The 288,358-nt window shown below is 44.6% G+C and overlaps 1 protein-coding gene across 1 annotated transcript; it reads left to right on the top strand.

Moving 5' to 3' along the window:
- The first annotated feature begins 91,848 nt into the window (after positions 1–91,848).
- LOC122929472 (choline transporter-like protein 1) lies at positions 91,849–271,316 on the top strand. The gene is made up of 16 exons (XM_044283063.1): positions 91,849–92,256; positions 126,674–126,763; positions 176,816–176,958; positions 177,382–177,518; positions 183,100–183,193; positions 193,575–193,744; positions 209,811–209,900; positions 218,451–218,590; positions 222,212–222,398; positions 233,214–233,379; positions 233,483–233,639; positions 234,990–235,073; positions 237,664–237,801; positions 255,316–255,552; positions 260,978–261,052; positions 269,834–271,316. Exons 1-16 carry the CDS (start codon positions 92,233–92,235, stop codon positions 269,855–269,857), a joined length of 1,956 nt encoding a protein of 651 aa, XP_044138998.1. The 5' UTR covers positions 91,849–92,232; the 3' UTR covers positions 269,858–271,316.
- The last annotated feature ends 17,042 nt before the right edge of the window (positions 271,317–288,358 follow it).

The following is a 288,358-nucleotide window of genomic DNA, read 5'->3' as shown; positions in this document are numbered from 1 at the left end:
ACACCCCATATGTGGTCGTAAACTGCTGTACGGGCACACGGCAGTGCACAGAAGGAAAGGAATGCCATACGGTTTTTGGAGGGCAGATTTTGCTGGACTGGTTTTTTGACACCATGTCCCATTTGAAGACCCCCTGATGCACCCCTAGAGTAGATACTCCCAAAAAGTTACCCCATTTTCGAAACTACGGTATAGGGTGGCAGGTTTGTTGGTACTAGTTTAGGGTACATATGATTTTTGGTTGCTCTATATTACACTTTTTGTGAGGCAAGGTAACAAGAAATAGCTGTTTTGGCACAGCTGTTTTTTTTGTTATTTACAACATTCATCTGACAGGTTAGATCATGTGGTATTTTTATGGAGCAGGTTGTCACGGACGCGGCGATACCTAATATTTTTACACAATGATTTCATTTTTTAAACCAAAAAATCATGTTTTAGTTTTTCCATAGTCTGAGAGCCATAGTTTTTTCAGTTTTTGGGCGATTATATTGGGTAGGGTATGATCTTTGCGAGATGAGATGACTGATTGGCACTATTTTGTAGTGCATATGACTTTTTGATCGTTTGCTATTACACTTTTTGTGATGTAAGGTGACAAAAAATTGCAGACGTGGCAATACCTAATATGTATACTTTTTTTTTGTTTTACACAATAACAGCTTTAAAAAATAAAATAAAATTATGTTTTAGTGTCTCCACATTCTGAGTCATAGTTTTTATATTTTTTGGGCGATTGTCTTAGGTAGGGGCTCATTTTTTGTGGGATGAGGTGACTGTTAGATTGGTACTATTTTGGTGGGCATACGCCTTTTTGATCGCTTGCTGTTGTACTTTTTGTGATAGCACAGTTTTTATTTTTTGCGGTGTTCATCTGAGGGGTTAGGTCATGTGATATGTTTATAGAGCCGGTCGATACGGACGTGGCGATACCTAATGTTTTTTTTCAATTTTTTACCAATTTTTTTTACTTTATTTTGGGGAAATTACTTTTTTTTTTTTTTTTTTTTTTAATTGAAACTTTTGGGGGGGGGGGGAAACATTCTTTTTTCAACTTTATTTTCACTTCATTTTTGTCCCACTTTGGGACTTCAACTTTTGGGGGTCTTATCCCCTTTACAATGCATTCCAATACTTCTGTATTGGAATGCATTGGCTGTATGAGTAATACAGTGTGTATTACTCATACAGCTTCCTGCCTGTGAGATCCAGGGGGCTGGATCTCACAGGCTCGTCACCGGAAGGCAGCGCCGATGCCTAAGGAAGGCATCATGCTGCCTTCCATGCCATTGGGTCCCCATTACAGCCGCACGAGGACCCGATGGCACCTCCGACCGACCGCCGCAACTACCGTAAATGCCACAAACCGCAGGTCCGAAGTGGGACCCCCCCCCCGCGCATTGTCCCAGGGTGCCTGCTCAATGATTTGAGCAGGCACCGAGTTACGATCACCGCCCGGCGGTGATCGGAACTACACATGATGTACCGGTACGTCATGTGTCCTTAAGTACCAGGACATCATGCCGTACCGGTACGTCATATGTCCCCAACAGGTTAAAGCGCCATCTAGACCAACCATACAGAAGCATTCTCCTGACCCTTGATGACATCACATCAAGAAATAACCAAAAATCATTTCCTCGTCTGCTTTACATTTTATGTAAGGTAAAATCTATGACTGAGGTAAATTTGGACAGCAGAATCAATAGGATAATCTACAATCTCATTAAGAACTTTAACGGCATCATAGAGAAGCACCTTAACTACTGGGGAGATGGAAAAAGGGAGTGTGCTGCTTCTATCACAGTTGAATGTGAACATTTAGCCCATGACCTCTGTATGCAAATTGTAGAAGGATTGAGAAGGGCCACCAATTAGTCACCTATGAGCAAACATGACCTGGAGACCAAAAGCATTGAAGACCATTACGGTGCATCACCAGATCAGGTGTGGTCAGCGGTCAACTGAAGCTTGCAATAGCTTTGATTTTGATCCACCTACGTGCTCTCCGTCATCTGGATCTATTCAATGTGATACAGATAAAAAATTGTCATTTGACATCAAAGAACGATGAAAAGCGATGTCATTGTTCATTCAGAACATCTTCCTGGACAATGAAGGTAAAAACAATCTAATTTCTTGCCTGCTCCCAGTCTTAAGATCTCCTATTAGAGAGGCCAACATCACAAGCACCCTGTTCTTCTCTGAGCTCCTACGTCATCCTGGACTCATGGAGGGAAACGTGGTGGAAGAATAAATCAACACCATCATTGGCAAGACCAGAAACTTAGATTTGGTGGAATGCACTGTAGCAGTGGAGGCCATCAGGAGGTGCCCCAAAAGAAGTAACTGCTATCCAAAATAGCATCTGTAAAGCTCTACTAACAAAATTATCGGACCACCGGAAGTCAACAGTTATCATAGAAATCTTAAAGACACTGTGCAAAATTGTAAGACTTTTGAGGCAACACAAACTTGGTGAGAACTTTGACAGAATCAGAGAACTTTGTATATGTCTTCTCCACCACAACAAGCCCATGATACAGATGTACGCTGCTTCATTATTTGCCGATTTAGCACAAAGCTACGACACAAAGATATTCAGAAGTTTTGAAATTAGTTTCGAAAACAGCCTGTCCACATTATTTATTAAACTGCACTTCAAAATCACCTGTTGCAGCAGCTGGTGTGGTGGGCTTATTCCACTCTCTCCCATACATTGGTTGCACAGACATGAAAACTCTCTTGGGAGGCCATTGTACTGGAGAAGCCAAGGAAAAGCTGTTGAGTCTTTATGAAGCATTAGGACGGAAGCAAGCAAGACTTCTGAAAATGATGATGCTTGAGTCTACAAGGTTTTTAAGGACCAACAAAGGGAAGAATGCCGTGCTGAAACATCTGGAGATGCTGCGGGAAACAGTTCCTCATGAAAACATGTCTCCAGAGTACCTGAAAGTAATCTTTATGGACCTCTGCAAAATTCTTGGACACCAAAAACCCTTAATTGCAGAGGCAGCCAATTTCGCAGTGGAATTGCTAGAAGCCAAATGGAAATCTCTTGCAACAGTCAAGAGGCCCTCAGTTAAGAAAAATGCTCAGGGTAAGAAATACCTTGACGCTGATTAGGGCTCAAAGAGGAAGTACAGCAGACCAACCCTGGACCTTCAGGCCATACCACCTTGACCATGACAGAGAGCTCTGATCAATCCTATCTCCTTCATTTTGGTGAGTTAAAGCCTTAGTTTATTCAACTATAGATATGGTAAAAAACAGTAAATAATAATGAATTATTAAAGTCGTCTGTATTTATAAAAAAAACATGCCTTCGTTTTAAACACATTGTCACACCGGTCCTCAAGCTCTGAGTGATATCGCAACTCAGCCTCATTTGATTCAGTGGAGAAAATTGCAATACAATCCATTGACAGGTGTGCCACTATTTTTGGATGAATACAGTCATTTTTTTCTAAAACTGAACCACCCCTTTCTTAATTAATCATTTACTGGGACAATTTGGGGTTTTACAAGGTTGGTGATCACCAATCCAAGCCATGTGAGACACTTAAACATAGAAATTCATGATATTTATTGCTACCACATTACTTTTCTATGATAGATGCCTCTGAATAGAGTCCAACAAGTGGACACTCAAGATTTGTATTTTGGGCACTGAGTCATTAATGCAGCCCAGCTACCTTATAATCTAGATTGGATTACTGGAGGAGAACCTGCAACGCGTCCAGAAGACCCTTCGAATGATGCAAAAGAAGTAACATCAAAGCCAGAGAGGAAGTGAAGCAGACCACCTCCTGACCTCCAGACCACCTTCACACAGTAATAACAATGCCCCAGAGTGCCCCAGTAATGCCTCCTGTAGTTCCCACAGTATTAAAAATTTCCCCTACAGTGCTCTTAGTAGCATGCTACCCAAGGGCCAGGGAAAGTAAAAAAATAAAGTAAAAAAAATACCTGAGTGGATGATAGATAGATACTGTGGATGGATGGATAGATAGACAGATAGACAGACATAGATACTATAGATCAGGGGTGCACAACCTTTTCTGGTTGGGGGCCACATTGTCAACCTGAAACAATTCCAAGGGCCGAAAATAATCTTTAAAGGGGTATCACCAAGTGAAATACTATATTTATGGCATATTGAACATACAGTATATATTCTAAATGTCTAGTTACACTTCCAGTACTCCCATCTAATGGGACAATACATGAAAGATTCATGTGAGCAGCCACAAGATATAGACATACATGTCTGCTACCAGATGGCTGGGGGCCGCATAGAATGGTATTGAGGGCCGCATGTGGCCCCCGGGCCGCAGGTTGTGCACCCCTGCTATAGATGGATGGATAGACAGACATAGATATTGTGAATAGATAGATAAAACAAAATAAATTCCACGGCACTCCAAAAGAAGTAAATTAAAAAATAAGTAGTGTTCTTTAATCACCAGACAGCGATGTTTTAGTCTTCTTACTGGGACTTTTCTCAAGCAGTAAAATTTAGTAATATACTTCTTTGGGAGTGCCGTGGAATTTATTTATTTTTATCTTTTGGTTGGTGGATCACTTCTACAGTCGCTGGCACACCACAACTACTTGACCGCAGTGCTGTTCACATTTTCTTTATTTTTCTAGATAGATAGATACTGTGGATAGATAGATAGCTCGAACAAAAGAAATTCCACGGCACTGCCAAAGTAGTAAATTAAAAGTAGTGATCTTTAATCACCAGACAGTGACGTTTCAGTCCTCTTACTGGGACTTTTCTCAAGCAGTGAAAAGTCGAAAAGTCCCAGTAAGAGGACTGAAATGGCACTGTCTGGTGTATAAAAACCACTACTTTTAATTAACTTCTTTGGGAGTGCTGTGGAATTTCTTTTGTTTTATCTTTTGGTTGGTGGATCGCTTCTACAGCTGCTGGGATAGATAGATAGATGGACAGACAGATCAGTGATACTACAGAAGGCAGATAGTATCAGTCTAATCAGAAATTATATTTTAATTAGGAATGGAAATCATTGCATCATTTACATAATGTTGGAGACAAGGGTGCACTGGCCATAGACCCTACAGGGAAATTTCTCCCTGCACCACCCAAGCCTTCCTGAATGCTGATGGTCGGTCAGCATGATCTGATACTCTGAGTAGTAATTAATGCTATAGGAGCATGGTGTACTTAGACAGCTGGCCAATGGTCGCAGGTCCCTCCTGAACTCAACTGTATCACCGTCCTCAGGATGGCGATACAGTTGAATACTATGATGAAGGCAGCACTGTGCTTGTGCTAAGAATGTATATTGTGCTGCATTCTGCTAATTGGTTCTGCTGGGGCGGTATTGCTGCAGTATGGTGTTGCAGGCCCCACCTAGTTCTGTTGGCCCTGCCTACTTGTGTTGCCCCATCTTGTGAATTTGGACCCATCCCCACAACATGGGGCCACTTTTTTTTTTCAAGGGCCACTTTAAAGGGAACCTGTCACCAGTTTTATGGTGTCCTAACTAAGGGCAACATAAATAAGTGACTGATTATCTTAGCAAAATGCTGGGTCACTTTCTTTAATTGACCCAGTCAACCTGTATTGAAAAGCTCCAGCTGATAATGATGAGTCCTGAATATTCATGAGCTCCTGACTCTCCCCGCCTACCTGCTGCTGATTGACAGTTATTTTCCATAGGAATCAGCAGCAGGGTGGGCAGGGGAGTGGCTATAGCTGTTAATTAAATAAACGCTGGACTCACTGACATCACGCTGGACTCAAATCAGCTCATTAGCATGCGGCATGTGGCATCTTTGTGTGTATATTATGAGGTAACCATCTGTCACACCAGTAAGTGAATACATCTAAGGCACTTTTTAGTAGTTAATGATTGTATATAATTAGTTAGATTATAATCAAATATCCACATGACAGGTTCTCTTTAAATTCCTAGTCTGGTATCATTCGTGTGCAAGAGGCCTTAGGCCTCTTTCACACGGTCAGTATTTTGCATCATTATTTGCTCACTATTTGTAAGCTAAAACCAGGAGTGGAACCCAAAGAGAAAAGGTATCATATAAATATTTGTGCCACTTCTGTGTTTTGGACCCACTCCTGGTTCCGGCTTACAAATACTGATGCAAAAATACTGACCAAATATTGACCTTGTGAGCATACCTTTAGGCCGCTTTGACATGAACATATTGAAATCCGTCAGTATTCTAGCCCTGGAATATACACGGATCCCAGATACTATGCCATCAGTATTGCTTAAGGATTTAATCAGGATTTACATGCATATTCTTGATACACTCTCAGACAAATACGCACAAAACTTGGACATGTTGCGGATTTCAAATACTGATGGAAATTATGTGCTCATGTGAATAGCTCTATTCATTAACATTAGGCCTCATTCACACGGTCGTTGTAATTTGTGGTCCCCAATGCACGGGCAACGACCATGCGTCGGCCTGGACGGATCTTGAATGGGTCCGTGATCCGTCCGCACCGCAAACAAATAGAACATGTAAAATGCATGGACAGAAACACCAAGGAAGTACTCCGTAGTGCTTCAGTGGGGTTCCATGCCTCCGTTCCGCACCGCAGCTCCGGATTGCGAACCCATTCAAGTGAATGGGTCCATATCAGTGATGCAGGGAGCACACGGCCGGTGCCCACATATTGCGGACCCCCTGTTTGCAACGGCCGTGTGCATGAGGCCTTAGGAGCGGATTCCAGTACACAAAATGCAGGCCAAATGCACTCGTGTCAAAGCAATCTTACTAAGTTTTTCATGCAGAGTACAAAAAATTATATTTAACAAATTTGCAGTAAAATTAGCTAATTTTGTTGTCACCTGTCAAAAATGTAACTAAATAAAGTTACAAAGCAGCAAATTTCAGGCACAAAACTCATAGCAGACATAGATTTGATTTTCTGTCTGTCATACTGCACCTCATTAATCAGAAGGCGTGCAACTTTTACTGAATATTAACACAAATCACTCCCACTACCCCCTAATTATGGCCTTTCTGCTTGTATAGCGCAATTAGTTCTGGTATTGGTTCTGACTGTCACTATTAAGCCTCATGCACACGAATGTATTGTCTTTCCGTGTCCGTTCCATTTATTGGGGGCCGTATACGGAACCATTGATTTCCGATGGGTCCACAAAAAAACTGAATGCACTCCGTGTGCATTCCGTTTCCGTATGTCCGCATTTCTGTTCCGCAAAAAAATAGAACATGTCCTATTATTGTCCGCATTACGGACAAGGATAGGACTGTTCTATTAGGGGACAGCTGTTCCGTTCCGCAAAATACGGAATGCACACGGACAACATGCAGACCGCAAAATACATACTGTCGTGTGCATGAGGCATTAGACCCCTTGCAGACATTCACTTTTGTTTGCGATCGCGTTCAGTTTTTATCTCGTGGGTGCAATGCGATTGAATGCGTTTTGCATAAAAAACTGAATGTTTACAAAGAACATCTCTTAGCAACCAACCGTAAACCACTTACTTGCGGATGCGATGCGATTTTCACGCAGCCCCATTCACTTCTATGGGGCCAGCTTTGCGTGAAAATCGCAGAATATAGAACATGCTGCTATTTTCACGCAATTATTATTTATTATTATTAAAGCGCCATTCATTCCATAGCGCTGTACATATGATAAGGGGTGCACATACATAATACAGACAATTGCACTAATCATAAACAAGATGAGTTACAAACTGGTACAGAAGGAGAGAGGGCCCTGCCCGTGAGGGCTTACAATCTACATGGTATGGGAGAAGGACACAGTAGGTGCGGGTTAAGTTGGTCATGGCGGTATAGAGGCAGCAGGGTCACTGGTTGTAGGCTTGTCTGAAGAGGTGGGTTTTCAGGTTTCTTTTGAAGGATTCCACTGTAGGTGAGAGTCTGATATGTTGGGGTAGCGAGTTCCAGAGTATGGGGGATGCGTGGGAGAAATCTTGGAGTCGATTGTGGGAAGAGGCAATAAGAGGAGAGGAGAGGAGAGAAGGAGGTCTTGTGAGGATCGGAAAGTGCGTGTGGGGATGCATCGGGAAAGTAGCTCAGAGATGTAGGGAGGGGACAGGTTATGGACGGCCTTGTATGTATTTATTAGTACTTTGAAGTGTATTTGTTGGGCAATGGGGAGCCAGTAAAGGGATTTGCAGAGGAGTAATAGGGTGAGAGGTAAATTAGTCGGGCAGCAGAGTTGAGGATAGATTGGAGGGGTGCGAGAGTGCTAGATGGAAGGCCACAGAGGAGAATGTTGCAGTAGTCTAGGCGGGAGATAATGGAGGGCATGTACAAGCATTTTTGCAGATTCAAAGTTAAGGAAAGCACGGATGCGGGAGATGTTTTTGAGTTGGAGGCGGCAGGTGGTGGAAAGGGCTTGGATGTGCGGTCGGAAGGAAAGGGCAGAATCCAAGGGCTTTGTTGGCTGGGGAGAGTGTGCAGCCATTGATCATGATAGATAGATCTGTTGGGGGGGTTGAACAAGATGGGGGAAAGATTATGAATTCTGTCTTATCCATGTTAACTTTTAGAAAGCGAGAGGCGAAGAAGGATGATATAGAAGATAGACATTGTGGGATTCTTGATAGTAAGGTGGTGATGTCTGGACCAGAGAGGTAGATTTGTGTGTCATCAGCGTAGGAGTGATACTGAAAGCCATGGGACTCTATGAGCTGTCCCAGGCCAAAAGTGTAGATAGAGAAGAGCAGGGGTCCTAGGACAGAGCCTTGTGGGACACCAACAGAGAGGGAATGAGACGAGGGGGTGGTGCGGGAGTGGGAGACGCTAAACATCCGGTCTGTGAGGTATGATGTGATCCAGGAGATGGCCAGGTTAGTGATGCCAAGAGATGGGAGAGTTTGCAACAGAAGGGAGTGGTCAACAGTGTCAAAGGCAGAGGACAGGTCAAGGAGAAGGAGGACAGAGTATTTTTTTTCTTGGTTTTGGCTGTCAGTAGGTCATTGGTGACTTTGGTAAGGGCAGTCTCGGTCGAGTGGTGGGGTCGGAAGCCAGATTGTAGGCGGTCAAAGAGGGAACAGGAGGAGAGGTGGGAGGACAGTTCTTAATGGACATGTTGTTCAAGTAGCTTTGAGGCATACGGAAGAAGTGATATGGGGCGATAACTGGACAAGGAAGATGGGTCAAGTGAAGGCTTTTTAAAGGATGGGTGTAATGGTAGCATGTTTAAAAGCAGAGGGGAAGACACCAGAGTTTAGTGATAGGTTGAAGAGATGAGTTTAGGGCTGGGATAAACACTGGGGTAAATTGTATTATGTAGAGAGAATCTAAATCGCACATCCTCATTCCTATACTTCTGATGCGACAACTGTTTGCAATTTGCAGCATTTCTTTTGACGAAACATGGCTATTGTCACAACCAGACAGCTGAGAAGCTCTGACAGAGGCCTTTCAGAACCTCCTCCTTGACTTCTGTGTTGTGGTATTCAGCTCCTCCTCTCATTAGCGTCTCTCAGCTGTTATGTGTTGGACTAATTGTTTCCCTTTAAATTCTTCCCCAGAATGCTTTTCTGGGCGGCTTATATTTCTTCCTGGAGTATGTGTGCTTGCCCATCTGGTTCTCCTCTCCTCCACAAAGTTAAGTGTTACACTGTTATCTGTTATTTTCTGTTTGCTGGATCCCAGGTGACCCTGACTCCCTCCGTGTCTGGTGTAGGGAGCCGGTGGTCGTGTCCCCTCACTATTGTAGGGTGCTCAGGGCTTTATAGTCAAGGTTCGTGGATATGCATACCTCCACCATTCGGATCTATGCATAGGCTGAGCAGCCAGGGAAAGTGCCAGGTCTTCTACAGGGGTCTCCCTTTCGTTCCTTAGCTTTTGGATCCAGCGAGACATTTATGCATGTTGTTTTGCCTTGTTACCTGTACACATTCCGTGACATTATAAGCCGCCAAAACCGTCTTAAGCATGGATCCGGTTTCACTTTTGGCTGAACGCTTCCAGGGTCTTTCATTGGAGGTAGCTGACCTCCGTAAGACTTTTTCTCAGCTTCAAGTGACCGGTTCAGCTTGCGTTCATGGAGCTTGTTCTGAGCCTAAGATCTCGCTCCCGGATACGTTCTCCGGGGGTAGTGAGAATTTTGTGCGTTTTAGAGAGGCTTGCAAACTCCATTTTCGCCTTCTTCCCCATTCTTCTGGTGATGAGGAACGGAGGGTGGGGATCATTATATCGCTGCTCAGGGGTAACGCTCAGTCCTGGGCCTTTTCGCTGCCAGAGGGGGCACGGCCCCTCCGTTCAGTGGATGAATTCTTTTTAGCCCTGGGTCAGATATATGATGATCCGGATCGTATTGCTCTGGCGGAGTCTAGACTACGTCTCCTATGCCAGGGTAAACAATCCGCAGAAATATACTGCTCAGAATTTCGGAGTTGGGCAGCTGATACTGGTTGGAATGATGCTGCACTCCGAAGTCAATTTTGCCATGGTCTTTCAGAGGGATTGAAAGATGCATTTGCCTTTCATGAAAGGCCTATTTCTTTGGACTCTGCTATGTCTCAGGCCGTTCGTATTGACAGGCGTCTTAGAGAGAGAGGAGAGATCTCTCCTTCCTGTCATACTCGGTCCCAGGACTGTGCAGCGGTCCCATTCTCTGCGCAGGGGTCTCAGTCGCTGTCAGCCCCTTCTGAGCAGGAGCCCATGCAGCTGGGGTTGATTGCTTCTGACAATAGAAGATTCAGCCCGCATGGGAGGGTTTGTTTTTGTTGTGGAGGTATTAATCATTTGGCAAATATTTGTCCCTCTAGGAGATTCAGGCAGTTCTCTGGGTATAATAAAGAAACAAAGAGGAAAAAATCTTTGAAAAATGTTCCGTCTGTTACTATTGGCAGGATTGAGGCGGAGATTGAAGATTTTCCGTTTGCTTGTAGTTCCCGTTTTGTCCTGCCGGCTAGGGTGGCGCTAGAGAGCAAGAACATTTTTTGTGAGATTTTTGTGGATAGTGGAGCAGCGGTCAATCTCATTGATAATCACTTTGCGATAACTCATGGTTTCCAGGTGTGCGCTTTGAGAAAGGATATTCCTGTATTTGCTATCGATTCCGCTCCACTTTCTCAGAAATCATTAAAGGGCATAGTTCACAATATCCGTTTAATTGTGAGTGATGCTCATGTTGAGGATGTGTCATGTTTCGTCCTTAGCGGTTTGCCCACCCCTCTGGTGTTGGGGCTGCCCTGGCTCACTAAGCATAACCCCACCATTGATTGGCAAGCGAAGCAAATAAATGGTTGGAGTGACTTTTGCAGAGAGAATTGCCTCATGACATCTGTTTCTGAGGTTGCTACTAAGACTATACCATCTTTTCTCTCTGAATTTTCGGATGTCTTCTCTGAGAGTGGAGTTCAGGATTTGCCCCCGCACAGGGAGTACGATTGCCCTATTAATCTCATCCCAGACGCCAAGCTGCCTAAATCTCGTTTATACAATCTTTCCCAACCTGAGAGGATCGCTATGCGTGCTTATATCTCTGAGAGTCTGAGAAAGGGACACATACGACCCTCGAAGTCACCTGTTGCCGCTGGTTTTTTCTTTGTTAAGAAAAAAGATGGTTCTTTAAGACCTTGTCTGGATTTCAGGGAGCTGAACAATATCACAATTCGTGACCCTTATCCGCTTCCTCTGATCCCGGACCTATTTAACCAGGTTGTTGGGGCTAAAGTCTTTTCCAAATTAGATTTAAGAGGGGCATACAACCTGGTCAGGGTCAGAGAAGGGGACGAATGGAAGACGGCCTTCAATACCCCTGAGGGCCATTTTGAAAACTTGGTTATGCCTTTTGGTTTGATGAATGCCCCAGCCGTTTTCCAGCATTTCGTGAACAGCATTTTTTATCATTTGATGGGAAAATTTGTATTGGTGTATTTGGATGACATTTTGATTTTTTCTCCCGATTTCAAAACTCATAAGGAACATTTACGTCAGGTCTTGCTCATCCTGCGGGAGAATAAATTATATGCGAAACTGGAAAAATGTGTGTTTGCGGTTCCAGAAATTCAATTTCTGGGGTTTCTTCTCTCCGCTTCTGGTTTTCGCATGGACCCCGAGAAGGTCCGCGCTGTGCTTGAGTGGGAGCTTCCTGAGAATCAAAAGGCGCTGATGCGTTTTTTGGGCTTTGCCAATTATTACAGGAAGTTCATCTTGAATTATTCTTCTATTGTTAAACCACTCACTGATATGACCAGAAAGGGGGTAGATTTTTCTTCTTGGTCAGTAGAGGCGCGTAAGGCTTTTTCTGATATCAAGGAGAGTTTTGCTTCCGCTCCCATCTTGGTGCAACCTGATGTTTCGTTACCCTTCATAGTTGAGGTTGATGCTTCTGAGGTGGGTGTGGGGGCGGTCTTGTCTCAGGGTTCCTCTCCTGCCAATTGGCGACCGTGTGCCTTTTTCTCAAGAAAACTCTCCTCCGCAGAGAGAAATTACGATGTGGGAGATAGGGAATTGTTGGCCATCAAGTTGGCTTTTGAGGAATGGCGCCATTGGCTAGAGGGAGCCAGACACCCTATTACCGTATTTACTGACCATAAAAATCTGGCCTACTTGGAGTCAGCCAAGCGTCTGAACCCGAGACAGGCCAGATGGTCGTTGTTCTTTTCTAGGTTTAATTTTGTTGTCACGTTCCGCCCTGGAGTTAAGAATGTGAAGGCAGATGCCCTGTCACGTTGTTTTCCGGGAGGCGGGAATTTTGAAGACCCGGGTCCCATTTTGGCTGAAGGTGTGGTGGTCTCTGCTCTTTTTCCTGAATTGGAGGCAGAGGTGCAGGCAGCCCAGTCAGAGGCTCCTGATCTTTGTCCTCCTGGGAGCTTGTTTGTGCCTCTCGCTTTAAGACACAAGATTTTTAAAGAACACCACGATACGGTCCTTGCTGGGCACCCGGGGGTAAGAGCCACACTGGATCTCATCGCTCGGAGATTCTGGTGGCCTGCGCTTCGTAAGTCGGTTGAGGGTTTTGTGGCAGCCTGCGAGACTTGCGCTCGTGCCAAAGTCCCTCATTCACGGCCATCAGGTCCTCTCCTTCCCTTACCCATTCCTTCCCGTCCTTGGACACATCTGTCCATGGACTTTATCACGGACCTGCCTCGTTCCTCGGGGAAGACTGTGATTCTGGTGGTGGTGGACCGTTTTAGCAAAATGGTGCATTTCATCCCTTTTCCTGGTTTGCCCAATGCTAAGACGCTGGCGCAGGCATTTGTTGATCACATTGTCAAATTGCACGGTATTCCTTCAGACATAGTCTCTGATAGGGGCACGCAGTTTGTTTCCAGATTCTGGAAGGCTTTCTGTTCTCGCTTGGGGGTTCGGTTGTCATTCTCTTCTGCTTTCCACCCGCAGTCGAATGGCCAGACAGAGCGCGTCAATCAGAATCTGGAGACATATCTGCGTTGTTTTGTGGCGGAGAATCAAGAGGATTGGTGTTCTTTTTTGTCCCTTGCTGAGTTTGCTTTAAATAACCGTCGTCAGGAGTCCTCTGATAAGTCACCATTTTTTGGTGCATATGGGTTTCATCCACAGTTTGGGACTTTCTCGGGAGAGGGGTCTTCTGGTTTACCTGATGAGGACAGATTCTCCTCGTCTTTGTCATCTATTTGGCAAAAGATTCAAGATAATCTAAAGAGCATGAGTGAGAGATATAAGCGTGTGGCTGATAAGAGACGTGTGCTTGGTCCGGACCTGAATGTTGGTGATCTGGTGTGGTTGTCTACCAAGAATATCAAATTGAAGGTTCCCTCCTGGAAGTTGGGTCCTAGGTTTATTGGGCCTTACAAAATCCTGTCTGTCATCAATCCTGTTGCATACCGTCTTGATCTTCCTCAGACTTGGAAGATCCATAATGTTTTTCATAAGTCCTTATTGAAACCTTATGTTCAACCCATTGTACCCTCGCCTTTGCCTCCTCCTCCGATTATGGTTGATGGGAATCTTGAATTTCAGGTCTCTAGGATTGTGGATTCTCGTCTTGTCCGCGGTTCTCTTCAGTACCTTGTTCACTGGGAGGGGTATGGTCCTGAGGAGAGGATGTGGGTCTCAGTGACGGACATTAAAGCCTCTCGTCTCATCAAGGCTTTCCATAGGTCCCATCCTGAGAAGGTGGGTTCTGAGTGTCCGGAGTCCACTCGTAGAGGGAGGGGTACTGTCACAACCAGACAGCTGAGAAGCTCTGACAGAGGCCTTTCAGAACCTCCTCCTTGACTTCTGTGTTGTGGTATTCAGCTCCTCCTCTCATTAGCGTCTCTCAGCTGTTATGTGTTGGACTAATTGTTTCCCTTTAAATTCTTCCCCAGAATGCTTTTCTGGGCGGCTTATATTTCTTCCTGGAGTATGTGTGCTTGCCCATCTGGTTCTCCTCTCCTCCACAAAGTTAAGTGTTACACTGTTATCTGTTATTTTCTGTTTGCTGGATCCCAGGTGACCCTGACTCCCTCCGTGTCTGGTGTAGGGAGCCGGTGGTCGTGTCCCCTCACTATTGTAGGGTGCTCAGGGCTTTATAGTCAAGGTTCGTGGATATGCATACCTCCGCCATTCGGATCTATGCATAGGCTTAGCAGCCAGGGAAAGTGCCAGGTCTTCTACAGGGGTCTCCCTTTCGTTCCTTAGCTTTTGGATCCAGCGAGACATTTATGCATGTTGTTTTGCCTTGTTACCTGTACACATTCCGTGACAGCTATACAGCACTAGTATCAATCATTTGCTGTGCACTATTAAGAGGCATTAGTATACAGTTTGATCAAAGAGCATAGGCCCACTTACCGCGACCTACTCTAACCATAGCGCAGTTTATATGCTTTAACTTCTTTTTCCCCCCTCTGAGTCAGCCCTCCTCCCCATGTGGCATAGGTGCTTTTAATTAGCAGAGAGAGAGCACCTCCTGGGAGAAACCTGCAGCCACCTTTCCACTCCAGCAGAGAAGCCAGCTAGGAAACAAAGGTATTGTAACCTAAAGCAAGTGCCAATACTGGAGGAAGGATTTTATATACCAAGGATTCAAGCCAGCAATTAGGCATCCGGGCCTTGGGATCCAGCCAGCTAGAATAGCTGTGGGGATAGAGCAGCATTGTACTGCAAAGCATTAACTGTATACCCTCCAAGTATCTTGCAAGATTGAAACCTGCTGTGAAGTAAACCTGCTGTGCATATGTACTGTAAAGGACTGCATTATACACCACTGCAATTGCTTGTATAAAGTTGGACTGTTTCCTGAAGTAAAGCAACGTTTGGTTTACCATCTGTGTACTCCATTAATCCTCCTGCAAAACGGTGTGCCACCGTTACAGGCACTGGCGTCATGATTCTTAAAGGGACCTTACCTAAGGCACTCAAAATACCTGCAACATCCAGGGCACCTCACATACCATCAGGCCTGGTCCCTATTTACCAAGTGTGCCCCAGAGGAACTAGTGTCTACCTCTCCTTCACTGTCGCATGCCTGCCAAGGGTTCTCCTCAGAAAAGTGAGTAACCCTCGATTGCCCATAACCGTGACCTCACTATCGCTATACCCTGCAGGTCTGGCGTGCTGCATATGTCTGTAGTTACCTGTGGTCCCCTTCTGGTCCATTCTGGTATAATTCAGTCTGTGCACTTAAGAGTTGCACTTGAAAGATGTTGCATTTGGAAAGACCAAGGTCTGAAAAGACCTAGGACCTTAGATTTATACCACTCAGTGTTCAAACAGGTGTGATCAAGAGGGGAGGGGGCTACATATGGCCTAATCAAGGAGGACCAGATACAGGGGTGAAATAGTCAATGTAAACAAATACTCAATAAATCCAGCAGGGAAAGAGACATTAATGCTTCAGAAAAGACATACCAGGATTTAGAAGGAGAGATGAGGGGGATGGACAATATCAGACTGTGGAAAAGCTGGGTGTAGCAGTAAGATTCAGACAAGACATACCAGAAGATGAGAGAATTGGGTGATGGTCAGTAGGCAGTGATGACAAAGTGGATTCAATATCCATAATATTACATTCTGGTATAATTCAGTCTGTGCACTTAAGAGTTGCACTTGAAAGATGTTGCATTTGGAAAGACCAACAAGTGATGCGTGAAAACCAATGCTCATGTCACAGACCCATGAGGGGCCGGATTTCGTGCGGGTGCAATGCGTTCGCATCATGCATTGCACCTGCGCGGAATAATCACTCATGTGAAAGAGGCTTTAGGCTGAGTTCACACTTAAGTTATTTGGTCAGTTATTTCCATCAGTTACTTCGAGCCAAAACCCAGATGCAGGTCAAAAACACAGAACAGAAGCAAATCGTTCCATTATACCTTATCTCTGAGTAGGTTTCACTAATAGTTTTGGCTCACAATAAGGCCTCATGCACATGACCGTAGACTGTTTTGCGGTCTGCGATTTGCGGATCCACAAAACACAGATACTGACATCCTTTTGTATTGTCAGAATATACGCACACGGCATGGGCGGCAAATGAGCCCTTAAAGGGCGGTCTAATATATAGTTGTTCTTGAACTGCTGCCACAAACCCCGTTAATCTGTTAGTTTATACATTGAATTACTGTGCCTTAGCATTATTGGGCAGTCTAATATATCACTGTTGAACTGCTGCCACAATCCCCTTTAATCTGTGGGTTTAAACATAGAATTAATGTGCTTAAGTATTACAGGGCGGTCTAATATATCACCATGTGCAACTGCTGCCACATTCTTAGTTAATCTGTTACAAACCGGATTCCCAAAAAGTTGGGACACTAAACAAATTGTGAATAAAAACTGAATGCAATGATGTGGAGATTGCAAATGTCAATATTTTATTTGTAATAGAACGTAGATGACAGATCAAACGTTTAATCCAAGTAAATGTATCATTTTAAAGGAAAAATACGTTGATTCAAATTTTCACGGTGTCAACAAATCCCAAAAAAGTTGGGACAAGTAGCAATAAGAGGCTGGAAAAAGTAAATTTGAGCATAACGAAGAGCTGGAAGACCAATTAACACTAATTAGGTCAATTGGCAACATGATTGGGTATAAAAAGAGCTTCTCAGAGTGGCAGTGTCTCTCAGAAGCCAAGATGGGTAGAGGATCACCAATTCCCACAATGTTGCGCAGAAAGATAGTGGAGCAATATCAGAAAGGTGTTACCCAGCGAAAAATTGCAAAGACTTTGCATCTATCATCATCAACTGTGCATAACATCATCCGAAGATTCAGAGAATCTGGAACAATCTCTGTGCGTAAGGGTCAAGGCCGTAAAACCATACTGGATGCCCGTGATCTCCGGGCCCTTAAACGACACTGCACCACAAACAGGAATGCTACTGTAAAGGAAATCACAGAATGGGCTCAGGAATACTTCCAGAAACCATTGTCAGTGAACACAATCCACCGTGCCATCCGTCCGTTGCCAGCTGAAACTCTACAGTGCAAAGAAGAAGCCATTTCTAAGCAAGATCCACAAGCTCAGGCGTTTTCACTGGGCCAGGGATCATTTAAAATGGAGTGTGGCAAAATGGAAGACTGTTCTGTGGTCAGACGAGTCACGATTCGAAGTTCTTTTTGGAAATCTGGGACGCCATGTCATCCGAACCAAAGAGGACAAGGACAACCCAAGTTGTTATCAACGCTCAGTTCAGAAGCCTGCATCTCTGATGGTATGGGGTTGCATGAGTGCGTGTGGCATGGGCAGCTTGCATGTCTGGAAAGGCACCATCAATGCAGAAAAATATATTCAGGTTCTAGAACAACATATGCTCCCATCCAGACGTCATCTCTTTCAGGGAAGACCCTGCATTTTTCAACAAGATAATGCCAGACCACATTCTGCATCAATCACAACATCATGGCTGCGTAGGAGAAGGATCCGGGTACTGAAATGGCCAGTCTGCAGTCCAGATCTTTCACCTATAGAGAACATTTGGCGCATCATAAAGAGGAAGGTGCAACAAAGAAGGCCCAAGACGATTGAACAGTTAGAGGCCTGTATTAGACAAGAATGGGAGAGCATTCCTATTTCTAAACTTGATAAACTGGTCTCCTCGGTCCCCAGACGTCTGTTGAGTGTTGTAAGAAGAAGGGGAGATGCCACACAGTGGTGAAAATGGCCTTGTCCCAACTTTTTGGGGATTTGTTGACACCATGAAATTCTGATTCAACATATTTTTCCCTTAAAATGGTACATTTTCTCAGTTTAAACTTTTGTTCCGTGATTTATGTTCTATTCTGAATAAAATATTAGAAGTTGGCACCTCCACATCATTGCATTCAGTTTTTATTCACGATTTGTATAGTGTCCCAACTTTTTTGGAATCCGGTTTGTACATTACTGATACAGTTACTGTACACTATGGCCAACAGACAGTTGCATGGGCACTCCAAAGGAACAGGCAGTGACAAAAATGTTGCTGTAGTCAGCACAAGTAGCAGCAGAAGAAGGGATGGTGGTAGCAGCTGCAGGCATATGCCAGAGCTGCCACTGTCATCCAGCGGTCGTGCTTTGACTAACAATCCAACAGTATTGGAATGGTTAACTCACTCTTCAACATCCTCTCAAGTGACAACAGATATATACAGCCAGGAATCGGTGGGTTCCACTGATACCACACTTAGTTGGCATAACCCAGAACTGCCTCTGTGCCCTCACCTGTCCTGAACCTGTCTCTTGCTTTTGCTGCTCCTTATGCTAGCCAAGTAATGTATGCTGCCAACACTGCTCCGCTTTTCAGCTAGCATGAGCTTTGAGAGGACAGTCAGCAGTTACAGGTCAGCATAGACTTGGAGGAGAGGTCTGCTGCGGATTCCTGTAGGCGTGCAACTACCGATGATGTCAGGTAGGAGCACATGTTGCGAAAGGTCGAGGACGTAAGCAAGAGACAGGTGAGGGTGACACAAGTGATGAACAAACATATGTAAATGATGATGTTGCCAATCGAAAATGGGAGCCACATGAAGAGGAGGCATCGTCATCATCAAGGGATGAGAATGGCAGCATGACAGTGAGACAGCAGGGTGTAAGCAGTAGAAGATCTGCAGCCAAACTCGGTACACCGTCTGCTACTCGGGAGACTACCTGTTAGGAACACACAGGTTCATAATAGCAGCAGAATGCAGGCATGACGCAATGGTAGAGGGAAAATGCCATACTCGCCAGTGTGGGAATTTTTACCAAGTCGCTGGGGAACGTTAGCATGGTAGTATGCAGGATATGTGGGCAGAGGGTGAGGTGCAGCCAGGGGGCTAATGTTGGCACAACGGCCCTGCATCAACGCATGGATTATCACCATAAAGGGGTATGGAAAATAAAAAACATGCCACTCATTTAGTGATACAGCCTGATGCAGCAACTACTGCATCTCCCGCACCCCTTGTCCAGCAGTCAGGGCTCAACAACGTCAGCAGAAGGAAGCTGTTGTTCCTTCCCATCGACTTCAATTTCATCTATTGCTCCTGATGCTTCTCCTCCTTCTCCTCATCACTTGTTTAGACAGCAACTGATCACCGAAAAGGCAACAGTATGCGTGCACTCATCAAACGGCCCAGAAGCTGAACTTGCACCTGGCCAAGTGACTGGTACTACAGTCCCTCCCTTTCTATGTAGTTGATTCTGCACATTTCAGAGAACTGATGGCTTGTGCCCACCCAAGGTGGAGAGTCCCATGTCCCAAAAAAGCTATACCAGCCCTGCACACATACATTGAGCAGAAGGTGGGCCAGTCCTTGGGCCTCTCAGTAGAGTTCACGCCAGTGCTGACATATGGAGTTGTATCTATGGTCAAGGACAATATATGTCGTTCACAGGCACACCAGCAACTTGGCCAGGTGATGGCAATGCCGCCTCAGCGTTGTAATGCTGGGATTTCTGCGCCCAATGTCCTTCTCTGCCATCTCATCCTCTACTTTGTCCTCACCTTCCCCTCTATGCACAGTTCACAATGGTCCTCCAGCATATCACCTATGCAAAGCTAGGCGTTGTCACATGGTTCTGCACCTGGTCAGGAACTGCTCCGCGTCTTCAATAAAGAAATTGAATACTGTCTGTCTCCTCGCCACCTGGATATATGAACCATAGTTACTAATAACAGAAAGAAGATTTTGTCTGCGCTGCATCAAAGAGTGCTGACCCATGCGCCCTGCATGGCACATGTCTTCAATGTTGTTGTCACAGGGTTCCTCAAGTCTTCCACTGAACTGCAAGAGCTGATAAAAATGGCCAGGAAACTGTGCATGCACTTCAGCCACTCTTACCATGCAACATATGCCCTCCTTGAGCTGCAAAGTTAAAATGCTCTTCCCCAACATTGCTTGATATGCAAGGTTTCCAACTGTTGGAACGCCATGCTCCATATGTTAGACCACCTGTAGGAGCAGAGGAAGGTGGTCAATGATTTCTTAATACTGCAGACGGACAGGTCTACTCCCGGTGAAACTTCCACGTTAGCCAGTGGCAGCGCATGCGAAACACGTGCCTTTTGCTCAGGCCCTTTGAGGAGGCCACTTTATTTATCAGTCAGCAGAACTACAGGATGAATTATGTCATTCCACTCCTTCACGTCCTTTTGGGGATGCTGACAAATCTGATTGGTGAGGGGACAGAAGACGTGGTGTCAGAATATTTATACTGCTTCTGATAAACAGTTTATATTCTTGATGTAAATAAATTAGAATCTGTGAGGGAGGAGATTCTAACTTATTATCATAAAGACCAAGCCAATAAGAGCTTGTGAGCTGCGCTAAGTTTGACGACAAAAAGAAGGCAGTGGTAAATCAAAATTTATTTTTATTAAAATGTCAATACCCTACTTTCATGTACTACCTGATTTTGTACTTGTAACCTATTCTATAATTGAATAAAAATCCTATTGTTCAAAAAAATATATATAATAATAATACAGTGCAAAGTAATCAAATATAAAATCGGTGACAATAAAATTATGAAAATTAATTAATGATATGCAACCTTTTAAGAAAGCCAAAATAATCTATAGGATATACATATATTCCTTACAATTTCTTTTTGTGATAATACCCTACAGTATATTTTAAATTATTTTGATACCTGATTTCTCTCAGCCGACAGATGTCTCAGATTAAACTCGTCAGATTTATATCATTTTTTATATATATATATACATATATATGTATATATATATATAAAATCAACCATACATGCATAGAACTGAACTCAGTTCCTTGGAGATGATACCGTGGAAAAAGTTAGAATGATACTGCAGTTACAAACCAGCTTTATTCCAAAACAGATTCTACACCCAAAATATGGTTAATTGAATATATATATATATATATATATATATATATATATATGTGCAAATGTATTATTTTTGTTCTACTATAAAATATAGGAAAGTTTATACTATACCAGTGCATCGGCTAGCAGAAATCAGTTTCAAGATTCAGGACTATAGACTGGTCTGGTCCTATTTGTTCTTGGACGGTTGTGTCCTCCTTGATTGAGGAATGGAATGATGTTTTCAAGGAATGGGTGGATCCCCCTGGATGACTGGATAGGTGGTCCTAGTTCATCGGCTGGGTCTGATGATTTCCTCAGGTAGGTGTATCAGATGGATCAGATGGGATCAGATGACCTCCTCTGTCAGCTCATGCCACCTTTTTATCCTATTCAAAAATGGGATTGGTCTGGTTTGATAATTTACTAGTGACATCACAAATGTTAATTCCCCCAACTATTTTGTAATACATTTCTTAATTTTTACTCTACCGCTAGATGGCACTAGGGCTCTATGTAAAAAGTTTTGACAATTATAGCTATTTCCTATATTTTCCCTTTCAATTTGAAGGGGTAATCTTTAACTGGGATTTTAGACAGAACTTATAGAACAATAGAATGTAAATACAGTGCCTTGCAAAAGTACTCACCCCCTTGACTTTTTTTTTTGTATTTTAGTACATTACAGCCTTAAGTTCAATGTTTTGTTAATCTGAATTTTATGTGATGGATTGGGTCAGAACACAATAGTCTAAGTTGGTGAAGTGAAGTGATAAAAATATATAAATAAAACTATTGTTTAGAAATAGAAAACAGAAAATTGGCATGTGCGTATGTATTCACCCCCTTTGTTAGGAAGCCCATAAAAAGCTCTGGTGCAACCAATTACCTTCAGAAGTCACATAATTCGTGAAATGATGTCCACCTGTGTGCAATCTAAGTGTCACATGATCTGTCATTACATATACACACCTTTTTTTAAATGCCCCAGAGGCTGCAACACCTTAGCAAGAGGCATCACTAACCAAACACTGCCATGAAGACCAATGAACTCTCCAAACAACTAAGGGACAATGTTATGCAGAAGTAGAAGTCAGGGTTAGGTTATAAAAAATATCCAAATCCTTGATGATCCCCAGAAGCACCATCAAATCTATCATAACCAAATGGAAAGAACATGGCACAACAGCAAACCTGCCAAGAGACGGCAGCCCACCAAAACTCATAGACCAGGCAAGGAGGGCATTAATCAGAGAGGCAGCACAGAGACCTAAGGTAACCCTGGAGGAGATGCAGAGCTCCACAGCAGAGACTGGAGTATCTGTACATAGGACAACAATAAGCTGTACGCTCCATAGAGTTGGACTTTATGGCAGAGTGGCCAGAATAAAGCCATTACTTTCAGCTAAAAACAAAAAGGCACATTGTGAGTTTGCAAAAAGGCATGTGGGAGACTCCCAAAATGTATGGAGGAAGGTGCTCTGGTCTGATGAGACTAAAATGTAACTTTTCGGCCATCAAAGAAAACGCTATGTCTGGCACAAACCCAACACATCACATCACCCAAAGAACACTATCCCTATAATGAAACATGGTGGTGGAAGCATCATGCTGTGGGGATGTTTTTCAGCAGCCGGGACTGGGAAACTGGTCAGAGTTGAGGGAAAGATGGATGGTGCTAAATACTGGAGATATTCTTGAGCAAAACCTGTACCACTCTGTGCGTGATTTGAGGCTAGGGCGGAGGTTCACCTTCCAGCAGGACAATGACCCCAAACACACTGCTAAAGCAACCTTAAGTGGTTTAAGGGAAAACATGTAAATGTGTTGGAATGGCCTAGTGAAAGCCCAGATCTCAATCTAACAGAAAATCTGTGGTCAGACTTAACCACCTCAGCTCCCCTAGCTTAAACCCCCTTAATGACCAGACCACTTTTTACAATTCTGCACTACACTACTTTCACGGTTTATTACTCGGTCATACAACTTACCACCCAAATGAATTTTACCTCCTTTTCTTCTCACTAATAGAGCTTTCATTTGGTGGTATTTCATTGCTGCTGACATTTTTACTTTTTTTGATATTAATCGAAATTGACCGAAATTTTTGCAAAAAAACTAAATTTTTCACTTTCGGTTGTTAAATTTTTCAATTAAAACTACATTTCTATATACATTTTTCTCTAAATTTATTGTTCTACATGTCTTTGATAAAAAAAAATCAATAATTGTATATATATTAGTTTGGGTAAAAGTTAAAGCGTTTACAAACTATGGTGCAAAAATGTGAATTTCTGCATTTTGAAGTAGCTCTGACTTTCTGAGCACCTGTCATGTTTCCTGAGGTTCTACAATGCCCAGACAGTAGAAACACCCCACAAATGACCCCATTTCGGAATGTAGACACCCTAAGGTATTCGCTGATGGGCATAGTGAGTTTATGGAAGTTTTTATTTTTTGTCACAAGTTAGCGGAAAATGACTATTTTTTTTTTTTTACAAAGTCTCATATTCCACTAACTTGTGACAAAAAATAACAATTTGCATGAACTAACCATAGCCCTCACGGAATACCTTGGGGTGTCTTCTTTCCAAAATGGGGTCACATGTGGGGTATTTATACTGCCCTGGCATTTTAGGGGCTCTAAAGCGTGAGAAGTAGTTTGGAATCCAAATTCGTAAAAAATGCCCTGTGAAATCCTGAAAGTACTCATTGGAATTTGGGCCCCTTTGCGCATCTTGGCTGCAAAAAAGTGTCACACATGTGGTATCATCCTACTCAGAAGAAGTAGGGAAATGTGTTTTGGGGTGTCTTTTTACATATACCCATGCTGGGTGAGAGAAATATCTCTCTAAAAGACAACTTTTCCCATTTTTTTTTTATACAAAGTTGGCATTTGACAGAGATATTTCTCACACAAAGTTTGGGTATATGTAAAAATACACCCCAAAACACATTGCCTTACTTCTCCTAAGTATGGCGATACCACATATGTGACACTTTTTTGCAGCCTAGGTGCGCAAAGGGGCCCAAATTCCAATGAGTATCTTTTAGAAGGGCATTTTTAGGCATTTGGATTCTCACGCTTTAGGGCCCCTAAAATGCCAGGGCAGTATAAATACCCCACAAGTGACCCCATTTTGGAAAGAAGACACCCCAAGGTATTCCGTGAGGGGCATGGCGAGTTCCTAGAATTTTTTTTTTTAGCACAAGTTAGCGGAAAATGATTACATTTTTTTTTGGCCCCTTTGCGCATCTTGGCTGCAAAAAAGTGTCACACATGTGGTATTGCCGTACATTTGTTTTGGGGTGTATTTTTACATATACCCATGCTGACATTAAAAAATAAATGTCTAAAAAATTTTACGCATTTGGATTTCGTGAGGGGTATGGTGAGTTCATGTGAGATTTTATTCTTTGTCACAAGTTAGTGGAATATAAGACTTTGTAAGAAAAAATAAAAAAATAAAAATCTATTTCTGCTAACTTGTGCCAAAAAAAAAAAAATCTTCTATGAACTCGCCATGCCCCTCAAAAGTGATCTTTATAGCGCCGCAGCAATTTTACGGTGTTTTTGCAGTGATCAGACAAAAAAAATTCTGTCACTGCGGTGGGGTGGACTGAACGCAAGTGTGCGCACAAGACCACGCCTGATCGGGCGAACACTGCATTTTTTGTAGAGCCTATAAAACATGTCCTATTCTTGTCCGCAATTGCGGACAAGAAAAGGCATTTTCTATATAGTTCTCGCAATGTGCAGATCCGCAAAATACGGAAAGCAAATTGCCGGTGTCCGTGTTTTGCGGATCCGCAGTGTCTGTGTTTTGCGGATCCGCGGATCCTTAGATCCGCAAAACACATACGGACGTCTGAATGGAGCCCTACAGGGGGGTGATCAATGACAGGGGGGTGATCAGGGAGTCTATATGGGGTGATCACCCCCCTGTAAGGCTCCATTCAGACGTCCGTATGTGTTTTGCGGATCCGTGGATCCGCGGATCCGTGGATCCGCAAACACATACGGATGTCTGAATGGAGCCTTACAGGGGGGTGATCAATGACAGGGGGGTGATCAGGGAGTCTATATGGGGTGATCACCCCCCTGTCATTGATCACCCCCCTGTAAGGCTCCATTCAGACGTCCGTATGTGTTTTGCGGATCCGCGGATCGGCAAAACACATACGGACATCTGAATGGAGCCTTACAGGGGGGTGATCAATGACAGGGGGGTGATCAGGGAGTCTATATAGGGTGATCAGAGGTTAATAAGTGACAGGGGGGGTGTAGTGTAGTGTGGTGATTGGTGCTACTTATTACAGAGCTGCCTGTGTCCTCTGGTGGTCGATCCAAGCAAAAGGGACCACCAGAGGACCAGGTAGCAGGTATATTAGACGCTGTTATCAAAACAGCATCTAATATACCTTTTTGGGGTTAAAAAAAAATCGCATCTACAGCCTGTAGCAAATGATCGCCGCTGGCAGGCTGTAGATGCACTCGTTTACCTCCGGTTCCTGTGAACGCGCGCTCCTGTGTGCGCACGTTTACAGGAAATCTCGCCTCTCGCGAGATGACGCGCCGGAGCGTCCAGGAGGAATAAAAGGGCCGCCGACAGGACGCAATCCTGCGTGCGGCGGTCCTGAGGCGGTTAAAGATTGCTGTTCACAAGTGCAAACCATCCAACTTGAAGGAGCTGGAGCAGTTTTGCAAGGAGGAATGGGCAAAAATCCCAGTGGTGAGATGTGGCAAGCTCATAGAGACTTATCCAAAGCGACTTGGAGCTGTGGTTGCCGCAAAAGGTGGCTCTACAAAGTATTGACTTTAGGGGTGTGAATAGTTATGCATATTGACTTTTTATGTTATTTTGTCCTATTTGTTGTTTGCTTCACAATAATAAAAAAAAAAAACATCTTCAATTTGTGGGCATGTTCGGTAAATAAAATTATGCAAATCCTCAAACAATCCATGTTAATTCCAGGTTGTGAGGCACCAAAATACGAAGAAAAAAAAAGGGGGGGGGTGAATACTTTTGCAAGGCACTGTATAAAGGTGTATCCAGGATTAAACCGCTATTCTCAAGGACTTGTAGGTACACAACTCCTAGACATGATTAAATAGTCATTGTGATAAAATAGGATTCAAGTGATACTTTGGCCTTTGTCTTGATAAAGACATTGTTTGCTTATGGACATCTGTATTTACAATCCCCCTTCCGAGATCTTCTGAGAAACAGATAATTAACTTCACACCAGTCTAACTATCTGAGATAGCACTCTGAAACTACATTGGAATTTCCACCTCAATTCTAACACTAAATGAATATCCCTTTATCAAACTTCTAGTTATATAAAACACCCAATTTTATAACATATCATATAAAAACCCGAAATCCATTCATGAGGATTAATATAAACATTACAATGAATACTAAATGATATTCTTCTGAGTAAATGCATTTTATTATACCTGTAAAACCTTCTTCTCAAAAAAACTGACTGTGTAAACACTTTTGCACAGATCACTAATCTCTCAGTTAGTCTTTGAGAGCTTCACCTCACCTTAACCTTTTAAAATCAGACAAGATGGCTCTCATACAGCACATATATCAGTCTATATTGTAATTTGTATAGACCTTCATAATATGAATTATTTTATGTTCCATAGTTCTGACAGTGGCACCTTCATTTCATGGCCAACTGAGCCCTGAGGAGGATTAACTGGCAGAAGAAGAGGAGGAGGACATAAACGTCCAGGAATTGTATACACAACCAGTGGGTCACCAGGGGAGGGCCAGAGGGGGCCACGGCCCCCCCTACATCAAGCTGTGCCCCCCCATGTGCCCCCCCAACTAAAATGTCCCCCATACATTTTGGTAATAGTTAGTCTATGCTGCGCTGCTGTGCACTGTGTAGGCACTAGGCAGCCCTACCGGACATCTTCTTCACATCTGATGATCTGAGTCTCGGTCGGTGCAGTTGCGGTCTCACTCTCTAGTCTCCACCCACCGCCGCCGCGTCCCCGCCCCTGGCCCCGCCCCCAGCTCCAGGACCTGACCAGTCGAGTCAGAATCAGTGGCAGTGAGACGAGCTGATTCTGATTCATTCATCTACTGGCAGCAGCTGCTTAAAGTCATATATATTTTTTTTCCAACTTAAATTCCTTATAATGCGATATATTAATATATAGTGCTCTTACTCATTTTGGTTGGGTTGTTTCTTCAAAAAACGGACTTTTATAATATGTAAATGAGCTCTCTACCAGCAAGTAGGGCAGCCGCATCCTCCTTTCATAAAGACGCCCCCTTCGCATGTTGGTTGACAGGGCCAGCGAACGTGCTCGTCTTCTGGCTGGCCCTGTCTGCGTTCAAAATATGGTGCCTGCGCCGTACCGGTCTTCAGTCGGCGCAGGCGCACTGAGAGGAGGACGCTCGCTCGGCCGCTCCATCCTCAATGCGCCTGCGCCGATGACATTACATCTACACCCTGCGCAGGCGCACTGAGGAAGGAGCGGCCGAGCGAGCGTCCTCCTCTCAGTGCGCCTGCGCCGACTGAAGACTGGTACAGCGCAGGCGCCAGATTTTGAACGCAGACAGGGCCAGCCAGAAGACGAGCGCGTTCGCTGGTCCTGTCAATCAACATGAGGAGGGGGCGTCTTTATGAAAGGAGGATGCGGCCGCCCTACCTGCTGGTAGAGAGCTCATTTACATATTATAAAAGTCAGTTTTTTGAAGAAACTACCCAACCAAAATGAGTAAAAGCACTATATATTAATATATCGCATTATAAGGAATTTAAGTTGGCAAAAAAAAATATATGACTTTAAGCAGCTGCTGCCAGTAGATGAATGAATCAGAATCAGCTCGTCTCACTGCCACTGATTCTGACTCGACTGGTCAGGTCCTGGAGCTGGGGGCGGGGCCAGGGGCGGGGACGCGGCGGCGGTGGGTGGAGACTAGAGAGTGAGACCGCAACTGCACCGACCGAGACTCAGATCATCAGATGTGAAGAAGATGTCCGGTAGGGCTGCCTAGTGCCTACACAGTGCACAGCGCAGTGCATTTATATAGTTCTCGCAATGTGCAGATCCGCAAAATACGGAAAGCAAATTGCCGGTGTCCGTGTTTTGCGGATCCGCAGTGTCTGTGTTTTGCGGATCCGCGGATCCTTAGATCCGCAAAACACATACGGACGTCTGAATGGAGCCCTACAGGGGGGTGATCAATGACAGGGGGGTGATCAGGGAGTCTATATGGGGTGATCACCCCCCTGTAAGGCTCCATTCAGACGTCCGTATGTGTTTTGCGGATCCGTGGATCCGCGGATCCGTGGATCCGCAAACACATACGGATGTCTGAATGGAGCCTTACAGGGGGGTGATCAATGACAGGGGGGTGATCAGGGAGTCTATATGGGGTGATCACCCCCCTGTCATTGATCACCCCCCTGTAAGGCTCCATTCAGACGTCCGTATGTGTTTTGCGGATCCGCGGATCGGCAAAACACATACGGACATCTGAATGGAGCCTTACAGGGGGGTGATCAATGACAGGGGGGTGATCAGGGAGTCTATATAGGGTGATCAGAGGTTAATAAGTGACAGGGGGGGTGTAGTGTAGTGTGGTGATTGGTGCTACTTATTACAGAGCTGCCTGTGTCCTCTGGTGGTCGATCCAAGCAAAAGGGACCACCAGAGGACCAGGTAGCAGGTATATTAGACGCTGTTATCAAAACAGCATCTAATATACCTTTTTGGGGTTAAAAAAAAATCGCATCTACAGCCTGTAGCAAATGATCGCCGCTGGCAGGCTGTAGATGCACTCGTTTACCTCCGGTTCCTGTGAACGCGCGCTCCTGTGTGCGCACGTTTACAGGAAATCTCGCCTCTCGCGAGATGACGCGCCGGAGCGTCCAGGAGGAATAAAAGGGCCGCCGACAGGACGCAATCCTGCGTGCGGCGGTCCTGAGGCGGTTAAAGATTGCTGTTCACAAGTGCAAACCATCCAACTTGAAGGAGCTGGAGCAGTTTTGCAAGGAGGAATGGGCAAAAATCCCAGTGGTGAGATGTGGCAAGCTCATAGAGACTTATCCAAAGCGACTTGGAGCTGTGGTTGCCGCAAAAGGTGGCTCTACAAAGTATTGACTTTAGGGGTGTGAATAGTTATGCATATTGACTTTTTATGTTATTTTGTCCTATTTGTTGTTTGCTTCACAATAATAAAAAAAAAAAACATCTTCAATTTGTGGGCATGTTCGGTAAATAAAATTATGCAAATCCTCAAACAATCCATGTTAATTCCAGGTTGTGAGGCACCAAAATACGAAGAAAAAAAAAGGGGGGGGGGGTGAATACTTTTGCAAGGCACTGTATAAAGGTGTATCCAGGATTAAACCGCTATTCTCAAGGACTTGTAGGTACACAACTCCTAGACATGATTAAATAGTCATTGTGATAAAATAGGATTCAAGTGATACTTTGGCCTTTGTCTTGATAAAGACATTGTTTGCTTATGGACATCTGTATTTACAATCCCCCTTCCGAGATCTTCTGAGAAACAGATAATTAACTTCACACCAGTCTAACTATCTGAGATAGCACTCTGAAACTACATTGGAATTTCCACCTCAATTCTAACACTAAATGAATATCCCTTTATCAAACTTCTAGTTATATAAAACACCCAATTTTATAACATATCATATAAAAACCCGAAATCCATTCATGAGGATTAATATAAACATTACAATGAATACTAAATGATATTCTTCTGAGTAAATGCATTTTATTATACCTGTAAAACCTTCTTCTCAAAAAAACTGACTGTGTAAACACTTTTGCACAGATCACTAATCTCTCAGTTAGTCTTTGAGAGCTTCACCTCACCTTAACCTTTTAAAATCAGACAAGATGGCTCTCATACAGCACATATATCAGTCTATATTGTAATTTGTATAGACCTTCATAATATGAATTATTTTATGTTCCATAGTTCTGACAGTGGCACCTTCATTTCATGGCCAACTGAGCCCTGAGGAGGATTAACTGGCAGAAGAAGAGGAGGAGGACATAAACGTCCAGGAATTGTATACACAACCAGTGGGTCACCAGGGGAGGGCCAGAGGGGGCCACGGCCCCCCCTACATCAAGCTGTGCCCCCCCATGTGCCCCCCCAACTAAAATGTCCCCCATACATTTTGGTAATAGTTAGTCTATGCTGCGCTGCTGTGCACTGTGTAGGCACTAGGCAGCCCTACCGGACATCTTCTTCACATCTGATGATCTGAGTCTCGGTCGGTGCAGTTGCGGTCTCACTCTCTAGTCTCCACCCACCGCCGCCGCGTCCCCGCCCCTGGCCCCGCCCCCAGCTCCAGGACCTGACCAGTCGAGTCAGAATCAGTGGCAGTGAGACGAGCTGATTCTGATTCATTCATCTACTGGCAGCAGCTGCTTAAAGTCATATATATTTTTTTTCCAACTTAAATTCCTTATAATGCGATATATTAATATATAGTGCTCTTACTCATTTTGGTTGGGTTGTTTCTTCAAAAAACGGACTTTTATAATATGTAAATGAGCTCTCTACCAGCAAGTAGGGCAGCCGCATCCTCCTTTCATAAAGACGCCCCCTTCGCATGTTGGTTGACAGGGCCAGCGAACGTGCTCGTCTTCTGGCTGGCCCTGTCTGCGTTCAAAATATGGTGCCTGCGCCGTACCGGTCTTCAGTCGGCGCAGGCGCACTGAGAGGAGGACGCTCGCTCGGCCGCTCCATCCTCAATGCGCCTGCGCCGATGACATTACATCTACACCCTGCGCAGGCGCACTGAGGAAGGAGCGGCCGAGCGAGCGTCCTCCTCTCAGTGCGCCTGCGCCGACTGAAGACTGGTACAGCGCAGGCGCCAGATTTTGAACGCAGACAGGGCCAGCCAGAAGACGAGCGCGTTCGCTGGTCCTGTCAATCAACATGAGGAGGGGGCGTCTTTATGAAAGGAGGATGCGGCCGCCCTACCTGCTGGTAGAGAGCTCATTTACATATTATAAAAGTCAGTTTTTTGAAGAAACTACCCAACCAAAATGAGTAAAAGCACTATATATTAATATATCGCATTATAAGGAATTTAAGTTGGCAAAAAAAAATATATGACTTTAGTGGGGTGACAGAAGCCCTTTAAGCCAGCCAGGCCCAGACTAGAGAACAGACAGTGTGTGGCGTGGCGTGGCCCTACCCTACCCTACCGATACCGAACAGACTGGACTGAGCCTGACCTAGTGGAGACGGTGTGTAGCAGGTTAACTTAATAATAATAAGGTACAACTTACAAGTAGTGACTGAGTGGACTGACCTAGGCCTCTTTCACACTTGCGTTGTCCGGATCCGGCGTGTACTCCACTTGCCGGAATTACACGCCGGATTCGGAAAAACGCAAGTGTACTGAAAGCATTTGAAGACGGATCCGTCTTCAAAATGCGTTCAATGTTACTATGGCAGCCAGGACGCTATTAAAGTCCTGGTTGCCATAGTAGGAGCGGGGGAGCGGTATACTTGCAGTCCGTGCGGCTCCCGGGGCGCTCCAGAGTAACGTCAGAGCGCCCCATGCGATCACGTCATCCATGCGCCTGGGACGCCCTGACGTCACTCTGAAGCGCCCCGGGAGCCGCACGGACGGTAAGTATACTGCTCCCCCGCTCCCCACTACACTTTACCATGGCTGCCAGGACTTTAGCGTCCCGGCAGCCATGGTAACCATTCAGAAAAAGCTAAACGTCAGATCCGGCAATTCGCCGAAACGACGTTTAGCTTAAGGCCGGATCCGGATCAATGCCTTTCAATGGGCATTAATTCCGGATCCGGACTTGCGGCAAGTCTTCAGGATTTTGGCCGGAGCAAAAAGTGCAGCATGCTGCGGTATTTTCTCCGGCCAAAAAACGTTCCGGTCCTGAACTGAAGACATCCTGAACGGATTTCTCTCCATTCAGAATGCATTAGGATAAAACTGATCAGGATTCTTAGCCCCGACGACGGAACTCTATGCCGGAAGAAAAGAACGCAAGTGTGAAAGAGCCCTAAGTCTCTTTCTATTCTAACTAGAGAGATTAGATCTGACTCTGACTGAGTCTGAGAGGAGAGCTGGCTGGCGGCTGCCCCAGAATCTTCCTGATTTAAAAGTTGAAGGGGTTCTGCACTTTAATTTAACTGATGATCTATACTCTGGATAGATCATCAGCTTCTGATCGGCGGGGGTCAGACACCCGGGACCCCCGCTGATCAGCTGCTTAAGAAGGCACAGGCGCTCCAGTAGCGCCGCGGCCTTCTCACTGTTTACCGCCAGCCCACTGACGTCACGACTAGTATCAACTAGCGTGGACGCAGCTAAGCTCCATTCAAGTGACAGAGCTTAGCCGCGCTCAGGCTAGTTGATACTAGTCGTGATGTCAGTCAGTGGGCCGGCGGTAAACAGTGAGAAGGCCGCGGTGCTGCTCGAGCGCCGGTGCCTTCTCAAACAGCTGATCGGCGGGGGTCCCGGGTGTCTGACCGCTGCCGATCAGAAGCTGAAGATCTATCCAGAGTATAGATCATCAGTTAAATGAAAGTGCAGAACCCCTTTAAAGTCACTGTCAGTGCAGCCTGGATGATTACAGTGTTTACTTTACCGTTTAGAGAAATCCTGTTCAAATGTGAGCGGTGGGAGGGTGATTTGTGGATGTCATGAGTCATTACACTGTTATAGGGGGGGGAGGGATCTGTGGATGATACTCTTATAGTGTTATAGGGAGGGGAATGGGGGGTCTTTGGATGTCATGACACTGTTACGGGGGGGAATCTGTAGATGACACTGTTATAGGGAGGGGGATCTGTAAATGACACAGTTATGGGGGGGGGAATCTGTGCCACTCTGTGGATGACACTGTTAGGCTCCCTTCAGACGTCCATAACAGCGGCAATGTGCGGGTCCGCATTTTTTTTCGGGAACGGAAGTGCGGACCCTGAAGTGCGGGACAGCCTTTCCGTATCTGGCAGCACGTCGTGCTGCCCTATAGAAATGAATGGGTCCGCAATTCCGTTACGCAAATTTCGGATGTGTGAATGGGGCCTTATAGGGAGAGGGATCCCGATATGACACTGATATGGGGTGGATCTGTGGATGACACATAGCATGAGATGCTATAAACGGTATGTGTCATCCACAGATCCCCCTCCATAAGTGTCATCCACAGATCCCCAGGCAGCTAGGACATGTTGAAATCTGAGTGATTGGGGTTTTTCTTCCCTATTGCGGTTTTAGGTATTGGGTAAAGTATCGCAGCATTTCTAAGCATACTTGTGTAAATGTATCGTTGTTATAGCTGCCCCCCTACTTTTGTCCTGGCCCCCAGTGTGCCCCCCCAAAATTTGAAAGCTAGAGACGCCACTGTACACAACTAGGTGGTTTATCTGTTCAAGCGACAGGAGAGGAGCAATAGGAGCCGAAGGGCGATGATTAAGATGACGCAGATAACCCCGACAGACCGTGGCAGTATGCAGTGGAGATGGAGGTAGGGAGGCCCTCCGAGTCCCTTGCGCAAGTGGCCAGATGCATGCAGTCATGTTTGTTTAGTCACAGCCGCACTGTCAGGATTTGGCAGAGGGATGACTACTTTCTATCCACATTGTTAGACCCTCGCTACCGCTCAAAAATGGTTAAATTTTTTAGACCTACTGAGAGGGATGCAAAAATTGATTACTATAGAGACATGCTATGTCAGCTGTTCGCTGTCTATGAGCGCCATCACCTGTCCTCAGGAAGGTCTGGCCCTTCTGGGCAGTTCTGGGGAGACCCTCCGTGCTCACACTCCACTGGGGGGAGGGGCAAGAGCAGCACCAGTGCCATATGCAGCAACTTCAGTCTGGATTCTATAATGAGCAATTTTCTTCAACCGCCTACTGAAGAAACCACCCAGCAGCAGCAGTACATGCAGCAGAACCTCAACCAGCAGGTGGTGGCATACTTGGACTGGACACTGTCACCAATGATCCAAGATCCTCTGGATTACTGGGCAGGCAAACCTGAAGTGTGGCCGCAACTGGCTGAGTTTGCCATGGGCATTCTTTCCTGCCCAGTCAGGAGTGTGGCATCAGAGCGGGTGTTCAGTGCAGCGTGGGGCATAGTTACCCCAAAGAGAACTTTCCTTTCCTCACAAAATGTTGAGAAACTAACCTTCATAAAGATGAATCAGGAGTAGATCAACCCGGACTTCCAGACGCTGGTGCCTGATGCAACAGAATACATCATTCTGCCACTAAAGATCATACTGTAGTGTGCTCCAACACCGACCACTCAGAAGAAAAATAAATGGTGATGTTAACAGAGCCTTTCTGCCACTGCTGCTGCCCCACCACTTCCTACACTGTCATGGGGCCTCGACTGCCACTAGTACTGCCACTGCTGCCACCCAACCCGCTCTGTCATGGGGCCACTATTGTCACTGGTACTGCCACTGCTGCTGCTACCTACCACACTGCTACTGCTACCACCCTCCCCACTCTGTCATAGGGCCACTGCTGTCACTGATACTGCCACTGCTGTCACCCTCCCCACTCTGTCATGTGGCCACTATTGTCATTGGTACTGTCACTGCTGCTGCTGCCACCCTCCCTCCATTCCCTAACATTCACACTGAGATTGTGAGTGGGACAAGTGGGATGAATATGATTAGGCAGAGTTGCCTGTTCCTACCCTTGTATTAACAGGTTAATTATCTTTATTGGTGATGCAGTGGCCACAGCCCCTCCCCTCTCTCTTCTCATCGGTGGCAGTGGCAGCAGCGGCACAGTGGGGAGGACTGTGCTGCTGAAGAGAACATGGCACGTGCTGGGAGCGGCGCGGCCTAGTATCTTTGAGTAGCAAATCCCGGTATTGAATCGATCCAGATCTAAAGGTATCGATTAGGTATTGATACTTCCATACCTGGTGCAACCCTAATCAATGGGTCATCTGTGTACTGATGGTATCATTCTGCGCAAGACCTGCTCTTTGGAAAAGATTTCTGTTCTCAGGCTATACCTCTTGAAAGGCATTGATATATTAGCAGAATCCACATTTAAAATTGCTGCATGGGTAAAGCAAAAATATGAACGTAGGGTAATAATATATCTGGGAACTTACACAATAGTGTGATATACTGTTATTTTTATTATATTACATTTCTTTTATTAAATCTTTACAACCAGTAGATATATACTTAGAATTAGTGTTTATTTGTGTATAGTAAGTCACAGTGTCACGTGTAAGTAATTTATTTGGTCCTAACAACTCAGTCATAGAAGACCAAAATTATTTAAAAACAGCTTGCTGCAAGAGGAGCAGACTGCTAATCATTTTACTTATTCTGAGTGGTTCCTAATTATACTATCCCAGCTGTGACTGCTATTCTTTCTAATGCTACAGAAAACATATTGGCATGTTTGCCCATCCCGCCTCCCAACAGACTTGTGTTTATTTTGAGGCTTAGTTCACACTTCAGTGTTTGGTCAGTGATTTCCATCAGTGATTGTGAAGCAAAACTAGGTGCAGGTCAAAAACACTGAACAGATGCAAATCTTTCCATTATACCTTATCTCTGTGTAGGCTCCACTTTTGGCTCACAATTTCTGAATCAAATCACTTACCCAACGATGAGCAAATCAGTGAAGTGTAAACTAGGCCTTACAGGATGTTTTCTCTGTTAAGGGCCCTTGCACACGACCGTACGTCCCTGAGACATACGATCAGTGAGCGGGCCATATGTCCTGGAGCGGCATTGATCGTGCGCACGGGAGCACACAGCATCATAGATTACGATGATGCTGTGCACGTCGGGCCCCCTTCGGGGCTATTGTCCTGCACTCATATGATCTTATGAGTGCAGGACAATAGTCCTGGGGCGGCCCGACGTGCACAGCATCATCGTAATCTATGATGCTGTGTGCTCCCGTGCGCACGATCAATGCCGCTCCAGGACATATGGCCCGCTCTCGGAGGGCATATGGTGGTGTGCAAGGGCCCTAACTCAATTCTTGGTTTTCTATGTTCAGGTTTATTCAAGCCAAAACCATGACCAGATTATAAATAGAGGACACATACAGTATATAGAAAAGACTGAGGCCTAGATTTACTGAAGTTTCTCAGATCAGACCCTGTCTAAAAAGAGGCACAAATTGGTGCAATTTGGTGCAACTATGTATCTGACAACTTTTCCTGACTCACTTGAAAAATGCGGCAGGACTTAGCACTTAGCAACTTGTGCCACAGTTTGGCATAGAATTCTAACTCAAAGCAGACAACCAATAGTTGGTGCAATGTTAGATAAGTGTCTATCCATGCACCATATTTATTATCCAACTGTCCCACCTACAGATTCTGAACTAGAATCCATTTAATTACATTATCTCTTCTGTTATATTAGAAAAATGAGTTTCTGTCTGTCTGTCTGTTCTTTATGCGCGACCAAACAACTGGAGCGATCTTCAGCAAATTTGGCACACAGGTACATCAGGTGTCCGGGAAAGTTTTAGACCAGGTCTCAGATCTCTAGGACGTACTGTTCCTGAGATATTCCCAAATAATGACCTGTATTAGACAATAGAAGCCTAGAAGTCTCTCTCTTCATATCCCAACTGCCGTACACACGATCACATCTCCCTTATCAGCCAATAGAAGCTCGCAGGCCCTTAGTCTCCACATACACACAGTTTTACTCCAGGCTTCCATAACAACCCAGCCATTTTTCTTCACTGCTGTAGGTCAGCTTTAGGCTAGGGCTACACAACGACATGTGTTGCGCGACAATAAGTCTCATGATACATAGGGCACAAGTATACTGTGACAATTTTTATAATAATAGTCTATGGTGTTGCACTGCGACATGCGACATGCTGCGACTGTGACGCGACAGTCACAGAAAAATCCATTGTGTAGCAGTCGCGGTATATCGCATGTTGCAGTGCGACACCATATCCTATCATTGTAAAAATTGTTGCAAGACATTGGTGCAACAAAATGTCGCATGACACATGTCGTCGTGTAGCCCTAGCCTTAAAAGAGCAGGGCGCTGTGAAGGTCACTGTTAAGGGGGCAGGGGCCACTATTAAACAGTGGAGGTCAAAGATAAGGGGACAGTCCCCTATGGAGGTTAGTGTTAAGTGGTGGGGTGCTGTGTTTCTAGGCCTGTGTGATGAATCGGAGTCTCACACAGGCCTAGCAACTAGGAAGGAGCAGACAGCAAGCAAAAACACATAGCAGCAGTTAAGAGCCCAGCGCAAAACGTCAAGCACCGGAACAACAGCACTTACCTGACTTGTGGTTCCCCCTCCGAGGAACACCTGGGACCCCCTCACCGGAGGTACAGACAAACAAGGGGATGTCTAGCAACCATGCCAGGCAATACACCAAACATACCAGACATGGAACACCAAACTAGACATAACAACAAATCCCCAAAACAAACCCACACCAAACATAACAACAGGTAAGGTAGGGAACAAGAAGGAGAACAAAGGGGGGACATCATGGTGACATCAATGTCCAACTAGGTGGCCCTCAAACTGGATCGATTACATATCCAGGACAGGAGCAACTCCAGCACACACCAGGGCTGGAGGACAACTGACTCCAGCCTGGAAGACACAGGCAATATGAACCCAGTGGCCACACCCAGCCAGATAGTTAACCCCAAAGACACCAAATAGGGGCGGAACAGAAGAAGAGGACTAAAGCACATACATGCTGTGACAACAACGCGTTGCCCCTGGCAACCAGCATGCACGGCTAAAGTGTCACGACGCACAACACCGAGGCCGTGACAGGTGGGCACTGTGGAGGTTACTGTTAAAAGGGCATGGGCCACTATTAAAGGGGCAGCTGCTGTTATGGGAGCGTTGTACTGTGGCAGTCACTATTAAAGGGACGGGTGCTGTGAAGTTCTCTGTTAAGGGGGCAGGGAACAGTGGAGGTCACAGATAAGGGAACGGACCCATATAGAGGTCAGTGTTAAGGGGTGGGGTGCTGTATAGGTCACCATTAAGGAGGCGGGCCCCTGAGGAGATCAATGTCAAGGAAGTGGAGTGCTGTAAAACTCGCTGTTAAAGGGGTGGGCTGCTGTGAAGGTCAAAGTTAAGGGGATGGGCTGCTGTGGAGGTCCCATTTTAAGGAGGTGGGGCACTGTGGGGGGGGGGTCAGTGTTAAGGAGTGAGGGGCTGTGGTGTTCACTGTTAAGGGGGCGTGGTACTGTAGAGGTCACTGTTATGGAGGATACTTTCGATATCTTTTAACGACACACAGAAACTATAAATAAAATAGATGAAATATACCGGTGCAAAGCCGGGTCCTTCTGCTAGTCTCATATATATAAAAATGAGTTTCTGTCTGTCTGTCCGACTGTCTGTTCTTTATGCATGATGTTCACCAAATTTGGCACACAGGTATATCAGGTGTCCAGGAAGGTTTTACACTGGGTCTCAGCTCTCTAGGACGTACAGTTCCTGGGATATTCCCAAAAAATTACTTGCATTAGCCAATACAAGTCTGCAAGTCTTTCACTCATATCCCAACTGCCATACACATAGTCATGTGTCCCTTATCAGCCAATAGATGCTCGCAGGCCCTTAGTCTCCACATACATACAGTTTTACTCCAGGTTTCCATAACAACCCAGCCATTTTTCTTCACTGCTGTAGGTCATCTTTAGGCTAGGGCTACACGACGACAATAAGTCGCACGACACATAGGGCGCAACTACACTGCTACATGTGTCGTGCGACACTGATATCGCACCAATGTCACGCACCAATTTTTATAATGATAGTCTATGGTGTTGCACTGCGACATGCAAGATGCTGCGACTTTGACGCGACAGTCGCAGAAAAATCCATCTTGGATCTATTTTTTGTGACTGTCGCAGTCGCAGCATTTTGCATGTTGCAGTGTGACACCATAGCCTATCATTATAAAAACTCTTGCGACAAAATGTTACGCGACACATGTCGTCATGTAGCCCGAGCATCAAAGAGGAAGGGAGCTGTGGAGGTCACTGTTAAGGGGGACAGGGGCCAATATTAAAGGGGTAGCTGCTGTGAAGGCTACTGTTAAAGGGGCGGGCACTGTGGAGGTCACTGTTAAAGGGGAGTTCACTTTGGATGTTACTGTTAAGGGGGAAGGCCGCTGTGGAGGTCACTGTTAAAGTATAACTGTCATATATTATATTTTTTTAGAGTATTCGATTGTGGTGATAAATATCTCCTTGGTGGCCCTATTTCAACTTTTCACTGTGTACTCAATTACCCCTTAATTCCACAGTTTTGTTCCCTGTACTGCCTACTTTTACCTGTGCTTAAAATCAGGTTGCTAGGCAGGTCCGTCTATGTGTTGAAGGACTGAGGACTCAGAAGCAGGCAGCGTGCAAGGTCAGATTACAGCCAGCCAGGGACTGTAAGCAGGGCCCAGGGACTGTAAGCAGGGCCGTCTTTAATATTGATTGGACCCTGGGCAAAAATTTACTTGGGCCCCCTGGATCCCGCCTTCCCACACCTTAGCATGCAATCACGCCCTCCACCACAACACACACACAAAAAATCCACACATCTGGTAGAGTCCAGTGAATGACTGTAAATCCTTCCAGTTCTGAAGACTCCAGCGGCTCAGGATCAGTGCTCTGGGCAACTGGGCTCAGGCTGGAAGTGGGCACCGCTCTGCAGGAAGGAGACCAGGGCTCGGCTCACCCTAGTGTTACAGTGCACCCCAGCACCCCACAGTATGCAGTATAGCACCCTATAGTATACAGCACCACACAGTATGAAGTTTAGCACCCCACACTATACAGTACCCCACAGTATATAGTAGAGCAGTATAGCAGCCCACAGTATACAGCACCTCACGGTATACAACACCTCACTGTATGCAGCACCCCAAACTATACACGATACAGCCCCCCACACTATACAGTACAGCAGTATAGCACTCCCCCCCACTATACAGGCCCCCCACAGTATACAGCCCACCACACAGTATACAGCCCACCACACAGTATACAGGCCCCCACACAGTATACAGTCCACCCCCCCCCCCACAGTATACAGCCCACCACACAATATACAGCCCATTACACAATATATAGCCCACCACACAATATACAGCCCACCACACAATATACAGCCCACCACACAGTATACAGCCCACCACACAGTATACAGCACCCCACTATACAGTAGTTTACAGTATATTAACATAACAGCCCCTGTCACCTTTTTCTGATGTAATCTTTACACAAAAAAGCTCCACAGTTAACTTCTGAAACACTCAGTAGGACCTGTGATGACCTCATAGCCATGTGACCAGTAATTGCTAGGTTACTGGTCACATGGTAATGATGTCATTAAGGTTCTAGAGCAAAACTCATTAATGTCCTAGAATTAAGATCATTAACACAGTACGATCATGATGCCTGTGTAGCCGACAGCCTGACACCCGGGGCAGTAGCTAGCAGGGCTCAAGAGGCAGCTGCCTTGGGCCCCCCAGGAGCAACTGGGCCCAGGGCAGCTGCCCCTTTTGCCCCTTGGTAAAGACGGCCCTGACTGTAAGTAAATGATTAAAGCCAGGTCCTCCCCAGCAGCTGATAACAGTGCTGGGGCTGTGTGCACTTCTCCCTGTCCCTGCACTTGGCAGACGCTCCCTCACTCAGCAGAGCTGGAGAATGCAGAGTCGAAGCAGCGCAGAGCAGGGAAGGGAGATCTGCCGTCTGCTCAGTGTATAAATGAAAGCAACATGTGGTAAGAGGACCCCTTTGTGCTGCAGGAGATTAACCCTTTAGGGGGGAGGGCTGACACTTTTGGGGGGGCTATTGTTACTGGCTAGTGAGGGCAGGCGGGATTAGCCTCAGGGTGAGGGCAGTGGCGGCCATCTTAACTAAATAGTGAGATTGCAGTTTTATGCAGACTGGCTGCTAAGGGCTGAATGTTATTAAATATGGGGTAAGTCAGTCTAATAGTAACTGATTCTGGAATACCATGTTATTAGTAACTACATATATGAAAATTGAAATTAGGGTCTAAGTGTGACAGTTATCCTTTAAAGGGGCAGACACTGTGAAGGTCACTGTTAAGGCAGCAGGGTACTGTGAGGTGACTGGTAAGTGGGCAGGGTACTGTGGTGGTCACTGTTAAGGGTCTGGGGTACTTTGGCGGTCACTGTTAAAGGGTCAGGTGCTGTGGAGGTCTCTGTTAAAGGGGCAGGGAACAGTGGAGGTCACAGATAAGGGGACGGTCCCCTATGGAGGTGTCATGGTCTTACCTTCTTACTGTTCTCCTTCGTTTGACATGTGCTGGCGGCCATCTTGGTTTCTGGGTTTCTTGTAGCCTCCCACCCTGCGGCTTCTCCTTCCCACTGGGAGGAGCTGGATGCCTAGCTCATATATATAGGAGGTCTGTGGCTTCAGTTCCTTGCTTGGTCCTCCTGTGTTCACATGCTTCTAAGACTGCTGCTGCTTCTGGTTCCCGATCCTGGCCTCGTCTGACTACCCCGTTGGTTCCTGATCCTGGCTTCGTCTGACTACCCTGCTGGTTCCTGATCCTGGCTTCGTCTGACTACCCCGTTGGTTCCTGATCCTGGCTTCGTCTGACTACCCTGCTGGTTCCTGATCCTGGCTTCGTCTGACTACCCTTCTGGTTCCTGACCTCTGTCTACGCAAGACCCTGCTTCGGTTTAGCCATCCGTTTGGACTTTTGCTTACGGCTTGTTTTTCAATAAAGCCTTCTTATTTCCACTTATCTCTTGTTGTACGTCTGGTTCATGGTTCCATGACATTAGGACCAAGCCATGAATTTTGACGGTACAGGGCCATCCTCGCTACCTACGCTGGTTGCCAGACTTGATCAGCAGGATCACCTGTTGGGTCGGTTCGCTGTGGCGTTGCAAACCCTGCTTGAACGCACGGCTCATTTCGCTTCCGTTGCCGATGGGTCGGTTGTCGCTCCTGGGCCCGCTCCTACTGCCGCTCCGGTTGTTGCGCCAGAGTCTACCCCGACACCTGTTGCTGCGCCTGCGGTGTCTCGGGGTATGACCGGTTCTGCCCCCCTTCCACAGCGCTTTGGGGGAGAGCCAACTCAGTGCCGAGGTTTCCTTAACCAGGTGGGCATTTATTTCGAGTTGCTGCCACATGCCTTTCCTACTGAGAGATCAAAGGTGGGCTTCTTGATCTCGCTGCTCTCGGACAAGGCCTTGGCCTGGGCCAGCCCTTTATGGGAGAACAACAATCCGGTGGTTGCCGAGTTTTCCGGTTTTGTTGCTTCTCTTCGGAAGGTATTCGATGTGCCGGCTCGTGCTGCCTCTGCTGCGAAGCTCCTTATGTCCATCAGACAGGGTTCACGATCCGTAGCTGAATACGCCATTGAGTTTCGTACCCTGGCAGCAGAGGTGGGCTGGAATAATGAGGCTCTGGTCGCTGCTTTCTCTCATGGTCTCTCGGATGCCTTGAAGGATGAGGTTGCAGCTAAGGACCTACCGGTGGAGCTCGAGTCTCTTATTTCTTTCCTGATTTTGATTGACACCAGACTCAGGGAGAGACCTTCCTTTAAGGAGAGCCTGCGGAGGCCTTCTAACAGATTGGCGCCTACGTTTGCTGTCCCACCCGTGCCTCCCTCTCCTCCCACGCCTCCTGGGGATGACTTGTCTGGGGGTGAACCCATGCAGCTGGGGTTTGCTCGCCTGTCCGAGGGGGAGAGGGTACTCCGGAGACGCGAGGGCCGATGCATGTACTGTGGTCTCGGTGGGCATTTTCGGTTGGCATGTCCAAACCGTCCGGGAAACGCTCGCACCTGAGATCCTGTCGGGGGCAGATCTTGGGTGGAGTCTCCTCGTCCCCGGTTTCCCGTGTTGACAAACCACTGATCACTGTTGTCCTCTCCTGGGTCGGGGGCTCGGTGACGACCCAGGCGTTGGTGGACTCTGGTGCTGGTGGTTTGTTCATTGATAGTGTGTTCGCTGCCGCCAATTCCATTCCTCTGCAGCCTCGAGGTTCCCCACTGGCTCTTGAGGCGATAGACGGCAGACCCCTTCTGCCGCCACACGTGACTCATGAGACCCTTCCAGTGGGGATAGCCATTGGTGCCGTTCACAGAGAGTCGGTCTGTTTCCAGGTGATTTCGTCTCCACACTACTCGGTGGTCTTGGGGTACCCCTGGCTCCAGAAGCATAATCCGACTTTTGATTGGAGATCGGCCGAGATCCTCTCGTGGTCACCGCAGTGTGGGGCTAGTTGCATCCATGGGCCTGTCAAGTTGCTGTGTACTTCCTCGGACTCTCTGTTGCCTCCTGAATACGAAGAGTACCGGGATGTATTCGATAAGGTGCGCGCGGTTGCCCTACCTCCGCACCGCCCATACGATTGTGCCATAGAGTTACAATCTGGTGCCGTTCCTCCTCGTGGCAAAGTCTATCCACTGTCGGTAGCGGAGAATGAGGCCATGGAGGAGTACGTGAGGGAGGCGCTTTCACGCGGACACATTCGCAAATCCTCGTCCCCGGCAGGGGCTGGATTTTTCTTTGTGAAAAAGAAGGGTGGTGAGTTGAGGCCTTGTATCGATTACAGGGGTCTCAATCGCATCACGATCAAGAACGCTTACCCGATACCCTTGATTTCCGAGCTGTTCGATCGCCTCAAAGGGGCCACGGTCTTTACCAAACTCGACCTGAGGGCGGCATATAACCTGGTAAGGATCAAGGCGGGCGATGAGTGGAAGACCGCGTTTAACACCAGGACCGGTCATTATGAATCCTTGGTTATGCCCTTTGGGTTGTGCAATGCGCCCGCAGTCTTCCAGGAATTCATCAACGATGTTTTCCGTGACCTGTTGCAGCAGTGTGTGGTGGTCTATTTGGATGACATCTTGGTATATTCTGAATCCATGGAGGCCCACATTATGGATGTCAGACGAGTGTTGCAACGGTTACGAGAGAACAGGCTGTTCGGTAAGCTTGAGAAATGCGAATTTCACCGATCCCAGGTAACCTTCTTAGGTTACATCATTTCCGCTGAGGGGTTCTCCATGGATCCTGAGAAGGTTTCGGCTGTCTTACAGTGGCCCCAGCCCAGTGGTCTCCGTGCCCTGCAGCGCTTTTTGGGCTTCGCCAATTATTATCGGAAGTTCATCAGGGACTTTTCTATGCTAGCCAAGCCTCTCACGGATCTGACCAGGAAGGGCAGTAATTTCCAGGTCTGGCCGCTCGAGGCCATCCGAGCTTTTGAGGCTCTAAAGTCCGCCTTTGTGTCGGCTCCGATTCTGTCGCATCCCAACCCTGGGTTGCCCTTTGTCCTCGAGGTGGACGCGTCTGAGACGGGAGTAGGCGCCCTTCTGTCTCAGCGTAGAACACCCGAGGGTCCTCTGCTTCCTTGTGGGTTTTACTCCCGGAAACTGTCTTCCGCGGAGTGCAACTATCAGATTGGTGACAGGGAGTTATTGGCCATCGTGCAGGCCCTTAAAGAATGGAGGCACTTGCTCGAGGGTTCGGTGGTTCCGGTTCTCATCCTGACGGACCACAAGAATCTGACCTACCTTTCTGAGGCCAAGAGATTGACACCACGTCAGGCCAGATGGGCTCTGTTCTTGTCACGTTTTAATTACGTGGTCTCCTACCTACCCGGTTCCAAGAACATCAGAGCGGATGCCTTATCACGGCAGTACTCCGAGCTGTCCGGGGAGGAGTCGATTCCGACTTCGGTCATACCTCCGAATCAGATCCTGGCCGCCATTCGCACCAGCCTGACCTCTCCCCTGGGTGAGCAGATTTTGGCGGCTCAATCTGGTGCTCCCTCTGGGAGACCCAACGGCAGGTGTTTTGTGCCTGAGGAGTTGCGCACTCGGTTGTTGCGAACCTACCATAACTCCAAGGCCGCGGGGCATCCTGGAAAGAATCAGCTGTCCTGGGCTGTTTCACGTCTGTTCTGGTGGCCTTCTCTACGTTCCGACATCGCCGCATATGTAGCGGCATGCTCCGTTTGTGCCCAGAGTAAGTCCCCTCGGCACCTTCCGTTGGGCCTTTTGCAACCCATAGCCACCGGGGAGCGCCCATGGTCATACCTGGGGATGGATTTCATTGTGGACCTCCCTGCATCCCGAGGCCATACGGTCATTCTCATGATTGTGGATCGGTTTTCCAAAATGTGCCACTGTGTTCCTCTCAAGAAGTTACCCTCTGCACAAGAGTTGGCCACGATTTTCGCCAGGGAGGTCTTCCGGTTGCACGGTTTGCCCAAGGAGATTGTGTCGGATCGGGGGAGTCAGTTTGTGTCCAGGTTCTGGCGCGCCTTTTGCTCCCAGTTGGGGATTCATCTCTCTTTCTCCTCGGCCTACCACCCTCAGTCCAATGGGGCCGCAGAACGATCCAATCAGGCCTTGGAGCAATTCCTTCGTTGCTATGTCTCCGATCACCAAGACAATAGGGTTGACCTCCTGCCTTGGGCTGAGTTTGCCAGGAACACGGCGGTGAACTCTTCCTCTGGGACGTCTCCCTTCATGGCCAATTATGGGTTCCAACCTGCTGTGTTACCGGAGGTATTCTCTCCCCAGGATATTCCGGCTGTGGAGGATCACCTTTCCGTCCTACGTGCTTCTTGGGTACAGATCCAGAGGTCCCTTGAGGTCTCTGCGCAGCGCCAGAGACTCCAGGCTGATCGCAGACGAGCGCCCGCTCCTTCCTACCAGGTCGGAGACCGTGTATGGTTGTCCACCCGCAACCTCAACCTTCGAGTGCCCACTCCCAAGCTGGCGCCTCGCTTTGTTGGTCCCTTCCGAGTGCTTCGCAGGGTAAACCCGGTAGCCTATGCCCTTGCGCTTCCTCCTGGCATGCGGATCTCCAACGTGTTTCATGTCTCCCTGTTGAAGCCATTGGTGTGTAATCGTTTCACTTCCTCGGTTCCTCGGCCCCGTCCGGTCCAAGTGGGCAATCGTGAGGAATATGAGGTGAGCAATATCCTGGACTCACGCCTGGTCCGCGGTCGGTTGCAGTTTTTGGTCCATTGGCGTGGTTATGGTCCAGAGGAGCGTTCCTGGGTTCCCTCCGCAGATGTCCATGCTCCTGCTTTGCTCCGAGCCTTCCACGCACGCTTCCCTCAGAAACCGTTCCTTACTCCGCGGAGGAGGGGCCCTTGAGGGTGTTAAAACCACCCTAAATTAGGGCATTTTAGATACACTCTGGTGTTCCAGATCAATGTACCCCCCCCAGGGGTTAATATCCACGCGTGGCTGAGAGACTGGACACTGACACAGAAGTTGGTCAAAGCAATCTCTAACTTTATTAAATGGGCTAAGCGTTTATGAATCTTCAGAAGAGGGCAGTCCTCACTGAGGCTAAAACATTGTTTCATTGGTCAAAAAGGAAAAAGTGATAAGAGAAACAGAGATAACACTTCAACATCTGCGCAGTGAGTACCACTTTGGAATGTGAACTAATGTAAACATCTGGTTACCATCGCCATTTTGTAATGGAGTTTATTCTAACAAGAATACTGCCTACGTCATATGTGACACTTCAAAGAGGTGCTTCTCTATAGGCAGTGAATAATATATACATATCATCAAGCCATATGATTGGCTTACGCATTCCACCTGTTCATGCATAAGGCAATGCCTGACACTCTATGGGAATCAGACACTTCCCACAGCACAGCTCTTTGCCCCCCTCTCTCTCCTCTCCAGTCTTGAAACAAAGAGGGGGGTGGGTGGGCCCTTGGAAGTAGAAAAAGTTAACTCATTACAATCCTAGATATACAAAATATAGAATAAAATTCACCCATCTTTAACAAGGGGGAGGTACTGTCATGGTCTTACCTTCTTACTGTTCTCCTTCGTTTGACATGTGCTGGCGGCCATCTTGGTTTCTGGGTTTCTTGTAGCCTCCCACCCTGCGGCTTCTCCTTCCCACTGGGAGGAGCTGGATGCCTAGCTCATATATATAGGAGGTCTGTGGCTTCAGTTCCTTGCTTGGTCCTCCTGTGTTCACATGCTTCTAAGACTGCTGCTGCTTCTGGTTCCCGATCCTGGCCTCGTCTGACTACCCCGTTGGTTCCTGATCCTGGCTTCGTCTGACTACCCTGCTGGTTCCTGATCCTGGCTTCGTCTGACTACTCCGTTGGTTCCTGATCCTGGCTTCGTCTGACTACCCTGCTGGTTCCTGATCCTGGCTTCGTCTGACTACCCTTCTGGTTCCTGACCTCTGTCTACGCAAGACCCTGCTTCGGTTTAGCCATCCGTTTGGACTTTTGCTTACGGCTTGTTTTTCAATAAAGCCTTCTTATTTCCACTCATCTCTTGTTGTACGTCTGGTTCATGGTTCCATGACAGGAGGTCAACGTTAAGGGGCGGGGTGCTGTAGAGTTCACCGTTAATGGGGCGGACACTGTGGAGGTCACTGTTAAGTGGGCAGGGGCCACTATTAAAGGGGCAACTGCTGTAGAGACAACTGTTAAGGCAGCAGGGTACTGTGAGTTCACTGTTAAGGGAGAGGAGTACTGTGTAGGTCACTGTTAAGGGAACGGGGTACTGTGGCGGTCAATGATAAAGCGACGGGTGCTGTGGAGGTCTCTGTTAAGGGGCAGGGAAGAGTGGAGGTCACAGATAAGGGGACGATCCCCTATGGAGGTAAGTGTTAAGGGTTGGGGTGCTGTAGAGGTCAATGTTAAGGGGCGGGCCATTTAGGAGGTCACTGTCAAGTGAGTGGGGTGCTGTGATACTGTGGAGGTCACTGTTAAGGGAATGGGGTACTGTGGCAGTCACTTTTAAAGGCAGGCTGCTGTGAAGGACAAAGTTAAGGGGATGGGCTGCTGTGGAGGTCCCATTTTAAGGAGGCGGGGCACTGTGGGGGGGGGGGTCAGAGTTAAGTGGTTGTGGACTGTGGAGTTCACTGTTACTTTCAAATACTGCCATTCTCACAGTTTTAAAGCCAGAGGCCAATCACATTTCAGCCATTCATTTTATATGGGAAGATTTTAATTGCCAGCATTCTTAGACTGTTAATGGCAGGGTCCTCAAATTTGGTACAGTCAGTCATTGGGTGACTTGGGTTAAAATTTTAATAAACCAGGTTAAACAGACTTTTCTTATATCTCTAGCACTTTCAAGCCAACATCCTGTGGTTTCTTCAGAAACGACACCATATAGTTAATGGTTGTGATTTATTATGTCATTAAGATTGTAACCAGGGCCACACCGACAATTAGGTGAGGTGATCGCATTAGGCGGCTCAATACTGGAGACAAGTGTGGGGTGACGGCAGGGCCCAGAGAGATTAGCGTTTCCATTGGTGAAGCAATCAGCTCTCTCTCTCTACTGAACTGTATCCGGAGGACCGTGATACAGTTGAATGTTGCGGCGGGGCACAGGAACGACATCTCCCTAGAACATTCGCACTAGGCCTGAAGCTTATCAGAGGCCGTAGCAGGCGGTGCAATGACGTCATTATCATCGTGCCTGCTTGAGCCGAGCAGCGTACATCGCGGGACACAAGCCGGCACCGCTTCGCTGACAGCCGCATGGTATTAGTGTTTATTTTTTTTTCTTTTGGCACCATGCTATTTGGCCACTATGGAGAAGGGGGAAAAGGAGCACTATGAGGCGTCTACTGGGAGCACAATATAGTGGTATTTTGGGGGAGAGGGAGAGAAGCACTATGGGGGCATCTACTGGGGGCACTATATAGGGGCATTTTATATTGGCACACATTATAGGGACACTGTGGGGCAGGGGGAGAGGAACACTATGAGGGCATTTCATTGGAGCATTTTATACTGGCACACATTATGGCGGGCACTACGGAGAAGGGGGGAGAGGAGCACTATGGGGAACGATATAGGGGTATTTTATACTGGTTCAAGGCAAGAAAATCCCTAGCACCTCACTCTGGGATTAATAAGCTTTCATTGTATTTTATACTGGCAAATATGATGTGGGCACAGTGGGGACATTAGCTCAACTGGGGGCACTAAGTTTTTTTTTGTACTTGGCACACACAAGGGGGCATTGGCACACATTATTGGCTCTACAAGGGGCACTAAGTGGATGTATTTGTTTGTACTGGCACACAGAAAGGGGACTTTTATTGTAGTGGCACATACAGGTCCTTCTCAAAAAATTAGCATATTGTGATAAAGTTCATTATTTTCTGTAATGTACTGATAAACATTAGACTTTCATATATTTTAGATTCATTACACACCAACTGAAGTAGTTCAAGCCTTTTATTGTTTTAATATTGATGATTTTGGCATACAGCTCATGAAAACCCAAATTTCCTATCTAAAAAAATTAGCATATTTCATCCGACCAATAAAAGAAAAGTGTTTTTAATACAAAAAAAGTCAACCTTCAAATAATTATGTTCAGTTATGCACTCAATACTTGGTCGGGAATCCTTTTGCAGAAATGACTGCTTCAATGCGGCGTGGCATGGAGGCAATCAGCCTGTGGCACTGCTGAGGTGTTACGGAGGCCCAGGATGCTTCGATAGAGCCCTTAAGCTCATCCAGAGTGTTGGGTCTTGCGTCTCTCAACTTTCTCTTCCCAATATCTCACAGATTCTCTATGGGGTTCAGGTCAGGAGAGTTGGCAGGCCAATTGAGCACAGTAATACCATGGTCAGTAAACCATTTACCAGTGGTTTTGGCACTGTGAGCCGGTGCCAGGTCGTGCTGAAAAATGAAATCTTCATCTCCATAAAGCTTTTCAGCAGATGGAAGCATGAAGTGCTCCAAAATCTCCTGATAGCTAGCTGCATTGACCCTGCCCTTGATAAAACACAGTGGACCAACACCAGCAGCTGACATGGCACCCCAGACCATCACTGACTGTGGGTACTTGACACTGGACTTCAGGCATTTTGGCATTTCCCTCTCCCCAGTCTTCCTCCAGACTCTGGCACCTTGATTTCCGAATGACATGCAAAATTTGCTTTCATCTGAAAAAAGTACTTTGGACCACTGAGTAACAGTCCAGTGCTGCTTCTCTGTAGCCCAGGTCAGGCGCTTCTGCCGCTGTTTCTGGTTCAAAAGTGGCTTGACCTGGGGAATGCGGCACCTGGTGGCTCTGGATGTTTCTACTCCAGACTCAGTCCACTGCTTCCGCAGGTCCCCCAAGGTCTGGAATCGGTCCTTCTCCACAATCTTCCTCAGGGTCCGGTCACCTCTTCTCGTTGTGCAGCGTTTTCTGCCACACTTTTTCCCCCCCACAGACTTCCCACTGAGGTGCCTTGATACAGCACTCTGGGAACAGCCTATTCGTTCAGAAATTTCTTTCTGTGTCTTACCCTCTTGCTTGAGGGTGTCAATGATGGCCTTCTGGACAGCAGTCAGGTCGGCAGTCTTACCCATGATTGCGGTTTTGAGTAATGAACCAGGCTGGGAGTTTTTAAAAGCCTCAGGAATCTTTTGCAGGTGTTTAGAGTTAATTAGTTGATTCAGATGATTAGGTTAAAAGCTCGTTTAGAGAACCTTTTCATGATATGCTAATTTTTTTAGATAGGAATTTTGGGTTTTCATGAGCTGTATGCCAAAATCATCAATATTAAAACAATAAAAGGCTTGAACTACTTCAGTTGGTGTGTAATGAATCTAAAATATATGAAAGTCTAATGTTTATCATTACATTACAGAAAATAATGAACTTTATCACAATATGCTAATTTTTTGAGAAGGACCTGTATTAAGGGGGCACAATGGGGGAACTGGCAGGGTATTTTTGTACTGACACACAGTAGGAGGCATTGGCACACATTATGGGGGCACTATAGGGACATTGGAACTACAGGGGGCACTAAGAGGAGGTATTTTTTGTACTGGCACACATCTGGCCTTTTTTAGTAACAGCACACATTATGGGGGCATTATTTGTAATGGCACACATTATAAGGGTAGCCTTTAATAAATCAAATATAAAATAACCCTACAAAAAAATATATAAATACACAAAAAGAAAAAAAGAGGAATGGCAATGCATATGAAGATAGGCATTAGATACACTGTGGACTGGGTAATCCTGAATGTCCCCAATATGCTGGAGGAGACCGTTTCTAGGGCAGGGTTGTAGCATAGGATTTGAGATCTATCCCTAATACCGACCCTTTTCTTGATAGTTCCTGCCTAAAAAATTGAATGGCCGCCCCGATAGGGGCGATCCCTGAGGACAGATGATGCAGGCAGAGCCATATAGGATGCCCAATATTGATGTATTGTGGCCTAATCTAGGTATACGAAAATAATAAATGCTCAGTACACATAGTTGTTATAGTAAAAAAATAAGTAAATGCTGAGTACACAGTAATAATGATAAATAAATGCTGAGTACACAATGTCGTTCTTCTAAGTACTACACACGGTTATCTTTATGGATGTCAAGTAACTGCTGAGTACACAATATCATTCGTGCAATAGAAGATGCAACTATCGACGGCTAGATGCCAAATACACTGTTCGCCAGTTGCAGTTGGCAACCCCACACTTTTAGGTCCCTAGATGTTTCGCCCATAATGATAGCCTGGGCTCATCAGGGGACACCTAATACAGTGTCCTAGTAGGCATCAAGTATAAGTAAAAGCCAATTATTCCACTGATGACACAGATAAAGTTGTCATTTACAGCAGACATTCATTAATGACAGTAAAAGATTTTCAACCTAAGTGAGGCACTGGCCCAGACTTTTGGCGATGCGGCCGGACCAGTGTGGTAACCATACACACTAGACACTCCATGTGATCACCCTGATTATCTATTCTGGGGCACGCAAGTACCATGAATATATCAATTTGGTGCAGTATCTATGCACCATATCTCCCTTAAACTTGTGGGATTCTTATTCACCAATATTGCTGTGGAGGGGTTTTGGTCTGGTGCAAAAGTTAGACCTGATAAAACTGCATAAGTATAAGCAAGATATTGCTGCATTTGTGGGAGGGGAGGCTGATTACAAGGCTATTCATGCGTACCTGTGGGCCCAGGCTGACGTTGATTCAGCTGATTTTACTACCTCTGGGTCAGCTCTAGGATACAGCAGCATGGTGTGGAGGCTCCTTCTGGCTGGGCGACGGCAGAATGTCTCAAGAGGGCGCTGGTATTCATGGTAGGATCGGAGTTGTTTGCACGGGACCTATGCTGCGGTCAGCGACATGTAGCGCTCTGGGATGAAGCAGAGTTTGAGATCCTGGGGTCGGCAATGGTAAGAAGCTGCTTCTCCGCAGCATGCAGTATTAGAGTCCGGCCGGCGGAGGGGCGGCCCCCTAGGTGAGGGGGGGCACCCCCGCACGGAGCACAATGCCAGGGAGCTGTGCGGCTCCCCACGCGGTATGGGTGCCCAGCCGGCGGGGGGTCGGCCCCCTTGGTGAGGGGGGCACCCCCGCACTGGTGCACTCTGCCAGGGAGCTGTGCAGTTCCCCACGCGGCACATGATTCAAACTGGTGGGGGGCGGGGCCCTTGGTAAAGGAAGGGCTCCCCCTGCCCCGGTGCACATTGCCAGGGAGCTGCGCTGCTCCCCACGCGGTACGAGTGTCCAGCGGGCGGTGGGTCGGCCCCTGGCTGAAGGGGGGCTCCCCCGCACTGGTGCACTCTGCCAGGGAGCTGTGCGGCTCCCCACGCGGCACACGATTCAAACCGGCGGGGGGTGGGGCCCATGGTGAAGGAAGGGCTTTCCCTGCCCTGGTGCACATTGCCAGGGAGTTGCGCTGCTCCCCACGCGGTACGAGTGTCCAGCCGGCGGTGGGTCGGCCCCTGGCTGAGGGGGCTCCCCCGCACTGGTGCACTCTGCCAGGGAGCAGCGTGAGCTCCCCACGCGGCTGTGTGTAAAGGTGCAGGGGACACCGTGTCCCCGCTCCTCATCTTCAATAAAGTCTGGCACGGGCCGCCGTGCCGTTAGTTAGGCAGGGATCAGGGGAAGGAGTACTAGGCTCGGTCAGGGGGAGCAGATCATAGGCGGTGGCTGGCTTCCTTCTGCCGGCCGTACATAAGGTTTCCAAGGGGGTTATTTAGGCACAGGGTGTTAGTTAGTCCATGCAGGTGATCTGCTTTATACCATACTCTTCATGCTCATACTCAGAGCTGTGCCCATACCATGTTTTAGGCACCACTCGCATCCAGAGCTGCATGCACCCACTTGTTCTTACATTATGTGTTATACTCTGCTTCCACTTAAAGCTGCATTTCTTTTCATTGCCACATTATGATTACTCAGTATTCTTACTAGGGCAACCAGCACACCGCTCTGATACTGCTCTTCCTATAAGCATAGCTGCTTTCTTTTCAGGCTTACGTTTCTTTCCTCGGTGGTTTGTTACATTCCATAGGTCTACCTTTTCTGTTCACTTCAAAAAGGAGAAGAAAAAATAATAATAATAATCTTTTTTTTTTTTTTTGGTGTTCTTTAGTCCTGCTATGCATTCACTTAGACTGGTCTCCTTTACTTCTGGTTCGCATTCACTCAGATTGGTCCCCTGCCCCAGTTAACCAAATGGCTCCCTAGCGGTCAGTGGGCCAATAAGGAGTAAGTTCCTACTATGTTTTCACAGTTGTTCATTCGTTTGTCACGACAAGGGTCTTCTCTTAGCGAACTGCAAAGCCTCTGGCTCTTGTTTTTCTCCCATCTGTTTCAATTTCGCGGTTGGTTTAATGTTTCGTTTATGCACGTGGTTCGGATCACTAATGTCTATGCATTTTCCTTTAGGTCTGGCTCACGTTGTAGTTACTTATCGTCACTGTAAGGTCATCCAGTTCAGTCGCTTGGCTTCGGGGGCCCGATGACCATTCTTCATGTTCGGTGGGCAATCCCGTCCTGCAGCGCGTGATCCCGCAAGACCTGCCGCCGTAGATCACGGGTCTCGCGGGATCACGCGCCACAGGATGGGATTGCGCACCGAAGTGACTGAACTCATGCCCATGTAGCCCGCAAGTAGCGGATTAGTGGAACAAGTACAAGGTGGGTGGGGGATGATCTGTGGGGTTGCCCAGACGGCTAGGCCCTTCACAGTAGTTATTAACCCCTTTCAGCAGTCCCCCATTCACTGAAGGGGAGACTGCTGAAAGGGATTAATAACTACTGTGAAGGGCCTCCCCCCCTTTCACAGTAGTTATGCCCAGATATGTGCCCCCTTCACAGTAGTTATGCCCAGATATGTGCCCCCTTCACAGTAGTTATGCCCACACTGCTTCTAACAGAGGCTCACTAATGGACGCTGAGATTAGATCACCCCATACGAGAGCATTGAATCAATGCTTTTCTATGGGGAAAAATTTGACCCTGGAGGTCATCATGCAGGGTGTGAGGACGCCCAGCGTCAGATACCAGACCAAAGGTCTGTTTTAATCCAGGAAGCCCTCAGATGGCTGCCGGCCACTAGAGGCTGACTTATTGCTGGAACGTAAACAATGCAGTTTCTCTAGAACATTGCAGCTCGATTTGCAAAAGGGACACTGTACCCAGACCACGTCAATGAGCTGAAGGGGTCTGGGTGCCTTTTGTGTCACTTTAACTTTGAAATCTTATTAAAGATTGTGTAGGGTGTGGCTGGAGGCGGGGCATGGAGGCGGGACAAGGGTGGGGCTTGCAGCAGAACATGGGTGGGGCCTGTAAGGGGGCCCTTGATTTATTTTGCCCGGGGGCCCTGAGGGTTCTCAGTCCGCCCCTGGTTGGAGTTCATTTAGGCCCTTCCAACAGATTCACCATTGTTTGTTTCAGTCTGCAGCTCTCAGGATTCAGACCTTCTCGTAATATGTTCATATGTTAGTCAACATAGGAGTAAATCGTTTCTGGTTACCAGCCACTATTTCAATCGCATCAGCATTAGCCACCTCCAAGAACGATGTGCCGGTGCACATGACAAAGAGGTAAGGTAGATGGAAGTTACTGTGATATATACGATATATTCCGCACCTTCATCGTGAAAAGTCAAAAGTGGGTGTCGTAACGGTATGTATATATTTTCTCTAAACTAAGGTCTGCTCTCTCTGGCCCCTTTAGGCTGTCCTACCACAGCAGTTATGGCATAACTCTACTGCTTGTTGTAGATGGGGTTAGATAGGTTAGGTTCACCTTTCTGATAGCCGATCCAACCACAAGTATAAGCAAGATATTCCTGCATTTGTGGGAGGGGAGGCTGATTACAAGGCTATTCATGCGTACCTGTGGGCCCAGGCTGGCTGATTACTAGGCTATTTATAGGCACCTGTGGGCCCAGGCTGACGCCGATTCAGCTGATTTCACCCACCCACCCACACCATCTTACAGTCACTTCACATTAGGGGGGCCCCCTTTAGGCTGCCATACCACAGCAGTTATGGCATAACTCTACTGCTTGTTGTAGATGGGGTTAGATAGGTTAGGTTCACCTTTCTGATAGCCGATCCAACCACAAATTGTCTGCTGTAAAGGACAAATCTATTACTGTCATTAATGAATGTCTGCTGTAAATGACAACCTTATCTGTGAGGAGAGGAGACATTCAGCATCCCAGTACTACCCGGTGGTAAGACCCTCAATCGGCAGTGTGTAAAGGGATTCTGTAACTGGCTTGTGATCCGGTAGCTAAGCAAATTGCTATCCCGCATACACATCTGACATATGAGATACGGACACACTCCTATATGTATCTACCCTACTAACCATTTACCAACCAAGAGATACACCCCCTAACAGCAGGTCTCGGTCTATGGTTGTCCACCTCTATATGGGACATTAGCTCATAGTGTCTGTCGATCAGACAATTACTTTTCAATCTAGGTCTCATACGGATACATACGGCGCTACTGACTTAATATACACTCACCTAAAGAATTATTAGGAACACCATACTAATACGGTGTTGGACCCCCTTTTGCCTTCAGAACTGCCTTTATTCTACGTGGCATTGATTCAACAAGGTGCTGATAGCATTTTTTAGAAATGTTGGCCCATATTGATAGGATAGCATCTTGCAGTTGATGGAGATTTGAGGGATGCACATCCAGGGCACGAAGCTCCCGTTCCACCACATCCCAAAGATGCTCTATTGGGTTGAGATCTGGTGACTGTGGGGGCCATTTTAGTACAGTGAACTCGTTGTCATGTTCAAGAAACCAATTTTAAATGATTCGAGCTTTGTGACATGGTGCATTATCCTGCTAAAAGTAGCCATCAGAGGATGGGTACATGGTGGTCATGAAGGGATGGACATGGTCAGAAACAATGCTCAGGTAGCCCGTGGCATTTAAACGATGGCCAATTGGCACTAAGGGGCCTAAAGTGTGCCCAGAAAACATCCCCCACACCATTACACCACCACCACCAGCCTGCACAGTGGTAACAAGGCATGATGGATACATGTTCTCATTCTGTTTACGCCAAATTCGGACTCTACCATTTGAATGTCTCAACAGAAATCAAGACTCATCAGACCAGGCAACATTTTTCCAGTCTTCAACAGTCCAATTTTGGTGAGCTTGTGCAAATTGTAGCCTCTTTTTCCTATTTGTAGTGGAGATGAGTGGTACCCGGTGGGGTCTTCTGCTGTTGTAGCCCACCTTTCTTTCCCATTCTGACATTCAGTTTGGAGTTCAGGAGATTGTCTTTTTTTTTTTTTTTTTTTTTTAATTTAAATTTTTTATTTTCAAAATCAGAAAATATACAATGTAGGCATGACATTGATTATGATGCATAAGTACATAAATAATAAACTGACCACAACAATAGTGGTATAACAGTCGGTATCAGACATATAGCCTCTGGAAAAAGCTTGGGTGTTGAAAGTAAATAAAGATGTTCCACTTAATACAAGTAAGCAACCACCAGGTATACCCGTTGAGATAGCATGAAGCAGCCGAGTCTCCAGCCCTCGTCATGTTAGTGGTTTCTCGTAAGGGGAGATAATAGCGGAGTCCAAGAGGGGGAGCTAACTCCAGTCAGGAATTTCCTAGAGTGAGTCCCTATTGCACCGTTTAAGGGGGATGATGGGTACAAAGTTATGGGATTAGATATTCTACACTTCTTAATCGTCTTGGTCACACCCAGTATATTCCCAGTTATGCATCCATAGTTGCACAAGGAAGACAGATAATGAGAAACTCAAACTATTTGGGCCTGCTGGGATTTAAGTTCTATTAAACCTATACTTCGACCAAGGGGCCCATCTTTTGACAAATGTCAGATGATTTCGAGCTTCCCATGATGCCATTTCTTCGAAACGATATATTTGGTCAACCTTCAGTCTCCACTGTTCCACCGTAGGTATGGTAGACTGTAACCAGTATTTAGGAATCAAGAGGCGGGCAGCTATTATTAGTTGTTTGAACAGAGGTGGGGGAGAGGAATTGACGTTCCCACTAAAATAGGATATCAGAGCACCATAAGGGGATGCAATCATCGCCGTGGAGCAAATACGGTTAGATATCTGGAAAATTTCGGACCACCATTTTTTTATTGGGGAGCACTGCCACCAGATGTGGAGGAACGAACCTTCTTCCTCTTGGCATCGCCAACATAATGTGGACGAAGATGTGGAGAAGCGTGAGGATTTGATCGGGGTGATGTACCACTGAGACAGGATTTTGTACCCATTCTCCTGAATTCGGGTGCATCTGGAGGATTTGTGGGGCGTCTCCAGAAGTGCAGGTAAGTGTGAGAACGGGATATCAATTCCTGTGTCTTTTTCCCACAACCTGATAAATGAGGGTTTGCTAATCAAGGGGGGAGTTTTGAGTTTGTTATATATTAATGATATAAGCTTCCTGGGGGGTTTAGGATCAGAGATTAAGGCCTCAAACCATGTTAACGGGCGTAAAAGTTCGCCATTCGTGTTGTGTTTTTGGATAAAGGTTTTTATGAGAGGTATAAGGGTGAAGTCACACGCTCTTGGGCATAGAGTGGTTTTCAAGGCTTCCGTCGTTGGGAGTGAACCTTGAGATCCAAGGAGACTTGAGATCAGTGTTGTGGACAATCTAGACAGAGTGGAGATATTGTGGCGTATACCAGTGGAGGTTGGGCCTAGTAAGTCGCTTACTGCAAGCAGGGGAGAAGGAAAAGGGACTGAGGAGTGAGAGTGGTTCAGCCAATTCCATGCTTCCAGTGTGGCTTTTATTACTGGGAAGTTATGAAGGTTGATGTTGGGCGGGGTACTGTAGCCCAAGCATAGTGCCCTAGCAGGCATACCTAAGATGTGTTGTTCTAGCGCCACCCATGATTTGCGATTTGAGTCCCTGAGCCAGTCCGTCACCCTAGAGAGCAAAACGGACTTACCATATAATTCTGGGTCTGGGAGACCTATGCCTCCTACAAAGCGAGATTTGGCCAAGAAGGAGTAAGAGAGTCTGGCTTTCTTCCCATTCCATAGGAATGTTCTGAACTTTTGTCTAAGAGACTCATAATAGGATTTAGCTACTGGGATGGGTAGGACCTGTTGGAGATATGTAAGGCGAGGGATAATGAGAGATGTAAGGAGATTTTTCCTACCGAACCATGACAGAGTCGGGACTGCTTTGTGGATTTTATCTATGGCGTTAAACATTGATGTCCTTAAGGGGATGTAATTCAATGTAAAGAGATCTGAGATGTTGGGGCTAAGTTTTACTCCAAGATACGTTATGGTAGGGGATGTCCAATTAAAAGGGGAGTTCACTTTTAGAGAGAGTTTAAGTTGGGGAGAGATACCTGAGCATAATATGATAGATTTATTCTCATTAATCTTAAAATTAGAGAGGGCACTATATGTCTTCAAGTGTTCCTGGATTTTAGGGAGGGAAATTCTGGGGTTGGTAGTCATTATCATGACATCATCAGCGAAAGCTGCGAGTTTATGAGTACGACCCCCGACGTCTACCCCTTTGATGCCAGCGTCAGAGCGAATTATGGAAAGAAGGGGTTCCAGGGCTAATATAAATAATAAGGGGGAAAGGGGACACCCCTGACGTGTTCCATTACGGATTTGGAAGGGGGAAGAGAGGTCCCCATTCACCATGACTCGAGCTGTGGCCTTTTTATACATAGCAAATACTGCCTCGATATACGGACCAGGTAGGCCAAAGACCTTCAGAGTAAGGCTCAGATAATTCCAATCTATGCGATCGAACGCTTTTTCAGCGTCGGTACTTAGAAGTAGCAGCGGCGAGGAGACGTGTCTGGCATAACAGAGAGCGTCTATAACTCTAACTGTGTTATCTCTACCTTCTCTATTGCGTACAAAGCCCACCTGATCCGTATGCACCAAAGTGGGGAGGAGATTTGCTAGGCGGTTTGCCAACAATTTTGCCAGAAGTTTGAGATCTAGATTTAGGAGGGATATGGGTCTGTAGTTTGCACAAGATTTTGAATCTTTTCCCTCCTTGGGAATCACTGCTATGTGGGCGATAGTCATGTCCCTAGATAGGGGGGAACCTAGGAGGGTTTGATTACAGACAGAAAGAAGATGAGGGAGTAGTTGATCTCTAAAGGTTTTGTAATAAGATGCGGGAAGGCCATCTGGGCCTGGGCTCTTCCCCAAGGGCATTTGGGAAAGGGCTAGGGAGAGTTCATCCATGGTGAATGGGGCCTCCAAGGACCGTTTCTGTTCCAGTGACAACGAAGGACAAGAAGCAGAGGCTAAAAACTCCATTACTAAAGGGGAGTGCAAATTTGGAGTTAGGGGAGTGGGGAGATTATATAAATTTTCGTAAAAATCCCTAAATTGCTTTGCAATTTTGCATGAGGCATAAATCGGCTCTCCTTTGGGGGAGGATAGTTGGTGAATAAAGTTATCCACTCTTCTATTTTTAATTCTGTTCATGACAAACTTTGTGGCCTTATCACCGTGGGCATAGTATTTAAATTGTGAATTAAGGTAATATTTGGCAGATTTGGCTTGCAGTAAGGCTTTTAGTTCCGCCCTAGTGTCGGAAAGGTCCTGTAAGCGGGATGCAGATTGGGAGCGTTTGTGGCCTGACTCTAGTTTATTTATTTTAAGTAGGAGCTCATTTATGTTTTTCTCCCTAAGTTTTTTCAAGTATGAACCAAGACTTATAAATTCACCCCTTATGAAGGGCTTATGGGCGTCCCATGTAGTCTGGGGCGAGAGATCAGGGAGTGTATTCGTTTTGAAGTATTCACTCAGTGAAAGAGCTATTTTCTTTACAGATTCCGCGTTTCCCAGGATAGATTCATTTAACCTCCAGTTAAAGCATTTAGGTTTCTGAGTAGGGGAAGATATCTTGAGATGTATTGGGGCATGATCAGATATGTGAATGGACCCTATTACTGGATCGGAGCATAACTGAAGGTGTTCCTTGGACACGAAAAGGTAATCTATTCGATGGTATGTATTGTGGACATGGGAATAAAAAGTGTAGTCCAAAGTATTAGGGAGAAGTGTTCGCCAGACATCTACTACGTGCAAGTCCCACAAAATGCTTCTGGCATGCTTTAGAGAACGGGCAGATTGAGAAGTTTTATGCGAGGATGAGTCTACTTGAGGGTTTAAGGCTAAGTTGAGGTCACCTCCCATGATAACTATACCCTCCTTAAAGGAGGAGATTATCTGTGCAATGGAAGATAACCAAGAGACCTGTTTAGAGTTGGGCGCGTATAAATTTATGATGGAGTATATTTGAGGGCCAATATGTCCCTTAACCATGATATATCTCCCATCTGGGTCTTGTAGGTGCGTAATATATTTGAAAGGGACCTTTCTTTTAAAACCTATGCTCACACCTCCAGACGATGCAGAGTTACCACCACAATGAAACCAGAGTGGGTAATGTGAGAATTCTAAATTAGGATAGTGGTTAAACCTAAAGTGAGTCTCCTGGAGGAGCAGCACGTCCGAGCCTTCTTTACGTAGTAAAGTAAATATTTGGCTTCTTTTGGATGGTGAGTTGAAGCCCTTTACATTATAGGACGTCACCTTGATATCTACCATGGCTAGAGGTTATGTGAAGCAGGAGGGTGTGGAGTGCTGGTCCCCCAGAAGAGAGCACTTACAGTTCTAGAAGAGTTAGACACGTCTGGGAGGAGATCAAGGGTCTCTAGGTCCTGGGAACCGGTGTCAGCTGGTGCGGGCATGCATGTCTGGTACCTAAACAAAAGCAAAGGGGTAAGGGAAGAACTGGGAATAGAACATATCAACATAAAAAAGTATTGTGAGAGTCTCGACACAATACCATCAAACATGGGGGAAATTTGGTCAGTAGACCGGAGAATAAGCCATTCAGCATTGTGGATAATTACCCATGAGGCGAGATAGGACATATCGGATAATTCTATCCATTTAGGCATGGAACCTTATTTGCAAGCTTAGTTGGGAGCCAGGGAGGACAGAATAGAATAGAGGGGAAGACCTCTAAAATCCAGAAGAGGGAGACAGACAGGTAGCAAAAAGCGAATCATGTTATTAGCGATATACACATGAGAGAAATGGGTGAGGTGGGAATGAAGGACAGAGGGGAACCGAGAGAAGGGAATACAAGAGAATCAATGTAGGCAGGAAATTAAGTTATTCCTAAACATCAACACCTTCTGGTTAACTATGCAATTATAGACTGCTGCAAATGGCAAGAAGGGACTGTGAGACAGTCAGTAACCCTGGGAAAAGAGCTAAGACATAAAAGACCTGATCTGTAGGTATCATCAGTCCTGAGAAAGTCTCTTGGGTGTCAGGTGCCTGCTCCTCTTCCCCACTTTCTGTGCTTTGGGAGTATGCGGCATGGTAAAGGCAGTAACAGTAGGTACTTCTGGCAGAGATGCAAGGTCCTGGAACAAGTCCCAATTGTCAATCTGCATAGGAGGAATCTGTAGGTGGTCGTAGACTGCCTCTAAATCCGCATGAGTGGTGATGTTGAAGCGGCGTCCTCCCTGAGAGAACGAGAGGCCAAAGGGAAAGTTCCATTTGTATAAGACTCTGTTAGAGCGCAGCCACTCCGTTAGGGGCTTAAGCGATTTACGCTTTCTCAAAGTGGAGGGGGCAAGGTCTTGGTAGACGGTCACTTGAGCCCCTTCAAAAATGATGTCAGCTTTGTTCCTTGCAGCTTCTTGAACAGCCAATTTAACTTGAAAGTTCAGGAACTTACAGATTATGTCCCTGGGGGGGTCCTCTGGCTTGGGCTTCGGGCGCAGGGCTCTATGGGCTCGTTCAATAATAATTTCCAGAGGGAACTCAGGGCCCAACAGCATAGAGCAGAGGGAGGTGACTGCAGCTGGAATGTCGCCTGGTGATACGGACTCTGGGATCCCTCTGAGGCGCAGATTGTTCCGGCGTCCCCTGTTCTCCTGGTCTTCAAAGGCTGTGTGTAGCTCGTTCAGGTAGGTACTGCATTTCTGGAGTGAGGAAGAGACGGCCCTCTGGTGATCAAGTATTTGCGTCTGATAAGTCTCCAGGGCTTCCACACGATCTCCCACCTGTCTCATATCCTGACGCATTGCAGCGAACTCACTTAACAGGGGTTCCAGGGCTTTGCTTAGAGTATTCTTCAGGTAATTCCTGGTAATCGGAAGCGCTCCCCTACCCTGTGTCTCTTCTGGTTCGCTGTCATCCTCCGATTTGTCTTGCAGCGCTGCCTTCTGTGAAGGGGCCGGCGCCATCTTGGCATCTCGTGCGGCAAACGAGGAGGCAGCTTTCTTTATGAACTTGTCCATTTCTCCTGCTGGAACAAGGTTTTTAGCGGTGCTCGAGTGTTCCCCAGCTCTAGGGTTTCCGATTTTGACCATTTTAGGGTCTGAAGCTTCTAATTGCTCGTGCTGAGATCAGGCTTTCTCACAGAGCTCAGAACAAAGCGGCCATCTCAGACCGGCGCTGGCTCCGCCCCCCCCCAGGAGATTGTCTTGACCAGGACCACAACCCTACATGCATTGAAGCAACTGCCATGTGATTGGTTGACTAGATAATCGCATTAATGAGAAATAGAACAGGTGTTCCTAATAATTCTTTAGGTGAGTGTATGTGCTAACATATTTTTGATTATATTTTGATTGTTTATATCAGCCATCTGCCAATATTTTAGTCAATTTATTTGTTTTTATATGTCATTTTAAGATACCCTGTTTTATTAGTGATTATTAAACAATTCACTACCTATGTATTTGCGGTCCGAGGCTCCTTGATATTTGAGTGCCCCTCTTATACATTATATATTGTATCTTCTGGTATTGCACCGTTTTGCTCGTCCTCTCTACCAGAGGAATGAGAGATGAGAAGTTCTTTTTGTACCAGGGGTCGAGAAGGGTGAACAACCAGTAATCTGTGTTGTCTAAAAGTCGTATAACGTGCGGGTTGTGGGAAAGGCAGCCTAACATGAAGTCAGCCATGTGTGCCAGAGTACCAACAGCAAGACTTCGCTGTCGTCATCAGGAGGATCACTCTCAATCTCCTCTTCCTCCTCTTCTGCCCACCAACGCTGAACAGATGGAATTAAACTTTCATAGGTATTACCCTCTGTAGTGGAGGCAACCGTCTCCTGCTCCTCCTCTTCATCGTTCAATTTGCCCTGAGAAGACGAACTGAGTGTGGTCTGGCTATCACCCTGTGTAATGTCTTCCCCCATTTCCACCTCTTCCTCAGCCGGCACCCAGGGTGGACTGCCCCCCCCCTCCCCCCCCCATCCTGGGCACACCACTGCCATCCCCATGTCAAATTCTCAATCTAACCTCTCCTAACATTACATACAGCACTACAAAGCATACAGGTTAATGCAGCACCAAATACCTTTTACATCCAGTGACATCTCCTCTCCTTTCTTTCAGCCACTTCTCATCTCTGCATAGTTTGACAAACGGGCATCTTAGTTTCCTACTTTTCCATCATCCTCCCATCTTCTGAACACCCTATCCTGTCACCCCCAATACTGTGCAGCTGTGCTTCCCAATACTATACTGCAGAAACATTCCACATGAAAATACTAGTACCACACAGATGCACGCAGTGCCATAAAAAATAACAGCACCTAGCAAATAGTGCTCCTGACCCTAATAGTTTAGCAAACATAATGTCCCACAAAAATAATTGTGCTAAGCTGATACTGTGCCAGGGTGCCCCCCCACATTAATAGTGCTCCGAAAAGTCCCACCAATAGTAATAATTCTTTGTCAGAGTCCACTTAGTAGTAGTAGTAGTGCCCCAACAGTAATAAAGGCACTTTAAATGTGTTGTTTATAGTGCCAGAACAGAAGCAATGAGCGCTTCCATCAAATACAGATGGAAGAGCTCATTGGTTTTCCCTTTATAAGATGCAGCGCTTACTAGTCTGCAGGAGGAGGGAGAGAGAAGCGCTGTGAGCGCTGTACAGTACTACCCCTCCTCCTGCTTGCTCTTCTCAGGGCCCGCGCTGCTGTGTCCTGGCTGCCTGCAGCATCAGGACGTACAGAGCGCACTCTGACCTGACGCTACAGGAGGTCAGGTGACTGCAGCGCGGGCCCTGAGAAGAGAAGACAGCCAGGACAAGTAGAGTGGCGACAGGACAGGTGAGTTACTTTATTATTTTACAGTCTGAACTGAGGTCTGATATGGAGGTCTAATGGGGTGTCTGGAGAGGTCTAATTGGATTGTTTCTGCAGGAAAGTATTGGGGAGCACAGTGGACACAGTATTGGGGGTGGCAGGATGGGGTGTTGAGCAGGTGGGAGGATGATGGAAAAGTTGGAAAGTAAGATGTCTGTTAAACTCGGCAGAGACGAGGCACAGCTGAAAGAAGTCACAATGGTGGTCTGGTCTAACAGGAGAAGAAGAGGAAAGAGAACATCTACATCAGAGAAGAGAAGTCACTGGATGTAAGAGGTATGTGGCGCTGTATTATCCTCTATGTTCTGTAGCGCTGTATGTAATGTTTTCCAAGTATGTCTTTAAAGGGGGTTATCCTTTTTTTTTGTATGAGAGCTGCATTCTCTGCTCTGTTTACCTGCTCATCACTGCAAATGCTACGGCGGGCAGATGAACAGAACAGGGAAAGCAGCTCTCATATGAGCACTGCCCTCTCTTCAAACAGCTGGGGGAACAAAGGGTATTTCTACTATGGAGGGGGCACAGAGCCAGAGGGCATTACTACAATGAAGGGGGCACAGTGGGCATTATTACTGTGAAGGGGCACAATGGGGATTTCTACTATGGAGGGGGCACAGATGGCATTACTAGCACAGTGGGCATTACTACTATTAAGGGGGCAAAATGGGCATTATTACCATGAAGGGGGCACAGTGGGAATTATTACTATAAAGGGAGCACAATGGGGATTATTACTATGAAGGGGACACAATGGGGATTATTACTGTGAAGGGGGCACAATGGGGATAATTACTGTGAGGGAGGCACATTGTGGGCATAACTACTGTGAGGGGGCACACATCTGTACAAAACTACTGTGAAGGTTGTACAATGAGGGCAATACTACTGTGAGGGGGTACAATTTTTCTAAAGTACTGTGGGGGGGGGGGGGGCAGAGACAAACATCCTAGGCACGCCACTGGGGAATGGGGGGGTGTCATTTCAATTTTCGCCTCAGGCAGCAAAAAGGCTAGGTGCACCCCTGCTTGTAACTCCTCCTCTTCTGTGAGCTCACATCCTGTGTCCTTCTGCATTTTACTGTTTGTCAGCTGTGTTTCACAGAGTTGGAGAGAGGATTTTCCTTTAACCACTATAATAATTTCTCAAGGTACATTCAAAAAATTACCCAAAGGCCGATCCACTGCATCTCTTTCACTGGAATTCTACATGCAAATGTCACTAGGAGAATTATTATAGTGCGTTCATGATCTTCCATTGGTTCCATCAGAGACTTCTCTACATGTATCGGTGGCCGAATACTGAGCCACTGTGATAAATCTTCCGCAGGTCTAGACAGCCTGTCCAAGGGTATCTGCACATGTAGCTGATTTTTTTCCAGGCATATTTTCGTGTTTTTTTCCCCAAAGATGTATCCAAAAACTCATGACTTGTGCAGCATATTTTTGCAGCCTTATAAGGCATTATTGTGGCATTTTGGTAAAAATACAGGTTTAAACACAGGTTTTTTGGCTAGCATTTTGTCACGGATGTAGTAGGGGAGAACACCAAAAGACAACAAGAAGGAAGGGGAAAGACACTAGGCCTCACTGCTAGGGAAGGAAAAGGGTCACCACCTATAAAACCCTGCTCCTGGCCCTAACTCCTATCCGTATGGGCACCTCTCGATGGTAGAGATACTCATACACAGGAACCTAGAAAACACTGGTGACCCTCAATTGCCCTAAAGATAATGACAGGGCAGAGACCACCCGTTCCTTCCCTGGTGAAGGAACTAGCGTCTCACTGAGGCCTAGTAAACAACCAGGGGGGGAATACAAAACAAACACTTAACTTCAGAGGATGATGGATAAACAGGACTTCAAGACGAACCACATGCCAGCTCTTCCAAGACCAAATGAAGCTATCCCAAGCAAGGAATGATGGGAAAAGTCAGACTAAATAGGGCAAGGTAAAGGTCACATGATCCACACCTGAACAGGAGGATATACCAGCAACACACAGACAAAGTGAAACCGAAAGAGGCTGTCAGATCACTAATGCGTAGATAATCTTTCAGACCTTCTGAGACCTGTTACAGATGTGACACATTTTTTCTGAGTTTTTAGTCGGAAGCCACTAGCACCAGATATTGCATGGGGTGTTTTAGGTGTTTTTAGACCCCCAAAAACTCATAACACAAAACTGTGTGGCAGAGCACCCTAAGGCCCCTTTCACACGGGCGAGTATTCCGCGCGGGTGCAATGCGTGAGTTGAACGCATTGCACCTGCACTGAATCCTGACCCATTCATTTCTATGGGGCTGTGCACATGAGCGGTGATTTTCACGCATCACTTGTAAGGGGTTAAACAACCCGGATGGGAGCTCCTGCTGATTTGGCCCATGCAGCACTTAGACTGGGCCATTGTGAAAAGGCAGCAGGCTTAAGGCCCTTTAGTAACCGTATTGGTGGTCAGTAAGGGGTTAAACATATTTTAACTAATTTGTTGGTGATGTTATTTTTTATTTTCCATTTTAATATATATATATATATATATACATTTTATTTTATTTTTTATATAGAATCCTGCAGTTTTCACAATGGCCACTAAGTCTAAAAAAAGGGTCTGCTTCTTGGTTTACCGTATTTATCGGCGTATAACACGCACAGGCGTATAACACGCACCTTCATTTTAAGAGGGAAATTTCAGGAAAAAAAGGGTAACTTTTTTTTATTAATATTAATACCACTTATAAGGTAAATAATGTAAAAGGATGACACTTATGGGGCTCTGTGGATGACACTTATGTCATCCACAGATCCCCATAAGTGTCATCTACAGATCCCCCATCAGATGGATAAGTGTGGAGAGAGGAGGCGGGAACACTCATGGCGGGGCCCGGTGCAGTGACTCTACTCTAATACACCGGGCCCCGCAACTGTTAAACATTCAATCTGACTCTATATCTAATTGTACGGTACTTACTGTAGTACCGGAGGTATAACATTAAGACGGCGCAGACCGGCATCTCCCTCGGTCATGCGCCGCCTGTCTCAGCTCCCTCCTGATGCGCTGCCTGCTCCAGCTCCCTCCTCATGCGCCGCCTGCCCCAGCTCCCTCCTCATGCGCCGCCTGCCCCAGCTCCCTCCTCATGCGCCGCCTGCCTGCTTATCTCACTTTATGAATGAACAGGCAAGCGGCGCATGACAGAGTGAGCTGGGGCATGCGCCGCATGACAGAGGGAGCTGGGACAGGCGGCGCATGAGGAGGGAGCTGCGGCAGGCGCTGCGCCGTCTTAATGTTATACATTCGGTATGTAAAAACATGGCTTCTTAACATTATATCGGCGTATAACACGCATACATCATTTGCCCCCTATTTTCAGGGGGAAAAAGTGCGTGTTATACGCCGATAAATACGGTAATTACTTTAATGCACTTATCTGCTTAACATCAGAGGCAGGATTACAATGACAGATAGCATATATACAGTATACATATCTTTAAATGCTGTTAAGAACAGCTCAGGCAAGATTACAGTCTCCATTATCATGTTCAGGAAATACAAAATCTGCCATTAGAAAATAAAAACAGATTAGAAAAAAGGAGATGTGTTGCTATCTGGTTTTTACTGACAGGAGAGATTATAGCTGACACATTCCCTTTAAGTGAGACTGTTCCTAGTATCTTTCACCACTCCCAATGTGATGGCAAGTCATTTACATTATAGGAATTAAAAGTCACTATAGGAATCTAAACCTATGTAAGTATGAAATGAATCAGTGAATAGCTGTAGGGGGGCAAATTCGGCCCCAACATCACGATTGCCAGTGCTGTTTGTTAATCCTACCTAGGGCTGTCTTGATTACTCAAATGACCCCATAGCTGCCAGTCAGAATGTCTGTTAGGGCCCATTCACATGACAGTATTTTTCTGTCCGCATCCGTTCCGCAATTTTGTGGATTGGATGCGGACACATTCATTTAACCGTTTGCTGTCTGCATCTGTATGTCTGTTCCGTGGTCCCGCAAAAAAATTGCCCGTATTTGCTGTCAAGAATAGGCATTTCTATCAGGCCTCTTTCACACGGGCGTCCGCAATACACGGGTGCCGTTCCGTGGGCATTCCGCATCACGGATGCGGACCCATTCACTTAAATGGGTGCGCAAATCCAGAGATGCAGAATGGTGCCAAACGGAAGCACGGAATGGAACCCTACGGAAGTGCTTCCGTGGGATTTCATCCCGTACTTTCGTTCAGCAAAAAGATCGAAAAAGGGTCCGCGATCCGCTGCGGCTGCCCCACGGACTGTGCTAGTGCATTGCGGCCCGCAGCATGACCACGGGGCACACACGCCATGTGAAAAAGGCCTAATGCTCTGTTCACAAAATGCCGAAGGCACAAGGCAATGTTTTTTAGTGCATGCAGGACTTTTTTCCCCGTAAAAAAAAAGTTAAAATCAGTTATTTTTAGTGCAAACTGACACTGGCTGAGCATGACTGAAGCTCAAAATAACAGATCAATTTTTTTATTTCATTTTTCTGTTCTTCTGACGGATCAGAAAAATGGAAAGCTAAACGGTAATGTGAAGGTGGCCTAAAGCCTGTTTCACACGTGCATTGTGGTGTTCCGGTTTTGAGATCCGACAGGAACGGTTTCCTTTTGTCCCCTCTCATTGTTAATGGGGACAAAACTGATCAGGAGGCATTCCGTTCTATTTGGTTTTTTGAAAACCGTTGCAAGGTTTTTGTGTCGAGTCTGCGAAATGGAACGAACCGGATGCGGCAGCAAAATCAATGTAAGTCAATTATGCCGGATCCGCCATCCATTGACTTACAATGATTTTACTGCCGGATGCTGTTTGTCCCATTTCGAAGTAACACAACCGCATCCTAACAGAACGGATGCATCTGGATGTGTTAACATCAAACTGTTTTGAGATCCTCTGCCCGATCTCAAAACCGGAAACCAAAATGCAAGTGTGCAAAAAATCAGGAAAGTTGTACATCTTTCCATAATAATTTCTCATATACTTAATTACAAATCCGCATGGCAGGTCAATTTCTGCACAGAAAAAATCTACAAAGTTTGTGTAATATCATACACTTTGCTGGTACTGCAATACACTGCATGAAAAACCGCACGTGTACCATAATCTCTACAAGATTTCCCGTGTGTGAAGATTCCCTTAGGCCTCATGCACACCACCGTGTCCGTATTGAGGACTGCAAACCACGGATCCACAAAATATGGACACCTTCCATATGCAGGTTACGAACAGTCTGGCGGCACTGCGTGAAGGTATGGGTGCGCGGTTAGCGGACGTCATTCCGGATGCTTGAATGAAGGAAGGAACCGGCACTCCTTTGTACTGCAATTATATCAGGTTTATTCGCCACTCATAGAAGAGGTGACACGCGTTTCGGCACATGAAAGTGCGTTTATCAAAACAATGTGAGCAGCAGGATAGATAGGTGAAGACATGATCATACATTTAAATGGTCCGCCCTTGGTCAGGTGACTAGGGCTGCTTGTGTCATGTGACTGTAATGTCACATTGGCACGGTAACCATAATAGATACAAACAAGGATTGATAGATGGAATATACACAGATGAAAAGGATAACAATTAGGAAAGCATGTCGATGGATCCAATAACATTAAGGTTCTTACAGGAACCATGGTAAGTGAATTCTCAATGGTAATGCAAAGATATAATGAAAAACCCGCCCTTGGTCATGTGACCGGAGCTGCTTGTGTCATGTGACTATGACATCACATTGGCATGGTTACTAAGGCAAATGCAAATGAGGATGGATCCATAGGATATACATGAGAGAGCAAACAATCTGCATTATTCTCACTCCCATTAATAGAAATGACTTTTCTTGTCCGCAAGGACTTTTCTTTCCACTATTTTTGACAACATCTGTGACGAAGGCCCCAAATGGAGTCTCCAACGTAGATGTGAACATGCTGTAAACTGTATAAAATAAGCAATGATAAAAAAAATCATGCCGCAATGCAAAAAAATACAAAAGCCAATATACTTCAAATAAATGAGTTTTATTTTAAGCAATCTTACAAAAACACATGAAACATATACATATCATAACCACTCTAATCCAGCCCCCTACAATAATTTGCCCTCTATTAATAAATGATGAATGCCATAAAACAATAAAACATTTTAGAATTGTGTTTATTACCCATTCCTCCATACTAACAAAGTCTTGTAAATGAAACTCAACCACCTGAAAATGTTCTCTAAAAAATATGACTTCCAGTAAAAAAACAAGACCTTAGGGAGCATTCACACTGCTGTAGCCGTATTTAGTGGATCTGCAAATACGGATGTGGTCCAAGTATAACCTGGCCCACAAAACGGACGAGAATAGGACATCTTTATCATCTGCAGCTTGGCCGCAAAGATGATGACATCTGTGTGCTGTAGGGCTGCAGTAAACCATTATTTTAGAAATCGAGTATTCTATCGATAATTTTTTAACATTAATCGAATAATCTAATAACAAAAAACAAATTAAAAGAACGTTTTTCTTTATAAAAACTCATCAGCCCACTCCCCCCCCCGTGCCATCAGCTGCCCCCCAGTGCCACCAGCTTGCCCACAGATTCCTAGTCACCAACATTATATTCGGTCAAAAAATAAATAAATACCATCTCTATATACATGTTACATCTGTCAGCGTTATCACATACGGCACATTATACTCTCAGTACTTTCCATAATGCAACAGTTCTCTCCGAGAGGTCACATTCCTGAAGAGACGCAGCGCAGCATTATGTATATTATATCTATGTGCAGGTATACAACATAAACATACACACGTGGATCCCCATCATATACAGGTCCTTCTCAAAAAATTAGCATATTGTGATAAAGTTCATTATTTTCTGTAATGTACTGATAAACATTAGACTATCATATATTTTAGATTCATTATACACCAACTGAAGTAGTTCAAGCCTTTTATTGTTTTAATATTGATGATTTTGGCATACAGCTCATGAAAACCCAAATTTCCTATCTAAAAAAATTAGCATATTTCATCCGACCAATAAAAGAAAAGTGTTTTTAATACAAAAAAAGTCAACCTTCAAATAATTATGTTCAGTTATGCACTCAATACTTGGTCGGGAATCCTTTTGCAGAAATGACTGCTTCAATGCGGCGTGGCATGGAGGCAATCAGCCTGTGGCACTGCTGAGGTGTTATGGAGGCCCAGGATGCTTCGATAGCGGCCTTAAGCTCATCCAGAGTGTTGGGTCTTGCGTCTCTCATCTTTCTCTTCCCAATATCCCACAGATTCTCTATGGGGTTCAGGTCAGGAGAGTTGGCAGGCCAATTGAGCACAGTAATGCCATGGTCAGTAAACCATTTACCAGTGGTTTTGGCACTGTGAGCAGGTGCCAGGTCATGCTGAAAAATGACATCTTCATCTCCATAAAGCTTTTCAGCAGATGGAAGCATGAAGTGCTCCAAAATCTCCTGATAGCTAGCTGCATTGACCCTGCCCTTGGTAAAACACAGTGGACCAACACCAGCAGCTGACATGGCACCCCAGACCATCACTGACTGTGGGTACTTGACACTGGACTTCAGGCATTTTGGTATTTCCCTCTCCCCAGTCTTCCTCCAGACTCTGGCACCTTGATTTCCGAATGACATGCAACAGTCCAGTGCTGCTTCTCTGTAGCCCAGGTCAGGCGCTTCTGCCGCTGTTTCTGGTTCAAAAGTGGCTTGACCTGGGGAATGCGGCACCTGCAGCCCATTTCCTGCACACGCCTGTACACGGTGGCTCTGGATGTTTCTACTCCAGACTCAGTCCACTGCTTCCGCAGGTCCCCCAAGGTCTGGAATCGGTCCTTCTCCACAATCTTCCTCAGGGTCCGGTCACCTCTTCTCGTTGTGCAGCGTTTTCTGCCACACTTTTTCCTTCCCACAGACTTCCCACTGAGGTGCCTTGATACAGCACTCTGGGAACAGCCTATTTGTTCAGAAATTTCTTTCTGTGTCTTACCCTCTTGCTTGAGGGTGTCAATGATGGCCTTCTGGACAGCAGTCAGGTCGGCAGTCTTACCCATGATTGCGGTTTTGAGTAATGAACCAGGCTGGGAGTTTTTAAAAGCCTCAGGAATCTTTTGCAGGTGTTTAGAGTTAATTAGTTGATTCAGATGATTAGGTTAATAGCTCGTTTAGAAAACCTTTTCATGATATGCTAATTTTTTTAGATAGGAATTTTGGGTTTTCATGAGCTGTATGCCAAAATCATCAATATTAAAACAATAAAAGGCTTGAACTACTTCAGTTGGTGTGTAATGAATCTAAAATATATGAAAGTCTAATGTTTATCAGTACATTACAGAAAATAATGAACTTTATCACAATATGCTAATTTTTTTAGAAGGACCTGTATATTACAGTACATACCGTACCAGCAGTGACTGGGAGACATTACAAGGACATGGTGTGGGAGGTTTTATTATAGGGGAACTCTCCAGTCAGTATGGGGGATCCTGGACAACGGGGGTGCCCCTGTCTACATGACATATAGAGCAATCATTTCCATAAATATTATTGGGGAGCGGGTTGGGGACCCTATGGCGATCATATACAGTCTATATGACATATAAAGCAATAATATATTTTCAATATAGTTTTTGGGGGACCCTATGGCAATCTAACACAGGGGCCCCTGGAATGCAGGATGTGGAATATAAAGAAATAATTTGCATACATTTGGGGACCCCTAAAATTAAACAGGAAGTCCCCCCAGTCCCTGTAGAATGTAAACCAGTTTGCACACCTGTACATTGGGGGGAGCTGGGGACCCCACAGCTGACATGATCCAGGGCCCCCCCCCCCCCAGTCTATGCGGAACCTAATGCACTGTCTCAGGGGAAACTTTGTGTACATCCGGGCCCCTGGTCCCCATGATCCAGTGCGCACATATAACGGCCAACGACTCACCAGTCGGTGTGGGGGTCATCTACCACCAGCAGGATACGGGACTTCCTCCCGGGGCCCCCTGCTCCCCCAGACCCACCAATGCCGCCGTCTGTTTGACCACATTGGTGATGGAAGAGAAGAAGCCCCCGCCACCTGCGCCCCACTCTGCCTGCTACTGTTCGGCCAGGTGGGTGGGGGCGGCTGGGTGGGCTCGGGGCGCTGCAAGTCGGTCATGTAGCCATTGGGGAGGTTGGCGATTGAAGCTGCTGTCTGACAGCCGGCAGGTGCAGTGCGGTACGGGCTGGCGGGTGACCACGGAGCGGTGAGTCATAGCAAGCACTTGACTCCCGCTCTGTGGTCACATGACACAAACGAATCCTCGATGCAAAAAATTTGCATCAAGGATTTTTTTTGTGTCGAATTACTCGATTCAATCGAGTAATCGCTTCAGCCCTATTGTGCTGTCCACATTTTTTGTGGCCCCCTAGAAATTAATTGGTCCATGATTGATCCGCTAAAAATACAGATCAGATGTAAAAATCTAATCAGATCTAAAATACGGTTGTGTGAATGCCCCCTTAAATAGCTATGCTCAAAGTTTGTCCAGTTTTGGGACATTCTTAACTCTTCTGCTCCCCATCCTGTAAACTTCCGGATGGGTGGGGTCATGGGGCTGCTGCAGCCTATGACTGGCTTCAATAGTGACATTCCCCCAAGTGGCACATGACCCAGCAGTACTTTATTCTCTGGATTAGTACAATTAAAGAGATACCAAATATGTATAATTTTTTCTATAATTGTTTTTTTACGTTTTACTACTTTTGCACAATAAAAACCATCTCTCTTAAAAAAAGAAAATGTTTTTGCATCGCTGCATCCAAAACCCATGTTATTTTTTATTCTACGAAGCTGTGTTAGGGCTTGATTTTTGTGGCACGACTTTGTGATAACTTTTTATGTCACTTTTTTTGGTGGTGATTATAAAAAAACAGCAACTCTGTCTTTTTTTTTTTTTTTTTTTTTACGGCGTTCACCGTACAGGATAAATATCATCATAATTGTGCAGTGTGGGTCATTACATTTTTTCCCCATTCAAAATGGTGTATTTCTTAACTTGAAATCTTTTTTATTTAATAAAACTTATTTTAACTGTTTATTAGCTTCTATAATACATTGCATAGCTTATTTTAAGACATTCAATAGGTTTCTGACCCCTGGCCAAACCGTAAATGACTATATATCTTGTGATCTCATTTCGATAAGGTTTCGTCCACTGAGCCATTGATGGGCAACTGGTTACTGGCAGTGGTGACATCTAGTCTGTGGTGACCACCTACAATGTGAAAAAAGATTAAGATTCCTAAGTGGTTGATACATTTTAATGGCTAACTGAAAAGATGATGACAAAATTGCAAGCTTTCGAGGCTACTTGGGCCTCTTCGTCAGGCGTCTCTTAAGACAGTGTCTGAAGATTCACAAATCTATACACCAAAGTACATAGAAGTAATGAAGTGGATAGGTGGAAGGTGTCCTTAAACCCCTGGTGAAAGATACAGTCAGCTACCTCCAGGACACAACCGACCTACTGAATAAACTATCTGCAATAGGTCCCGAACCAGAGGGGCTACAATGGATGTAGAATCTTTATATTCTAGCATCCCACTCCAGGATAGATTAAACGCCTGTGAGGTTTTTAGGAAAGATAAAGGAATTGGCACATAATATCTCTAGGGTTCAGAAAAGTAAGCCCACCTTAAATTCCCTGTTTAGGCCCTTTGGTTCCATGGTGTAAAGGTGTAGAACCCCAAGCAACCAGACAGAGGTTAAACAATAGTGGATTTTTTTGATAAAGGTCAGTACAGTCCAAACCAGTAAGCATATACAGGTAATCAACCCGAATAATAACGTGTGAAGGGAAACACCAAGGGGACAGCCAGTGACCAGGCCAAAGTTCTTGCGCATTATTAGTCCGTGTAAGGTGGTACCTATGGATGAGACGTCAGGATTTCCAGAGTCCAATCCAAGGTCATACACGAGACAAACTGTTCAGCAAAGATGAGGTATCCAGAGGCAGTCTCCAGAGATAAATCGAGGAAGGCAGAGGTCATGCACAGGTAAGTCTGGGAGAATATGAACTGCAACATACAACCAGGTTGTCAAAACAACAGTGGGCACTGACCAGCCAGGGAGATCACCTTTTAAGTACCTGCTAGCCAATCACAAAGTGCCATGTGTCTATTCCTCATAAGTCATATAATGATCCTAATCCCTGACCCTTGTGCGGCCTAGGCTGGTCAGTCACTTAACCCATGCCTGCCCTCTAATCTACTAGAATTTACGTACAGGTATTTTCCCCATCAGTGGCTGGCGTAGCGAATAAGATGCGCATACATTTGGCCGCGTATCCATTTGCGAACCTCCTCTCGAGCAAGCACGAGGACGCTCAAGCGGCCCAGCATGAATACACGATCGTGTCGGCACGGACGCTGAAACGGAACCCGCAGGTGATACCGGAGTCAGGACCGGCCGCTGCGTGCAGCCCCAGTCCGGTCAATCTGCCTCCGAGACCCCGGCGGTCTTCACCTCTGGCGACCATGCGGACGCACTACCGTGTCTGCCTGCAAAGTAGAAGACTCCCCAGGCACATGCGTGACCTGTCCCGCTACTCCAACGGGGTCTCCCGCAGGCCGAGCCCCACGAGCACCCCTGGGGGCCCCAGTGGATCGCGGAACAGGAGAGTGTCTTACACATGGTATCAAGTTCAAAAATCCATCTTAATTCTTTCCTTTTCAATAATTTCTCCCTAACCCCCCCCCCCCCAATGGGGAAATGCCATCTATAATCCTATATCTCAGTTATGAGATATTATGTCTATATCTCCAGAAATGATCTGGTACTGGTAATTCTACTTCATCCCTGTTCTCTTGATTCTGTTTCTTAGATAACAACCTACGGATCGTATATCTATGTTGGTTTATTCTGTTTTTGCAAGGCTGTGTGGTCTCTCCAACATACAGGAGGCAACATGGACATTGCAAGATATAAATCACATATTCCAAGCTATAGGTATAGAAATCCTTGATTTCATATCTCTTTCCTGTTCTAGGGTGACAGAAGGAGTTACCCTTGATCAGGCTGCCGCAATTGCAGCAGCCCAAGCAAGGGTTGCAACCCTTCCTCCCCTTCTGTTTGTCCATCAACATTATATCTGCACATGTCAGGCTATCACTCAAATTATTTGGTCTTTTATATGACATAAATGGATGAGATTGAAATTCCTCCACATCAGGGAAGGATTGAGACAAAATATGCCAGTTACGCCTCAATATTCCAATTTGTAGGATATTTCCTATCTCTGAACCTTTGACTCATCTTCTGCAATCTATCGTCTATCAGACTTTCCTCCGACACTATCCTTTTAGCTCGCAGAAACTGACTGTACGGTAAGGACTCCTTTGTCTTCCTAGGGTGCGCACTGTCAAAACGCAACATATTATTATGATCCGTAGATTTTATAAACAGATCAGTCTCCAATTTCCCAACTTTGACATAAACCAGTGTATCCAAGAACTGCAAGGACTCTGTAGAAAAGACCTTGGTAAATTTTAACTGACTATGCAACTGATTTATGTAGTCATGAAAAGCATGTAAATCCGTTATTGTACCCTTTCAAATAAAAATATGTCATCTATATACCTCACCCAACCTCTCACAAAAGTGTAGAGGGTGGATGAGTATATATACAACTCCTCCAAACAAGACATGTATATATTTGCATATGTCGGGGCCACGTTGGACCCCATCGCGGTACCCCCAAAACTGTTCATAAAACACGCTCTCAAACAGAAAATAATTACAATTAAGTAAAATTTCCAATAAGGACACGAGGAATAATCTGGATTCTTCCCCATAGTCGGATTTATCCAGGGCCCATTTGACCACCTCCAAACCCAATTTGTGATCTATGCTAGTGTACAAACTAATAACATCAAATGACACTATTCAAAACCGATGGTACTCATCCTAGATAGAAAGTCTGTAGTATCTCTCACATATGATGCAGCTCCCACTGCATATGGTCTTAACGCCCTATCCAGGAAAGTAGCTGCATTGGAGAAAACGGAACCTATGCCAGACACTATCGGGCGTCCAGGAGGATCTAATAAAACTGTTTTATTGTGATGTCCGTACCCTGTCCTTTCAAGACATCCGGTGTTTTTGTTGTCTTCTTCCCTTCTTACCTATTTATAAACAGTCTCCCCCCCTTATATATTTAAAAACTATAGGAGTAGTTGTACTCAGTATAGGATAGTAGTATCAACTATAAGGCGCCTTTGACTTGGTTGAGGAGCATAGTAGGTTTAGCTTGTGCGTCCTGTATCTAGGTAACCAGGAGGTCAGGTGACCGAGGGAGCACACGTGAGATGCGGCATCGGAGTAACGCGTGGTCAGATGACCGGTGAGGTGACCATAAGTGCGCCCATATGTGCATGCTATCGCGGGATAGCCAGGATTGAGAGCTGGTGAGAATGTATCCGCCTTAAGGCGGACATACGTAACTAAAACAGTAGTGACGTAAGGACACATGCGCAGTTGCAAATGAAGGACGCTCAGCGCTAAATGACCTATCTTGAGTAATATGATGGTGTGGATCGCTCTGGAGGTTCCTGCAGCATGTGACGTGGTATGAATTTTTTTTTAATAATCTTATTAATGTGTAAATATGCAATTTAGGAATAGATTTCAGGAAGAGGAGGGGTTAATTTAGGTAATTTCTGCACCCGATCAGATGTATTGTGTAAGTATATAAATGTTCACTTTGGTGTATTATTGTGTGAGCTGGATAAAGACCGGATAGGTCGAAACGTTGCTGTATTCGGTAATAATAAACTTGAGAAGATAATGAATCATTAGAGTGCTGCGGTTGAAATACTATAATTTGACAACAGCAAACCTGCCAAGAGACAGCGGCCCACCAAAACTCACGGACCGGGCAAGGAGGGCATTAATCAGAGAGGCAGCACAGAGACCTAAGGTAACCCTGGAGGAGATGCAGAGTTCCACAGCAGAGACTGGAGTATCTGTACATAGGACAACAATAAGCTGTACGCTCCATAGAGTTGGGTTTTATGGCAGAGTGGCCAGAAGAAAGACATTACTTTCAGCTAAACAAAAAGACACATTGTGAGTTTGTGAAAAAGCATGTGGAAGATTGCAAAAATGTATGGAGTAAGGTGCTCTTGTCTGATGAGACTAAAATTAAACTTTTCGGCCATCAAAGAAAATGCTATGTCTGGCGTAACCCCAACACATCACATCACATCACCCAAAGAACACCATCTCCATAGTGAAATATGGTGGTGGCAGCATCATGCTGTGGGAATGCTTTTCAGCAGCCGGGACTGGGAAACTGGTAAGAGTTGAGGGAAAGATGGATGGTGCTAAATGCAGGGATATTCTTGAGCAAAACCTGCACCACTCTGTGCGTGATTTGAGGCTAGGACGGAGGTTCACCTTCCAGCAGGACAATGACCCCAAACACACTGCTAAAGCAACACTTGAGTGGTTTAAGGGGAAGCATGTAAATGTGCTGGAATGGCCTAGTCAAAGCCCAGATCTCAATCCAATAGAAAATCTGTGGTCAGACTTAAAGATTGCTGTTCACAAGCACAAACCATTCAACTTGAAGGAGCTGGATCAGTTTTGCAAGGAGGAATGGACAAAAATCCCAGTGGTAAGATGTGGCAAGCTCATAGAGACTTATCCAAAGCGACTTGGAACTGTGATTGCCGCAAAAGGTGGCTCTACAAAGTATTGACTTGAGGGGGTAAATAATTATGCACATTGACTTTTTCTGTTATTTTGCCCTATTTGTTGTTTGCTTCACAATAAATAATCATAATAAAAAAAAATCTTGATCATCTTGAAAACCTCAAAAAGACATTTTTGAATCAGGGATACCTTCCAACTATAGTTGGAAATCAAATTGCCAGAGACACCAGATTACCAAGGATAGAATTTAGACTCCTGTACTCCACTTGGTTTTCAAGAATAATGCTTTTATTAGTGTGCGGTTCCAGTCAAAAAATGTTTTTCGGCTTATAGCCTTCTTCAGTACAACCGGATCGAGCCGCATAGGTGAGGGAAGAAAAAAAGCATGGAGGTAGTGTACCCACAGTGGGTGGCAGGAAGCTGCGTTGGTGGGGGGGCTCTGTGGCCCTGTGTGGCGAGCGTTGTCGTTAGGCAGTAGCCTGAATGCCATGGCGCCTTGGCATTCAGGCTACTGCCTAACCACAATGCTCGCCACACAGGGCCACAGAGCCCCTCACCTTTGCGGCTCGATCCGGTTGTACTGAAGAAGGCTATAAGCCGAAAAATGATTTTTGACTGGAACCGCACACTAATAAAAGCATTATTCTTGAAAACCAAGTGGAGTACAGGAGTCTAAATTCTATCATTATCTGGTTTGGGAACCATCTCCTAACACCCACGCAATCAAAGTGGAGTACCACCCAACCTTATACTACAGATTACCAAGGAGTGAGCTCCTAAAATACAAAACAAAACAAGAATATCATCGGGTACCTCTAGAAGAAAGGTTATGGCAGCATCTCCAGTGTATCCTTTATTGAAGCCATGAGTGTGTACAAAAAACAAGCAATTGCGACGTTTCGGCTACATAGTAGCCGTTATCAAAAGCTACTAAGTCAGAATCAGCTTTATTCGCCAAACACGACACAATCGATCGTTCCCGGAATTGGGTTATTGGACTACATCCAATACTACAAAAAGATGACCGTTTGAAATCTATATTTCAGGACCCCCCACTCCTGTGCTACAGACAGCCCCCTAATCTCAAAAACATCATTGTCAGAAGCTCATTGTCCTCTCCAACAACAGGAACATTTCCCTGCAAACAGACCGGATGTAAGACCTGTCTATATATAATGACCACTGACAAGATAAAGGTCCCCAATACAGATCAGGACTACAAAATCCCAGGTACGTTCACCTGCACCACGTCAGATGTGGCCTATCTTATTGTACAGTACAGACCAAAAGTTTGGACACACCTTCTCATTCAAAGAGTTTTCTTTATTTTCATGACTATGAAAATTGTAGATTCACACTGAAGGCATCAAAACTATGAATTAACACATGTGGAATTATATACATAACAAAAAAGTGTGAAACAACTGAAAATATGTCATATTTTAGGTTCTTCATAGTAGCCACCTTTTGCTTTGATTACTGCTTTGCACACTCTTGGCATTCTCTTGATGAGCTTCAAGAGGTAGTCACCAGAAATGGTCTTCCAACAGTCTTGAAGGAGTTCCCAGAGATGCTTAGCACTTGTTGGCCCTTTTGCCTTCACTCTGCGGTCCAGCTCACCCCAAACCATCTCGATTGGGTTCAGGTCACTCTCCTTTATGGTCAAATAGCCCTTACACAGCCTGGAGGTGTGTTTGGGGTCATTGTCCTGTTGAAAAATAAATGATGGTCCAACTAAACGCAAACCGGATGGAATAGCATGCCGCTGCAAGATGCTGTGGTAGCCATGCTGGTTCAGTATGCCTTCAATTTTGAATAAATCCCCAACAGTGTCACCAGCAAAGCACCCCCACACCATCACACCTCCTCCTCCATGCTTCACGGTGGGAACCAGGCATGTAGAGTCCATCTGTTCACCTTTTCTGCGTCGCACAAAGACACGGTGGTTGGAACCAAAGATCTCAAATTTGGACTCATCAGACCAAAGCACAGATTTCCACTGGTCTAATGTCCATTCCTTGTGTTCTTTAGCCCACACAAGTCTCTTCTGCTTGTTGCCTGTCCTTAGCAGTGGTTTCCTAGCAGATATTCTACCATGAATACCTGATTCACACAGTCTCCTCTTAACAGTTGTTCTAGAGATGTGTCTGCTGCTAGAACTCTGTGTGGCATTGACCTGGTCTCTAATCTGAGCTGCTGTTAACTGTCATGGAACCATGAACCAGACGTACAACAAGAGATAAGTGGAAATAAGAAGGCTTTATTGAAAATCAAGCTGTAAGCAAAAGTCCAAACGGATGGCTAAACCGAAGCAGGGTCTTGCGTAGACAGAGGTCAGGAACCAGGAGGGTAGTCAGACGAAGCCTGGATCAGGAACCAGCAGGGTAGTCAGACGAAGCCAGGATCAGGAACCAACGGGGTAGTCAGACGAGGCCAGGATCAGGAACCAGAAGCAGCAGCAGTCTTAGAAGCATGTGAACACAGGAGGACCAAGCAAGGAACTGAAGCCACAGACCTCCTATATATATGGGCTAGGCATCCAGCTCCTCCCAGTGGGAAGGAGAAGCCGCAGGGTGGGAGGCTACAAGAAACCCAGAAACCAAGATGGCCGCCAGCACATGTCAAACGAAGGAGAACAGTGAGAAGGTAAGACCATGACATTAACCTGCGATTTCTGAGGCTGGTGACTCGGATGAACTTATCCTCCGCAGCAGAGGTGACGCTTGGTCTTCCTTTCCTGGGGCGGTCCGCATGTGAGCCAGTTTCTTTGTAGCGCTTGATGGTTTTTGTGACTGCACTTGGTGACACTTTCAAAGTTTTCCCAATTTTTCGGACTGACTGACCTTCATTTCTTAAAGTAATGATGGCCACTAGTTTTTCTTTACTTAGCTGCTTTTTTCTTGCCATAATACAAATTCTAACAGTCTATTCAGTAGGACTATCAGCTGTGTATCCACCTGACTTCTCCACAACGCAACTGATGGTCCCAACCCCATTTATAAGGCAAGAAATCCCACTTATTAAATCTGACAGGGCACACCTGTGAAGTGAAAACCATTTCAGGTGACTACCTCTTGAAGCTCATCAAGAGAATGCCAAGAGTGTGCAAAGCAGTAATCAAAGCAAAAGGTGGCTACTTTGAAGAACCTAGAATATTACATATTTTCTGTTGTTTCACACTTTTTTGTTATGTATATAATTCCACAAGTGTTAATTCATAGTTTTGATGCCTTCAGTGTGAATCTACAATTTTCATAGTTATGAAAATAAAGAAAACTCTTTGAATGAGAAGGTGTGTCCAAACTTTTGGTCTGTACTGTATGTACCAATTGTCCTACTGGAGGTCTCTATGTCGGTGAAACTGGCCAAAAACTCAGAACAAGAAAGAACTCTCATCGCCACACAATACAAAAAGAAAGGAAAAATTTGCCTGTACCTAACACTTTTGCAGCTACGACCACAACATCCCAGACATGAAAGTATTGATATTAAAGGGGAATTTCAAATCACAGAGGGACAGGAGAATCTGGGAATACAACTTCATGATAACCTTTGACACACTCAGATCAGAAATGAATGTGTCTCATGGATTTATATCTGCTTACATCTCTTAAAGATTGTGGCCCTCAGACCTCTTTGGTTCATCGCATTCATGGACTGAGCATCAATTAGAGGACAATAAAACTTTCACACTTCTTATCTATAATCCTCCTACCATTTACTGTTACAACTGTTTCCTCCTCCACTCATACTGATCTGCTTTACGTCACCTGTCTCATCTACCTCATTACTTCTATGTACTTTGGTGTATAAATTTGTGAATCTTCAGACACTGTCTTAAGAGACGCCTGACGAAGAGGCCCAAGTAGCCTCGAAAGCTTGCAATTTTGTCATCATCTTTTCAGTTAGCCATTAAAATGTATCAACCACTGAGGATTCTTAGACTTTTTTCATATATTTACTGGCTAAGTCTACTTTCACACCAGCGGCACGGACCTCCGGCAGGCTGTTCCGTCGGGTGAACAGCCTGTTGGATCCGTCCTGCCGCTAGTGACCGTGTGCCCCTGGACTGCCGCTCCGTCCCCATTGACTATAATGGGGACAGGGTGGAGTTCCAGCGGAGGTACGGCGAGAGGCTGCCGGAATAAATATCGGACATGTCCTAGTTTTATTCCGGCAGCCTCTCGCTGTGCGCTGCCATGCCTCCAGCGGAATTCTGCCCCCGCTATAGTCAATGGGGACGGAGCGGCAGTCCGGGGGCACGCGTTCACTAGCGGCAGGACGGATCCAACAGGCTGTTCACCCGATGGAACACCCTGCCGGAGGTCCGTGCCGCTAGTGTTAGAGTCAGTACATTAATAACAAAGAGGGGGACATTATATTAGCAAAGAGGGTGCCAGTACATTAATAACAAAGAGGGGGACATTACATTAGCAAAGAGGGGGCCAGTACATTATTAATAAAAAGGGGGGCATTATATTAATAAAAAGGGGGGCATTATATTAATAATAAAGAGGGGGCCAGTACATTACTATTAATGTAATGACCCCCTCTTCATTATTAATGTAATGACCCCCTCTTTATTATTAATGTAATGACCCCCTCTTTGTTATTAATGTAATGACCCCCTCTTTGTTATTAATGTAATGACCCCCTCTTTGTTATTAATGTAATGGCCCCCTCTTTGTTATTAATGTAATGACCCCCTCTTTGTTATTAATATAATGGCCCCTCTTTATTATTAATGTAATGGCCCCCTCTTTATTATTCATGTAATGGCCCCTCTTTATTAATAATATAATGGCCCCCTCTTTATTATTAATATAATGACCCCCTCTTTGTTATTAATGTAATGACCCCCCTCTTTATTATTAATGTAATGGCCCCCCTCTTTGTTATTAATGTAATGACCCCCTCTTTATTATTAATATAATGACCCCCTCTTTGTTATTAATGTCATGACCCCCTCTTTATTATTAATATAATGACCCCCTCTTTATTATTAATATAATGACCCCCTCTTTGTTATTAATGTAATGACCCCCCTCTTTATTATTAATGTAATGGCCCCCCTCTTTGTTATTAATTTAATGACCCCCTCTTTATTATTAATATAATGACCCCCTCTTTGTTATTAATGTCATGACCCCCTCTTTATTATTAATATAATGACCCCCTCTTTATTATTAATATAATGACCCCCTCGTTGTTATTAATATAATGGCCCCCTCTTTATTATTAATATAATGACCCCCTCTTTATTATTAATATAATGACCCCCTCGTTATTAATATAATGGCCCCCTCTTTATTATTAATGTAATGGCCCCTCTTTATTATTAATGTACTGGCCCCCTCTTTGTTATTAAAGAGGGGGCCAGTACATTAATAATAAAGAGGGGGCCATTATAATATACAGGGGGAATAATATTATGGGGAATGGGGGACTATCTGTCTGGCTCTAGCTCAGTATTGGGGGGCAGCAGGATGACAGTGTTGAGACACCAGGAAGGAGAGCATGATAGTAAAGTGAGGAACCTAAATTTTTTTAGGTGAAACTCTGCAGAGACGAGAAGCGGCTGAAAGAAGTTATCATGGCGGTCTTATCTCTGAATGAAGACGTCGAGGAGAGTCTACATCACAGGAGACGTCACTGGATGTAACAGGTATGGTGCGGTATTCTACTGTAATAATAATGTCCATCCACATATCTGTTTCACGGTAGGGTTGAGGGAGAAGATTGAGAATTTGGCCCACCCTGCCGCATTCGGCCCCAGACTTCAGGTCACACTGTGTGTGTTCTGAATTCTGGGGCCTCACACCCATCTACTACATTATCTGTACTCAGAGAGTTATCTCTGTGTTATCTGAGGTGTTACATAGGACTGCTAGTGATCTACTATAGTATCTGTTAAAAGTGGCGTGCCTGGGGTAGGCGCGGGGGGGGCGCAATGTTTGGCTTGCCCCGGGTGCTGGCAACCCACGCTACGCCACTGGTTAGAGTAGCCTAACACCGTACAAATATATATATATATATATATATATATATATATATATATCCAGAAAAAGGACGGCACTCCAGCAGGATGAAAGTGAAAAACTTCTTTTAATCGACCATACGGTGCAACGTTTCGGCTCAACTGAGCCTTTCTCAAGCAAAGGTACAAATCAGGTGAAGGCAAATATAAAGACTGAATCAAATCATGTGATCTCACCACACCCTGTGGGCGTGTTACAAAAGTGACAATTGCACAAACATAATATAATACACAATACAGGTGTCAGATAAGGCAAATTAAAAAATTACATGCATCAGGTATTAGCACATCTGGCTATAAATACATCAATCCAACATACATGTATGACATTTGCATATGTGAACGGGCGGATCCACAGGACAGACACATAGGGAGTGTGAACAGTCTGTGGATGCGTCCAGTGAGTATAAAAAAACCAACCGAGGGAGGAGCGAAGGGATGAACCGGAAGATACATATTATCGGCGAGGGGTCCCAACTATGCGATCAATGAGCACTGTGCACATAACACTGGACAGGAGCGGCGTGACTTCAATCAGGGGGCGGTGGCAGCTGGAGGACGCCGAAGCATCATCAGGGACGGCCTCCGCTCTTGCGTCATTGCAGCGTCACACGAATCAGCCTTGGTGCGTTGCGGCGCATGCCCAGTATGTATCCAGTCTCGGGACGCCATCTTGGAGACTGGAATATTGCCATTCCCCTGAATTCCGACACCAGACCTGTTATATTCGGATATCGCGACTCAGACCAGTACAGACAGACCTGGGACCAGATCGTCTACATACTGTGTATTGACCACAGCCCACCAGCATCATAGAAACCACGATGTGGAGGACTGTGTTGATCAAAACTGTCTGGTTGCGCTCATATCCAAGAGGGCTCTCCTCCAGCAGGTCCCCAGGTGTCTCAGGGAGCAAATCTGTAATGGGGATAGAAAAAATAGCACCTGCACCATAATGGCCCAAAATAATCCCCCAACGCACACCGCGTCCAATGAAAAAATTATATATGTGAAACAACATAGTTTAAAAAAACCTTTCTCAAAAAGAACCGCATAGTTGTTGGCAGTATCACCCTCCCGTGTAGAACAATGCTTCCGCTTCATCCGTAAATTCCATCCCTCAGAATAATGGGTGCAAGTGAACTGTGAAGAGAAGAAAAAAAGGAGAAATTAAAATGAGTACATACTCTCAGTGTGTGCACAGAAGACATCGCAACACAACCTGCTAGACACTGGGGGCAAGCCAGCCCTCACACAACCTCCCCAAAGTTGAATTCTACGTTTAATCCATTTGGTCTGAGGCTATTGAGCCTATGGATCCAACCTAGTTCCCTACGCTTAAGTATCCTAGACCTATCCCCGCCACGTCTGGGCTGCGGCACATGGTCGATGATCCAAACTTTCAGATCACCTTCCCTGTGCCCAGCCTCAGAAGAATGCTTAGAGACCGGTAGATCAAGGCGTTTCTTCCGGATACTCAAGCGATGGTTGTTCAGGCGGGTCTTGAGATCTGTCGTCGTCTCACCCACATAGAGTAGATTGCACGGACAGGAAAGTACATAAATAACGTAGCTGGAGTTGCAAGTCAAATGAAACAGAATATTATGGGGTTCACCCGTGAGGGGATGAATGAATGTTTTTCCCTTCCGGATGTACCTGCAATTGACGCACCCCAGGCAGGGGAAACACCCCAAGCCTGGCTGCGTAAGTGCAGTCTGTCTGGATGGCCCCTTGGAGCCAATGTCGGCCTTGACCAACTGGTCACGGAGATTTCTTGAACGACGGTAAGAAAATAGCGGTGGACACTGAAACTCTGGTATCTCCTTGAAACAAGTCCCAAGGAGACCCCAGTGCTTCCTAATGACCTTATTGATAGATGAGCTAAGTTCATTATAGATAGATACAAAAGGAATCCTAGCTGTTTTCTGTACGGTCTTGCGCTGGGACAGCAGAGTATCTCTATCAAAACCACGTGCCCTGACCATGTGTTGTTCCAATAGTTGTTTCGGGTACCCCCTATCGCAAAACCTCTTTGCCATGGACTCCAGGGACACGTTGGACTCCTGTTCATCGGAGACGACACGTTTAACCCTCAAAAACTGTGAGAAAGGAAGTGACCGAACCATGCTCCTCGGGTGAGAGCTGTTGTAGCACAGGAAGGTATTGGTATCTGTGGGTTTAGTGTACAGTTGAGTATACAACACACCTTCATTGAACACAACCCTGGTATCCAAGAACTGAACATCCTTTTTGGAATAGACGAGGGTGAACTGTAAATTGGAGTCATGACTGTTCAAAAAAGCATGAAACTCAACCAGTTCCGCCTCGCTACCTGTCCATATGAGGAAGATGTCGTCGATGTATCTCCACCACCTCAGCACATGACTGAAGTGGTGGGACAAATAGACGACATCCTCCTCATAGCACCGCATGAAGATATTCGCATAAGTAGGGGCCACATGTGACCCCATGGCCACGCCCCGCTGTTGCAAATAATAGACATCCTTAAAAAGAAAATAATTGTGATAAAGGACAATGTTGAGCAAATCAATAATGAAATCAGAGGCATGGGAGGTATAGGATGACCTCGTGAGCATTCTCCTGACCGCCTGGACACCACTCTCATGTACTATAGACGTGTAGAGTGATGTGACATCGAATGATGCCAGTATCAATGTATCCACTTGAGATACATCAGTGTCCCGTAATTTCACCAGGAAATCTGATGTGTCCTGGATGTAGGAAGACCCACCCGTGGAGAAATCTCGCAGTACTTTGTCCAGAAAGATGGCTATGTTGCTGAAGATAGAATCTGACCCCGAGACGATAGGACGCCCCGGGGGATCAATGAGGGTCTTGTGAATCTTGGGTAGCACATAGATCACCGGAGTGACCGGATGTGCCACCTCAAGAAATTCACAAAGACCCCCATCAATAATACCAGCAGCCATAGCATCCTTCAGACAACTGCGTATCACCCCAGCAATCTTGAACCTGGGATCAGAGTCTAGGACTTTATACACATGTGGGTCACCAAGTTGTCGCATGACCTCCTGGACATATTTGTTCGTGTCCATAACTACAACAGCACCACCCTTGTCTGCAGGTTTCAGAACAAGGGTGGGGTCAGATCTCAGGGTATCAAGAGCCTCCACCTCAGTGCGAGTCAGATTGGGGTGTCTGAAGACAGGATCCCCCTGTACGGAAGACCTGAGTTCAGAAAGCCCCCGTCTGACTGCACTGATGTACGCCTCAACTGCAGGTTCATTAATGTTGGGAATAAAGTTGCTCTTCAGAAATAAATTGAGAGATCCCAGTGTGAATTCACTAGTCTGGGGTCTCTCAACACTAATCCTGTTATGATGCCATACTTTAAGTTTAATGCGGCGAAAAAAAGAAAACAGGTTGGATTCCAGTTCAAACCAGTTCACAGTGGAGCTGGGACAAAATGAAAATCCTTTCGATAAAACACTCACTTGTGTGGAAGTCAGTTCTTTAGAAGACAGATTGACCACCATCATTTTTTCTTCATCACGTTGCTCCTGGTTACCACAGGTCGATTCTTGTTGCTCCGTGATTTGCCTGAACCTCCTGTGTCCACGTCCACCCCTCCTGATGCGTCGTCCCGACTTTCTGGAATCAGTGGACCCTGGTCTAAAAAAGACTGCACGTTGTTTGAAGAGGTCTGTGCTGTCTTCCTTCTTTTTCTGCCATCCTTCTGTTGTATGTTAAACTGTCGTTCCGTCTACCAGTTGTAAATATTGCCCTTTTTGTAGTCTTCAGTGTCTCTACACCACTTGATCCGTTTGTTCTCCTCTGAGTCGGTCTGAAAAAGTTTCATCTGTGCAGACATGTCCTCCATATATTTAGTAAAGTCCTCATTAGACAAAAGTGCTTGCAGACTGGTCTCCAGCTCACGTATGTCACAAGTCAAAGTAGCCAATTCATGCTGTAGGAACTCAATGTTGAGCAATATGAAGTCAAGGGAGTAGCGGTTAGATAGCGCCTCAAACTTCTTACAAAAAGTAGAATTGTTGAAAAAAAGGTTAGGCCGTATATTCGACCGCATCCCTCTGGGAATTTTTTGCGTTTTATGATACTCCCCCAAAGTCATCATATGCAGACGAAGGGATACCATGCGCTTAGAAACATTCTCAAACTTACGTTTGAGCTCTCTGATGGAAGGAGTGTTGAGGAACGTGGCATCTCCTCCTATGTCACGCAATATGCGCTCGGTGTCTTCTGCTGTATACACACAACCGTAGGTCGATATAGAATCAGGATTAGACATGATGAAAAAAATGAAAAAATGAGTAAAAGTGGAAAAAAGTTATAGGCCGTGCTCAGCCAATAAGTCAGGAATATACAAAGGGAAAAATGGCGGCACTGGCTGCACTAGGAAAAAAACGGGTGCACGTTCCTGGGGAATCGACCTCTCACCCCAACCAATATATCCAGAAAAAGGACGGCACTCCAGCAGGATGAAAGTGAAAAACTTCTTTTAATCGACCATACGGTGCAACGTTTCGGCTCAACTGAGCCTTTCTCATGGATCATCGACCATGTGCCGCAGCCCAGACGTGGCGGGGATAGGTCTAGGATACTTAAGCGTAGGGAACTAGGTTGGATCCATAGGCTCAATAGCCTCAGACCAAATGGATTAAACGTAGAATTCAACTTTGGGGAGGTTGTGTGAGGGCTGGCTTGCCCCCAGTGTCTAGCAGGTTGTGTTGCGATGTCTTCTGTGCACACACTGAGAGTATGTACTCATTTTAATTTCTCCTTTTTTTCTTCTCTTCACAGTTCACTTGCACCCATTATTCTGAGGGATGGAATTTACGGATGAAGCGGAAGCTTTGTTCTACACGGGAGGGTGATACTGCCAACAACTATGCGGTTCTTTTTGAGAAAGGTTTTTTTAAACTATGTTGTTTCACATATATAATTTTTTCATTGGACGCGGTGTGCGTTGGGGGATTATTTTGGGCCATTATGGTGCAGGTGCTATTTTTTCTATCCCCATTACAGATTTGCTCCCTGAGACACCTGGGGACCTGCTGGAGGAGAGCCCTCTTGGATATGAGCGCAACCAGACAGTTTTGATCAATACAGTCCTCCACATCGTGGTTTCTATGATGCTGGTGGGCTGTGGTCAATACACAGTATGTAGACGATCTGGTCCCAGGTCTGTCTGTACTGGTCTGAGTCGCGATATCCGAATATAACAGGTCTGGTGTCGGAATTCAGGGGAATGGCAATATTCCAGTCTCCAAGATGGCGTCCCGAGACTGGATACATACTGGGCATGCGCCGCAACGCACCAAGGCTGATTCGTGTGACGCTGCAATGACGCAAGAGCGGAGGCCGTCCCTGATGATGCTTCGGCGTCCTCCAGCTGCCACCGCCCCCTGATTGAAGTCACGCCGCTCCTGTCCAGTGTTATGTGCACAGTGCTCATTGATCGCATAGTTGGGACCCCTCGCCGATAATATGTATCTTCCGGTTCATCCCTTCGCTCCTCCCTCGGTTGGTTTTTTTATACTCACTGGACGCATCCACAGACTGTTCACACTCCCTATGTGTCTGTCCTGTGGATCCGCCCGTTCACATATGCAAATGTCATACATGTATGTTGGATTGATGTATTTATAGCCAGATGTGCTAATACCTGATGCATGTAATTTTTTAATTTGCCTTATCTGACACCTGTATTGTGTATTATATTATGTTTGTGCAATTGTCACTTTTGTAACACGCCCACAGGGTGTGGTGAGATCACATGATTTGATTCAGTCTTTATATTTGCCTTCACCTGATTTGTACCTTTGCTTGAGAAAGGCTCAGTTGAGCCGAAACGTTGCACCGTATGGTCGATTAAAAGAAGTTTTTCACTTTCATCCTGCTGGAGTGCCGTCCTTTTTCTGGATATATTGGTTGGGGTGAGAGGTCGATTCCCCAGGAACGTGCACCCGTTTTTTTCCTAGTGCAGCCAGTGCCGCCATTTTTCCCTTTGTATATATATATATATATATATATATATATATATATATAAATGTGGTAATTTGGGAAACAGTAGGACAATTAGGCCCCGCCCCACTAACGCCCAAACTACATGGGACTGACCAGTTACAGATAGGGCTTACATAACCACGCCCATTGGTGTCTGAAAAAAGGGACAGCCCCTGCAAATTCAGGAGTTTATATATATATATATATATATATAATTAATATCATTTCTTTCCAGTCATTCAGCCGCACGTTAACCCCTTCAGAACCAGACACGGACCAAGCGCGCCAGTTCAGCACCCCAGCACAATCAAGGCTTCGCCGGTGTGAGAGCAGTCACATGACCGGCCTGCAGCACGTGACTCCTGCGTCATCATTCCAAGCAGGAGCAGTTCCATTCTAGACACAACCGTTCTAGACGCTCCCGTGCCGGGCAGAGGAGGGAAGCGCGCCCGTTCTGCCGTCGTCTTTTCCTCCCCCCCCAGCGCCATGGCAGCCTGTGACAGGCGCAGCAGATGGGACTCGTCCTCCCCCTAGAAGAAAGCCGCAGCTCTGAGAAAACGGCGCTCTTGTCAGACGGCGACTGCCCGTGTGCACTGCGGTCCTCGTTCCTTTCACTTTTATTGTTTCCTGTTTTTCCAGTGTGTGTTTCATTCTGCACCTTCCCCCCTTCCTTCACCCCACACCCTGCCCTATAGGAGTTGCCCATTTGACTGGCCAGCCCCTGGGAATACCCCACCGGAGACCAGAGCCGAAGAGAGGGAGCACCATGGGATGCTGTGGGAGCACGCAGGTGAGTGTCCTGTAGCCTCCTGTACTGGGACTTCTGGGGAGAAAAGTTACATACATGATGGAGAAGTCAGGATTTCACATTGTCACAGATAATTCCATTGGTCGCCACTGATCGTCCTGATCTAAGGCTACAGCCACAGGGTCAGGTTTCCTGATGTGGTTTGGGAAGCCAAAATCGGGAGTGGATCCTAAAAGCAGAGAAAGTACAAAGGACAGATATGACTTCTCCTCTTATTTAATTCACTCCTGGTTTTGGCTTCCAAAATTGCATGCAGAAACCTGACGGTGTGGTCGTACCCTAAGGCAGTGTTTCCCAACCAGTGTGCCTCCAGCTGTTGCAAAACTACAACTCCCAGCATGCCTGCACAGCCAAAGGCTGTCAAGGCATGCTGGGAGTTGTAGTTTTGCAACAGCTGGAGGCACACTGGTTGGGAAACACTGCCCTAAGGGTATGTGCATTCTTGGTTGCATGAAGTAAAACAGTAGGAGGCGGATTTGGCATGGTTTTCAGCACCAAATCCATGCTGGAACCAGTGCCGAGGGGTAAGCATACCCTAAATCTGACAGGTGGATGTTATGGTTTCTGTCCACTGTGGTCCTCAGATGTTCATGTGTGGGAGCCGCACAAGTAGCACCATGGACAGGGGACCCTTTCCCAAGAAAACCATGGTGCCATATGTTTATATGTATCTCATTTCTGGTGCCATATGTATCTCATTTCTGGTGCCATATGTATCTCATTTCTGGTGCCGTAGGTATATATGTATCTCATTTCTGGTGCCGTATGTACGTCTGAGGCATGTAGCTTTGGTATGGCTATCTCAGTGAAGAAAGAGGTCATTGTATGTGCCACAAAGACTTCTCCATCGCGTCCAGCTCCCTCACTGCGGGGCACCTAGGATTGGCGCATCTTGCAATTTTTATTAGGTTACAGGTTGTGGAGATTGCTTATTCTCTATTTCTTGTGTTTGTGCACTAGCTGATGCCAGTTTAGTACTAGAGCTATGTGATGCATTTTCAAGATTGGGCACCTGCACCCATTTAAGATGTGCATCATCTTAGGACAGTCATAACGTGCCCAATATCCAATGTGAAATGCACTGTTGGCACAGCCTGGCCAGTTTCCATTACGATTGGCACACTTTGTTTGGTTGTACATGTGTCTAGACGCCAACCTACCATGTATTGGAGCACAGAGCACACTTGATCTGTGCCAGTCACTGCTGTCCTCAAGTTTCATGATGTCCAGGATAGATAGAGGTCTTTGTGTATTTACATGCCAAGTCTTGCTGCCACTTAAAGGGGTTTTCCAGGTTCAAGGCCGATTCTTGGCTAAAAGTTGCTCTTTATTTATAGGCCACATATGCATAGGACCAGCCTCCGGCAGCGCTAGAGACCACCCATTTGTACCGGTGACGTCACCGGGCTCGCTGCTAGGTGGAAGCCTCCGCTTAGCATAGTGACAAGAAGCCCTGGATGTCACTGGCAGTAAACAAACAAATCTTGCATAACTGTACATCACTGGAATACCCCTTTAACCCTTGGCCTGCTGCATTTACTAAGCAGGAACTAATTGATGTTCTATGACATTAAGGTTAGTGCCCAAATACTATACCAGTGTGTAACCTTCACTTTTCAGGTGTTGATCTGAAGATCTGCATACACATTGTTGGCTGAAATACCAAGCTGCATGACGCCAGGCAGACATGTTACTTATGTAGTTTTATAGCTGGTTAAGGTCTTCCTCTTGTGTGTGAATAGGCGATTATACATGACAGGATCAACTGATGTGTTTCTAGTCCTGCCATTAAGGTCACCTTTCTGAAATCCAGGTCATGTAGGATTTATTGTAAGCCTGCTGAGCATTCCCATTCAGAACGGTCAGGCTGAATGCCACCACACATCTTCACACTTCTCCGGAGGAATTTGTCCTGCACATAGTGCTGCTCTAGATACGTGGAGCTCGCAGGTAGAGGATGTTATGAAGAGAAGTAGAGCATCCATCGGTGATACCTATGACCAGGAGTGATGTCACCATGGTGTCCTTCTCTGGGAGGCATCTGTCATATCTCTTGGTGCCTTCCATGTTTATGGACGTATGACTTGTACATGGAGGCAAATGGCACCTTTCTACATTGCTATAACTTATCGCTCAAAATAAACACACAGCAACTTCTTATTCGGAATTAAATGGCTACAATGCTTTAAAGGGGTTCTGCATCACAGAGAAAATGCACCAAACAGATATGCCACTGACTATACTAGCTAGCCATACAAGCAGGTATTAAAAGCTGAGACTTTTGCCAATATATTCCTGTCGGGAAGCTATTGGAGCCCCAAGCACCACGTCACGGTCACTCAGCATGGCAAGGGGTCCTACCACTACGCTAACTATGGTGTGAACACGGTCTGAAGGTGATGTAATCCAGCTCACAGCCAAGCTTCCACACAACCGCATAGCAGGACAACTAATGCAATGTGAATAAAGCCAGACTGTAAGCCACACCCATATCAGACCATGTAATGGAGGCTACCAGGTGCAAAAGAATGTTTAAATGCCAGGTGAAGGCACATTCAATACATATAAAACAAAATCACAAAAATATAGTGGCAAATATGGGGGAACGGCTCAAACCCCAAACACTATAGCGTGTTATTTATTGGGGGAGCAGTCCCACCGCATGTGGACCGCAGCAAACAACCATCCCCAGCAAAAAATGCGTACAATGGAGGATGCCGGCGCGATCCACATGCACCACAAAGGCATCCTACACAAAACGGAGCATTGTGCGGATGAAAATATAATATAAATCACAGAGAAAATGCACCAAACGGATATGCCACTGACTATACTAGCTAGTTATACAAGCAGATATTAAAAGCTGAAACTTTTGCCAATATAATCCTGTCAGTTCCTGTTGTTTTATATGTATTGAATGTGCCTTCACCTGGCATTTAAACATTCTTTTGCACCTGGTAACCTCCATCACACGGTCTGATATGGGTGTGGCTTACAGTCTTGCTTTGTTCACATTGCATTAGTTGTCCTGCTATGCGTTTGTGTGGAAGCTTGGCTGTGAGCTGGATTACATCACCTTCAGACCGTGTTCACACCATAGTTAACGCAGTGGTAGGACCCCTTGCCATGCTGAGTGACCGTGACGTGGTGCATGATGGGCTCCGATATCTTTCTGACAGGAATATATTGGCAAAAGTCTCAGCTTTTAATATCTGCTTGTATGACTAGCTAGTACAGGTCCTTCTAAAAAAATTAGCATATTGTGATAAAGTTCATTATTTTCTGTAATGTACTGATTAACATTAGACTTTCATATATTTTAGATTCATTAGACACCAACTGAAGTAGTTCAAGCCTTTTATTGTTTTAATATTGATGATTTTGGCATACAGCTCATGAAAACCCAAAATTCCTATCTAAAAAAATTAGCATATCATGAAAAGGTTCTCTAAACAAGCTATTAACCTAATCATCTGAATCAACTAATTAACTCTAAACACCTGCAAAAGATTCCTGAGGCTTTAAAAAGCTCCCAGCCTGGTTCATTACTCAAAACCGCAATCATGGGTAAGACTGCCGACCTGACTGCTGTCCAGAAGGCCATCATTGACACCCTCAAGCAAGAGGGTAAGACACAGAAAGAAATTTCTGAACGAATAGGCTGTTCCCAGAGTGCTGTATCAAGGCACCTCAGTGGGAAGTCTGTGGGAAGGAAAAAGTGTGGCAGAAAACGCTGCACAACGAGAAGAGGTGACCGGACCCTGAGGAAGATTGTGGAGAAGGACCGATTCCAGACCTTGGGGGACCTGCGGAAGCAGTGGACCGAGTCTGGAGTAGAAAGATCCAGAGCCACCGTGTACAGGCGTGTGCAGGAAATGGGCTACAGGTGCCGCATTCCCCAGGTCAAGCCACTTTTGAACCAGAAACAGCGGCAGAAGCGCCTGACCTGGGCTACAGAGAAGCAGCACTGGAGTGAAAGCAAATTTTGCATGTCATTCGGAAATCAAGGTGCCAGAGTCTGGAGGAAGACTGGGGAGAGGGAAATGCCAAAATGCCTGAAGTCCAGTGTCAAGTACCCACAGTCAGTGATGGTCTGGGGTGCCATGTCAGCTGCTGGTGTTGGTCCACTGTGTTTTATCAAGGGCAGGGTCAATGCAGCTAGCTATCAGGAGATTTTGGAGCACTTCATGCTTCCATCTGCTGGAAAAGCTTTATGGAGATGAAGATTTCATTTTTCAGCACGACCTGGCACCTGCTCACAGTGCCAAAACCACTGGTAAATGGTTTACTGACCATGGTATTACTGTGCTCAATTGGCCTGCCAACTCTCCTGACCTGAACCCCATAGAGAATCTGTGGGATATTGGGAAGAGAAAGTTGAGATGACGCAAGACCCAACACTCTGGATGAGCTTAAGGCCGCTATCGAAGCATCCTGGGCCTCCATAACACCTCAGCAGTGCCACAGGCTGATTGCCTCCATGCCACGCCGCATTGAAGCAGTCATTTCTGCAAAAGGATTCCCGACCAAGTATTGAGTGCAGAACTGAACATAATTATTTGAAGGTTGACTTTTTTGTATTAAAAACACTTTTCTTTTATTGGTTGGATGAAATATGCTAATTTTTTGAGATAGGAAATTTGGGTTTTCATGAGCTGTATGCCAAAATCATCAATATTAAAACAATAAAAGGCTTGAACTACTTCAGTTGGTGTCTAATGAATCTAAAATATATGAAAGTCTAATGTTTATCAGTACATTACAGAAAATAATGAACTTTATCACAATATGCTAATTTTTTGAGAAGGACCTGTATAGTCAGTGGCATATCCGTTTGGTGCATTTTCTCTGTGATTTATATTATATTTTCATCCGCACAATGCTCCGTTTTGTGTAGGATGCCTTTGTGGTGCATGTGGACCGCGCCGGCATCCTCCATTGTGCGCATTTTTTGCTGGGGATGGCCGTTTGCTGCGGTCCACATGCGGTGGGACTGCTCCCCCAATGAAAAACACGCTATAGTGTTTGGAGTTTGAGCAGTTCCGCCCTATTTGCCACAATATTTTTGTGATTTTGGGTTCTGCACTTTCATTTAACTGATGATCTATCTATGATCTAATGGCACCATTAATTTAGTTAGGTAGGGTCTGTAGGGGATTAGCTCTTTTCCAGGGGTTGCAAACACACGCTTCTTCACAGACACCAGGATTTAGGGGCCAAACTGTGCTTTATTGTGGCACACGGCATAAAGCAAAACACACAAAGCCAAAATAAAATACCTTGCCCGTCAGGGCCCTATCTAAACACACAGGTTTCCCTGACTCACCTAAAGCGTACCACAGTTCACACCCGTGATGAGATGCGGCTTTCCCAGCCCAACCTCCAGCAGCCTCCAGGCTGCTCTCACACCGGGGTCTCTTGGGGGATAGTGGTCTCTCAGCCCTCCTGGCTCAGACCACACAGAGCCACTCCAGCCTTCTGTGTGCAAGTCCCCACCCCCTCTCACTCTGAGGATTCCTTTATCCCCAGGTGATTACTGCACCTGGTCTTTCTTCAGACCTGGCGATTCTGGGGGAAGACACAGCAAATCCTGCCATATATCTCCCCTAACAACCATGAGGCATGTCACTGCCTCACATACCTCCCCCCTTTGTTCAAGCCCGTAGGGGTGAACACTAGCATCAAATCCAGATGCTCGTGAACGGGCATTAACCTGGCCTACAGTCTTCCCCTTATTCTGCCAGACCCAGGACAACAGCGCTTGGTTTGTCACCCTCATGAGTTTATTACAGAGCTGACAAGGCCTCTGGGTATTTCTTGTCCATCTCATGAGTAGGTACTGTCTTTTTATATTTCCTGGCTTCTGCACAGGCCCCTCACGTCCTTTCTTGGACTGCGGCAACTCTTGACTGAACTGGTCCCAGTCATGGTCGTGTCCCAACCCTTTCTCTTTTGCCTTGCGGGGCTCCTTCAGCAGAGCAGGTTTCTTATGTCTCGCTCCTTTTCCACGCATCTGGACCCCTTTACCATTATTCTCAGCAGGTGTTTCTTCGGGTTTGGAGCCAGCTTCAGAGTCTTCTGCGTCTTCAGTGGCTTTTCCCACTTCAGCAGTCGCTCTTTCCGCCCTAACCTTGGTCTCTGGGACATCCAAGGTTTTCTCCCATTTCAAGAGCTCGGCCTTAGCTTCCTTGGCCTCTGTCTCTTTGGCCTTTACTTTATTAGCCTTCCTCACCATTCAGGGACATGGCATCATATCCTTGCTTTCTTAATTCCTCCTTCCCTTTCGCATCAAGGTTGGAGGCACTCGGGGTCTTCAGCATACTTCTTGTCTTCTGGCGTTTTCTCCAGAGGCTCACCCAGGACACTGGTCTCCTTTTGGGGAGGAGTCAGGAGAGACAGCCCATCGCAATAGCCCAGATCTGCATACTGGCCGTCCAGTCTCCTCATATTTCTTCCCCAGCAGGCAGCTGGCTACTTGGAAGGCCTTGTAGGCGGAGGGGACGTCTTTTGCGACCTGGTCCTGGTTACACACTGTCATGAGACTCTTGGCCTCTGCATCGACATCAGCCCCATCAACTGGTTCAGCCGATACCTTTTCCACCTTCTCTGCCTTGGCCAGTACCCTGGCACCACCATCTCCAGACCCACTCTTACCAGGCTCTGACTTCTTGGCACCTTCCAGAGGATCTTCCTCTTCCGGTTTCTCACTTTCTTCCACCTGCTGTGCAGGAGCACGCTTAGGCTTCTCCACCTCATAGATGGCATCTTTTGAGCTCATGAGAGCTTCCATCTCTGCTCTGAGTTGCTTGTTCAGCCTCTCTAATTCATTTCGCTCCTCAAGCACTTCTTCAAGGGCTCTAGCCAAGGAGAGGGTCTTGGACTCTTTCTCCCAAGCATCAGCCTCCGCTCGGTCACGTTCTTCGGCATATCGAGCCGATATGTATTTCTCTTCAACCAAGAGCTGGTCAAACTTATTTTGTTTCTTCTCCAATCTAGATACAGTTTGTCTCTGGTGGTCCAGGTCCACCATGCGATCACATAACTCTTGATCAAGTTGAGCCATTCCTGGCTTCCAAATGTCTTTTCTCCTCCAAGAGAGCAGATTTTTCTGAGGCGCTGTTTAGAACCTCATCAGCCAGCTCATCTCTTTCCTGCTCTGCATGAAGTCTGGATCGCTCAGAAGCTGCAAGTTCCTCTTGAAGTTGGAGAATTTCCGCTTCTATTAGTGACTCTAGTTCTTTCAGTTCATTCATCTCTTTCTGTGACTCCTCTGGAGATTCCTGCAGTTGCTCTGCGAGAACCGCTAGCCCCATCTCTAGTGTATCTAGGGACTGTGCAGAGCGAGCAAAAACATCTCAAGTTTGTAGCTGTACTGTCCTGTCAGGTCATCTACAACTGTCAGGATGTGAGCTTCAGACACTAGGCAGTCACCCGACTGAACTCTCGTCTCGTCAGATATAACTGTCACCTGGTTGCTACTAGTAACGACTTCAGTTTTGCTGGGTCTTGACATGGTAGCCTCACTCTGAGTTTCTAACTGTCACGGCACATAGGCCACTTATACTGCTTGTGTCATTATTAACCCTGGCCTCTAGGGGCACCCCTGAGTCAATCCCCACCTGGGACATTTTATTAATCATAGAAACCTGTGGAGACTGCACATCCACCTCTGGTCCGTGTGGTACACCCTCTAGCCCCGCCACATTGTCTACAATGGGGTCTCCTAGCGGTGTTTCTTCAACATTTATCAACCCTTTTATATCAGACACATGTTTACCAACAGGGGGGGCTTTTTCCCCGATCACAGCCTGCAAAGGAAAAGGCATGTCATTATTATCACATATATCACATGACTTCACATTTCCATTATGCATTTCGGCAAACATGGTACCATCACTGTTTTCAATGGTCCTTTCCCTTACACGTTCACTTAAAGGTACAGGTACACGTTCTGCAGGAGTTTTTGCACTCTGCAGAAGTGTCTCCATTACTCCACAACTCCCAGCATAAGGGAACATTACACCCCAACACTCCCTCATGCATAAGCTTATCTGTAACATCGAGTTCATCAGTCTCTGTTCTCATTGGAGTCTCAAGCTCAGTGAAAATCAGTGGATAGTCCTTCTCCGCACGACTGTCCAGCACCTTTATTATTTTACCAGTCTCAGGTTTCAATATTGTGCTGCCTCTTACCCGGGCTAGCATGGGATCCCGGATCCTTGTCATCCCATGTCTAGCTTTGGTCATGGGCAACTGAGGTAACACAGAAACCTTCTCCCCTGCAGGTTTCTGCGAGGGAGCAATCACAGCAGGCTTATCCGCCTGTCCAGACAGTTTTTTTTTTCTCTGTGTGACTTATCACCTACCGGCCCAGCAGGTATCCCCTGCCGCCGGCTCACTGTCACTGGCTCTGCCACACAGTTAATAACAGGAACAGTCTTACCCTTTGTAATCAACCATTCTGGTAAAGCAGTGACATTCTCTCCCGCGGACTCATCAAGGTTGTGGTCGCTCCTAGCAACAGCTTTACTGCACCTCCGCACTTCCTCTCTAGGACTCCGGGCACAGTCGCAGGGAAGATATGCACTCCTGAGAACCGCACCGCTCTCCACCTCTTTGTCTTCCCGACGGTTGCCCTTGGCAACGGCACATCTTTGCTTTTTATCAGGAACTCCGCTCCACAACTGCCCAAACAATGGAAAGTCCTTGCCCAGTACAAATTCCACTTCAAGTGTTCTGGTCCTCTTCAGACTGACCCAGAAGCACCGCTAAACCCCACAATTTTTGAAGAAGAAATCCTTCCTGCCGAAAGCAGGGCAACAAATCAGGACTTGGTATTTTCCCACAGCAACAGCATCAGCCAATCAGCCGTGGAGCTACAGCTGCCTCAGAAGATCTACTCAAACCAGCTGGAACTGGTCCACATTTTAATCTTGAGGTAAAATCTGAAATAAGAGCGTGAAGGGGGGGGCAGAACTATATAGGACCCTACCTAACTAAATTAATGGTGCCATTGCCCACATGTGTCCCCCAAGCTAAACGCTCTGGGGGGCCCATAACATAGAGGCAAATGGCACCTTTCTACATTTCTATAACTTACTGCTAAAAATAAACGCACAACTTCCTCTTTACAATAAAATGACCACAATGCTTTATTAAAGGGGTATTCCCATCTTAGACAATGGGGGCACATCGCAAGGATATGCCCCCATTGTCTGATAGGTGCGGGTCCCACCGCTGGGACCCGCACCTATATTGAGAATGGAGCAGGGAGCGCTGTGGCTGGAGGACACCAGATTTCCCGGGGTCCGTCCACCACCAAGCGCTAATCCCCGCCTCTCCCATAGAAGTGAACGGGAGCGTGCCGCGCATGCGCGGCCCATGCTCCCATTCATTTTTATGGGGCAGACAACAATAGCCGAGCTCGGCTATTTTCAGTGGCCCCATAGAAATTAATGGAGGGCGGCTGCGCATGCGCAGTGCACTCTCTCCTTCACTTTCGGGGCTCCGTTCTCGATATAGGTGTGGGTCCCAGCGGTGGGACCAGCACCTATAAGACAATGGGGGCATATCCTAGCAATATGCCCCCATTGTCTGAGATGAAAAAAAAACCTTTAAAGGGATTCTGTCACCTCCCCTAACCCAAAATCGGATTTTAAAGCAGTCATGCAGCACAGCTTACCTTGAATAGGCTGTGCTCTTCTATCTTGTAATCCGTCCAGTAGTTTATGAGAAAATCGACTTTTATGGTTATGCAAATTAGCCCTGAAGGTGCCCAGAGGGGCGTTTTTGTTCCCCTTAGTGAGCCCAGTAACGCCCCTCTTACAGTGCCCAAAACGCCTCCTTCCGACTGCCTAACCTCCCACAGCCTCTCATCCCTCTCCTCCCCCTCCCTCACGGCCAAACGAACTCTCGCACAGGCGCAGTACCCACTGAGGGCTGCGCCAGTGCGATCTGCAGGAGACTGAGGGCAGGAGCTTCATCCTCGTCACTGGGCATGCGCCGAGCCCAGTGACGTCCGATGCTCGCTCTTCCCTCAGTCAGGGAAGAGCGAGCATCGGACGTCACTGGGCTCGGCGCATGCCCAGTGACGAGGATGAAGCTCCTGCCCTCAGTCTCCTGCAGATCGCACTGGCGCAGCCCTCAGTGGGTACTGCGCCTGTGCGAGAGTTCGTTCGGCCGTGAGGGAGGGGGAGGAGAGGGATGAGAGGCTGTGGGAGGTTAGGCAGTCGGAAGGAAGGCGGGCTGGGCACTGTAAGAGGGGAGTTACTGGGCTCACTAAGGGGAACAAAAACGCCCCTCTGGGCACCTTCAGGGCTAATTTGCATAACCATAAAAGTCGATTTTCTCATAAACTACTGGACGGATTACAAGATAGAAGAGCACAGCCGATTCAAGGTAAGCTGTGCTGCATGACTGCTTTAAAATCCGATTTTGGGTTAGGGGAGGTGACAGAATCCCTTTAAGGGTAAAACCATAACAATTAATTTATTAAAAACCACAATCGTCATAATTTAACGAACCATCAAACCATTAGATAAAAAGGCGAGGCCCCCCACAGGCATTGCAGCCATTTTTCAATCGCATTTTGCAGACCAATATTAAAGATATTAATACATATGTTGGACAGATGAACATCATCTGCTCTGTATAACCCCGGTACAACCATCGAGTAATGGATATTTTTTTTTTTTCCATAGCTTTATTTACCTGTTTTCTAATTTTCTCAAAAGGAATGCCTCCTCTCTAAACCAAACCAACCTTGGAACGATTTCTGAAAAAATGAACTTGCCATTTGGTAAAATGCATTGAATTAAAGCTAAATCTCTTCATTTCCCATAACAAATCACAAGGCTTCACCTTCACAATGTCGTTACCACCCACATCAATTAACATAAGATTAGGGGCAGGCCATTTTGCTATTGATTTACAGATTTCAACAATTAATCGTTTCCAAACTAGTACTCTAACATCCCACCAAAAGACCTGCAAAGACGAACTGTCGAATGATAAATTTGCTGAATAAGATCTTTGTTCAGCTCGCTTCTGAGCCCAAAATATAAATTAGTGGCCTACAATCCATGCCACCAAATGACTACCTGCAAAATAGAATTTATATTAGTCTGATAAAATTAAATCAGGTCTAACATAAAGCTTAACTCTATGAGAATCCCAACACCCAATTCTGCGAATCAATGACTCAATCAGGCCACATCTTTCTGCGTCAAGAGCAGCACCAATCCTAAAAGAATGTGACGATATTTTAACATCACTGAGGCCTAACAGGTTCAACATTTTTTGAGTACAGCGCAAAATTGAAATCTGGTTAAGGTAGAACAGTTACTATGCTACAGGAAAAGACCCGCTACTGCTGGAAGAACTGCTAACCAAGTCTTTGCAATGGCCACCGGACAAAGCACTGAACCAACCCATTCATTCAATTTTATAAACCTACCCCTCCCAAGCTGGTCAGTTTTTGACCGCCTCAGAAAAATGTATACAGAATTTACTTTAACTGACACGTCTGAGAACGATAAACCAGAACCGTCCGACCTGTTAACTGCTACTAGCTCAACGATCCTTAGCGCAGCAAAAAATGCAAAGATAAAAGCCGTACGAAATAACAACACTTCAGAAGAATCAACACAAACCTCCGGTAAAAAAATAAAACAAATCATGTAACAACTTGATGGAAATAGGCCTTCTGTTATCCATATTGCAAAAGTGCTTTTTATAACCTTTCAGCATCTGCTTAATTTGAAAACAGGCCGATAATGGTATCGTGCCATATAATTTCTGAAAAAAGGAAATACCATAAGCTGTCTTAGACACTGCAGAAAAAGGTAGATTTCTTTCACACAATTTAGCGACAAATAATAATCCTACAATCATCACCATTACAAATCACAGAGGGCGCATCTTTGAACAATAGCCAATCCCGCCATGCGGCTGCATATGCAGCTCATGTTCTGGGAGCCAGAGAACATTTGATATTTTCAGTAATTAATCCCAAATAAAATCCTAAAGATGATCGGGGCAAGGGATCCCTTCCAGCTCCGCCTCCGGAGCAAGTTCTCAGAATCTCGCAAGCTGCAAACGAGACAGAGAATCAGCTAAGCTATTGGAAGCACCTGTAACATAATTAGCTTTAATCCAAATGTTACATTGCATGCAAAAAAGGACTAAGGGCCTCAATAACTTAGCAACTAATTCAACTTTAGACGACAAAGTATTAATAGCAAATAGGACACCTTTTATTATCAGTATGCAATAAAATCCTTTTATTACTAAATTCAGAACCCCAAATTACTACTGCCACTACTAGAGGAAAAAGCTCTAACAGCACAATGTTACTAGTCACTCCAGCTTTCACCCATGAATTAGGCAATTGCTCAGCTGATCAATTGCCATTCCAAAATGCACCGTAGCCGATTCTACCAGCTGCATCCGTGAAAAAGCCCAGTGCAACAGAATCCACAAATTCTTCTTGCCAACAACTACCACCATTATAATTATTCAGAAAATCAAACCAAATAGATAAATCATCTTTTAGACATTTTGTAAGGCGAATATGTGAACTAGGTGATTTCAAACCCCCTGGTGGAAAAATATAGGCGCTTAGAAAAAACTCTACACATCGGTATTATTCTACTAGCAAAATTAAGTGAACATGGTACAATGCTGCGATCTGCTGCAATTAACCCCACAGGTGCCGCACCTGAGGGGTTAACTGCTGCTGATCGCAGCACCCGGTCAGAGGCAGGGTGCCGGCAATGTGTTTCTGCCGCCGGCTGTATTTGTATCTTAAAGGGAACCTGTCACCGGGATTTTGTGTATAGAGCTGAGGATATGGGTTGCTAGATCGCCACTAGCACATCCGCAATATCCAGTCCCCATAGCTCTGTGTGCTTTTATTGTGTAAAAAAAAACGATTTGATACATATGCAAATTAACCTGAGATGAGTCCTGTCCCTGACTCATCTCACATACAGGACTCATCTCAGGTTAATTTGCATATGTATCAAATCGATTTTTTTTTTACACAATAAAAGCACACAGAGCTATGGGGACTGGGTATTGCGGATGTGCTAGCGGCCATCTAGCAACCCATGTCCTCAGCTCTATTCCCAAAATCCCGGTGACAGGTTCCCTTTAAACATTTATTATCATTGGTGGTACCAGTGCTCCCCCCCCCCCCCCCTCCATCCCCAGTATTAAAAACATTGGTGGCAGTGGCCACAGAGTCCCCTCACCTCCTCTCATTGATGGCAGTGGCAGCTTCTGATCGGAGCCCCAGCAGTGTAATCCTGGGGCTCCATATCGGTTATCATGGCAGCCAGGACGCTACTGAAGCCCTGGCTGACATGGTAAGCTAAGCTCCCTGTTGCTGTATGTACTATGCACAGGGCAGCAGGGAGAGTGTAATATCCTATTCACCCTAATAGACCTCTATCAGGGTGAATAGACAAGGGATTTAAAGATCCCAGGTACTAGCCCCAAAGGGGGAAAATAGTTATTAAATAAACTGTAAAAAATATATTAAGTATAAATCACCCCCTTTCCCAATTTTACATATACAATAAATAAATAAAATATAGTCCAAACTATTAAAATATAAAAAAATATCTCCTATGCGGTGAATGCCGTAAAAGAAAAACTGCGCAATTAGTCTTTTTTTTTTTTTTTTTTTTTTCACCTTATCCCCAAAAATAATAGGATAGGACTGTTCGATTATGGACCAGACGTTCCAAAAAATGCGGAATGCATGCAGCTTTTTTTGGCATTTTATTTTTTTCGCATGGTATTGAGTACCGCAATACTTTTTTATGGTATCGAAACCGAAACAACCCTAGTTTTTAATGTTAATATTTGGAAAGTGGGAAAAGAGGGTTGATTTTAAATTTAATAATTTTATTTGGTTTTATATTTTAAAAACTTTTTTTTTTTTGCCCGTAGCGGACTTGAACATGCAATCATTAGATTGTTTATGCCACAGGCTGCAGTAGTTTATCATTGTAGTCTGTAGTAAACTGTACTGTATTGCTATTAAAGGTGTTTTACAGCTTTTGATTACTGATCATCTACCTATGCTGATGATCTATCTTTTGGATAGATCATCAGCATCTGATTGGCAGGGGTCCAACACCTGGCACCCCCATTTGCTACGGCAGCGACGCTCGCTGTAGTGCCGCGGCCTTCTCGCTGTTTCCCCGCAGTCCCGAGTGAACCGATTTGGTTTTAGTTTGTTTAGGGCCTGGAGCGGTGATTTCTCACATTTCCAAACTAATTTTCCTCTTTTGTACATATGTAAGCATAAAGTGTTCTTTGTTGCTCATTGCAAAAGGCATTTAAGCTGAAGGGAAGACCACAGGATGTGCTTGACCCCCAATTCTTAAATGGGTTGTCCGGGTTCAGAGCTGAACCCAGGCAGCCCCCCTGATGTTAGCATCAGAGCATCTCATGCTCTTTTGTTTACAGTAACACATTGCTGGGCGGAAGCTTCCGCCCGGCAGTGTGTTTGGCGACGTCACCGGCTCTGATGGGCGTGCTTTAGCGCTGCTCTAGCCGTTTTACTGGCTAGGGCAGCACTAGAGCCCGCCCATGGAGAGCCTGGTACATCACCGAATCTCCAGAAAATGCCTTTGCCCTGCGCAATTTAGCGCAGGGCTAAGGAGAGCATCGGAGCACGAACTGCTCCGATGCTCAAGTCAGGGGGGCTGCCGGGGTGAAAATGGAGGTATGTCTGGGTTCAGAGCCATGGAGGTATGTCCCTTTAAAGTAACAGTGCCATTCTTGACCACAGGCTTGTTGCTACAAATCCAGCTTTTGAAACATAGAACAAAGTGTTCAGATGTCATTACAAGATGAAACAACCACATTCAGCCATGCTGTTTGAAGCCTGTATTGTAGCTTCCTTGTTTGTCTGTCCTAATTCCCTTGGGTCACTGCATGCAATTCTTGCGGTGGCCACCAGGCCCAGTATTATGTTGAGACTTTCTGGTCTGTACAGATCACTTTTCAGCAGCTTTAGCATTATCATCACATGCAGAATTACAATGGTTCCACTGTTCATAATAAGTGATATAGCAGCTTATCTACTCCCTCCTGAATTCTGCACAGGTCACAAAGCAGAATAGTCTCCAATAGAAGTCAATGAAGTCCCCTCCTGTCTGTTATGTCGGTATCTCATCTGGGTGCTCTCAAAGAAAATGAAATCTTGACATTTTTGGCACAACCTTTAAAAGCAAGCCAAAGCCCCGACTCCGACTCCTCAATTTCCTCTAACTCTTACTCCGACTCCCACTCCCTCATACATGGCATAAGTTTAAGTGATAACTTAAAGGAAACCTGTCACCATGATTTTGCGCATAGAGCTGGGGACATGGGCTGCTAGATGGCCACCAGCACATCTGCAGTACCCAGGTCCCATAGCTCTCTGCGCTTTTATGGTGTTAAAAAAACGTTTTGATTGATATGCAAATGACCTGATATGAGTCCTGTAGCCAGAGATGAGTCAAGCGGAAAGGAGCCCAGCACCGCCCCGCGTCCTCCGAATCTCCTCCTTGCTGGCTGACGTCACAGAGCTGGAGCGCGGAAATTTCGTGATGAGCGAGCTAGCGCATGCGCAGTGTCGGCATCGTGTTCATTCCCTGCGCATGCGCTAGCTCGCTCATCGCGAGATTTCGGCGCTCCAGCTCTGTGACGTCAGCCAGCAAGGAGGAGATTCGGAGGACGCGGGGCGGTGCTGGGCTCCTTTCCGCTTGACTCATCTCTGGCTACAGGACTCATATCAGGTCATTTGCATATCAATCAAAAGTTTTTTTAACACAATAAAAGCGCAGAGAGCTATGGGACCAGGGTACTGCAGATGTGCTAGTGGCCATCTAGCAGCCCATGTCCCCAGCTCTATGCGCAAAATCCTGGTGACAGGTTTCCTTTAATTTCAGCTTTTTAAAAATCACTCATATTACTTTTTCTTTTTGAACACTTCCTACTGTGCTTTACAAACCACAGTCATGTGTATAATACTTGGAGAATATACTGTATATGCAGGCTGCTGTGAAGTTATTGACGTTTATGTTCCCCACTGGTTTCAGCTGTCTTAGGGTCCATTCACACGTCCGCAATTTCGTTCCGCATTTTGCGGAATGGAATTGCGGACCCATTTATTTCTATGCCCGAATCCGGAATTGCGGGTCCGCACTTCCAGGTCTGCAATTCCGATCCCGAAAAAAAATAGAACATGTCCTATTCTTGTCCGCAATAGATTACAAGAATAGGCATTAAGTGCCAGCGATGTGCGGTCCACAAAATGCGGAACGCACATCATCGATGTCCGTGTTTTGTGGATCTGCAAAACACACGGACGTGAATGGACCATTAAAGGGCCACCAAACCCTGAAAAACAAGAAAAATGAAGCATAATGCTCCATTCAAACGTCCGCAAAACACGTACAGCGGCAATGTGCGTTCCGTATTTTGCGGACCGCACATCGCCGGCATTAATAGAATATAATTAAGTAACTGTTATGAGACGCACAGGAGTGAGTGGGGCCACAGAAGGAGGTGCTCACAGTAAAAAAAGGATTCGCCCCTCCTTTACAAGAAAAACAATATAAAACAGTATACTGGGCACTCGCACTATAGGTAGAACCATAAAATAGAATAGAAACAATATTAATATTAAATTGATAGATTTATTAATATAGCTTGACGTTAATAATGATAAAATACAATAAACTGGGCTATCTAAAAGTCAATAGAATACATTGGTATAAAATAGACATTAAACTACAAGTACCTAAAGGTGAATAGAATATTGGTAAATAGACAATAATAAGGAATAAATAGACAATAATTAATACTAAGCGGCTATAATAACATCTAATGGTATATCCTAAAAAGCAGTCTGGTTCCAAACCAAGGAAATAATGAATGAAATGCTGGGGCAAAGTCTCCGAAAAGTCCAATAAAACAATAAAAGGCAATGTTATGTTGCAGTGAGTGTTTAATGCGGCGTCCCGCTTCTACTCACTGTTCGGTGATTGCTGGTGTAGATTTCACTGCTGTGGTTCCGGTTCTCTGTGTCACCAAATGCTCATTCCTAGGTTGTCTCCGTCACCGGTTTAAATGGCTCTGGGCATCGCTCCGTACGATTGAAGAGCCGATGTCCTCCAAGCCTATGTTTGCCTGCTTCCACGCTGGATTGAATTTGCGGTCACAAAATAAAGATGTGCTCGTTCTCTGGTTTTGAGAGGTTCAAGCTTCTGATGAGTCAGCGTGCCAGGTCCTCTTAGAAGATATTCCGTTTTTTTAGCGTCAGCCTGGAGAAATTTCAACACTAGGTGCAACAAGAGTTCGTATAGAAATGAACTGGGGGTCTTGGATCAAACGCGTTTCGGGGCTTCACGTTGCCCCTTCCTCAGTGATGAACAATCCCCCTTACAAAAGACCTTTTTTATGTGAAGTTATGCTGATTCCAATTATCCAATTTGATGTTACTCCTCCTATTTTTCACATTCTGATACCAATCAGTGTAATGCGGATTTGAAAGTCTTTGTGACTCTATCGAGATATACCTCTTTTTTCTTAGTCACATTTCTCATTTTACATTCCGATTCTATATACCGGTATATGCCGCTATTTTATTTGTACAGCAGAGTGTATTAGTATATAAACAAGGGACATATCTAGACATAAACATCCAGGAAATAATACTCACTATCTCTATAAATATATACGTATGGCATCCATATAAATAAATGAATCAATGCGTCCTCTGTTTCTATATAAACTAGGCAATTTTAGTATATCTATATTTCGCCCAGTATTGGATAAATATCTCTAGCTTGGGTTATTAACCATATGCCTAGTAACCCTTTTTTCCTAATGGTTTGTAAGGTATAAAACCATACTGAAAGATAGAAAAGTCACGAGAACAAACAGAAAAAATATATATTTTCCATTAATATCCTTATTATCCATATTATTGATTTCTATTATATTATGCTGAAATAAGAAAAATAGAAAAAATATAAATATAAATAACGAACATAAGTCTAAAAATCTTTTAATACTTTAGATAAAAATTACATAAAATTATTTTATAAAATTATTTAAGATCCTTCTTTCATCCTTTTAGCTATTTATAATTGATTATTTTTGACAATTTCAATAATTTTGATAATTTTTGATAATTCACTTATATTACTTCTTGCCAACAGTGGTGATGGGGGACTCTTTAATCTTTGGCTTTGACGGTGTGGTATGTAGGTGGATGTGCCTCGCGAAGGGCCGAACCCCCCCAGAATATATACACTGGGAAGGGTTTTGCCATCCGCGGGGGACATCCACCCCAATTTATAGAAACCCGAACAACTCGAATTCTGCGTTCAGTCCACCCGGCATTAATGTATTAAGTTCATAAATTCTTTGCGTTTCTAGCCTTGACATCTTACCTATATGGTCCCCTCCCCTCCATCCTTTCTCCACTTTATCTATAGCTGCGAATGTTAATCCTTTTGGGTTCTTATCATGTTTTAATTTAAAATGTTTAGACAGAGCATGCGTGTCCAAACCTTTCTTAATGTTCGCAACATGTTCAGAAATGCGTTTTTTTTAAAGTTCTTTTTGTTCTTCCCACATACTGACGACCGCATGGGCATTCAATAATATATATGACGTTTTCCGAGTTACAAGTGAGAAATTCTTTTATTACGTGTTTATGATTATTTGTCCTAGACGTGACTTCTTTAATTTTACGGGGAAATGTGGTTTCCTTACAGTTTCCACACTTACCACATCTATGGAAACCTTCCATATTTAGCCATTTTTGTATACTTTTATTATTTGTGTCCTTTCTTTTTATCGTTGGTGCTACCAAAGTACCTAAGCTAGGAGCTTTAGTGAAGGAGATTTGTGGTTTCTTTGGAATTAAGGAACCTATTACTTTATCCTTTTGGAGTAAATGCCAATATTTGCCTATTATTTTTTGTATCTTTCTATATTCCTCATTGAAGGGCAAAATAATCCTCAATTCTTCTTTTTCTCCTTCTTTATCCGTTCTACCTATAGTGCGAGTGCCCAGTATACTGTTTTATATTAATAGAATATACCTGTTCTTGTCTAGGACATGTTCTATTTTTTTTTGAGGACCCGGGATTCCGTGTCCAGGCAGCACATCGTGCTGCCCCATAGAAATGAATGGGTCCGCAATTCCGTTCCGCAAAATGCGGAACGTAATTGCGGACGTGTGAATGGAGCCTTACCTGTTCTACAACGTTGGTCTTTCTTCATGGACCTCTGCAAGCTGCTGCAGAAATCAGCAGTGCATGTTTTGCGCATCCGTGGTCCGCAAAATACATATGGTTGTGTGCATGAGGCCTAAGAGGGGGGAGAAGGAGGGGAAGAAGACATGGCACAGCACACTGCATTTCTAGTTTATTTTTCTTGGTCTGCAATTGTGATAGCTGATGAAACAAGAGCCAAGTTAAAAGGAAATTGTTAAATTTTGTTGGTTCTTTTTTATGTGTTTGTACTCTGGATTTAGTTCTCCTTTAAAGGGAACCTGTGACCGGTTTTTTGTATAGAGCTGAGGACATGGGCTGCTAGATGGCTGCTAGCACATCCACAATACCCAGTCCCCATAGCTCTGTGTGCTTTTATTGTGTAAAAAAAACGATTTGATACATATGCAAATTAACCTGAGATGAGTCCTGTCCAAGAGATGAGTCAGAGACCGGACTCGTCTCAGGTTAATTTGCATATGTATCAAATCTGTTTTTATATGCAATAAAAGCACACAGAGCTATGGGGACTGGGTATTGCGGATGTTCTAGCGGCCATCTAACAACCCATGTCCTCAGCTCTATACCCAAAATCCCGGTGACAGGTTCCCTTTAAGGCCTGGTTCACACCTGAGCGTTTTACAGCGCATTCCTACGCGCTGTAAAACGCTCAACAGGCAAAAACCCATGCTTCCCTATGGGCATGGTTCTCACCTGCACGTTTTACAGCGCGTACGAACGCGCTGTAAAACGCCCTACGCCCAAAGAAGTACAGGAGCTTCTTTGGGGCGTATTGTCGCGTGTTCGCGCCCATAGACTTTATTGGGCGCCTCTGTGGTCAATCGCAAGAACGTGCGTACGAAGCGCGTTTCCTGTTTCCAAAAACGCGCTGTAATATGCCCCAAAAATACGCGTATTAAATACGCTCAAGTGTGAACTAGGCCTAAGGGAATCTCTTACAGTGCTAAAGTGTTTCTTTCTTTCTCGTTATCACTCTGGCTGGTTTCCTGGCAAAGCCTTATATTTTTCCATGCTTTGAGAGGAGAGCTTGATCCATAGCTGACTCATGTAGGAGACTGCTGCACTGTAATATGTACAGTAATATATTTTCTGGTCGTGGTGTTGTGTTACTTAAAGATAAATGCAGTGTTTAAGGGTCTTTTCACACTGCATTTATACGATATATATATATATATATATATATATATATTTTATATTTACTGGGATTAGCTCCTGACCGATCTGTTAAACAGAGGCAGTGACATCCATTACAGATTTAGATGGGATGGCATAGGGTTGCACCATTGCATCCAGAAAGAAAACTGCAAGCCTGACGTGTACCGCCCAGAAGGGCCTCCATCAGATGAATGGGAGGCCTACAGGTCTATTTAGCATGTCTGGAGCTTTTCCATTTTTAGTAGACCCTTATGCCTTAAAGGAAATAAGAAAATAAAAAAATGTCACTTTATTATAAATATATATCCCCAAGTACCTTTCATTAGTCATAATGGCCCGTTGTCTGGGGAGCAATCATCAGGAGAAATAAAATGGCCGCTATCCTATTAGTGCACACAAAACCTGTCCTAATCACACAGGAGAACAAGTTACTTCAGTGCAATGAACCAAAGGGCTGCCTCATCCTCCTCTCTGCTCTACTTGTCAGGGATTATGATCCTGAAAACTGATAAGATCTTCAGCTGAATCTCTATAGGAATGGAGTTCATGAGGAGATGTGGCTAATGAGCAGCAGCACTTGTATGTAGTCTCCATTACCACAGTCTGTCCTGTCCCTCCTCTGGACTTCATGTCTCCTCGATCTTATCAACTGTATTCAGGATCATAATCCCTGGCAAGCAGAGCAGAGAGGAGGACGAGGCAGCTCTTTAGCTCAGTGTTGTGAGGTAACTTGTCCTCCTGTTTGATTAGGACAGGTTTTGTGTGCACTAATAGGACGGCGGCCATTTTATTTCTCCTATTAGACAAAACAAGTCATTATAACAAATGAAGGGTACATAGGACTATACTGTATTTATAATTAAGTAAAATCTAAGTATTTTCATTTTCTTAATTCCCAGAGAATGCCTTTAAGCAGTATTTGCTCAGAAAGCTCTTTAGCCAGCCAACAGATATGAAAATAGATTGGCAGTAATTATTTTTGTAGCTCCATAAACTTCTGCAGAGCTTTAGAGACATACACATGAATGACATTTACAGCGTTTCAAAATTACAGGCACGCATAAAATCATTCTCCTTGCTGTACATACAGATTTCTCCTGTAAGGGCTGTGGAAAAAAAAAATTGGTGGTAAATTGTACAGTTTGTCTCCCGCTGTATATCCAAATGTAGTATTGCTCAGCTTGCAAGGCATGTTACAGTGCTCAGGAGTCCTCACTGTAGCTGGTCATATACATTAAGTAGACAGTGGTCTATTCTAACTCTCTCCCAATTCCCACTTACCCATTCGGTTTTGGCCAAGCAAGTTAGCCGAGAGAGTGGACACTTTTGATGGCAACTTATCTCTGAAGAGAACAAATGGATCGGGTGCCAAAATTCAGTTTACCCAATCCTTCTCTCCCCGACATCATCATTTGTCTGGGTGATTCAGGAGCTCCCATTCACATTGAAGTCCAGTAGACGGTCCTATTAGTGACTGACAGCTACCTCTGTATACATAGTCATAGAGGGAAGGCTGTCAGTCACTGATAGGACCGTCTGCTTGTCTTCAGTCAGTGACTGACAGCTATCTCTGTATACACAGTCATAGAGGGCAGGCTGTCAGTCACTGATAGGACCGTCTCCTTGTCTTCAGTCAGTGACTGACAGCTATCTCTGTATACACAGCCATAGAGGGAAGGCTGTCAGTCACTGATAGGACCGTCTCCTTGTCTTCAGTCAGTGACTGACAGCTACCTCTGTATACACAGTCATAGAGGGAAGGCTGTCAGTCACTGATAGGACCAACTCCTGGACTTCAAAGTCCAGAATTAGCAAGAAATAAATGAGTAAATTACAAGTTTTACTGAACCTTTTCCTATAAAACTATAGATCAATCTCCCAGCTTATTCTGCTTTTATAACATGCGCCTGTAGCTTAACCTTTTCCTAACATGTGACATACCATAACATCACATGTTGGATCTTCAAAGATGGCGCCCGCTCCTCTTACAGCAGACACCTGTGGCTAATGTCTGCAACCGGTGGTAATGCTGATTGCGGACATTTAACCCCTCAGATGCCGTGGTCAAACCTTACCACTGCATCTGAGCGCGCAGAAAATCAAAAGCGCATGCTTCCAGTGATGCTCTGGCTCTCCGTGCAGCAATGGGATGTGCTGAAGCTTATGTGTGGCGGCCCCTGTCATAGTGAATGATAGGAGGCTGCTACACGGTCTTTCCTATGGAGCCCTTGTCTGTAGTAGGGCTCCACAGGAAAGTAGTAAAATCATCATAGACTCCAATGCTAGTGCATTGGAGTCTATGACAATAGCAATCTAATGATTGCTTGTTATAGTTCCCTATGGGAAATAAAATACCCGTATTTTTCGCCCTATAAGACGCACCAGCCCATAAGACGCACCAGCCCATAAGACGCACCTAGGTTTCTGGGGAGGAAAATAAGAAAAAAAATATTTTTCACCAAAAGGTGTGCTTTTGGTGGGTTTGGAACTAATGATGGTCTGTGGATGGCACTATTACTGGGGATCTGGGTAATGAATAAAAACAATACACATAATAGATATCGCCACGTGCGAAAACGCCTGTACTATCAAAATAAAGAAGTTTTAATCTCATACGGAAAACGTCAAAATGAAAAAAGGGTCAAAATGGCTGATTAGTCTTTTTTTTTTTTTTTTTTTTTTTTTTTTTTTTATTATTATTTTTTTATTTATTTTTTTGGTCCCATCTCTTTCCGCAACATTTTTTAATAAAAACTGATCAAAACGTTTTACACGTCCCAGAATGGTATCAATGAAAAGTACAGATTGCCCAGCAAAAAATTATCACTCATACAGCTCTGCACAAATGACTACAAAAAAGATATAGGGGGTCAGTAAATGAGAGCAAAAATCTTAAATTTATTTTTCCCCCAGTCTTTTTTTCAACACAAGGAAAAGTATACATATGTGGTATTGCCGAATTCTTACTGACCTGGAGAATGAAGATCATTTTACCGCATTGTAACGGTCAGCAGAGGAAGAGACCGTAGAGCAGGACTCAAGTACAGTGCAGCAGACAAGGAGGCTGAAGTAGAAACCGGCTTTATTAAAAGAGAACTCTAACTGCCGGAGAAGCAGATTTACAATATGAACAGCTTGAGAATTCACAATAAAGGTAATGGAAATTTGCATAAAGAACACAAATGAATCACAAACACGAGTACAGACAATAGCAGGCTACTCTCTTCTAGGTAGTCCTATCTGTCCCCGCTACCCGGGGTGCACCTCTACGGTGCACTAAACTAAATCCTATTCCCCTATGTCCTAGCTCAGGTTAGCATCAGTGCACTCACAGTTCGGTGTCCGGCACCTGCAGGCAGATACAGGTTGCTTGCTTGCTTGCTTGCTTGCTTGCTTCCGCGTGGCTCAGCTCTGGCCTCTCTTTGTAGTCTCTGTAACTCTGGTTAGAGATAATCAGCAGCTCTGGACGTGTAATCAGGCAGGGCCTGGAATTCACTCACAGTTCCTCTGGTAAGTGCCTCACACTACAGCAGTCTCTCTTCTACACCAGGACACATCAGCTCAGTCAGAGAGCAAACACACTCTAATCTTCCCTGTGGATCTCCCTCTCAGTGCACAGCGTCCTTCTTCCTGTGTACTCAGACACATTCAGCCCAGGCTCTCTGCTCTGCCCGGGAAAAACACTTAACTCCTTGTCCTCTGGAAACAACTCCTCTCACTGTCCTACTCAGCCACAGTGGCCTCTGGTGGCTGGAGGGAAACATGACAGTCTGCTATATATATATATATATGTGTTGGGAATGTTGCTGGATGATCAGGGTTGCCTCTTACATGCCTCCCCACTTAAAGGTGGCCGTCCTCGGCCTTGCTATATAGTCCATAGAAATAATGGTTAATGTAACTTTTTATACAGCAGTACAACATTGTCCACAATACATACAGGTGGACCAAATGAACTCATCAGCAGCGTACCTGTTTGGTGGAACCCCTGCAGTAAGCCTACTGGATCTCCGGAGGTCCTGGCTATCTGTTACGACCTGACTCTCTCCACTAGGAACTGCCAGTCTGGATTCATCCACCACAATAGGAGGTTCGGGTGTGGCCGAGGGCCCCTCTCCATTACGGGCTGGCAATTGTTCTGTGACAGTGCCTTCATCACCTGTAACCTGGGAGGCTTCTTCAGTGTTGGGAGCAGTCCACCAGTCTTCACCATAATCTCCATCAGAGATAACAAGTTCTGAGTATGGGGCAGGAGGAGGTGTCCTCTGAACAGGTGCGGGATCTTTGGACCGGCATGGCCGTAACATATTCCTATGTAGAGTCCGTGAAGCAAATTCCTCATTCTCAACCTGCACTTCGTAGACCGGACCATTAGGGTACACTCTCTTGATCACTTTATACGGCTGTACTTCCCAACGCTCACTCAACTTGCCTTTGGGACGTTTCTCTCGTACCAGTACCCGATCCCCAGGCTGCAATGGAACCTCCTGAACTGGAGGACGGTCTGTATGAGCTCTCTCCTGTAACCGCTGACCTGCCAACCGGCGAATGGTCTGGAGACGCCGACGGTGTTCTTTCACCCATGAGGTGGTTGATCGCTCTATTAGGTCTTCTGGCTGTTCTAGGTTTAATTCCACGATCTCTCGACCAGCCCTACCGAACAGTAACATGTATGGGGTGTAACCGGTGGTGGTGTGGACACGATTATTGTAAGCCCAGACTAATTCTGGCAGGTAGTCAGGCCAGTGTGCCCTCTTGTCTTCCTCTAGCGTCCTCAGCATTTGCAGCAATGTGCGGTTAAAGCGCTCACAGGCTCCGTTTCCTTGGGGATGATAAGGAGTTGTCCTGGATTTTTCAATGCCGTACAGTCGATGTAGCTCTTCCATCACTTTTCCTTGAAAGCACGCCCCTTGATCTGAATGGATCCGCTTTGGACACCCATAGACCCGAATGAAGTCTTGACAAATGGCTCGTGCAGCGGACTCGGCCGTCTGGTCCCGAGTTGGGGTGACTACTGCAAACTTGGAGAAGTGGTCGATCATGACCAGGCAATACTGTGGACCTCTTGACGATTGTCCCACAAGAAGATAGTCTATCATCAACACTTCGAGCGGTTCTGTGGTCTGGATGGACTGTAGGGGTGCTCTCTGTTCTGTACTCTTCGTGAGTTCACACACTCGACACTGTCGGCAAACTTCTTCAACTGTGGCCTCCAGTCGCGGACAATACACATAACGCTGCAGCCACTGGTATGTCTTGACTTGCCCGAAGTGAGCTCCAAACTCATGAGCCTCTTTGGCTATCTCCCGTGCCATTCTTCTGGGTATCACTACCTGCCACCTCGCCTCTAGGTCGGCAGGCTGTTGCCACTTGCGGAACAAAACAGCTCCATGCACTTCCAGTCTGTCCCATTGATGTAGAACGGACTTCATCTCGGCATCCAGTTCAGTCCTTTCTTCTTTGTTGGGTTTCCTGCACTGGGTTACCCAGCTTTTCATTTGCTGCAGTCCAATGTCTTCATCTTGCAATCTGCCCCATTCTTCATTAGTTCTCCCCAATGCTTTGGGTAGCTTACGGGCCTCCCCACTTGTCTGGGCCGCGACTGTTGGGGGAGCGAACTTGCGGAAGTCAGGAGTTTCATCTTCTTCCTTTTGTTCATCCATATCCCCTACTGGAGTTTCAAAAGTAACCCTCGAGAGACCATCAGCATTAGTGTTCTCTGTAGCGGAGCGGTAGCGAATTGAGAAGTCATACTTTGCGAGGCGAGCCGCCCAGCGTTGCTCCAGGGCTCCCAACTTGGCAGTACCCAGATGGGCCAGGGGATTGTTATCCGTCCGTACGAAGATCTTAGCTCCTGTCAGATATCCTGCAAATTTCTCCGTCATAGCCCACACCAGGGCAAGGAGTTCCAGCCGGAAGGAACTGTAGTTATGGGGGTTTCGCTCCGTATCTCGCAAGGATCTACTGGCATAAGCGATCACCCTCTCATGTCCATCTTGTACCTGCGACAGGACTGCCCCAAGTCCGTAGAGGCTGCCATCAGTAGCTAAGATGAATGGTTTATCAAAATCGGCATAAGCCAAGATGGGGGCCGATGTCAGGGCTTCTTTCAGGGCCTGGAAGGCCTCTTCCTGCTTCTGTCCCCAGGGGATACTTTGGCCCTTGGGTTGCCCAGCCGTTCCTCTCAACAACTCATTCAGAGGGCCCGCTATTTTTGCGTAGTCTTTGATGAACCGCCGGTAGTACCCAGTCAGTCCCAGGAAGGCCTTCAACTCACGCAGTGTTCTCGGCACTAGCCATTGTCGTATTGCAGCCACTTTGTCTTGGGACAGTAGCACTCCGTCTTGGGACACCCTATGGCCCAGGTACTCGATCTCCCTCTTGAAGAGATGACACTTCTTTGGCTTTACCTTCAGGCCATGGGATCGCAGTCGCTCGAGTACCTGTCCTAGCCGATTCAAGTGTTCTTGAAAAGTAGCAGAGTATACGATGATATCGTCTAGGTATATCAGAGTGGCTTCAAAATTCAGGTCTCCCAGGCATCTCTCCATCAGCCGCTGGAAGGTTCCAGGGGCATTAGTCAGTCCGAATGGCATCCTGTTGAATTCAAATAACCCCATGGGGAGTATGAATGCTGTCTTTGCCTTGTCCTGCTCAGCCACTGGTACTTGCCAGTACCCACTTGCTAGATCCAGGGTGGAGAAGTATTTGGCTCGTCCTAGAGCCGTCAGAGACTCCTCGATGCGTGGCAGAGGATATGAGTCTCGCGCAGTGCAAGCATTCAACCGCCGGTAATCCACACAAAATCGAATAGTGCCGTCCTTCTTCTTGACAAGCACCACTGGGGCTGCCCAAGGGCTCTGGCTTCCCCGCACCACTCCGGAATCTATCATCTGTTTCAATAGCGTCTTCACTTCCTGGTACAACTTGGGCGGAATCTGTCTATCTCTCCCGAATTGGTGGAGTGTCCCCCGTCGGTATATCATGTGTGATAGCATTCGTGCAGCCAAAGTCATCGGCGTGGCGGGCAAACGCAGCCTGATTCTCCCACAGCATGGTTTCAACTGCTCGCTGTTGGTCTAAACTGAGAGCCTTAACATCTATCTCCATTTGATCCAAGATGGTTCCCCCATTCCATTCTGGGGTCGGCGCCTCTTCTGCACTGGCAGTAACTGCCAGGGTCCAACCAGCATCCCCTACCGGAGCTAGAGTCACTTCTCTCTGACTCAGGATTTCTCCCTGATGTAGGTACACACGAGCCAGTTCCACCCCTGGCGTCAAGGGAACTTCTAGATATCCCACATTCACAGCTCTTATGGGTACTCGTCCATTCTGGACCACTCCTAGTGTCCGGGCCACCAGGACGTCCTGACCCAGCTCTCCTAGGCCTGTTGGTTCAACGAACACCTCCATGCCTTCAAGATTACGGAAAGTTCCCACGGGTAACGTCAGCACGGTCTCCCGACCAGGGGGAAGGGTGAAGGTAGCCTTTCCTGGCGCTCGGATCGTTCCCACCGCCTGGTGTGCTGATACACTTTTCTGTGTTCCACAAAAACGGATTAGCCGTTGAAATGCTTTCTGGGTAGGTTTGTGCGGGGTGGCTTGTTTCCAGTAACCCAGCCCCCGTTTGGTGAACATGATCTGATCCAATTCTCGCAGGATATTCATGCCCATTATCACCGGCACATCTTCTTTGAACGTTTCGGGGACCAACAAGATACCTTTCCGCCCCACTTCCTGTCCACATAGCCGTACGTTCATCCACACGACCCCTGTGACAGGAATCTGTTGTTGGTTAGCCGCTGTAACCCGGACCAGTGTCTCTCGTTCTGGCTTGGCCAGCGCTTGAAAGTAACGGTAGAAGAATGACTCGGGCATAGTTGTCACCTGAGACCCAGTATCCACTAAGCAGTCGACAGGAACACCTTCGAATTCAGCTCGTATAGTGGGGCACCCTGCGACCAGGTGTTCGGAGCTTTGCTGGGTAACTTGGCTCTCCACCTCCCCTGCAGTACGCCCCACTACTGCAGGGGTCGGTAGTTTAACGGCGGCTCTTGGCATCCAGCTGGATTATTCCGACACTCTCTGGCAAAATGTCCTAGATCTCCACACCGCCAACACTGTGCCCCTTGACGGCCCACTTTTTGCCTGCGAGTGGGAGGTGCCCTCAGAGCTTGGCTGGATGGCCCCACTGAAGGGTAATGAGGGGCTTGATGGTATGGTAAACTAGCATAAGGGCATTCGGGTGTAGGAACCCACGGAGTCGCCTGATAGGTTTGTTGTCGGGCTGGATAGGCAGCCTCAGTAGTATGGCGCGACTCTATCCGTTTCTCCAGGTGTGTCAACTTTTCGTGCATGGCACTCAGGGAGCTCTGCAAGTCTTGTACCACTCTGACCAGGGCTTCCTCATTTCTTGTAACCCCGGGGGGTGTAACGGTCTGGGTCCGTATTACTCCAGAAGCATAGCCGTCTTCTTTGTTTCGCGTCACGGCCTCTGCCAAAATTTGTCGAAAGGTTAGGGTAGGGTCTACTCTGACTCGTTCCCGCAGAGCCTGTTTCAGGGGATTGCTGTAGAGCCCCAGAATAAATTGTTCCCGCAGTATCCGGTCTATGGGTCCCATGCCAGTAACCCCATCTGCCTCTTTTTTTTGTACCTCGGCCAACACTTCCTGTAGGGCTGTTGCGTACTGAGAGACACCTTCGTCTTCCCGTTGAATCCGGTAAAAAAACTTCGCCCGGAGGTGCCCTGCACTGGCTGTTTCCCCATATATTTCTTCCAGGAATCTCACCATCTCTTGCAATGTATTGCGCGTGGCTTCTGGTTGTAGGAGAACATTTCTTCGGGCCTCACCCTCGAGAGCGGCCAAAGCAATTTCTACTTGTAGTTCTGGGCCGACATTGTAAATCCTAACAGCACTCTGTAACCTTGTCACCCAGTCTGACAGTGTCATGTTCTGGCCATCAAATTTGGGTAGCAAGTTGAACAACGTGCCAATAGGGAGGGCCCTTGCAAGGGTTCCACCATTGCCTGAGGTACTCACATTAACATCATGCACATTGCCTTCAGCCGCCTCCATCTCTGTGACTGTACCCTGCTCGCAGCGCCACTTGTAACGGTCAGCAGAGGAAGAGACCGTAGAGCAGGACTCAAGTACAGTGCAGCAGACAAGGAGGCTGAAGTAGAAACCGGCTTTATTAAAAGAGAACTCTAACTGCCGGAGAAGCAGATTTACAATATGAACAGCTTGAGAATTCACAATAAAGGTAATGGAAATTTGCATAAAGAACACAAATGAATCACAAACACGAGTACAGACAATAGCAGGCTACTCTCTTCTAGGTAGTCCTATCTGTCCCCGCTACCCGGGGTGCACCTCTACGGTGCACTAAACTAAATCCTATTCCCCTATGTCCTAGCTCAGGTTAGCATCAGTGCACTCACAGTTCGGTGTCCGGCACCTGCAGGCAGATACAGTCTGGGTCCCGATCTGGTTGCTTGCTTGCTTGCTTGCTTGCTTGCTTCCGCGTGGCTCAGCTCTGGCCTCTCTTTGTAGTCTCTGTAACTCTGGTTAGAGATAATCAGCAGCTCTGGACGTGTAATCAGGCAGGGCCTGGAATTCACTCACAGTTCCTCTGGTAAGTGCCTCACACTACAGCAGTCTCTCTTCTACACCAGGACACATCAGCTCAGTCAGAGAGCAAACACACTCTAATCTTCCCTGTGGATCTCCCTCTCAGTGCACAGGGTCCTTCTTCCTGTGTACTCAGACACCTTCAGCCCAGGCTCTCTGCTCTGCCCGGGAAAAACACTTAACTCCTTGTCCTCTGGAAACAACTCCTCTCACTGTCCTACTCAGCCACAGTGGCCTCTGGTGGCTGGAGGGAAACATGACAGTCTGCTATATATATATATATATATATATATATATATATATATATATATGTGTTGGGAATGTTGCTGGATGATCAGGGCTGCCTCTTACAGCATAATGAACGCTGTAAAAAGGAAACAAAAAACCCCATAAAACTGTCAGAATTGCATTTTTTTCCCTCCAATTCTACCACCTTTGGAAAAAAAATTCCAACTACATTCTATGCAATATTAAATGGTGGCCTTGGAAAAAAACAAGCCCTCATACGAGTTTGTGAATAGAAAAATAAAAACGTTATGGCTCTGGGAAGGCAGGGAAGGAAAACGCAACGTCCAAAAAACCTCAGAGGTAGAAGGGGTTAAACACCATGTTCATTGTGACAGGCACCCTTTAACCACCTCCGGACCGCCTAACGCACATGTGCGTTCCGGAGGTGGCAGGCTGGTGCACAGTCACGCATATATGCGTCATCTCGCGAGACGCGAGATTTCCTGTGAACGCGCGCACACAGGCGCGCGCGCTCACAGGAACGGAAGGTAAGCGAGTGGATCTCCAGCATGCCAGCGGCGATCGTTCGCTGGCAGGCTGGAGATCCGAATTTTTTAACCCCTAACAGGTATATTAGACGCTGTTTTCATAACAGCGTCTAATATACCTCCTACCTGGTCCACTGGTGGTCCCTTTTGTTAGGATCGACCACCAGAGGACTCAGGTAGGTCAGTACAGTCGCACCAAACACCAAACTACACTACACTACACTACACTACACCCCCCCCCGTCACTTATTAACCCCTTATAAACCCCTGATCACCCATGATCACCCCATATAAACTCCCTGATCACCCCCCTGTCATTGATCACCGCCCTGTCATTGATCACCCCCCTGTCAGGCTCCGTTCAGACGTCCGTATGATTTTTACGGATCCACGGATACATGGATCGGATCCGCAAAACGCATACGGACGTCTAAATGGAGCCTTACAGGGGGGTGATCAATGACAGGCGGGTGATCACCCATATACACTCCCTGATCACCCCCTGTCATTGATCACCCCCCTGTCATTGATCACCCCCCTGTAAGGCTCCATTCAGACGTCCGCATGATTTTTACGGATCCATGGATACATGGATCGGATCCGCAAAACACATGCGGACGTCTGAATGGAGCCTTACAGGGGGTGATCAATGACAGGCGGGTGATCACCCATATACACTCCCTGATCACCCCCCTGTAAGGCTCCATTCAGACGTCCGCATGTGTTTTGTGGATCCGATCCATGTATCCATGGATCCGTAAAAAATCATGCGGATGTCTGAATGGAGCCTTACAGGGGGGGTGATCAGTGACAGGGGGGTGATCACCCTGATCACCCCCTGTCATTGATAACCCCCCTGTAAGGCTCCATTCAGACGTCCGCATGTGTTTTGTGGATCCGATCCATGTATCCATGGATCCGTAAAAAATCATGCGGATGTCTGAATGGAGCCTTACAGGGGGGGTGATCAGTGACAGGGGGGTGATCACCCTGATCACCCCCTGTCATTGATAACCCCCCTGTAAGGCTCCATTCAGACGTCCGCATGTCTTTTGTGGATCCGATCCATGTATCCATGGATCCGTAAAAAATCATGCGGATGTCTGAAGGTATTCCGTGAGGGGCATGGCGAGTTCCTAGAATTTTTTATTTTTTGTCGCAAGTTAGTGGAATATGAGACTTTGTAAGGAAAAAAGAGAAAAAAAAAAAATCATAATTTTCCGCTAACTTGTGATAAAAAATTCTAGGAACTCGCCATGCCCCTCACAGAATACCTTGGGGTGTCTTCTTTCCAAAATGGGGTCACTTGTGGCGTAGTTATACTGCCCTGGCAATTTAGGGGCCCAAATGTGTGAGAAGTACCTTGCAATCAAAATGTGTAAAAAATGGCCTGCAAAATCTGAAAGGTGCACTTTGGAATATGTGCCCCTTTGCCCACCTTGGCAGCAAAAAAGTGTGACACATCTGGTATCGCCGTACTCAGGAGAAGTTGAGGAATGTGTTTTGGGGTGTCATTTTACATATACCCATGCTGGATGAGAGAAATATCTTGGCAAAAGACAACTTTTCCAATTTTTTTATACAAAGTTGGCATTTGACCAAGATATTTTTCTCACCCAGCATGGGTATATGTAAAATGACACCCCAAAACACATTCCCCAACTTCTCCTGAGTACGGCGATACCAGATGTGTGACACTTTTTTGCTGCCAAGGTGGGCAAAGGGGCACATATTCCAAAGTGCACCTTTTGGATTTCACCGGTCATTTTTTACACATTTTGATTGCAAAGTTCTTCTCACACATTTGGGCCCCTAAATTGCCAGGGCAGTATAACTACGCCACAAGTGACCCCATTTTGGAAAGAAGACACCCCAAGGTATTCCGTGAGGGGCATGGCGAGTTCCTAGAATTTTTTTTTTTTTGTCGCAAGTTAGTGGAATATGAGACTTTGTAAGAAAAAAATAAATAAATAAAATCATCATCATTTTCCGCTAACTTGTGACAAAAAATAAAAAGTTCTATGAACTCACTATGCCCATCAGCGAATACCTTAGGGTGTCTACTTTCCGAAATGGGGTCATTTGTGGGGGTTTTCTACTGTTTGGGCATTGTAGAACCTCAGGAATCATGACAGGTGCTCAGAAAGTCAGAGCTGTTTCAAAAAGCGGAAATTCACATTTTTGTACCATAGTTTGTAAATGCTATAACTTTTACCCAAACCATTTTTTTTTTGCCCAAACATTTTTTTTTTATCAAAGACATGTAGAACAATAAATTTGGCGAAAAATTTATATATGGATGTCGTTTTTTTTTGGAAAATTTTACAGCTGAAAGTGAAAAATGTCATTTTTTTGCAAAAAAATCGTTACATTTTGATTAATAACAAAAAAAGTAAAAATGTCAGCAGCAATAAAATACCACCAAATGAAAGCTCCATTAGTGAGAAGAAAAGGAGGTAAAATTCATTTGGGTGGTAAGTTGCATGACCGAGCGATAAACGGTGAAAGGAGTGTAGTGCCGAAGTGTAAAAAGTGCTCTGGTCATGAAGGGGGTTTCACCTAGCGGGGCTGAAGTGGTTAAAGTGTAACTGCCATTCTGTTTTTATTTGTGTAATGTATAGGGGTAGTGATGCTGACCATTTTTGTAACATACTTTAATTACTGAAATCGTACATTTCTATTAGAAAAATAGCTGTAAAGTGGACCATTTTGAGACTTAGGAATGCTCCTCTGTCTTCTGTTTACATAACCCAGTCCTTATCAAGTCTCCACAGTTATGTAAACAGAAGACAGAGGCGCCTTGCTAAGGCTCAAAATGGGCCACTTTACAGTTATTTTTCTAATAGAAATGTGTAATTTCAGTAATTAAAGTATGTTACAAAAATGGTCAGTATCACTGCCCCTATACAGTACACAAATAAAAACAGAATGGCAGTTACACTTTAAGAAAAGAAAATCTGATTGTGGACTGCTAGCCTCATAAAACCTGCTTTACCAAACTGCTCATGTCCTGGTTTTACGTAATGAAATCATGGCAGTGCACTCCAGCAATGCCTGTGCCTGCAGCCAAGGAGACACATCTCAGTGATACAAGGCCCTATAATTGTGGTACAGTGTAGCCTGTCAGATGTAGCTATTTGCTAATGTCAGCTGAGTGCAATCATACATGTCCTACCTTTTGTCTGTGGCTTATTTCTTGTAAAAACCATACTTTTATCAAATGCAAATTTCTTCACTACCAGCAAGTTGGGCGTGTACTTGCTGGTAGCCGCCTCATCTAGACACGCCCCATCTCCTCTTGATAGACAGGGCCAGCGAGCGCTCTCCTCCTCCCGCTGGCCCCGTCTGCTGCTGAATTCCCGCGCCTTCTAATATAAGCACCATACCAAATAAAACAACTGAAAATATTCAACGAAAAATGTGGAATCGGCTGCCCTTACAGTGCGGAGCCTGTAGTAAAATAGCACTTTTTATATGCTGACGATGGTTTTATGAAGAAGTTATGTAGCTTTTATGTCTTTGCTTTCAGAGCTCGAAGCGGGATTGGAGGCCGTTGGAGGAGCACAGTTGCACTGATATTCCGTGGCTCCTGCTGTTTACCCTTTTCTGTGTTGGGATGGTGAGTAGATAAATGCCTCTGTCTCCTGTCTGTATCTATTCTTTATCATTGTCATTTCAACTGTTAACACACTACTAATCTCAAGTAAATCATCCTAAAATCAAAATCTAATTTTTGGTCAGTTATTTCTGTCCCCAACTGTCCACTGCATATAGACTTGGGCATTTAAGATGGAACTTTCCTGGGAATTCTGAGAAACGTAGATGCTTCTACTTGATTGATATTGTGCCAGTGCCCTATGCAGGGGCTGCACGCTCAGTGGAAAACATGGTGTTTTGGGATTTCATGACATCTATAGTGGAGTGACCAACTTTTTTGCTCCAAAGCTGTTTTGGTATTTAGTCTGCAGCATGTGAGCTCTGTTTATTTTATTGTGAGTCTGTACTCAAATTCTGCATCCGTCCTACAGATCAATTTTTTCATTGTTGTCCAATATAGGCAGAAAAAAGTCAAGTGTTTAATGTGTGCTATATGGTACTCTGTGGTGTAGTAGAGGAAATGTGAACCATTAAAGGCGTTCTCCAGGATTTTTATATTCATGGATTTTTACTATAGTTAGACCGCCAATATCTGATCTGCGGAGGTCTGACACCCTGCACCTATGGCAAGTGAGTAGCTCTGGCACAAACTACACAGCCCTGTCCACTGTAGTTCTGCTCCCATTCACTTTACTGGGAGCAGCTCTGCAATGTCCAGCTGCTTCGCACATATCCTCCACAATCACTATTCGCTGTTCCAGGGAGAACACCATCTTTCTGACACAATAGGCCACTTTTATCAAACTGAATAATAAATCAGTCTTAGTTGCCCATAGCAACCAATCAGAGCTCAGCTTTCAGTTTCTACAGGGCAATGAAAAAATGAAAGCTGAGCTCTGATTGGCTGCTATGAACAACTAAGACAGAGTTACTATTAGGAAGGGGCCAGGAAAGGACCCCGAAACGCGTTTGGTTTCTGTACACCTCGAACATCAGCTGATGAACATTTATGAGACCCCAACATTCCGATAACCGGATTTTAACCTTGTCGGAACGATTACTTCTGTCCATCTGGAGGGAACACCTTGTTAACCACTAACCAGGTCAAGACTTGCAACATCGGTGAATATTGCCAGGAGTCCCTCTATGTCGGGAACCGCATGAACGTTTGAATCACCCCAAGCAAGCGTCTGGAACCAGGTACCGCCGGATCTGATATAGTGAGCCACGTGGGACGCCACGGTTATACTCACATCAGACGGCAAAACTAACAGGTGTAATACATTCATTGATCGTATGCTCATCTGGTCTTTCTGATTGAATCGAACTTGAACAAGTGAACCACATTTATTGACCGTATGACCGTATGCCTGTTTGGTCCCTCTGACTGAATCGTACTTGAACAAGTGAACTGATTTTTTTCGAATCCCGATATATCTATTTCTTTTTCGAATATTTCACCTGGCACATTTCTCATTGAACTTAATAGTGATCTATCGAACATTTATCGAATATCTATCGAATATATCAACTATATATTTCTATTTATTGATAATATTTGCCCTATTCATAACTTTTTTACTTATATATTATGATCTTTTCTGCTTATATATTGGGTACATTTTTATTGCTTATATACTAGGTGTATTTATAGACTTTGTCCTTCTACAATTGAATCCACAGCTCTGCTTTATTATTATTTTTTATTTTTTATTTAGGTGATATATTTATAATGTATTATAGATTTTATTGATTTAGATTTAATATCGGGCTATTAACCATTAAATATTATTGTTACTATTTGTTCTTAGTCTCTAATTGGTCCAGCTGGTGAGTGCTCAGTCTTTATATATTTTTGACATTTATTCCCATTTATGACTGGGTGAGTCATTTTAGACTTAGCAGCACCCATTCCACAACCATTTACAGAGTGAGCCACCATATATTTATCATATATAGGTACTTTTCTGTATTTTTATAAGGGCTGAAAACCCCTTTTTGTTTGGTATCCAGTGATGCTGAAAATTGGTGCTGCACTGAAAAAATTGGCTAATAGGCACTATAATTTTATTTTCTCCATTATTATTATTATTATTATTATTATTATTATTATTATTATTATTATTAGTGCTAGTTTTGTGATTTGTCTGATTCCTCAGGTACTTGATTATTTGGCTTTCTTTATTGTATTATTTCCTCACCCATCCAAATTGGACATGAAATGACCATATACCCCTTGTCTTCTAGTTCATTGCGTAGTTTTGTTTCTAGAAGGCCATGAAAGAACAATCAGCCCATGCTATATGTATTTATGTGGATTTTTGTAGTGATCATGAAGTTATAACTAGAATGCCAACTACGTACTGTAGGCCAGCATGCAGAGCTTTTATGTTCTGCTCAGAAGACAAATAAGTAGCTTTTTTTTCTGATATTTCTTTCATTTGGAAGTTGGCATGTTAACATGTTTTGACAGCCACAAAAAGCTAATCTTGAATGGCTGCAAACCAAATGTTGTACAAGCTGTAAAATAATCCTATGCCTGTTTCACAAGATGTTTTACACCTTTGACATTGTAAACTATGCTGAGAAAGTGACTGCAATTGTTTTGAGTTAGGGCTCATGCATACGCATACAGTGGGTCCGCAATACACGGGCATCGGTCGTGTGCATTTCTCTCCCTGGATCGCAAACCCATTCACTTGAATGGATCCTCAATTACGGAGATGCGGAACGGAGGCACGGATCAGAACCCCACGGAAGCACTACGGCGTGCTTCCGTGGTGTTTCTGGCTGTGCCTCTGCACCGCAAAAAAGTAGGGCATGCACTACTTTTTTGCGATGCAGATGGCGGCCCCCATTCAAGTCAATGGGTCAGCGATCCGCATGCGGCTTCCCTATAGTCTGTGCCCGTGCATCGCGGGCCACAGCACGGACATGTAGCCCTTACATTCGTGGGCATGAGCCATTAGTCAGTATAGAGTAGGTTGTCCTACAGAAATGTGACCAACTACCGGTACTTAATAAAATAAAAAATCTGTCCGGTTTCCTTTATTGCGTGGAGACCTAACAAAGTTAAATCCACATCACACATATTCATAATAGGTGATGGCAACCTCACAATCCAGAGTAGTATCTAATGCTTTCTTGCTCAGGTTCTTAAACCTTTGCCTACTAAAGATATGTATCATATGTCCTTGCAGTGTGACTAGGAATGTGGTGCTAGCTGCCATACTGCCGGACATACAGCCAGAACTAGAGAGACGAAGTGGGAGCTGCACAGAACTCCTGGTCTTGTTTTAAAGTTTAGATACTTAGCGTTAAAACAAACCTAGCTCATATAACTGGTTGCTATACAGCCTAAGATATAGTAAACTGAACCTTGCCTCTTTAGCCAGTTATGTTCTCAGGAAAAGTGGTGTGGGTAATGGCTTCCAATAGGGAACCGGATGACATGCAGAGAGAGGAGTAGAGGCCTAGATCCTGGGGAAGGAGTAACATGAACTTCTTTGCATGTTATGACATTCCCCACTATATCCGTCAGGGAGCATACATGTGGCAGTGGCAGTGGGCAGTTCTGTTTTCCAGAAAAGAAGTGAGAAGATGGGCACCTTCTCATCATCCCTCTGATCTATTTTTGACAGATAGAAGAGTATTTCATCAGACATTTTCATCCACTGACTGTCGCCATAAACACTTAGAATTTCTTTCTGTTAGTTTTAACCCCCCCCCTCCCCCCCACTGTGGCTGATTTTCACAGTGGTATAATACAGATGCTATTGGGGCTCTTATTACTGATGCAACCCCTGAAATTCTGACACTGTAACTCCAGTTTTGAAGGACCGCAGGCAATTAATGTATAGTATCCATCATAAAGCACCCGTATTACACCTGTCTGAGGGTGGTCTTATTAGGGTTGGGAATTTTTTATTAGAATTACAGTTTGTATAGAGAAGGCAAAGTTATCATATTTTTGGACTGTAAGATAAACCAAAAGATGCCTGCCAGGAAAGTAGAAAATATTTTCTACTAAAACTCTGTTGTTTAATGCAGTGGAGGGGCCAGTGTCACTAACTTTACCAGTCTAGGGCAGTCGTGGCGAACCTATGGCACGGGTGCCAAAGGCGGCACTCAGAGCCCTCTCTGTGGGCACCCTGGAAAAAGTCTATGGCGTACCAATATACCTTAAACTTTTCCTGCCATTCATCAGTGCAGAGCGCACTATGAACAGCACAAGCAGCACATTGAATGTAGGCAGAATATTATAGCTTAATGATAAAGTACATGGAAGATATACTATATTGGTATTCACTATTCAGGTTAAATTGCTGTGTTGGCATTTGCCACATTTATTGCATTTTCGTACCCAGTAGAACCTGCCAAACAATATAAGGGGTGTAGGGTATCAGATGGCACAAAATGGGCAAAGAGTACTGGGTACTGAAATGCCATATCGGCGGAAAACTTGCAATATACATTTTGCATGGTCCCCTGCTCATTCATTTCTACAAAATACCTGTTTTGTCCAAATGATCACTGCACCCTTTCTTAAATACTTTGAGTAACATAGTTTCCAAAATGGAGCGACATGCGCTGGAAACCATTCCATCCATCATCTGCTCGCCAAATGGAGCTCCTTCCTTTCTAAACCCTCCAGTGCGCCCACACAGCAGTTTATGACAACATATAGGGTGTTGCCGTACTTAGGAGCTTTTTCTTCTGTTACCCCTTGTGAAAAAAATAATTGGGGATAAACATTTTATTTGCACTAGGGATATACCAATACCAGTATCGGGACCGATATTGGACATTTGCAGAGTACTTGTACTCGTGCAAATGTCCCCGATACCACTGCCGATGCCTGCTGGCCGCTTTCGGCCGCGCTCTCAACAGTTCGGCGTGGGGGAAGGAATTCTGTGACTCGCATTACCGGCACCCGACCTCTGAGAGGTCGCTGTGATCCGCGCAATTAACCCGTCAGGTGTGGCGCCTAAGGGCTTAATTGCACGGATCACAGCGTCCTCTCAGAGGTCCGGTGCCGGTAATGTTCTTCAGTCTCTGCATTGGTGGCAGTGGGCAGTGCGCCCCCCTCCCCAGTATTAATCATTGTATGTTAGTGAGCAGCATTATATTGCTAATGCTATAAGCATTACCAATGCGCCGCACAGACAGAAGAAGGAGCGCCTGGCGGCCACGGCGCACGTGAGTATAATGCTGCTCACTAACATACAATGGCAGCCAGGACTTCTGTAGCGTCCTGGCTGCCATGGTAACCGATCAGAGCCCCAGCATTACACTGCTGGGAATCCGATCGGAACTGCCCACTGCAACCAATGATGGGGGGGGGGGAGGGGGACCCTGTGGCCACTGCCACCAATGATTAATACTAAGGGGGGGGGGGGGGGGAGTTACCAGAGGGGGCTGATAAGAGGGAGAGGCTGGGGTGCTGATGAGAGGCTGGGGGCTGTTTTTTGGACTTTTGGTTGGTCAGTGGTCACAAAATAAATGTGTTATTTATTTAATTGTTATAATTGGTATCCGTAATTGGTATCGGTGAGTACTTAAATAAAAGTATCGGTACTCGTACTCTGTCTAAAAAAAAATGGTATCGGGACATCCCTAATTTGCACAGTTAAGTGTTTCTAAATTCTGTGAAACATCTTTTTCAGTCAAAGCACTCGCTACACCCCTTAAAATTCCTTGAAGGTTTTAGTTTCAAAATGTGGTCACTTTTTGGGGATTTCTACTGTTGGGGTACCTCAGGGTCTCATCAAACTCTGTCTGCCCTCCAAAAGTTAAATTGTGCTACTTCTCTTCTGAGCTCTGCGATGTGCCCATACAGCAGTTTATGACCACAAGTGGAGTGTTTCTGTAAGCTGCAGAATCAGGGTAATAAATATTGAGGTTTGCTTCGCTGTTAAAACGGAAATTAAAATAGAAAATCTGCAAAAAAAGTGAAATATGCGTATGTCGAGGCTGATGCCCTTACTGTATAATGTGACGAACAGGCCAAGGCAGAGCACCAAGAGGCGACATCCCCAGCAGAGGGGGACAGGGTCGCAGGCAGTTAGAGCACACAGGGAAAGTACTGGGCTCTGTGAATGGGTGGGCTTGGGCTCACTGAATAGGCGGCTTGGGCTCTTAACCCCTTCACGCCTGATGACGTAGATGTACATCATCGGGCGTGTGTTTAAAGATGGTGCCCGCTCCTGCCCCCTGCGGGCGCCATAGCCGTGGGTGGCCGTCTGCTTCTTATAGCAGACACCTGTGGCTAATGTCCGCAACTGGCAGTAATGCTGATCGCGGACATTTATCCCCTCAGATGCTGTGGTCAATCCAAAGCTTTCGCTTTCGGTTGTGCTCCGGCTCCCCCGTGTGGCGATCGGAGGAGCCGTAGCGTGTATGCAGCAGCCCCTGTCTTTGTGAATGACAGTAGGCTGCTGCATAGTATTTCCTATGGAGCCCTTGCCTGTAATAGGGCTCCATAGGAAAATAGTGAAATCATCATAGATTCCAATGCAAGTGCATTGGAGTCTATGATAATAGGAATCAGATGAGTGATTGTTATAGTTCACTATTGGAACTATTAAAGTGCGTATAAAAATAAATAAAAAATTCTAATCTTCCCCCTTTTCCCAAAATAAAAGAGCTAAAAAAAATGCACATTATGGGTGTCGCAATGTGCGAAAACGCCCATAGTATAAAAATATATTCCCCATACGGCAAATGGCAAAATGGAAAAAGCATCCAAATGGCCGATTCACCATTTTTGGTCGCATCATTTTCTACAAAAAAAATAAATAAATAAAGTAATCAAAAAGAATGGTATCAATGAAAAGTTCAGATCGCCCGCAAAAAAATACACTTTAAATTTTTCACTAAATCAATCACTATCAAAACGCAAGAAAAACTGTACATATAAGGTATCGCAGGGTTCGTACTGACCTGTAGAATAAAAGAAACTGGTCAGTTTTATCGCACATCGAATGTCTTAAATAATTTTTTTTTTTTTTTAAACGTAAAACTGTGGTGGAATTGTTTATCATTTCCCCGCTTCCCACTACAACTTGTCCCGCAAAAAACAAGCCCTCATATGGCTATGTAAACAGACAAATAAAAAAGTTATGGCTCTCGGAAGGCAAAACGCAAAAAGAAACTCCGGGCCTGAAAGGGTTAAAAAGACTGTTGGGCACTTTGCAGCCTAATTTTAGAATAAACATTGTTTTCTGGACATAAAAAAGGAATACCAAAGATATGTTTTACACCAAGTCTGTCTGCACAACAGCATGGTAGCAGCAAATGTTGGTGACAGATTCCCTTTAACCCCTTCCCGACATATGATGTAATTGTACATCATGGCGGCAAGTGACTTGCCGCATTTTGACATACTATTACGTCATGGTGATCGGGCTGGCACCGTAGCAGTGCGCGCCCGATCACTGCAGGGGCCCGGTAATCCCTGATAGCCGGGCCCCTGCTGTATCCGCCAGCATCTCTGTAAAAACCGATGCCGGCGGATTAACCCCTTCTATGCCCTGGTCAGTGCTTACCGCAGCATAGAAGGCGCATGTAGCGGGTGAGGAAGCCCATCGGGTACCCGCGCTGCTGTGGCGTGGACCCGATGGGTGACAAGACAGCCTGATGCCATGCACAGGCTGCCTAATGCCTTGCACGGCATCGGGACCTGCCTTCTACGGGGGCTGAAGAGATCCATCCCCAGGCTGGGTCTCCTAGGCAACCTGTTAGTGTATTACTCAGTGTAATACTCTAACAGGCAATGCATTACAATACAGATGTATTGTAATGCATTGCAGAGAGGATCAGACCCTCAAAAGTGAAAGTCCCAGAGTGGGACAGAAATAAAGTTAAAAAAAAAATAAAAAATGCCCCTTTCTCCGGATTTTATAGTTAAAAAAAAAAAAAGGAAAAAACACACATTAGGTATCACCGCGTCTGTAACAGCCGGCTCTATAAAAATATCACATGACCTAACCCCTCAGCTGAACACCGTAAAAATAACAGTCGTCCAGTGTTGGTAAGGCTGGTTGTTCCTGATAAGTTTTCACCGCAGCTTTCCCCCTGCCGTTTTCATATATCCCTAAAGGTTAATGAGGGAAATCACAATATAAGGATTTCAGAATCCTCATTCACTTCACTGAAATGTTTGCCTGTGTATGACATAAAATGGCAGCACTGCATCCCTGAATCTCAGAAGAAGCATTAAATATCAGGCATAGTACTGTAAGATTTTTTATTTTTTTATTATTATTATTAAAAAGAACTCCAAGTATGTCCATGTTCACTGATTACATTTCTGAAACCCATAATTTAGCTGTTTGAATGCAGGCCAGCCAAATGCTGGAACTTGATAAGGTATAATCCAGTCAGCACTCGATCGATGGTCACGTTGCCGCGGGAAGGAGCGAGGTCCACATGAAATATACAAGGAAATCCCGCAAACCGTGTCTTGCTTAAAGGTATTTTGCTTTATTCTTTAGTCATCGGCATCAGATATCCAGCGCATATCAGGGCGCGTTTCGGCACAAAGCCTTTTTCGGCAAATACAAAGTCAGGTATACAAATCTCTATATATATATATATATATATATATATATTATATATATATATATATATATATAATCAACCAAATTTCAGGTATTGGAGAAAATAAAGACTAAGAAGGGGAGGCCTAATGTTTTCACATATTGGATACGATACATCCTAACGGTCTTAATAGAGACTATGAAATTGTACATTTATGAACTTTCTCTGATGTTAATGTCTCGAGGTGTGCATCGCCGGACGTGTGAATTAAGATGGCAGCCCAAACACTGCAAACTGGCCATCACGTGATTTGTATACCTGATTTTGTATCTGCTGAGAAAGACTTTATGCCGAAATGCATCCTGATATATGCTGGATATCTGTAATGCCCATGTCTAAAGTAAAATACCTTTAAGCAGGACACGATTGCCGGGATTTCCTTGTAAAATGCTGGAACTTGTCTGTGTTCTGACTGGTCAAAACTCCTCAGAAAAGAAATATACCTTAAAGGGGGTTGTCTGGGTTCAGACTGAGCTGAACTTGGACATATCCCCCTCTTTACACAGGCAGCCACTCTAAGGTCCCTTTCACACGGGCGAGTATTCCGCGCGGGTGCAATGCGTGAGGTGAATGCATTGCACCCGCACTGAATCCTGACCCATTCAGTTCTGTGGGGCTGTGCTCATGAGCTGTGATTTTCACGCATCACTTGTGCGTTGCGTGAAAATCGCAGCATGCTCCACTTTGTGCGTTTTTTACGTAATGCAGACCCCATAGAAATTAATGGGGTTGCGTGAAAATAGCAAGCATCCGCAAGCAAGTGCGGATGCGGTGAGGTTTTCACGCACGGTTGCTAGGAGACGATCGGGATGGAGACCCGATCATTATTATTTTCCCTTATAACATGGTTATAAGGGAAAATAATAGCATTCTTAATACAGAATGCATAGTACAATAGGGCTGGAGGGGTTAAAAAAAAAAAAAAATATATATATATATATATATTTATTTATTTATTTATTTATTTATATTTTGTGGGGATCCGCTCTGGTAGGCAGTGGTAGCGAGTGCAGTATAGAGGCAACACAGAATGGTCTTGGTGTAAAACACGATGCTTTGTTTATTCACACGGTGCATACAAGTGAAAGACGGTGCAGTTCATAGGGAGGGTGGTCACACACAACAGCAAAATAATAGTTCAAACACAGCAAGTCCCTGCTGCAGCTACTTGAGGCCTGTTTCAGTCACATAAAGCAAAGTCTATTTAAAGCCAGGAGTAATGTCACCTTTTTCTCCTTGGTGAAGTAAGTCCATGGGTCTTGCTTCTAGCCACAGGACACGGATCCCTCCTGGGTTCAGCTGCAGGATCCTGCACAGTCCTCCACAGGCCTCAGCACACAGCCCAGCTCACCTCCACTTCTCACTCTCACAGCCAGAGAACACAGAAGCTTCACATTGCACACCACACCCTTGTTGCTGGTCAGGTTTTTAACCCTTCCCTGCAAAACCTGGCCTGGACCGTGGGGAGACAGGCACCCGCCCGCATATCTGCCTGCTCCCAATAAGAGCCGGCCCGGATCCGCTGTGTTAACAGCATAACCGCTGCAATATGCACTTTTCTGGCTCTTACTCCACCGGTGCCAGGACCCCCGGTGGCACGTACCTGCGTCTATTACGACCCCAGGTACTCTCCTACAATATAAATATATATATATATATATATATATATATATATATATATATATATATATATATATATATATATATATATATATATATATATATATATATATATATATATATATATATAGAAGGAAAGTCCGCAGCACTCCTTTAAGTAAAAAAGTGAATTTTATTCACACGTCAGACAACGTTTCGGTCCTCTCACAGGGCCATTTTCAAGTCAAGTGAACAAAAAAGTGCATAGTGCAAAAATAAATACAACTCTACAGCATGACACAATCCATTATCAGCCAATAGAGTGCTAGTGCACTCCCATTCCTGGGTGGACTACAATTCATATAATTAACTTCATATATTGCCGTGCATATCAACTTCAATAGCAGTACATCAGTGTTACATTCAATAGTAATTCATCATAATATGTGTACATAAAGTGCATATAATAAAGTGAACCGTGCAGTTTTTTAAAAAAATTCTTGACTGTATTACCTTGCCTTAAGCCTGCTGGAGAACCGAGAAAGTTTGTAGAGAAGGTTTGTGGAGAAGGTTTATGGAGAAGGCGTCTCTACATGTACCTGAACACGCCACTCATCCGCGTCCTCTACTCCTTAGTGCGCATGTACTCAGCCCTGTTCCGTTCACGCAGCTTCTAATGCTCCTACGTCGCGTCACCTCTATGATGGAAACCAACGCGATGACGCACGGTCGATCACGTCCAGGCGCCGCACACAGACGAATCTGCGTCAGCGTATGGACCGATCGTTCACGCCCCATCACGAGTACCTATCCACCATCTTTTTTTAGGTAATATTTTCGGGCAAAAGTATCATGCCTCCATACCTCAAATATTTATCTCGTCTCCATCTATATACGGCCCGGCACTGGCAAAAAAAGTCAACATCCATCTATGTCATCAGGCAAATCATTGTAGTTTCCATTTAATTCACTGCATATAGAGAGCAGACAACATCAGGGTATAGGCTATGTAAGCTGGGTATCTAGCTAACCATTCCTCCTGTTACCCTAAATTCAACATTTAACCCTTTGGGTTTTAGGGTATCAAGCCGAAAAATCCACCTAAGTTCAGTTTTTTTTAATTTACTTAATCGATCACCTCCTCTTTCCAATGGTTTAACATGATCTATAATCATAAATTTCAAGTCACTTTCTTTATGATTTTTTTCGGCAAAATGCTTTGATACAGGCAAATCTCTTCTTTTATTCCTAATAGACTGCCTATGGTTATTTAACCTGGTCTTTAGATCGCAAGTGGTTTCACCAACATATAATTTTTTACAAGGGCACCATAGTACATATATCACCCATGACGAATCACAGGTGAGATAATGCACTATATCAAAGGTCTCGCCCGTGTCTGGATGTGCGAACGTCGATCCCTTGACCATCAATTTACAGTTCACACATCCCAGACACGGGAAAGAGCCCGTGCGCCTTGTTTTGAGGAATGTCTGTCTGGATTGTCCTTTATCTGGTACTTTGGAGTGTACTACCTTATCCCTGATGTTGCCTGCTCTTCTATATGCCATCATCGGCACACTTCCAAATGCAGCAACATTTGGGTGTCCACTACTCAGTAAACTCCAATGTCGCCTTATTATTTTTTCAATTTCAGGACTCAACTCGTTATATGATGATACAAACGGCATTCTGTCATTATTTCTCCTAGTTTTTGGGGTCAATAACTCATCTCTGGGGATTTTTTTAGCCCTTTCTGCATGTCTTTTCACTAACTTTCTAGGGTATCCCCTGTCTATAAAAGATTGTTCCATATTTTTCATTGCTGAGCACATATTCTCATCTTTATCGACAATTCTCCGCACCCGGAGCATTTGGCTAAACGGCAGAGAATCTACCATCCTTCTTGGGTGCCCACTGGTAAAATGCAACAATGTATTCTTATCTGTGGCCTTAATGTTTAAATCCATATGCACCTGTTCATCCTCAATGTATACTTGTGTGTCCAAGTATTGCACCCGGTCAGTCGATGCCGTTAACGTAAACTGGATCTCCCGATCAAGGGAGTTCAAGTATACGTGAAAATCCATCAACTGATCCATGGTGCCATCCCAAATGAGGAAAATGTCATCTATGTATCTCCACCACGACAACACTTGATTGAAGTGGGGAGATACATAGACGAGACGCTCCTCAAATGACCGCACAAAAATATTTGCATAAGTGGGCGCGGCATTAGAGCCCATCGCCGCGCCCATCTTCTGCAAGAAAAATTGTCCCTGGAACACGAAATAATTGTTCCTCAAGGACAATTCCAACAATGTCAATATAAATTGTTGAACTGGGGCGGGATGCTCCGAATGTGCCAACATCTCCGCCACAGCCGACAGGCCTTTGTTATGGTCAATCGAGGTGTACAATGACACTATGTCAAAGGAGGCTATGATGGCCCCCCTTGGTACCTGCATCCCTTTGATCTTGGTGATGAAGTCTCCGGTATCCCTAACATACGATCTAGCACCCATAGCATATTCTCTCAGTATCTTATCCAGAAATACATTAATATTGGATAGTATAGAGCCCCTACCCGAAATTATCGGCCGACCTGGAGGGTCAACCAACCTTTGTTAGGGATACCGGAGACTTCATCACCAAGATCAAAGGGATGCAGGTACCAAGGGGGGCCATCATAGCCTCCTTTGACATAGTGTCATTGTACACCTCGATTGACCATAACAAAGGCCTGTCGGCTGTGGCGGAGATGTTGGCACATTCGGAGCATCCCGCCCCAGTTCGACAATTTATATTGACATTGTTGGAATTGTCCTTGAGGAACAATTATTTCGTGTTCCAGGGACAATTTTTCTTGCAGAAGATGGGCGCGGCGATGGGCTCTAATGCCGCGCCCACTTATGCAAATATTTTTGTGCGGTCATTTGAGGAGCGTCTCGTCTATGTATCTCCCCACTTCAATCAAGTGTTGTCGTGGTGGAGATACATAGATGACATTTTCCTCATTTGGGATGGCACCATGGATCAGTTGATGGATTTTCACGTATACTTGAACTCCCTTGATCGGGAGATCCAGTTTACGTTAACGGCATCGACTGACCGGGTGCAATACTTGGACACACAAGTATACATTGAGGATGAACAGGTGCATATGGATTTAAACATTAAGGCCACAGATAAGAATACATTGTTGCATTTTACCAGTGGGCACCCAAGAAGGATGGTAGATTCTCTGCCGTTTAGCCAAATGCTCCGGGTGCGGAGAATTGTCGATAAAGATGAGAATATGTGCTCAGCAATGAAAAATATGGAACAATCTTTTATAGACAGGGGATACCCTAGAAAGTTAGTGAAAAGACATGCAGAAAGGGCTAAAAAAATCCCCAGAGATGAGTTATTGACCCCAAAAACTAGGAGAAATAATGACAGAATGCCGTTTGTATCATCATATAACGAGTTGAGTCCTGAAATTGAAAAAATAATAAGGCGACATTGGAGTTTACTGAGTAGTGGACACCCAAATGTTGCTGCATTTGGAAGTGTGCCGATGATGGCATATAGAAGAGCAGGCAACATCAGGGATAAGGTAGTACACTCCAAAGTACCAGATAAAGGACAATCCAGACAGACATTCCTCAAAACAAGGCGCACGGGCTCTTTCCCGTGTCTGGGATGTGTGAACTGTAAATTGATGGTCAAGGGATCGACGTTCGCACATCCAGACACGGGCGAGACCTTTGATATAGGGCATTATCTCACCTGTGATTCGTCATGGGTGATATATGTACTATGGTGCCCTTGTAAAAAATTATATGTTGGTGAAACCACTTGCGATCTAAAGACCAGGTTAAATAACCATAGGCAGTCTATTAGGAATAAAAGAAGAGATTTGCCTGTATCAAAGCATTTTGCCGAAAAAAATCATAAAGAAAGTGACTTGAAATTTATGATTATAGATCATGTTAAACCATTGGAAAGAGGAGGTGATCGATTAAGTAAATTAAAAAAAACTGAACTTAGGTGGATTTTTCGGCTTGATACCCTAAAACCCAAAGGGTTAAATGTTGAATTTAGGGTAACAGGAGGAATGGTTAGCTAGATACCCAGCTTACATAGCCTATACCCTGATGTTGTCTGCTCTCTATATGCAGTGAATTAAATGGAAACTACAATGATTTGCCTGATGACATAGATGGATGTTGACTTTTTTTGCCAGTGCCGGGCCGTATATAGATGGAGACGAGATAAATATTTGAGGTATGGAGGCATGATACTTTTGCCCGAAAATATTACCTAAAAAAAGATGGTGGATAGGTACTCGTGATGGGGCGTGAACGATCGGTCCATACGCTGACGCAGATTCGTCTGTGTGCGGCGCCTGGACGTGATCGACCGTGCGTCATCGCGTTGGTTTCCATCATAGAGGTGACGCGACGTAGGAGCATTAGAAGCTGCGTGAACGGAACAGGGCTGAGTACATGCGCACTAAGGAGTAGAGGACGCGGATGAGTGGCGTGTTCAGGTACATGTAGAGACGCCTTCTCCATAAACCTTCTCCACAAACCTTCTCTACAAACTTTCTCGGTTCTCCAGCAGGCTTAAGGCAAGGTAATACAGTCAAGAATTTTTTTAAAAAACTGCACGGTTCACTTTATTATATGCACTTTATGTACACATATTATGATGAATTACTATTGAATGTAACACTGATGTACTGCTATTGAAGTTGATATGCACGGCAATATATGAAGTTAATTATATGAATTGTAGTCCACCCAGGAATGGGAGTGCACTAGCACTCTATTGGCTGATAATGGATTGTGTCATGCTGTAGAGTTGTATTTATTTTTGCACTATGCACTTTTTTGTTCACTTGACTTGAAAATGGCCCTGTGAGAGGACCGAAACGTTGTCTGACATGTGTGAATAAAATTCACTTTTTTACTTAAAGGAGTGCTGCGGACTTTCCTTCTCTACTGAATTTGTCCCATATCGAGGGACCACTGCGGGCACCTGCATTTATTTCTGCACTAAAGGGAGTGCTGCCTGAATCTTTTTATGGATATAGATATATATATATATTTTTTTTTTCAACTCTCCATAATCCACTTGTTCGTGCAGCCGGCATCTCTTCTGTCTTCATCACATGGTCCATCACATGATCCTTTACCATGGCGATGGATCATGTGATGAGCGTAGTGACATCATCAAAGGTCCTATTCCTCACAGAACAAGACAGAAGAGATGCCGACTGCGCGAACAAGTGGATTAAGGTGAGTTGAATTATTTATTTATTTTAACCCCTCCAGCGCTATTTTACTATACATTCTGTATTCAGAATGCTATTATTTTCCCTTATAACCATATTATAAGGGAAAATAATACAATCTACACTACAACTAACCCAAACCTGAACTTCTGTGAAGAAGTTCGGGTCTGGGTACCACAGTCGGTTTTTTATCACGCTTGTGCAAAACACATTGCACCCACGCGATAAAAACTGAACATCGGAACGCAATCGCAGTCGCGCGGGTTTGCCGCAATGCACCGGGACGCATCCGGACCTAATCCGGACACGCTCGTCTGCATTTTATGCTCCAATGCTGTCCCTTCCTGTGTGCTGCATCTCGCAGGACAAGGGCTGTTCTGTTTACATTTTTACACTGCTAGGCCGAGGCTTCCGCCTAGCAGTGTTCCCAGTGACATCACTGGCACTAATAAGCGGCCTTTAGCGCTGTCCTAGGCTGTTTTACAGGCTAAGGCAGCGCTAAAGCCTTCCTATTAGTGCCAGTAACATCACTCGGCTCGCTGCTAAGCAAAAGCCTCCGCCTAGCATTCCCATACAGAAACCAGGTATGTCACCGGATTTGCTAAGAAAGAAAAAAAAAATCCAGTCAAAGGGGCTGCCTGGGTGAAGAAGAGTTTATGTCCAGGTACAGCTCTGAATCCGGACAACCCCTTTAAAGGGGTTTGCAGGACTGAAATAATATTGGTGGAGGTCTGACTCTTTGCATTCCCACCAAACAGCTGTTTGAAGAGGCTGATATTACTGGTCAGAGCAGCACCACCTCATTAATCTGAAATGGCTTGAGTTGTATTTGGCGAAGATGCTGAGAGTTTGATAGCCTATCCTAAGGTTAGGAAGTTCATGGGTAATCCCTTCAGTACATGTGTTTCAGTTTGAATCTGTCAATAATAGAGACCACTACATCTGTCTCTCAAAGAAGGGGGAGGAGGCTGTGAAGTTGCTCAATGCAGAAAGCACTTCACATTGAAGTCCTGCCCTGGGTACTTTTATAAAGCAGAATTAAACTACATAGTTACACTAATCCTGATAATAAAATCTCCCCAAAAGGCATGTTCTAATGCCGTCAGCAGATAGATATAGATATATATATATATAGATATATATATATAGATAGATATATATATATTTTTTTTTTTATTATTTTTTTTTTATTTATTTATATATACAGTGGATATAAAAAGTCTACACACCCCTGTTAAAATGTCAGGTTTCTGTGATGTAAAAGGAATGGCTTCACCAGAAGAAGATTAAAGTTTTGCAATGGCCCAGCCAGATCCCGGACCTGAATCCGACTAAAAATCTGAGAGGGCTGTGCACAGGAGATGTCCTCGCAATCTGACAGATTTGGAGTGTTTTTGCAAAGAAGAGTGGGCAAATCTTGCCAAGTCAAAACGTGCCATGCTGATAGACTCCTACCCAAAAAGACTGAGTGCTGTAATAAAATCAAAAGGTGCTTTAACAAAGTATTAGTTTAAGGGTGTGCACACTTATGCAACCATATTATTTTATTTTTATTTTTATTTTTTTTCTTCACGCCACCTAAAAGATTTCAGTTTGTTTTTCAATTGAGTTGTACAGTTTATAGGTCACATTAAAGGTGGAAAAAGTGATTTATCTTTACATCACAGAAACCTGACATTTTATCAGGGGTGTGTAGACTTTTTATATCCACTGTGTATATATAATATATATATATATATATTATCAATTTTTATAGCTTGAAAGAAGGAAGGGAAAGGTACAATATAAGCGAAACCTTTGCTTCCTTTGCTGGCTTGATTCATTTTTCCAAAATGTAATATTTCCATGGCACTTGTATGTTTTTTTTCATACTACTTTGTTGATGCATTACATCCAATAAAGGGATACATCAAGGAAAGACCCATATAATCTATAGTCTCTATACACTCTTTATAATCCATACTTGATGTCACTGATAAATTATCATATTCGTCTGCATGCAGAGCAGTGTGTTAGACTTTACGTTTCCTGCTGCCAAAGACAATGATAGACATTCAGACTGAAATAACACATTTCATAGATTTGAGATGGGCTGCAGATCAATAGCAAATTAACGTACTTACAAGCAGCATGGCTCTTCATTTTGCAGCAACGCAATCAGAATATTAAGTGTCATCAGAGGACGCTTCAGAGTGTTAAGATTGGGCTTAAAATTGCAGATTGTCTGGACCCCAGGCGCTGACAATGTGCAGGCTTGACAGCTTGGGGAAAACTTTTTTTGCTTTAGCTGCAAAGTTTTTCAAGGACTGCTTTATATCTATTCCTAAGAAGAATTGGAAATTCCTTGCCATTGTGACACATTTATAGGATTACTTGAAGGAGAGTGTGTAAGAAGTGATCTGTGGGAGATTATCATTTGCTCGCTACTACAAAGGAGTCTGTTTCCAGCATGCTGTGAAATGGCGGCAAGACAGAGACAACGTTGTTTTCCTCTCTGGACTCCAGCAATAAGCAGCAGCTTCTTGGCAAAGGGCTAGTGATTGAAAAATTTATAAAGCGATTGACAATGGACAAGTGGAAGCTTTCTGTAATTTCCGCAGCCTTATTGTGGGGGCAGAACGTTGAAATATGATCATAAATATCACTAAAGTGAAGGCTGCGTTCACATCTCCGTTTTGGACATCCGGCACAAATGGTGGCTGTTGGACGGGCAAAAATATCATTGCATGCAACAGCTTTTTGTCAGGCCAAAACCTGGCATTTACGACGGGAATCGGCTGGATTACATTGCAGTCAATGGGCATCCAGCAGTGAAGTAGAAGATCCAGCAGTGCTCAATCCTGTGAGATGCAGCAGGCTGCTCTGTGCCGGAACCTCTGAGAGGTGTACAAAGCCTTAAGGTCCATTCACACAACCGTAAGCCGTTTGTGCCCGTATTGCAGACCAACATTGACTTGAATGTGTCCGCAAGATGCCGAGCGGGAAACGTATTTCTCAAACGCTTCCGTGGGCTTATGGGTCTGTGCCTCCGCACTGCAAAAGATTGGACATGTTCTATCTTTTGTTCTATATTGTAGATCGCGGACCCATTCAATTCAATGGGTCCGTGCCGCAATATGGGATTCACACTGTGTCCCCATGCATTGTGCACTGCAATTTGAGGTCTGCAGCACGGGTGGTTTACGTTCGTGTGAATTAGGAGGTAGGCTGAGTTCACATCACCATTTGTCTTTCCACTCTTTTGACCCATCAAAAGAACAGAAACATATATATATTTTTTTTTTTATTGATCCCTTATTTTGAGTATCGGTTATGATCAGTTTGCGTAACTTCCATCAGAAATCCATTATTTTTATCGGGACAAAAGTGGACACAATCCGCATCTATTCACACCCTGATGGACATTAATTGCAAACTACAAAATTCATTCCGAAACAGCCAGCAGGAATAATGGATGAATGGTACAACATGGGTATATAAAATGGGTATTGCACAGGGAATGCAAGTAGTTATTAAACAGGCTTATCAGATGTGGTGACAAGTTTTCAGCAATTTTGCGTTTTATTTTTCAGTGGCATTTATGTTTTTTGCTCTAGGCCTTTTTTGTTAATTGGGTGCTGTTTTTATATCTTTCACTTTTTTTTTTTTTATGCAGCATGTTCTGCAGTTTTTTTCCCAGGCATTTTTACATCTTTTTCACTATAGGGTAAAAAAAAAAAAGCCAGAAGATAAACACAATTTTCAAAAAATAACCACTAAAAAAGCCACATCAAACAGCCCCCAAAACACATGCAATTTGTCTGATGTTATGTGAAAGGGGTTGTCCGGGTTCAGAGCTGAACCCGGACATACCTCCATTTTCACCCCTGCAGCTCCCCTGACTTGAGCATCGGAGCAGTTCATGCTCCGATGCTCTCCTTTGCAGAGCAAAGGCATTTTTTTGGAGCTCCGGTGACGTACCGGGCTCTCCATGTGGCTGCCAGTAACCCAGATGACGTCATCGGCAGTGTGTTTATTGAAAACAAAAGAGCCTGTGCCCTGCACAATCTAGCGCAGGGCAAGGGAGCGCATCAGAGCACCAGATGCTCCGATGCCAACATCAGGGGGGCTGCCGGGGTGAAAATAAGGGTATGTCCGGGTTCAGCTCTGAACCCGGACAACCCCTTTAACGGTGGAAGAACGCTAATGCTAAATTCATGTGAGTGAGGACTCCAAATTGAGCAGTCCAATGTGAGCCTATGAGGAGAACCGCTGTCAAGCAGTCACCTAATACCAAGCTGTGGAGCTGTTTTCTGAAGTTTTTTGCCACTCTTGGTCTTTAGAAGTCTTTTTTTATATATTGATCTTGGATATTTAAGTAGAACTAGTGCATGCTTTAGATTAAATGGCACCAATTTTGTATCTTACCTTTTAATAAAATATATGCTTGGCGCATATTGAGAAACACTAGTCTAGTGAATGTTAATGGGTACAAATCTTCAGCTTCCAACACTCAGCAGTGGCAGGGGAGTGATGCAGGGGGAGAGGTTTGTCCCTTCTCTGCTCTGATCATTTTGTCAGATGAAAGATAATCATGCATCGAGGAGACCAGGACTGCTATATTACAGGTAAGTACATCTGCCCTGCACATCGGCAAAAGTTGATCAATTACTTGTCAAGTGAAATTGAGCGACCAACCATTGTTTTAGCCGACCAAAGATATATATATACCATCATCCCCTGAAAAGGGGTCAACCATTTTTGAAATTGACACAAGATCCCTCATTCAAAGAAAGATCGTTTGTGGACAAAAGATCTTCTTTTTTTTTTTTTTTGTTGTTGTTACTAGTATTACTGTATTACTAGTTATACATAGGTTAGGGAGAGTTTTCACAGGTGGATAGCAGGGTGTGGGGAGGGCACTGGAAGGGCCTTGACACTTTCACATTGGACTATTATTGTTCGGAGGATTGGCGATATGAAAGTATGTTCTTGATTATTGTAAACATGCCTAATGATCAAATGATAAAAGGCTCTCTTGTTATTGATCAGGTCTTTAAATTCTCGTTTGTAGGCAGCACTTCTGTCAGTGTAACAGGGTTAATTGTATGAGAGGAGGGGAAACTAGTGATCACATGAATAACCATTTGTACATATGCCTCACGATAACTGAAACATGAAATGAAAGTAAACAAGCGCCAATTGACTTGCTGATCATCTGGCGCTGGTTGTGGGTAGTTTATCGGCCCATGTAAAAGGACACTAAGATGAGGTGTGGGCACCCCTTTAGGCCAACCCTGAGTAGAATGGCCTGCTTTCTATATTTTTTAAAGAGCAAGTATTTTTTAAAGAGCAAAATTATATTTATTGATTTTGGAGAGATTGCACGCTTTTTCTTGTTTGCTGTACCCGACTGGACAGACTCAGCACGAGTCTGTCCAGTCGGGTACAGCAAACAAGAAAAAGCGTGCAATCTCTCCAAAATCAATAAATATAATTTTTTCGCTTCAACAGGAAACCATATAGAGATCAACCAAGAACAGCCTTCACTTTCTGATCTGATCCAATCTCTAGATATTGATGACCTATTCTCAGATATTAGTGGGGGTCCGACAACCAGCGCCACCTCCAATCACCTGGTTTCTGCACCAAAACAGTGGCCGGAGCCTGAAGCAGAAAGCTCTGTCCACTATGTAGTGGCCGTGTCCTGAGGACAGATCATCAAGAGACTTGTCCTTTCTGAACTAAGCCTCCATCACCCAAAATTTCACCTGTAATTCTGCTTCTTCAGGGTCATAACCCTAATGCTGCAGGGGCCAATATAAAAGACTTATTTATAATCACTATTCAGACAGCAATGTTTCAGGATTCCTGGCCCTCCTCTGTAGAGAGCAGGATAGCTTTTTGCCAAGAGCACAATTTTGTTATTGGAACATGCACTACCTTCCACCATAGGCGGTTTTGTACAGGACATCATACCACAGAACTTGGTACGTGCTATAATGAACGTACTGTACACACCATATTAGAGGATGAAACGCAGCAGAAGACAGGCATGTATTTCCTCCTTATGACTGCACAGCCGGTGGACATAACCTTATTTCACACTTGCGCTTGATCGGATCCGTTCTGAACGGATCCGATCATATTAATGCAGACGGAGGCTCCGTTCAGTACGGATCCGTCTGCATTAATAACTTTAAAAAATTTCGCAAGTGCGCAAGTAGCCTGCGCGGATCCGTTCAGACTTTCAATGTAAAGTCAATGGGGGACGGATCCGCTTGAAGATTGAGCCATATGGTGACATCTTCAAGCGGATCCGTTCCCATTGACTTACATTGTAAGTCTGAACGGATCCGCACGGCCAGGCGGACACCCGAACGCTGCAAGCAGCGTTCAGCTGTCCGCCTGTCCGTGCGGAGGCTGAACGCCGCCAGACTGATGCAGTCTGAGCGGATCCGCATCCATTCAGACTGCATCAGGGCTGGACGGAGGCGTTCGGGTCCGCTCGTGAGCTCCTTCAAACGGAGCTCACGAGCGGACCGACGAACGCTAGTGTGAAAGTAGCCTTAGACTGCTAGCTCAAACAGTGAGTGCCGCGTTGACTGTGGATTGGTGGAAATCTAATATTGAGTGCGTTTTTAACTGTATGCAAGAAGATTAATTTCAGGCAAGGTGACAAATTATAGGGGGTTTCTGTAGTGAGACAACTCCTCTAAGTTATATTTTTTGTTAATAAATTGTGTTGCTTCCTAATTGGTCACTTTTTTTATTTTATTTTTATGGTGTATTCCAGTTATTTCAAGTTAATTACTAGACCCTACCCCCCCTTTCCAAAAAAATTAACAGAGCACCAGGTTGAGCATGCGCTATGTTGCCTCATTCATCTCTATTGAACTGCCAGAGGTAGTTGAGTATATATACCGGTAGGTAAATGGTTTTTCTGGATGTAATTATTTGAAGCCACTCCATGTTTTCAACTTCCTGTCCTGGGCTGTCAGACACTGAAAAAAAATTGAGGCCGGACAGAGATGGTGCATGATTTAAAAAAATAAATAAAATTGGTCTGGTCCCCACTGCTTCCTGTCCTAGCCTGGCTGGAAGTGTTACATGCCAACTCTCTGCACGTCACCGCTACTAGTTAATCAGTGGTCACGTGCCACGCCAGCACACCTCACCATAGAATTCTTGTTTTGAATGCTTATCCGGTTAGGTCAGCAGTTGCGGTCAGAAAGATACATTTTTAGAGCAAAATGGTTCCGTTTTCTTTTTCAGTTTAGCCATACCTTTTTCCTTCATCCACATTCTCTCCCATTCCATGGCTGAACTTGATGGATGTAACTATGTAAGAATAGATAGTGGATTCAGCTCACCTCCTACCCCTCCCTGCACAATGACCCCTGCATATCTCACAGAGCATGTCCAAGCCATCTACAATCCGAATAAAGATACAAATAAAAATAGGGAAAAATGTTTCATTATCTGGCTTTTACTAGTAAAGCGAAAATAGATGCTTTCTCTGTAAGACGCTGTACTGTAACATGTTACGTCAACCAGATTTGTGTAAAGCGTAGAGTTTGAGATAATTTACTTTAAAGATTAAAGGGAACCTGTCACCATGTTCTGACATATAAAACCAAATGTACCTTAATGCTTGTTTACCCTGATAGTTCCCAGCGATCGATCCATAATCTTCTCAGGACTAACCTGTCCTATTTTATCGCCCTATAAAGCTTTCCTGCCTTTTATGCTAATTAACAGAAAAGAGTTATATCTTACATGCTTGACCAGAGAAGAGTCATATTTTCTGAGTCAAGCTCCTCAGCTCTGCCTAAGAAACGCCCTTACAGATAAAATCTTGCGTGAGCTTCCTTGCTTTCAGTCAAGGTAAGTACCCCCCCCCCCACCGTACCGTCTCCACTTTTGTTAGATTGACAGCCTGCAGTGTGGCCGGGATCGCATAAGTCTCGCACATGCTCCTTGGTAAGGCACGATCTTGTCTCCGGCTGCTGCTGTTAGCCGGGTTTCAGCGGCGCACTGTGCATACGCGAGACTTGTGCCATCCCGGCCGCACTGCAGGCTGTTAATCTAACAAAAGATGGGACGTGCTTACATAGACTCGAAGCAAGGAAGCCTCATTTGCAGACGACCTGTGGAGGAATAAAAGTTGTTTTACAGCGATCATGCGCCTCAGACATCTTACACAAGAACATCATTAGAAGCCGGATGTTAACAGCTTTAAAGGGACACTGACAGGGCCAATAAGCATATTGAGGTATATATCTGGCAGTACAGGTCTTATAATGGGTATTACAATCATATAAGTATCCCCCCTGTCCACATTATACATACAGTAAACTTTAAGTTTTATAACCCGCTCCAACGGTCTTCAATCTGCCCAAGGGGCGGCGTTTCACCTCTCTTGCGCCCAGCCAGCCTCCCCAACTGCCGCTTTGAAGCGCCGCCCAGCTCATGAATATTCAGTTTGCTGGGCGGCTTCTGCGGTCCCCGCTCTGAAGCGCTTCGCTTAACAGTGCCCTGCGCATGCGCCGGATCTTGTGAAGTCGGGGACAGTAAGCGCCGCCCAGCGAAGTGAATATTGATGAGCTGGGCGGCGCTTACTGTACCGGACTTCACAAGATCCGGCGCATGCGCCGGGCACTGTTAAGCGAAGCGCTTCAGAGCGGGGACTGCAGAAGCCGCCCAGCAAACTGAATATTCATGAGCTGGGCGGCGCTTCAAAGCGGCAGTTGGGGAGGCTGGCTGGGCGCAAGAGAGGTGAAACGCCGCCCCTTGGGCAGATTGAAGACGGTTGGAGCAGGTTATAAAACTTAAAGTTTACTGTATGTATAATGTGGACAGGGGGGATACTTATATGATTGTAATACCCATTATAAGACCTGTACTGCCAGATATATACCTCAATATGCTTATTGGCCCTGTCAGTGTCCCTTTAAGGTACTGCTAGTGGTTTATGATCCATTTTGGTGCTGACAGGTTCCCTTTAATCAGTTGTCATTGACTCTGCATGTACATTTTTTAGTTCATTCTTTACTATACATTGTAGCATTGTTCCCAAAATCTGCCCATCTAAATGTGCTGTCGATAACCCGATGAACGAGCAAAATTCAGGCACATCGATCATCATTTCTGGACAGGTACAGGTACAAGGGATCACAATAGCGATCCCTTGGCCTCATACAGTGAAGGAGATTGCTGCATGTAAATGCAGCGGTGTACTACACTGAACGAGCAGCCGACTGTCGGGAAGGAAGCGGCTGTGACATTGTGCGGTATAAACCCGCCTTTCCACTGGAGCTGTTCAGCCAAGCATGCATGCATTGATTTTTCGATTTTATATTTACTTAGGTGAGAGGGTAGACATTTACGGCACTCTCTCTATCGCTAAGTCAAACAAACCATAGATAAGTAATACCACTATCAACTGCTATCAGTAGACTACTGGTTGTACAGTATCTAAATGCAATTCAAAAGTAAATGTACATTGACAAGTACAAGTTTTATGTTCAGTTGTTAAGGGTATGATGAGGCAGACTATTATCGAGAAGGAAGCGTTCCTTCCTTCGCCTGCCTGTCAGCAGAGGAGACTGCGGCTATTACATACAGCGATCTCCTCCTCAGTGTGATTGCAACATCTAATACAGTCTTTACCAGAGGAAGGGAAGGAAGAGGAGAAAGTTATATTATGTGCAGATTTTTCTGCGGCAAATCTACAGAGTAATACAGCACCAGCAAAGTTAATGAGATTATCAAAATCTCAACCACACAGCGCGAAAGTATTCCTTGCATAAATTGACCTGTGGTGTGAATTTTAAAATCCACAACATGTCAACTGTTGTGGACTTTCAGTGCAGATTTCATCCTTTGCCATGCAAAGTAAAATTTCCTACGAAGTCCTCATGTTAGGCTATTTTCACACTGGCGTTTTGGCTTTCCGTCTGAGATCTGTTCAGGGCTCTCACAAGCGGTCCAACACGGATCAGTTTTGCCGTAATGCATTCTGAGTGGAAAAGGATCGCCGTTCAGTCTCCGTTCCGCTTTGGAGGCGGACACAAAACGCTGCCTGCAGAGTTTGGCTGTCCGTCTGACGAAGCGGAGACAAACGGATCCATCCTGGCACACAATGTAAGTCAATGGGGACGGATCAGTTTTCTATGACACAATCTGGCACAATAGAAAACGGATCCGTCCCCTATTGACTTTCAGTGGAGTTCAAGACGGATCCGTCTTGGCTATGTTAAAGATAATACAAACGGATCCGTTCTGAACGGATGCAGACGTTTTTATTATCTGAATGGATCCGTTTGTGCAGATCCATGACTGATCCGCACCAAACGCGAGTGTTAAAGTAGCCTAAGAGAAGAGGATTTTGGTCTGGCTTAAATGTGGAAAAGCACTGAAATCGGCAAAAAAGGAAGTATGTTCACACATGGCAGATATATCACAGATTTGCCACCACAGATTTTCACTCAACTTTTAAGACATCTCATCCAAACGCTTCGTAAAAAAAAATTTGCAGTGTACATTGACCTGCAGTGCGGATTTGAAGTCTACAAGATGCCACTTAATCCTCTGGATCTCCACCAGGGTTTTCACTCTTTGCAGTGGAGAGGGTGAAATCCACAGCCATCCATATCAACATAAAGTGCATGTAATACGTTTTGGTTTTTGATGCAGATCCCATAGCAGCCAATCAGATTTCACCTTTCATTTTGGACAGCTCCTTTGGAAAATGAAAGGGGGAATTAGATTGGTTGCTATGGGAAACTAATCCAGTTGTACTTTACACCAGTTTGATAAATGACCCCCTATGTACTATAGCTTCACCACACTGGGATATGCTCAGAAAGCTAATCTACACATTTACTGCTTTATTCTCAGGCACAATGTATGATTAGAAAGATACCAGTAATATGTGTTAGCTTATAAGCATAGAAAAACCATGCATCTCTATGTAGTAATGCTATAGCTTGGTTTTGCATGTAGAAATACCAGGTTTAAAGACTTTATTTTTTTTTCTTCAGATATCCCCCCCCCCCCCCCCCCCCCCCACATTTAACCCATAATAAAAGTCTATTGGGGTCATTTATTAAGACCGGCATTTTAGATTCTGGTCTTAAAGGGGTTGTGTCATCATAGACAATGGGGGTATATCGCTAGGATATGCCCACATTATCTTATAGGTACGGGTCCCACTGCTGGGACCCACACCTATATCGAGAACTGAGCCCGGCAAGGTGGTGGTGGAGGACTCCGGTCCGGCCACCACCAAGCCGACTCCCCATAGAAGTGAATAGGAGTGTACCGCGCATGCACGGCCCCCGCTCCGATTTATTTCTATGGGGCAGACGGAAATAGCCGAGCCAGCACCTATAAGACATTGAGGGCATATCTGAGCGATATGCCCCCATTGTTCATGATGAGACAACCCCTTTAACCACCTCCGGACCGCCTAACGCACATGTGCGTTCCGGAGGTGGCAGGCTGGCGCACAGTCACGCATATATGCGTCATCTCGCGAGACGCGAGATTTCATGTGAACGCGCGCACACAGGCGCGCGCGCGCTCACAGGAACGGAAGGTAAGCGAGTGGATCTCCAGCATGCCAGCGGCGATCGTTCGCTGGCAGGCTGGAGATCCGAATTTTTTAACCCCTAACAGGTATATTAGACGCTGTTTTCATAACAGCGGCTAATATACCTCCTACCTGGTCCTCTGGTGGTCCCTTTTGTTAGGATCGACCACCAGAGGACTCAGGTAGGTCAGTACAGTCGCACCAAACACCACACTACACTACACTACACCCCCCCCCCCCCGTCACTTATTAACCCCTTATAAACCCCTGATCACCCATGATCACCCCATATAAACTCCCTGATCACCCCCTGTCATTGATCACCCCCTTGTCATTGATCACCCCCCTGTAAGGCTCCATTCAGACGTCCGCATGATTTTTACGGATCCATGGATACATGGATCGGATCCGCAAAACGCATACGGACGTCTAAATGGAGCCTTACAGGGGGGTGATCAATGACAGGCGGGTGATCACCCATATACACTCCCTGATCACCCCCTGTCATTGATCACCCCCCTGTAAGGCTCCATTCAGACGTCCGCATGATTTTTACGGATCCATGGATACATGGATCGGATCCGCAAAACACATGCGGACGTCTGAATGGAGCCTTACAGGGGGTGATCAATGACAGGCGGGTGATCACCCATATACACTCCCTGATCACCCCCCTGTAAGGCTCCATTCAGACGTCCGCATGTGTTTTGTGGATCCGATCCATGTATCCATGGATCCGTAAAAAAATCATGCGGATGTCTGAATGGAGCCTTACAGGGGGGTGATCAGTGACAGGGGGGTGATCACCCTGATCACCCCCTGTCATTGATAACCCCCCTGTAAGGCTCCATTCAGACGTCCGCATGTGTTTTGCGGATCCGATCCATGGATCCGTAAAAATTATACGGACGTCTGAATGGAGCCTTACCAGGGGCGTGATCAATGACAGGGGGGTGATCCGGGAGTCTATATGGGTGATTACCCCCCTGTCATTGATCACCCCCCTGTCATTGATCACCCCCCCCTGTAAGGCTCCATTCAGACATTATTTTTGGCACAAGTTAGCGAAAATTTTTTGTTTGTTTTTGTTTTTTCTTACTAAGTCTCATATTCTACTAACTTGTGTCAAAAAATAAAATCTCCCATGAACTCACCATACCCCTCACAGAATCCAAATGAGTAAACATTTTTAGACATTTATATTCCAGACTTCTTCTCATGCTTTAGGGCCCCTAAAAAGCCAGGGCAGTATTAATACCCCACATGTGACCCCATTTCGGAAAGAAGACACCCCAAGGTATTCCGTGAGGGGCATATTGAGTCCATGAAAGATTGAAATTTTTGTCCTAAGTTAGCGGAAAGTGAGACTTTGTGAGAAAAAAACAAAAAAAATCAATTTCCGCTAACTTATGCAAAAAAAAAAAATTTCTATGAACTCGCCAGGCCCCTCATTGAATACCTTGGGGTGTCTTCTTTCCAAAGTGGGGTCACATGTGGGGTATTTATACTGCCCTGGCTTTTTAGGGGCCCGAAAGTGTGAGAAGAAGTCTGGGATCCAAATGTCTAAAAATGCCCTCCTAAAAGGAATTTGGGCCCCTTTGCGCATCTAGGCTGCAAAAAAGTGTCACACATCTGGTATCGCCATACTCAGGAGAAGTTGGGCAATGTGTTTTGGGGTGTCATTTTACATATACCCATGCTGGGTGAGAAAAATATCTTGGTCAAATGCCAACTTTGTATAAAAAAAATGGGAAAAGTTGTCTTTTGCCAAGATATTTCTCTCATCCAGCATGGGTATATGTAAAATGACACCCCAAAACACATTCCCCAACTTCTTCTGAGTACGGCGATACCAGATGTGTTACACTTTTTTGCTGCCAAGGTGGGCAAAGGGGCACATATTCCAAAGTGCACCTTTCAGATTTTGCAGGCCATTTTTTACAGATTTTGATTGCAAAGTACTTCTCACACATTTGGGCCCCTAAATTGCCAGGGCAGTATAACTACGCCACAAGTGACCCCATTTTAGAATTTTTTATTTTTTGTCGCAAGTTAGTGGAATATGAGACTTTGTAAGGAAAAAAGAGAAAAAAAAATAAATCATCATTTTCCGCTAACTTGTGATAAAAAATTCTAGGAACTCGCCATGCCCCTCACGGAATACCTTGGGGTGTCTTCTTTCCAAAATGGGGTGCTCAAAGGGCTCAGCCCCGCTTCCTGGTGCTCCAATTGCTCGTTTTTATATGAATAAAAATGCAGATATCTCTGCCTCTGTTTAGCTTACAGACAAAAGAAAGGTATTGTTTTAAACAGCATGATGAGCCCTACCATCCAGTATGTCTGGTTTAATAGGGTTGATCCTGGTGACAGGGCTGCTTTAAGGGGCCATTTAGACAGGCCGAGAATTGAACAGTTTATCGCTAATGAGCGTTCATAGTAACTCGTGAGCGATGTTTGGGTGGTGTAAATGTACTGTTAATTAGCTGATGAATGAGTGAAACGCTCGTTCATTGGGCAAGTTTACAGGCAGCAGATCACGCTGTGTAAACACGATCTGCTGCTAGCAAGCAATGAGTCCTTAGGGGAAGAGTGATTGCATTAGCGATCATTCCACCCCATACTCTGGAGGAGATCGCTGCATGTAAATACACCGTTCTCCTCTGCTAGTGATCATTAGATTGTCTGGAAGGAACACTTACTTCCCGACAATCTGCTGTAATATTGTCCTGTGTAAATGGACCTTAACCACCTCAGCCCCCCTAGCTGAAACACCCTTAATGACCAGGCCACTTTTTACACTTCTGCACTACACTACTTTCACCGTTTATTGCTTGGTCATACAACTTACCACCCAAATAAATTTTTCCTCCTTTTCTTCTCACTAATAGAGCTTTCATTTGGTGGTATTTCATTGCTGCTGACATTTTTACTTTTTTTGTTATTAATTGAAATTTAACGATTTTTTGCAAAAAAAATGACATTTCACTTTCAGTTGTAAAATTTAGCAAAAAAAACGACATCCATATATAAATTTTAAGCTAAATTTATTGTTCTACATGTCTTTGATTAAAAAAAAAAATGTTTGGGTAAAAAGAAATGGTTTGGGTAAAAGTTATAGCGTTTACAAACTATGGTACAAAAATGTGAATTTCCACTTTTTGAAGCAGCTCTGACTTTCTGAGCACCTGTCATGTTTCCTGAGGTTCTACAATGCCCAGACAGTAGAAAACCCCCAGAAATGACCCCATTTCGGAAAGTAGACACCCTAAGGTATTCGCTGATGGGCATAGTGAGTTCATATAACTTTTTTTTTTTTTTTTTGTCACAAGTTAGCGGAAAATGATGATTTTTATTTTTTAATTTTATTTTATTCTTACAAACTCTCATATTCCACTAACTTGTGACAAAAAATAAACTTCCATGAACTCACTATGCCCATCATGAAATACCTTGGGGTGTCTTCTTTTCAAAATGGGGTCACTTGTGGGGTAGTTATACTGCCCTGGCATTTTAGGGGCCCAGATGCGTGAGAAGTAGTTTGAAATCAAAATCTGTATAAAATGCCCTGTGAAATCCGAAAGGTGCTCTTTGGAATGTGGGCCTATTTGCCCGCCTAGGCTGCAAAAAAGTGTCACACATGTGGTATCGCCGTACTCCGGAGAAGTTGGGGAATGTGTTTTGGGGTGTCATTTTACATATACCCTGGGTGAGATAAATATCTGGGTGAGATAAATATCTCAGCAAAAGTCAACTTTTCCCTTTTTTTTTTTTTATGCAAATTTGGCATTTGACCAAGATATTTCTCTCACCCAGCATGGGTATATGTAAAATGACACCCCAAAACACATTCCCCAACTTCTCCTGAGTACGGCGATACCACATGTGTGACACTTTTTTGCAGCCTAGGGGCCCAAATTCCTTTTAGGAGGGCATTTTTAGACATTTGGATCCCAGACTTCTTCTCACGCTTTAGGGCCCCCTAAAAGCCAGGGCAGTATAAATACCCCCCATTTTGGAAAGAAGACACCCCAAGGTATTCAATGAGGGGCATGCCTAGTTCATAGGAAAAAAAGAAATTTGGCACAAGTTAGCGGAAATTGATTATTTTTATTTTTTTTTTACAAAATCCCCCTTTCCGCTAACTTGAGACCAAAATTTCAATCTTTCATGGACTCAATATGCCCCACAGCGAATACCTTGGGGTGTCTTCTTTCCAAAATGGTGTTATTTGTGGGGTGTTTGTACTGCCCTGGCATTTAAGGGTCTCCGCAATCATTACATGTATGGCCAGCATTAGGAGTTTCTGCTATTCTCCTTATATTGAGCATACGGGTAATGAGATTTTTTTTTTTTTCCGTTCAGCCTCTGGGCTGAAAGAAAAAATGAACGGCACAGATTTCTTCATTCGCATCGATCAATGTGGATGAATAAATCATTGCCGGGATTATATATATATATATATATATACAGACGTGGACAAAATTGTTGGTACCCTTTGGTCAATGAAAGAAAAAGTCACAATGGTCACAGAAATAACTTTAATCTGACAAAAGTAATAATAAATTAAAATTCTATAAATGTTAACCAATGAAAGTCAGACATTGTTTTTCAACCATGCTTCAACAGAATTATGTAAAAAAATAAACTCATGAAACAGGCATGGACAAAAATGATGGTACCCCTAACTTAATATTTTGTTGCGCAACCTTTTGAGGCAATCACTGCAATCAAACGCTTCCTGTAACTGTCAATGAGACATCTGCACCTCTCAGCAGGTATTTTGGCCCACTCCTCATGAGCAAACTGCTCCAGTTGTGTCCGGTTTGAAGGGTGCCTTTTCCAGACTGCATGTTTCAGCTCCTTCCAAAGATGCTCAATAGGATTGAGGTCAGGGCTCATAGAAGGCCACTTTAGAATAGTCCAATTTTTTCCTCTTAGCCATTCTTGGGTGTTTTTAGCGGTGTGTTTTGGGTCATTGTCCTGTTGCAAGACCCATGACCTGCGACTGAGACCAAGCTTTCTGACACTGGCTAGTACATTTCTCTCTAGAATTCCTTGATAGTCTTGAGATTTCATTGTACCCTGCACAGATTCAAGACACCCTGTGCCAGACGCAGCAAAGCAGCCCCCAGAACATAACAGAGCCTCCTCCATGTTTCACAGTAGGGACAGTGTTCTTTTCTTGATATGCTTCATTTTTTCGTCTGTGAACATACAGCTGATGTGCCTTGGCAAAAACTTCGATTTTTGTCTCATCTGTCCACAGGACATTCTCCCAGAAGCTTTGTGGCTTGTCAACATGTAGTTTGGCATATTCCAGTCTTGCTTTTTTATGATTCGTTTTCAACAATGGTGTCCTCCTTGGTCGTCTCCCATGTAGTCCACTTTGGCTCAAACAACGACGGATGGTGCGATCTGACACTGATGTTCCTTGAGCATGAAGTTCACCTTGAATCTCTTTAGAAGTCTTTCTAGGCTCTTTTGTTACCATTCGGATTATCCGTCTCTTAGATTTGTCATCAATTTTCCTCCTGCGGCCACGTCCAGGGAGGTTGGCTACAGTCCCATGGATCTTAAACTTATGAATAATATGTGCAACTGTACTCACAGGAACATCTAGTTGCTTGGAGATGGTCTTATAGCCTTTACCTTTAACATGCTTGTCTATAATTTTCTTTCTGATCTCTTGAGACAGCTCTTTCCTTTGCTTCCTCTGGTCCATGTCGAGTGTGGTACACACCATATCACCAAACAACACAGTGATTACCTGGAGCCATATATATAGGCCCAATGGCTGATTACAAGGTTGTAGACACCTGTGATGCTAATTAGTGGACACACCTTGAATTAACATGTCCCTTTGGTCACATTATGTTCTGTGTTTTCTAGGGGTACCATCATTTTTGTCCATGCCTGTTTCATGAGTTTATTTTTTTACATAATTCTGTTGAAGCATGGTTGAAAAACAATGTCTGACTTTCATTGGTTAACATTTATAGAATTTTAATTTATTATTACTTTTGTCAGATTAAAGTTATTTCTGTGACCATTGTGACTTTTTCTTTCATTGACCAAAGGGTACCAACAATTTTGTCCACGTCTGTATATAAGTGTTTGCCAAAGCATATGAACACCGCCACCTCCTCAGCTCATATGCCTCGGCAAATGTATCTTTACTGCAGAGGAGAAATCTCGTCTTGCAGCGCTGCATACACCGACTTGTGTGTAATCTGACAGCAGCGCAATGCTTCTGTCAGAATGCACATCAGTGCTGCAGCTAGTCGATCGGTTGGTCCACCTGGAAGGTAGAAAAAACCAGGCCGCAACGCAATAAATTTTATTAACTTTATAATAACTTTAGAACAGAACATATAAACTTTATTTAACTTTTGAAACTGAATGTTAACTTTTTTTGCTTACTGGTGTTTTTTTTTTTTTTTTTTTTTTTACCTTTATAGGACAAACCTCTCCTTCCCCATGGGACAATGTTGTTCAAATACTTTTATTAGCAAGAGCCAAAATAATCGCTTCACATTAAGAATAGCCCGAACATAAAACGGGACCATATAAAATATCATCATACAGGTAGATGATCACAGCAAATATAAGCAGACATCATGTAAACATGAATATGAGCAAAGAAATAACATATGATCCCAACATCAGAATAAAAGCATCTCAAAGAACCAGTTGCGGGAAAGCAGTATCGAGAGCTCCTACATAGGACACACAACAAATTTAGACAAACGAGACAGGGCTACAGGAGGAACAAAGAGGGGGGGGGGGAGGGGAGGAAGGGAGAATCCCTGACCAAACAAGTCGAGGTAGAAAGGATTGTGTGAAATATAGCTTGATATGACGTGCCAAATACATGTGGGTTAAGATCCAATGGGGTGTGCAATCTCCCTAGGGACTGGCGAGATCCCTGGACCAAGAGCTATTGGGGCCCAGTGAAGATAGGAAATTTCTCAGACTAATGTATTTAAGCCAAGCTCCCCTATCCGCCCCGCCCGGGAAGGATGAAATTGGCTGAAGGGATCCCCCTGCCCAGACCACAGAAACCGTAGGATTGTCCGCGCGATCCAACCCCAAAAAGGACGTACAACCAAGGCCCAAAGGGAAGTCAGGATTATTAAAAAGGGGAGTCAGAGGGCTGGGGAACTGAGTAAGGCCCAAGGGGATTGCAATTCTGTCCCACACTTTCAATATACCCAAGGTCAGTAAGGGGAGTCGTGAGGGTCTCCTAGACTTAGAAATCCAAAGTAGATTTTGGGATGGGAATCCTATCACCTGTTTCTCGAATTGGACCCATCTTTTAGAGCGTCCATTATGGAACCAATCTAAAATGTAGGAAAGGATTGCTGCTTTATGATAATTTGGTAAATCCGGAACCCCCACTCCTCCCCTCACCCTACTGCGCGTCAAGAATCTCAACCCCAATCTAGGGGAAGACCCTGCCCAGATAAATTTAAGGATCACAGATCTTAGAGTCCTGAAAAAGGTGTTCGGAAGGGGTATTGGTATGGTGCGAAAAAGGTATAGTATGCGGGGGAGGATGTTCATTTTGAGTGTGTGAATCCTACCAAACCAGGATAAAGGCAACCCCTTCCAGTCTTTCAAGTCCCTACGAACCTCCTCAATAAGGGGAGCATAATTCAGAGAAAAGAGACTGGTCAAGTCGGAGGGAATGATCGTGCCTAAATAAGATATGTGTCTGCGGGCCCAACGAAAGGGGAAAGAGGACTGTAGGTTACCGACCAGTGTCTGGGGCAGGGAGATATTAAGGACCTCGGACTTATGAAGGTTAACTTTAAAATTACTGAGGTCGCCAAAGATCACGAATTCCTTTAGAATGTTAGGGAAGCCAACTAGCGGATCTGTGCAGAAAATCAAAAGGTCGCCCGCATAGATGGCGATCTTAGACTCCAGATCACCCGTATTTAGGCCCCTGATGGAGTCATTGGCCCGTAGAGCTCTAGCTAAAAATTCCATCACCATAATGTAAAGCAGAGGGGAAAGTGGACATCCCTGTCTGGTTCCATTATGGATACGGAAGGGAGTCGACAGCGATCCGTTAACTCGGACCTGGGCGCTAGGATCCTGGTACAAAGCTAAGATCCTATCCATCATGCTGGGGCCAAAACCGAACGCCTTTAGGGATTCAGACAAGAAGGACCAATCTACCCGGTCGAACGCCTTCTCTGCGTCGATCGACAAGAGACACAGAGGCAATCCCCCCTTGCTAGCATGATCGATAATGGCCATGGTACGGATGGTGTTATCTCGCGTTTCCCTCCCAGGAACAAAGCCCGCCTGGTCCACATGAATCAAAGATGGAATGAGGGGCTTCATTCGATCTGCTAATATTTTAGCGTAGATCTTTACATCCACGTTGATCAGAGAGATAGGGCGGTAATTGCCACAAACTAACGGGTCTTTCCCGGGTTTCGGAATAACACAAATGTGGGCCATTAAAGCCTGAGGAGGGAAAGACGAGCCCTCCGCCAAGGAGTTACACATTCTAGCAAAGGGGGATGAGATCTCGTTCAAAAAGTTCTTATAAAAGCGAGGCGTGAAGCTGTCTGGTCCTGGGCTTTTGCCAACCACCAATCCCTTAATAGATCTATGGATCTCCGTCTCCGTTATTTCGCCTTCTAATTCCTCTCTCTGTCCGGCGGTCAATGTTGGGCCAAGTGAATTGGACATACAGGTCCTTCTCAAAAAATTAGCATATTGTGATAAAGTTCATTATTTTCTGTAATGTACTGATAAACATTAGACTTTCATACAGTCATGTGAAAAAATTAGGACACCCTTTGAAAGCATGTGGTTTTTTGTAACATTTTTAATAAAAGGTTATTTCATCTCCGTTTCAACAATACAGAGAGATTAAAGTAATCCGACTAAACAAAGAAAACTGAAGAAAAGTCTTTTCAAGATCTTCTGTAAATGTCATTCTACAAAAATGCCTATTCTAACTGAGGAAAAAGATAGGACACCCTTGCCCCTAATAGCGAGTGTTACCTCCTTTGGCTGAAATAACTGCAGTGAGACGGTTCTTGTAGCCATCTACCAGTCTTCGACATCGGTCTGAGGACATTTTACCCCACTCCTCAATGCAGAACTTTTTCAGCTGTGAGATGTTTGAGGGGTTTCTTGCACGTACAGCCCTTTTCAAGTCACCCCACAGCATCTCAATGGGATTCAAATCTGGACTTTGACTTGGCCATTCCAGGACTCTCCATTTCTTCTTTTTCAGCCAATCTTTGGTTGATTTACTAGTATGTTTTGGGTCATTGTCATGTTGCATGGTCCAGTTCCGCTTCAGCTTTAATTTTCTAACTGATGGTCTCACATGTTCTTCAAGCACCTTCTGATACACAGTAGAATTCATCGTGGATTCTATGATGGTGAGCTGACCAGGTCCTGCTGCAGCAAAGCAGCCCCAAACCATGACACTTCCACCTCCATGCTTCACAGTTGGTATGAGGTTCTTTTCTTGGAATGCTGTGTTTGGTTTACGCCAAACATGTCCTCTGCTGTTGTGTCCAAATAATTCAATTTTGGACTCATCTGTCCAAAGAACATTATTCCAGAAGTCCTGGTCTTTGTCAACTTTATCTCTGGCAAATGTCAGTCTGGCCTCGATGTTTCTCAAGGAAAGCAAAGGTTTCCTCCTTGCACACCTCCCATGCAAGTTAAACTTGTACAGTCTCTTTCTGATTGTAGAGGCATGTACTTCTACATCAACAGTAGCCAGAGCCTGCTGTAGTTCTCGAGATGACACTTTAGGGTTTTTGGAGACCTCTTTTAGCATCTTGCGGTCTGCTCTTGGGGTGAACTTGCTGGGGCGACCAGTCCTGGGCATGTTGGCAGTTGTTTTGAAAGCCCTCCACTTGTAGACTATCTTCCGGACAGTGGAATGGCTGATTTCAAAATCTTTTGAGATCTTTTTAAATCCCTTCCCAGACTCATAGGCTGCTACAATCTTTTTTCTGAAGTCCTCTGACAGCTCTTTTGCTCTCACCATGGTGCTCACTCTCACTTCAACAGTCAGGAGCACACCAAACTAAATGTCTGAGGTTTAAATAGGGCAAGCCTCATTCAACATGCAGAGTAACGATCTACTAATTATGTGCACCTGGTGTGATATACCTGTGTGAGATCTGAGCCAATTTAAGAGGGAATACATGTGAGGGTGTCCTATCTTTTTCCTCAGTTAGAATAGGCATTTTTGTAGAATGACATTTACAGAAGATCTTGAAAAGACTTTTCTTCAGTTTTCTTTGTTTAGTTGGATTACTTTAATCTCTCTGTATTGTTGAAACGGAGATTAAATAACCTTTTATTAAAAATGTTACAAAAAACCACATGCTTTCAAAGGGTGTCCTAATTTTTTCACATGACTGTATATTTCAGATTCATTACACACAAACTGAAGTAGTTCAAGCCTTTTATTGTTTTAATATTGATGATTTTGGCATACAGCTCATGAAAACCCAAATTTCCTATCTCAAAAAATTAGCATATTTCATCCGACCAATAAAAGAAAAGTGTTTTTAATACAAAAAAAGTCAACCTTCAAATAATTATGTTCAGTTATGCACTCAATACTTGGTCGGGAATCCTTTTGCAGAAATGACTGTTTCAATGCGGCGTGGCATGGAGGCAATCAGCCTGTGGCACTGCTGAGGTGTTATGGAGGCCCAGGATGCTTCGATAGCGGCCTTAAGCTCATCCAGAGTGTTGGGTCTTGCGTCTCTCAACTTTCTCTTCCCAATATCCCACAGATTCTCTATGGGGTTCAGGTCAGGAGAGTTGGCAGGCCAATTGAGCACAATAATACCATGGTCAGTAAACCATTTACCAGTGGTTTTGGCACTGTGAGCAGGTGCCAGGTAGTGCTGAAAAATGAAATCTTCATCTCCATAAAGCTTTTCAGCAGATGGAAGCATGAAGTGCTCCAAAATCTCCTGATAGCTAGCTGCATTGACCCTGCCCTTGATAAAACACAGTGGACCAACACCAGCAGCTGACATGGCACCCCAGACCATCACTGACTGTGGGTACTTGACACTGGATTTCAGGCATTTTGGCATTTCCCTCTCCCCAGTCTTCCTCCAGACTCTGGCACCTTGATTTCCGAATGACATGCAAAATTTGCTTTCATCCGAAAAAAGTACTTTGGACCACTGAGCAACAGTCTGTAACTTCTCTGTAGCCCAGGTCAGGCGCTTCTGTCGCTGTTTCTGGTTCAAAAGTGGCTTGACCTGGGGAATGCGGCACCTGTAGCCCATTTCCTGCACACGCCTGTACACGGTGGCTCTGGATGTTTCTACTCCAGACTCAGTCCACTGCTTCCGCAGGTCCCCCAAGGTCTGGAATCGGTCCTTCTCCACAATCTTCCTCAGGGTCCGGTCACCTCTTCTCGTTGTGCAGCGTTTTCTGCCACACTTTTTCCTTCCCACAGACTTCCCACTGAGGTGCCTTGATACAGCACTCTGGGAACAGTCTATTCGTTCAGAAATTTCTTTCTGTGTCTTACCCTCTTGCTTGAGGGTGTCAATGATGGCCTTCTGGACAGCAGTCAGGTCGGCAGTCTTACCCATGATTGCGGTTTTGAGTAATGAACCAGGCTGGGAGTTTTTAAAAGCCTCAGGAATCTTTTGCAGGTGTTTAGAGTTAATTAGTTGATTCAGATGATTAGGTTAATAGCTCGTTTAGAGAACCTTTTCATGATATGCTAATTTTTTGAGATAGGAATTTTGGGTTTTCATGAGCTGTATGCCAAAATCATCAATATTAAAACAATAAAAGGCTTGAACTACTTCAGTTGGTGTGTAATGAATCTAAAATATATGAAAGTCTAATGTTTATCAGTACATTACAGAAAATAATGAACTTTATCACAATATGCTAATTTTTTGAGAAGGACCTGTATAGTCCCTAATCTTTTTAGATTTGGCTTCTATGGGTAAATCCGCGTACTTCCCTTTAATATTATACAATTCCTCATAGTAGGAGCGGAATTCTTGTAGCATATCTCTCGTAGCATGTATTTTCCCACCTGACCTACGATTCAGGGAGGAAATATAGGAGGCGTTCGATTTGGCCCGCAGCATCCTCGCCAGCAATTTGCCACTTTTATCACCATGACCATAGAAGAGCTTCTGCAATCTGTCCCTAGCGCCCAGGTACTTTTGATCTATTATTTTCTTCAAAGCTGTGCGAGTCTCACATAGCTCCTGGAAAGCCTCGCACGAGAGCGATCCCTTATGTTTCTGCTCCAGATCCTCCAGTTTTATCAATAGTGATTTAACTTCCCCAGCTCTAATTTTCTTGAGTCTAGAAGCGTGTGAGATAAACCTGCCTCTTATGACACATTTCAGGGCTTCCCACTGAATGGTCGGGGTAGAGGGGTCGGATTCGTGATTTAAGGCAAAGTCAGTGAGGGCGGACCTAATGTCCGCAGCACAAATAGGGTCCCTAAGTATATTGTCATTGAGCTTCCAGGAACCAAATGACCTGGAGGGGTCGCCAATGTCCAGAGACACCCATGTCATGGAATGATCTGAGAACAGAGCAGGTTCTATCCCCGCAATCGGGCGCAAGTCAAGTAGGGAGTGGGAAATGAATACATAGTCCAGGCGGTGGTATGTGTTGTGAGATGCGGAGAAGTATGTGTAGTCTTTCGTGGTAGGGAATAAAATTCGCCACACATCTCCCATGGGACAATGTGCAAATCGCCCAAAGATGTGGCGAAGTACATTATGCCCTTTGTCCCAGGTGAAAGGAGAGGTTTGCAGCAGCTCTGTGTGTGAATGGGCCCTAATAGCCCTGTGTGCCTGTCCTGGTGAGATGTGATCCCTATGCTAAGTGTACCTGTGTGTGGTACTTCCGGAAACACTCTCCAAAGCATAGGGCAGGGTGGTCAGGGCAGTCAGGACAGAAATAGCGGGTGTCACGCCTTATTCCACTCCTGCTACAGACATGACATCTTTTTCGGGGTGACGGTTGGGTTGAGGTACCAGGAACGACACTGGGGAAATGTCGCTCGTGTAGACGGCTAACTACACTGGTGGATGGGGCCACGGAACCTCCTGGGTACAGGAGGTTCTCGATGATCTCTTCCTAAAATTGGACGAAGGATCCTGTTCTCCCAGCCTTACTGTAGAGAACAAAACTATTATATGCAGCCAATTAAATCAAATCTACAGACACCTTCTTATACCAGCGTCTGGTGCGTCGGGAAACTAAATACGGAGACAACATCTGGTCATTGAAGTCCACCCCTCCCATGAGCAAATTATAGTCGTGGACTGAGAGGGGCTTTTCAATGACTCTGGTTGCTCGCTCAATTTGGATTGTTGTGTCTGCGTGAATAGAGGAGAGCATGTAAACGTTACGCTTGTCTCTCCATTTCACCGCGAGCAGTTCTTCGTTACACAAGGCAGCCCTCTCCCCCCTTGCAAGACGGGTGTTAACGAGCCGTTGGGGGAAGCCCGCGTGACTAGTTCGCGCGGTGCCACAGCAGCCAATCTGTTCTAGAAACAAATGCCTGAAGAGGGCCACACTTGTGTAGAAATTGTCCACATAAAGATGGTACCCCTTGCCAAATAAGGGTGACACCAAGTCCCAGACTGTCTTCCCACTGCTCCCCAGGTAGTCGGGGCAACCGACCGGCTCCAGGGTCTGATCTTTACCCTCATAGATCTGAAATTTGTGGGTATAGCCTGTAGCCCTTTCACAGAGCTTATACAATTTGACCCCATACCGGGCGCGCTTGCTTGGGATGTATTGTTTGAAGCCAAGGCGCCCGGTAAAATGTATTAGGGACTCGTCTGCGCAGATGTTTTGCTCAGGGGTATACAAATCTGCAAATTTCTGGTTGAAGTGGTCTATGAGGGGCCGAATTTTGTGGAGCCGGTCAAAAGCTGGGTGGCCTCTGGGACGGGAGGTGGTGTTATCACTAAAGTGCAGGAAACGCAGGATGGCCTCAAATCGTGCCCTGGACATGGCAGCAGAGAACATGGGCATGTGATGAATTGGGTTTGTGGACCAATATGACCGCAATTCATGCTTTTTGGTTAGACCCATGTTGAGGAGAAGGCCCAGAAAAATGTTTAATTCGGAAACTTGGACTGGTTTCCACCGGAAAGGCTGGGCATAAAAGCTTCCCGGGTTGGCGGATATAAATTGTGTGGCATACCGGTTTGTTTCTGCCACAAAAGTCCAAGAGCTCCGCAGTCAAGAACCGCTCAAAAAATCCCAGGGCTGAACCGATCTGAGCTGTCTCAACCCGAACTCCAGACTGGGCAGTGAAAGGGGGAACTACAGGTGCGGCTGAAGTTGGGGGCTGCCAATCAGGATTTGCCAGCACCTCAGGGATTCTAGGGGGTCTACGGGCCCGTCTTTGCGGTGGCTGCGACGGGGTAACTACACTACGTGCAGAATTATTAGGCAAATGAGTATTTTGACCACATCATCCTCTTTATGCATGTTGTCTTACTCCAAGCTGTATAGGCTCGAAAGCCTACTACCAATTAAGCATATTATTTGATGTGCATCTCTGTAATGAGAAGGGGTGTGGTCTAATGACATCAACACCCTATATCAGGTGTGCATAATTATTAGGCAACTTCCTTTTCCTTTGGCAAAATGGGTCAAAAGAAGGACTTGACAGGCTCAGAAAAGTCAAAAATAGTGAGATATCTTGCAGAGGGATGCAGCACTCTTAAAATTGCAAAGCTTCTGAAGCGTGATCATCGAACAATCAAGCGTTTCATTCAAAATAGTCAACAGGGTCGCAAGAAGCGTGTGGAAAAACCAAGGCGCAAAATAACTGCCCATGAACTGAGAAAAGTCAAGCGTGCAGCTGCCAAGATGCCACTTGCCACCAGTTTGGCCATATTTCAGAGCTGCAACATCACTGGAGTGCCCAAAAGCACAAGGTGTGCAATACTCAGAGACATGGCCATGGTAAGAAAGGCTGAAAGACGACCACCACTGAACAAGACACACAAGCTGAAACGTCAAGACTGGGCCAAGAAATATCTCAAGACTGATTTTTCTAAGGTTTTATGGACTGATGAAATGAGAGTGAGTCTTGATGGGCCAGATGGCTGGATTGGTAAAGGGCAGAGAGCTCCAGTCCGACTCAGACGCCAGCAAGGTGGAGGTGGAGTACTGGTTTGGGCTGGTATCATCAAAGATGAGCTTGTGGGGCCTTTTTGGGTTGAGGATGGAGTGAAGCTCAACTCCCAGTCCTACTGCCAGTTTCTGGAAGACACCTTCTTCAAGCAGTGGTACAGGAAGAAGTCTGCAAGGTAAGAAAAACATGAATTTCATGCAGGACAATGCTCCATCACACGCGTCCAAGTACTCCACAACGTGGCTGGCAAGAAAGTGTATAAAAGAAGAAAATCTAATGACATGGCCTCCTTGTTCACCTGATCTGAACCCCATTGAGAACCTGTGGTCCATCATCAAATGTGAGATTTACAAGGAGGGAAAACAGTACACCTCTCTGAAAGGTGTCTGGGAGGCTGTGGTTGCTGCTGCACGCAATGTTGATGGTGAACAGATCAAAACACTGACAGAATCCATGGATGGCAGGCTTTTGAGTGTCCTTGCAAAGAAAGGTGGCTATATTGGTCACTGATTTGTTTTTGTTTTGTTTTTGAATGTCAGAAATGTATATTTGTGAATGTTGAGATGTTATATTGGTTTCACTCGTAAAAATAAATAATTGAAATGGGTATATATTTGTTTTTTGTTAAGTTGCCTAATAATTATGTACAGTAATAGTCACCTGCACACACAGATATCCCCCTAAAATAGCTAAAACTAAAAACAAACTAAAAACTACTTCCAAAAATATTCAGCTTTGATATTAATGAGTTTTTTGGGTTCATTGAGAACATGGTTGTTGTTCAATAATAAAATTAATCCTCAAAAATACAACTTGCCTAATAATTCTGCACTCCCTGTAATGCACGTGCCACCGTACCAGCTTCAACTGCCCTTCTGGTGCTCGCCACTTCACCATGTTGTACGGCAGTGCTGGTACTAGGTCCAGGGAGGACTACGCTGCTGGTGTATGCCTCACCACGTAATCCGACAGCGCCAGCCCCACTCTGCTGCCCTTGAAGTGGATCCTGCGCAACCTGTGGTCTAGCAACACGGGGCCGGGTACGCCTGGTGGTATCAGGGACCTCAACCTCCTCGTCCGAACTTTGAGTCAGAGTGCCACTGCTTTCTACAGGTTCATATTCTGACCCGCTGGATTCGTCAGATGAGGGTTCCCATTCCTCATCCGACTGGGTCAGAAGCCTGTAGGCCTCTTCAGAAGAATACCTAAATTTAGGGGTATTCCCTGAGACTACCCAAGAAAAAAAAGCAAGCCTGTCTTACAAATGGGAGGCTAGCGAAGTACCGGAGGCCGCTGCGGTTGATAAAAAATATCAAAACTGATTTTTTTTATCGCCGCAGCGCTTGTAAAGTGAATGCGCAGTGATCAAAAAAAACATTTTTTGGGTCACTGCGACGGGGCGGGCATGGGCGAACGCACGTGTGGGCGACCGATTAGGCCTGATCGGGCAAACACTGCGTTTTGGGTGGAGGGCGAACTAAGGTGACACTAATACTATTATAGATCTGACTGTGATCAGTTTTGATCACTTACAGATACTATAAAAGTACAAATGCTGATTAGCGATACGCTAATCAGCGAATAAGTGACTGCGGTGGGCTGGGCGCTAAACTACCTAACCAAGGCCTAAACTATCCCTAAAACCTAACCGTCAATACCAGTGAAAAAAAAAAAGTGACAGTTTACACTGATCACTTTTTTTCACTTTCACTAGTGATTGACAGGGGCAAGAAGGGGTGATCAAGGGGTTAATTGGGGTGCAGGGGGGTGATCTGGGGCTAAGTGTGGTGTTTGGTGCTACTCACTGTGAAGCCTGCTCCTCTGCTGGAACCAAGACCAAAAGGACCAGCAGGGAACCAAGACCAGGAGCAGGGAAGCCATTTAACACATCATATTTACTAATATGATGTGTTAGATGGCTTGTGATTTGTCATTTTAAAAATCGCCAGCCTGCCAGCAACGATCATTGGCTGGCAGGCTGGTGACCCCCCTCTAACTTTTGCCGGCCCGCGATGTGCATGTGCGGGCCGGCTAAGCGCGTCATCTCGCGTCTCGCGAGATGACTCTTATATGCGTGACTGTGCGCAGCGCTGCCGCCTCCGGAACGCGATCCTGCGTTAGGCGGTCCGGAGGCGGTTAAAGGGAGTCTGTCACCTCCATATGGCCATATACAGTGCTTACATGGCTCTGTAGCACACCTATACAGGATTGTAACGGTGTCTTTGTCTTTGTCTTTAGACTTGCACCAGCAGGAAAAACTAAGTTTAATTCATATGCAAATGTGAGCACTCGCAAGTGCCCAGGGGCGGCGTTCTGTGTGTAGGTGCCCAGGCTGCTCTGCCTTCTTTTCACTTTACTCCTCCCCAGCCTCTGCCTTTGCCCGCCCTCCAAGTCTCTTGCCTCATCGATAGGTCCAGACTTGGAGGGCGGCAAAGGATGATTTTCATCTAAGCACGGTGATCTCCTACCTGTGTTTCTACCGCTGTTGCAAAACTATGATTCCCATCATGCACTGATAGCCACACACTATCAGGGCATGATAGGAATTATAGTCTTCCTCACAGGTTGGGGAACATTGGTCTAGTATATTGTCAGACTTTAATCACGGAGGACAGAATTGGGTTGGATTTTAATTCTACTGGCATCAAAGTGTATGGCGTCTAGAAGAGGAGGAAGGGGTTTGGCAAAATGTTCATCGATTGCAGTATCCAATCTGCAACCGTACGTGGCAAGGAGGCAACATTGTAGTCATGGATATGTTTTGGGTGGGCTTTGGTTGTGCGAGTATACACACAGCTACAGTGGGGGAAATAATTATTTGACCCCTCACTGATTTTGTAAGTTTGTCCAATGACAAAGAAATGAAAAGTCTCAGAACAGTATCATTTCAATGGTAGGTTTATTGTAACAGTGGCAGATAGCACATCAAAAGGAAAATCGAAAAAATAACTTTAAATAAAAGATAGCAACTGATTTGCATTTCATTGAGTGAAATAAGTATTTGAACCCCTACCAACCATTAAGAGTTCTGGCTCCCACAGAGTGGTTAGACACTTCTACTCAATTAGTCACCCTCATTAAGGACACCTGTCTTAACTAGTCACCTGTATAAAAGACACCTGTCCACAGAATCAATCAATCAAGCAGACTCCAAACTCTCCAACATGGGAAAGACCAAAGAGCTGTCCAAGGATGTCAGAGACAAAATTGTAGACCTGCACAAGGCTGGAATGGGCTACAAAACCATTAGCAAGAAGCTGGGAGAGAAGGTGACAACTGTTGGTGCGATTGTTCGAAAATGGAAGGAGCACAAAATGACCATCAATCGACCTCGCTCTGGGGCTCCACGCAAGATCTCACCTCGTGGGGTGTCAATGGTTCTGAGAAAGGTGAAAAAGCATCCTAGAACTACACGGGAGGAGTTAGTTAATGACCTCAAATTAGCAGGGACCACAGTCACCAAGAAAACCATTGGAAACACATTACACCGCAATGGATTAAAATCCTGCAGGGCTCGCAAGGTCCCCCTGCTCAGGAAGGCACATGTGCAGGCCCGTCTGAAGTTTGCCAATGAACACCTGAATGATTCAGAGAGTGACTGGGAGAAGGTGCTGTGGTCTGATGAGACCAAAATAGAGCTCTTTGGCATTAACTCAACTCGCTGTGTTTGGAGGAAGAAAAATGCTGCCTATGACCCCCAAAACACCGTCCCCACCGTCAAGCATGGGGGTGGAAACATTTTGCTTTGGGGGTGTTTTTCTGCTAAGGGCACAGGACAACTTATTCGCATAAACGGGAAAATGGACGGAGCCATGTATCGTGAAATCCTGAGCGACAACCTCCTTCCCTCTGCCAGGAAACTGAAAATGGGTCGTGGATGGGTGTTCCAGCACGACAATGACCCAAAACATACAGCAAAGGCAACAAAGGAGTGGCTCAAGAAGAAGCACATTAAGGTCATGGAGTGGCCTAGTCAGTCTCCGGACCTTAATCCAATCGAAAACCTATGGAGGGAGCTCAAGCTCAGAGTTGCACAGAGACAGCCTCGAAACCTTAGGGATTTAGAGATGATCTGCAAAGAGGAGTGGACCAACATTCCTCCTAAAATGTGCGCAAACTTGGTCATCAATTACAAGAAACGTTTGACCTCTGTGCTTGCAAACAAGGGTTTTTCCACCAAGTATTAAGTCTTTTTTTGTTAGAGGGTTCAAATACTTATTTCACTCAATGAAATGCAAATCAGTTGCTATCTTTTATTTAAAGTTATTTTTTCGATTTTCCTTTTGATGTGCTATCTGCCACTGTTACAATAAACCTACCATTGAAATGATACTGTTCTGAGACTTTTCATTTCTTTGTCATTGGACAAACTTACAAAATCAGTGAGGGGTCAAATAATTATTTCCCCCACTGTATCTTGAGTTATTCCTGTCGCAGATGAATTATCTATAGAGGGTAATAGTTTTAAGGCCATGAATAGTTATAATACCTTTGGACATTTGATTGGATGGTCTGAAGAAATTCCAAGAAAGCGGGGTCTCGAGGGAGAATTTATCATTGTAGGCATATTTGGTGTTGGTTTTTAGACCGCAGTTGATATAGGCACCTGCGCCAGATTATCTAATCACAAAAAGTGCAGTACACAATGTGTTTCTATGAGGAGCAAGTGAACGCCACCTATGTTTTAGGCCTAGTTCACACGAACGTGTGTGATCTGTGGCCGTATTGCGGCCCGCAAATCGCGGGTCGCAATACACGGCCACAGTTCCGTGTGCATTCCGATTCACGGATGCGGACCCATTCACTTCAATGGGTCCGCAAATCCGGAATAGCGGAACGGCCGCATGGGACGGGACCCCTCGGAAGCACTACGGAGTGCTTCCGTGGGGTTACGTCCCGTACCTCCGTTCCGCAAAAAGATAGAACATGTCCTATCTTTTAGCGGAACGGGCGGATCGCGGACCCATTAAAGTGAATGGGTCCGCGATCCGATGCGGCTGACCTACGGCCGGCGATCGTGCATTGCGGCCCGCTGTTTGCGGGCCGCAGCACGAGCACGGGTCACACACGTTCGTGTGAACTCGGCCTTATACTGAGGCCACACAGTTTATTAACCTAAAACATGTGCTTGTTCACACACCCTTTTTTCCATGAGCCTTTTTTTTCCTCTGTCAGTGGAAAACCCGCACCATGGTTTACACAACACAGTTTCTTCTGTGTGCGATTTCTAAAACCACATGGCATAAAAAACTGAAAGATCCAGCTTCTTGGTGCAGTTCATACACAGGAACCACGGCGCATGGCAGCACACAGATCTAGCTGCAGAACTGTGGTAAAAAACTGTGGTTAGTGATTTTTACTGTGTGAAGATACTCTAACACTCTAACCTGTCTATTCATATATATATATATATATATATATATATATATATATATATATATATATATATATAGATAGTTTAGCCTCCAGAGGCAAGGCTTTACCATAAGGCCTCATGCACACGGACGTTTTTTTTCACGGTCCGCAAAACGGGGTTCCGTTGGTCCGTGATCCGTGACCGTTTTTCCGTCCGTGGGTCTTCCTTGATTTTTGGAGGATCCACGGACATGAAAAAAAAGTCATTTTGGTGTCCGCCTGGCCGTGCGGAGCCAAACGGATCCGTCCTGAATTACAATGCAAGTCAATGGGGACGGATCCGTTTGATGTTGACACAATATGGTGCCATTTCAAACGGATCCGTCCCCATTGACTTTCAATGTAAAGTCTGGAGTTCTGTTATACCATCGGATTGGAGTTTTCTCCAATCCGATGGTATATTTTAACTTGTAGCGTCCCCATCACCATGGGAACGCCTCTATGTTAGAATATACTGTCGGATATGAGCTACATCGTGAAACTCATTTCCGACAGTATATTCTAACACAGAGGCGTTCCCATGGTGATGGAGACGCTTCAGGTTAGAATATACAAAAAAACTGTGTACATGACTGTCCCCTGCTGCCTGGCAGGTGCTGCCAGGCAGCAGGGGGCAGACCCCCCCCCCCCTGTTTTTAACTCATTGGTGGCCAGTGGGCCCCCCCTCCCCTGTTGTTAACTCGTTGGTGGCCAGTGTGCGCACCCCCCTCCCTCCCTCCCTCTATTGTAATAATAGCATTGGGGCCAGTGTGCGCGCCCCCCCAACCCCCCCCCTCCCTCCCTCTATTGTAATAATAGCATTGGGGCCAGTGTGCGCGCCCCCCCAACCCCCCCCCCCTCCCTCCCTCTATTGTAATAATAGCATTGGGGCCAGTGTGCCCCCCCCCCCCCCCCCCCCCCGATCATCGGTGGCAGCGGAGTAGAAGATTCATACTTACCTGGCTGCTGGCTGCTGCGATCTCTGTGTCCGGCCGGGAGCTCCTCCTACTGGTAAGTGACAGGTCTGTGCGGCGCATTGCTGTCACTTACCAGTAGGAGGAGCTCCCGGCCGGACGCAGACATCGCAGCAGCCAGCAGCCAGGTAAGTATGAAAATCTTCTACTCCGCTGCCACCGATGATCGGGGGGGGGGGGGGGGGTGTGCGCACACTGGCCCCAATGCTATTATTACAATAGAGGGAGGGAGGGGGGGGGGTTGGGGGGGTGCGCACACTGGCCCCAATGTATTAAAACAATAGAGGGAGGGAGGGGGGGGTTGGGGGGGCGCGCGCACACTGGCCCCAATGTATTAAAACAATAGAGGGAGGGAGGGAGGGGGGTGCGCACACTGGCCACCAACGAGTTAACAACAGGGGAGGGGGGGGGCCGCACAATGATATTCAAACTGGGGAGGGGGGGGGGTCTGCCCCCTGCTGCCTGGCAGCCCTGATCTCTTACAGGGGGATATGATAGTACAATTAACCCCTTCAGGTGCCGCACCTGATGGGGTTAATTGTACTATCATATCCCCCTGTAAGAGATCGGGTGCTGCCAGGCAGCAGGGGGCAGTCTTGTACACAGTTTGTAGTGTATTCTAACTAGAAGCGTCCCATCACCATGGGAACGCCTCTGTGTTAGAATATACTGTCGGATCTGAGTTTTCACGAAGTGAAAACTCAGCTCTGAAAAAGCTTTTATGCAGACGGATCTTCGGATCCGTCTGTATGAAACTAAAACCTACGGCCACGGATCACGGACACGGATGCCAATCTTGTGTGCATCCGTGTTCTTTCACGGACCCATTGACTTGAATGGGCCCGTGAACCGTTGGCCGTGAAAAAAATAGGACAGGTCATATTTTTTTCACGGCCAGGAAACACGGCTCACGGATGCGGCTGCCAAACGGTGCATTTTCCGATTTTTCCACGGACCCATTGAAAGTCAATGGGTCCGTGAAAAAAAACGGAAAACGGCACAACGGCCACGGGTGCACACAACGGTCGTGTGCAGGAGGCCTAAGGGACAAGTTCTGTGGAATAGTCACCTCCGTGGCCGGTCACAGCAGGAACAGCTTAGGTGATAACATCAAATGCCAATGAGTAGAATTCTTGTTTGAGGGAAGGGAAGTTTCTCTCCTTTAGGGCAGATTGGTTCATGTTGCGTGTAAAAAAAAAAAATTTTTTTTTTAGCTATCACCCTTCTCTCCATTCACGTCATGGATATGTATCATGTGTTTTTTCAATCATTCTCCCTATGTAACTATTTAGCCACAACCAAGAGGGAATCCTATGGCGCAGGAAAGAATAGATAAAAACTTGTACATTTCTACTGTTGCTATCCAGTCCCTAATTGGGCAGATGAGCAAAACTGAAAATGTCTTCCGATGTGTCTGATTTTTGCCTTAGTTGAATAAAGTATTTGCAGGCTTAATTCCTAGATATTTTTGTAACCATTATGGTATTCTTGTAACGTAGGGCTTTATCTGTGGATTTTCTATTGCCACTGGAGCCGCCTCCCGTTTAGTTTCTGGTTATGACAGTTATGGAAACATTTGCGGGCAGAAGAACACTAAAGTTGAAGGCGTTGAAAATAGTGGCCTTGACCACACCAACCGCAAGTAAGTGTTTCTTTAGCAAAATTCTATTAGCGGATTCACAGTAGTAAGTTATTGGCTGTGGGGCAGTTTTGATGTGTACTCATAATTGATTTGTTGTTGGTTTAAAAAAAAAAAAAAAACTTTAGCTGCCCCCCACGAATAAAAGAGCTGTTTGCTGATGCCACTCACATGGTTATTCCGCGGTAGAAGGGGTAGGGTTTAGACAAGCCGCTACAGTTCACTTATGACAGCACACAAATGTTGGTCTGCATACATTGACAGTGCTGGCCATTCGTCACGTTGGCTTTGTATTGCTGTAATAAAATTTTGTGCTCCTTGTTTTATAGGTTTTGCTTATTGTCATTCAGTTCCATGCACTTAACTTGTCTAATTGTATCATTCTTTCTTTTTTTTTTTTTATTCCCCTGATTCTATGATCATTAGGTATGTTTTTTTCTTGAACCCTTGCAATTTGGATTTAGTGCACCGAAAAATAAAGTCCATGGCATTGTGTGTTTCTGAGTGTCCTCGACAAGAGCTCAAGACCTTAAATGATGTAAAAAAATTTGCTGAAACAAATGGTAAGTGTGGAGATGTATATTTTAGGTATTCCAAAGGCATCCCAAATGAATGGCCCGTGGATGAACATCTGTACCTCTAAAACAGTGGTTGTTTCAGGGATAGCGTTTGGTAGCTTTTTGCAAGAAGCTAAGGTATAATTTTCTAATGTGGAATGGGCATGTCCTCCTGTGGTCCATTAGATTTAAATGGTATGTACACCTTTGGGGGCAGTTTTTTTTTTATGATTGCATTGTACTCATTTTGAGCTGAAAATCATTTTTTTATTTGGTCTTTATTACACATATGGAGTCCTTTTTTTTTTTTTTCTGTACAGAGTTGAGATGCTCTAGCAGCAGCCTGTGGATTTTCTCTTTTTCCATCAGTTGGGGAGCTGACGGGCTCCTTAGCTCTGCTCTCTGACATTATAGACACTCATTATAGTTCTTATCTTACTGATCACTTATTTAAGCCACTTAAGTTTTTATGACCTCTTAGTAAAGGATTATTAGATGACCGGCACAAATTAAAAGTAAAAAGTACGATTCACACAGCTAGACAGTTAACCTTTTGTGATAGAACGGTTCAATATTTTTAATAAAGACCAATTGAAAAAATGATTTTTAGCCTGAAATGAATAAAATGCAATCATAAAAAAAGGTCTCCGAAGGTGTACATTGCCTTTTAAAGGGGTATTCCCATCTCAGACAATGGGGGCATATCGCTAGGTTATCCCCTCATTGTCTGATAGGTGCGGGTCCGCACCTACAATGAGAACAGAGCGGGGAAATAAACAGAGGGCGCATGCGCATCCGCCCTCCGTTCATTTCTATGGGGCCGCTGAAAATAGCAGAGTGCTGGCTCGGCTATTGCCGCCTGCCCCATAGAAATGAATAGGAGCATGGGCCGCGCATACGCGGTGTGCTCCCTTTCAATTCTATGGGAGCAACGCCTGGTGGTGGACGGATTCCCGGGAAATCCGGGGTCCTCCCAGCCACAGCGCTCCCCGCTTCGTTCTCGTTGTAGGTGCGGGTCCCAGCGGAGGGACCCGCACCTATCTGACAATGGGGGCATATCCTAGCGATATGCCCCCATTGTCTGAGATGGGAAAACCCCTTTAAGCCAGAAACTGGCTTATGTTATATATACAAGCTCATAGCTGGCATAGTTTTCAAATTCTGGCACGCGGGCCTGCTGAAAGATGTGTCAAGTGCTTTCATGGATTTTGGAATAAGGGCTCAAGTACACAGCCGAATTTTGTATCCATGTCCGATCCACATTTGCACACAGACTCATTTAATTCTTTTGGTCTGCAAAAAACAAACGGTGGAACATGTCCTATTCTTGGACACAAAATCCGGAACATGGACCTATTGAAGTCAATGGGTTTGAAAAAAAAAAAAGTGGACTCACCACAGACGTTATCTGTGTTTTGCGGACCGCAAAACAGATACTGTTGTGTACATGAATCCTTAGATTGCTATATGTAATCCCACACGTCAGTATTTTAATTGATTATCCGTCCTTCAGAATAAAATCTCAGCATGTTCTGCAGGATTTGTGTATTCAAATCAATGGATCAGTGGGGAAAAAAAGTACACTGAAAAAAGGATGGTCTGTCTTTCACTGATGGTTGCTAGAGGACGATGTGAAAAACTGAGGAAAACTGCTATTGATTAAACTGTTATCTATATAAAGTCATTGTAATTCTACCTATGATGATAATGAGAAGGCTACTAAAAAGTTACCTCCACAGAACAGGAAATCATGTCCTATTGTTAGACCTAGTGGGCACTATGGACTATAACCTTGATCAGAATCCAGGGTATATAGAGCAAAAGAACCACAGCACTCACCAATAGATCCAGTGTTTATTCATGCTTGTTAATGCAACATTTCAGTCCACAAACACCAGATCATGTAGGGTGTTCCTGGTATGCAGTGGTTCAGGGGACAACTTTTAAACCTGTGAATTTATTTAAAATAATACTACTGTAGATCCCTTATGACTTTCAATGTGTCCCCAAGTGGAGATTGTGTGTAACTTGTTGGTTGAATCTTGGTTAACCTTTTTAGCGTGCTTTTAGAGACCCCGCAGCTTGACCAGACCTGTGATGGTAATCATTCCAGTCTGATCTCTGCCACTGGCGTCTGGCTCCTTCCCTGCCCCATAGGCTCTGCCGGTCCCTGGTCTCCCCATTGCAACATCCGGTTAGACATGGAGCATGTGACCGCTGTAGCTGATTACTTGCCGCAATGGCGATGTGTCAGCTGTGTGGCTCGTGACCCATTGACTTGCCACATGGTTTACATGCGACCACTGTGGCCAGTCACTGGCTACAGTGGTCACATGCCGCACATGGAACGTGGGAGGACCCGGGACCTGCAGACCCATTTGAGCTAGAACCCAGTGGTGGGGATCAGGTAAGTATAATTACCACCACTGACCACACTGTGGGGTCTGAAGAACAGCGCCAAAATGTCAGCCCCTTTAAGAATTAATATCTTAAAGTAGAGGAATCAATATCTTAAAGGGAGTGTTATAAGTACATGACCTATTGTGTCAGTCAAGTTTTTGTATTAAATGTATTTTTTTATTTTATTGTTAGTGATTTTTTTATTTAATTTTTTTCATGTCACTATTTAAAAAAAAATCCCCAAATCCTGCAGTTTTCACTAAAGTTGCGATGGTGAGCAGGTAAACAGCGAAGAGAAGGCAGTGCTTGTACGAATGCTGCGGTCACTTCAAACAGCTGATCGGCAGGGGTCCCGGAAGTTGCCCCCACCCGCCGATCTGATATTGATGACCTATCCTGAGAATAGGTCATCAATTTAAAAAAAGCAGACAACCCCTTTAACCACCTAACTGTTTTGCTAGAGTCCAGCTCCAGCAGTACGGAAAGTAGCTAACTGGAGGGGGAGGGCTGCTTTAGATGCTGTTATCTCCTGAATGCCAGCTTTCAAACAGACTAGCTGCTACCATTCAGGAGATAACAGCATCTAAAGCAGCCCTCCACCTCCAGTTGGCTACTTTTCCTACTACTGGAGGTGGACTCTAGCAAAACAGTTAGGTGGTTAAAGAGGTTGTCTCACTTCAGCAAATGACATTTAGGGCTCATGCACACAAACGTATTTTATTTCCGTGTCCGTTCCGGGTTTTTTTGCGGACAATATGCGGAACCATTCACTTCAATGGGTGCGCAAAAAAAACGGACGTTACTCCGTGTGCATTCCGTATGTCCATATTTTCGTTCCGCAAAAAAAAAATAGGTGTCCTATTATTGTCCGCATTACGGACAAGGATAGTACTGTTCTATGAAGGGCCAGCTGTTCCGTTCTGCAAAATACAAAATGCATACGGACGTCATCCGTATTTTTTGCGGACCACAAAATACATACGGTCATGTGCATGAGCCCTAATCATGTAGAGAAAGTTAATACAAGGCACTTACTAATGTATTGTGACTGTCCATATTGCCTCCTTTGCTGGCTGGATTCATTTTTCCATCACATTATATATTACTCGTTTCCATGTTACGAGCACTCCGCAATCAGCGCTGGCCGTATATGCACACTACAGGAAAAAATGCTGGACTATGTGCACTCCTATGGTCCTGGTAACCAGAGATGCCAGGGCTTTTTCTGGACTGTGCAAAAACGGCCACTGCTGATGGACTGCAGGTGGTCGTAACCATGGAAAGGAGCAGTGTGTAATGTGATGGAAAAATGAATCCAGCCAACAAAGGAAGCAATATGGAGAATAACAATACATTAGTAAGTGGTTTCTATAAATTTTCTCTACATAATAAATGCCATTTGCTGAAGTGAGACAACCCCTTTAAGCTTTTTCTGTTTTGGAATTAACATCTTCATGAAAGCAAGACCTCCCTGCAGGTGTGGAACTTGGTCTAGAAGTCAACTGTTCTCCTAAGGGGTTTCCCATATCTTCAAGTCCAGATTTGCATTTACAGCAGCAATAAAAAGATTTATGTATTAATATCTAACTAGGGGATAATAAAAGAGATTTCAGCGTTTCCCATAGCTATAAAATATACTGTCGGATCCTTTATAACCTTAGATTAAGGTATGGTGAATAAGGGGGGGGGAAAGAAGTCAAACATAAAATTGCCAGTTTAATCATCATGTTAAAGTGCTTTTTTCCTATAGAAATCTTCTGAGCAGCTTTATGTGACAGAATTCTTCTTCTTCACAGACAGCCAAGAGCTTAAAAAGAAGATGTTAGAAAGTTGCAGAGCATTTCATTATAAAACTAAGGCTACTTTCACACTGGTGTTTTGGCTTTCCGTTTGAGATCCGTTCAGGGCTCTCACAAGCGGTCCAAAACGGATCCGTTTTGCACTAATGCATTCTGAATGGAAAAGGATCCGCTCAGAATTCATCAGTTCAGTCTCCATTCCGCTCTGGAGACGGACATCTGCCTGCAGCGTTTTGGTGTCTGTCTGATGAAACTGAGCCAAACGGATCCGTCCTGGCACACAATGTAAGTCAATGGGGACGGATGCGTTTTCACTGACACAATCTGGCACAATAGAAATCGGATCCGTCCTCCATTGACTTTCAATGGTGTTCAGGACGGATCCATTTTGGCTATGTTAAAGATAATACAAATGGATCCGTTCTGAACGGGTGCAGACGGTTGTATTATCTGAATGGATCCGTCAATGACGGATCCGCACAAAACGCAAGTGTGAAAGTAGCCTAAGCTTTAATAAAGGGAGTAATTAAAATTGATGGCCTGTCCGTATGATAGACCATGAGTATTAAGTGGGAGCAGCTCTGATTCTCACCATCCCTGCCAATCCCAAGTTTCAAAGGAAATGGGACAAAGCTGCAATCCCCAGAACAGCCGCTACTAAAAGTACTGTGTATAGGGTGTGGCGGTGTTCAGACTCTTACGCTGGGTTCAGACCTGAGCGTTCTGAAACGAGCGCTCTGTATGCGCGATTGTACGGGCGTTTACAATCGCGCATACAGAGACTGGCGTTCACACATTGTCGCGCGTTCCCGAATTTCTATGTGCGGGAACGCGCGACAAACGCCCAAAAAAAAGCTCAAGCACTTGTTTGAGCGTCGGGCGTTTTACAGCGCGATCGTACGCGCTGTAAAACGCCCAGGTGAGAACCATTCCCATAGGGAATCATTGGTTCTTGCCTGTTGTGCGTTTTACAGCGCGTAGGAACGAGCTGTAAAACGCTCAGGTGTGAACCCAGCGTTAAGGGCCGTTTCACACAAGCGGATGCCGAGCATGACATCCGCTGCGTGAATGACAGCCAAGACCCGATGCGGACAGCAGAAGCACGGAGCATTAGCTCCGTGATCTCTTTACTACGAAATCACAGTGAGATAAAGTTGTCACTGTGATTTTGTAGTAAAGAGATCACAGAAGGGCACGGAGCATTATCAATCATGCTAATGCTCCGTGCTTCTGCTGTCCGCATCGGGTCTTTGCACTCTTTCACGCAGCGGATGTCACGCTCGACATCCGCTCGTGTGAAACAGCCCTTACTCTTCAAACTTTAAATGCAGCTCTTTCCATCAATTTCATAAACCGCATTTTATTATTATAATTTTTTCCCCCAACAGGATCACAGTTATGTGATTATGCACTATCCCCTAGCCAGTACACTACAGACAGCAAAGCAGTTTCCTTATGCCCAATCGTTCCAGTGCCAGAAAGGTAAGTAATGTGAAATGTCTCCACTGAGCTGTGAACACTTCTCTTTTCTACTGACAGGTGCTTGTATGATCCACAAGAAGATCTAGGAACGTCTTGATGGCACCTTCACAAGTTCTCCTTCCCTTTGTGATAGCAAATTCTTGCAAGAGCCTATCTTGCAGTGTTTTTCTCATCATACTCAAAACAAGGGCACCTTCACATGCTGTAGAGCTTGTTGTAGAAATAGCTGAGCCTGAAAATCACTTTCATTCGTCTGAATGGGGCTTACAGAGGTCCTTGTGCCACCAAATCAACCCTATTCAGGTGAACGGAACAACAAAGTCTGCACCGTGTGAAGGCTGCCTATGTAAAGTCTAAGATATCTCTGGCAGGTTTTAGATACTCTTGTCCTCATTTTTTGTAATCTTTAGAGCTTTAGAGTATATTTGTTATATTCAACGGCCTGCATTGGTAAAGACTGGCATATTGTATGCTAGTCTAGGTAGCACATCATCACTCGTGTCATTTTAGAGGCACCACCCCGTTTTAAGGGGACCTATGAGCTATCGGGACATCTCTGTTTTTGGAAATACTTGTATTCTCATAAAATATTTTTTTCTAGCTCTTGGCTATATGGGCTCTCTGAATGCTAAGTGTGAACATATTGACTGGTAGGATGTCTCACAACAGAAGTCAGACAGCTTCTGAATTATCACTTGTTTTGGGTTTGCTCTGTGCTGTGAGTGAAGGTCTCAGACAATGGTGTGCCAAGTTTCTGCTGGGTTGGTATACACTTTAAAGGGTTTATCAGAAGGGGTGTACATGGGTTTCCAGCTTTTAGATATTGATGACCTGTCCTCTAGATAGGTCATCAATATCAGATTTGTGGAATCCGACACCAGCTTTTTGCGGCAGTTGCCTAACCGTGAATAGAGTGGGAAGCAGAAGGCTTCATCCGTTGTGTAGTGGCCTTGCCAGCTTCCTGCAGCATAGCTCCCATTCAAGTGAATGGGAGCTGATCTGCAGTACACCAGAATGCCCATTACACAACGAATGGAGCCTTATGCTTCTAGTCCTTCCTCTTTTATGATTCTAGGACTGGCGGCAAACAGCTGATTCCTGGATGTGTTGGACCCCCACCTATTTGATCTATCTGGAACATAAGTCATCCATACCTTTAAAAAACAAAACAAAAAAAAACACTGCTCCTCCCTCCAGTTCCCACTAATAAAGCACAAAAGCTTCAACATATGATTTTTTGAAGGAGTGTTCTTCATGTATTTTTTTTTTTACTTGTTACTGTGAATGGAAGTCTTAAAGGGTCTGACTGCCTTTCTGTTTTTATTGCTCCATTGCATGAAAAGATATACATAAAACTTTAAAAATTGTCATCTTAAAAGTATTATATTGTTTTGCAGCTTCTGTGTGTCTAGATGGTTAGACACTACAGTCCTTGCAACGTGATGTTGTAGTCATGTGATGGGGTCTAACAAGCGCCAATCAAAGATAAAACAAGTCGATTGGCTCTCGTCTAAAGATCCTTTACACAGTCCAATGGAAACTGCTTGGTCATTACTGTGATTAGTCTGCTATACACAAGTAGATGTGGAGCCAGCCAGCAAGCATTTTTGTCAGCTCATCGGTGGAGTGTTCAGACGATGCAGATTAGGCTTTATACTCCACTCCTTCTGCCGCTGCTTCTCGCTAACCTAGACAATATAAAAGAGGGCAGATGCAATGGAGTGGCCCATGGAGAGACACTGGGCTGCATAGGAGCTTTATACAGAACAGTATGATACTTTTTCAAAGGGGTTTTTAATATTGATGATCTATCCTCAGGTTAGGTCATCAATATTAGATCGGCGGGGGTCCGACTCCCAGCATTTCTACCAATCAGCTGTCTGAAGAGCTCTCCTCACTGCTTACTAAGCACAGCACCATTGATTGGATAGTGGCTGTGCTTAGTACTGAGCTACGCCTAAGCCATGTGACCAAGGAATGTGACGTCACTGGCCTAGAAAGAGGCGGCAGCACTTACTTTCAATCAGCTTATTAGTAGTGGATCCCACCGATATATCGATGACTGACTTATTATAAGTATAACATAATTTTGTAAGACAGTAATTCCTTATCCCCTTCCTGACCTCTGCTGTTCATGTATGGCAGAAGTCTGGTCTTTAAACATGGCTCCACTCAGAGGCTGAGCGGGCATCATAACCACCGGCTTTCTGTGATCGGCTTTAAGCTTTAACCCCTGAGAGGCTTTCTGTGGGATCGGGGGAGCTCTTTGTTCGTTATTGTAACCGCAAGCCCACTGAAGGATCTGAGGCTACCACAGTGATGGGTCCTGTGGAGCCCTGCGTGTGGCTCCATAGGAACATAATGAAAATGGTAATTCATTGCAGTCTATGGGACAAGTGATCTAATGATTGCATGTTCAAGTTCCCTAGGGGAATCTAAAATAAGTGTAAAAAAAAGGTTTTAAAAACATAAAAGTTTAAATAACTGGAGCCTCCCCTTACCCCATAATAAAAATGACCAAACATAATTAAAGACTATTTACACTGCCACGTTGCAAAACACCCATACTATTAAATTCTAAACGTATTTATTCTGAATGGGGAACACTGTAATGGAAAAAAAATCTAAATGGCCGATTTGCTGTTTTCACCTCCCCATAAAAAGTGATCAAAAAGTCATACACACTCTGTAATGGTATCAATAAAAACTACAGATCGCCCTACAAAAAATGAGCCCTCACACAGCTCTGAAGACATAACTGTAAAAAAGTTATGGAGGTCAGAATATGTCGGTGAGAAGAAATAAAAAATAATTTTTTACCAAAGTTTAAATATTATAACACAAGAAAAAATAAAATAAAATGTGTTCTCATACTGACCTGGAGAATGAAGGTAACGGGTCAGTTTTCCCACATGGGGAATGCTATAAAAGCAAAACCCATAAAACTACAGTGTAATTATGTTTTGTGCACCCCACCCACAATTTCACCCCACTTGAAAAAAAATTTACAGCTTCCCACTACATAATATGCAGTGTAAGATGGTGCCATTAGATAGTACAGATAGTGCTGGAAAAAAACAAGCTCTAATATACAGCTATGTAATAAAAAATAAAAAAAAGTTATAGCTCTGGGAAGGCAGGGAGTAAAAAAAAAAAAAATGCAAAAAATGGAAAATTGCAGGGTCCTGATGTGGATAATGGGATCTAAAAAATAAAATAAAAAAATAAGTTTTAAGTTTTTTTTTTTTTTTTTTTTTTTCCTGTGAAGAATCTTGAAAGGCCTTTTCAGAACTCTGACCTCAACCTTATAAACTTATTTTGTGTGTGGAGTGTGAGCCAGGTCAATCTATGCTGAATCAAATCTTATCCATGTGTTTCCAGAACAGTTGCACCCTCCCTTCAGTAAAGGGGTTATCCCATGATTAAAAGGGTTATGCAGGGGTTTTATATTGATGGCCTATACTCAGGACCTGGCACCCCCACAGCTGTTGGAAGAGGCAGGGTCCAGCAAAAATGCTTCCGTTACTGATAATACAACTGTCTGCATTTGTTATGGACGGATCCGGTTTTATTATCTTTAACATATCGTTAACATTGCCAAGACCGATCTGTCATTAACTCCATTGAAAGTCAATGGGGGACTGATCTGTTTTCTATTGTGGCAGAGAAAACGGATCCGTCCCCATTGACTTGCATTGGGGTCATGACTGATCCGTCTTGCTCCACATCCCAGGACGGAAAGCATACTACAGCATGTTGTGGTTTGCTCTCCGGTCTGGGAACGCAACTAAACGGAACAGAATGCATTTTGGAGCATTCCGTTCTGTTCAGTTCAGTTTTGTCCCCATTGACAATGAATAGGGACAAAACTGATGTGTTTTTTTTCTGTTATGGAGCCCCTATGACGAATCTCAATACCGGAAAACTTAAACGCTAGTATCAAAGTAGTCTTATACAATAGACTCCAGGACTCTCAGGGTTATACAACATTATAAATCATTATAATGCTGTGCAATCCTGTAAGAGGAGTTGAAGGGTTTCTACCACTTCAGTTTGACCAAATTAGCTTTCAGACACTAGCGATCTGCTAGTGTCTGATCTCCATAACCATGCAATTCTTAGACCTTTGTGTGGAGCCGTTTCATTAAAAAACTAACTTTTATTCCTATACAAATGAGCCTCTAGGTGCTATGGGGGCGTCTTTTCAGCACCTAGAGGCTCGGTCTACTCACACTGTATGCCCGCCCATCTCGTCTTGAATGCCTGCCTCCATCACAGCCATCGGACGAATTCACGCGCCTGCGCCGTTCACTTCTGTCATCGGCGCAGTGAGTAAATGATACGCTCCTGGTGCCGGATTCCTCACTGCGCCTGCGCCGACTACGTCACAGTGAGGAAGCCGGCATCAGGAGAGCGGCCTTCACTCACTGCGCCTGTGCCGAAGACAGAAGTGAACGGCGCAGGCGCGTGAATTCGTCCGATGGCTGTGATGGAGGCAGGCATTCAGACGAGATGGGCGGGCATACAGTGTGAGTAGACGAGCCTCTAGGTGCTGAAAAGACGCCCCCATAGCACCTAGAGCAGTGGTGGCGAACCTATGGCACGGGTGCCAGAGGTGGCACTCAGAGCCCTCTCTGTGGGCACCCGCTCCCTGGTATGGTGTACCAGTATGCCTTAGACTTTTCCTGCCATTCATCAGCACAGGGCTCACTATGAACAGCACAGGCAGGGCACTGAATGTAGGCAGGCTATTACAGCTACATGATAAAGTACATGGAAGATATACTATATTGGCATTCAGGTTAAAGTGCGTGTTGGCACTTTGAGATAAATAAGTGTGTTTTGGGTTGCAGTTTGGGCACTCGGTTTGTAAAAGGTTCGCCATAACTGACCTAGAGGCTCATTTGCATAGGAATAAAAGTTAGTTTTTTAATGAAACGGCTCCACACAAAGGTCTAAGAATTGCATGGTTATGGAGATCAGACACTAGCAGATCGCTAGTGTCTGAAAGCTAATTTGGTCAAACTGAAGTGGTAGAAACCCTTTGAGTTCAGAATGGGACCTTGCACTGACGCACGCTGTGAGTTTCTCTCTCGTGTGTGTCTGGCCTAAAGGTTTAACAGTTTTCAAGTTCTTGCTTTGGAGAAGACTAAGTGGCCACTAGTTTTAATGGGTCTATGACCAAAAAATATACTGTGTATACAGGATGACCATTTCAAAGAGGCACTGTTTGTTGGATTGGACATTTGCAAGACCGATTCCTATTTCTGTTTTTATTTGTGAGGCATACTGGAAAACAGTACATCTTCATTGTATACGTATAACCATGCCCATACTAGTAATGAGTGCAGGGCGTGGATGATGCCAAAACTTCTGTCACTTTTTGTACTCTTCATATATCGTCATTTTGACCACTAAGCAAAAAATCCAAATATCCATTTAGCTGCTTATGTTACACATTCAGCTGTGTAATGCTCGGTATACTGAAATGTTCACTATACAGGTGAAACTCGAAAAATTCGAATATCGTGCAAAAGTCCATTTATTTCAGTAATGCAAATTAAAGGAATCGCATTAATGCAGCTTAATGTAAAAAGGTTCAATATTCTAGGCTCAGTGTCACACTCTAGTCAGAGATAATTTATCCATACCCCCTGAGCAAAGGGTACCTCAAAATTGTGACTTTGGGGTTTCATAAGCTAGAAGCCATAATCATCCAAATTATAACAAATAAAGGCTTGAAATATCTCACTTTGCATGTAATGAGTCTATATCATATGTTAGCTTCACCTTTTAAGATGCATTACTGAAATAAATGAACTTTGTACGATATTCAAATTTTTCGAGTTTCACCTGTAATGCCATGTGTTGATGCAATATGAAGCTGCTTTTCATACTATGGAAGGTAAGTCTCTAACACTGAAGGAAAACCTCAACCTTATTTAACGCGTACCTCCAGTTTCACAAGAAATACGTATATAATGCAGGACTTTGCCATAGAATTGTTTTTCTAAATCGGTGTAATAGTGGGTTTTGCTGTCGACCCGCAGCATGGACTGGCTGAGGTCTGTGCTGTCAGCTGCACTTAAAGGGCTTTCCAATTACAAGCACATATCCCGTATCCACAGGATACAGAATACATTCTTGTAATGGGACAACCCCTTTAACTAGCCATCATCATGTTCTGTTTCAAGGCTGTTGTCTTTAGCGCGAGAACAAGTGCGATAGGATCTGACGGCGCCGTCATTAAAGACTGTGACCTAGGAAGCAAAACTGTGCGTGGTGTAGTTAAGGCTACTTTCACACTAGCTTTATTGCTGGATCCGGCAGGGTTCAGCAAAAACGCTTCCGTTACTGAAAATACAACCATCTGCATCCGTTATGAACGGATCCGGTTGTATTATCTTTAAAGAGGACCTTTCATCGGTCCAAACATTGTGAACGAAGTGTCGTGATCTGTACAGCGGCGCCCAGGGATCTCACTGCACTTACTATTATCCCTGGGCGCCGCTCTGTTTCTTCTTCTATGCCCTCCGGTATGTTCGGGGACTTGGTTATAGTAGGCAGAGACTTAGGGGACTTGGTAATAGTAGGAGGAGTCTGCCCTTGTTCTGCTGGGCGTCTCCTTCTTCCAGGCTGTAGCGCTGGCCAATCGCAGCGCAGAGCTCACGGCCTGGGAGGTTTTTTTTCCTCCCAGGCTGTGAGCTCTGCGCTGCGATTGGCCAGCACTACAGCCTAGGAGAAGGAGATGCCCAGGAGGACAAGGGCAGACTCCGCCTACTATAACCAAGTGACCAAACATACCGAAAGGCATAACAGGAGAACGGAGCGGCGCCCAGGGATAATAGGAAGTGCAGTGAGATCCCTGGGCGCCTCTGTACAGATCATGACACTTAGTTCACAATGTTTGGACCGATGAAAGATCCTCTTTAACATAGCCAAGACAGATCCGTCATGAACTCCATTTTCTTTTGTGTCAGATAGTGTCAGAGTTATATGGATCTGTCCCCATTGACTTTCATTGTGGGTCATGACTGATCCATCTGGCTCCGCATCCCAGGACGGAAATTTAAAGGGAACCTGTCATGTGGCTATTTGATTATAATCGAACTAATTATATACAATCATTAACTACTAAAAAGTGCCTTAGATGTATTCACTTACTGGTGTGACAGATGGTTACCTCATAATATACACACAAGCATGCCGCATGCTAATGAGCTGTTTCGAGTCCGGCGTGATGTCATTGAGTCCGGTGTATATTTAATTCGGAGCTATAGCCACTACCCTGCCCACCTGGTGCTGATTCCTATGGAAACAAACTGTCATTCAGCAGCAGGTGGGCGGGGAGAGTCAGGAGCTCATGAATATTCAGGACTCATCATTATCAGCTGGAGCTTTTCAATACAAGATGTTGGCAGATTGACTGGGTCAATTAAAGAAAGTGACCCAGCATTTTGATAAGCGAATCAGTCACTTATTTATGTTGCCCTTAGGGCTCTTTCACACCTGCGTTATTGTCTTCCGGCATAGAGTTCCGTCGTCGGGGGTCTATGCCGGAAGAATCCTGATCAGGATTATCCTAATGCATTCTGAATGGAGTGAAATCCGTTCAGGATGCATCAGGATGTCTTCAGTTCCGGAACGGAACGTTTTTTGGCCGGAGAAAATACTGCAGCATGCTGCGCTTTTTGCTCCGGCCAAAAATCCTGAAGACTTGCCGCAAGGCCGGATCCGGAATGAATGCCCATTGAAAGGCATTGATCCGGATCCGGCCTTAAGCTAAACGTCGTTTCGGCGCATTGCCGGATCCGACGTTTAGCTTTTTCTGAATGGTTACCATGGCTGCCGGGACGCTAAAGTCCTGGCAGCCATGGTAAAGTGTAGTGGGGAGCGGGGGAGCAGCATACTTACCATCCGTGCGGCTCCCGGGGCGCTCCAGAGTGACGTCAGGGCGCCCCAAGCGCAAGGATCACGTGATCGCATGGCACGTCATCCATGCGCATGGGGCGCTCTGACGTCATTCTGGAGCGCCCCGGGAGCCGCACAGATGGTAAGTATACCGCTCCCCCGCTCCCCGCTCCTACTATGGCAACCAGGACTTTAATAGCGTCCTGGCTGCCATAGTAACACTGAACGCATTTTGAAGACTGATCCGTCTTCAAATGCTTTCAGTACACTTGCGTTTTTCCGGATCCGGCGTGTAATTCCGGCAAGTGGAGTACACGCCGGATCCGGACAACGCAAGTGTGAAAGAGGCCTTAGTTAGGACACCATAAAGCTGGTAACAGGTTCCCTTTAAACCACAGCTTGCTGCGGTTTGCTCTCCGGTATGGGAACGCAACCAAATGGAACGGAATGCAGTTTGGAGCATTCCGTTCTGTTACATTTTGTCCTCATTGACAATGAATGTGGACAAAACAGAAGAGTTTTTCTCCGGTATGGAGACCCTATGACTGATCTCAATACTGGAGCAGCAAAGCAGCACAAACCTTGACCGGTCCATGTTTTGGGTTAAAGGGTTTATATGGAATTTTTATATTGATCGCTTATCCCCAGGATGGACTGAGGTCCAGCTTCTGACACCCCCACCAATCAGCTGCTTGAATAGGCCACTCGCTGGTTCTCCAGTGAGTGCTGTGGTCTCCCTACAGCTTACCAAGCACAGCACCGTTCCCTGGATAGAGGCTGTGTTTGGTATTGTAGTTCATGCCCATTCACTTGAATGGCACTGAGCTGTGCCTAGACCATGTGACTGATGTATGGTGATGTCACTGTCCTAGGAAGAGGCCTATGCGCTAATAGAACATCACGGCCTCTTTATACAGATGGTCGATGGGGCTGCTGAGAGTCAGACCCCCACCAATCTGATATTGCTAGCCTGTCCTGAGGATAGGTTGTTAATATAAAATTCTGGGATAACCCCTTTGATATCAAAACCTGCTAATACAATGACTTAGAAAAACAAGTATATTGCAAAATCCATTTACCTTAGTTATTTTTCTTGTGAAACTGGAGGCACGCTTTAAATAGACATTCCTCTGCTTTTCTTTTGCTGTAAATACTTTTGGAAATATTGTCATATTTCACTTGTAAAAAATGTAGCTCAATATGTTGGAAATGGCCGAAAATATAGCTTTCTGTTGTACAGTTCAGGCTACTTTCACACGTGCGTTGTTATTTTCCGGTATTGAGCTCCAGCAGAGGATCTCAGTACCGGAAAAAAACGTTTCCATTCTGAATGGAAAGAGATCTTTTCCGGATGCATCAGGATGTCTTCTGTTCCATCAGCATGCCGTTTTGTGACCGGACACAAAACCGCTGCAATCTGCCGTTTTGTGTCCGGTCATAATAACGGCAAAAAACTGATCCGGCACTGAAAACAATGCAAGTAAAAACCAGATCTATCACCCGTTGACTTTTAATGTATTTAGTGACAGATCAGTTTTTTTCCGTTTTTGATTTCACTCCTGATGTGCAAAATCAAAATCCTCTGCCGGATCTCAATACTGGAATTATCAATGCAAGTGTGAAAGTAGCCTTATTTTAGTTTTTTCCACTGCTAATTTCCCATTGCAGTAATGTGAATATTGGTTACAATAACTGCTTGCACAGAGGATCCCATGATGGCATCAGTCTACGCTTATATTCACATGGCTGTATGAATAGCCTTTGGGAATGCTGTTTTTTTTTCTTTCTTAAATACTGAAAATGGAATCCAATCCTAATTGAAGAATTCTTCTCCAGTGGGAATGGTTTAGGAGGTGTTCGCTGCTTTCCTCTGGAATAAGTATGCAACCAGAGACGAATGAAGCCTCTCTGCATGTGACCTCAGTTTACAATAATATTTTCAGAAGAATGGAGGACACATGACATTGCATGGTTGGTTATATGCTACCATGGCAACCCCAGAGCAAGCAGCATGGTGAATAGTATTTATTAAAGTGACGTTATTTTCATTACGTTTTTATTGAGCTTCATTTTTATATATATATATAACACACCCCTTTAAATTATAGAACGAGATGAGAGAAACCGTTTAATGCATGTAAGATACTGGCAAGCAAGTCTCATTTCTCATCTATAATTTTATTTCTATGGGTCATACCACTTTCTTATGGTCCACATGAATGTGTTTATATTGTGTTCCTCCTCTTTCAGATGGTCTTTGCCTTCATATTCATTCATTTCCATTGACAGCATTTCCAACCATCGTCCACCATGTTTCTTCCCTAGCCCTTTTGTTATGAATTTAGAAAGAAAGGAATAAACTTTCATTCCCCTTTCCATTTCTGTGTTGATGTGACATTCTTTTCATTTTCTATTTCGGTAGGAGTAATTTTTTTTTCTATTTTGTTTTTTTTTCTCCTTGTGTCACCAGTGCACCTATTCCATTCTTCCATCGCTGTGCTCCTGTGAACATTTCCTGCTATGCCAAGTTTGCAGAAGCCCTGATCACTTTTGTCAGTGACAATAGTGTCCTACACAGGCTGATTAGTGGAGTAATGACCAGCAAAGAAATTATAATTGGACTTTGCTTTTTGTCACTAGGTAATGGTTTTTCTAATTATTAGACTTGATGTATAGCATTGTTATAGGTGACGTTTTTACAGATTCACTTCTTAGTCTATAAAGAAGGTTTTATGGAAATATGAAAAATGTTTGCCACATATACTTACAAATCACTGCATGATCATACTTGGTCTCCAGTATTAAAGGGGTATTCCGGTTTAGCAATTTTAAGCATCAATTGACTGGAAACAACACATTATCACTTACTAATAGTGATTGTAATGCTCCGTTTTCTTGCACTCCATCAAGGTCAAGTGACGTTTTCTGCTGTGTTGATTCTGTATCCCAATGACATAACTTTGGCCTAATGCTCCGTCCTGTTGACACAACATCATCAATGACTTGGCCTATGAGGGCGCTGTTCTGCTCATTTTCCTAAACCCTGCTCTGCAGATATGATGTCAGCAATGGGCAGATTTTTTTGGGCAGGGCTTCAAGCAGGGAGGGGAAGGAGAGGCAGAGACCTGATGATGCAGACAGTTCTCTTAAGTGTGGCGCCCGGATGTAAAAACTGGGTATGTGTCACAAATCAGTTACACGAGAGGAGTCAAAAGGCTCACAGAACTTCATCATCTGACTGGTACAGTAGTAATGCTGGTGTTTTTTTTTTTTTTTTTCTGTGTAACCGGAAAACCCCTTTTAATGCTTCTCTTAGGGCTCTTTCACACTTGCGTTCTTTTCTTCCGGCATAGAGTTCGGTCGTCGGGGCTCTATGCCGGAAGAATCCTGATCAGTTTTATCCTAATGCATTCTAAATGGAGAAAAATCCGTTCAGGATGTCTTCAGTTCAGGACCGGAACGTTTTTTGGCCGGAGAAAATACTGCAGCATGCTGCGCTTTTTGCTCCAGCCAAAAATCCTGAACACTTGCCGCAAGGCCGGATCCGGAATGAATGCCCATTGAAGGGCATTGATCCGGATCCGGCCTTAAGCTAAACGTCGTTTCGGCGCATTGCCGGATCCGACGTTTAGCTTTTTCTGAATAGTTACCATGGCTGCCGGGACGCTAAAGTCCTGGCAGCCATGGTAAAGTGTAGTGGGGAGCGGGGGAGCAGTATACTTACCGTCCGTGCGGCTCCCGGGGCGCTCCAGAGTGACGTCAGGGCGCCCCACGCGCATGGATGACGTGATCGCATGGCACGTCATCCATGCGCTTGGCGCGTCTGACGTCATTCTGGAGCGCCCCGGGAGACGCACGGACTGTAAGTATACTGCTCCCCCGCTCCCCACTATTACTATGGCAACCAGGACTTTAATAGCGTCCTGGCTGCCATAGTAACACTGAACGCATTTTGAAGACGGATCCGTCTTCAAATGCTTTCAGTTCACTTGCGTTTTTCCCGGATCCGGCGTGTAATTCCGGCAAATGGAGTACACGCCGGATCCGGACAACGCAAGTGTGAAAGAGCCCTTAAGCAAATTAAGTCTATTTTTAGGCTGTCCTATTCTAATAAGCAGAAGCCTCTCTCTACCTTTTATTTCTGAAAAAAATGTGTGTGTATTTGAAATAACTGTTCTTGAACTGCATTTAAATTGTGTGGCATGTCTATACATTTGCATGCAAAAGTTTGGTCATCCCTGGTCAAAACTACTTTGACTGTGAATAGTTAAGCAAGTTGAAGATGAAATAATCTCCAAAAGGCATAAAGTTAAAGATGACACATTGCCTTTTGTATTTTAAGCAAAATTATTTTTTTATTTTCACCTTACATTTTCAAAATAACAAAAAAGGAAAAGGGCCTGTATCAAAATTATGGGCACTCTGCATAATTAGTACCTAGTAGCACCCCGTATCACAGCTTGTAAACACTTTATGTAGTCTTTCAATTCATGTTTGAGGGATTTTCATCCATTCTTCCTTGCTAAAGTCTTCCAGTTCTGTGAAATTTCTGGGTCGTCTTGCATGCACTGCTCTTTTGACGTCTATCCACAGATTTTTAATGATGTTCAGATCAGGGGACTTTGAGGGCCATGGTAAAACCTTCAGCTTGTACGTTTTGCGGTAGTCCATTGTGGATTTTGAGGGTTGTTTAAGATCATTATCCATTTGTAGAAGTCATCCTCTTTTCAACTTCAGATTTTTTACAAGTGGTGTTATGTTTGCTTTCAGAATTTGCTGGAATTTCATTGAATACATTCTTCCCACTACCGGTGAAATGTTCACCGTGCATTGGCTACAACACACCCCCAAAGCATGACTGATCCACCCCCATACTTAATGGTTTGCAGAGTGCTGCTGTTTTGGCTTTTGTGCTTTTAGTCATGGTGACGTGCAAAATGCACAGTGGGATGTGCTAACCCCCTTTATTTTCTTTGCAGCATGCTTAAAGGGAACCTGTCACCGGGATTTGTGTATAGAGCTGAGGACATGGGTTGCTAGATGGCCGCAAGCAAATCCGCAATACCCAGTCCCCCATAGCTTTGTGTGCTTTTATTGTGTAAAAAAACGATTTGATACATATGCAAATTAACCTGAGATGACCCCTGTCCTTGACTCATCTCACATACAGGACTCATCTCAGGTTAATTTGCATATGTATCAAATCTTTTTTTTTTTTACACAATAAAAGCACAAAGAGCTATAGGGACTGGGTATTGCGGATGTGCTAGCGGCCATCTAGCAACCAATGTCCTCAGTTCTATACACAAAATACCGGTGATAGGGTCCCGTTAATGGTTGGAGAGGGGTTCTTTTCATTAAATTAACATACCTTTTAACCTTATTGGTCCACAGGACTTGTTTCCAAAGTGCATCAGACTTGTTTAGATGTCCTTTTGCAGACTAATGACGCTGCTCTTCTATAAAGGCCATATTTATGCAGGTGTTGATGAACAGTAAAACAATGTACTACAATCCCTGAGTCTGCTAAATCTTCCTGAAGGTCTTTTGCAGTCAAGAGAGGGTTCTGATTTTCCTTTCTAGGTCTCCTATGAGCACTGTCTCTGAAATTTTTCATGGTCTTCCAGACCTTCTTTTGACCTCCACTGTTCCTGTTAACTGTCATTTCTTAGTTACATTTCGAACTGAGGAAATGGAAACCTTAAAACTCTTTGCTATCTTCAGAGTGTTAGGCAGCTCCTTAGAATAAGGGTCCATTCACACGTCCGTAGTGCATTGCAGATCTGCAATACACCCGGCCGGCACCCCCATAGAAATGCCTATTCTTGTCCGCAAAAAAATAGGACATCTCTATTTTTTTCCGGAGCTGCAGACCGGAAGATCGGGGCCGCGCTCTGGAAATGCGGATGCGGAGGGCACATAGTGTGCTCTCTGCATCCATTCAGTCTCCATAGAGAATGAATGGATCTGCATCCGTTCCGCACAATTGCGGAACGGGTGCGGACAACACTTGTGTATGTGTGAATGGAGCCTAACCCATGTCTGCTGTTTTTTCGGACAAGATTAGAGGAGTGTAGTTATTTATAAAGCTTTGAAATTTGCATCACCGGGCCTTTCCTAACGATGATTGTGAACAAGCCTTAACCCTAACAGGCTATTTAAGGTCTGAGACCTCCGCACAAAGTTCTCTGAGCGCTCAAATCTCCTTGGGTTTCCATACTTTTGCAAGGTACGCCTTTCCTTTTTTCACTCTAAAATTGTGCAAAACCCAAACGATACACATATATTGCTTAAAATGTTGAAAAGTGTGTTTCATTTTTGAAAGGGCTCTCCAAGATATTTTTATTGATTACCTATCCTCAGGATCAGCTGGTTGAAGAGAAGGCTGTGCACTGTGCCAGCGCAGCCTTCTCTTCATTGTTTACCTGCCGTCGACATCGCAGCAGTGAGCGGGTGTAGTTACAAGAAGCCGTCCCATTCACTTCAATGGGATGGCTCATTCCTATACAAGTGTATTGAATAAATGGGATGTCTTCTTGTAATTACACCTGCCTAGCAGGTATACATTGAAGGGAAGACTGCACTGCCACTGTGTGCAGCCTTCCCTTCAACCAGCTGATCAGCAGGGGTGCTGTGAGTCGGACCCCCACCAATCGGATATTGATGACCTATCCTGAGGATAGATCATCAATAAAATATCTTGAAAACCCTTTAACTTTATGCCTTTTGGAGATTTTCATCTTCAACTTAATTATCTGTTCACAGTAGCAATAATTTTGACCAGGGTTGCCCAAACTTTTGAATGCCACTATATATGCTCGTGGCATTTATTTCTGTAATGTCATGAGGGGAAATTATTGTGGATCATATTCATCATTTAGCACTTGTTTTGGGAGATCATCTAACATTGTTAGATGAATTATTGCCATTAATTCATCATCAGCTCTTGGTTCTCGGTAGAGCCTGTGATTGGCTGCAGGTGTCTGATTCCTGGTCCTGCCCAAAGATGAGTGTTCAGAGGGACAGGGGAAGACGGGGTTATTGGCCTCAAGGCCTGGACAGTCCATTTATCATGCCTAATTTTGCAGGTGGAAATATCTGCTGAGCTAGAAAGTTTGATTCATGACAATTCCTGCCTCAGTTTTCAGTGCCATTTAAGTTGTACTGTAAGTGGTTATTGAATACGCTAGTTTTTCTAGTGCAGTAGCTTAGCTGTAGGGTTGCAAGGTAGCAGTGGTGCCCTGACCCCGTTGCCTGAGGAGGACTTGGTGGTCTTCTGCCACGTGCTACTTAAAAACATCCCCACACTTTCACTAGGTGGGATGTCAGACACAAGAAATTCTGCATAGAAAATTGAAGAAGCCTAAATGTTCAGTGTTGCGATGAGCAGTTGTCATGTCTTGCAATTTCCCTGCAATATTAGCTTCTAAAACTACTTAAGGCTAAGTGATATAAGCACTATAAAATAAGTTAATACTGTGTTTTGAATCTGTCACTTCAGACTTTGGGTAAAAAAACTATTTAGAATAAGATCTGTTCACATCACGTATATGACATCTGTTTAACAGGACATTCAGTCGAGTCGCATTATTTTGACCACTTACTATTTTCGACCTTGGCAACGCATAGCTTGTGAAAAAAGTTGCGTGTCGTGAGCTGGCTTGGTGGGTATATAAGGTGTGCCATAAGCTGTCTGCACAGATATCCCTCATTGCTGTCTCAGGAAAAAGGGGAGTTGAAAAGGATAATTATTGGCTTTCGGACCAAGGGTGGCAGTATTTATGAAACTGCTCAGTTTGTGAACTGTTCATGTCCTGCTGTGGTGAAAGTGTATCATGTATCGACAAATGGTACCACTGCGAATAAGCAACATGGAAAATGCAGAGCATCATGTGCCAATGATGTGAGGTGAACGTTGGCTATGAAGGTGTTTAAGGGTAGACCGACACTCTGCAGTGGAGCAGCTCACCACTAAAGTGAACCAAGGAGCTAGACGTGGCTAAAACAATGCTTCAGCAAACCCTACTGATTATGGTGCTCTGAAGCAGACGGAAGGTCACTGCACTTCTGCTAACAAAGATGCATCAGCAGAAAAGGCTTCAATTTTCGCGGCAATATGAGAATTGGATCTCTGCTGACTGGTAAAGTTGGACCTTCTCCCATGAGTCAAATTTTTTGCTTCATCGAAAAGATGGACGTTGATGTGTCAGATGAAAAGTGTCAGAGAGCAAGCACCCTGCAACCATTGCTGAAATAACGCAAGCTGGTGGTGGCAGCGTTATGGTCTGGGAAATGTTTTTGTGGCATTCTCTGTGTCCACTCATCCATGTCAACTGATTTGGGTATAATATGTCTGACATTGGTTGGAAGAGCAAGACTCCCAAGTACTACCCTGGCCCCCCTAATTCTCCAGACATGAACCCAACTGAGCATCTGTGGGACCTCCTTGATCATTGTGTTCGCTCTATGGATTCTCCCTTATGTACCCTCCAGCAGCTGTGGTGACAACTTACCAGGACCTTATTGAGTCTCTCTGAACCTGTCTAGCTGCTGTCCGTGCTGCTGCAGATATTAGCTGGTGTTCATAAGAATGTGACTTGACTGTGTATATGTTAAATGGATGCCTCTGACAGTACCATACAGTGGCGTAGGTCCCCATTGTGAATTTTATTTTATTTTTTACTGGATACCATTGTATGGTACTATTGTCTACTGGAGCTTTCTCCACTATATTGATGTATAATGGCCAAATGCAAGTCTAAAGGAAACTCTGTAGCATGTATGCTGGGAGGATGTGACATGAACATAGCCTTGATTCATAAAAATCATACATTACATAGCAACAAACAGGTCAACAAGTAAAACAAGTGTGAATGGGCCATGCTCACAAAGCTTACATACATTAATTGACTGTCTAATAATCATATGCCTGTAAATGCCCCCTAATTACCGTGAATACAACAAAGGACAGCCCAGAAAACATTTTACCTGCTTGACAGCTCAAACAGTTGTCCATTGAATGCATTGACATGTCAGGTCCTCCAAGTGGGAGACACTCCCATCAGCACGCCTCACTTTGCTGGCACTTTAACCGCTACAGGACCGCCGTACGCAGGATTGTGTCCTGGCGGCGGCCCTGCTCTTCTGGGTGGACGCATATACGCGTCCTCCCGCGATAGCCGAGATTTCCTGTGAACGCGCGCACACAGGCGCGCGCTCACAGGAACGGAAGGTAAGCGAGTGGATCTCCACCCTGCCAGCGGCGATCGCTCGCTGGCAGGCTAGAGATGTGATTTTTTTTTTTTTTTAACCCCTAACAGGTATATTAGACGCTGTTTTGATAACAGCGTCTAATATACCTGCTACCTGGTCCTCTGGTGGTCCCTTTTGTTTGGATCGACCACCAGAGGACACAGGCAGCTCAGTAAAGTAGCACCAAACACCACTACACTACACTACACCCCCCCCCCCTGTCACTTATTAACCCTTTATGAACCACTGATCACCCCATACAGACTCCCTGATCACTTCCCTGTCATTGATCACCCCCCTGTAAGGCTCCATTTAGACGTCCGTATGATTTTTACGGATCCACGGATACATGGATCGGATCCGCAAAACACATACAGACGTCTGAATGGAGCCTTACAGGGGGTAATCAATGACAAGGGGGTGATCACGCATATAGACTTCCTGATCACCCCCCTGTCATTGATCACCCCCCTGTAAGGCTCCATTCAGACGTCCGTATGTGTTTTGCGGATCCTATCCATGGATCCGTAAAAATCATACGGACGTCTGAATGGAGCCTTACAGGGGGGTGATCAATGACAGGGGGGTGATCAGGGAGTCTATATGGGTGATCACCCCCCTGTCATTGATCACCCCCCTTTAAGGCTCCATTCAGACATTTTTTTGCCCCAAGTTAGCGGAAATATATATTTTTTTTGTTTGTTTTGTTTTTTATTACAAAGTCTCATATTCCACTAACTTGTGTCAAAAAAAAAAAATCTCACATGAACTCACCATACCCCTCACGGAATCCAAATGCGTAAATTTTTTAGACATTTATATTCCAGACTTCTTCTCACGCTTTAGGGCCCCTAAAATGCCAGGGCAGTATAAATACCCCACATGTGACCCCATTTCGGAAAGAAGACACCCCAAGGTATTCCGTGAGGAGCATATTGAGTCCATGAAAGATTGAAATTTTTGTCCCAAGTTAGCGGAAAGTGAGACTTTGTGAGAAAAAACAAAAAAAACAATTTCCGCTAACTTATGCAAAAAAATAATAATTCTATGAACTCGCCATGCCCCTCATTGAATACCTTGGGGTGTCTTCTTTCCAAAGTGGGGTCACATGTGGGGTATTTATACTGCCCTGGCTTTTTAGGGGCCCTAAAGCGTGAGAAGAAGTCTGGGATCCAAATGTCTAAAAATGCCCTCCTAAAAGGAATTTGGGCCGCTTTGCGCATCTAGTCTGCAAAAAAGTGTCACACATGTGGTATCGCCGTACTCAGGAGAAGTTGGGGAATGTGTTTTGGGGTGTCATTTTACATATACCCATGCTGGGTGAGAAAAATATCTTGGTCAAATGCCAACTTTGTATAAAAAAAATTGGAAAAGTTGTCTTTTGCCAAGATATTTCTCTCACCCAGCATGGTTATATGTAAAATGACACCCCAAAACACATTCCCCAACTTCTCCCGAGTACGGCGATACCAGATGTGTGACACTTTTTTGCAGCCTAGGTGGGCAAAGGGGCACACATTCCAAAGAGCACCTTTCGGATTTCACCGGTCATTTTTTACAGATTTTGATTGCAAACTTGTTCTCACACATTAGGGCCCCTAGAATGCCAGGGCAGTATAACTACCCCACAAGGGACCCCATTTTGGAAAGAAGACACCCCAAGGTATTCTGTGATGGGCATAGTGAGTTCATGGAAGTTTTTATTTTTTGTCACAAGTTAGTGGAATATGAGACTTTGTAAGAAAAAAAAAAATCATCATTTTCCGCTAACTTGTGACAAAAAATAAAAAATTCTAGGAACTCGCCATGCCCCTCACGGAATACCTTGGGGTGTCTTCTTTCCAAAATGGGGTCACTTGTGGCGTAGTTATACTGCCCTGGCATTCTAGGGGCCCAAATGTGTGGTAAGTAGTTTGCAATCAAAACGTGTAAAAAAAATGGCCTGTGAAATCCGAAAGGTGCTCTCTGGAATGTGTGCCCCTTTGCCCACCTTGGCTGCAAAAAAGTGTCACACATCTGGTATCGCCGTACTCAGGAGAAGTTGGGGGAATGTGTTTTGGGGTGTCATTTTACATATACCCATGCTGGGTGAGAGAAATATCTTGGCAAAAGACAACTTTGCCCATTTTGTTTTATACAAAGTTGGCATTTGACCAATATATTTATCTCACCCAGCATGGGTATATGTAAAATGACACCCCAAAACACATTCCCCAACTTCTCCTGAGTACGGCGATACCAGATGTGTGACACTTTTTTGCAGCCTAGGTGGGCAAAGGGGCACACATTCCAAAGTGCACCTTTCGGATTTCACCGGTCATTTTTTTACAGATTTTGATTGCAAACTTATTCTCACACATCTGGGCCCCTAGAATGCCAGGGCAGTATAACTACCCCACAAGTGACCCCATTTTGGAAAGAAGACACCCAAGGTATTTTGTGATGGGCATAGTGAGTTCATGGAAGTTTTTATTTTTTGTCACAAGTTAGTGGAATATGAGACTTTGTAAGAAAAAAAGAAAAAATCATCATTTTCCGCTAACTTGTGACAAAAAATAAAAAATTCTATGAACTCACTATGCCCATCAGCGAATACCTTAGGGTGTCTACTTTCCGAAATGGGGTCATTTGTGGGGTGTTTGTACTGTCTGGGCATTGTTGAACCTCAGGAAACATGACAGGTGCTCAGAAAGTCAGAGCTGCTTCAAAAAGCGGAAATTCATATTTTTGTACCATAGTTTGTAAACGCTATAACTTTTACCCAAACCATTTTTTTTTTTTACCCAAACATTATTTTTTTTTTATCAAAGACATGTAGAACAATAAATTTAGCAAAAAATGTATATATGGATGTCGGTTTTTTTTGCTAAATTTTACAACAAAGTGAAAAATGTCATTTTTTTGCAAAAAAATCGTTAAATTTTGATTAATAACAAAAAAAGTAAAAATGTCAGCAGCAATGAAATACCACCAAATGAAAGCTCTATTAGTGAGAAGAAAAGGAGGTAAAATTCATTTGGGTGGTAAGTTGCATGACCGAGCAATAAACGGTGAAAGTAGTGTAGTGCAGAAGTGTAAAAAGTGGCCTGGTCATTAAGGGGGTTTCAGCTAGCGGGGTTTAAGTGGTTAAAAGTGCTCACGGAATTCCAGCGAGGGACTGTAAATGGGATGCCACTACTGCAACAAGTCAGTTCATGACATTTCTCCCCTCCTAGATATTCTACCTTCAACTGTGAGCAATACTAATACAAAGTGGAAGCATTTAGGATTCACAGCAACTCTGCAGCAGGCCACATATAGTCACAGAGCGCTGAGGATCGTAGAGAATAAAGCCTCATTCACACATCAGTGTTCCACCTACTTGTGGTGTATGTACGTGTTCTCCACGGACAGCACACATACAGATTCATTTTAATGTGTGTATTCACACATCAGTGTTTTACCACAGAAACATGTTCTAATCCGTGTTTCACCAATCATTAGGAAGAGATGCTTTGAAAATTATCAGCTGCACAGTGTCAATGAAACACGGATGACACATGGACAGCAAAAAAAGGGACACGTGGGACCCTCACGGACATCTTCACGGAGGCATCACTGACCACCTTTTCACGGATTTGAACACTTATGTGTGAATGAGTCTGAAGTCGCCAAAGCTTTGCTGACTCTGTGCCAGGTGCTTCATGGTATGGGTTTCCATGGCTGAGCAGCTATATGCAAGCCTTAAATTACCACCACAATGCCATGTGTTGGATGGAGTGGTGTAAAACACACCGCCACTGGACTCTGGAGTGAGGAATTATTGGGCAATCTGATGGGTGAGTCTGGGTTTGGCAAATTCCAGGAGAACGTTATCTGCATGACTGCCAACTGTAAAGTTTGGTGGAGGAGGGATGATGCTATAGAGTTGTTTTTCAGGGTCTGGCCTTAGTTCCAGTGAAGGGAAATCTTGATGCTTCTGCATACCAAGACATTTTGGACAATTGTACGCTTCCAAATTTGACTTCACAAATGTTCTTCTGGATGAATAGGAAAAAATTCTGACACACTCTCAAAATCTTATAGAAAACCTTCTCAAAGAGGAGGGGGCTTTTTTTATCCTATCATGAGCGACCTCCCTATCCAACTGTTTGCAACAGTTTATATATATTTAGTTTTTTTATTCAATCCGAGGCTTTAATTATGCTAATTAGGCTCCTTGATAGGATAAAAAAGGCCGGAGGTAAAAATACAACCTGCTACGGTTTTCTGAAAAGCCTGATCAGTCAAAAAGACAGAACTGAAGACATCCTGATGCATCCTAAACGGATTTCTCTCCATTCAGAATGCATGGGGATAAAACTGATCAGTTCTTTTCCGGATTTGAGCCCCTAGGACGGAACTCAGCGCCGGAAAAGAAAAACGCAAGTGTGAAAGTAGCCTTAATGTGATGTTATTTGTTTTGTAAATGGAGTTTGCTTTAATAACGGTATTTGTGTCACTAGTGTTTTGACTACTTCTGTAATTTTTGTAACCAATACTGTGTTTTTAATGCATGATACTTGGTGTGCAGAAATTCAGAATATTTAGATGATTTAGGTGCAATCTCTGGATGCTATTGTGTTCCTGTTATTCTGACTTGTGTAATGTAATGGCATTGTGTACATTCTGAATACTTCTTGCATTTATTTTCATGTTTGTATACTCTCAGCATTGAGCATTTCCGATTATTCCAGGCAAAGCTGTGAGATAAAATCAATACTGTAGTTGGCAGAAGGTAGCAATGCTTCATGCAACAGGCCACCTATAGCACTCTGCTGACACGTTGTCATCTGTAATACTGATAAGCATTCTCTTGCCGTACCGCACGTCTCTACATCAAGCCAGCCAAGCTTGCCTCTGCAATTTCCAGCAAAATAGTACTGCTGATGGTTAGCGATTTTCAGAGAGACCATCTGCATAGATGGAGCAATTCTCTGAGCAGTTTTACTTTAGAGTAGTTTCATACTGATCCCTCAAGACTCCGTGCTGTAATACACATGCTTTAATATAATGCTGTAATGAAAAAAAATAATAATAATATATATATATATATATATATATATATATATATATATATAAAACTAAACCCCTTTAAAGGGTTATAGAATAGTGCAAATACCCCCCACAATGCCCAGGTCCCTCTCTTAGACAATACTTACCTGAACCCTGTACCCGCTTCCCTCTGGATCCCTGCATGGCAACTGTAGCATCAAAACATACGGGGGGGGGGGGGGGGGGAGCAGCAAATGGCAGGCTGTGACGATGACCAGCCTCTCTAGCATGGTGCCACTAGGGAGGCTGGTCACTGTCGTGGCTTCTTTTGATCCGTGCGACAGGGAGATGCAGCGGTGGCCGTGCAGTGATCCAGAGGGACGCGGGAGCTGGGAGCTGGGTAAGTGGGTAAGTATCGTCTATAGGAGGGGCCTGGGCATTGTTGCGGGGTATTTCCACTATTGGATAAATCCTTTTAAGTTTATTAAAATATAAATTTTCAGTTATAATAATTACATTTCACAGCAGTTTGCAAGAAAGAAAAGCTGTAAAATTTCCCCTTGCACAACTGAAATCCCTAGAGGTCCTAATGGCATATGATAACTGTTTAAAATGGAAAATGCTAGTCCTGGGACCTTGCTGCCTATGCACATGAAATCTTAGCACGCCCTAGATGGTATCTTTTTTCAAAATGCAGCTTGGAGGTATGGTGTTTTTTGTTTGTTTTACCATAGACCTCTCTTTGTCAGGAAAAACTCATGAGAAAAGCCACCTTAGATTGCTTGCTAAAAACTCATGAAATTTATGGCAAAAACACCACTAAAAACTGAGGTAGATTTACTAAGAGGAACATACCATTAAATTAGTGATGAGCGAAGAAAGCTTCAGATCATAGATCCAAAGTTGCTTCATTAAAAATTTCGGATTAATGCTGTACGGAGATCCATCTCCATACAGCATTAAAATGTACGGCCTCCGATGAGGTGAAGTTAGTTATTTGCGAAGTCTCACAAGACTTCATTGAATAACTTCGGTGTTATTTAACCCCTTCCCGACCGCAATCTGTATATATACGTGATAGCTGCACATACCCCGTGCAGCTACCACGTATATATACGTTCTGGCAGCTCTTTAATCCAAGCGCTGCATTTCATCTCCATTTTCCTTTAATTCTTGTGGAACGCCTAAAGGGTTAACAAAGTTTGTAAAATCAGTTTTGAGTAACTTGAGGGGTGTAGTTTCTACAATGGGGTCATTTATGGGGGGTTTCCACTATGTAAGCCCCACAAAGTGACTTCAGACCTGAACTGGTCCTTAAAAAGTGGGTTTTGGAAATTTTCTTAAAAATTGTAAGAATTGCTTCTAAACTTCTAAGCCTTCTAACGTCCTAAAATAATAAAATGACATTTCAAAAATGATGCCAACATAAAGTAGACATATGGGGAATGTTAAGTAATAAATATTTTATTGGGTATGACTTTCTGTTTTAGAAGCAGAGAAATTGAAATTTGGAAAATTGTGAATTTTTCCAAATTGTTGGTAAATTTGGGATTTTTTCATAAATAAAGGTGAAATATATTGACTCAAATATATGACTATCATGAAGTACAATGTGTCAAGAGAAAACAATCTCAGAATGGCATGGATAAGTAAAAGTGTTCCAAAGCTATTACCACATAAAGTGACGCTTGTCAGATTTGTAAATTTTGACCTGGACACTGGGGCATCAATGACCCTTGGTCATGAAAGGGTTAAAGAAAACTTTAAAACTTGGATCCAAACTCTGCTTCGGTTCCAAGGGAACCGCTTCCCTCTGCCTAACGCCACAGATGCCTTGATTGCGGCATCTGAAGGGTTAAATGACTGGGTCCGGTTCCTTTAGTTAAGGCTACAGGCATGGCTAAATACAGATAACAGTTGTGTGCATGCCGCATTTACCTAATAGACATTCCTATTCTTGTCTGCAAAACGGACTTTGAGTAGGACACGTTCTATAACTTACGGAACGGCCGCACGGATGACATCCGTGTGCTATCTGCATTAATTTAGTCCCCATAGAAATTGAGTCGATATACAGATAGGACACAGTCATGTGCCTGAAGCCTAAAGAGAACCTGTCTCCATGAAGTACAGTGCAATCTGCAGGCAGCATGTTAAAGAGCAAGAGGAGCGGAGCAGATTGTATAGATTTATGAGAAATGATTCAGTAAGGCCTCATGCACACGACAGTATTTTTTCTGTCCCCCCCGCCCCCCCCCCCCCCCCCTCTATTGTAATAATAGCATTGGTGGCCAGTGTGCGCCCCCACCCCCCCCTCCCTCTCTCTATTGTAATAATGGCATTGGTGGCACAGTGTGCGCCCCCTCCCTCTATTGCATTAACATTAGTGGCAGTGTGCGCCGCCCCTCCCCTTCCTCCCTCTATTGTTTTAATACATTGGGTCCGTGAACCGTTGTCCGTCAAAAAAATAGGACAGGTCATATTTTTTTGACGGACAGGATACACGGATCACGGTCTCGGCTGCAAAACGGTGCATTTTACGATTTTTCCACGGACCCATTGAAAGTCAATGGGTCCGCGAAAAAAAACTGAAAACGGCACAACGGCCACGGATGCACACAACGGTCGTGTGCATGAGGCCTAAAACTTGTAATTTATACATTTCGGCTATGGGCAAAATCTGCCACTGATTTAGGGGCAGAAAATAGGCATTTTCCACTACGTAATCCACTTCCAAAATCCCATTAACAGCCTCTCATTGACGTAAGTCTAAACATTTGAGCATGTGCACACTTTGTACACATGGTAGATTTTTTTTTTTTTATTATTATTATTTTTTTTTCAGCAGCTGATTTGAAAAATGCTTGAGAAGTGACATTACCTCTTTGAAGCAGAAAGGATTGTGGGGAAGAAGAAAAACCTCACTAAAAACTCTCTTTAAAAACCACAACCAAATTACAAATCTGGCACCTAAAAATGACCTGTTTTAGGGCTCTTTCACACTTGCGTTCTTGTCTTCCGGCATAGAGTTCCGTAGTCGGGGCTCTATGCCGGAAGAATCCTGATCAGGATTATCCCAATGCATTCTGAATGGAGTGAAATACGTTCAGGATGCATCAGGATGTCTTCAGTTCCGGAACAGAACGTTTTTTGGCCGGAGAAAATACCGCAGCATGCTGCGCTTTTTGCTCCGGCCAAAAATCCTGAAGACTTGACTTGACGCAAGGCCGGATCCGGAATGAATGCCCATTGAAAAGGCATTGATCCGGATCCGGCCTTAAGCTAAACGTCGTTTCGGCGCATTGCCGGATCCGACGTTTAGCTTTTTTAGAGTGGTTACCATGGCTGCCGGGACGCTAAAGTCCTGGCAGCCATGGTAAAGTGTAGTGGGGAGCGGGGAGCAGTATACTTACAGTCCGTGCGGCTCCCGGGGCGCTCCAGAGTGACGTCAGGGCGCCCCACGCACATGGATGACGTGATCGCATGGCACGTCATCCATGCGCATGGGGCGCTCTGACGTCATTCTGGAGCGCCCCGGGAGCCGCACGGACTGTAAGTATACCGCTCCCCCGCTCCTACTATCCAAATGCTTTCAGTACACTTGCGTTTTTCCGGATTCGGCGTGTAATTCCGGCAAGTGGAGTACACGCCGGATCCGGACAACGCAAGTGTGAAAGAGGCCTTAGCTATCAATTCTGCTGCAGATTTTTCTGCAGTGGATTTTGTCCATGTGAACATACCCTTAAATCTCTGCTCTTTCTGAACTGTTACCCAAGTGGGTGGGCTTGTCAGTAATTGCACTCTTATGCAGGGAAGGTTGCAAGTGACTTATAAGGCCGCCCACTTGGCCACTGAGCTCAGAAAAGGCAGAGATTACAAGTTACACTACCACAGGACTATACACCAATCTACTCAGCTCCTACTGCTCTATAACATGCTGCCTGCAGATTACACTGCATTTTATAGCACTTCTAAAACGGGTGTAAAAACTTAAATGGGTTATCCGGTCACTTAACCTAATCGGTATCCAGTAATGACCTGTGGAAGGAAGATCTTTTACACATACTTACCTGCCCCTCAGGGCCCGACCAGATATGACCGCTTCTTAGCTGCTTTAACTACTATGCACATCCAGTCAGGACCTGGGCGGAAGAGCCTGCAGCGTGTGCGAGTGCAGCAGAGATGGCAGCATTGCCAAAGCAAGAGTGTGTAAAAGATCTTCTTTCCACAGGTCATTACCGAATACCGATTAGGTTAAATGAGAGGAGAACCCCTTTAAGTGATAGAATGTGTATCATCTAGCTCAGTAATGCTTTACACAGGCCAATATGTTAAATCAGCCTCTTGCTCTTACACAGTACATACCTCAGATTTTGAAAATAAAATTAAAATGAAGCAAGCTGTAAAATCTATTCATTGCAGTCTCTCATTTTCTTTGCAGTGCTTTCAATGATTTTGATGGTTATCATCAGGTATATCTCTAGAGTACTTGTGTGGATTTTAACCATCCTGGTCACATTGGGATCACTTGGTAAGTTTTGCTGCTCTATTTCTTTTTTATAAAATCTCACTGAAAATGTTCTGAACTATAATAGGTCAATATCTTTAATAGACATTTAAAGGGGTTATCTGGGCGATACGTACAGGATGCAAAGATCACTTCACCGGACTTCCATTGCTCTCCCAGGGTCCCTGCCGGTCTCTCCTTCCTGATTGATCCCTCTCCATACCAGTATATATAGTGACACTCATATAGCAGCAAAATATTCTGCAGCCAATAGTCTCTGTCCACAGTGGGGGTCACAATCTAATTTCCCTGTCTCAGATGCACTCACTAGGGCAAATTTCACATGAAAGAGGGACCTGTCACTTCTCCTGACTTGTCTGTTTTAGTAACTACGTGTACTTGCATTCCCCATGTAATAACCATTTTGGAACATATTTTCATATACCTTGTGTTGTTCCTCTGTTTTTCCGTCTAGTAGTTTATGAATGAATTGCCAGCAGTCTGCGCTAAAGGTCTATCTGGGTGTTACCTGTAGAGGGATTGCCCTGCACAGTCTGACACTGGCAGTTATGTTTGAATAGTGTCAGACTGTACAGGTTTATACCTCTACAGGTAACACCCAGATGGACCTTAAGGCTAAATGCACACGATCAGGATTGCGAGCGGATTTGCGTGCGGAAAATCCGCACTGTAGGTCATGTACATTTTATTCTATGAGAATTTGAAATTCTCAGTGCACACGATGCAGATTATTTCTGCGCTGATTTTGACCTGCGGTGCGGATTTTAAAATTCGCAGCATGTCAATTTATTTTATTTTTCCTGACCGGATTTTCTTCATTCACTTAGTGAAATCCGCATGCGGAAAATCCTCACCAAATCCACACGCAAATCTGCACCAATTGATGCGGATTGACCGCACAGATTTGCCTGCGAACACCTGCGGATTTAAGTGCGGATGCTCCGCACGTGAATCCTGAACGTGTGCATGTACCCTAATAGCAGACTGCTGGTGATCCATTTATAAACAGCAGGAATAATAGAGGAACAACACAAGGTGTATGAAAATATAATCCAAAATGGTTATTACATGGGAAACGCAAGTAGTTACTTAGAAAAGTCATGGGAGGTGACAGGTCCTCTTTAACCACCTCCGGACCGCCTAACGCAGATGTGCGGTCCGGAGGTGGCAGCCCTGCGCAGAGTCACGCATATATGCGTCATCTCGCGAGGGCCGGGATTTCCTGTGAACGCGCTCACACAGGCGCGCGCGCTCACAGCTGGCAGGCTGGAGATCTGATTTTTTTAACCCCTAACAGGTATATTAGACGCTGTTTTGATAACAGCGTCTAATATACCTGCTACCTGGTCCTCTGGTGGTCCCTTTTGTTAGGATCGACCACCAGAGGATTCAGGTAGCTCAGTACAGTCGCACCAAACACCACACTCACCCCCCCCCCCCCCCCGTCACTTATTAACCCCTTATAAACCCCTGATCACCCATGATTACCCCCATATAAACTCCCTGATCACCCCCCTGTCATTGATCACCCCCCTGTCATTGATCACCCCCCTGTCAGGCTCCGTTCAGACGTCCGTATGATTTTTACGGATCCACTGATACATGGATCGGATCCGCAAAACGCATACGGACGTCTGAATGGAGCCTTACAGGGGGGTGATCAATGACAAGTGGGTGATCACGCATATAGACTTCCTGATCACTTCCCTGTCATTGATCACCCCTCTGTCATTGATCACCCCCCTGTAAGGCTCCATTCAGACATCCGCATGATTTTTACGGATCCACTGATACATGGATCGGATCCGCAAAACGCATACGGACGTCTGAATGGAGCCTTACAGGGGGGTGATCAATGACAAGTGGGTGATCACGCATATAGACTTCCTGATCACTTCCCTGTCATTGATCACCCCTCTGTCTGTCATTGATCACCCCCCTGTAAGGCTCCATTCAGACATCCGCATGATTTTTACGGATCCACTGATACATGGATCGGATCCGCAAAACACATGCGGACCTCTGAATGGAGCCTTACAGGGGGGTGATCAATGACAGGCGGGTGATCACCCATATAGATTCCCTGATCACCCCTCTGTCATTGATCACCCCCCTGTAAGGCTCCATTCAGACGTCCGCATGATTTTTACGGATCCACTGATACATGGATCGGATCCGCAAAACACATGCGGACCTCTGAATGGAGCCTTACAGGGGGGTGATCAATGACAGGCGGGTGATCACCCATATAGATTCCCTGATCACCCCTCTGTCATTGATCACCCCCCTGTAAGGCTCCATTCAGACGTCCGCATGATTTTTACGGATCCACTGATACATGGATCGGATCCGCAAAACACATGCGGACGTCTGAATGGAGCCTTACAGGGGGGTGATCAATGACAGGGGGTTGATCACCCCATATAGACTCCCTGATCACCCCCCTGTCATTGATCACCCCCCTGTAAGGCTCCATTCAGACGTCCGCATGTGTTTTGCGGATCCGATCCATGTATCCATGGATCCGTAAAAATCATACGGACGTCTGAATGGAGCCTTACAGGGGGGTGATCAGGGAGTCTATATGGGTGATCACCCCCTGTCATTGATCACCCCCCTGTCATTGATCACTCCCCCTGTAAGGCTCCATTCAGACATTTTTTTGGCCCAAGTTAGCGGAAATTTTTTGTTTGTTTTTGTTTTTTCTTACAAAGTCTCATATTCCACTAACTTGTGTCAAAAAATAAAATCTGACATGAACTCACCATACCCCTCACGGAATCCAAATGCGTAAACATTTTTAGACATTTATATTCCAGACTTCTTCTCACGCTTTAGGGCCCCTAAAAAGCCAGGGCAGTATAAATACCCCACATGTGACCCCATTTCGGAAAGAAGACACCCCAAGGTATTCCGTGAGGGGCATATTGAGTCCATGAAAGATTGAAATTTTTGTCCTAAGTTAGCGGAAAGTGAGACTTTGTGAGAAAAAAACAAAAAAATCAATTTCCGCTAACTTATGCAAAAAAAAAAAAATTTCTATGAACTCGCCAGGCCCCTCATTGAATACCTTGGGGTGTCTTCTTTCCAAAGTGGGGTCACATGTGGGGTATTTATACTGCCCTGGCTTTTTAGGGGCCCGAAAGTGTGAGAAGAAGTCTGGGATCCAAATGTCTAAAAATGCCCTCCTAAAAGGAATTTGGGCACCTTTGCCCACCTTGGCAGCAAAAAAGTGTCACACATCTGGTATCGCCGTACTCAGGAGAAGTTGGGGAATGTGTTTTGGGGTGTCATTTTACATATACCCATGCTGGGTGAGAGAAATATCTTGGCAAAAGACAACTTTGCCCATTTTTTTATACAAAGTTGGCATTTGACCAAGATATTTTTCTCACCCAGCATGGGTATATGTAAAATGACACCCCAAAACACATTCCCCAACTTCTCCTGAGTACGGCGATACCAGATGTGTGACACTTTTTTGCTGCCAAGGTGGGCAAAGGGGCACATATTCCAAAGTGCACCTTTCGGATTTCGCAGGCCATTTTTTACACATTTTGATTGCAAGGTACTTCTTACACATTTGGGCCCCTAAATTGCCAGGGCAGTATAACTACGCCACAAGTGACCCCATTTTGGAAAGAAGACACCCCAAGGTATTCCGTGAGGGGCAAGTTAGTCGCAAGTTAGTGGAATATGAGACTTTGTAAGGAAAAAAGAAAAAAAATGAAAAATCATCATTTTCCGCTAACTTGTGACAAAAAATAAAAAGTTCTATGAACTCGCTATGCCCATCAGCGAATACCTTAGGGTGTCTACTTTCCGAAATGGGGTCATTTGTGGGGGTTTTCTACTGTCTGGGCATTGTAGATCCTCAGGAATCATGACAGGTGCTCAGAAAATCAGAGCCGTTTCAAAAAGCGGAAATTCACATTTTTGTACCATAGTGTGTAAACGCTATAACTTTTACCCAAACCATTTTTTTTTTTGCCCAAACATTTTTTTTTTATCAAAGACATGTAGAACAATAAATTTGGCGAAAAATTTATATATGGATGTCGTTTTTTTTGCTAAATTTTACAGCTGAAAGTGAAAAATGTCATTTTTTTGCAAAAAAATCGTTACATTTTGATTAATAACAAAAAAAGTAAAAATGTCAGCAGCAATAAAATACCACCAAATGAAAGCTCTATTAGTGAGAAGAAAAGGAGGTAAAATTCATTTGGGTGGTAAGTTGCATGACCGAGCGATAAACGGTGAAAGGAGTGTAGTGCCGAAGTGTAAAAAGTGCTCTGGTCATGAAGGGGGTTTCAGCTAGCGGGGCTGAAGTGGTTAAGCCATTTAACAGGGCAGGCTTGAAGTGTTGGAAGAAACCAGACTGGAGGAAATGCATATAAAAACAGGAAGAACAGGCACACTCTATGCAGATGTCGGCACAATCCAGACCCCCAGCACCGCAATCCATGCTGCACCACCCAAGTTATTGAAAATGGCTACCAATCTTTAGTGATATCACATTGGCTGTACAGCTAAAACAAAGCAGAGAAACAAGCAGGCATGGCAGTCTGCATTCTGCGTACTCCACTAGTTACAATATCGATTGGCGTCTACAACTTGGTTAACTTCCTTATCTATGGAAAAGACTGCAGTTCAGCAATCTCGCTTGTCTGATAACTAAGATTTGAAATCCTAGACTAAGGCCTCATGCACACGACCGTTTTTTTTCACGGTCCGCAAAAACGGGGTCCGTGGGTCCGTGATCCGTGACCGTTTTTTCGTCCGTGGGTCTTCCTTGATTTTTGGAGGATCCACGGACATGAAAAAAAAGTCGTTTTGGTGTCCGCCTGGCCGTGCGGAGCCAAACGGATCCGTCCTGAATTACAATGCAAGTCAATGGGGACGGATCCGTTTGATGTTGACACAATATGGTGCCATTTCAAACTGATCCGTCCCCATTGACTTTCAATGTAAAGTCTGGAGTTCTTTTATACCATCGGATTGGAGTTTTCTCCAATCCGATGGTATATTTTAACTTGAAGCGTCCCCATCACCATGGGAACGCCTCTATGTTAGAATATACTGTCGGATATGAGCTACTTCGTGAACCTCAGATCCGACAGTATATTCTAATACAGAGGCGTTCCCATGGTGATGGGGACGCTTCAGGTTAGAATACACTACAAACTTTGTACAAGACTGCCCCCTGCTGCCTGGCAGCACCCGATCTCTTACAGGGGGATATGATAGCACAATTAACCCCTTCAGGTGCGGCACCTAAAGGGGTTAATTGTACTATCATATTCCCCTGTAAGAGATCAGGGCTGCCAGGCAGCAGGGGGCAGCCCCCCCCCCTCCCCAGTTTGAATATCGTTGGTGGCACAGTGTGCCCCCACCATCGCCCCCCCTCCCTCCCTCTATTGTATTAAATCGTTGGTGGCACAGTGTGCCAACCACCATCGGCCCCCCTCCCTCCCTCTATTGTATTAAATCGTTGGTGGCACAGTGTGCCAACCACCATCGCCCCCCCCCCCCCGCTCCCTCTATAGCAGTAACATTGGTGGCAGTGTGCGGTCTCCCATTTCCCCCCCCCCCCCATCATTGGTGGCAGCGGAGTACAACAGTAGAAGACTCATAGTTACCTGCTTGCTGCTGCGATGTCTGTGTCCGGCCGGGAGCTCCTCCTACTGGTAAGTGAAAGGTCTGTGCGGCGCATTGCTAAAGAACTGTCACTTACCAGTAGGAGTAGCTCCCGGCCGTTCAGACATCGCAGCAGCAAGCAGGTAAGTATGAATCTTCTACTGTTGTACTATTGCTAAGTAACCATGGCAACCAGGGCTGCAGTAGCTTCCTGGTTGCCATGGTTACCGATCGGAGCCCCAGCTATTAAACTGGGACTCCGATCGGAACTCCGCTGCCACCAATGATGGGGGGGGGGGGGGGGGGATGGGAGACAGCACACTGCCACCAATGTTACTGCTATAGAGGGAGGGGGGGGGCGATGGTGGTTGGCACACTGTGCCACCAACGATTTAATACAATAGAGGGAGGGAGGGGGGCCGATGGTGGTTGGCACACTGTGCCACCAACGATTTAATACAATAGAGGGAGGGAGGGGGGGCGATGGTGGGGGCACACTGTGCCACCAACGATATTCAAACTGGGGAGGGGGGGGGTCTGCCCCCTGCTGCCTGGCAGCCCTGATCTCTTACAGGGGAATATGATAGTACAATTAACCCCTTTAGGTGCGGCACCTAAAAGGGGTTAATTGTGCTATCATATCCCCCTGTAAGAGATCGGGTGCTGCCAGGCAGCAGGGGGCAGTCTTGTACAAAGTTTGCAGTGTATTCTAACTAGAAGCGTCCCCATCACCATGGGAACGCTTCTGTGTTAGAATATACTGTCGGAAATGAGTTTTCACGAAGTGAAAACTTAGATCAGAAAAAGCTTTTATGCAGACGGATCTTCGGATCCGTCTGTATGAAAGCAACCTACGGCCACGGATCACGGACACGGATGCCAATCTTGTGTGCATCCGTGTTCTTTCACGGACCCATTGACTTGAATGGGTCCGTGAACCGTTGTCCGTCAAAAAAATAGGACAGGTCATATTTTTTTGACGGACATGATACACGGATCATGGCCTCGGCTGCAAAACGGTGCATTTTCCGATTTTTCCACGGACCCATTGAAAGTCAATGGGTCCGCGAAAAAAAAACGGAAAACGGCACAACGGCCACGGATGCACACAACGGTCGTGTGCATGAGGCCTAAAGGGGTATTCTTATCTGGGATATCGCTAGAACATGTCATGGGGGTCTCAAAGTGAAGGGAGGGCATAAGACACATGCACAACCACTCTTTATTTACCGCTATCGGACTTATAGGAAAATAGTAAAGTGCTGGGTCAGCTATTTTTTGGGAAGTCCCATAGTGGTGTCCACACTTGCAAGGAGCGGTCTCTGTTTACTACTATGGTGCTTGAGAAAATAGCTGAGAATGCTGCTCGGCGTGCCCTCTCCACATGTGCAGTATGCTCTCCTTTAACTTCAGGGCCTTGTTTTGGAGATGGAAGCGAGTGTCAGAGGTGGGACCCGCTCCTATCTGACATTTATGACATATTCTAGTGATATCCCGACTAAATCTAAAATAAAACTGCAGCAAGGCTTGAGAAAGACCGAGAGGTCGAAACGTCGCAATTTTTGGTGAATAAACCAGCATGAATTGAAGACCAGCGAGTGCTGCAGTTTTATTTTTGATTTATTCTGGATGATTTGGGGATGCTACAGGCTGGTATCCAACACTGCGGGCCCCACCACCATAGAGACTTTTTGCTATAGATTCAGAAGTGCTGCTACTTTTTCTTTTTTGAGCATATTCTAGCGATATGCCATACATTTCTCACATGGAACAACCCTTTTATTATCACCTAAAGAAAAATCAATACTAGTCATTTATACATGGCAATAGGCCACATGAAAACTGCTATCAGTTTCGCTCCATGTTTCTTCTTGTTCCCTGTAGGCCCTCTGTAAGACTTCATTTTAAGCTGTGTTTCAGTACAAGCCATTGCAGAAGGTAGAAAGATGCTTCATGTAGCTGCTGACATACACATTACAGCCTTACATGGGGCTATATAGTCTATATATACCAGAGTACGCCCGTGTTCATGAGTCCTAATTCATTTTGTCCTAAACAACCGTACTCTGACACAGTAAACTTTATTACAGTAGAAGATGGAGGCTTAACTTCATGGCTTCAAGGGCAAAGATCCATTATATTATTATTGAGCTGTTCCTTGTCTTGAGAGCCTCATTTATTTCTGAGACCTGCAATAATTTGTATTTGTCCTGCTCGCAGTTTATACCTTAGGCTGCTTCTTGGAGAGAACGCCATCAGTAGGCGGTTTTCAGTTCAGATAATGTGTCCCTGGCTACACCGACATTTCATTGATATAATACATCATTTAATAAAACTTAGAATATCTTTGCTGTTTATATGATGATTATGTGATTGTACAGAAAAAGGCCAACTAGAACAAGATCTAGGAGTGGTTTGAGATGTAGATATACATACTGTTGATACATAGATCTTGAAGAGAGATTTTTTTCATTATGTCAAAAGTATGAAATATCAGTAATAATGCCAATGTGAACAGGATCTGAAGAGAGCCTTGGCAGTATAGATTTATTTTGAGCTTCTGAAGAAGCTTGTAGATTCTTAGAGTTATCAAAGTTCTCTTGAGGTCAACATGTTCTTGGCAGATTTTTACCCTGTTCTTCTAGGATTACTTTTACTGTACACTATACAGTAAAACCTGTACCTTTTTTTATTTTTCTTATGGAGCCTTTCAGATGACTTGTCCCTTGTCTCTTTGACAAAGAGTCTTCCATTTTTCTGTTCATCGGCGCTTCAGAGGAGCACTGATTTCCTACCATTGCATTGATTAAAGTACTGTAGATATTTTTATGCAGGGTCCTTAATTATTATACCTAACTAGAAAAGTAACAGTTATTTTATGTTATCTTAATGTGTATGTGCTCCACTGTTCTGCAGGAGGGACAGGTGTTCTTTGGTGGATGTATGCTGAACATCGGAAATCTTTCAGTGAAAATCTCCCACCAGATCAGCTTCAGGTTTCCAAAGACAACCAACAAGCCTTGCTCATATATGCCATTACTGCCACTGTCTTCACAGTAAGCCTTCAGCTTTGTGTTTTTGACTGAATCTAGGTCATTTCTTTCTCACTTCTTCATTTAATTTTTTGCCATACAATGGTAGTTCACAATAGTGAATGTGCCGAAACTAAAGTCTGGGAAGACGTTCCTCCACCAACTGACTTTTACTTTATCATATAACAAACTTCTGCATTGGAAAGGTGAATGTGATGGCCACTAAACTACAGAAACATCCTCATTTATAGCTACATTTTTATCTGTTTGATAATACATTAGCTTAAATGAGTGTTTATGAGCTGTTAGGAGTTCAGAGATAAGACCCAGCGATCATTCAGCTTCCTGACTGAAGCAGAGAGCCTACTAATTGGAAAATGCATTGAAAGCTATAGTAGAAAAACTATTGAAAATTTTTAATAAAGCCCAATTTAAAAAAAATATTTTTAGCCCCATTAACAGTTTAAAGGGGTTATCCCACAAATTAAAAAATAAAATATTTGGAGTAATGCACACCATAATTTCATTGTAATAGCTGCTGCTCTTTGGTGTAATTTACAGCCTTTTTCTTTGGAGGACGTCTCTTTTCCATTGTTAACTGCTTCACCCCTTGCAGGGAAAATAGTTCCTCACACAAAGCACCAGAGATTCAGTAACAAATAGCACCATGATTTGCAATGCAGTTTCTTTCTCCACTGTCTAGACCAAAGTATAGCTATATATTGTATTAAATGAAAAGGTGTCTGGGTACCTACCTCTGTCTAACCACTCAGACACCGAGGTTGCTATCCGGAACCTGCTCCAGACAGTCCCTGTGCACAGATGGCGTAGCTCTACAACGTTTCACACACAGGATGAAGGACCTTAGGGATTTGCACTTGTGTAACTCCATATTTCTGATCTAGAATTCATTAATTAATGCTTGTGCTCTTTATTTTTATTCACTTGCAAACTGCACACCTTATTTCATATTTCCTCCCTGCTGATTTCAGCTGCAGGAACAAAGCGAGTAAAAGGGAGAGATAAATCAAAAACTTGAATACCGTACCCAAAGTGATCTGTGTGTCTGTTAAGACAGTCAGTGTTCTATATGACTAAGGCCTCATGCACACGACCGCAAAAAACGGAAGCCGTCCGTGTGCCTTCCGCAATTTGCGGAACGGGCGGCCCATTACAGACATGCCTATTCTTGTCCGCAAAAACTGACAAGAATTGGACATGCTATATTTTTTTGCGGTGCCTCGGAACGGAGCCACGGATGAGGACAGCACACTGAGTGCTGTCCACATTTTTTGCGGCCCCGCAAAAACTGCAGCTCGGATGCGGACCATAACTACGGTTGTGTGCATGAAGCCTAAGGCTGTGTTCACACCACCGTTTTTAGCTTTCCGTTCCTCTGATCTGTCAGAAGAACTGAAAAATAAACAAAAAGATCCTTTATTTTGTGCCAGTTCCGTCAGAGATCAGTTATTTCTGATGGTAGAAAAAGTACTGCATGCAGGAACCGATACAAAATGATCATAGCTGATGCTCAAAATAACAGATCAGTTTTTTGTTTTTTTTGTTTTTTTTTCCTGTTCTTCAGAAGAACGGAAAGCTAAACAGTGATGTAAACTCAGCCTAACAGGGAACATAGGGTAGATATTATATGAGCTAGAAGGCTTGTAGACTAAGTGACCATGGCAGAGCTGTATCCTAGCATCTACATATCATATACACTATGTACTATAGCTTCACCACACTGAGATCTGCTCAGAAAGCTAATCTACACATTACTGCTTTATTCACAAGCACAATATATCAGTGTTCCCCAACTCCAGTCCTCGTGGCCCACCTACCGTTCATGATTTAAGACAGGCATGCTCAACATGCGGCCCTCCAGCTGTTGTAAAACTACAACTCCCACAATGCCATGCTGTAGCCTGATAGCTGTAGTCTGTTTGGGCATGGTGGGAGTTGTAGTTTTACAACAGCTGAAGGGCCGCAGGTTGAGCATGCCTGATTTAAGAATATCCCACAAAATGAATGCCTGATGCATTGAAACTAATTATATCACCTGCTCAATACTAAGGAAATCCTGAAAACATGGCAGGGTAGGTGGGTTCTGAGGACCGGAGTTGGGGAACACTGCAATATATGATTATAAAGACACCAGTAATATGTTTTAGCATTTTATATAGCACTGCAAAGCTACAAACAAAAAGCGCTGGGCAAAAAATTTGAAACCAGTCATTTAAAATATCTGCAAGCAAATATTGTAAGCGTGCTTTTTCAGGTGCCATTTGATGCCGTTTTTAAAACCAATGCCAGGAATAGAAGTATATAGGAAATATATGTATTCTCCTTTTTTCCTGTTAATCCACCCCATATTTTTGCTTCCAAACGCACTGCATCAAAATGTCACATGTGAGAGCACCCTTACAGGCCTGGTGTTGATGTAGTGACTCTTCTGCTATATATCCTCTTCATGGCATGTTGGGATCATTGCCGCTGCATTTCTGCTTGATGCTGCTGATTAAGTTTTCATGTGTCTCACAAAACATTCCTTGCCCTTGACGTTTATAGACCATCTGGGTGCTGTCAGAAGGATCTGTAGAGGTGAGGTGCCATCTCTGCCATCCTTGGTAGAAATGTTGTTTAAGGATTTCCAGCTGTGCCAGGATTGATATTGACTTTAGTGAGGGCATAAATTCCTCCTCAGGCTTGTGTTTATTGTGCCTTTAAACTTCACACACGGCACCTTCTACATTTGTTAAACCTTATGATACAAAGGCTTTATATACGGTAGTTTTAGTAACCTTTTCTCTTATTCACATGAGGTACTTAATAATTATATTGTGTAGCTGAGATTACAATTAGTTAAAGGAGTTTTCTGGAACTTAGATACTGATGACTTGTCCTTAGGATAGGTCATAAGTATCAGATCGTGGGGGTGGGTAGCACTTTATACTACAGAGTGGACGGAGCCAGAAGCACAAGGTTCCGTACGATGTATAGTTGCCATACCGGGGTACTGCAGCTCAGAGCTGTGAATGGGAGCTAAGTTGCAGTGTGTCATCTCTGGAAACTGCACAGTGGACAGAGCCTTCCATCCACTATATATTATCCTGTGCCAGCGGTGGAGTCTGACCCCCCCGCCAATCTGATATTGATGACCTGTCTTGAGTATATGTCATTAGAGATGAGCAAATTTCATATTTTGAAATTAGTTCACGCTTAATTTGGTGGTAAAAGCAGAATTGCGTTATGAATTCCGTTATTACGGACCATAACGCAATTCTATAGCGGAATGCCTTTAGAGGCATTCCGTTATTCATTCCGTCATAATAGAAGTCTATGGGCTGCAAAACGGATCCGTTCCGTTTTGCAGGGAAGTCCTCTCCTGCATAACGGAAACTGCATGGATCCGTTATGCAGGCCATATACTTCTATTATGACGGAACGAATAACGGAATGCCTCTAAAGGCATTCTACTATAGAATTGCATTATGGTCTGTGGTAACTGAATCCATAACGCAATTCTGCTTTTACTACCAAATGAAGCGTGAACAAATTTAATGAAATTCGCTCATCTCTATATGTCATCTTTATCTAAAGCCTCTTTAAGAATATCATCATATCTTATTTTTTGTTGTCCTATGGCAGGTGATCCTGTTGCTCATCATGCTGATTATGAGAAAACGGGTTGGTCTTACCATTGCCTTGTTCAATGTGGCTGGAAAGGTTTTCATTCATCTACCGCTGTTAGTCTTCCAGCCCTTCTGGACTTTCTTTGCTCTTCTCCTCTTCTGGATCTACTGGGTCATGGTCTTGCTTTTTCTGGGAACTGCAGGTAAGACTTGCAGCTTTTTTCACTGCAAAATGCTTAAATTTTTTATGTTGCTTTTGATTTGAGTGATTTTATTCCAACAAAATAGGCTTGGAAAGTTTTCTTTCCCATCTTTCAAGATCCATAACTTTATGTCTTGGTCCGTCATTTAACTGATCAATGGGAAAAGGGCGAGGGTTTAATCTTTGGACTTAGAGGACCTTTCATCGGTCCAAACATTGTGAACTAAGTATCATGACATATACAGCGGCGCCCAGGGATCTCACTGCACTTACTATTATCCCTGGGCGCTGCTCCGTTCTCCCGTTATGTCCTCCGGTATGTTCGGGGACTTGGTTGTAGTAGGAGGAGACTGCCCTTGTTCTGCTGGGCGTCTCCTCCTCCTAGGCTGTAGCGCTGCCCAATCGCAGAGCAGAGCTCACAGCCTGGGAGGTTTTTTTTCCTCCTAGGCTGTGAGCTGTGCGCTGCGATTGGCCAGTGCTACAGCCTAGGAGGAGGAGACGCCCAGCAGAACAAGGGCAGTCTCCTTCTACTATAACCAAGTCCCCGAACATACCGGAGGACATAACGGGAGAACAGAGCGGCGCCCAGGGATAACAGTAAGTGCAGTGAGATCCCTGGGCGCCGCTGTATATGTCATGATACTTAGTTCACAATGTTTGGACCGATGAAAGGTCCTCTTTAATATATACAGTACAGACCAAAAGTTTGGACACACCTTCTCATTCAAAGAGTTTTCTTTATTTTCATGACTATGAAAATTGTAGATTCACACTGAAGGCATCAAAACTATGAATTAACACATGTGGAATTATATACATAACAAAAAAGTGTGAAACAACTGAAAATATGTCATATTCTAGGTTCTTCAAAGTAGCCACCTTTTGCTTTGATTACTGCTTTGCACACTCTTGGCATTCTCTTGATGAGCTTCAAGAGGTAGTCACCTGAAATGGTCTTCCAACAGTCTTGAAGGAGTTCCCAGAGATGCTTAGCACTTGTTGGCCCTTTTGCCTTCACTCTGCGGTCCAGCTCACCCCAAACCATCTCGATTGGGTTCAGGTCCGGTGACTGTGGAGGCCAGGTCATCTGGCGCAGCACCCCATCACTCTCCTTCATGGTCAAATAGCCCTTACACAGCCTGGAGGTGTGTTTGGGGTCATTGTCCTGTTGAAAAATAAATGATGGTCCAACTAAACGCAAACCGGATGGAATAGCATGCCGCTGCAAGATGCTGTGGTAGCCATGCTGGTTCAGTATGCCTTCAATTTTGAATAAATCCCTAACAGTGTCACCAGCAAAGCACCATCACACCTCCTCCTCCATGCTTCACGGTGGGAACCAGGCATGTAGAGGCCATCCGTTCACCTTTTCTGCGTCGCACAAAGACACGGTGGTTGGAACCAAAGATCTCAAATTTGGACTCATCAGACCAAAGCACAGATTTCCACTGGTCTAATGTCCATTCCTTGTGTTCTTTAGCCCAAACAAGTCTCTTCTGCTTGTTGCCTGTCCTTAGCAGTGGTTTCCTAGCAGATATTCTACCATGAAGGCCTGATTCACACAGTCTCCTCTTAACAGTTGTTCTAGAGATGTGTCTGCTGCTAGAACTCTGTGTGGCATTGACCTGGTCTCTAATCTGAGCTGCTGTTAACCTGCGATTTCTGAGGCTGGTTACTCGGATGAACTTATCCTCCGCAGCAGAGGTGACTCTTGGTCTTCCTTTCCTGGGGCGGTCCGCATGTGAGCCAGTTTCTTTGTAGCGCTTGATGGTTTTTGTGACTGCACTTGGGGACACTTTCAAAGTTTTCCCAATTTTTCGGACTGACTGACCGACCTTCATTTCTTAAAGTAATGATGGCCACTCGTTTTTCTTTACTTAGCTGCTTTTTTTCTTGCCATTATACCAATTCTAACAGTCTATTCAGTAGGACTATCAACTGTGTATCCACCTGACTTCTCCACAACGCAACTGATGGTCCCAACCCCATTTATAAGGCAAGAAATCCCACTTATTAAACCTGACAGGGCACACCTGTGAAGTTAAAACCATTTCAGGTGACTACCTCTTGAAGCTCATCAAGAGAATGCCAAGAGTGTGCAAAGCAGTAATCAAAGCAAAAGGTGGCTACTTTGAAGAACCTAGAATATGACATATTTTCAGTTGTTTCACACTTTTTTGTTATGTATATAATTCCACATGTGTTAATTCATAGTTTTGATGCCTTCAGTGTGAATCTACAATTTTCATAGTCATGAAAATAAAGAAAACTCTTTGAATGAGAAGGTGTGTCCAAACTTTTGGTCTGTACTGTGTGTATGTGTGTATATATATATATATATATATATATATATATATATATATATATATATATATATATATACACAGTAGATATAAAAAGTCTACACACCCCTGTTAAAATGTCAGGTTTCTGTGATGTAATAAAATGAGACAAAGATAAATCATTTCAGAACTTTTTCCACCTTTTAATATGACCTGTAAACTGTACCACTCAATTGAAAAACAAACTGAAATCTTTTAGGTAGAGGGAAGAAAAAATATAAAAATAAAATAATATGGTTGCATAAGTGTGCACACCCTTAACCACTTCAACCCCGCTAGCTGAAACCCCCTTAATGACCAGGCCACTTTTACACTTCTGCACTACACTACTTTCACCGTTTATTGCTCGGTCATGCAACTTACCACCCAAATGAATTTTACCTCCTTTTCTTCTCACTAATAGAGCTTTCATTTGGTGGTATTTCATTGCTGCTGACATTTTAACTTTTTTTGTTATTAATCGAAATGTAACGATTTTTTTGCAAAAAAATGAAATTTTTCACTTTCAGTTGTAAAATTTTGCAAAAAAAAACGACATCCATATATACATTTTTCGCTAAATTTATTGTTCTACATGTCTTTGATAAAAAAAAAATGTTTGGGTAAAAAAAAAAATGGTTTGGGTAAAAGTTATAGCATTTACAAACTATGGTACAAAAATGTGAATTTCCGCTTTTTGAAGCAGCTCTGACTTTCTGAGCACCTGTCATGTTTCCTGAGGTTCTACAATGCCCAGACAGTAGAAAACCCCCACAAATGACCCCATTTCGGAAAGTAGACACCCTAAGGTATTCACTGATGGGCATAGTGAGTTCATAGAACTTTTAATTTTTTGTCACAAGTTAGCAGAAAATTATGATTTTTTCTTTATTTATTTTTTTTCTTACAAAGTCTCATATTCCACTAACTTGTGACAAAAAATAAAAACTTCCATGAACTCACTATGCCCATCACAAAATACCTTGGGGTGTCTTCTTTCCAAAATGGGGTCACTTGTGGGGTAGTTATACTGCCCTGGCATTTTAGGGGCCCAGATGTGTGAGAAGAAGTTTGCAATCAAAATATGTAAAAAATGACCGGTGAAATCCGAAAGGTGCACTTTGGAATGTGTGCCCCTTTGCCCACCTAGGCTGCAAAAAAGTGTCACACATCTGGTATCGCCGTACTCAGGAGAAGTTGAGGAATGTGTTTTGGGGTGTCATTTTACATATACCCTTGCTGGGTGAGAGAAATATCTTGGCAAAATACAACTTTTCCCATTTTTTTTTTTATACAAAGTTGGCATTTGACCAAGATATTTATCTCACCCAGCATGGGTATATGTAAAATGACACCCCAAAACACATTGCCCAACTTCTCCTGAGTACGGCGATACCAGATGTGTGACACTTTTTTGCAGCCTAGGTGGGCAAAGGGGCACACATTCCAAAGAGCACCTTTCGGATTTCACCGGTCATTTTTTACAGATTTTGATTTCAAACTACTTCGCACACATTAGGGCCCCTAAATTGCCAGGGCAGTATAACTACCCCACAAGTGACCCCATTTTGGAAAGAAGACACCCCAAGGTATTCCGTGAGGGGCATGGCGAGTTCCTAGAATTTTTTATTTTTTGTCACAAGTTAGTGGAATATGAGACTTTGTTAGAAAAAAAAAAAAAAAAATCCATCATTTTCCGCTAACTTATGACAAAAAAAAAAAAATTATAGGAACTCGCCATGCCCCTCACGGAATACCTTCGGGTGTCTTCTTTCCAAAATGGGGTCACTTGTGGGGTAGTTAAACTGCCCTGGCATTCTAGGGGCCCTAATCTGTGCGAAGTAGTTTGAAATCAAAATCTGTAAAAAATGACCGGTGAAATCCGAAAGGTGCACTTTGGAATGTGTGCCCCTTTGCCCACCTTGGCTGCAAAAAAGTGTCACACATGTGGTATCGCCGTACTCAGGAGAAGTTGGGGAATGTGTTTTGGGGTGTCATTTTACATATACCCATGCTGGGTGAGATAAATATCTTGGCAAAAGACAACTTTTCCCATTTTTTTTATACAAAGTTGGAATTTGACCAAGATATTTATCTCACCCAGCATGGGTATATGTAAAATGACACCCCAAAACACATTCCTCAACTTCTCCTGAGTACGGCGATACCAAATGTGTGACACTTTTTTGCAGCCTAGATGCGCAAAGGTGCCCAAATTCCTTTTAGGAGGGCATTTTTAGACATTTGGATCCCAGACTTCTTCTCACGCTTTCGGGCCCCTAACATGCCAGGGCAGTATAAATACCCCACATGTGACCCCATTTTGGAAAGAAGACACCCCAAGGTATTCCGTGAGGGGCATGGCGAGTTCCTCGAATTTTTTTTTTTTTGGCACAAGTTAGCGGAAATTGATTTTTTTTTTTTGTATTTTCTCACAAAGTCTCCCTTTCCGCTAACTTGGGACAAAAATTCCAATCTTTCATGGACTCCATATGCCCCTCACGGAATACCTTGGGGTGTCTTCTTTCCGAAATGGGGTCACATGTGGGGCATTTATACTGCCCTGGCATTTTAGGGGCCCTAAAGCGTGAGCAGTCGTCTGGAATATAAATGTCAAAAAATTTTTACGCATTTGGATTCCGTGAGGGGTATGGTGAGTTCATGTGAGATTTTATTTTTTGACACAAGTTAGTGAAATATGAGACTTAGTAAGAAAAAAAAATAAAAAAAAATAAATTCCGCTAACTTGGGCCCAAAAAAATGTCTGAATGGAGCCTTACAGGGGGTGATCAGGGAGTCTATATGGGGTGATCACCCCCCCTGTCATTGATCACCCCCCTGTAAGGCTCCATTCAGACGTCCGTATGATTTTTTGCGGATCCACGGATACATGGATCGGATCCGCAAAACGCATACGGACGTCTGAATGGAGCCTTACAGGGGGGTAATCAATGACAGGGGGTGATCAATGACAGGGGGGGTGATCAGGGAGTCTATATGGGTGATCACCCCCCTGTAAGGCTCCATTCAGACGTCCGTATGATTTTTTACGGATACACGGATACATGGATCGGATCCGCAAAACGCATACGGACGTCTGAATGGAGCCTTACAGGGGGGTGATCAATGACAGGGAAGTGATCAGGAAGTCTATATGTGTGATCACCCCCTGTCATTGATCACCCCCCTGTAAGGCTCCATTCAGACGTCCGTATGTGTTTTGCGTTTCCGATCTGTGGATCCGTAAAAATCATACCGACGTCTGAATGGAGCCTTACAGGGGGGTGATCATTGACAGGGAAGTGATCAGGGAGTCTATATGGGGTGATCATGGGTGATCAGGGGTTCATAAGGGGTTAATAAGTGACAGGGGGGAAGTGTAGTGTAGTGGTGTTTGGTGGTACTTTACACAGCTACCTGTGTCCTCTGGTGGTCGATCCAAACAAAAGGGACCACCAGAGGACCAGGTAGCAGGTATATTAGACGCTGTTATCAAAACCGCGTCTAATATACCTGTTAGGGGTTAAAAAAAATCACATCTCCAGCCTGCCAGCGAGCGATCGCCGCTGGCAGGCTCGAGATCCACTCGCTTACCTGCCGTTCCTGTGAGCGCGCACGCCTGTGTGCGCGCGTTCACAGGAAATCACGGCTCTCGCGAGATGACGCATATATGCGTGACTCTGCGCAGAGCTGCCACCTCCGGACCGCAGATCTGCGTTAGGCGGTCCGGAGGTGGTTAAACTAATACTTTGTTGAAGCACCTTTTGATTTTATTACAGCACTCAGTCTTTTTGGGTAGGAGTCTATCAGCATGGCACATTTTGGCTTGGCAAGATTTGCCCACTCTTCTTTGCAAAATCACTCCAAATCTGTCAGATTGCGAGGGCATCTCCTGTGCGCAGCCCTCTTTAGATCACCCCACCGTAGGGGTGGGCGATATGCGATATGAATTTGGGCCACGATATGGATTTTCGCCATATCGCCTATATCGCCGGACCGCGATATGATAATTTTCTCCTGAGCCGGCTGGCACAGCGGAGGGAGGAGGAGGGAGTCCCTCCCTCCCCACTGTGCGCGGCTGCCGCTGAACACCAATGAGGACAGAGTAGGAGGAGGAGGGGAGGGACTGTGGCCACTGCGCCACCAATGAATGTGCCGGCTATATCCCACAGGGTCTCCCTCCTCTCCCCCATCATTGGTGGCAGTTTGCAGTTCCGATCGGAGCCCCAGCAGTGTAATGCTGGGGCTCCGATCGGTTACCATGGCAGCCAGGAGTCACGCTACTGAATTCCTGGCTGCCATGGTATGTTAGTGAGCAGAGAGCAGCGCATTATACTCACGTGCGCTGTGGCCGCCGGTCGCTCCTTCTTCTGTCTGTGCGGTGGATTGCTAATGCTTACAGCATTAGCAATGCGCCGCACAGACCTATGAGAAGGAGCGACCGGCGGCCACAGCGCACGTGAGTATAATGCGCTGCTCTCTGCTTACTAACATACCATGGCAGCCAGGACTTCAGTAGCGTGACTCCTGGCTGCCATGGTAACCGATCGGAGCCCCAGCATTACACTGCTGGGGCTCCGATCGGAACTGCAAACTGCCACCAATGATGGGGGAGAGGAGGGAGACCCTGTGGCCACTGCCACCAATGATTAATACTGGGGAGGGAGGGAGGGGGGGGGCGGGCGGGGGTTGCGTTACCAGAGGAGGCAGATCAGAGGCTGGGGGGAGGCAGATCAGAGGCTGGGCTGGGGGGAGGCAGATCAGAGGCTGGGCTGGGGGGAGGCAGATCAGAGGCTGGGCTGGGGGGAGGCAGATCAGAGGCTGGGCTGGGGGGAGGCAGATCAGAGGCTGGGCTGGGGGGAGGCAGATCAGAGGCTGGGCTGGGGGGAGGCAGATCAGAGGCTGGGCTGGGGGGAGGCAGATCAGAGGCTGGGCTGGGGGGAGGCAGATCAGAGGCTGGGGGGAGGCAGATCAGAGGCTGGGGGGAGGCAGATCAGAGGCTGGGGGGGGGTGGCAGATCAGAGGCTGGGGGGGGGATGGCAGATCAGAGGCGGGGGGGGGGATGGCAGATCAGAGGCTGGGCTGGGGGGAGGCAGATCAGAGGCTGGGCTGGGGGGAGGCAGATCAGAGGCTGGGCTGGGGGGAGGCAGATCAGAGGCTGGGCTGGGGGGAGGCAGATCAGAGGCTGGGCTGGGGGGAGGCAGATCAGAGGCTGGGCTGGGGGGAGGCAGATCAGAGGCTGGGCTGGGGGGAGGCAGATCAGAGGCTGGGCTGGGGGGAGGCAGATCAGAGGCTGGGCTGGGGGGAGGCAGATCAGAGGCTGGGCTGGGGGGAGGCAGATCAGAGGCTGGGCTGGGGGGAGGCAGATCAGAGGCTGGGCTGGGGGGAGGCAGATCAGAGGCTGGGCTGGGGGGAGGCAGATCAGAGGCTGGGCTGGGGGGAGGCAGATCAGAGGCTGGGCTGGGGGGAGGCAGATCAGAGGCTGGGCTGGGGGGAGGCAGATCAGAGGCTGGGGGGGAGGCAGATCAGAGGCTGGGGGGAGGCAGATCAGAGGCTGGGCTGGGGGGAGGCAGATCAGAGGCTGGGGGGAGGCAGATCAGAGGCTGGGCTGGGGGAGGCAGATCAGAGGCTGGGGGGGGGAGGCAGATCAGAGGCTGGGGGGGGGGGAGGCAGATCAGAGGCTGGGGGGGGGGGAGGCAGATCAGAGGCTGGGGGGGGGGGGGGAAGGCAGATCAGAGGCTGGGGGGGGGGAGGCAGATCAGAGGCTGGGGGGGGGGGGAAGGCAGATCAGAGGCTGGGGGGGGGGAGGCAGATCAGAGGCTGGGGGGGGGAGGCAGATCAGAGGCTGGGGGGGAGGCAGATCAGAGGCTGGGGGGGGAGGCAGATCAGAGGCTGGGGGGGGGAGGCAGATCAGAGGCTGGGGGGGGGAGGCAGATCAGAGGCTGGGGGGGGGATGGCAGATCAGAGGCTGGGGGGGGAGGCAGATCAGAGGCTGGCGGGGGGGGGGGGGTGGCAGATCAGAGGCTGGGGGGGGGATGGCAGATCAGAGGCTGGGGGGGGGGGTGGCAGATCAGAGGCTGGGGGGGGAGGCAGATCAGAGGCTGGGAGGGCACAGGAGAGGCTGGCGCCATGGTCAGCTCCCTGCTGTTGTGTGCCCAGCCCAAAGCACAGGGCAGCAGGGAGAGTGTAAAGTCCTATTCACCCTAATAGAGCTCTATTAGGGTGAATATGACAAGAGTTCTAGACCTTAAGGAGGCCAATAGTTAATAAATAAAAAGTAAAAAAAAAAAAAGTTTAAACACCCCCCCCCCCCATATAGAAAACAATATATCGCAATATATATCGCACATGCTTAAAATTATATCGCAATATAGATTTTAGGCCATATCGCCCACCCCTACCCCACCGATTTTCAATCAGATTTAGGTCTGGGCTCTGGCTGGGCCATTCCAAAACTTTAATCTTCTGGTGAAGCCATTCCTTTGTTGATTTGGATGTATGCTTTGGGTCGTTGTTATGCTGAATGATGAAGTTCCTCTTCATGTTCAGCTTTCTAGCAGAAGCCTGAAGGTTTTGTGCCAATATTGACTGATATTTGGAACTGTTCATAATTCCCTCTAGCTTAACTTAGGCCCCAGTTCCAGCTGAAGAAAAACAGCCCCATAGCATGATGCTGCCACCACCATGCTTCACTGTGGGTATGGTGTTCTTTTGGTCATGTGCAGTGTTGTTTTTGGGCCAAACATATCTTTTGGAATCATGGCCAAAAAGTTCAACCATGGTTTCATCAGATGATAACACCTTTTCCCACATGCTTTTGGGAGACTTCAGATGTGTTTTTGAAAAATGTTGGCTTGGATGTTTTTCTTCATTAAAAAAAGGCTTTCGTCTTGCCACTCTACCCCATAGCCCAGACATATGGAGAATACGGGAGATTGTTCTCACATGTACCACACAGCCAGTACTTGCCAGATATTCCTGCAGCTCCTTTAATGTTGCTGTAGGCCTCTTGGTAGCCTCTCAGACCAGTTTTCTTTTCGTCTTTTCATCAATTTTGGAGGGACGTCCAGTTCTTGCCACATTTTCTCCACTTAAGGCCTCGTTCACACTTCAGTGTTTGGTCAGTGATTTCCATCAGTGATTTGTGAGCCAAAACCAGGTGCAACTCTAAACACAGAACAGGAGCAGATCTTTTCCTTCTACCTCATGTCTGTGGAGGCTCCACTTCTGGTTTTGGCTCACAAATCACTGATGGAAATCACTGACCAAACACTGAAGTGTGAACGAGGCCTAATGATGACTGTCTTCACTGTGTTCCATGGTATATCTAATGCCTTGGAATTCTTTTGTACCCTTCTCCTGACTGATACCTTTTAACAATGAGATCCCTCTGATGCTTTGGGAGCTCTCTGTGGACCATGGCTTTTGCTGTGAGATGCGACTAAGAAAATTTCAGGAAAGACCAACTAGAGCAGCAGAACTTTATTTGGGGTTAATCAGAGGCACTTTAAATGATGGCAGGTGTATGCTGACTCCTATTTAACATGATTTTGAATGTGATTGCTTAATTCTGAACACGGCTACATCCCCAGTTATATGTGCACACTTATGCAACCACATTATTATTATTTTTTGTTTTCTTCCCTCCACCTAAAAGATTTCAGTTTGTTTTTCAATTGGGTGGTACAGTTTATAGGTCACATTAAAGGTAGAAAAAGTTTTGAAATGATTTATCTTTGTCTCATTTTTTTTACATCACAGAAACCTGACATTTTAACAGGGGTGTGTAGACTTTTTATATCCACTGTCTATATATTTGTTTAAAAACGTTAACCTTTTCTTTATAATTCTTGTTGCATTGTAATGTACAGTAATTTTATCAGCATCGTATTACACTTGGAAGCAGGTGTGACTTAACATGGCAGGCCTGGGGGAGCTTTTAAAAGGCCATGACAGCCAATTGCAGATGATTGCGGGACAGAGGGAGCCTCTGTCTAACCACTGAGATGCCCCAACTGCTAATGTATTTTCTACTCTTTTAACTACTTAAAGAGGACCTTTCACTACTCTACAAACGAAAAACTAACTATACCTGTGGGCAGAGCGGCGCCCAGGGGTCCCCCTGCACTTACTAGTAAGTCTGGGCGCCGCTCCGTTCGCCCGGTATAGGCTCCGGTGTCTGCGCTCCCTCTGACTGATTTCTTGTAGGAGGCGTGTCCCTTGCTGCACTGCTGGCCAATCGCAGCGCACAGCTCATAGCCAGGCTATGAGCTGTGCGCTGCGATTGGCCAGCAGTGCAGCAAGGGACACGCCTCTTACAAGAAATCAGTCAGAGGGAGCGCAGACACCGGAGCCTATACCGGGCGAACGGAGCGGCGCCCAGACTTACTAGTAAGTGCAGGGGGACCCCTGGGCGCCGCTCTGCCCACAGGTATAGTTAGTTTTTCGTTTGTAGAGTAGTGAAAGGTCCTCTTTAATGTAACTTCTCTTTTTAGGTGACGCATTCAAAAATGAACAAGGATTTGTTGAGTTCAAGATCAACGGTCCTTTGCAATACATGTGGTGGTATCATCTAGTTGGGCTCATATGGATCAGTGAATTCATTTTAGCCTGCCAACAGATGACAATTGCAGGAGCTGTAGTCACCTATTATTTCACAAGGTAACATTTTTTTTATAGACTATATGCTAGTATAAAAATGGAGAATGGGAGTTGTATTACATGTGTCTGACTAAGACACTTCTACATAATGTGTTCTCTGCAGAAACAAGCAAGACCTCCCATTTACTCCTATTCTGGCTTCAGTAAGTCGACTGATTCGTTACCATCTTGGGACAGTGGCAAAAGGAGCCTTCATTATTACTCTGGTGAAAATCCCAAGAATGATCCTCATGTACATTCATAGCCAACTCAAAGGGAAGGTAAACGTCATTACAATTGATGGTGTGGGCTATCTTTGAGTGGATTTTGTCAGCATTGCTGTATGAAAAGAAGTTAGCATTTAAGGAAAAAACACCAGTTTGTTCTGGTCAAAGATAACATGGACTAGATTCATAACAATATGATATGTGCAATATTTTCTATTGACTGTCCAAATTGTCCACTTCTTAACCGTGCAGGAGGATCCTAGCTTTCCAAAAGATTTATTCATGGAATTCTCCTGTCTGGAATATTCCTCTGGCTGCTCTTCCTACTCTATCTGCTAGACTCTTGATTTGAGCATGGGACCTATCGCCATAGGATGTCATATGATACTACAGCGCTTGCTCCCTAGCTGATATGAAAATAGTTCATTAATGTTTGGATTGCCCTAGTAATGTACAAATGATCAAAGGCACCAAGGATTTCTATTAAAAAAACTATGTTTTACTAAGTTCTTCACTAAAAATGGCAGTGCAACATACATTATATAGGTATAAATGCGTGTATATATAGTGTATTTTTTTGCCCTACAAGATGCACCTAGGTTATAGAGGAGGAAAATAAGAAAAATATTTTTCATCAGACCTCCAATCGGACCTCAGATCAGACCACATTGTTAATTAGACCTCAGATCAGACCCCGAATGTTAATCGGACAAAAAAAATCAACTCCCCTCTCCTGTACCTTCTGAGATCCAGCGCTCTTCCTGCCGCACTGTGCTGTCACCTGACATCGCACAGCATGAGGTCACAGAGCACGGTGCACAGGTCACAGCACAGAGGACAGCGCCAACACCCAAAAATCGGTGAGTACAAAGCCAGCCTGCTGTACTAATAAGCGCTTCCAAGCAGCTTTGGGGTGGATTTTGCTGTGGAAACGCTGTAAATCCAGAGTTAATTCTGCTTTGGAAAATCTACCCTGTGTCACCTGACCATAAAAAATCTTCTGCAAGAATTTATGATTAATATTTTGTCATTTCAGTTCCATCGTTCTATCACAATATATTTTTCCCTAAAGTAAGCTGTCCTTTCATGAAATCCTAGGTGGTTTAATGTACAGCATGTCACCAGTCAAAGTGACGAAGCATATTGTCACTTTGACAAGAGGTGAAAAATTAATTTGTTGGAATCGTAATATCTAGGGATTGTTCCCAGAACCACACTGCTGTAATGCTCGTTTTCTTCATTTAATAAACATTTGAGATGTCTTTGTCAGCCATGTATCATGTAAAAGATGGGAATCATTTTACTGTACCTCATAGCACCAAAACTGCAGTTACAAATCTGATCTGAGAGGTCTCTGTAAGTGATCACATCAGTGACCAAATACATATCTTGTTAATGTTCTAGGAGAACGCATGTGCCCGCTGTATGTTGAAATCCTGTATTTGCTGCCTCTGGTGTCTAGAAAAGTGCCTCACATATTTAAATCAGGTGAGAACCAGATCTGTTACTCTTTGAATGACACATAATATATTTGTATATCCATCCAGCCTCAGGGTATGTTATCAGATAGGTGGGAGTCCAGCACAACCCTTTTCAGCAGGTAATTGGCAGATGTGCGAGAGTTGGATCCTCACCGATCACATATTGATGACGTATCGCAATATCACCCCCACCAATCAGCCACAGCCTCCTCGCAGCTTACCAAGCACAGCACTGTTCGCTGGATAGCGGCTGTACTTCAATGGGACAGCTCCTTCCTGTTCAAGTGACTAGGAAGGAGACATCCCATTGAAGTAAATAGGATGGCTGATATGTAATTACACCGCTCCAGTTGCGACAGCAACAAGTAAGCAGAGAAGGCAGCGCTCATATGAGCGCTGTGTTCTCTTCAAACAGCTGATCGGCGCCCTGCTGATCTGTGACTGATGACGTATCCTGAGGCTAGGTCATCAATATAAAAAAAATGCGGACATCCCCTTTAAGTGCTCGGAAAACCCTGTTGGGGTTAATCGTTGATCTGTTGAACAAATGATTGACTTATTAAAGTGCTCCCACAAAAAATGTCATTCTTTGACCTGTTAGAAAGGTATGTGATGTAAACTGTAATTAATGTAAATTCTCTTACCAGTGATTGTATTTTTGAGCGTTAACTTCCCGTCTGATCCTCAGCAGTGACCAGCACTCTGACTTTCCAAATAACAACGCATCTTTTTTGTGTTGAGAGGAAGGCAGTTTGTCTCGGTGTTCCTATGGGAGCCTTAAAGGGGTTATCCGGGCTTTTAATAGTGATGACCTATCCTCATAAGAGGTCATCAATATCAGATCGGGGGGGGGTCCAACACCCGGGACACCTGCCGATCAGCTGTATAAAGGGAAGTCGCGCGCAGTGTGCACATGCCTTCTACCGTCTCTCTTTCTGCTTGCTGCTGCTTTGCCATAGACATAGCAGCAGCGAGCAGGAAGAGAGAAGGGAAACTGCACATGCGCACTGCGCGCGCCTTTACTTTATAGAGTTGATAGGTGGGGGTGTATCCTGAGGCTCATCAATATTAAAAGCCTGGAGAACCCCTTTAATTTCAGTCTCATAGGAGTGAATAGAGAAGTAACTGACTTCCTGTCCCATTTGGAGATCAGAGTACTGGTCACATGACACAGCTGAGGATCAGAAGGGAGGGGATAACTCACAAATACAGTCACTGGTAAGAAGATTACCTTCACTACAGTTTACATCATGTACCTGTCTAACAGGTCAGAGAAGAAAGATTTTTGTGGGACTGCCTTTTAGGCTACTTTCACACTTGCGTTCAGAGCGGATCCGTCTGAGACGAATCCGCTCATATAATGCGGACGGTGGATCCGTTCAGAACGGATCCGTCTGCATTATATTGTAAAAAAAATTCTAAGTGTCAAAGTAGCCTCAGACGTATTCGTCCAGACTTTACATTGAAAGTCAATGGGGGACGGATCCGTTTGAAAATTGAGCCATAGTGTGTCATATTCAAACGGATCCGTCCCCATTGACTTACATTGTAAGTCTGTACAGATCCGTTTGCCTCCACACGGCCAGGCGGACACCCGAACGCTGCAAGCTGCGTTCAGGTGTCCGCCTGCTGAGCGGAGCGGAGCCCAAACGCTGCCAGACTGATGCATTCTGAGCGGATCTGCATCCACTCAGAATGCATTAGGGCTGGACGGAAGCGTTCGGGGCCGCTTGTGAGCCCCTTCAAACGGAACTCACAAGCGGAGCCCTGAACGCTAGTGTGAAAGTAGCCTTAATGATGCGTTTGGCTGACCCAGCCAAACGCATTTTATTCCTTTTTATCAATTACAGTAATTCAAACTAGCCATCCTTTTTCGGGTGAAGGATGAACTATCTTTCTGGGAATGTTGTTTGGACTACTAACTATTGGATTCAGTGCTGTATTGTAGAAGAGTTATTTTAATATAGCAAGAAGTATATATCGAGACCATAAGTTACTTCCACAAGATATTTATCAGCGATTTATATTTTTATAATGCATTGAATTTTGCAGAATGTTCCACAAAACATGATCCACCAAGATTTACATTTCCTTTGGGAACCTTTAAAGACAATACTTCCACTGTATAATAGCGAACACTGTGGGTATTTCCTATACAGATTCCAGGGTAGCTCTCTCTTTGGCAAGATGTACACAGGAATAATTCTGGCCAAAAGCTGATCTTTTTCCAGCTCTTGTTCATAGTTATGTTTTACAATATGCAGTGACACAAATAGCTGGCGGTGCCGTTACAGAACGGCTATGCGGGCTGGGTCATGCAGGGGCCTTTTCCGGTCTATGAAGTCTATTTTAGAAGAGCGTAAGGGCAGGGGTTGTCTTTCTGAGAAAATATATTTATAAATGTAATTCATTGACAGAAAAGAGGTCATATTGTTCATCTGCCCTGAGTAGGTACTACTGAGCATGCATCTTCTCTGAGAGAGCCATGTAGGACAAGGCGGCATGTGTATTATTAATCATTTCTCTCCTGTACCTGGAACTGTGCAATCTCTGTAGAAGTCATGTTGTATCACTTTCCTGTATTGCTTTATGTTTAGAATGCATATACAGCCACTGCTATCAACAGCACAAATTTCTGCACTTCCGCAAAAGATGCCCTTGTTATTCTGGTGGAAAATGTACTGAGGGTTGCTGCCATCAACACAGTGGGAGATTTTGTACTCTTCCTTGGAAAGGTAACTATACAGAATGCCTAGTAATAACATGATTTTCTGTCTACATCATGCTTGTTTTCCAGAAAAAAATTGTGTGTGTGTATATGTATATGTATATATAATATATAATTATAATGTGTGGATATATATATATATATATATATATATATATATATATATATATATCCTACTATATCTCTGTACATATACAGTATAAATAGTGCTGGACCACTGAACATTGCATTAAAGGAAAGTTACTAACATACATATAAACATGTGAAAATTGCATATTTGCACTAAAATATTAAGATTTTATATTGCATTGTGACCATGTTCACTATACCATAAAGCTAATCCATCAGCAGATTTGTTCCTATGACACTGGCTGCTGACCTGTTACATGTGCACTTGGCAGCTGAAGACATCTGTGGCTCCCATGTTCATATGTTCCCGCACTGCTGAGAAAAATGATCTTTTAATATATGCAAATTAGCCTCTAGGAGCAACGGGGGCGTTGTCATTACACCTAGAGACTCTGCTATCTCTGCAGCTGCCGTGCCCTCTGCACTTTGATAGACAGAGCCAGGTAGTTAATACATATTCACGTCTGGTCCTGTCAAAGTGCAGAGGGCAAGGCATTTGGCGATAAAGTTTAACAGCAATTGCTCCTAGAGGCTCATTTACATATATATATAAAAAGAATTCTCAGCAGTGCAGGCACATATGAACATGGGACCAACACAGATGTCTTCAGCTGCCAAGTGCACATGCAACAGGTCAGCAGCCAGTGTCATAGCTACAAATCTGCTGACTGATGTCCTTTTAAATGTGACGTTTACTTGTACAACAGGAGGCTCCGTCTTTCATAGGACCGGACCTCCACACAGCATATCTAGCATATCATTAAAACTGGAAATAAAGGCTAACCAATGTCTTTTAGTTACAAGTTAATAGTTGCGATCTATTGACAATACCTGTCTTCCATGTTTCACTTCTAATTGACTTGCAGCAAGCTTCCAGCATGTAAAGGGCTATATTCTTTTTCACAAGGTGTATTATGCTTCCTCTGCATTATGCCGTCTAATAATTTACTGCACAGTTTCTTCATGACCTATCCTTTTGGCTTCTGCTGAGGGGAAGAAAAAAAACTTTGTTACCTTTCCACTTGCAATTTCGCAAAGTAGTGTAATGGAGCTGAACCAGCTGTGTAGCCCCCCCCCCCCCCATGAACTGTACTAGGAATGGACAAGCGGTGATAATGGCAGTGAGATTGGATGTGGGGCCCAATATGCAATATAAACTGCCTTCAAATTACCATAATATCCATAAACCGTATGATCAAAATCATCACATCCTCTGTCTACCGTACAATCACTGCACAGCCCTAGATACAGTGATGTATGCCTGCGTTGAAATGCTTTTGGATCCCCACTATGCATGTGTTATGATTTTTATGTTGAACATCTTTGTGCAGGCAAGTTATCATATTACCGGTGTCTGAAATGGCTTTCTATTTGATACACAATATTTTTTTCATTGAGCACAGTCCCCTCCAGCTGAGAACCTCTGAAATCTCCATCAAAGCTTGCTGCCGAGCAGAATCCAAGGACAGATAATTCCATATACTTATCCTGAGTGTGGGCAGTAACCTCCAGATGAGATCGCCCATTCTTCACACTGGCAGCAGCGTTTGTCAATCGTCTCCTAGCACTTGATGATACATAATTCCATTTGCCATAAAATGTCGGTCTAAGAGAAGTGCACCTGTCATTTGTGGGATCATACATTCTTTTTAACCTAAAATACTAGCAGGTTATGCTGCAATTTTTCAGATGGGTGAATATTACATGAATGCACATTTTTAATTTATATTTAAAGAGGACCTGTCACCGCTCCTGACATGCCTATTTTAATAGCTACATGCATTCCCCATGTAATAACAATCCTGGTGCATCTATTCTTATGGCTCTATGCTGTGCTGTTCCTTTATTACTCCTGCTAGAAGTTATGAATGAATTGCTAATAGCCTTTAGTAAGGGTACAGAGTGTTGGTAACCAGTTGAGGGGGTGTACCTGCACAGTCTGAAAATGGCAGCACTAATTGGATAGCGTCAGACTGTGCACCCCCCCCACTGATTACCTCCCCTCTGTGCCCTTACTGCAGACTGCTAGAAATTCATTCATAACTTTTAGTAGAAATAATAAAGGAATGGCACAACATAGAGCCATAAGAATAGATGTTCCAGAATTGTTATTACATGGGGAATGCATGTAGCTATTAAAACAGACATGTCAGGAGTGGTGAAATGTCCTCTTTAACCCCTTAAAGGGATTCTGTCACCTCCCCTAACCCTAATTTTAAAGCAGTCATGCAGCACAGCTTACCTTGAATAGGCTGTGCTCTTCTATCTTGTAATCCGTCCAGTAGTTTATGAGAAAATCGACTTTTATGGTTATGCAAATTAGCCCTGAAGGTGCCCAGAGGGGCGTTTTTGTTCCCCTTAGTGAGCCCAGTAACGCCCCTCTTACAGTGCCCAAAACGCCTTCCTTGCGACTGTCTAACCGCCCACAGCCTCTCATCCCTCTCCTCCCCCTCCCTCACGGCCAAACGAACTCTCGCACAGGCGCAGTACCCACTGAGGGCTGCGCCAGTGCGATCTGCAGGAGACTGAGGGCAGGAGCTTCATCCTCGTCACTGGGCATGCGCCGAGCCCAGTGACGTCAGATGCTCGCTCTTCCCTGACTGAGGGAAGAGCGAGCATCGGACGTCATTGGGCTCGGCGCATGCCCAGTGACGAGGATGAAGCTCCTGCCCTCAGTCTCCTGCAGATCGCACTGGCGCAGCCCTCAGTGGGTACTGCACCTGTGCGAGAGTTCGTTCGGCCGTGAGGGAGAGGGATGAGAGGCTGTGGGCGGTTAGACAGTCGCAAGGAAGGCGGGTTGGGCACTGTAAGAGGGGCGTTACTGGGCTCACTAAGGAGAACAAAACGCCCCTCTGGGCACCTTCAGGGCTAATTTGCATAACCATAAAAGTCGATTTTCACATAAACTACTGGACGGATTACAAGATAGAAGAGCACAGCCTATTCAAGTTAAGCTGTGCTGCATGACTGCTTTAAAATCCGATTTTGGGTTAGGGGAGGTGACAGAATCCCTTTAACCACTCCAGGACCGCCGTACGCAGGATTGCGTCCTGCCGGCGGCCCTGCTCTTCTGGGTGGACGCATATACGCGTCCTCCCGCGAGAGCCGAGATTTCCTGTGAACGCGCGCACACAGGCGCGCGCGCTCACAGGAACGGAAGGTAAGCGAGTGGATCTCCAGCATGCCAGCGGCGATCGCTCGCTGGCAGGCTGGAGATCTGATTTTTTTAACCCCTAACAGGTATATTAGACGCTGTTTTGATAACAGCGTCTAATATACCTGCTACCTGGTCCTCTGGTGGTCCCTTTTGTTAGGATCGACCACCAGAGGACACAGGTAGGTCAGTAAAGTCGCACCAAACACTACACTACACTTCACCCCCCCCCCCCCCCCCCCCGTCACTTATTAACCCTTTATGAACCCCTGATCACCCATAATCACCCCATATAAACTCCCTGATCACCCCCCTGTCATTGATCACCCCCCCTGTCATTGATCACCCCCCCTGTCAGCCTCCGTTCAGACGTCCGTATGATTTTTACGGATCCACGGATACATGGATCGGATCCGCAAAACACATGCGGACGTCTGAATGGAGCCTTACAGGGGGGTGATCAATGACAGGCGGGTGATCACGCATATACACTCCCTGATCACCCCCCTGTAAGGCTCCATTCAGACGTCCGCATGATTTTTACGGATCCGATCCATGGATCCGTAAAAATCATGCGGACGTCTGAATGGAGCCTTACAGGGAGTAATCAATGACAGGGGGGTGATCACCCATATACACTCCCTGATCACCCCCTGTCATTGATCACCCCCTGTCATTGATCACCCCCCTGTAAGGCTCCATTCAGACGTCCGCATGATTTTTACGGATCCACGGATACATGGATCGGATCCGCAAAACACATGCGGACGTCTGAATGGAGCCTTACAGGGGGGTGATCAATGACAGGCGGGTGATCACGCATATACACTCCCTGATCACCCCCCTGTCATTGATCACCCCCCTGTAAGGCTCCATTCAGACGTCCACATGTGTTTTGCGGATCCGATCCATGTATCCGTAAAAATCATGCGGACGTCTGAATGGAGCCTTACAGGGAGTGATCAATGACAGGGGGGTGATCACCCATATACACTCCCTGATCACCCCCTGTCATTGATCACCCCCCTGTAAGGCTCCATTCAGACGTCCGCATGATTTTTACGGATCCATGGATACATGGATCGGATCCGCAAAACACATGCGGCCGTCTGAATGGAGCCTTACAGGGGGGTGATCAATGACAGGCGGGTGATCACCCATATACACTCCCTGATCACCCCCCTGTCATTGATCACCCCCCTGTAAGGCTCCATTCAGACGTCCGCATGTGTTTTGCGGATCCGATCCATGTATCCGTAAAAATCATACGAACGTCTGAATGGAGCCTTACAGGGGGGGTGATCAATGACAGGGGGGTGATCACCCTGATCACCCCCTGTCATTGATAACCCCCCTGTAAGGCTCCATTCAGACGTCCGCATGTGTTTTGCGGATCCGATCCATGGATCCGTAAAAATCATACGGACGTCTGAATGGAGCCTTACAGGGGGGTGATCAGTGACAGGGGGGTGATCACCCTGATCACCCCCTGTCATTCATAACCCCCCTGTAAGGCTCCATTCAGACGTCCGCATGTGTTTTGCGGATCCGATCCATGTATCAGTGGATCCGTAAAAATCATACGGACGTCTGAATGGAGCCTTACCAGGGGGGTGATCAATGACAGGGGGGTGATCAGGGAGTCTATATGGGTGATTACCCCCCTGTCATTGATTACCCCCCTGTCATTGATTACCCCCCTGTCATTGATTACCCCCCTGTCATTGATTACCCCCCTGTCATTGATTACCCCCCTGTCATTGATTACCCCCCTGTCATTGATCACCCCCCTGTCATTGATCACCCCCCCCCCCCCCCCTGTAAGGCTCCATTCAGACGTCCGCATGATTTTTACGGATCCGATCCATGTATCCATGGATCCGTAAAAATCATGCGGACGTCTGAATGGAGCCTTACAGGGGGGTGATCAATGACAGGCGGGTGATCACGCATATACACTCCCTGATCACCCCCCTGTCATTGATCACCCCCCTGTCATTGATCACCCCCCTGTAAGGCTCCATTCAGACGTCCGCATGTGTTTTGCGGAACCGATCCATGTATCCGTAAAAATCATGCGGACGTCTGAATGGAGCCTTACAGGGAGTGATCAATGACAGGGGGGTGATCACCCATATACACTCCCTGATCACCCCCTGTCATTGATCACCCCCCTGTAAGGCTCCATTCAGACGTCCGCATGATTTTTACGGATCCATGGATACATGGATCGGATCCGCAAAACACATGCGGCCGTCTGAATGGAGCCTTACAGGGGGGTGATCAATGACAGGCGGGTGATCACCCATATACACTCCCTGATCACCCCCCTGTCATTGATCACCCCCCTGTAAGGCTCCATTCAGACGTCCGCATGTGTTTTGCGGATCCGATCCATGTATCCATGGATCCGTAAAAATCATACGGACGTCTGAATGGAGCCTTACCAGGGGGGTGATCAGGGAGTCTATATGGGTGATCACCCCCCTGTCATTGATCACCCCCCTGTCATTGATCACCCCCCTGTCATTGATTACCCCCCTGTCATTGATCACCCCCCTGTCATTGATCACCCCCCTGTCATTGATCACCCCCCTGTCATTGATCACCCCCCTGTCATTGATCACCCCCCCCCCCCCCTGTAAGGCTCCATTCAGACATTTTTTTGGCCCAAGTTAGCGGAAATTTTTTGTTTGTTTTTGTTTTTGTTTTTTCTTACAAAGTCTCATATTCCACTAACTTGTGTCAAAAAATAAAATCTCACATGAACTCACCATACCCCTCACGGAATCCAAATGCGTAAACATTTTTTAGACATTTATATTCCAGACTTCTTCTCACGCTTTAGGGCCCCTAAAAAGCCAGGGCAGTATAAATACCCCACATGTGACCCCATTTCGGAAAGAAGACACCCCAAGGTATTCCGTGAGGGGCATATTGAGTCCATGAAAGATTGAAATTTTTGTCCTAAGTTAGCGGAAAGTGAGACTTTGTGAGAAAAAAAACAAAAAAATCAATTTCCGCTAACTTATGCAAAAAATAAAAAATTTCTATGAACTTGCCAGGCCCCTCATTGAATACCTTGGGGTGTCTTCTTTCCAAAGTGGGGTCACATGTGGGGTATTTATACTGCCCTGGCTTTTTAGGGGCCCGAAAGTGTGAGAAGAAGTCTGGGATCCAAATGTCTAAAAATGCCCTCCTAAAAGGAATTTGGGCCCCTTTGCGCATCTAGGCTGCAAAAAAGTGTCACACATGTGGTATCGCCGTACTCAGGAGAAGTTGGGCAATGTGTTTTGGGGTGTCATTTTACATATACCCATGCTGGGTGAGAAAAATATCTTGGTCAAATGCCAACTTTGTATAAAAAAATGGGAAAAGTTGTCATTTGCCAAGATATTTCTCTCACCCAGCATGGGTATATGTAAAATGACACCCCAAAACACATTCCCCAACTTCTCCTGAGTACGGCGATACCAGATGTGTGACACTTTTTTGCAGCCAAGGTGGGCAAAGGGGCACACATTCCAAAGAGCACCTTTCGGATTTCACAGGCCATTTTTTACACATTTTGATTGCAAAGTACTTCTTACACATTTGGGCCCCTAAATTGCCAGGGCAGTATAACTACGCCACAAGTGACCCCATTTTGGAAAGAAGACACCCCAAGGTATTCCGTGAGGGGCACGGCGAGTTCCTAGAATTTTTTATTTTTTGTCACAAGTTAGCGGAAAATTATGATTTTTCTTTTTTTTTCTTTTTTCCTTACAAAGTCTCATATTCCACTAACTTGCGACAAAAAATAAAAAATTCTAGGAACTCGCCATGCCCCTTACGAAATACCTTGGGGTGTCTTCTTTCCAAAATGGGGTCACTTGTGGGGTAGTTATACTGCCCTGGCAATTTAGGGGCCCAAATGTGTGAGAAGAACTTTGCAATCAAAATGTGTAAAAAATGGGCTGCGAAATCCGAAAGGTGCACTTTGGAATATGTGCCCCTTTGCCCACCTTGGCTGCAAAAAAGTGTGACACATCTGGTATCGCCGTACTCAGGAGAAGTTGGGCAATGTGTTTTGGGGTGTCATTTTACATATACCCATGCTGGGTGAGAAAAATATCTTGGTCAAATGCCAACTTTGTATAAAAAAGTTGGAAAAGTTGTCTTTTGCCAAGATATTTCTCTCACCCAGCATGGGTATATGTAAAATGACACCCCAAAACACATTCCCCAACTTCTCCTGAGTACGGCGATACCAGATGTGTCACACTTTTTTGCAGCCTAGGTGGGCAAAGGGGCACATATTCCAAAGTGCACCTTTCGGATTTCACCGGTCATTTTTTACACATTTTGATTGCAAAGTTCTTCTCACACATTTGGGCCCCTAAATTGCCAGGGCAGTATAACTACCCCACAAGTGACCCCATTTTGGAAAGAAGACACCCCAAGGTATTCCGTGAGGGGCATGGCGAGTTCCTAGAATTTTTTATTTTTTGTCGCAAGTTAGTGGAATATGAGACTTTGTAAGAAAAAAATAAAATAAAAAATCATCATCATCATTTTCCGCTAACTTGTGACAAAAAATAAAAAGTTCTATGAACTCACTATGCCCATCAGCGAATACCTTAGGGTGTCTACTTTCCGAAATGGGGTCATTTGTGGGGTTTTTCTACTGTTTGGGCATTGTAGAACCTCAGGAATCATGACAGGTGCTCAGAAAGTCAGAGCTGCTTCAAAAAGCGGAAATTCACATTTTTGTACCATAGTTTGTAAACGCTATAACTTTTACCCAAACCATTTTTTTTTTTGCCCAAACATTTTTTTTTTATCAACGACATGTAGAACTATAAATTTAGCGAAAAATTTATATATGGATGTCGTTTTTTTTTTTTGCAAAATTTTACAGCTGAAAGTGAAAAATTTCATGTTTTTTGCAAAAAAATCGTTACATTTCGATTAATAACAAAAAAAGTAAAAATGTCAGCAGCAATAAAATACCACCCAATGAAAGCTCTATTAGTGAGAAGAAAAGGAGGTAAAATTCATTTGGGTGGTAAGTTGCATGACCGAGCGATAAACGGTGAAAGTAGTGTAGTGCAGAAGTGTAAAAAGTGCTCTGGTCATGAAGGGGGTTTCAGCTAGCGGGGCTGAAGTGGTTAAGGACACAGCCTTATTACACCTTAGGACCAGGCCATTTTTTGCAAATCTGACCAGTGTCACTTTAAGTGCTCATAACTTTAAAACACTTTGACTTATCCAGGCCATTCTGAGATTGTTTTTTCGTCACATATTGTACTTCATAACACTGGTAAAATGAAGTAAAAAAAATATATTTTTTTTGCATAAAAAAATGCCAAATTTACCAAAAATTGGGAATTGCAAATTTCAAAGTTTCAGTTTCTCTACTTCTGTAATACATAGTAATACCCCCAAAAATTGTGATGACTTTATCATTCCCAAAATAATTCAAACATGAAGTAGACATATGGGGAATGTATTTAATTTTTTGGGGATGTTACAAGGCTTAGAAGTTTAGAAGCAAATCTTGAAATTTTTCAGAAATTTACAAAAACCAAATTTTTAGGGACCACTACAGCTCTGAAGTCACTTTGCGAGGCTTACATAATAGAAACCACCCAAAAATGACCCCATTCTATAAACTACACCCCTCAAGGTATTCAAAACTGATTTTACAAACTTCGTTAACCCTTTAGGTGTTGCACAAGAGTTATTGACAAATGGGGATGAAATTTGAGAATTTCATTTTTTTGCCTAATTTTCCATTTTAACCAATTTTTTCCACTAACAAAGCAAGGTTTAACAGCCAAACAAGACTGTATCTTTATTGCCCTGACTCTGCCGTTTACAGAAACACCCCATATGTACAGCGGGGCGTAGAGTGAAAGGTGCGCCGTTTGGTTTTTGGAAGGCAGGTTTTGCTGGACTGGTTTTTTGAAACCATGTCCCATTTGAAGCCCCCCTGATGCACCCCTAGAGTAGAAACTCTATAAAAGTGACCCCATTTAAGAATCTACACCCCTCAAGGTATTCAAAACTTATTTTACAAACGTTGTTAACCCTTTAGGTGTTGCACAAGATTTAATGGAAAATAGAGATACAATTTCAAAATTTCACTTTTTTGGCAGATTTTCCATTTTAATATTTTTTTTTCCAGTTACAAAGCAAGGGTTAACAGCCAAACAAAACTCATTATTTATGGCCCTGATTCTGTAGTTTACAGAAACACCCCATATGTGGTCGTAAACTGCTGTATTACGGCAGGGCGCAGAAGGAAAGGAATGCCATACGGTTTTTGGAAGGCAGATTTTGCTGGACTGGTTTATTTACACCATGTCCCATTTGAAGCCCCCCTGATGCACCCCTAGAGTAGAATTACACTTTTTGTGATGTAAGATGACAAAAAATTGCTTTTTTTACACAGTTTTTATTTTTATTTTTTTACGGTGGTCATCTGAGGGGTTAGGTCATGTGATATTTTTATAGAGCCGGTCAATACGGACGCGGCGATACCTAATATGTATACTTTGTTTTTATTTATGTAAGTTTTACACAATGATTTCATTTTTGAAACAAAAAAAATCATGTTTTACTGTTTCCATAGTCTAAGAGCCATAGTTTTTTCAGTTTTTGGGTGATTGTCTTGGGTAGGGTATGATTTTTGCGGGATGAGATGACTGTTTGATTGTTACAATTTTGGCGTACATGCGACTTTTTTGATCACTTTTATTACCTTTTTTGGGAAGTAAGGTGGGCAAAATTTCTATTTCATCATAGTTTTTATTTTTTATTTTTATGGCGTTCACCGTTCGGGTAAAGTAACATGGCCGTTTTATAGATCAGGTCGTTACGGACGCGGCGATACCAAACATGTGTAGGGAATTTTATTTTTTTCATTTTTAATCAGTGATAAATGTGTTTGATTTTTCCCTTTTTTTTTTTTTTGACCCAGACCCACTTGGTTCTTGAAGATCCAGTGTGTCTGATGTCTGTATAATACAGTACACTATATAGTGTACTGTACTGTATTTTACTTACACTTTGTCTGAACAGATCTATGCCTTCAGCACAGATCTGTTCAGAACCATGGACAGCAGGATGCCTGAGAAGGCGTCCTGTTGCCATGGGAACCTTCCCCGTTTCCTCAGTAGTGGCCAGAACTGCGCAGACGGGGAAGGGTAAGGACGGGGCTTCGGGGGGCTGCCTGGGAGCTCTCTCCCTCTCCATTCGGGGGGCTGCAAAGGCACAGCAGCCCCCCGATGGGAGAGGGAGGGAGCTCCCTGAGCTGTTAACCTTTTCCATACAGCGGTCCGTACGGACCGCGGTATGGAAAGGGTTAAACGGCTGACATCGCGGCACAGATGTCAGCCGTTTATACCAGGGTGCCAGCAATGTGCTGGCACCCTGGTATACCCACTAGACGCCAACGATTATTCAATGGGAGGCTCCCGCACCGCCCGCAACCCTCCCCCTGCACCTCCCACCGGGCTCAAATAACTCGGGGGTGATACAGGAACATTTTTGGAATCCTAAAGTTTCTGATCCCCGCGGTCAGAGACCGCAGGGATCAGAAACTGCAGAAATCGCAGCAAACCACAGGTCTGAATTGATCTGCGGTTTGCCGCGATCGCCAACATGGGGGGGGTCACGGGACCCCCCCGCGCATTTAGCCTAGGTGCCTGCTCAATGATTTGAGCAGGCACCGGGTTCCGATCAATGCCAGCCGCACGGTAGTGATCGAAAATACACAGGGCGTACATGTACGCCCTGTGTCCTTAAGTACCAGGGCAAAAGGGCGTACCTGTACGCCCTTTGTCCTTAAGGGGTTAATATGAAAATAAGGTAGCAGTTTCTGGCTATACAGACTCATTGGTCATCAATAGAAAAAAAAGGACAACCCCTTTAATTACCCTTTGCGTATGTGTAGCAGTAGCATAGTCTGCTGCACTGTACAAAATTTGTAATCCCATCAATATCACAATCCAATTTGCTTCTCGCTTCCACACGTGAACATTAGGGATTATTTCACAGGAAGTTTAATAATCAGTACGTTTTTCAGCTAGAGAGGAAACCCATACAAACACTGATTTTCATATACACACACTATAGATAATACAACAGCTAAATCGGTGCCTGATTAATTGGTTTATGCACACTATATTAGCCCCTTATTGCAGAATGCCATTCATGCCTTGCTCTGGTGGCCGATGGTTAATGCAAAATATACACAATAGTGTGGGGGTGGTTTGGGCTCAGGAGGTGAGCTTGAACCATCCGCAGTGGGAGTTAGTTTTAATATACAGCCGGGATCCGATCCAGGCTAATTCTTTAGATGCAGCCATCAGTAGAAACCGTGGTGTCTGAGCAGCTAGACAGGGGGAGGTTTCTTTAAGCCACCCAGCCCTTGTTCCCCTGTGATGCGGTTGCTGGGAGGTACCATGGGTTGCTATTAGCACAGCCTAGTATTGTTAAATAGTAAGACCCCGTATTGTATCGATCCGGGTCTAAAAGTATTGATACTTCGATACCCGGTGCAACTTTAGTTGCTATTGCAGCCAGATGTTCAATGGCCAGTATAATACACTGTAGCACAAAAGTATTTATTAATCAGTGATTAGAAGTTTTGATGTTCAAGTCCTCTAGTGTGATTAAGGGTTCATTCACACGTCTGTATGTGTTTTGCAGATCCGCAAAACAGACACCGGCAATGCGGACAAGAATAGGACATGTTCTATTTTTTTGCGGAACGGAAATGCGGATCCACAAATGCAGATGCAGACAGCACATTCCGGCCCCATTGAAAATGAATGGGTCCGCACCTGTTCCGCAAAATTTCTGAACTGTTGCGGACCCATTTTGCGGACGTGTGAATGAACCTTAAAAAAACTGTTTTAGAAAAATAAAATTGTGTAAATCACATAAAAAAATACAAGCTGTAAAATTATTACATTATTATTCTGCAAAGTGAATGCCTATCCTCAAAAACTAAAATAGAACAAAAAGTTGTAGGCAACTCAAAATGGTACCAAGAAAAAGGTCAGCTCATCCTGGAAAAACAAGTAGTAACACAGAATATATATTCTAAAATATGCAAATAAATATACAACATACAACAACAACTCTATTATCTCAACACTATCTCCAGTTCCACAATCACTCAACACATAAAAATCTATAATATATATATTACATAACATTTATCATATACATATCACACTCACTAGATAAACTCTTTCACAGTATTCTATCACCAGAAACCAATAGAAAATAAAAAAACATAAAATATATCAACAATACACTCTATTGTACTTAACCCACACACCAGTGCACTTTACATACACGGACTATCACACTTACCCAACCCTACACACACACCATAGTCTATGAATCCATCAGGCAATACACAGCAAGAACAAACAAAGATAATACCAATTGTATCCACAAATTGATCCCTTCACTTTTTAGCTTTTTGATTCTACAAGACCAGCAATTAATAGAATAACAAAACACATACACAGCTACATAATACTCCATTGCACTTAATTCACAAGTCAGTGCACTTTACTCACACGGACCATCACACCTATCCAACCACACATATACCATAGTTCACGATTCTACAAGGCATCACGCAACAAGATTCCAACCCATCATAAATATAATCTGCAATAATATTCAAAATTTAGCAGGCACTCCCTTTTCAACTGGATACATGTTTTGTTTATTGATTTTAAAATAGTTTAAAAGATAAAAATTAATTGATAAATAGTATAGCAGCTCCTCAACTCGATCCCTAAAAGTGATAAAACGGCTCCTCAAATACAAATGCTGACTATGACTGTATAGTAGTGCACATATATATTTAAAACAATGCATAAAAACAGTCCCAATGTTGGAGGTGCTAAATTGTAGCAGCTTGGATTCAACAGTTTGAGCCCGTGATTCCAATGATTAAACGGAAAGTCCCCGTAATGTACACGCCATATTATGATAAATGTCACCAGGGTAACAGTTTCACAAACCACAATACAGCTGCTGTCGCCGAATATGTTACTTCATATGCCACAATCAAATTATTGTCGCCAGAACAGTACTTCACCTTTCAATATCAGTGATAATAGGGTAACTCACATTTCTGGGAATAATGCCGTTCCGAGGATGTGCCTAGACGCAGCGTCCCGCGTAGTCTGTGGCACTGGCCTTCCCCTTTGCAGAGTTCCCTGTGTTGACGATTCTTCTCCGGTGGTGTTTTGCTTGTCTCGTGGCTGAAGATCGGCGCTGCGATGTATGTGGTTGTAGTAGTCGGCGTTCCTCGTGGTTGCTAGCGGCATGTATTTCCGGGTATAGTGATGTAGTTGTCCGCGTGACTCAGGGCTCCGATCATGTGACCCAAAGGCTCCGTATAATGAAGCAAGAGGCAGTTAAGTATTAGATACTGTAGAAATCCTTTACTTTTAATCCTTAGTGATCACTTGGATATGGAGTGGACCCTTTCTTTTCGCAGACGCGTTTCGGGACGCAAAGTCCCTTCATCAGTGACTCACTGATTTTTCTGCGCGAGTGCAAAGCATTTTAATGCTTTTTGCACATGAGAAAAATCGGCATGTTTGGTATCCGAACCCGGATTTCTTCACAGAAGTTCGGGTTTGGGTTAGGTGTTTTATAGATTTTATTATTTTCCCTTATAACATGGTTATAAGGGAAAATTAATAGCATTCTTAATACAGAATGCTTAATAAAATGGGGGATGGAGGGGTTAAATAAAAAATAATAATAATTTAACTCGCCTCATCCACTTGTTCGCGCAGCCGGCTTCTCTTCTGTCGTCTTCTTTGATGCCCAGGAGGAAAAGGACCTGCGGTGATGTCACTACGCTCATCACATGGTCCATCACATGATCCATCACCATGCATTATTTTATTTTAACCCCTCCAGCCCTATTTTAGTAAGCATTCTGTATTAAGAATGCTATTATTTTCCCTTATAACCATGTTATAAGGGAAAATAATAATGATCGGGTGCCCATCCCGATCGTCTCCTAGAAACCATGCGTGAAAATCGCACCGCATCCGCACTTGCTTGCGGATGCTTGCGATTTTCACACAGACCCATTCACTTCTATGGGGCCTGCGTTGCGTGAAAAACACACAATATAGAGCTTTCTGCGATTTTCACGCAACGCACAAGTGATGCGTGAAAATCACAGCTCATGTGCACAGCCCCATAGAAATGAATGGGTCCGGATTCAGTGCGTGTGCATGCGTTCACCTCACGGATTGCACCCGCGCAGGAATCTCGCCTGTGTGAAAGGGGCCTAACAGGTTGCAGCTGCACGAAGCAACTGTCTCTGCTTTTTTCAATATATGCTGTTTGCAATATATACCTTTTTACTTCCCATTTCTTAGTGGCATAGCAGTGAACAGGATAAAGCAACTAACCTGCATTGCTACAAAACTGACACAGAGTTACCATCTCAGGGGAAGTTTATATACAACTTTGTAACTTTGTATCACATTTTTTACTCCCAGTGAATCTGGATTACTAACCATTTCTTTGATGTAATTGCTCCCCCTACTGGACAACAACGATAACTCTAAGACTTTAGCAGTATCTATTACCTCTGTATCATGTTCTCCTTTTGTTCGAATATTTTGTACTTTGCCTTATCTTAAGTGGACCCACCATACCCTTTTTATATTTTTTCATTTTTTATACTGACTTTACTCATACCAACGTTTTTATATTTATAACATTAATAAATTTGTTTTTAACAGCAACATTAACATTGTGATCATTATATGCTACCCCAGATATTTTGAGTGCCACCCACATTTATAGTATACTTTTAGTAACACAGCTGTGTTGAAGAAAATTTTTAAAAAAGTAATGGTTCTTAGAATACTGACACAAATTCTTTTTTTTTAAGAGTTTTTATAATAAGACATTTTATGTGTCTGAATTTGATATTATTGCAATCTTACTGACCAGAGAATATATGGTAGTTAAATTGCTTAATGTCCTAAATATGCAGGCCATTAAGGGGTCATTCCATATTTTTTTACTTGTTTATATAATAGGAAATCATACAATCTAAAAATATAAATGTATTTTAAAGTTCTGTATTCATACAGTACCATTCAGATCAGGCATTTGATCCATATCTGCACAGTAGAATCATATAGTCCATGGATCAGTTCAGTGTAATGTATCCATGGCCTAACTGAAACATGGCTTCAGTCGTGTGACCCCTGACAATTAGTAAGCAACTGGGTTATATGACATACCTGTGCTGTGTCAGCATACAGGACACATCCATGTAATAACCAAATAAGACTAATGGTGAAATAATGATTATTGTGGTTATTAGCATACTACATTACTGTGTGTATTTGCATGGCTTCCTGTCTCTAGGTGATTTTATAAAATGGCTGCCTGTTTGTAGGTAATATTATAAAAAATGGTCTACTCCTACACAGATGCTGACATACATGATGATAAGTACTGTATACGGCAAAGAGTAATAGTATTTAATAATATGATGATCTGCTCCACAGTGCATTAGCTGAAAGATAGCAAGAAAGTTAATTGAATTCCTGGGGTCACATGATGAATGCTATGTTTAGTCTTATTATATTATGGATATAATAAAGGTCTGTGAGCAAAATTTTAAATACATGTATATTTGAAAACTATATCACTTCCCATAAAATCAGAAAACCTCTTTACATGGTTTTCCAAGATTTTATACTAATGACTTATTCTCAGGATATATCATCAGTATCTGATCCCCACCAATCAGCTGTTCAAGAAGGCAGCAGCGCCGCAGCCTTCTCGCACCTTTTCCTAGGCCAAGAGACGACCCCTTCTTGTGTCACGTGGGCCAGGCACTGCTCAGCCCCATAGAAGTTAATGGGGCTGAGCGTGATACCAAGCACAGCCGCTATACAATGTACAGTGCTGTGCTTGGTAAGCTTCAAGAAGGCCACAGCTCTCACAGGAGCACCGCTGCCTTCTCAAAACGGCTGGTGTCAGACCCCCTCCGATGAGATACTGAGGACCTATCCTATCCTGAGAATAGGTCATCAGTGTCAAAATCTTGAAAACCCCATTTAAAGATTTATGAGGAGGCGCAAAACACACTACTAGACTACTAATTTTGTCTCATACACCAGTAGCTATGTCTGATCTGTAGATTTGGCTGCCGCCTCCTGAAAAGCCCTTGTGACAAAAGCTCTTTCTGTGATGAACGATGTTGTTGTCTTCCAAGACTAAAACCTCGGAAAGGCATTTTATGTTGTTTTTCTTTCCATGGTGCATGAATCACAAATGATCAGTAAAGCAGTCTACCGTGAACCGACACTTGTCAAATGGTCCAGTTTCCTTTCTAAGAAGCGGGTTGATAAATGCTATAGCCTCTATAGTAAATCATACACTTGGCCTAGTGCAGGGATGCTCAAACTGTGGCCCTCCAGCTGTTGTAAAACTACAACTCCCACCATGCCCTGCTGTAGGCTGTTCAGGCATGCTGGGAGTTGTAGTTTTGCAACAGCTGGAGGGCCGCAGGTTGAGCATGCCTGCACTAGGCCAAGTGTATATGTATTTCCATATTCCCAGCCTTCTTACCTGTTCACAATTAAGACACAGCCGCTGTGAAATACACTAATTGAAGCAAAACCTATCCTTTGTCGCTGGGGATGTCATCTTGTTTGTGCCCTTTGCTGGTGGTGGTAAATGAGCCTTTATGTGTTCTACAGGTCACAAATCCTCCTACTGCGCAGTTTGTTTTATAAGCTAAATAAAGAAAATATGACATTTTGCTGCAGCACAAAATGTTAACATTTCCTCCACCGCTTAGTGTATTGTTGTCAGCCTGGTTCTCAGTTGCCATTAACCAATGTGCTTTCTGACAGCTGTAAAAGATTGTCCACATGCACGAGTCATTGGAAGCATATTTTCAGAATGTTCAATGAACATTTTAACCTGAAAATATTCTGAAGGATACTGCGCGGTATCCTTCAGAATATTTTCAGTGTTTTATGTTTGGTGCAGCAGTTTTTGTGTGGTTCTGCTGTGATACCGCAGCCGTATTTAGAGGTGTGTGGGTTAGCGCTATTAAAGCCTTCAGTTATACTGTGTAATTAGCATCAAACATTTTAACCTGTCATGTGGCTGATCTGGCTTGTAAATGTACTCTAAAATGGTTTTCCCTCTTTGTTTTGGCCGTAGATTTTGATAGTGAGTGCCACTGGCCTGGCAGGAATTTTGCTGCTCAACTACCAGAGAGACTACACAGTATGGGTATTGCCGCTCATTATTGTCTGCCTATTTGCCTTTCTGGTCGCACACTGCTTCCTCTCCATCTATGAAATGGTGGTGGATGTCCTGTTCTTGTGCTTTGCTATTGACACAAAATATAATGATGGGAGTCCAGGGAAAGAATTCTTCATGGACAAGGTTCTAATGGTAAGTTTCTTCTTCTCTGCTGCACAAGGGTGGCATGATGATTAAGGTCATTTCATGATATTTTGGACAATTTGTTAGAGTAAGGCTGGTTTCACACGAGCGAGTTCAACGCATTGAACTCGCAGCGTGTGTCTGTGAAAGCTCCTGTCCTGACCTCCTTAGTACTGACGAGGTCACCTAGCATTATATTGATTTGTGATGCTATGGAACCCTTAGAGTTCTGGAATGTATTGTATAACACCGACATAATGCTGTCAGTGTTAACCAATACATTCCAGAACTCTAAGGCCCCTTTCACACGAGTGAGTTTTCTGTGCAGGTGCAATGCATGATGTGAACGCATAGCATCCGCACTGAATGCTGACCCATTAATTTCAATGGGTCTGTGAAAAACGCAGCATGCTCTATATTCTGTGTTTTTCATGCATAGAACTGAATGGAGCTTTCACTGATGATTGCTAAGAGATGTTTGTAAACCTTCAGTTTTTTATCACACGCGTGCAAAATGCATCGAAATGCATTGCCCCCGCGTGGAAAAAACTGAACGCAATCACAGACAAAACTGACTTGCTTGCAAAATGGTGTGAGTTTCACTGAACGCATCTCGAGCCAATCGGTATTGTTCGTGTGAAAGGCCTAAGGCCCCTTTCACACAGGCGAGTATTCCGCGCGGGTGCAATGCGTGAGTTGAACGCATTGCACCCGCACTGAATCCTGACCCATCCATTTCTATGGGGCTGTGCATATGAGCTGTGATTTTCACGCATCACTTGTGTGTTGCGTGAAAATCGCAGCATGCTCTATATTCTGCGTTTTAGGCCCCATAGAAGTGAATGGGGCCGCGTGAAAATTGCAAGCATCCGCAAGCAAGTGCGGATGCGGTGCAATTTTCACGCATGGTTGCTAGGTGACGATCGGGCTGGGGACCCGATCTGTATTATTTTCCCTTATAACATGGTTATAAGGGAAAATAATAGCATTCTGAATACAGAATGCAAAGTAAAATAGTGATGGAGGGGTTAAAAATTAAAAAAATTAACTCACCGAGTCCACTTGATCGCGTAGTTGCGGATCTCTGTCTTCTTCTGTAATGTTGAGCTGCCGGCTAAGGACCTGATGAACCATGTGATTGGACCATAGTGACATCACCAAAGGTCTTTTGCCAGGTCCTGAAGATAGAACAGAGACCGTCAGCTATGGAGCAGGTAAGTAAACATTATATATTTTTTTTTTTAACCCCTCCATCACTATTTTACTTTACATTCTGTATTAAGAATGCTATTATCATCCCTTATAACCATGTTATAAGGGAAAATAATAAAATCTACACAACACCTAACCCAAACCTGAACTTCAGTGATGAAGTCCGGGTTTGGGTCTGGGTACCAAACATGGCGATTTTTTTCACACTGGTGCAAAACGCATTAAAACGCTTTGCACTTGCGCAGAAAAATCGCGCATTTTACCGCAATGCACCCGCATCTTATCGGGCCCTCACACGCCACGCTCGTGTGAAAGAGGCCTAAGGGTTACATAGCATCATGAATCAATATAATGCTATGCAACCCCGTCAGTACAGGAGCTTCCGTAGACACGCGCTGCGAGTTCAATGTGTTGAACTCGCTCGTGTGAAACCAGCCTAACTTTAATTTCCATAAATGAATAGTTTAAGCAAATATAAGAAACTTTGTAATTTGTCTTTTTAGAGAAAGATGACTCTTCACATATCAGGCTACTCTTTGCCTCCCATCTTTTAACTAAAGTTGGGCATACATATTCAATAGCTGTTGTCTGTTTTGCACACGCATTAGTTTAATGACTTAAGTTCCTTATTTTATGGCTGGTGACTTTATTTTTTTATGTATAATTCAGATTTATTTTTATATCCTTTTGTATGCACATAACTTGTGCTATTTTAGAATACTAAAAAAATAGTAAAAATGCTACCATACTTTTAGCTATCTTTGTCTGGTCATATATTACCCTAAATGAAATTATTTGCATTTGTCATTGTCTACTGTAAATTTTCATTTATTACATGGCCACTTTCATTTAATCAGGTCTTGGCTAGCTTTGCTATAATTCACTTCAGCAACAGTTTTTCAGTGAGCTGTTTGTGTGTGTGTGTATACGGCAAGATTACAGACCTGAACTAACAGCATCATAGTGATCTACTTCAACCTGCAGTTGGGCCACTTCACACACCCAAAATACGAATAATGGTGGAACTTATCATGTATTTGAAGTCTGTTTTGCTTGAGTATGCATTAGCTTACCTTATGTGACATTTATCAAATGTCTCATGTTTGATAAATGGGGCCGCAAAAGATGCGGACTGTACTTCCGTCAAGAATAGGTATTTCTATCATAGGGCCAGCCGCAATTTGCAGACCGCAAAACACATACGTTCTTCGGAATGAGCCTTTAGCCAGTTACCAGGAAGTCTGCCCATTGACAGTTGGCACGGTTAAGGCTAGTTAGACCCAGCCGCAACCACTTTGCACCAGAATCCCAGTGATCATGTGACATTTCAGATAATGGGAGCGGTGCTTCCTCTATTCTTTACACATTCCTGAGTTTGATGCCAGATTGATTGTTGTTTGGGCTTCAGAGAAATAGATTTTTTTCAAAATCTTTTTCTTTGAAGATTTCATAAATTTGACGCCAAGCAGTTTGTTTCCCAAAACCCTAGTTCCTCATATGCTAGACCTCTTGGTTGGACCCCTGTAAATGCAGCAGAGATGATGACATGTTAAGGCCTCTTGCTGCATATGGGCCTTGGTAAAAAAAAAGTACAGTACAGAATTAAAATAAGCAAACTGTGCGAGAGTACCTCCGAGTACACCCATAGGCTCCGGGTTTATGAAAGGAAAGACTCCCGGATTGATCCCCCAGAATGCCCCCCTGGCCTAGAAGTTATAGGACTGCTGAATAAGGCCCCTTTCACATGGGCGAATTTTCCGCGCGGGTTGAACACATTGCACCCGCACTGAATCAGGACCCATTCATTTCTATGGGGCTGTTCACATGAGCATATTGAAAAAAGCAGAGACAGGTGCTTCGTGCAGCTGCAACCTATTAGGCCCCTTTCACACAGGCGAGATTCCTGCGCGGGTGCAATCCGTGAGGTGAACGCATTGCACACGCACTGAATCCGGACCCATTCATTTCTATGGGGCTGTGCACATGAGCTGTGATTTTCACGCATCACTTGTGCGTTGCGTGAAAATTGCATCATGCTCTATTTTGTGCGTTTTTCACGCAACGCAGGCCCCGTAGAAGTGAATTTTTTTCACGCACAATTGCTAGGAGACGATCGGGATGGAGACCCGATCATTATTATTTTCCCTTATAACATGGTTATAAGGGAAAATAATAGCATTCTGAATACAGAATGCATAGTCAAATAGCGCTGGAGGGGTTAAAAAATAAAATAAAATAAATGAACTCCCCTTAATCCACTTGTTCGTGCAGCCGGCATCTCTTCTGTCTTTATCTGTGAGCAATAGGACCTTTGATGACGTCACTACACTCATCACATGATCCATGGTGATGGATCATGTGATGAATGCAGTGACGTCATGAAAAGGTCCTATTGCTCACAGATGAAGACAGAAGAGATGCCGGCTGCGCGAACAAGTGGATTAAGGGGAGTTAAATTTTGTAACCCCTCCAGCGCTATTGTACTATTGTACTATCATTCTGTATTCAGAATGCTATTATTTTCCCTTATAACCATGTTATAAGGGAAAATAATACAATCTACAGAACACCGATCCCAGGCCCGAACTTCTGTGAAGAAGTTCGGGTTTGGGTACCAAACATGCCGATTTTTCTCACACGCGTGCAAACGCATTACAAAGGGGGAAAAATCGTGCATGTAAAGGGGGAATATTAATCACCAATATTATGCGAATATCGATAATTAATATTCCTAAATAGGAGGAGCCGTCTAGTGATGACTCCACCTATTTATGCCTTTATATAACAATTACAATACCTTCGCTATGCTTACACTGATCGCTACACTAGCTGCATGCGCCTAACTCACTACCGCTAACAAGTACACGCTACACAAAGGGTACAAATATAACAGTATTTATTAATACAATACACTACGCACACAATATACTAACAATCCAGCACTAAATATACAGTACTCAACTACACTACACGTTCCCAAATTCCACCCACAAACTAACTATACCATACACACATACAAGTATATAACAACCCACCCACCTGGTTCTATACTATCCCTATGGGGTACGACGAGGGTTAACGGTGGTCTTACAGGGGTGTAAACAGACCACAAACCGTATCAGGGACACTAACAAGGCAGGGACCGGGGTAAGGCACAGTAGGGCAGGGACTAGGGTAAATCAGGTAGGCACAGTAGGGGTATCAGGGCAGGGACTAGACAGGGTTAATCAGGGGTGGCAGGGACTAGGGTAAATCAGGTAGGCACAGCAGGGGTATCAGGGCAGGGACTAGACAGGGTTAATCAGGGGTGGCAGGGACCAGGGTAAATCAGGGGGTTAGCAATATGGGGTCAGGGAATTAAAGGGTTAAACATTGGTGGGACAGTGGTAGTGCAGGGAAGGAGAGTAATGCAGGGAATCAGGGGTTAATCGTTGGTGGTATAGGGAGGGGAAAAGGGGTTAATGATACTTAATGTTCTGCTCGTTGTCCAGGGGGGCTCGTCAGTCCAGGGGATGATGTCTCTTCCTGCCGGTGGTGATTTTCGGACTGCTGAGCGGAGCGCCGCCCGCCTATTTAAGCTTGGCGGCGCCCGCTCGCAGTCCTCCTATTGCCGCCGTGCGCATGCGCACTGCCGGCCTGAACACGTGGACTGGCGCGGTGATGTGACGTCACTGCGCCGGCCCAAAGATCTCGGAGCGCGATTCCAGGGGGGGGGGGATCCTTTGATCCTCCCGCCTGTGAAGCGGACGCCTACCTCCGGCGCTGTAATTACAGTGCCGGAGGTCAGCCACTCACAGGGGCATGGGAACTCTTTGTTCCCATGTCTCTGTTAGGCGTACCATCTCCGGCGCGACCGGAGATGGTGACAAAGGGCAGAGGATCTCATTGATCCTCTGTCCTTTGTAGAGGCCGACGCTGGACATGATTGTCCAACTGTCGGTCTCCTCCACCCCCCCAGCAGGCAGCATGATTCCGGCCATATATGCCCATATGCACCCGCACCTTTTCCCGCAACGCCCGTGTGAAAGAGGCCTAAGGGTTACCATTAGGGATGAGCGAATCGACTTTGGCTGCTTCATCCGAAGTCGATTCGTTGTAATACTGTACGGTGGTGAAAAATTACCTTTTAAGGATATATTTGTTTTTAAATTGTGTTTGTGGTTATTTTTTATTGAATTTTATTCAGCATTTATTAATTGCTTTGCCCAATATTTAATTCTAGGAATTTGTGGAAAACAGTAGAAGAGGAATGAAAGAGACGAGTAGTGGAGCAGAGGGCAGGGAGCTAAAACCGATGGTAGGTGCAGGCAAGGAGATGACCATGCTCCAAGAATTTCACTTTTACTTCCTGCCCCTATCTCTCTTCACTGACTGGGCTTCTTCTGGTGACTTCTTTGTTGTCTGCGTCACACAAGATGTTCTCTTTTTCTTGCTTATCTGCTTGCCCATCAGCTGGCTAGCAGAGTATGTGTCACAGCTGAGACCATTACCTGTAAAGGCAAGCTGAAAGAAATTGTTCCTGCCTCTTCCTAGTGGGAGAACCTTAGTATATAACCTCTTGTAGAGGTAACATTTCTATTATGTTAATGGTCATGGACATGTCTGTTAAACACTGTATTGGCTAATGCACTGCAAATTCTATGGCCAGAAAGTAGGAAGGTACAAAAACACTCATTGCAAAAAAATAAAATAATAATAATAATAAAAAACTGCACCTAAAAGGAGTTGTTGGAATGTAATGACACTTTATATGTGTGAATGTAACGATGATATATGTAAGTGATTATAATATTAGAGTAAAAGGATACATTTATTGGGGAAAACTGTACAATACAAAGAAGGCTCTTGTACCCTGCTGGGCTACCTCTAGCCTGGATACAAGATGATATGGTTGAGCACGGAGGCATACAGGTTCCGTATGGTATTCTGCAGCACATTTGTCCACAGATTATGAAGCTGGGTCTCTAGATCCCAGCTGTTCCCATAAATGTTCGATTGGCGATAAATCTGGCAACTGGGCAGGCCAAGGAAGTGTTGCAATCTTGGGAAGACATTCCTGGCAAACTGTTGCTGTGTGGTGAGCATTATTCTGCTGAAGAATGCCAGATGGAAGTCCTGGCATAAGAGGCAACCGACTGTCGTATGCAATTGCTCCCTAGATTATCACTCCGGCATTTGGGGCAGTGTGTCGCTTTATAGAAAAGGAAGGATTGAAGCGCTCACCACCAGGCCTCCATACTCTAACCCAACTGTCATCCCAAACTGAACCTCGATTCGTTGCTAAACATGATACGGTTCCATTTCTCAGCAGTCCAAGCTTCTAGTTCACGACATCATTGCAAACAAAGGTGATGGTGGCTGGCTGTCAATGGCAGAACATGTAGGTGCACATGAAACCAAATTTTCCTACTGCTAAGTGCCTGGGGCATCCTGTAACTTCTGCTTCCAACACCTCCTAACAGCTAGGTCAGAATGGCCTAGGTGGTGGGCAGTTCCTCGAAATGATAATCCCACTTTTTTCATTTCAGTGATGTGACCCCTCTCAAAGTCTGTCAACTGGGCAAAATGTCTTTCAATGCATCGTAGAGGCATGTCTAGCAGTCAGTGATCTCTCACCAAGAGGTACACTACCAAAAAGTAGCCTCTGAGAGCCTTTTGTATAGAGCAGCAAGAACCAGTGCCTAATCGGACCACACCTGTAATCATTTACATATCTGTAACTGCATGCTGAGTTTTTGCGGCAGTTTTTTTTTTTTTTTTGGTCAATGAGTGTATTATTGCATTTACTTTAAAGAGGACCTTTCACGGGTCTGGACATTAATATAACTAGTGGATTCTGTGGAGCATACTTATGTTATATGTTAAATTACAGAGCTTACTATTTTCTGTATGCCCTGGTCCGTTGTATACCATGCCCTAAATGTCCAAATGGGACAACCCATTAGGGTAACACATTTACGCCACATACTGCTGCATTATATCTAGGAGCTTGTACATTTCCTTTCAGCTTGTCAGATCCATGCCGTTTGTGTTATGTTTGTAATGTATTTTGATGAAATTATGTAAAAGCTCTTATCTAATATAGCATGCACATCGTCACATCTGTATTTCTAGTCACCTGGAAGGTTCTGTTCCCACTAAAGTTTTTCACTTTAATGTCAGTCATTTCCATGGAATTAGTTATTGGAAAATTTCCAACATAGGCTACATTCACATCTACGTTTTTGCTGGATCCATTTTGGATCAACAAAAAACGCTTCCGTTATTATATTTCAGTTATAAACGGATCCGGTTGTATTATCTCTAAAATTGCCAAGATGGATTTTGTGTCCGAGAAAACTGATTCACCATTGATTTACATTGTGTTTCATGCCGGATCTGTCTCACTCCGTATCGCATGACACACTCAAAAGTACTACTTGCAGCACTTTTATGTGCGTCTTGGGAACGGAATGCATTCTGTAGCATTCCGTTCAGTTTTGTTCCCATTGACAATGAATGAGGACAAAAATGAAGCGTGTTTTGAGATCCTATGACGGATCTCAATACCGGAAAGGAAAACATAGTGGCCATACTTAGCTTCCATTTTCTACCCAGTGAAAAAAAGAGTAAAGTCAATAAGAAAGCAAATCACAGCATCAATCATTGTCCGTTAGCTTTTCAGTTCAGTAAAACAGTAGTCAAGCGTTAGTGTGAACAGATCCTAAAGGTTGGAGGTGCACTTCCATATACTGTACTAATGCCAAATAAATGTGGGTGTCTGTATCCAGTTTGTCAGCTCCTGTGGAATGTATGGAAGCTGAACTGCATATGCCTGTTACAACAAGGCCCTCCCATGAGGACATTACGTCCTGCATTTCTTATATTTATTGGAGTCTATTTTGTGTTGTGCCCATCAGTATCTTCCTGGTGTCCATAATATGTATATTACCCCGAGTTCATTTTGAGAATATTCTATATGTCCCCCTGACAGAATTTCTAATATACTGATAAATATATATAAACAGTGAATAGAGGAACTCCAGCCCATGTCATAGCTAGTTTTCCCTGAACCACTGCAGAGGTCGTCTACAAAGGGAACAGCTACTTTGTGGGAACTTCCTCTTAGACTTGCATGAAAGATCAATGTAGTCGCTTGGGCCAGCAGGAGGGGAGAGAACATTGTAATTCTTCTGAAGTGCAAAAGTACTGGAACATTGTTAATAACAGCATGCTCGTGTTCTGTAAACCTAATATCAGAAATCTTACAAGGAGAAGCCATGCGCATTTCTTACATGTAGTTATTTCAGCAGTGACTTTTACTGTCCTTGTCCCTTCACCTGCCAGCTTTAAGACTTTCACATTCACTCCAGAGAATAGTATTTTTATTTGTTTTACTTATTGTTGTTTTTGTATGGTTAGGAAAAAAAAATTCTGAATATGTTTCACCTCAAAAATCTCTCTAATGGCTTTCCCATTTGTCTGGCAGAGACAGAGCTAGACACACAGTGAACATTCAGCTTTTAGCCTTCCTCTCTTTTCACTATGTGCTGGTTAAGACATATACCTGAGCAGCACTGTCCAGCCGAGCTGCATGTGCCATTAGGTGGGTTGGGGGTTTGTTACACAGCTATGCAGCTGGCTGATGAAAATGATACCTTTTGTCTGTATGATAAACAACTACAGAGAAATCTGCATTTTATTCATATGCAAATGAGAATTTCGAGCACCGAAACCTGGAATCTCTTCATGAATGGTAAACCACTATACCACTAACAGGGCTCCAGATGGCGACCAAAATGGTCCCCAATGCGACTTTGAATTTACAAATGGCGACAAGACTTTTTAGTCTTGTCGCCATTTGCGACTAGACCCGCCGCCGCAGCAGCTCTGAATACAGCGGCGGGCACAGGAGATGATAGTTCTCTGCCCCGCCGCCGATGTTGTTCTCAGCAGCGCAGTGGCGAAGGAGTCTCTCCCTCCCCCCTGTGCTGCCGCCTCCGCCAATAAGAAGAGAGACAGGAGGAGGAGGGGAGGGGCTGTGGCCACTGCGCCATCAATGAAGAAAACTGACCTGTAATACAAATACAGGAGGCGGGTGCCGGAATCAAATAGCCTGCACCCGACCTCTGACAGGGAGCTGCGATCAGCTGCAGTTGAGTTAACCCTTCTGGTGTGGTACCTGAGGGGTTAACTGCCGCTGATCGCAGCTCCCTGTCACAAAGGTCGGGTGCCAACTATTTGATTCCGGCAACCGCCTCCTGTATTTGTATAAGAAACATTGGTAGCACAGTGCGCCCCCCCCCCCCCCCCCCAACACCCCAGTATAAGAAACATTGGTGATGTATCATGTGATGTCACCACAGGTCCTTTGACAGGTCCTGAAGAAAGAACTGGAGACGATCAATTGGAGGAGGTGAGTTAATTATTTTTTAACCCTCATTGGCACTGCCCACTGCGCCACCAATGTTTATTATATTGGGGGGGGCGCACTGCGCCACTAATGTTTATTATATTGGGGGGGGGCGCACTGCGCCACAAATGTTTATTATATTGAGGGGGGCACACTGTGCCACCAATGTTTATTATATTAGGAAGGCACACTGCGCCACCAATGTTTATCATACTGGGGTGTTGGGGGAGCGGCACTGCGCCACAAATGTTTATTATATTGACCTTCTACTATGCATTCTGTATTAAAGAATGCTATTATTTTCCCTGCATTCAGGCAAATCTTTCGTTTTTTTCGCCGGAGATAAAACCGTAGCATGCTGCGGTTTTATCTTTTGCCTGATCAGTCAAAATGACTGAACTGAAGACATCCTGAACGGATTGCTCTCCATTCAGAATGCATGGGGATATACAGACGTGGACAAAATTGTTGGTACCCTTTGGTCAATGAAAGAAAAAGTCACAATGGTCACAGAAATAACTTTAATCTGACAAAAGTAATAATAAATTAAAATTCTATAAATGTTAACCAATGAAAGTCAGACATTGTTTTTCAACCATGCTTCAACAGAATTATGTAAAAAAATAAACTCATGAAACAGGCATGGACAAAAATGATGGTACCCCTAGAAAACACAGAACATAATGTGACCAAAGGGACATGTTAATTCAAGGTGTGTCCACTAATTAGCATCACAGGTGTCTACAACCTTGTAATCAGCCATTGGGCCTATATATATGGCTCCAGGTAATCACTGTGTTGTTTGGTGATATGGTGTGTACCACACTCGACATGGACCAGAGGAAGCAAAGGAAAGAGCTGTCTCAAGAGATCAGAAAGAAAATTATAGACAAGCATGTTAAAGGTAAAGGCTATAAGACCATCTCCAAGCAACTAGATGTTCCTGTGAGTACAGTTGCACATATTATTCATAAGTTTAAGATCCATGGGACTGTAGCCAACCTCCCTGGACGTGGCCGCAGGAGGAAAATTGATGACAAATCTAAGAGACGGATAATCCGAATGGTAACAAAAGAGCCTAGAAAGACTTCTAAAGAGATTCAAGGTGAACGTCATGCTCAAGGAACATCAGTGTCAGATCGCACCATCCGTCGTTGTTTGAGCCAAAGTGGACTACATGGGAGACGACCAAGGAGGACACCATTGTTGAAAACGAATCATAAAAAAGCAAGACTGGAATATGCCAAACTACATGTTGACAAGCCACAAAGCTTCTGGGAGAATGTCCTGTGGACAGATGAGACAAAAATCGAAGTTTTTGCCAAGGCACATCAGCTGTATGTTCACAGACGAAAAAATGAAGCATATCAAGAAAAGAACACTGTCCCTACTGTGAAACATGGAGGAGGCTCTGTTATGTTCTGGGGCTGCTTTGCTGCGTCTGGCACAGGGTGTCTTGAATCTGTGCAGGGTACAATGAAATCTCAAGACTATCAAGGAATTCTAGAGAGAAATGTACTAGCCAGTGTCAGAAAGCTTGGTCTCAGTCGCAGGTCATGGGTCTTGCAACAGGACAATGACCCAAAACACACCGCTAAAAACACCCAAGAATGGCTAAGAGGAAAAAATTGGACTATTCTAAAGTGGCCTTCTATGAGCCCTGACCTCAATCCTATTGAGCATCTTTGGAAGGAGCTGAAACATGCAGTCTGGAAAAGGCACCCTTCAAACCGGACACAACTGGAGCAGTTTGCTCATGAGGAGTGGGCCAAAATACCTGCTGAGAGGTGCAGATGTCTCATTGACAGTTACAGGAAGCGTTTGATTGCAGTGATTGCCTCAAAAGGTTGCGCAACAAAATATTAAGTTAGGGGTACCATCATTTTTGTCCATGCCTGTTTCATGAGTTTATTTTTTTACATAATTCTGTTGAAGCATGGTTGAAAAACAATGTCTGACTTTCATTGGTTAACATTTATAGAATTTTAATTTATTATTACTTTTGTCAGATTAAAGTTATTTCTGTGACCATTGTGACTTTTTCTTTCATTGACCAAAGGGTACCAACAATTTTGTCCACGTCTGTATATACCTGATCAGTTCTTTTCTGGTATAGAGCCCCTAGGACGGAACTCTATGCCGGAAAAGAAAAACACTAGTGTGAAAGTACCCTAAAATATTAAGTTTAAATCCCCCCCCTTTCCCAATTTTACATATAAAATATATAAACAATAAATAAATAAACATATTACATAGCGCTGTCCAAACTATTAAATTATAAAAAAAATATCTCCTATGCGGTGAGCATTCGTCGTTTTTTAGTCACCTTGTCACCCCAAAAAACAGGATAGGACTGTTCTATTATGGGCCGAATGTTTCATAAAATGCGAAATGCACGCAGCTTTTTTTTTTTTGCGCGGTATTAGCAATACTTTTTTATGGTGACGAAAGCGAATCAAAATTTTGGTATCAAAACAACCCTACGCCGATATGATCGGCATAGCGTTGTCACGATACCAAAATTTTGATTCGGTTTGGATTTGGCTCCTAAATTTTTCAGTTCAGGAGCCAATGGCTACTAGGTATTTTTTTTAGTCCGGAGCACTGACTAAGCTATAGCATTAAAGGGTTTCTGTCACCAGAAATACCTAAATTAAACTGGCTGACATTAGCGATGTGCTAATGTGAGCTGAACCTAACTAGCCTATTCCTAGTTTTATCTATGCCCCAGTTACTCCATAAATGTAACTTTTATAATATGCTAATTAGCCTCTAGGAGCGGGGCGTTGCTCCTGCTCCTAGAGGCTCAGTTCTTCCTCCTCTGTCACTTCCCTCCAAGTCTTGATTGACAGGGCCAGGCAGTGCTCGCATCCTCCTGCCGGCCCTGAGTGCATGGAAAATCTCGCGCCTGTGCCGTTTAGTATTTGGCGCAGGCATAGTGAAGGAAGGAAGCTCACTGGCTGCCGACTTCCTTACTGCACCTGCGCTGAATACTGAACGGCACAGTCAATCAAAGGGAGGGGGAATGTGCAGAGCACAGGGGGTGTTACAAAGCAGTGCTCAAATGATTCAGCCCCAACCTCCTGGTGCTCCAATTGCTCATTTGCATATGAATAAAAAGCAGATCTCTCTGCAGCTGTTTATCATACAGACAATAGAAAGGTATCGTTTTATTCAGCATGATGAGCCCTACCAGTCGGTATGTCTGGTTTAATAGGATTGATCCTGGTGACAGAGCCTCTTTAGTAAGGCTACTTTCACACTAGCGTTCGGGTGTCCGCTTGTGAGCTCCGTTTGAAGAGGCTCACAAGCGGCCCTTAACGCATCCGTCCAGCCCTAATGCATTCTGAGTGGACGCGGATCCGCTCAGAATGCATCAGTCTGGCAGCGTTCAGCCTCCGCTCCGCTCAGCAGGCGGACACCTGAACGCTGCTTGCAGCGTTCGGGTGTCCGCCTGGCCGTGCGGAGGTGTGCGGATCCGTCCAGACTTACAATGTAAGTCAATAGGGACAGATCCGTTTGAAGATGACACAATATGGCTCAATCTTTAAACGGATCCGTCCCCCGTTGACTTTCAATGTAAAGTCTGGACGGATCCGTTCAGGCTACTTTCACACAATATAATGCAGACGAATCCGTTCTGAACGGAGCCACCGTCTGCATTATATGAGCGGATCCGCTCTGAACGCAAGTGTGAAAGTAGCCTTAGTATGACTTTTTTGCACATTCCCATTGGGTCTGTTACATCCATACACAGTGGAAAGAGAAAATCCAGCTTCTTATGAAGTAAAAAATAGTTCTTTATTGGCTCATCGTATAAAATCCACCAAAATCACAGGAAAAAGATGTACAGTAACGCGTTTCGGGCTACAGAATGCAGCACTTACTGTACATCTTTTTCCTGTGATTTTGGTGGATTATATGATGAGCCAATAAAGAACTATTTTTTACTCCACAAGAAGCTGGATTCTCTCTTTCTTATGGATATTCTATTAGGCCCAGTTCTGGCCTTTTTTCCGTGCTTCGTGGATTAAAGTCAGAGGTGAGAGCTGCAGCCATTTCAACCATTGTTTATCCATACACAGTGCGATCACATTAAGAGTAGGGATGCGCAAACTTCTGTTTTCAAGTTCGGCGTACAAGGTTAGGGTTATCTAAGAATTCCGTTATTGATTCTGCTACTACAGACCATAAGTTATGGTTCTATGGGTCTAATTCTTGCAGAACGTAAACCTTGTACGTCGAACTTGAAAACACAAGTTCGCTCATCCCTAATTAATGGGTATAGAGAAGGAGGATTACAGCACACCAAGGAGGGATCTGAGAGGTATATACACAGCAACAGAGACTAACAAACATAGCTCTGATATGACACTAGGAATAGCTCGTCGCCTATTCTTTTTACTGGTTTTGGTCCTTGACACTGGGATTGACATTAGTAGCTGATCTTCAGAGACTTGATCATTTAAATCCCATTTTTACATTACCAGTATCCAAGAGTAATTGGAGGTACTCTTAGTCCGATTTCAACATGGTCAAGATGACATCTTCTATTAGTCAGTTTCTGGTTTGAATCCGTATGTAATGTGATACTTATTCCACTTGTTCTGCTTTCATCTGCCCATTTCTGTGTTTTGTGCTCTCCAAATTGAATTTCATCTAAGATTATCCTTATATGTTTTCTAGGCTTCGGGAACAAGTTCAGCTTGAATCTAGCCCAGCAATATCGGACCCCATTGACATTCCAAAATAGACACAAGCAACCAAAATAGAAGCAGGGTTAATAATTTTCCTGTTGATCTCATTCTTTGTGCTATGTACCCTATGAGTTGCTGCCAGCAGCATTGTCACCATTCAATTTTTTATGTTGTGCAGCATGTGAAAAAGGTCAAGCTACTAAACTTGAATGGAAACCAGATTTCCGAGCGGAAGTAGATATTTTCCCTCTTCTATTCAGTCAGGTTTGATGCTTTAATACACAAGAGGCAATCTTTACACTGCCATCTGTGCTTCTGTATTCCTTATTACAATGTTAATGTAATATAGGAAATCCATAGGGTTCTTATTTTCTTTCTTTTTTTTTATATAATTCTCTTAAAATATTGTGACCCTTCTTGGAGATAATAAGGGAATAAATGCAGATATATTTTTCATGTTTTTTGTCGCTTCAACTATTTCCCTCTCCCGACCTGAAATTTCTGTACACTCCTGCAATTTTGCACTAAAAGTAACCATAGCCTTGATAACTATGGTACAGGTTGACGTATGCTGGATGTCTATGACAGTGTAGACTCTGTCAAGGCGCTTTGCAGCAAGAATTAGCCTGCTTGTTTCTTCGATGTACAAAAGACAAGGATCTATTCCCAAGATCTCATATTCTGAAAGTGAGTTGCCTGCTGTTTTGCTGTTCCTGCTCTCACAATTACAGTAAATGTTAATGTTTGTATCGATTTCATTCTAGAACTGCTATTCCAGCAGAGCTCAGGTTATTTCATTGCAGTTGTCACCTTACCAGACAACTGGTTTGCTGGTGAGTGTCTATGCAGAAACATTTATGCCATCGCAAGAGGTGTAAAACAACTGGCGTGTACACTGTTTTGTGGCATCTGTAAAATGTTCTCTCTCCAGGGAACTGACTGCAACTTCATTGATGTGGCGTCATCAAGGGGATACATTCTCACACTGAACAGGGCTCATTTAGCAATACTTCTTGGTGGCAGTTCACTCTACTGTAAAAAATAAATAAAAATATCTAAATTTGAGACTATATCGTAAATCCCTCCAGTGGCATTTTTTGGGTTATTGGTCAATGGCTTATTTCTTTTGAGTGGTCTATATAAAAGCTTTAAAAGAAATGGCCTTTAATTGTTTCTATATTTATAATGTTGGAGAGGTCTGTATGTCTTATTTTTGCTGAATTTCAGTGGTTCTGTCAAAGGAGAAGTATCCTTTATTCACTGTTGAAAATAATAAACTCCTTTTTTCTCTCTGAAGTGAGACTGTAAATCCAAGGGAAGGGACGTTTTCTTTTCCTGATACTTCATCTTTGACAGCGGCATTTATTTTGGAAAATATACATTTGCATATGTCTTTTCTTTAAGATGTCTTGTTTTTAATGACTTTTGTAGGAAAACAGAAAAATAAATAAATAAAAAATGCTTTAACTGTCTCCATGTATTTTTCTGCAACTCGGAATGAATGTCATTTCATATAATAACAATTCTGTGTGGCTTTTATGGGCTCAACAGGGGTCTGATTAGATGTTCAGACAAAATACTGACACACAAGAAAAGCTTTGACTATATTAGACCTGGTTCACATTGATGTTCGGAGCCTCTGCCAGGGGTTCCATTACTTATGACAGTAAAATGAATGCAACATCCTGAACAGCACCATGGCTTCTGTTGTAAATGGAGCCTAACATTCCAGATGTTCAGTTTACTCATTTACAAAATCAGAGTACACATGTATGATTTTTATTTTTTTATCCCATACAACCGTAAATGTTGTTAATGCAGTTTTGCTTGTAAATACTTAAGAATAATGGGTTAAAATCTTCTACATGTCATGCATAGCAGTCAGGTGAAGGTTGATGGAGTGAACTCTGACATGTTCGCTTTATTTGATTTATTTTTTTGTCACTCTGTGATTTGGACCCATGGAATTGCATGGACAAAGTCTTGTGATAAGTCCTCCATAGACTAAGATTAAGCAGCGATGTGTTGGGGAAATGCTGATCCCAACTATAAATCCTGAAAATAAAATTGTTCCTAGACTGAGACTACGTTTACATCGTCAGTATTTTGGTCCATATTTCACAATCGGTATATGAAAGCCAAAACAAGGATTGGACTCTACAGAGAAATAGTACAATGGAAAATGTAAGTCTCTCGTGTTTTGGACCCACTCCTGGTTTTAGCTTAGAAACACTGATTAAAAATGCTGCCCATGTGAAGATGGGATCTGAAGAACGACAGTTTTCTTTCAAAAACAGCACCACACCAGTTCTTGGGTTGTCTATTTATTGCAGCTTGATACCATAAAGGGCCCTTATACATACATTTGTATGTTTTTTTTAGTTTTAGTTTTTACCACCAAAAAAAAAAAGCTATAGAAATCAAATGAGTTTTTTCCATGCCTTTTTTTTTTTTGTGGATTTTGCGAGCAAAAAGTTGGTTGGACAGGAATGATACTGTTGCAATTCTACATGCCACCTGTGGACAGCTGTGGTGCTGTTCTGAAAGAAAGCAGCTAGGGCTGCAGAAAACGATTATTTTAGAAATCGAGTATTCTACTGATTATTTTTACGATTAATCGAGTATTCTAATAAGAAAAAATGAATTGATAGACTTTTTTTCTTTATAAAAACTCATCAGACCCCCTGCCACCCTTCGTTCCCCCCTCTGCGATCATCTCAAAAGTGCATCAGATCGCCCCCCCTTCCCCCATTCCTTTAGCTCCCGTGCCATCAGGTCCATTCCCCCAGTGCCTTTAGCTCTCCCCCACCCCAGTGCCATCAGCTTGCCCCCCAGTGCCAGTACTTTCCTTTCCTGTAGGGGCTCCGCTCCACAACTCCTCAGTCTTCTCCTTGCGCTGCACTGACGTCACACAGCGTCAGGTCATAGTGCACGCATACGTGCACTATGTCCTGACGATGTGTCAGGGCTGAAAGTGCAGCACGGTACAGGCCGGTGGGTGACCACAGAGCGGTAAGTAATAGCAAGCGCTTTACTCCTGCTCTGTGGTCACATGACCTAAACGAATCCTTGATGCAAAAATTTTGCATCAAGGATTTTTTGGTATCGAATTACTCGTTTCAATCGAGTAATCGTTTCAGCCCTAAAAGCAGCCATGTTTTTTTTTTTATCCATCCTGGACAACCCCTTTAACCTGTTCAGGACACAGGGTGTACCGGTACGTCCTGGTACATAAGAAATCATTCGGCAGGCACTCTGTACCAATGCCCAGGGGGGTCTTGTGACCCCCCAATGTCAGCGATCGCAGAAAACCGTAGGTCAATTCAGACCTGTGGTTTTCTGCGTTTCCGGGTTATTCGGGTCTTTTGATGACCCGATAACCCGGAAAGGACTGTGATCGGTGGCGATCGAGCCACCTCTCAGGATCGCCTGTGATTGGTCCCCATGCGGCATGTGGGCAGAGCGCGGCAAGTTTGAATCTCCGCCGCTGCTCTCCCCGCTCATTCCGGTCCATGGAGCGGGGAGAGCAGCAGGAGATCGCGCTGCCCACCGACATTGTGAGTTTTTGGTGCCAAAAGGCACCTTAGGAGGCAGGGGCAGGCAGGTAGAGTGAGGTGTAGGCAGGGATAGTTAGGGCAAGTTTAGGGTTAGATTAGGTAAAAAAAACAAAAACTTTTCTGGTCTGTGAGCCCCCTGATCGGGTGTCTGGGGTCCACAGCAGTTAGCTGTGTGACCCTAGACCCCCCCAGAGGTGCTGCAGCTATGCCACACACACACACTTTTTGGGGGTGCAAGTTTTATTTTTTATTTTCTTTGCATGTGCTAACTGTGGACGGCACTCTCTGCGTCCGGCCACTGTTAGCGCATTGCCCACCCAGCCCCACAGCTCATTTGTATATTTTTTTACGCACACCTAATAAAGTTTTTTCGCGCACACACAAGCAGACACACTCCCTGATGGCCCGCCGGACGTTCTCGGCCGAGGAGGCATACGCCCTCCTTGCCTCAGAGTCCGAGAGCCCCAGTGAGGATGAGTGTGACCCCACGTTCCTGTTGTCATCCTCATCATCATCAAGCGATGATGAGCCCCCAAGGCGGCGGAGACGCCGCCAGGCGGATCGAGGGGACCCCCATGCTAGGGACCCTGTGGCCCAGCCTAGTACGAGCAGCTCTGGGGCTCGTACTAGTTTTCCGGCCCACCAGGTCAGTCCACCTGAGCCCCCTGCAGGTGGACTTTTCTGGTGTACCCCAGAGAACTTTGAGCCTGCAATTCCTGATTTTGTTTGTTAATCAGGAATCCAGATTTACACAGTGGGCTTCACTGAATACGACTTTTTCAGTCTTTTTTTGAGTGAGGAACTGGTAAATCTGATGGTGGAACAGACTAACCTGTACGCCCAACAGTTCTTCGCTCAACACCCGGGCTCGTTTTTGGCTAGGGCTGGTGGCTGGACTCCGGTCAGTGCAGCCGAGATGAGGACGTTTTGGGGCCTCGTGCTGCATATGGGCCTAGTCGGAAAGCCCAGTGTCGGGCTGTACTGGAGTGGGGACCTCACTCTACAGTTTGGCAATGACACATTCCCGATTTAAGGCCATCTGGAAATGCCTGCATTATGCAGATAATGCAGCATGCCCCCCCCCCCCCCAAGGTGATCCTGCCTATGACCGCCTGTACAAAATCAGGCCGGTCATCGATCACTTCGGAGCCAAATTCATGGAGGCCTACGTACCTGGAAGGGAGGTCGCGGTTGATGAGTCTCATTGCTTTCAAGGGGGGACTCATTTTCCACCAGTATGTTCCCTCTAAGCGAGTGAGGTATGGCGTGTAGCTGTACAAACTTTGTGAGAGTACCTCAGGGTACACTTACAAGTTTTGTGTTACGAGGGGCGAGATTCCCGTATTCAACCCCCAGAATGTCCCCCCCACTCTGGGTGTTAGCGGGAAACTTGTGTAGGACCTTATGCACCCACTGCTAGATAATGGTTACCACCTATACGTGGATAACTTTTATACTAGTATCCCCTTGTTCCAGTCCCTCGCCGCCAGATCCACGTTTGCTTGTGGGACCATGCGGAAAAATCAGCGTGGCCTCCCTACCTACCCCCTCCAGGTACCTATCCCCAGGGGTGAGACCCGTGCCCTTACCAGTGGAAACCTGCTGCTGGTTAGATATAAGGACAAGAGGGATGTCCTTGTACTGTCCACACTTCACGGTAACAGCATCACCCCTGTCCCTGTGCGAGGTACCGCGGCAACGGTCCTCAAGCCCGATTGTATCATCGACTACAATCTGTACATGGGAGGAGTTGATCTCTCTGATCAAGTCCTCAAGCCATATAACGCCATGCGCAAAACCAAGGCATGGTACAAAAAAGTTGCGGTCTACTTGGTGCAGGTTGCCATGTAAAACTCTTTTGTACTGTTCCAGAGCGCTGGCAACACAGGGACATTCCTCCAGTTCTATGAGGCAGTCCTCAAGACCCTGATTTTTTTCTGACCGGGAAAGAGCAGGTGGGAGTACCTTAGGAATTGGAGGTGTCCGGATCGTTCCTGGCCAACCCTTTCCAGGTGTGGTCCCCCATACTGGAAAGAAGGGACGAACCCCCATAAAAATGCAGTGTGTCACAAGAGGGGGATACGGAAGGACACCACCACTCAGTGTGACACGTGCCTCGATCATCCGGGCCGCTGCGTTATTGGTTGCTTCAGGTAGTACCACACTTCCATGGAGTTCTAAATTTATAATCCCAATCGCCAATTTAGCCACTGACTATTCAAAAAAAAATCTATGGTTCTCAGACTTGAGACACCAAAAAAAAAAAGTAGACTTACTAGGTAGTGCCGTGTCCGTAATAATCTCCTCTGTAAATATACCCCTAAACCCCCAGATTAACACGGTAAAACAAAAAAAATTAAGAATTACATAACAAAAAGTGTAATAGCAAGCGATCAAAAAGTCATATAGCCCCCAAAATAGTGCCAATAAAACCGTCCCCTCATACTGCAAAAAATGAGCCCCTACCTAATACAATCGGCTAAAAAAAAATGACTCAGACTATAGAGATACAAAAAAATTTCTTTTTTTTGTATCCAAAAAGATAATATAGTCGAAAACCTAAATAATTGTAAAAAATTAGACTTATTAGGTATCGCCGCGTCCGTAATAATCTCCTCTGTAAAAATACCCCATGACCCAACCCCCCAGATTAACACGGTCCAAAAATTTAAAATGGTGCCAAAACAGCTATTTTTGGCACTTTGCTATTTCAGTCCATTGTTTCCAGTAAAAACCAAGGGTTAACAGCCAAACAAAACTTAATATTTATTACCCTGGTACTGCAGTTTACAGAAATGCCACATTTGTGGTCTTAACCACCTCCGGACCGCCTAACGCAGAAACGGAAGGTAAGCGAGTGGATCTCCAGCATGCCAGCGGCGATCGTTCGCTGGCAGGCTGGAGATCTGATTTTTTTAACCCCTAACAGGTATATTAGACGCTGTTTTGATAACAGCGTCTAATATACCTGCTACCTGGTCCTCTGGTGGTCCCTTTTGTTAGGATCGACCACCAGAGGACTCAGGTAGCTCAGTACAGTCGCACCAAACACCACACTACACTACACCCCCCCCCCCGTCACTTATTAACCCCTTATAAACCCATGATCACCCCATATAAACTCCCTGATCACCCCCCTGTCATTGATCACCCCCCTGTAAGGCTCCATTCAGACATCCGCATGATTTTTACGGATCCACTGATACATGGATCGGATCCGCAAAACACATGCGGACCTCTGAATGGAGCCTTACAGGGGGGTGATCAATGACAAGGGGGTGATCACGCATATAGACTTCCTGATCACTTCCCTGTCATTGATCACCCCCCTGTAAGGCTCCATTCAGACATCCGCATGATTTTTACGGATCCACTGATACATGGATCGGATCCGCAAAACGCATACGGACGTCTGAATGGAGCCTTACAGGGGGGTGATCAATGACAAGTGGGTGATCACGCATATAGACTTCCTGATCACTTCCCTGTCATTGATCACCCCCCTGTAAGGCTCCATTCAGACATCCGCATGATTTTTACGGATCCACTGATACATGGATCGGATCCGCAAAACGCATACGGACGTCTGAATGGAGCCTTACAGGGGGGTGATCAATGACAAGTGGGTGATCACGCATATAGACTTCCTGATCACTTCCCTGTCATTGATCACCCCCCTGTAAGGCTCCATTCAGACGTCCGCATGATTTTTACGGATCCACTGATACATGGATCGGATCCGCAAAACACATGCGGACGTCTGAATGGAGCCTTACAGGGGGGTGATCAATGACAGGGGGTTGATCACCCCATATAGACTCCCTGATCACCCCCCTGTCATTGATCACCCCCCTCCATTCAGACGTCTGCATGTGTTTTGCGGATCCGATCCATGTATCCGTGGATCCGTAAAAAATCATACGGACGTCTGAATGGAGCCTTACAGGGGGGTGATCAGGGAGTCTATATGGGTGATCACCCCTCTGTCATTGACCCCCCCACCCCTGTAAGGCTCCATTCAGACGTCCGCATGTGTTTTGCGGATCCGATCCATGTATCCGTGGATCCATAAAAAATCATACGGACGTTTGAATGGAGCCTTACAGGGGGGTGATCAGGGAGTCTATATGGGTGATCACCCCCCTGTCATTGATCACCCCCCTGTCATTGATCACCCCCCTGTCATTGATCACCCCCCTGTCATTGATCACTCCCCCCCTGTAAGGCTCCATTCAGACGTCCGCATGTGTTTTGCGGATCCGATCCATGTATCCATGGATCCGTAAAAATCATACGGACGTCTGAATGGAGCCTTACAGGGGGGGTGATCAGTGACCGGGGTGATCACCCTGATCACCCCCTGTCATTGATAACCCCCCTGTAAGGCTCCATTCAGACGTCCACATGTGTTTTGCGGATCCGATCCATGTATCCATGGATCCGTAAAAATCATACGGACGTCTGAATGGAGCCTTACCAGGGGGGTGATCAGGGAGTCTATATGGGTGATCACCCCCCTGTCATTGATCACCCCCCTGTCATTGATCACTCCCCCTGTAAGGCTCCATTCAGACATTTTTTTTGGCCCAAGTTAGCGGCAATTTTTTGTTTGTTTTTGTTTTTGTTTTTTCTTACAAAGTCTCATATTCCACTAACTTGTGTCAAAAAATAAAATCTCACATGAACTCACCATACCCCTCACGGAATCCAAATGCGTAAACATTTTTAGACATTTATATTCCAGACTTCTTCTCACGCTTTAGGGCCCCTAAAAAGCCAGGGCAGTATAAATACCCCACATGTGACCCCATTTCGGAAAGAAGACACCCCAAGGTATTCCGTGAGGGGCATATTGAGTCCATGAAAGATTGAAATTTTTGTCCTAAGTTAGCGGAAAGTGAGACTTTGTGAGAAAAAAACAAAAAAAATCTATATCCGCTAACTTATGCAAAAAAAAAAAAATTCTATGAACTCGCCAGGCCCCTCATTGAATACCTTGGGGTGTCTTCTTTCCAAAGTGGGGTCACATGTGGGGTATTTATACTGCCCTGGCTTTTTAGGGGCCCGAAAGTGTGAGAAGAAGTCTGGGATCCAAATGTCTAAAAATGCCCTCCTAAAAGGAATTTGGGCACCTTTGCGCATCTAGGCTGCAAAAAAGTGTCACACATCTGGTATCGCCATACTCAGGAGAAGTTGGGCAATGTGTTTTGGGGTGTCATTTTACATATACCCATGCTGGGTGAGAAAAATATCTTGGTCAAATGCCAACTTTGTATAAAAAAATGGGCAAAGTTGTCTTTTGCCAAGATATTTCTCTCACCCAGCATGGGTATATGTAAAATGACACCCCAAAACACATTCCCCAACGTCTCCTGAGTACGGCGATACCAGATGTGTGACACTTTTTTGCTGCCAAGGTGGGCAAAGGGGCACATATTCCAAAGTGCACCTTTCGGATTTCACCGGTCATTTTTTACACATTTTGATTGCAAAGTTCTTCTCACACATTAGGGCCCCTAAATTGCCAGGGCAGTATAACTACGCCACAAGTGACCCCATTTTGGAAAGAAGACACCCCAAGGTATTCTGTGAGGGGCACGGCGAGTTCCTAGAATTTTTTATTTTTTGTCGCAAGTTAGTCGAATATGGAACTTTGTAAGAAAAAAAGAAAAAGAAAAAATCATCATCATTTTCCGCTAACTTGTGACAAAAAATAAAAAGTTCTATGAACTCACTATGCCCATCAGCGAATACCTTAGGGTGTCTACTTTCCGAAATGGGGTCATTTGTGGGGTTTTTCTACTGTTTGGGCATTGTAGATCCTCAGGAATCATGACAGGTGCTCAGAAAATCAGAGCCGTTTCAAAAAGCGGAAATTCACATTTTTGTACCATAGTGTGTAAACGCTATAACTTTTACCCAAACCATTTTTTTTTGCCCAAACATTTTTTTTCATCAAAGACATGTAGAACAATAAATTTGGCGAAAAATGTATATATGGATGTCGTTTTTTTTGCAAAATTTTACAGCTGAAAGTGAAAAATGACATTTTTTGGCAAAAAAATCGTTACATTTTGATTAATAACAAAAAAAGTAAAAATGTCAGCAGCAATAAAATACCACCAAATGAAAGCTCTATTAGTGAGAAGAAAAGGAGGTAAAATTCATTTGGGTGGTAAGTTGCATGACCGAGCGATAAACGGTGAAAGGAGTGTAGTGCCGAAGTGTAAAAAGTGCTCTGGTCATGAAGGGGGTTTCAGCTAGCGGGGCTGAAGTGGTTAAACTGCTGTATCAGTAAAAGGGAGGCGCAAAAGGAAAGGAACAACATTGTTTCTGGAAGGCAGATTTTGATTGCCTTTTTTATTGACACCATGTCCCTTTAGAAGCCCACCTAGAGTAGAAACTCCCTAAAAGTGACCACATCTAAGAAACTACACCCCTTAAGGCAGGGATGCTCAACCTGCGGCCCTCCAGCTGTTGTAAAACTACAACTCCTACAATGCCCTGCTGTAGGCTGATAGCTGTAGGCTGTCCAAGAATGCTGGGAGTTGTAGTTTTGCAACAGCTGGAGGGCCGCAGGTTGAGCATGCCTGCCTTAAGGTATTCAAAACTGATTCTACAAACTTTATTAACCCTTTAGGTGTTCCTCAACAGTTTATGGAAAATGGAGGTGAAATTTCAGAATTTCAATTTTTGGTAACCTTACCTCACAAAAATGTAATATAGAGCAACCAAAAAACATATGTACCCTAAAAATAGTCCCCCCAAAAAAGCCACCTTATCCCGTAGTTTCCATAATGGGGTCACTTTCAGGGAGTTTCTACTGTAGGGGTGCATCAGGGGGTCTTGAAATAGGACACAGTGTAAATAAACCGGTCCATAAAAATCAGCCCTCAAAACCCACACGGTGCTCCTTTCCCTCTACACCCCGGCGTGTGGCCGTAGAGTAGTGTACGACCACATATGGGGTGTTTCTGTAAACTGCAGAGTCAGGGCAATAAAGATAGTCTTGTTTGACTGTTAACCCTTGCTTTGTTAGTGGAAAAAATGGGTTAAAATTGAAAAATTTGGCAAAAAAATGAAATTCTGAAATGTCATCTCCATTTGACAATAACTCTTGTAGAGCACCTAAAGGGTTAACAATGTTTGTAAAATCAGTTTTGAATACCTTGAGGGGTGTAGTTTCTAAAAATGGGGTATTTTTGGGGTGGTTTCTATTATGTAAGCCTCACAAAGATTTGCTTCTAAACTTCTAAGCCTTGTAACATCCCCCCCAAAAAAATAGCATTTCCCAAATGATCCAAACATGAAGTAGACATATAGGGTATGTAAATTAATTAACCATTTTTGGAGTTATTACTATGTATTGTAGAAGTAGAGAAATGGAAAATTAGAACTTTTTCCAAAATTTTGGTAAATTTGGTATTTTTTTTATAAATAAAAATGATTTTTTTTTACTCAATTTTACCAGTGTCATGAAGTACAATATGTGACGAAAAAACATTCTCAGAACGGCCTGGATAAGTCAAAGCGTTTTAAAGTTATCACCACTTAAAGTGACACTGGTCAGATTTGCAAAAAATGGCCTGGTCCTTAAAGGGTTTCTACCACTTTGTTTTCACATAATTAGCTTTCAGACACTAGCGATCCGCTAGTGTCTGCTCTGCCAAACAATCCTAATATAATAGCTTTTGGGGCAGCCGTTTCGCAAAAAAAAGAACTTATATTGATATGCTAATGACCCTCTAGGTGCTATGGGGGCGTCATTAGCACCTAGAGGATCGGTCTACCGTCACAAGATGCCGCCGCCCAGCGCGTCCCTCCAGCCTGCCCATCTCCTCCGGAATGCGATCAAGCGGACGACTTCTCGCGCATGCGCCGTGCGCGTCTGTATTCGGCGCATGCGCAGTGAATGTCCGACCGCTTCCCTGCTCAGACATCTCCACTGCGCCTGCGCCGGATGACGTCACAGTGCTCCATCGGCGCAGGCGCAGTGGAGATGTCTGAATAGGGAAGCGGTCGGACATTCACTGCGCATGCGCCGAATACAGAAGCGCACGGCGCATGCGCGCAAGCGAAGTCGTCCGCTTGATCGCATTCCGGAGGAGATGGGCGGGCTGGAGGGACGCGCTGGGCGGCGGCATCTTGTGAAGGTAGACCGATCCTCTAGGTGCTAATGACGCCCCCATAGCACCTTGAGGGTCATTAGCATATCAATATAAGTTCTTTTTTTAGCGAAACGGCTGCCCCAAAAGCTATTATATTAGGATTGTTTGGCAGAGCAGACACTAGCGGATCGCTAGTGTCTGACACCTAATTATGTGAAAACAAAGTGGTAGAAACCCTTTAAGGTTAAATAAGGCTGTGTCCTGAAGGGGTTAAGAGAATACATAGAGGTACAATGTTAGCAGTGTTTACAAAGCTACACACTTTTTAATTTCAAGCTTTTGGGGAATATTTAATTGACTCCATACTACTGCACTGTCCTTAATTTGCTGCATTGAGAAATACATCGTTTACAAAGCTATATTCACCATGAACAGCTCTGTTTTCCACATCAGACTCCAGTATATGATACGAGTTTATAGTTGTGTACAGTAATTTCCACTTCATAATTGTTCATTACACCAACCATTTCCTTAGATTATTAAGAACAATATCAATGTCATGCCTAAAATTTGTTACACACCATTACAATAAAATTTGTCTTTTTGGAGAAAATATTCTAAAAACATTAAAAATATACATTAGAGAAGAATGAGAAATAATACTGCTGGTTTTATGGAGCATTCATTTGACATGTTTCCTTACCAGGCTAATTTTTCAGCAATGAGCTGATCTAACAGCAAATAACTAATTTCTGAACCAACCTACATGTATTTGATATGATTTTTAACTGGACATCTTAGACCTTTCTTTTGTGCCATTACTTGATAGATATAATATTTTTTTAAAAATTTAAGGAAAACCTGAATTATGAAAAAAAATAACATTTTTCCTTTCTTAAATTTTTTTTTTTAACTGTTACAAAAGATTTCAAGACAGAACATTTCTAAAACCATTATCGTACATTTGTACTCTGAAAATGGACACTATTTGTGTAATTTACCTGCTGGCTGGCCTCACCACAATCCTTCAAAAGGCTACAGCGCATTTCGGCGTCCTATTTATTATTATTTTTTTCCTTCACAGTGACTTTGTTGTGCCCCTAATGTATTCATCTTAGGTAAATTTGGACATTTTAAGCGATTGGCTGGGGTGTTTTTTTTTGTTTGATTTTTGTGTGCATTAGAAAAATACCCCTGCTATACTAAATGTAGCTGAAACGAATACCTAGACTCTAAAAAAAATGTTTAAGAAAGTAAAAAGGAAAAAAAAGTGTACTGTATGTATATTGTACACACAAATTCCATTATACTATTGCTAAAACTAATAAATATATATTTTTTATGAACAAGGCGGGAAATATGTGTGTACGTAGTCTGCTGTACTATTGCTAATACTGGTAACTATTGCTAGAACTTTTAAATTTTTGTATTGTCTTTATTTCACTTTATATGAATTTTTTATGACTTTTCTTATATATTTTTACTATTTTTTTATTTATTTTTTTTAAGTGAATTAACTCCTTCCAGCCACAGTCAGTGAAGGAAGGAGTTAATTCACAGCCTGCAGGCACACAGTTAACTTTACAGTTCTAACATCAAGAAGCGTGCTCCCCACCGGCTTTTAAATTGTACACTGCGATGGATCCTTGTAGCAGGGTGCTACAAGGATGCCATGCAACCAGACCGCTTCTGCTGGTTTCGGCATGCCTCACTGTGACCGCAGCTGTCTAATAAGCCACAAGCACCGGCAGATCGCGATGTAAACATGCACTTTTATACGTCGGGTTAAAGATAAGCACCTACAGCCACGACGTATAAAGTTCTCTGCCACGGCTGATGCATCCAGGCAGAGGATGAATTGAGAGGTGGCCTCAACCAGAGATGGGACCTAATCTATCACTTATTTATGGCATATCCTGTGGGTGTGCTATAAGGCTGGGGCTACACAGCGATCATGGCTGCTACACCCATATGACAACCAAGGATTTCTGTGTAGAACTCAAATTGCAGTGACTCCAGAATCACACACAAAAAAAAAAAAAAAAAGAGCAGGGTTTGATTTTTGGGGGATTCTTGGGTCGTTTGCACTTGAATCAGCTATGGCATATTGATAGGATTTGCCATAAGGCTATGGCTTATGTGTAGTGCTACAAGAAAGTTGCGCTACATTTCATATCATGTATTTCAATGGTGTTTTAATGTGACAAAAATCTGGATGGATTTTCTTGTGTCTGTCGCGTCACAGTGATCTAAGTCCTCAGGATGGGTCATCCAGTATCTGATTGGTGGGGTTCTGACATCTGGGACCCCCGCCGATTAGCTGTTTGAGAAGACACCAGTGTTCCTGTGAGCGCCACAGCCTTCTCTCTGCTTTTCGTAGGCCAGTTATGTCACCTTCATCACTCACGTGGCCTAGGAGCAGCTCAGCCCCATTCAAGTGAAATATTCAATATGTGAGAAAGAATCGAAATCGCACATCCTCATTACTATGCTTTTGATATAACAACTGTTTTAAACTCCAGCAAGATAAAACATGGCTCTACAGCACTATTGTCAATCTATTGCTATGCACTATTAGGAGGCATTAGTATACAGTTTGATCAAAGAGCATAGGCCCACTTACCACGACAAGGTCGCCTCTTCAAGTGGGGACCTACTCTAACCATTCAAGTGACATGCCAAGCACAGCCGCTGTATAATGTACGGCGCTGTGAGAAGGCAGCTGTGCTCACAGGAGTGCTGCTTCCTTCTTAAAACAGCGGATCGGCGGGGGTCCTGGGTGTCGGACCCCAGTGATCAGATACTGATGACCTATCAGAGAAAAAAAATTATTGAACTGAACAGATCCTGACACAATCCATATCACTCGTGTGAAGGAGACTTAAAGGGAACCTGTCACCGGGATTTTGGGTATAGAGCTGAGGACATGGGTTGCTGGATGGCCGCTAGGACATCCGCAATACCCAGTCCCCATTGCTCTGTGTGCTTTTATTGTGTAAAAAAAAGCAATTTGATACGTATGCAAATTAACCTGAGATGAGTCAGAGCTTGAAAATATGACTCTTCTCTGTCACACAAGTAAGATAGGACTCTTATGTTAATTTGCATAAAAGGCGGGAAATACAAAAATGCATCATACTTATTGCATTCGTCTGCAAATGAAATTAAAAGTGTAATTTATATGTTTAGGGCAACACAATGAACATTTAGAAACGCTCAGTGAGGGTAGCATAGTAGAGGTGACAGGTTCCCTTTAAGGTCCCGCTACAGCATTTCAATTGAGGTGAGGTCTGGTTTTTACTGGGCCATTGCATCACCTTGATTCTTTTCTTTTTCAGCCATTGTTGTAGATTTGTTTGGTCTGCTTGGGATCATTGTTCTATTGCAGGTATCAGCAACCTTCGGCACTCCAGCTACTGTAAAACTGCAACTCCCAGCATGCAAACATGCATGGCTGTTCTTCTAACTCCCATGGAAGTAAATGAAGCATTCTGGAAGTTGTAGTTTCTGAACAGCTGGGGTGCCAAAGGTTGCCGATTCCTGTCCTCTTTCATGACCCAGTTTCAGCCAAGCTTTTAAAGGGAACCTGTCACCTCCAAAAACCATCCCAAGCCGCCAGCAGTACTCGAGAGTAGCCAGCAGCGCGTTTCCGACGATCGTTTTCTTCCTGAAGTCATGTTTAAAGTCAAGGGGGCAACGGCCTCCTTGCTTCAAGTCACGGTAACCACGCCCCCTTCCTGCTCCTTCGCTGGGACTGACAGCCGGCTGTTCGGCAAAGGCAGCCGAACTCTCGTGCATAAGCACTGTAAGTCACAGCGAAGGGGCAGGAAGGGGGCGTGGTTACCGTGAGGCCGCTGCCTCCTTGACTTCAAACATGACTAGAAAATCACGCGGGCAGGGGATAAAAGAACGTTTTCTGAGCTTTTGCTTCATCTGACTTCAGGAAGAAAACGATCGTCGGAAACACGCTGCTGGCTACTCTCAGGTACTGCTGACGACTTGAGATTGTTTTTGGAGGTGACAGGTTCCCTCTAGAATACAGAGGAATTCATGGTTGACTCAATGACTGCAAGGTGCCCATGTCCTGTGGCTGCAAAACAGGCCCAAATCATTACCCCATCATCGCTGTGCTTGACAGTTGGTATGAAGTGTGCTTATATGCTGTGTTTGGTTTTTGATGAATGTGGTGCTGTGCATTATGGCCAAACATCTTCACTTTGGTCTCGTCTGTCCAAAGAACTTTGACCCAAATTTACTAATGTATCTGCACTGTCTAAAAAAGTGTTTCCTGCTTTAGCTTTGTATCCAGCTATCCACCATCTAACAAAAGATTTTTTTTACATGTGTGGGAACAAACCAGAACGCCAATAATACACAACTACACATTGAAATACCAACATTACATTTTTATTGTTAGAATACATTAATAAATAGACATAAATACATAAAATTATGCAGGAGATGTAAAATATGGAACAAGAAGTTCCCCCACACTCAGGAAGGGCCCAGGGTTCAAATTAGGGTCCATTCACACGTCCGCAATTTTGTTCCGCGTTTTGCGGAATGGAATTGCGGACCCATTCATTTCTATGGGGCAGCACGATGTGCTGCCCGGATCCGGAATTGCGGATTCGCACTTCCGGGTCCGCAATTCCGTTCCTGCAAAAAATTGAACATGTCCTATTTTTGTCCTCTATTGCGGACAAGAATAGGCATTTTCTATTAAGTGCTGGCGATGTGCGGTCCGCAAAATGCGGAACGCACATCGCCGATGTCAGTGTTTTGCGGATCCACAGATCCGTGGATCCGCAAAACACACACGGATGTGTGAATGGACCCTAAAAGATGAAAAAGACCGTATATATGCCAACCTGCTAGGTAGGTACGATAGAGGCCTGTGTATACTCGCATACGCTACAGGATCCCACCTTAAAGCATCCTAATAGTGCAATAACATGCCATAGAAGATAGCAGCAATAACATTATTGTAATCAAACAGGAGGGTGCACTTAAGCACAACAAGTGCACCCCCTGATATATAGGTAAATAAAACTGTGCAAAGCTGCTACCTAATACAAAGGATACAAATCACCATATTACATGCTGTTGAATCCTATTGACCAGGTGGGATATCACCACCAATAGGCCCACATACCCAGAAAAAAATGGTTATGGCAATAGAAAATAACAGTCTATAAAACCCCAGGCAACCCATAGTACAAAGATGTCAGTATTAATAAGTATAACAAGCCCTGATGATAACCAAAGTAGTGATAGTAATATAGTAGAAATGGGTTACGAACCTCAAGAGGGAAGGACCAAACAACATACGTTTCGCGCAGGTGCGCTTCCAAGGGGGTGTGCTTCTTCCAAGTTAAAGCTGCTATCTAATCTATGGCATGTTATTGCACTATTAGGATGCTTTGTGGTGGGATCCTGTAGCATATGAGAGTATCCACAGGCCTCTATGGTACCTACCTAGCAGGTTGGCATATATATACAGTATATATGGTCTTTTTCATCTTTTATTTGAACCCTGGGCCCTTCGATTGTGGGGGACATTCTTGTTCCATATTTTACATCTCCTGCATAATTTTATGTATTTATGTCTCTTTGTATCCAGCTGTATCTTCAGCTTAATGACACAGAAAACATTAAATTGGGAAATGATGCAGTCCTCCCAGGACGGTAGGACAGAGGCCAAAAATCTAGGAACGTTATGCCTGATCCGGGATGACTGGGAGGCATGTAGATGACCAGATTGTGATGGCTTATAATTTCCTATTCCAAACACTGCTTCACATATGAAGCACTTCATAAAGAGTGGCAGCTGACTTGTATGATCTGTAGTCTCTAGTGCACAAAATAGAGAATGTTTTGAAAGGTGAAAAAAAAAAAAGTTCCACAAAGAATTTTTTAATACCCAATGCATATTCTGAAAAATAATTGATCAGATACATTATAGTTATTTCTAGACTCAACTAATAATTTACTTAACCCCTTAGGGACCGGGCTCCTTTTCCCCTTAAGGACCAGGCTATTTTTTGCAAATCTGACCAGTGTCACTATGTGTGAATAACTTTAAAACACTTTTACTTATCCAGGCCATTCGGAGATTGTTTTTTCATCACATATTGTACTTCATGACACTGGTAAAATGGAGTCCAAAAAATTATTTTTTTTATTTATAAACAAAAATACAAAATTTACCAAAAATTTGCAAATTTCCAAGTTTCAATTTCTCTACTTCTATAATACATAGTAATACCTACAAAAATTGTTATCACTTTACATTACCCATATGTCTACTTCATGTTTGGATCATTTTGGGGATAACATTTTATTTTTTTGGGGATGTTACAAGGCTTAGAAGTTTAGAAGCAAATCTTGAAAACACCCACTTTTTAAAGGACCAATTCAGGTCTGAAGTCACTTTGTGAGGCTTACATAATAGAAACCACCCTAGAAACTACACCCCTCAAGGTATTCAAAACTGATTTTACAAACTTTGTTACCCTTTAGGTGTTCCACAAGAATTAATGGAAAATAGAGATAAAATTTAACTTTTTTGGCAGATTTTCCATTTGAATAATTTTCCAGTTACAAAGCAAGGGTTAACAGCCAAACAAAACTCAATATTTATGGCCCTGATTCTGTAGTTTACAGAAAAACCCCATATGTGGTGTAAACTGCTGTATGGGCACACGGCAGGGCACAGAAGGAAAGGAATGCCATACGTTTTTTTCGAAGGCAGATTTTGCTGGACAGTTTTTTTGACACCATGTCCCATTTGAATCACCCCTGATGCACCCCTAGAGTAGAAACTCCAAAAAAGTGACCCCATTTTAG

The sequence above is a fragment of the Bufo gargarizans genome, chromosome 2, assembly GCF_014858855.1.
Source record: "Bufo gargarizans isolate SCDJY-AF-19 chromosome 2, ASM1485885v1, whole genome shotgun sequence".
Taxonomy (NCBI): domain Eukaryota; kingdom Metazoa; phylum Chordata; class Amphibia; order Anura; family Bufonidae; genus Bufo; species Bufo gargarizans.
Note: the sequence above shows the minus strand (reverse complement) of the source record. Positions and strands in the feature narration are given on the sequence as shown.

What these genes read in the sequence shown, in the direction of transcription:
- LOC122929472 (XM_044283063.1), top strand. Translation starts at nt 92,233, where the DNA reads ATGGGATGCTGTGGGAGCACGCAG. An exon ending in GCTTTTTCTGGGAACTGCAG is followed by an intron (nt 222,399 to 233,213) that starts GTAAGACTTGCA and finishes TTCTCTTTTTAG; the next exon opens with GTGACGCATTCAAAAATGAA. An exon ending in GTCACCTATTATTTCACAAG is followed by an intron (nt 233,380 to 233,482) that starts GTAACATTTTTT and finishes TGTTCTCTGCAG; the next exon opens with AAACAAGCAAGACCTCCCAT.